Genomic DNA, 264,767 nt, shown 5'->3' on the forward strand with positions numbered 1-264,767 from the left:
AACTGCAGCAGTGGTTTTACCTGAGGCCACCTCATGAAAGGTTATTACTTAGTTGCATTTTAACTAATAAAATGACAACTTTTATGAAATTTACTGGGAATCTCTCAAAATAACTTAAGACGCAGATACCAGTGCAGACATCTAAGGAATTTTGAGCAAAGCAGACATATCAAGGACACCCTGGTCTTACCGTCCCAGCAACAGTACCAGCTACTCTTGGCATTGCAGGAGCAGCAATATCTGACCAGTAGTGTACTACTAGTTCAAGAGAAACTTCCATCCATCTTCCATGGATGTTACCTGGGATATTTGGGAAATTTTTCTTCTGGGTTTGAAAATTTTTGATGTAAGTCTTTACAAAAAGCCAAACCTTTCAGAAAGATCTGGGTAACATTTCCTCAAATCCTGGGGGCAAGCAGAATGGCAGAAGACTATCCCCACCAACCAGCAGATCTTACAGAGGTCTGTTATTCATCAGCTTGGATCAACATGAAAAGGGCCCAGAGAAGTACCTCTGAATACACTGGAGGAAGCTGAGCAAGTTATGAGGCTTAAAAAAAATAGAACATGAACTTTTTAGCCACATTTTTAACAATATCAGAGTTTACTGCAAGGCTGGGCAGACTGGAGAAAAGCAAGATACATCCACAGTGTGGCAACCTACCTCTACCAGGATGAAGACCAACCATGGCCAAACTCAAGGGAACCATGTGCCCACTTCAGCAGGTACTGGGTCTCCACTGCAGGGGAACACTGAAGTGGCCCGTTGGTGCATACAGCTGTCAAATTTCACTGCAGAAAGTGGCAAAGGCAACAGGACACATAGTTTGGTGTGGATTTTGATAGCTCAGATATATCTGCTCAGGGTTTCCAGACCCAGCCAGTCTCGGCACTGGGCCTGGCAGTCCGAGGAGGAGTGAGGGAGGAATTCGTCTGAGCTGAAATCAAAGTCAGACTTCCCCAAGGAACAAAGCCGTGGCTCCCGGAGATGCGTACGCCGGGGAAATCTCGGGGCAGACAGGTGCCTGGCCCACGTCCGTGCATGGGGACAGACAGGGAATTTTGTCAGCTGAATGTCTCCAGCACCGATACCCTTGGGAGGAATGAAAAGTTGCCAGCAGAGCTGGCCAAAAAAAAAAGCAAACAAGGCATGTATCACTGGAGAGTCAAATAATCCCCACGCAGCAAACAAAGTCAAGTTTGAGGAACAAAACCTCACTGCTCGCAGGCAGTGGCTGCTGAGGGCATGTGTACTGTGGAACCAGCCTCTGGAAAGTCATCTGGTGTTCATCTTCCCTAACTCCCAAAAAACCAACCACAAATCCCGCAGCATCACCATGGAGAAGCAGCCTTAGCATCTTTCCTCTGTCAGAGGAGACACACACACCCCCCCCTCCCTGCAAGCAGCAGAAGGGATGCACTTAGCTCTGCCCAGGAGCTCGCTCCCTTCTTTATTGAAGGACCTGCTGTAATTCCATGCCCTGCAGGGTGAGCTGAAGCCATCCACCTCTCTTGCCCTCACTGGCTCATCCTGCAAAAGCTCATCTGTAAATGAAGCTGAAAGACCTGCTAAGGGCATCGCCAAATCCAAGCATTCAAGCCCCTGAGTCAGCCCTAGACCCTGCTCATGAGCTGGCGTTAAAACACCATGAGGTTTTTCACAGTGATGCATTGAACATGCCTTCGCTGTGCTTTACGTCCCAGACCTGCTCGACAATCACAAGAAGTAAAAGGATTTTTCTTTTCAAAGATGAAATTCTGTCTGCTGGCACAACCCTAGAGCCTGAAGCCTCTATGAGTATCAGGTACTGCTAATTCATACCAAAGCGGCGAAAACTGGTGACATAGCACAGTTCTGCTGCTTACCCAGAGACTCTGGAGTCAGATTTTGGCACAGACATGGGATCACTTAGGGAAAAAAAAAAAAAAAAATCCACATCAGTGCCATTAATGAAGTATCAAGCAGATACTTGAATTCTAATGGAGATAAACATAATCTGTTCCATTCAAGGAAGGGTGAAAACTACGCTAAATGTTCATAGCATTTCAGAAAGAAAAAAATAATTATTTAGATGAGGCAGACACAAGAACCAACAGCAAATCCAGTCCCTGTTGATCACCTCCCAAAATCTCCAGGGGAAGACAGCAGATGCCCAGGGGCAGATGTAGGCCTGGCTGTGGGGCCAGGGCTGCTTTGGGCTTTTCCCACCATGACGATGCTGGGGGCCAGGGCAACGTTTTCCTACCTCAAAACAAGCTTTGTTTTGCCGAGTTTTTTTGGCATAACTAAAGCACCGCAATCCAAGGCAAACCATGCAATTCTCAAAAACAGCTTAGATAAACAAGAGGGCGGCTGCCCAGCATATAACTTCGATAGAGGGGTTGGGGGCTCACCCCGGCAGGGTGGGGAGGACCGTGCTGCAGACCCCCTGGCCTTACTGTTGGGACATTTGCGCTCCCGGTCACTGCATCCCGCTGTCCTTGGGGAGCTGCCCTGAACACTTGGACCCTTCACATCCCCGGGATGGCGATTGCCCCCCCAGGCCCGGCGCTGAGGCAAGCTATAAATATTCCTCCCAACTTTCCCTCATCACTCAAGCCCCTGGCACCCCGGCAGTGGCCGCAGTCTCCGTGGAGCAACCCACAGCCCCGGGCCGGCATGGAGGCAGCACCTGCTTCCCTGTCCCAGCGGGATGCCCGCGGATGCTCAGAGCCCCAGGGGTGACGGGACATCCCGGCAGGCTCTCCCAGAGACACCGGCAGATTAGCGGCTCTATTTTTCAAGCTGATCCTCTCCCATCCCCTCCAACTTTCATTCAACTTACAAGAATTTAAGACAACTTGGCAGGACAGACAGGATCTATATATAAACCCCGGTGGCCATTTCGTCAAACAAATCCTGATGAGCAAATGGCCTCTGTACCTGGAATGCGGGTTTATGCAAGTGACAGGTCAGCAAAGCAGCTGCCCTCTTTCCTCGCAGCACAATGGGGATAGCAGAGATGCCATCAGCACTATTTTTTTCCTACCCTGCTGTGTGCTAAAAAATTTATTCTAGGAACATTAGGGAGCAGGGGAGTAAAAATAGATATGCAGGTTCAGCAAATGGCTCTCTCCACTCCTTGTGTTTCAACCTTTTTTTGCAGAGAATAGAAGCAAAAAGGGTTGTGCTATTAAACTCTGTGTGTTTGCTCAGCAGCTCCTGATAACGACACTTGCTGCTTTCTGAGCTTATTTTAAAAAATGTTTCCAGCAAGCTGGGCATTTCTGCGGTTCCGATTAAACCAGAAAAGATGAGTCTTCAAATGGATCAGCCTGGGTGGGAAGTGTCAAAACATTTACTGCAATGGCCCCAGTTGAAGTTAAGTTTTGCTTATCACTATTGGCAGCAACTAATGTTAACCACATGGTAAAAGAAAGTTAGAAATAAGGCTTACTTTGCTCCAAGACCTCTTGCCTGGGGGTGAGCAGGCGGAAGAGCCATCCTGGGCACTGGTCCCAGTCCCTCGTGCTCTCACCACCCCAGCCCTGAGCCCCGCGCGTGTCCCCGCACCGAGGCCGGGTGGGAGGCAGCTCCCACAGCCGCTCGCTGAAGTTTTGGCTCAGTGAAGCTCAGCGGAGACCAAACCGGCTGAAGCTGCTGGGATGCAGCAATGAAGCCTGCGGCCGCTGTGCCCGTGCAACGCGCCCGTCGCAGAGGGCTGTGACGGCCAATTTTGCCTGGTCCCAGAAGTGACGGTGGTTAAATAATCCCGGTGCCAACACTGGTGGAGTCATTTTGGTAAAGCAGCCTGGGAGGTGCCGTGCTGGCGCTGGGAGCATCTCCCACCCACTGAGGCACCTCCCGTGGCTTTTTTAGACCCTCAGGGACAGGCGATTGTGTTTATGGCCAGCTCAGAAGGGGCTGAGTGACAGGCTTTGACCTTAGGCTCTCCTCTGGTTTCCTTGAAGGCTACAAGATGGGTCACCACAATAGGACCATCATGGGGGGCGAGGGCAGAGCAGGCAACCGTCACAGGGAGGTGCCGGCTAGGTGAGACACGGGGGGTGACAGAGCAGCGGGGCTGATGACCCCATCCCAGCCCCGCAGAGCCCCTGCACAGCAGGGATGGTGCCACACTCTGCGCCGGGTCAGCAAAACAACACAGTTTCAAGAGACAACCCAACAAATCCTTCCTCTCCCCTTGCTCCCTCCTCCCCTCCACTCTCAGCCTCCTTCCTCCTGCCCCGGCGGGGGACACAGCAGGGCCGGGCGATCCCTTTGCCTCGGTGATCTTTAGCCTTGGCCTCTCTGCAGTTGGAGCAACCTACAACAGTTCTGCAGCCACTCCAGGACCAGCTCAGTTGTGCCAGAGCCCAGGCTGGGCAAAGGGAGCCCGTCTTCAGGGGCTGGATCCTGAAGATTCAGGCTTTATTGAAAGCCTCTGGCATTTAGGCTCCTAAACACTTCCATCGGACTCTGCTTTTTAGACTTTCCCAGTCAAGCGCGTTCCCTCTGCAGCACAGAAAGGGACTTCAATTCCCAGCTTCCCAAGAGCTCATTTAACAGCGAGCTGTAGGGACTGGAGAGACGACAAGGAATTTTAATAGAAGGCAAATTAAGCACTTTATAAGTCACTTCCAAATTGATTTATATGGCCAAGGCTGCTCTGCTACCCTTTCACAGTAGAAAGATCCCTAAAGAAAACAGCTTCAAAGGACCAATCCAACTCTCCTTGAAGCCAGGAGACGCAAACCCTGTAAGTCAAAGCTGGGGCTAAAACTTACACAAAAACCTCAAAACTCTCAAAATCACCATTCAATAGATCGCCTCCGCAGTCCCCTGAATCCGAAATGCTGGAGCCTAATGGATAACGCTGAGCTATCAAAACACTAACATACATGGAGTTTCTTTATGCCTAGTGAAATGCTGTGCTTAGCATTACATTTTTAAAAGACTTGATTTCTCAGCATTAAGGTTCATTTCAAAGCAAGGAATTTTACTCGGTCTCTCCCGGGACCCCTAAAGCCCTCGTGTTTGTATTCTACCCTGGCGAGGGAGTGAGGGGTGGTGGGGAAGTGCTCGAGCCAAATATTTCCCCCTTCTCAGCGCGCTGGAGAATGTGCGGTGACACCTCTGCTCAAAGGGAAAGGCCTTGTTTAGACAAGACGTGGCAAACATGAGGCCCCTGCCCTGGTGGAATGGCTTCAGTGGATGGAAGGACAAATATCGACTTTCAGAATTTGTTGGGGAAAAATAAAATCTGTCCATGGTTTCTATGTATCTCCAGCCTGGGGCTTTGCATCCCCTGGGGAAACGTCATTCCCTGGCTTCCGACCCACCAAATTGAACTGTCAGATTAAGGAATGGCAAGACAGACGTCTTCAACTAACATTTGGCAGCCAGGCTGAGACAATGTCTCTCCACCATCATTCGAGTAATCTCCCCTTGGAAAAGGACCAGACGAATGTTCCCGTTGCTCAGATGGTTCCAGAAGAAACGACTTGTAAACAGCAGCAGAAACTGTGCCAGCAAATACCAAAAGGAAACTGTACCATTTCAACAACAATTTTGGAGCTGGCTCCAGCAGCAACACTCTGATGAGCATTAAAAATGACCATATCCACGCAGCTCCCTGTCCCTCTGTGGCTGCCAGGGAGCATCGTGGACCTCACGGGGTGCACCTCATTGTGCAATGACATCCCCCGAGATGCGGACCTTTCCCCCTAATCCCATCTGGTGATCACGTTGTGCAAGAGGCCTGGTTGCCCTTGACGGTATCATTGCTTGTGTAACAGCTGAGGCTGGTCTTACTCATCCCCACCTCGAACCCTTTCCAACCCTTGGGAAGGGACGTGCTGCAGTAACAGCCAGCAACCCCAAAGTGCCACGGGAATGACTCTGCTTGCATTTCACTGGTCTCAGTGCCTTCCAAATCCAAAGCAGCCCACTTTCACGTGGCAAAGTTTATGGATAAATATCAACTGATATAATGAAAGGGCTTTTAGCTCTTCACTCCACCTTTCCTTACTACTAGTGCCTGGCAAGTCACAGTCTGCAAGCAGCACCTCGCTGTGTGCACCGCTCGTGAGAAGAGCACACGTCCAGGAGGGATAGAAGAACCAAAGTCCTGAAGATGCAGCAATGGCTGGGGCATAAGTTCCACATATCTTCTTTGAGACAAACCACAACATCAAAACAACATCAAAAGGGCAGCAAAGGCTATAACCCACCTCTGGAGTCCAGGTGGAGGAATGGACTATGGAAGTGTTGAGTCTCAGATGCTTTCCAGTAACCTCAGCTCTCCCTGTTTGAGCAAAGTCACCTCCAGACAGACCTTCCATCTGCATCCCTTACCTACCACATGGGATTTCACCTCTAGCTCTCTGCACCTCCGAACTCCAAGCCCTGAAGAACTTGGTCAGCACCTGGTCAGTAAGCAATAGTGGAAATCCCTCTGCACCCCCACCCCAAGCTCAGGGGTGAGGGAGCCTCCAGACGGGCCCCTATGACTGCACAGTGACTGGCAATGAAAACAGACCAAGAGGAGGAGGTCGGTGTCATTTCAGAAGTTCTCCCCAAGGCCAGACACACAGAAGTTAACAGGTAGCCCCTTGGCACAGCTTCTGCCCAGACTGTCTCTGCGCCCGCATCTGGGACCCACCAACACGAACATGATTCTGTCTCACCGCTCAAGCTCTTCAAAGCTTACACCTGAAGGATCAAACATCAATTTATATATTTAGAGAGGGAAACTGTAGACAATAAAAAGCATGAATTCACCCACTTCTCCCTTTAACACGGATGGAAGTTGTTCATCAAAATCTCGAAGCAAAACTCTAAACACGCATCCCATGAACTATCCCCAGTGCCAGACCTGTAAAAAAGCTATAAAATACACAGGCGACTTAAACCCTTCCTACAGGAGATTCACAGCCACAAGCTGCACAAACCCAGCTGGGGAAACGTTACACTAAAGCCCCGCTTCCGGACCGACATACAAAATGAAACAGCAGAGCGTGACTGGAGCAGGCGAGAATAAGGCCTGAGATTTTCATGGCCCTTGACTCCAGCCCTGTGGGTTCTGCGCCGTCATAACCACATCCCAAATCTTTTCTCCATCCCTGAGTGTAAATCCCATTATCAAGCAGAGCTACCTGGGAGGGTGGAGAGACCAGGCTTCCCGGAACACTGTCCCACTCCAGTCGATGGAGCGACGAGACTGGGCTCCTGAAAGGCAACAGCCTGTAACAACAGCCCCGAGCTTCCAGGGCTCATTAACTCTCCTCTGGCCGTGATTTGCTACACAACGCATGGAGCAGTAATTTCCACCCTCAGTCTTCAGAAAAGTAGTTCTGCAACCCGGGCTGTTTAGCCACCGCACCAGCCTCCCCATCCGTCATATAAATCTAGTGCCTTCGATTACATCATGCCAGAAAACTGAAACGTAAGTCAGATGGTGAAGGCATTAATGGCAGCACCATAAAGGCTCAACAATGCAAACCTTCCCAAAATGAACTGTCTTGACCTTCGCCGGGCTGACAATAAAAGTGTGACATCATGTGCAAATAAGCTTTAAATTTAAACCAGGTGTGGAGAGCTGCCTGGTGTCATGTGGCTGCTGTATAAACCACCGACATGCGAGCAGCGATGCTGGAGGCAAGAGACATGCCAAGCACAGACAGGACCCACTCTGCAACAAAAACAGGTACGAGCAGCTGGTGCAGTGCAAGACCAAATTCTGCATCGCACTTGAAAAAGCCGGGGGTTTTGCCATTTGGTACCAGTTCTAGCTGGGGCAAATGTTATTAAGTAAACACAAATTTGCTGATACTCATTTCCATGTGTGTGAGCATTCAGACAGCTCTGGAACCGAGCCAGCAGCACAATAATGAGGTTTTTCCATTTTTTGCTTCTATTCAGGACTCCCTTAGACCTTGCAAAGCGCTTGGAGCCGTGCTCACAGGTTGTCAGTCACAGCTATTAGAGGACCACGATTTCTAGCCAAAAACCACGTCCCTGCTCCACGGCAGCCATCATCCCTCTTGTTACTACCCCTCAACGAAATGTTCCGCCTTCCCCGGCTGCCCCTCACCTTGCTGCACAAGGTGGCCCTTCCTGAAGGGGTTTCCATGAGCAGTTTTTCACCCCACTTTGCACTGCCAGGCCAGCCGGGCACCCACTGCCCACGGCCTGGAGGCAGCGCTGGCTTGGGGCGGCACGCCGCACGGCTACAGCCTCCGGGATCTCTTCTGCTGCCTCTTGTTTTATAGAGGCGAGCAGAACAGCGCAGAAGAGGCAGGTTTGCTGTCAATGAAACCAAAACTTGACTTCAGCAAGGCCTTTGATACTGTCTCTCATGGCATACTCCTGGAGAAGCTGGTGTCTTGTGGCCTGGATAAGTGCACTATTCACTGGGTGAAAAACTGGCTGGATGGCCGAGCCCAGAGGGTCGTGGTGAATGGGGTGAAATCCAGTTGGCAGCGGGTCACGAGTGGTGTTCCCCAGGGCTCGGTGTTGGGCCCTGTTCTGTTTAATATCTTTATTGATGATTTGGATGAGGGGATTGAGTGCACCCTCAGCAAGTTTGCAGACAACACCAAGTTGGGAGGGAGGGTTGACGTGCTTGAGGGTAGGGAGGCTCTACAAAGAGATCTGGACAGGCTGGATCGATGGGCTGAGGCCAATTGTATGAAGTTTAACACGGCCAAGTGCCGGGTCCTGCACTTTGGTCACGGCAACCCCATGCAGCGCTACAGGCTTGGGGAAGAGTGGCTGGAAAGCTGCCCGGCAGAGAAAGACCTGGGGGTGCTGGTTGACAGCCGGCTGAATATGAGCCAGCAGTGTGCCCAGGTGGCCAAGAAGGCCAATCGCATCCTGGCCTGTATCAGGAACAGTGTGGCCAGCAGGAACAGGGAGATGGTTGTTCCCCTGTACTCGGCACTGGTGAGGCCGCACCTCGAGTACTGTGTTCAGTTTTGGGCCCCTCACTACGGGAAAGACATTGAGCTGCTTGAGCGTGTCCAGAGAAGGGCAACCAAGTCGGTGAGGGGCCTTGAGCACAAGTCTTATGAGGAGCGGCTGAGGGATCTGGGGTTGTTCAGTCTAGAAAAGAGGAGGCTGAGGGGAGACCTTATCGCTCTCTACAACTACCTGAAAGGGGGTTGTAGTGAGGTGGGTGTTGGTCTCTTCTGTCAGGTGTCTGGAGATAGGACAAGAGGAAATGGCCTCAAGTTGAGGCAAGGGAGATTTAGGTTAGATATTAGGAAAAATTTTTTTACTGAGAGGGTTGTCAAACATTGGAATGGGCTGCCCAGGGAAGCGGTTGAGTCACCATCCCTGGAGGTATTCAAAAAGCGAGTGGATAGGGTACTCCAGGGCATGGTTTAGGGGGCATGGTTAATGGTTGGACTTGATGATCTTGAAGGTCTTTTCCAACCGAAATGATTCTATGATTCTATGATTCTATAATACCTGAGAGGACATCAACTGCACTTCTCGCTGGATAAGTTATTTTTTGCATTCTTTGTGTTTTGGAGAGCATAGTTCAAAGGGTAAAATCAAGCACCGAGAGTACACGGGTCCAGGAAGAACAATTCATAACAGCTTTCCGGACGATGTCCCACATCCATTTCAAGCTGGGTGCTGCAAGACTTCGCCTGCAGAACAGAGCAGGGATCACACACAACTATGCGGAGGAAGGAGAACACTTGTAAGTGCACAAATACGCTACCACCACCAAACCAGGAATGACTTTTAAGAACACCCTTCCCAGGTGAAAGTGATGCTGCCGCCTGAGCTGGGCCTAGCAGCAACACCACTGCACGTCAGGAACTAACTGCAGAGATGACAACGCTTAGTTATTTCACTAAGCGGGCACGTTACGCACAAAGCAAAGATGACAATCGCATGAGTTACGCAAGTACTGGTCTTTATTTTCTGATTTTTTTGGAACATGTCCTGGCTGTTCCATAGGGAATCTGAGGGAGGGAGAACTCAAAATAGGAAATCTGTTGTACAATATACAGGTTTGACATGAGCTAGGCAATTTTTACATACAGATAATTCTTAATTTCTTTTAAGAATTCCAATTCCACATGAAGCGTGGTTGAATGATCACTACTGAAACACAAATACCAAAACCACCACCACAAACTGTAGAAATTAGGCAGCACTTTTGTAATACTGAAAATTCTCTCCCACCAGCAGTCATTAGGAAGTAGCAATAAACATGTCCAAAGGTTTTTCAGTATGCAGAGCAACTACAACTAATGCTTTCAAGATGAAAGTCAACTGTAAACCAACAATTTCAGGTAAAGTGTTAAATTAAATCTAATTGGGAAAGGAGTTCTACAACAATCCATGTTACTTTAGCTCCTGGACTGATCTGAATTTCAGTCTTTAATTAGAGAAAGTTAGAGAGCACATTAGGATGCCCACTATAGAGAGAAGAATATTAATTTTCATCTCCTTAAGTAGGGACATTTGGAAACAAGTTGATTAATCTTCAAGTATTTGTAGTGATGCATTGGTAAATATGTCCATCTCTCTCTACTTTTTACAGAAATATCAGTGTAAGCCACATGAAGAGCCCAGGCTGCTGAACTGGCAGGACTCCGAATCCCGAATCTCCCTTTGGCTCAGTAAGGGCTCGGGAGCTGGCCTGCCAGAGAGGTACGGCTCTGCGGTAGTGGGGACATCATTGATATTTCTATCCAGGACATACTTCTGTCCTCACTTATCACATGCAATGCTGAATGCACATCGGCTGATGCTCATGAAAGCATTTCATATTCTTCACAAATAATCCTCAAAACTAATTTTAGGAATTTATTTTAAATGAACTGGCCATATTGGGTCAGGCAAAATACCCACATAGTTCCCTAACCCTGCTCTACTTCTGGCCTGAGGAGATGCCTACGGAGCCTCAAAAGAGGCAAGTGTGGACTGGCAGGTTCTCTGTGTCCTTGCAGCCTCCATGGACTGAAGTCGTTGGAGCACTGACTTCCAGATCCATACCAAAATTATACCTTGTGCAGCATGAGAAATAGAGTAATAAAAGTACAAGTCCATATTCTCTCTCATGCAGACAATGTGCTTACAAGCTGCTCAAGGATTTAACATTTGCCCTGGCACCTCAGTCAGACAGATCCCATTGCACCATCATGTTTTCATCCTCATTAGGAGGATTGCAAGGGTAGGAAATATGGCACCTTGAGTAGATTACACGACACAAATGATTTACGAACTTTAAATCAGCACAGTCTTCCTATGTTGCAAAGTTAAGATGTCTCCATGTTTCGAGACAAAATTCTTACAAGAACAGACAAGATGGGCACACCAACAAGGTCTGCCCATGTCTAGCATTGACCTTCAGTGCGGTGCAGTAGTGCACACTCGGTGAAAATTAAGCCTGCAGGGCATGGATAAAGCGGTGCTTTCCCTGATCCATACCCTCTCGCCCAGGCAGCACTCCTCCTAATGATCACTCGGACTCTCCAGCTAACGGCACATTCCTGCTCAGTGCCATGTAACTGGTATTAACACAAAACTGAAGTGAAGGGGAAGGTGAAAGGAGGGACAGAGAGAGGACAGAACAGTTTCACAGTGTCTCAATTTTCACTATACAGGGACACAAGAGAGAATTTTAAACACACTTATTGCCATGAAAATCAATATATTAAGATACAAACTGCTTAGAAACATGGGAATAAAACACGAGCATTTGCCACAATAAAAAGGCAGGTTTGGAGCTCTTTTGTTTTGCAGCACTTGTTCCTGCAATGCTGCTTACAGGAGACACTCTCCACACCCAGCTTACCGCAGTCCATCTGAAATTTGAGCAGCCTTCAAATGGACAAGGAATGGAAATAGGAGAAAGAGAGAAAACAAATCAAAGGTAACCAATTAATTTTCATCCCTTACAGTGTTGTTCTTGCTCAGTTGGGGAAAGGCAACCTTTCCAAGTGAGTTCAGAAATGCTGCGGGCCCCTTCATCCATTCCCATCAAGTCTTCAGAAAAGAAGGTTGGAAAATGCTAACTACAGGTAACAAAGCAGAACCACTGAAATTTATAAACCTGGAAATTCAGGGGAAAAAAAATCTGTATACAAGAATAAAGAAAAAATATATTTAGCAACATGTGAGTGAGCAGAGTTCCAGACTGGAGGCCTGTTTTGCTCAAAAAAATCATGCTAGTGCACAACTGTAGCGAAACCTTTGCAGACACAACATTAGAACAGTCTGTGGGAGATGCGAAGGATAAAAATAGTGTCCTTACTCTGCTTTTTCGTTGTGGAAAATGCTCATACCTTTTTCTAAATTTGGAAACAGAAGTTCTTTTTCTTTCTGCCCTCTCCCTCTCTCCGTATTTCAAGTTATGTATCACAGAAACTTAAAAGTAGCAGTATTTCTAACTCTTTTTCAGATGAAAGATAACACACATTCTGTAACCCCCTGTGCTGCTATCCTTTCTGCACCACAGCCAAAATGTAATAGAGCTCCAGCAGAGGTGCGAATTACTTCCATTCATCCTCACCAAGTATTAACTTCATACACTGGTATTCATCATTCCAAAGTCTACCTATTAGCATAGTTAGTTAATAGCCAGGCTATTTAGGATAATACTCAGGGATTAAAAACAATAATGTAGTGATTTCTGTGGCATTACAGGAATCAACTGCGAAATTAACACTGTATTTCAGGTATTTTCTCAGTCACATTTTTAAGATGATGCACACAAACCCAACTGCCTGTGTACGCACAGAGCATTACAGTGCAGGGCAAGCCTCAGCTTTTTCAGGGGGAGGAGGAAAGAGCAAAAGCTAAGCAAAACTTTGCCAACTTTCTGCATATTCACAGATAATCTAAGTCTTCAGTGTTAAGTCTTGATGGTTAGAGTTTGAAATAAAGTCACTGCAGTGATTACGAGTATTACTCACCAGTATGGTACAAGAGCATGTGATAAATGAGAATCAATTTCCATAAAATTTCTAATAAATATTCCTCCTAAATTCTAGTGTCTGAAAAACTCCTGCAGCTCATTCACATGAATGCAAGGTCTCCTGTTTTCCTAAAATGTTTTGCTTCAATCAGACAGAAAATCATTTCCTGATGTACAGCTGTCATTGCTTTCTCAAGGTACACTTTTATAAGGTAAATATTTAGCTTTTTACACTATTGCCAGAAATACCCCGAGTGGCTGAATCCCTGTAGTGTAACAAAGCCTGTGAAACGCAGCTATTAGAGGGTAGCCACAGGCAGGAAGGCAGCTACATCTGGTCATCAAGAGTTAAAACAAGCTAGAAGAGCTGCAAGAATAAAGGCAAGATGGGGAGCCTCAACCATTAACACACAATGCTGAGAAAGTCTGATCGATCCCTTGATCAAAGGAGGCCAGAGACCTCTCAAGTTAGAACCATCCCCTATGTGCACATACACACTTTAACCTGCTGAAGCAGAACTGCTGGACAAAGTGTGAGGTTTTATGAGAAAAATGTGCTATCTAATGGCTGCTGCTGCTCAAAAAGGTGGTCCCACTCCTGCCACCCCCGCTCACTTTTCTTGTCCCCTAAGTGAGCTTACTCAGTTCATTTTTTTTTTTGGCAGATGACAGGTCACATCTCGCGGTCATGTTGGTTTTCTGCTAGTTAAACACCCTGACCAGGAGCCACTGCCAGTGCCACAGAAGTAGTTGTGAACTTCTGGCCAAGAGTGGACATGCTGTTTCTGGTACTGACAAACTATTAGATGGCTCAACTTGTGTCATGAAACCTCTCCTAGAAGCTTTATTATAAAGATAACTGCAGTCTTTTCCTGGGATCCTTTTCTTTGGGATCCTACCAAAACTTCCGAGTTAGTTCCCAGGCCTCACTGCACACGTCTACTTCTATATTAAGTAGAAGAATATTCCCCAGGCAAAAAGGAGGACCAAGCTGCACCACCTGGGTGCCTTCAGGCCGTCTGTCAAAAATGAAAAGTATCTTACGGATCCTGAGAGAGCCAAGTGATCTGTGGGCACGAGAAATCCTAGTTTGTCAGCTCAGGAATAGAGAAGGTGATTCCAACTCTGCTATTTGCTGTTCCTCCCTATTAGACAGGTGAGGATCAAGCACATTCAATCAGGGTTATGTAAAAATTGGCACATCAATCAGCATTTTCCAAATCCAATGTGACATAATTAAAAAGGTTAATAGCACAGACCCACTGCTAAGAAGCTAGAAATGCCAGGCTCTGGGGCTAAGTCAACATATTAACAGAGCTGTCTCAGCAGGACTTTCTAGCAATAGTCAACTACATTTGCTAACTGTGCACCTTATGGACAGAAAAATTTATTCAAATGTCACTTACTAGTTGCTTTCCTATTACATAAATGTATTACTTTGCTATGATTCACTTGTGTCTTATTCCACTTCTCAGATGTAAAAGTGCTAAGCTAAATTAAAAGAAATATTGCATCTGGAAATAATGAAGAACTTTCCCACTCTCTGAATCTTGCCATTTGAGGCTGAGGTCTAATTTCTTAACCTTACACAAGCCATGTCTGTGGAGGCTTAGCTTCCTTAGGGCATAAAGTGTCTGAAGAGATTAGGCTATTTTAAAGACATCAGATCCCATCCGATAGAAACAAATTTTAAAAACCTTACCACAATATCAGCCACTTTCATTCTACTAATGCAAGGAACTTTTGTGGTGGGCACTCAATACCATATTTAACAGAGCCCAGTTGCTGTTGAAAATTACATTCACATTTCATTTAGGCAGAAAAAGAAGGAAAAAAAGGAATTATAAAAGGGTACATGGAAGTTTATAGAGATCCGAGGTAAAATTAGGGTTCCATGAACGTAAAATTTCCTTTGTCTTCAACAGAGGCAGAATTTCACCTTTCAAACCCAAACCTTCTCTGACACACAACAGTACATAAAATATAGAAACACTCTATTTCAAATATGAAACACTTGTAAAAATGGGAATAAGAGAGAAAAAGAAAAAAGTCTTTCACTTGGAGGAATACTGAGGTACATTGAATAATATTCAAAAGCAGATATTAATTGAAAAATGTCTATTATTAACTGCAAAATTCCTAATGCTACTAAAAGCTATTATGCTAGATGGCCAAAGCCTTCTAATTTAAAAATTACTTCAGTATGATTCAAGTATACTGAGGTATAAAAACTCTACTTAAAAAAAAAAATTAACAAAAATCATGACGTGCCCATTAAACTGGGCTAAAGCAGTTGGTTTCTGGATCCATGTTAGAATAAATTACGGTAAACAGTTGGAATCAGGAAGTTCTTAATATGAACTGGCTGAAATTTTGGAAATTATTAAAGCAATAGGAGTCTTTCACGGTTTAGGATAATGTGTGCATTATCCTAAATGCACACATCACAATATGCACATCATCATTGATGTACTATCCATCCACCTCATTATCTTTAAAAGAGAAGTTATTTCAAGGTTCTGCTTTTGTTCACCATGTGCACTAAACCATTTTTGCACTGCAGAAATTCTCAAGAGACCTTCGTACCTGTCATGATTCCACCATTAAAAACTAGTATTTTAGAATGGCAAAGACTAATTGTCCAATAACTGAAGAGAGCGACTCAAGATTAAAGGAGGAACATCACTAACACACTAAAAAAGAGCATTATTTCTTCCATAGACAGCTTTGGTCAGTGTTTTCTTTAGGATGTTCAGCATTCATTTCAGTTGTTTTGACATGTCTCTGGTTCTTGCTGTCCTTCTGAAGCTCAGTTCAGTCAGTGACAATAGGCTGTTATTGATCAATCCAATTGAAAATTATTAGAACTAAACTGAGAAGGCCAACACAAACGCCAAAAATAACCAATGCACATGCCTGTGAAGAAAGAAAAGCAAAAATTAATGTTTTACTAAAGGAAGCATTTTACATTTTTAAGGCTTATGATGAAAAAACCTGTAAGAACTGGTTTAAATACTGTCTTTTAAAATAATCTTTAATGTTTCAAATTACTCAGCCTTCAAATACAAGGTATCTGCTTAGGGGGAAACTAAACTAAGCCTGCTCTGGGATAGTTTCACTGGAAACTCTCAGAGCAGTCTGGTTTGCTTGCTCACACTATCCGTCTGCCAAAAAGAAAAAAAAAAAAAACCAACAAACCAAAATGCAAAACATTTGCCCTTTACAATTCTGAGCAAATTAAGAAATTGAATTTGTATTTTACTCGAAATATAATTAAAGTTACAATGGATTCTTTACATTTTTGAATAGCCAGATGATAATAAAACTACAGTTCAAGAGACAGTAGCTTGCTGATTTATAACAAGGCTCCAAATCTGTTGGGACAAGTGAAGACTTTAATGGTCAGAGAGCACCATTATTACATTTTCTTTCAGATTCCCTATTTAATCAATACAAGAGCAGCCCTATGAATCATAAGAACAGCAGAAGGACTATGTATAAACAGTTTGTCAGCATTGTAGCCACTGTCATGAAGTAGCTCTGCTTCGCAGTGGTTAAAACAAAGACAGTTACAGTGCAAAAAGCATGCTGCTGCACAAATTCCAACTAGAACTTAACCTACTACACTGAAAGAGAAACCATGAAGAGGAGAAAAAAAGAAAAAAAAAAAGATGTTTTTGAGAAGGCTTGCATAGAAAACAAGCATAAATACTGTTTCACTTAAATGCAGTTTGGCTTTGTCCCAGCAGCCCAGACAACATCAGAATAATGTGTAAAAACTGAGGAGAAATTGGATTAAAAGTCAACATCTGAAAACTATAGGGAAAATCATGTATTCAGATCAACGGTCCAGCATATGGACATACTGCTAGTCAAAAATCTCTCGTGAAGAAGGCGTTTCAGAAAGAGTAGAGCTATCATGACGGGTAAAAGAAAATGCTCACAGATTTTGTGAACTGCAATGAAAACAAGAACTTTGCCCCTCAGATTACATGCTCTACAGTGTATTAAGATGCATCTAAAATGAGACTGTTTAAATATGATTAGCACACATGGAAAAAAAGCATACCCCAAGTTTCTGTGGTGATAAAAAGTCCTCTCTGCTAAGTTTAAGATAAAATAGTCCAGGATATACAAAAAGTAAACATGATGATGTGGTTGAACCTTTAAAAAATAGAAAGTAAGATTTTACTTAGAGCAAGATTGAAGTACATTAGCTTATCATAATACTGAATTTTTTGAAGAAAAGTTAAAAAAACAAAACAAAACCAACAACCACAACAACTTACCAACTACTCCAAATACATTTTTAATGTCTGGCACGTACATTGCAAACAAAACAACAATTGTATTCAGTGTTAAAGTGACAAGGATATGGCAAATCCACGACACGGGAAGATGAGAGAAAAATACCATCAACACAGCTTTCCTTGCCTACATAATATGAAGAGAAACATTGCATGGGTAAATATATACATACATTTTAATCTTATCTCAATTTCATAAATTTAAGAATTACATCATTCCAGATGTGAAAGAACATTTTAAAAATCAAAATGCAAAAAATTTAGTAATAGTTAAATGTTTCGTCTTTCTGTAGCATAGAGTTTACTTTAGTATTAAAGCAGTATTTATCACGTGGCCATTAGTCTTAAGGAATTACTCCTTTTTTGCAGGGACAAAAGAAGGTCTGGGGGATAATGCTTTGTCTCTTTGAGCATGTGTGGTAGCAAATGTCAGCATGTTGCCAACTGATACGTAATCTATACACTACTTCTATATACATAGTTTTGCATGCACAATATTTTTTGGTCCTAACTGAATGAATTTTCAGTTCCACCATGGTATTGATAAACTAAAGTAGCGTTTTTTTTGGTGAAATAGGTCAGTATGTGTTTTTAATTTACAATTAAATTGAGTTTTCAAGTGTAAGTGTGTTTGTGTGTGGGTGCGTGCATGTAGAAAGGAAAAACCAAGTCAGCAAAACTCAATTTAAGGCGGGGGGGGGGGGGGAGATCAAACTAAATAAACTTTAGAAGTTCTGAATTCTCTAAATTAAAAACAATGCTGTGGGCTAGTTTTAATCTGAAATCTGTCTCAAGAGCACAAATTAGCTTAGTGGTTAGTTGTTATTTTGGAGCTCTCATGGAACATATGCAAATATGTGGTCTTTGATCAATCACTTGACAAGTGAGTAAGATACACAAGACTAGATGTGACTCAAATATTGCAGTCTGCAAAGTATTAGCGTTACCATTGCTTATTGCCAGCTTTAAAACGTTTAGGAGTACTTACTGGGAAATGGATTAGAGGGACTGTCAAAAGCACAGCAAACAGTATGGCTACTTTAACAGTCATGACGACAGTATCATGTGGCAGGTACCTGCTGTAACCTTGTAGCAATTCAGAATCCACTTTGTCTGAAAACAAGAAAAATTAATTGCTTTGTTAATCATTTGACAACTAAGATAATTAGCAATGCATATTAAGCTTACATTCAAATTGATCAATTTTCTTGTGACTAATGTGGAGTCGAGAAGGGTTGCAGATAAGCATCACTTTGGCATTACTGATACACTAGGATACATAACCTTGAGAAAACAGAAAAAAACTTCAGGAGGTGAGTCTCTGTAGAGCCTCTGCTGAAGCCAAAGCTACCTAAAGAGAAGATACAAATATGAAGCAGGAAGCATTGAAAAGAAAGATGATATGACATGAAGCCAAGTTACGGTAAAACTTGTTCTATGTGTCTGAAACAGTCAACACTAGATTCTTCTGGTTGAACTAGAAGCCAGAAACATATTAATTTTGCTAAATTGTCTGAATTGCATTTCCTTTTTTTGTCCCAGAAACATTAAGTCATATGCAAGGTAAAATTGCATTATTTGAAAGAAAAGCTGCAATTCTAATTTAAAGGAAGAAAGAAATGTTCAAAACTATGCTAGCATTATGTGCTTTTACTGTCTATAGTTAACAATATATTGCTATGGAGAAGGATATATCAACATGGAGAACAATAACTAGCATTAGTTATACTTCTAAAAGAGATTTCTTATTTCAAAAAAAAAAAAAAAAGAAAAAAAAAGAAGAACAAAACTATTGACAATTGAGACTGATTTTTCCCTATGCCAAATGAGTAGACAAGTGCAACGCAAGAACACCTGAAGGTTGTCAGTTTGGATTCTTACAGCACCCACAGAATAACAGAGGACTGGACTGCACTGGCACCGCACCCAACCAGGCCGCACACTTTCAAATGACAGCTCTGTTTTCTTCAGCAGTAGGAATCTCATGTGCTATCCACCACATGCATATTTAGCTTTGCAAAACCAACTCTATTGTGGAATTAACTATAGTACCGTACACCACGCATATACCATTATAAGTGTTACTTCTGTACTATTCAAGGCAGAAGTTGGACAGAAAGTGATGAATCAGTGATGAATCCTTCGCCTTTGACTTTTGTCCTTTTAAGGTGAAAATTTTCACTAAGTTAACAGCAAAAGTCAGAGCCCCAAAAGTGATCTGCTACCCTGACTTTTTTTTTTTTTTTGGCATACCTTGACTCTATGCTTTTTTGGACTTCAGAATGGACCAAAATTTCCACCAAAGTCCAGTTGGTGTATGACATTTCAAATTCACAGAAAACAATAAACCATCTGAATCACAGAAAGATAAAGCATATCTCATTTCAAAGAGGAAGCTCTTTTTTTGTTTTCAATTTAAAATAAAATGTTTTATATTTTCTCAGACCGGTGTTTTAGGAACAATGAACAGATTCTCTCTATTTAAAGAAATAAGTTAATTAAACAAAACAACCAAAAAGTGAAAAAAGGAGAAGAAGTTTGCAAGGGCTGGGGCGGGGGGAGGGGGTGGGGGGGGTGGTGGGGATAAATCTCTTACAGACATCCACTGTTGGTTCCAGTGTTTTAGACTCTTGGAGTCTAAGAGTTACTAAAATAAATCAGGCTTGCAGAAAACCAGAAATGTTCACAGTGAAACAGACTAAAAGTCTACAGTCAAGACAGAGCTTTGTCCCAAAGAAATCATGACAGTGAAGGTAACAGGAACTGGGATGGTTTCTAGGACTACTACCATTTTTCTTTTTCCCTTTTTTTTTTGTACTTCTTGTTGAGATCTCATCTGGAGACAGATGGTCATCCTGCACTGCCTGCTGAATCCTTCAGACACTCAGAGTGGCACTCAAAATTATATTTTCCTACAAACCACATGGAGACAGTCAGGAAATGGTAATGGTGGCCCATACACTATTAGAGGTTTCAAGACTCCCCATATAATTTTTCAAAGGATTCAAAGGAGTGTCAAGGGAACATTTTCAGACAGTTATGGTCAGACATACATTTATACTTGGGAAAAAAAGGTGCAAAATTCCCTAGAAATCTGGAATTATTAGCTGCTGAAAGCCAGTATTCTTGGTGCTTTGTCAGACACTATCTCAACCACATGAAAAGATCAAGAAATATAAAACACTCTGAAAGGAGAGGAAATCGTAATCAGAACACTTTTGTCTTACTGCCTTACCATCCCTTATAAGAATTTTTATTCTTTCCAATCAACACAGGTTAGCATGTGATCATCTCATAAAAAGGGTGAGTTTTCAGAAGACATTAGAAGAATTCTTATAGATGACTGTGATGCATTTATGTGACAACATTTGTATGAAACTACTCCAGAAGACAGATCACCAAGTAGAGGCAATTCAATTTGACAGTGCATGCTATGTGAGCAAAACACACCATAACACAAATTTACAGCAGGCTACACAGAGCCAAATGACATTTCTTAGAAAAGACATCACACTGTACCGTTATACAACAGTATACTAAAATTGCTGCATGAAATAGACACACCTACTTCTGCCAAGGTTACGATGGACCTTTAAAAAAAGGCCATTATGTAGATAAGGTAAGGGTTCTGAAATCTGTGTACTTGGGAAATGCAAGGATACCAGACAGACGAAGTCATCTATGTTTAAACTCAACTAAAAAACTACCCAGAAGTATCAAAAAGTCCAAATGCAGAGTTATTAAACTGGTACTGAAGTACATTGCCACGTAAACTCTACAGCAAATGAAAACGAAAGATGTCAGTAGAATTTGGTAGGGCAAGTGTCATACCCTACCCACTTTTCTGTTTGGTAAATAAAAAGGTATATTTACTTCATCACCCACTGTGTTAACAACATCTCTAAGAAATATGCATTTCTTGGTTCAGTTCATGTATCAAACAGATACCATGTCTGGCTCAGGAACTGCATGCAACAAAAATTATTGAAGACTGGAAGCATGTGCTAGGAAGCCCAACTCAAAGCTTTTCCTTTTACATTTTTAAATCCTTTCCTAGTCTTTTGTCATTGTGTCATGGTTTAACCCCAGCCAGCAACCAAGCACCACGCAGCTGCTCACTCACTCCGCCCCCACCCAGTGGGATGGGGGAGAAAATTGGGAAAAGAAAACTTGTGGGTTGAGATAAGAACGGTTTAATAGAATATAAAAAGAAGAAACTAATAATGATAACGATAACACTAATAAAGTGACAGCAGTAATGATAAAAGGATTGGAATATAGAGACGATGCACAGTGCAATTGCTCACCACCCACCGATCAATGCCCAGTTAGTCCCCAAGTGGCGATCCCCCACCCCCACTCCCCCCAGTTTATATACTGGGCATGACGTCACATGGTATGGAATACCCCTTTGGCCACTTTGGGTCAGCTGCCCTGGCTGTGTCCCCTCCCAAATTCTTGTGCCCCTCCAGCTTTCTCACTGGCTGGGCATGAGAAGCTGAAAAATCCTTGACTTTAGACTAAACATTACTTAGCAACAACTGAAAACATAAGTCTTATCCACATTCTTTGCATGTTGAACTCAAAACATAGCACTGTACCAGCTACTAAGAAGACAATTAACTCTGTCCCAGCTGAAACCAAGACACATTGCCCTCCACTGAAGTCACGACACAAAACTAGATGGGTGCTTTTTCTGATTCAGACCTTCTAATTTTCTTATGTTCCTTGTCAATTTTTTTCCGGAGCCCTCTAGTTTGTCTTTACATTATGCATAAACAAAGAGGTCACTTTGTGCAATCCTTTAAAATAAAGCTTTCCTAAACTGGATGATTGATGGGGAATTTTTTTTCCACTTCCAGCAGATTTCTAGTGAAATAGCTAGTGTTAGTTCCAATTAATTTGTAAAAATACAAAAACAAAACAAAGAAGCCATACATGCTTTGTACCCAAGCTGTATCGGACAGGGAAAACATGCTGCAAACCTTCGTGCCTACCTAACATTAGGGCTGGACTTGCTGTGGTCAAATTCCCCTCATAAAAGACAACAGCCTCGGTGCTACTCAGAGACTACAAATGTGCTGGGGTATCACAGGGTTAATAAGTGATGAATGTTGCTAGAAGATATAGCCTCAGCACAGACCTTTCAAAGTTGTTGGACAAGCAGACTATTATCAGATCTCAAAATTTCTCACAGACCACGATAAATCTGTTCCCAGCTTTTAAGTGAAAATACTATACAGGCCAACATATAGTGGCAATCAGTAGTCTAATTACATAGCATTAGAGAACATCAACAGACCATCAGCTACAGTTTAGGGACCAATATCTTGTCCTTATAGTATTTTAGGGCATAAACCCTGCAAAGTTTAGCTACATTAAACACTGAGAAGTCGATGAGACTAATACTTGGCAGTGTTAGGCATATTCTTAAGTCTTCACGGGAACAAGATTTCTGAGGATTCAAGTGTATTAATGCACAAACAAGCCTGAAGTACTCCAGACATAATGCATTTATCATTTATTATTAGCCTTCATTCTAAAGAATACTTGAAGAATATACTTACCATAAAATGTCAGGTACCCAAACAGAGCAGACAGAAAGTAAATTAGGAAACTCAGACCAATTCCTGTGACGGTTACATTCTGCATTCTACTTTTGGATGGACTAAAACAAAAAAAATCCAGAAAATTAGTGTTGCTTAATCTGTATTGTGGACTACTACAATGCAATCTACATAGCAGCTTGCCTTTCATAAGAAGGCACCTTCTTAATTTATGGCCACAGAGTATTTGCTGAGGTCTGTGCTGTCAGTAATATTGAGGGTTTTTAAAAGTATTTTTAATCTGGTAATTAAAGGGCACTTTTCATGCTGACAAGTAACATTGTCCCCATCTTGTAGGGAATTTAGACATACCAGAGTATCTTTTAAATCAAAATTTGCATTTATACAGGATGATATATATACAGAGCCAGGAACAGAATCTGGGTCAAAAAACCCACTGAATCAGATGTGGCCAAATGCAGATTCAGTTACAGCAATAAAAATTATTTAGTAAGTACCTTAGCAAATGACCTTTTTTTCTCCAGATTGTCCAGGCCAGGACAATGTACTGACACTGATGATGGAACCATATTTGCTTACTTTTCTCTCCTGTAAGAGAGGAAAAGCCAGTACAGACTAAAACTGTACATTTCCCCAAAACATGAAAGCTACTTAGTTTGCATTGTTTGATAGCACTGACTTGAAAATAAAAATTATTCAAGATTAATTTAGGGGAAGTATTACAGAAATACTATAATTATATTTTAATATTGCATGTGTTTTCATACATTACCTTCGGAGCTCACAATAGATGGGTAAGACTGAGGTATGGCAGAGAAAAGAGAAGGCCATAGTTGGTATTGCATAAGCACTCTAAAATGGAAGAAAAACATCTTGTAGGTTATTTGTTATTACAGATGGTTGGAAAAATATCTGGATGAATTCAGAATTCAGTTCAAGCATTGGAATTCAGTGGAAATCTTTCCACATTAATATTCTGAGATAGATCTCCACAACACAGAATGGCATCTCTGAATCATTCCACAAAAACTGGACCTTTTCAACTAGCATATCCTCAAGTGGTGGTCATAGATTACTATTTCATGATCAGGAAAGGTCATGCTGTCTATAAGCCCAAAACTGGAAGATTCTTTTTTAGCTGTATTGAGGCCAAGTACTTACCTAAGAAGAGTAGGATTTGCCACAGTCAGTGTATCATTCATGAAATTTTCTAAGAAGTTTTCTAAATTCTAATATCCATAGCTACCTGTCAAATTACTGATTCCATCATCCTGACTTCACTATTTTCATATTACTCCTTCACAAAAATTTGGATACAGCATCCAAAAAATATAACATGCTTTGGCATCTCAAGTTTTAAGATAGTTATATAATTAAAGTTGCAACCACACAATTAGCAGTGTATTATTCCAAAAACTTGTAATGGAAGAGATGACTCATCTAGTACAGCTTACTTCAGTTGCCAAGTGGCATAAGCCGAAATATAACAAACACTTTTGTGCTGACGTAATCAGGTCCATACCGGTAAAAATATGCCACTTTCTATTGATAAAGTTAAAATTAAAAAAGAAGGAGAGAAGAGTCCCAAGATTCTTCAAAGCACAAAAGGCCAGACGAAAGGCCAGAATCTCATGGTAGATGTTTCTGGTCAAAGCAAAATTTCTTCTCTGATCTACAGATAACATTTGTCTCCTGTTCGCATTGCCAAAGTTGGTTTTGGGTTTTTTTTTTTTCCCCTTTTTCTTGGGAGGGTGGTGGTGGATTTTGTTTTTTCAGACAAATGCAACCAACCGTGTCCCTCTTAAATTCCACTACGTTACAGGCCTATCCCAGATTTATTCTCCCCTTTTTCCCTTCCTCTTCACCCCACAGAAACTAGAGTTCTACATGATACTTCCTCTTTTGCAAGCCTTGATATGTGGTGACATGATTTAAATGCCACATTAATTAACAAATACCAGAGCTGGCATCCAACGAAATGCACAAGATTGCATTAGGCCTGAAGAATTAGCTTCAGGTAAGAAAAAACTAAGGTTAGGTCCAGGCAGTTTCAGGAAACCTGTTCTACCTCGCCAGGAACTAAAAGTGTGCATACAGCCAAGTAGCATTGATTTCCACCTGAGGGCATATTAAGTTGGCTTGATACGACTGCATCATGAGGCTGACCACTGCTGCATCTGTTATACTTTATACTTTGGTCATATTTGCAAAATGTTTTCATAAATGCTAACTTGGACAGCCAGCCTTCATATAAAAGAGTGAGACTGGATAACACTTGGCAGCAAGTATAGGAAATATTTCAGCAGCCTATAGCTAGTTTTACAGAAGAATAGCTTACCCTGGGCAGAGTTTAAACCCCAATTCTTTAAAAACCACCACCCCCCTTTAAATTTGCGTATTGTTAATAGAGATTACCTCTTTTGAAAGATGAAAAAGCTTTGCTTTACAATCCCCAGTAGAATTTGAAACCTGTAAGACATACATGCAAAAATATGGCATAACAAAAGAGTAAGTCCAAACCACAGATGTGAAACTTTTTAGTTTCTGTGATGATTAAGAAAAGAAGGAATTTAAATTACAAGTAATTCTGAAAGTGTTAATGTAAAAAGAGCATTACAGCTCCTAATAAAATTAGAAGAACTTCAAAACAGCATGCACTTTACCTGTAAAGTCTCTGTGGCACTACTTAGAGGTAGGGGACAAGGGATTGACCACTTCTTTATCATAACCTGCAAAGACAGCATATTTAATGTATGAATGATACCCTAAAAATCAGTTTAGATATACGTAGCTAAAATATCAGACTGTTGGTATACAAAGCAGGGAGCTACACCCATAGTAAATTAACAGTCTTGACTGGTGGATAGTGAGGCCACAAGAAGGAAACTTGACAGAAAAACCTGTCAGTGCCATTCCATACAGCTGCTTACCATGCACAGCTGGCAGCCTTATGGCGTGCCTGTCTGGAGGTGGTGCACTGAAATGAGCTCTGACATTAACTGAAATACAACCAGCGCTCCGCATTCACTCTCTCTGTGCTCCACACTAACTGCCTCCCGTACAGAATAGCTGCTGTGTTAGCTATCCCAGGCTCTTTCTGCAAGTAGACAAGCCCTTAACAGAGATAGAGCAGAGCCTAGGGCTAATCTTAAAAAGGCAGAAACATATGGTTTGGACTAGAAAGCAAAGGAAAAACAATAAATGCAATTATTGTCCCAGAATGTCATTGGGGCTTTAGCTACACCCTGCTGGTTTAGGGACTGCCAAGTAACAGGGCTGAAAATCAAAGGGAAATTAAAATAAGAAATGTTACCTCCTTTTTCAGGAGCCTAGTTTAAAATGATAGTTGCATTGCTCTCCTCACCCTAATTGATTTCCTATTGTAGTTGCCTGGCTTTAGAGGTTGTAATTCTTTTGAACCCTAGAGCAAATAATTAAAAACTTAATTAAAGACTCAGATTCATGAGAAGAATAACATGGAAGAGAGTGCTTCTCCTGGCTCAGAGAACTACTTTTTGCTTGCAGCCAAGTGGTGTTTCCCAGAGGATAAGGATTAGATGCTCCCTCTTGTCACCAGTGCCAGGAGAAGCAAACAAATGCTACCTCCGGACAAAATGTGGGGAAAAGAAACTGCGGGTACACAGCACACTGAGTCCATTGTGGCAATAACACAGGTCTTAAATTGCATGACTACCAACAACTCACAACAACTCAAGGTATGGAACTAGGTAGTAGCTTGCTCAACAGCAGTCTGCAGACTTCGTGAAAAATGATTATCAATGGAAATCCTCCAAGAATGTTTCTGACACTGAACTGGCACTGCTTTATACCAGGAGGTCTGTTCTTACCTGCTTACTGATTGGCTAAACTGCCTCCCTCTGTGCAAAGTGAACTGCAACCTCATCTGAGGAAGGGTGTAAGAAGGGACAAGAACATGCATCAAGAAGTTCAACCAAAAAGCGAGCAAGGGAGAAGAAGGAAAGAACCAAACACTAAAATATAACTTAGGCCTGTATCGTACATATGCATGACTCTGTCATATGGGTCACCCCTGCTTCATCTCTTTCTTGCACACTAAGCTGAGGCAGAGATGCAGACTGCTGCTGCTGTAGTACCATAACCGTGGATGCATGGCTATGCTATCTCTCCAGGAAGCCCAAGCTTGTTGGCTAGCTGAAGATATTTATGAGGCTGAGCAAGAAGGCAAAATATTTTTTCAAGAAGATCTCTGTGTATTTAAAGGTACCCAGATAGGGGAAATAAAGGAGAGGCTTTGAAGGCTCCAAAGTAGAAGGCTTTGTGGGAACTCTGGCTAAGGTTGGAATAGGCTTCCTGAGCAATGAAAAGGAGCAACGCTAAAGGGCAAACTTTGGGGAAAGTGAAGTGTGCCTGGCAGCGGTGGGAGCAAAGACATACATAAACATTGCAGAGGGAAGACAAGACAAGCCAAACCTAAAAAGCTGAAGAACATTTATCTAAAATAAAATTAATACAGATCAAGATCAGATTGAAATGGAAATAAAAGGAGACAAAATAAAATGCACTAGGTTCATTTAGAATCTGTAATTATATTTGCCCATCTGCTTAATTATTCAAATCTGTTTGGGTTTCCAGTTGTAGTCTAATGAGGTTCCCCCCAACAGGAAGAGATTTTTAAGTTGGCAGCACAGCTCAGTTAGCTGAGCAGTCATGCAGGCAGCACAATCTTCCCCTGGAACTTTAAGCCTATTTCATGTAAACATTGTCTTTTGAGTGTAACAAACATTTGGTTTTAAGTGTAAAAAACCTAAAACCTAAAGAAAGATTCTAGTGGAAATAGGGTATTTTAAACCCACACCAAACACACTTCTAAAAATAAAGTTAGAGGCTCAAAATGTTCTAATATTCTCAATGATGTTGCTTTTTTGTATCCTGCAGAAGGAAAACAGGAATCCCTTTATTCCAACAGTATTGACAGCACTCAGCAAAGAGGGGCTCTCTGTGCATAACATCATTCATTACATATGGCAGGTTCCCAATCTGCATTACATCTTGTTCTGGGAACACAAACAAGATATTTAGAAAAATACCATCAGGAATCATTAACACCTCTGTTGAACCAGCTACCAATAGGGTTGTCTCCACAAAAAAAGAAAAATCTGTCTTCACTCTTCACCAATATTCAATATAGCAAGAGGGGAGGCAATAAAAAAAGTTTAATGATCACATTTAATTTCTTTTCACTTCAGATTCAAGTCAGGGAAGTATTCAACAATCAGAAACAAAAGTGCTCAGGACCTCACAGAATCTGGCTTTGAATTAATAGTTACATATATTTGTTTTTCTCCCAGATCAGCTCATCTCAGTGTTTTCACTTTTTTCCAAGTGAGGACTACAACCAGTGTATTAACTTTAAAGGAAAAGATACTAAGCACAGAGAGGAGATACGTGACCTGCCAAAGCCCCACAGCAGAGCACAGAGAAGAAAGAGTACTCTCTAGACCTTTTGCTCAGCGCACTCACTAGACCATACTGACCAAGACATATGCCGCCTATTGTACCTATCTTTTCTGCAGGCTGTATTAAAACTGTGGCTTGCTGGCAAAAAGCTGAACAGATGGTATGCACTTGAAAATGCACAGAATTATTGTATATGCAAAACATAATTGTATTACTTCCATATGACTAACACAGTTTTCTTCTGGAACAAATTAAAACATATCTGCCATACAGAAATTAACATTGTGCAAACTAAAACAGCATTTCAACAGCACATATCACCCACTTCAAAGCAATTAGATATGAAAACTAAACCACAGTTAATGCCTTTGATTTTCGGTGCCTAAAGAAGTCAGAGAGAATATTCTGTGAAGAGTATTAGTTTTCTTTAAAAATCTGTAATGGCTTTTAAAGATTTTTACCTCAATTAGATTTACTGTGGCTGCTTCTTTGTCATTTAACAACAAAGAGTAACCACACAAATTTAACCATTTCATAAGAAATCTAGTAATCTCTGTACTCCTTCATTAGTACTTTCTACCTACTTTGCTGATACTCAGAACTAAACCCTAGCTTAAATCATCCCAGCTTGACATGTCTGCACACAAGTCTTGCTTACACACTTGCTTTTTCAGAGCCCAAAATTGTTTTCAAATGCATCCACCCATTACAACAGCTTTCTCCAGAGATGCATACACATTCCCATTGAAATCCAGGAGCTGAACTTGTTTTAAAACTCTTGCAACTACCTTCAGCCAAAGGCCCATTTCAGCATTATAGTTAGTGGGGTTTTTTTGGGGGGGGCCTTTTTTTATTTTTTTTAAAGATAAAGTTTAGGAGAGGTCAAAAGTTAAGGTAATTTATAAATATTACAAATGAATTTCCATTAGCTCTGGAGAGGCTGTAGCTGCTCCTCAATGCTCAGCTTAAGAAGAATACTTCCCAAGGTCCTACAAACACTGCAGTTCTCCAGGGATACCCTAGGGAGATGTTTTGACAGCTTTGAAGTTTGGTTTTATCACATGGTTTAGTTCCTAATGGATTGCCTTGGTCTCCTGGATGGCATGTTTGTTCAACTTGCCTTCAACTCTGTTTATCCCTTTGTAAAACAGGTATTAAATGCAAGTCAATGCAAGCCAGAATGACAGGGGAGAGGGGGAACATTTTTCCAGGCTCCCAAAAAAGATTCTTGTTTCTATACCTAGATGACAGAGTGCGAGTTGCTTGGTTGTACTACAGATTACACATGTGCATTAACATACTTTTTCTCTGTAAAAAGAATGATAGTGCAACTTAAAGGCATATTTTCCCTCTTAGATCTGCCTAGCAGGTCTAATTTTTGATATTTGGAAACATCTACCTCACAGGGGCCTTGAGAGGGTGAACATCAGGGTCAAAAACCCCCATATGGCTGGGAAAAGAACTTTTCCTTTCAGCGGGGAAGAAGAATAAGGTCATTGACGTATTAATGAATCTTGTAAACTGCCTTAATGAAGTTCTAGTTTTCTTTGCCTTTTTTTGAACTCTGTCACTCCATTATACATGTAAATTTAATTTATTTGGAGTATATTAAATTTTCTTCTGCACTAGTTGCAGTAAGTAATAGAAGCTAAGAAAACAGAATTCCATTCCACTACTAGTAGGGAAACAAAAGTATACGTGCCAGCTCCCTTCACTGCACCGTCAGCAAAACAAAAATATTGTTACATTTACCAGTCCAAAATATAATTATTTTTAAATCTTTTCACATGCTTGAAAGTTCATATACGTTTCCATGTCTCCGCAAAACAAATGTAATCTGTCCAAGCAAGCACATACTGAACTTAAGGAAAACTCTAAATTTCACATAAAAAGTTAAGCGGGGAAGGGGAAGACAATTCATTTCAAAACAGGCTTATGAAAACATTCAAACAATAAGAAAAAAAAAATAGATAAGCTGTGCACAGATTTTTAACTTACCACAAGAGCAAAGTACACCATAAAGAAAAATGATAAACTACTTGTGTAGCCAAGAAAGCCTGTAAAATAACAGTAAAAATAAAAGAGAATTTATAAGGAAAGTGATCCTAATGTACAGCTAAAGCTTTACATTTTAGGCATGTTTTCTATTACAGTGCTTGGTATCTGGGGCTTAGGACTCAGAATAACAACATTCCAACTGCCTGTCACAGATCATTTATGTAGTTTTGTAGGGCAGAATTAGAACTGGCTTACCACTAATGGCATGCTGTAAGTAAATGCAGCTCTTTAATGTTCTGCTGTAAAGATTTTATTTTAGTATTGCAGACAAAATACTACTGCAACCCAAGTAATAGGTTAACTAGGCAGGGCTGGAAGGCAGAACACAGTACAACAACTTAAGTAATCCCCACCATCACCAGCCCCCTGCCAGTTAAAATAAATAAATAACCCACTAAGGTTTTAAAGTCTTCAATTGTAATTGCTACTAAAGTAGAATAATATTCGCTTCTCTCCTTTAATTACTCACCGATTTTAGGAAGAAGCGCAAGAGGAAAAACAATGCAGACTGAAGTAATCAGTAGCAGCAGTCTCCCATCAAGGAACCATGACCTGTTGGAAAATCTATTTATGATTGATGCAAAGCTCAAGAGTCCTAAAATATATGTTCTACTTTAAAACTGTGATCTTAGACAAAATAACCACCAGGACAAGAAAAATAAGTATTTTCCAGTCTCACATGCTGTTTACGTGAATTTGTATTCCTAGTTACTATATTGTGATATAAAATAGAGCTCCCAGATAATGAGGAAGCACAGCAGCATCCTGTAACTAACCAGCATTGCAGGCAATGTTCCATAGGCAAGTGTCTGCATGGATCAAGGGTCTGATGTGTGTTATTTCTCCGCAGCACAATAAGCAAATCCCTGCCTTTATTCAAAGCAATGATCAGAAGGCAAGGGTATTTCATACTCTACGGATTTCCAAGAGAAGTACTTACATAGTACGCTACATATATCTTGAATTGGATTACACTGAGTTGCATATTTCAGTTATATTTTCAGTTGCATATTCAGTTATGTTTTCTAAACATACCAACTTTCTCTTCTGCCCAAGTTTCATTACACCTATCATTACAGCATTCAAATAATAAAAGAAAACAACAAGTAAATCAACTTTCAGTTAATTCGAAACGATGTTTGCTGTCCAGAGGTGATATAAGAACAGCAATAAAAAGGACTTTCTTATCTTTAACTTTGCACAAAGCGATCACTCATTCTTTGCATACATCCACACAAGACTTAAAAGACAGAAGGGATGGAAATTATAATAATTAAATCTGCTATAATGTTTAAACATAAAACTATACATACAAAAAAAGCATTGTAGAGGCATATGAAGTCTTAATGGACTTGAAATCTATTCAAAGAATCAAAATCTCATCTCCAAACTGAGGAAAGTACAGATGGATAAGTTGTTAAGAAACAGAAACATCTTGAGGGTGGCTCCCCCTAACTTGGTAATAACCATATCCTGTACTGATAAACATCTTGTACATCAGCCTCCGACTTTACTACCAATAAACACCCTGGCCTTTGACCTTCAAGTTTATTTAGTCCAGGATATGGTTAGCAGCTAATAAACAGGCAGCACCTCAAGTTATCATAAGGAAAGTAGCGTAACACCTGTGTTAAAGAAAAATTACCATATACATATTTTAACTACTGTCATACATCGTGGACAACCACTTGCGTCACTCATTTGAAAAAATATGTAATATAAATGAACAGAGAAATTTCAAGGTTGAGGGTGTCTTCACCATATCAAAATCAAAGTAACCCTTAAGTGACAATGTCTATATTAAAAATTACTCAAAATACATAATTCTTAAAAAAACAGTATTACTAGCCTAGGTCTGCTACTGCTACAGTGAAAGAGCAACTTTCCCAAGATCAGCTCCCTGCTGTAGTATTCTTCACGTTGTTATCATTTAGCGTTCACATATTTTGAAACTTTTTCTTTCTTACTAGTATGGTGGATGTTCAGATTAGGAGGAACAGTATCATAGCAGTAGACAAAAGTATAATGAATGCTGCACTGTGTCCATGTGGGACCTCTATTTTAAGTCTCCTGATTCTAAGCATGCAGCAAATCCACAGTTACCATCATAGCTCACAAGCTCAGCAGGACAGAGAAAAAATTATTTTGGTTACTTTATGGTAAATGAAAAAACATTTGTGGGGAATGGAGGAAAAGAGAGGAAAACTGCAATGAGGTGATGGGAAGGAAAAAAAATAATTTTGTAAATGGCTTAATTTTGGAATACCAATTCTTTTCTTTAAAAAGATCTCAAAAACCTGAATAGTGGACCATTTACTGGTCATCAAAAAATGTGTCCATTTTTTCCTCAAAATACTGTTGTAGAAATACAGAATAAGTGTTTTGATATTGCCTTTAAAATCAGTTTGATCTGCAAATTTAATCCTATATGATAAAAACATTCCAAATATGAAATATGGAATATAAATCCTTGACTCTACTGAAAATGCTTTTGGCATGCAGATGTTCCTCCTCCCTCCCCCACATTTTAACTAAAAGCAGACATTTATAAATCGCTTTAATTTCATTCCTGAATGCAACAGGACAAGAGATTCGTATGTTCTAAATTAGGGTTTTACTCTCAGTCCATATCAATTATATAACACACAAGCAAGACAACTTAATTGCATCAATCATATCCTCCTGACAGGGTCATTAAATGTTAACAGAGGGCTCACAAATTACAACTTTTTAACACAATCCTCATTTGAAACTATGTTCATATCATCAAAACTATGTGGAATTCTTGTTATGCAGACAGACTGAAACATCTCAACTTGCAATTAACAAGTATATTGTATGGTTTTGTTTTTTAATAAAGATATGAACATGTATTACACACTGGCTCTGAGCCTTTCAAACACATGTACACCTGCTAACCTTTATCTATAAAAATAATTCAATGTGCAAAACATTCTTTAAATGGCTTTCCCAAATGTATGGCTTGGGAGGCTTTATGCATATAAAACATTTTCACAGATAGTTTAACTGACACTTTTGATACATTCTAACTACAGTTAAATTCTGCACCCAAACAAAAGCATATCAGATGCTGTAATGACTTAACAAAAACAGTTGTGCAACAACATCTGGAAACAAGTGGTCCAGTTAAAGAAGTTTAACCAAACTAGTCGATATTTATGCCTTTTGCATAAATAAATTGCTGCTTAGGCTTGATATTTGATTACTTGTTTTTGTTGAACAATTTCCTATAATTTAAAAACTCTGTTAGTAAAAAACTACTCTTGACATCTGTGAAGAAATACACAGAAACAAAAGATTATGGTCTACCATGGCAATTCATATGGAAAAATATATGAAATATAGATGTGGGCATACAGAGAAGGTCAGCTGTGTGCATGTACCTAGCATACTGCTTGACCACTGCATTTGAAACATTTCATTTGCTTAGGCAAAGAATAGAGGAGTCAAATAAACATTTATCAATGGAAGAACTCCTGGTAACAGAGGCAGAAACAAGATGAGACCCAGGTTGACAATCAGCTGAGCTGTGGTTAGTATTCCTATGGACAATTCCAGCTCCTTCTAAATGCAAAATTGAACTTCATTCCCATCTCAAATTGTAATTTCAGCTAAGGAAGAAGTATAGGTGGTGGCAGTGCTGATGGTGCACTGAGAATTACAATGGCTCAGATGATTTGTAATAACCAGTTCAACTGCTGTAACCTGTCTGTGTGTTCACCAGTGTTCGCATCCAGAAGATCTGCGCTAGGACCTTGATAAACAAAGCTGGTGGGTGTGTTATCAAATAGGCACTTTATTAAAGAAGTTGTTTATACTGCTTTTTTTAGACAGAACAATCCTTTGAACAGTATGCATGCATGCGGGACCTCCAGATTCTACCTATTATGAGTTTTCATAAGCTGTTTGTTTAAAAGTGTATCTTGGGAAAAGTCACTTTGCATAAACAGAGCTGACAAAATTAAAAACAGTAGTAAATGATGTTATAAGCTAAATTTGGGGACAGACTGGAAGGCACATGAAGCGGATACAGTAGCAGGCTCAACGCCACCATGTATGAAGAGTGGGGTTAAAAGTACGATCTTGAAGGAGAAAGTGACAGCACCCAAATGAAAATCTGATGACTACCACAGCTAGAAGAGATACATTAGCAGACTAAAAATGACATATACACATAAAACATAATAATTTAAAAAAAAAAAAAAAAAAAAAAAAAGGAAAGCCCCTTACTAAAAACATATTATTGCAAGGGCTGGGGGGGGGCAGAAAGGCAGAAAGCAAGATTACCACCACACTTCATTTCTCAAAATGTTTATTATAAAATTTAAAAGTTATAAATGACAAAATATGAAGTAACTTTTAAAAACTAATTTCAAACTTAAAATTCACCCACAACATTCAGGAATAATACAAGCATCACACAGCCTTGAGACAATTTCACCACATTTCAAACCAGACAAAGTTTTGAGCTCGAAATGTCGGAAAATTGCAGTTTGGAAAAACAGCTGTAACACAATCTAAGATATGTGTTACATATGATATATGCTGTGAATGACAGCAGCACTGGAACAATTCAAACAAGGTATTTCAGTGCTGAAGCTGCAATGTTTGTCTTAGCATAGGCACAGATTTCTTGCAACAGTTCTGATAGAAATCTGAGGGACACGCTCCTTACATACAGCTTTATAGCTCAATTGCGAAGAACAATTTCTCTACTGGGAGCCAAGTCAAGGAATTATAAACCAAGTCTGGAAACCTGGCATTTTTCCCAAGACAAGTCCCATTACTGGAGTAAGACAACAAAATATTTAAATTTAAATGTCTGCCGGTTTTTGTACTGTGGTTTTGAAATATGTGAAGTGATAACATGACAGCAGTTTAAACGTTTCTTCTCCTCTCTCTCCTGTCCCCTCCTGCTTCCCCTTTTAAATTTTTACAGAAGGGAGATTTCTGTAGATGGAGTTTTGCCACTGACTTTAAGGTCGTCTGATGGGAAATTGCTATGAGGAAAGAATCATGCTCTGTGTGTGTGCTGCAGAAGGCTTGCACATGCCAAATATATTTCATATTCCAAGAACTCCTGTAAATAACTAATTTTTTTAGCATGTGAGATCAAAGGGAAGTGTCAGTACCCATCTCCTTCAGCAGTCCTGAACCACTTTCTTCTTCAAGACAAATACAGAACGTATGAAGCATTTTTCCTTACCCACTCTCGTCTCCATTTAAGAACCCCGCAACAGCACCAGGAAGTTCAGACTTAACAATTAAAAGATAAGATGACATAGCTGCAAACAGAAGTAGAACAGATTTAGTAGAGGAATACCAGCATCTCTGGTTGTAACAACTAGCATGGCTTAACCAGAGTGATTACTATTGGAACATCTCAGCTATGTATTAGACACCATGGCACCAGAATCAGAATTTATTTTCTCATCTACTTCCTTTAAAAATAGCTGCAAATCCCTGAGTATTGCACTGATGTTAGCTAATGCCTCCAAAGAGACTGTTACGATGTGAGTCTTGAAAAAAGGAAAACATAATCCAAAGGACTAAAAGGCAAAATAATATAAAATATAGGCCTGACCTTTTACCTGGGAATACGGACCTACAGGCTAGAGACAGACCACAAGGCTGCAGCACTTCTTCCTCTTTACTCTTTATAAAACATTGTTAATTACAAGAGTAAATAATAAGATTTGTTTCTATCAATACAATAGGCTTTTTTTAAAGACTCAGTTTTTATTGTTGTTCAATTGCTGTTATACTAAATAAATATCTGACAGAAATTTAAAAGACAAGAATAGGACTTGAAAGGATTTTATATACGGCATGGTTTAGCTGTCGGAGGTAAGAGGATTATCAGTGACAGACCTCCACTTCTCATGCTAAACCCACCACCAAGAAGATCCCAACAACACCATCAAATGCAAAACTATACAGGAACTGCAAATCAGAAGAGAAATTGCTAGTTACTTACAACACTTATAGGACTGTCGACTTGAAATTAAGCGTTCATAATTCTATTCAGAAGAAAGCAATGATGTGTACACATAAATCCAAAAGCTACTTCACTTTTCTCCTTTACTATATAAAATGATCAAAGGCATAAATGAGAGGGTCTTTAAATTACAACTTACACTAACCTGATACCTTCACATACTGTTCGTGTCACTTTTTTCTTTTACATAAGCAGCAAGTATTTATATGAATCAAAAACCAGCAGAGAATTACTCAGAAAAATCAAGCTTTACAAACAGCTTAACTGAATATCAAAGCCTACATGAAACTAAATTCCATCCTTCAGCAGCAAATAATTTTAGTAACGTGCTGACAAAATTTTAGTTACATTTAAAGCTTGACAAAAATTCATCTGTTGTATTCAAATTTTACTGTTCTGTATTTAGTAATTCTTGAGAATTTTACTGTAGTGTATTTATTAATGCTTTAAAACTAAAACATACATTTTAAAAAGGTAAACCAGCAAACTTCCATAAGCTGATTTTTTAATAAGTTTGTGGGGTTTTTTTAAAGGAATGTTTTGAACCTTAAAAAAAAGTATGGATTCAGACACTGCTGCACTACAGCAGTTACTGTTAAATTTTGAAGAAAGTTAATGTGGTCTCTCTAAAGAAAGCAAATTCTATTAAGACAAAGTGACATCTACCTACCGCGAGGTTAAATTAAAACCATTTGGTAGGTCACTAAATAAGGAAATACTCACTTCTTCATAATTAAAAGCTCTGTTTTTTTCAATATTCAAGTATATTTTCCTGCTGACATATAGCTGTTGATTGTGTCTGGTGAGGTATTTATCTGCTGTCCTGATTTTACTCTCCTCCTTGCATACAACAGAATGTAGATGCAACCACAGAGAAACTTACAGCATGCATATTTCTAAATTACCAGAATTTGTAAGTAAATTAACACAATTTCTCACACTAAGCTACAAGTGGATGCGTATTTCACCCTAAGCAAAGATAGATTTTTAAAAAATTAAGTGGGGGGAGGGGGAGAAGGAAGATTCCTCTAAATTATAATTCAACTTTATGTATCCATTAGCCTTCTTTCTTGTATTATACAATACTTTATACACAAGCAAGTCAGAATTTTCATATATTTATGTCCTTCAGAAAGATTTCAAAATTAGTTCTTTTGCAGCCTCAGCTGCAGAAAGCTTCAAATTAATTTCCAGATCAGGTTTCTCCTAATATGCAATCTGTCACTCTTCCCTTGCATTCCTATTAGCCTCTGGCTAATCATTTGATCACTTATCCTTTGTTGTGTGCTTAGTCTTTGTTTTTAAAAGAGGAGTCCTATTTCACTGAATTCCACTCCTAAGTAGGGAACCAATCATACACCAAGAAACTTGCACATGCTAAACATTTGTATGCATCTTTCTTCCTTTCTCTGGGCATACGGGAAACAATGTCACATAGTAGGATTTTTTTTCACCCCAGTTTAAATTCTCTTGTTTGTTCTAGAAGATGAAGAAAATAAATAATAAATAATTCTGTTTATATCCTGATGCTTAGATAAGACATGAATCTCATACATAAACCTAAGCAGGACGCCCACGCTAAATACAGTTTAAAAAGTCAAATCCTGCTTTTTCTTCACTTACAAACACAGTTGTAATTCTCGTGAGCAACAGCTCCTTGTAGCTTTACTCAGCATGAAAGAAGTAAGAGATGCTAACCACCGTATAACTCTCTGAAACACACTACAAAGTAAGCAGAAAACTTTGGTTTTTAAAGCAGAAACTAACAGTGAAGCATCTTCAAAAAGGGCATAGCAACTTGAAAAATTTACCTCAAGTAGGAATAAAGTGCATACAGTACAACAGACAAAAAGACATGTATCCTTTGCTCCAAATAACAAATTTTACTTAACTTCCCTGACGCCCACCAAGACCGAAGCCATGTCAAGTTACATTGTAAAAATTAAACATGAGCTATCCTTGGCAGTCTTAATGTATAACGGAAGGAAGAGATTACACAGTCACAAGGCTAAACTGTGACACAAGCAAACACAACAAAAAGCATACCTTGTGCTTTGATTTATTCCACTTTGAAATACTGACTTCCTCTCTTTTTGAAAATAATTTCAATGTTTTAATGGCTAACTTCTAAGGCACCTTTTATCACATACAAAAATTACAATAAACATACATTCCTCTTCAGAAGGCAAGCGTTCAAAAAAAATTCACAAAGTCAGAAGCAACATTCCCTTCAGAGTTCACTCCCCCTTGCACGCACATAGTATGAGAGCACAGAACTTACTGCTCTTGCAACCCAGTCTCATCCCCTAAATTAAAAAAAGAATGTTTTATTCGTGTCACCTTCTCTTTGCAACTTGAGACATCTATCTTTAGCACCAAATGAGACAGGTTTCCTGCAGAACGAATGGTATACAATGACGTAGTTTGAGGCTTTAGCAATATGCATATGCAACAAGTGCTGAACTACAACTACATAAGCAACCTTCCTATAGTCACTTCCTAATCTTCAGGTCCTGAATTTGTATATATTATGTTATTTTAAAATAATTTTCAGTATGCATCAAGAGCTACTTGATGGAGAACTAAGCAGGTCTGAACTTCTCAATAGGCCTTGACACAGAAATGCCATAAAACAGTATTCAGCAGAAATCAAAATTATATTACTACTTTATTATTCAACAGGCTTACCACTGTCTTGAAAGCAGCTAGAAATTATATTCTCAAAATACTTATCACTTTGCCATGTTTTGAAAACTTGGTATTAGCTCTCTGACAGAAAAAAAAGATGTTTTTTAAAATATAAAATAGGGTACTTGCTTTACACTTCCATTATTATAACCTGTAGTGCCACCATGAGATATGACCCTCTATAAATATACATACCATGAACACATTATTCAGAATGTCCTTATTGTGCTACAGTACTGTTTAACACTGAGCATGTCTGCCCCTACCTGAAAAAACATTAGTTGCTGGAAAAAAGGGAAGTCAAGGTTATGCTTTTAAAACAGTCCCCAAAATACCTCTTCTGAGGTAGCTCAATCTTAAAATCAAATATGTGAGCAGCTTTCTGGTTAGCAGAAAAAGAAGTGTAACTTTTGTTTATTATCCTACCCAAAAAAAGATCAACTGCTGAAGTCCACAGAAATGATGCAAGAGAATATGTACATTAAACTTAGGTGTAAACATATAATTTATTCATTCCTTAGAAAATGGTTGGTGATAAATCCCTTCAAATCATTTAATTGAAGGGACTGAATCTAACTCTTCTGGTTGGTTATTCCTAACCTACCACTGTAACTGATCATATTAGAGCACTATAAAGATGTCTTACATTATTAAGCACTGTGCAAAAATGGAACCAAGCTACCCTCCAGACTTCACACAGGAGAAGACACGGGGCTGGGGGAAAACAGACTCTATCAATACAGCCACACTGGCTCTTCAGAGGGGTGCTGATTTGGGAGTCAGGACAAGTAGACAGAGCAATCCCCATTCTCACCTGGGGGAATACCAGATAAGAGAGAGATTCCTCACAAATGCCTATAGATAATTAAGCTAAATGAAAATGCTTGTAACTCTCATCCTTTAAAGAGTTCAGTCAGTAAGATCCCTATTTTTCCCAAAATACTGAAAAGATTAAAGGCTGAAAGACAGAAATAGCAGAATAAACACTACCAGTCGCTGCACGCTCCAGCCCAACCAAGCTGGATCTTCCATAGCAACTGCGTGTGACAAACCCCTTTGGGCTTGTGTCTTCCTTTGCTGGTGTGGAGGTTGTTTAAAACTGAATCTGTCCTCATCCAAACAATGTGACAAAGTTAAAAAGGAAAGCAGAGAAGGATTTCAAGAATGAAAGTGAAACTAGAGAGGATTTTGGGCAAGCTCCCATTTTTCCTGTCAAAGAATTAGAATGGAATAGCAAGATAGGGAGTACTTCAGTATTGCATTGAGCTCCTCGTAAGTAATCTGAATTGTGCAAACACCAGGAATGATGCATGGATGCCACTGAAAACCATCAACTGTTTAAGCCCTCACATCATATGGCCTTAAGAGCATGCTCTCTTCATTTTGCAATGAATCCCCCTCATATTCGATTTTAAGAAGTCTCCCAATTACTTTATGTATTGTTTTTAATATTTCTTCCTAGTGTAAACTTAGAAAGAATTTGTTGGGCTCATTTGTTTGCTTTTAAATACAGATGCAGAATGGAGCGTGTGAAAGCAGATGTAATGCTTGTTCATACGGAGAAGTTCTGAGAACAGAAAAAGGTTCTCTACTTCTTTGCTAGTCTTCACATTATGGACACTCATCCTGATGAACTTCTGCTCCCCTGCTTCCCTTTCCTTCTGCGTTTAGCTTTTATCTGAATTGCTCTGGAATGTATCTATGGCAAGCTTAAGAAAAAGTGCTTCTTATTGCACAGGGAACACGTGGGCAGCGGATTTATTTTGGTAAAACTTCATTAGTTTAATTGTATTTGTACAGCTATGCTAAATGCTAATAAAACTGAAATGTGTTCTACACAGGTCTTCATATATTCCATTCTGAAGTAGAGCTGCAGGTTGGGATTATTGCTGGGGTTTTTATTTAAAGCAGACTTAATATTCTTTACAGTATCAAACCTTCTAACAACCATTCACTGCAATACGAAAACAGAAGAGCATGGGCCATCAATTGTTAAATTAGTACAGGAGCTGACAAACATGCCCTTAATTAAGGCAGCTCTGCACTGAAAATCCTCACTTTGAATCAATAAGGATAATTAGGGTTGCAGGTCAAAAGCAAACGCCACTGCAAAAACAAACATTCATGTTTGTTTGAAAACAGAATTAGATTTCCCATAAAGGAAGCTCAGTGATTTCTTAAGGTATTAATGATGCAGGTCTCGGCATGTAACAAGCTGTATTTTATTATTCCATGATTTGCACCATTCTTTTTTTTTTTTCCAAAGTTTGCAAAGTATCTTACTCTGATTACAAAGAGGTGGTTACTCCCACCCACCTCCCCATTCTCAAACAATAGTTGCTCCATTTAAATTCGAGACAAATTTTGTAAATACTTTTAAAACCAAATTTCAGACTTGATGAAGTCTGGGGAGAAAGAAACCCCAACAAAATAATCTGCAAAACAAAAATGCCCAATTAACTTGATAAAACAAGGTATTTTTTTCAATCCACACACAGCATTTGTAAGTACTGACTCACAGAAAGCATACCTATATCCCCCCCCCCCCCAAAATGCCAAAGTGAATTATTTCCTTGTTTACCTCACGCGCACAAAAAAGCGCGGGGGGTGTGGAATAAAGCCGGGGAAGGCTGGAGGTTCTGGTGGCGGCCGGCAGCCCCCGCGGGCCAGCCAGGCCAGCGGACAGTAGTGGGGCAGCAGCAGCACTGCTCCCCCCACTACACTGTCCGCACCCTCTCACTGTTCTTCATACACATGCTTCGGCCTCAGTTTACTTCGGGAAGCTTGAAAAGCATGAACTATCCACACGTACATATGTATTTAGCAGGCAGTACATTCGGAGGAGGGTTTCTGTGTATTGTCCATCACGTTGACTGTGTTAACAGGCCATAAAATCCAGCAAAAGAACTGAATCTCCCATCAGAACTAATCCCGTAGCTTCTATTTACTGCCTATAGCATTCAGGCAGACCCGAGGATAGAACAGCACTCCAGGGATTCTGAACAATCTTTTTTCCTCATTACTTATTCTTACAAAGAAAAAGAACATGTACCTTTGAGGACATGTTAATTGCAGAATATTGAAACAAAATCCTCAAGCACCAGTTTACAGAAATTACACTTAATTAAACCGTATTTATACTAGAAAGCAAATAATTCTTTGTAAAATTAAGATACCTGTCTGGAAAGCTTAGTTCCAAAGAGGGACTGCAATGATCACTTGGGTACAAGCCAAGGCAGGCTAGTTACCCACACTGATCCGCAGCATGAGAATTCCTCTGTCTACCTCAGCCTATTGAAAGAAACAGAACAAAAAAATAAAGTCTGTTGCAAAAAGTCCTCACACAGACCACCTATGCTACATGGCTGTACTGCAGGTTCTACTGTTGCACTTAATCCCTCTGCTAATAAATTTTAAATAATTAAACTCGTGTTCCCAGCAGGTTCAATTTATGCCTCTGTGTATCACAGCTACCAGGCCCTCTGGGCCTGGCCGTATCTCCCTACAGCAGTGACCTTCAGCTGATACCAGCCCACAGCCCAAAGAAGTATGCTGTAAAACTCTCCACATACTTCCTGCTAGACCTCAATGCTGAAGATTTGTTAGTGTTGGCAACAGACTGAGCGCTGCTCTTGTGCAATGCTTTATTGTGTTTGTCTCCATTTTTCCACCAGCCTTGCTAAAATAATTCCTTCTCTAACTTCATTACATATGCTTTAAGATTCCTACCGATTTTCTCTCAGACACACAGCTGCAGACCGTCCTTCTTTTCAGTCACATCCGCAGAGAGGACAATTCCAGGAGGAGAAATTCCCGTCTTCCTTCCCCCCTTCCGAAAGCATCTAAGAAGCTCACAGAGCTTCCCTGGCAGGAGAGGGGGAAGGGCTGCGTGACGCCGAGCCACGGCTTTGGCCCACTGTGCCTCATCCATCACTTCCTAGAAGCACAACACTATTAAAACAATAGCAGGGACTCTGTCCAAGTCCAGTCGCTCCTGGGAAGGATTACATAAAGAGCCAGCAGGGCCATGTAACTTAGCGTTTTCCATAGCAGTCTCCCTCACTCCTTCTATACCTCCAGGCGTGCAACTTCCCCAGGGGCCCTCTCTCATCTTAGAGGGCATGTGACAAGATCTGAAATCCTTCAAGATCTTCTTCTGCATGGCAGGCAAGAAATGGATATTTGGAAGATCGCTCCACTTAAAGACCTGGGGTGAAAGGAAAGGGTTGGGAGGAGTGGATGAACCAAGTAACAGCCTGGTAGCATGCAATTTGATAGTTTCCTTTCTAGTGTCCAGTTTGCAACCCCATACACACAGTAACAAGCTCTTTCAAGAACAAGGCAGTTCACGTGTAACTAATCACTAGTTACTTAGATTACAGCTGCTGGATTGGGCCAAAATACTGACAAATAAAACAATGTAAAACTTAGTAGCACTGGCCATCCCATTCAATGTTTTGGTTTCACTTTATTAACATACACCTATAGTGCAAGAACAAGTACATATTGATACAAGGAAAACTAGGCAAACATTCTCAGTTTAACCATTCTAAGCTAAGAATCTGTATATGTTGTATAAAATCTTTAAGTCACAGTATTTAAGATGACCTTAATTTACATTTGGATATTGCAAAGTTAACGCATTATCCTTATGCATCCTTAGTTAATCTTTTGTACTTAAATGGATTTTGGTACTTGATTTGTGTTACTTGGATTAACGTAACACAAAGTGTTCCAAGAGACTATTAAAAATCTGCAGGAAAGTTGAGCACTTATGTTAGAGATACGTGTTAAAATCCCAAGCAATGTACTTGAAATCAATTTTTTTTTTAACCTTTTAAGTTCAAAATTAGACCAACCAGTGTGTTCCTGTTGCTGTACAACAATCTTTTCTCCCCCCCCCCCCCCTTTGTGCATCTTGCTAGTAGAAAAATCAGCTCCCCTACCTACACAAATCCATAACTATATGCAATTAGGATGTCAAGTTCAAATTTGCACTTTAAGCTTTCTTTTTAAAAAAGCACAGATGACAAACTGGAAAGCATAACTATATTAAAATGATTACTAAAAAGCTCTCTCCACCACTAATGAATGTAAAGCACTTCCACACTGCAATTATTTTTAGAAGTGATCAGACCAAACTTCAAAAAGCCCAGACTAGATGCAGACAGTGACAATAACCCTAGTAAAGTTGCTTATTTTAATCACAAACCATCATTCATTATCTCATGCTCTCCAATCACTTTTGAAATAAGATACTATATGATGTGACATACCCAGGTCTGATGACGGAAGTAACAGGAAACAATTTTCTTTTTAGCCTTACTCTGAAATTAAAAATGTTGATAGAGTCTGGATGTCTGCCCATCAGGCATGGTACTTCTGGTTCCTTCAAAGGTACAGAAAAACAGGAAGAGGGGAACACCTACCAAAGTGCACTAAGGGCAGAATCTAAGTTTTACACTTAATTCAGGCACGGCTCCCATTCAGGACAAACTACGCTCCACAGTTTGACCACCCCCATTTAAAATCTGCAGAAGGACCAGAAAGACAAGAAAAATTCCTTTCTTTCTCTGCATTTCTTCAAGAGTCAAGGCTCAGCGAGAGATGAAGAAAACTCTTCATCCCTCTTTTTTTTTTAAAGCCTGTTAGCCTCCAGTATAATCATCTTCAAAGACGATTCCTGACACAGTTCTGCTCTGCTGACTTGGACTGCAGCATCAGGACTCTGCCAAAGACAGTTGTTAAGGAGCGAAATAACGCAGCTGGGAGCTCCGCTCCCAAACAGAAATCTAAATACTAAACAGAAGCTGTGATAGCTCCTTGCAATGACAGCACAATACATCTTCTGTATGGCAGAAGGTGCCAAGGAGGCCCAACTTTCAATCCATGTTTCAACAAATCACCCTTCCTCACAGATTGGGACATGTGTTGGTGTTACTGACTCAGAGAAGGAAAGTCAGCTTTCTCTTTTCAGTGCATTTGAAACTATGTGATCTTTGCAAGCAAACGTATCAGATGCATGAACTACTACCATGCTCTTACATGAAAGATATTGCCCTTGGAACCAGAAGATCCAAAACATAGTTTTGAAAGCTTCCATCAAAATGAGGTCACTAAAAATATTCGAAAGAAGAGTTTCAGCTTGCAAAAACCTACTTTTTAACTAGTTAAACAGAAAACCACTGGTTGGCAAACCAGGCCCAACTTGTTGGCAGAAGACTAAGTAGTTTGATAATATCCAGCATGTAATAGTTTGGGGCTCTAGAGTTACTGAGCTGAATTTTATTAAAAATGACACAGAGAAGGTTATGAACTGCTATGAAGAAGAAATAAGAGTCATATTTCCTTTGACCAGAGACCTGTACACAAACCCAGAGTCTCCAGAACCTGTACTGTGTGTATCCCTCCTTCTCTAGTACTGTTTATTCAGAGGTCCACTCAAACAGGAAAGGAAATTAAAAAATTTGTTCATTGCTACAGAACATCCTCTAAAAACCTGTATGAATAAATAATCCTTAATCTTGGAATTAATATGTTCACTCCTGCCGTAAATAAATGCTTGGGGTTTTATAGCCATTTCAATTAGGCAGTTTCTATTATTGGAGCTTTTAGTATAAGAAAAGATTCCAATTTTATCAAAAAAGCAGTTACTTGGTCTAGTTCTAGGTCTCTACATAGTGACAAAAACCAGCAATCACTGAATTGTCTGAACTTGACAGGTAATCCTGAAGGAAAGAACAGTGCTGGAATGCTGTTTCCTTCTGTCAATGTATGTGAACATGTGTGTCTTCTTGAGGGTAGGGGACAGAGAGAAGGGAGCTTTCACCTTATTCCCTCATCTAAAAGAAAGTATCCAAAACATTTACGGCCAAAAATATTTAAAGTTGTTCTGTTAAACACTGTCTACTTTCAGACAATTAATTTCTAAGGGCACTACTACTTGGTAACTGTCTAGTATGTGAACATAGTAAGAGTTTAAAGGTTTAGGCAATTTTTTTAATACAAAGGCAGCTAGTGTTATTTTATTATGTTATACACTAATAAGGAAGACAAAACAAGAATAATGTAACTGGGCAGCCCAGCATATGACAAAGTAGATTATCAGCCCACATGATGAAAGTCAGCAAAATAAACAACCTCCCCAAAAACCAAGGTATTGAACTAACAACAACAAAAAAAGCTACCATTAATAAAGAACACATGAAACTTCATGGCTAAGTAAACATTCAGTTGTTACACAAATCACTAAAAGGCATAAGCAAGCTTGAACAGCAAAAACTAAAACACATGATATGATAAAATGTAGCTACTAGATGCAAATGTATGGAATGGCGGAGAGGAGATTATGCTTTCTCAGCCCCTTCCAATTAGCAGTGCCAGCTATAATGGATGTGCTCCACATCCTGTGATGCAGTATCAGGCATACAATCCAACCCCTGTAAATCCCCCCATCTACCCCACGACAACAGCATGTCCAGTTAGCATGATCACATAAGCACTTTCTTTAAGTTTTCTGTCCTTTTAATCAGTCTCTTAAGAACACTTTAATTTAATTATTGCTTTTGGTGTTTGTGGAGCTTTGTAGACTGTAGAGGTTATACTCAACTTGGTTAATATTGAGCACATGAAGTTTCTTACCTCCAATATTCTGGATAATTATTGTAGTTGCAACAAGGACCTATGAAAAAAATTGATTTCTTTAGAAAGGGTAAGGCTAACTAAAATCGTATGTCTACAGCAGTCATAAAACACATATGTATTATCTTTAACAGACCAGATGTAGAAGCGATAACTAGCACTGAAAGGAAGGGCATCTTCTCCAGAGTTTAACACACAGAAACCAACACAATCTAAAATGAATATAAAAGCAAAAAAGTCTCCCTGAAAATACTGCATTTTCATTCTGAGATGACAAAACAAGAGAAATTATAGAGTGAAGCCTGTTCTGCAGAAGATGAGGTTTTTAAATCACTGAAAACGTGTAAGCGCATTCTAATTATTATCAGGAGAGTACAAACGAAAATGACCATTCACCTCTGAAGGCAATCAGACAGCAGAGATTTGTGCAAGCTACTTCCTCACTCCAAAAACCTGGATATTCTTAACTGTCATGAATGTCATTATTCTTGTAAACCAGACAGACTTTTCCTTAGCATTTGTGATTAATCATGCTGGACTGATATGGTAGTCGAAATGATCACAGGCTATTAAAATATTTGTCTGAATCCAAAGAATTAACTTCCAACTGACAAAAACCTAAAAGTGTCTAAAGTTTTCCCAGTGTTTTCTTTTCAGTTCAGTTCTAAAATAGTACGATCATCCAGTACAGTTTTTCTTTTTACCCACTGCTCTTCTTGATGTAGCAGGGCCTTCCGACATGAGTGCTACCATTAAATCAATTTTGAAAAAATTAAGCCACAGTTATGAGAAGAAAAACAAATTTGTACTTTTGAAAAAAGGCTGAAAGCAGAGTTGCCATTTTTTTAGTTGATCAGCTAGAAAATCATATCAGATTTTAAACGAATTCAAAGTCAATTCAAAAGTCGCCAGGGGAGAAGAAGGGGAAAAAAAAAAAAAAAAAAAAAAAAGTATGGTATCTTGGCATTTGCCATAGATGGAAACAAATACTTCATGCCTTTGGAAAGGGAGAATCAGCAATATTCCAATAGCAGAAAATCTCCATTCTCACAAATCTCAGAAAAATATGTTTGACAGGAAATCACTGTAAGGTTGTATAACTGCTCTACTTCAAGAGCAGTTAACCAGTCGTTTACTGTCAACCTAAGATGCCAGTTCAAACAAGGTCCTACAGCAATCTGTCTGTATCATTACCTCATGACTTGGGTGAGGGAAGAGTAAGTACTACTTTAAATAAAAAAAAAAAAAAAAAAGCTACCTGTGCCTGACTGAAGTGAGGAACGTTCAGGGACAGGATTAGAATTCAGAATGGTTGTGGTAAACTAGAAAAGTCTAAAAATCAAAAAGATCAGTTATAAGCAATGCACTCAGGAAGTAGATCTCAAATATATGACTTAGAGTTATTAGACTGCAAATAGAGAAAACAGTCTGAGATAAATAGCATGAAGCACCCACAGGAACCACAAATCTTGTTTTGGGACATAGTACTAGCCATGTTCTACCTAAAACATAGGTAATAATTACATTTCTTGTCACTGTCAAGTTCTCAGCCAGCTTACTGTGTTCCATTTTGCAGGCAAGTTTTAAGAAAGGTGTATAAATATCAAAGATACTTCAAGAGAGAAAGATAAGTGTTCCAGAAAATGTCAGTTCATCAAGAAAGCTTGGTGAACTTTGGTTAATTATTTTATCAAAACAACAGCTTCCTAACCTAGAAATATTCCAGTGCTCTCCATGCACACTGAAAATAAAAGACCGGATGATTTTTAGCACAAATTATTTAAACTGAAAATTATGAAAAAGTATATTAGGGAGAATAAAAAAAATTATTGATGTTGACTACATAGTGCAGCTGTGAAATCTCCTTCATTTAATCTTTTAAATAACAGATTAGACAAACGCCTGCCAAGAATCATTTATGTATGTTTAGCCCTGCTTCAGAGCAAAGACAGACTAAGTCACATTTTAGTATCTCCTTAAGCTCTACATTTCTATGATTTCTGCATCTAATGGCTTGTGGTTAATGTGTACAGAACGGCTCCTGTAAAAAATAACTTTAATTCATACCTTGCTAACATCAAGGTTTATTATCTATTGAAGTTGATCACATCTTAACTTTGATCGATAAATATTGATCCTCACAGACTACACTCACATCTGCTTATTAATGCTAATGGAAGTCTTCCAAACACCTAATAGCTCAGATTTAATTCTCAGTTACATTAAACCAGAAGAAATTAGAGTCCAGTCCATTTAGCAGAACTCATTTTAAAAAAAATTTACATTGTTTCAGTAAACCATTAAAATTGCAATTCTGTGGGGCAGAATCTGCTTTTAGTATTGTGTAACTGAAACACAGAGCAGAGAAGTCATAATATTACATGTGCAGTATTCACAAGCAGTATTTCCTGTGCACCCAGTATTACTGGACAACATTGCCTATTAGGAGAAACAAATTCAGCACATGCTACTAAAAAGGCACAGCTTATATGTTGATTACTCTTATAGCAAAAATGGTTAGTTTGCTGTTGGTTTGTTTGGGTTTTTTTAAATCATGAGATAAAACAACAAGTAAGAAACATTCATCTGAAGAGTTTATTAAACAAAAGAAAAAAATTAACATGCATTAAACATACTCTTACTTGTTCCTATTGTGGAAACTACATGAAAGGCAAACGCTTATCTTGGATCTCTATTAAGTGCTAGAACACCAACAGTAAATCACTTACCTGTCTCTTAACAGTTTACAGCACAGGTACGATGGGACTGTAACAAACCTAAAATGGATTGCTGAGCCAATTTGACCACAATGCCAGTAAGCATGTATTTGCACATACAACTAAAAAATGAACACACTGACAGGAAAGTAGAGCAAAATCTTGCGTTTAAGGAATGTCTATCTTACAGTTAACTAAAGTTTGGGCTTCCACAGACCAGACACACTAACTGAAATGTAGCGAAAAGCTTCAGGAGGTAATGGACTTTTCAGTATACTACAACGTCAGTAATTGTACTACTTATTTCATTTATATCTCTTTACTATGCAAAGAACTGTTGTATATCAGAAGCATGAAACCAAGAAGAAAAATACACAGGTAAAAATAAATACTCACCTTTCCAGTTGATCCAAAAGCAAACAGGCCAAGGTCTTCATAAGAAGTGACAGCTGTTAGTATGGAAAAAAAAGCAAAAATATTTCTAACTTCAAAATCACTTGAAAGCTCTAGCTCTGCCTTTTTTCCCTTTTTAAATTAACAGAATTCAGGACAAAATTAAGAGAGTATTTTATAGTATTTTTTATTTACAAAATAGCTTTTATATACACCTGTACTCCTGCTACAAAATACAGCTATATGCTCAACCATTCAGAAACTCTCCAGAAACTCAATTTAATATTAAAAATGGTACTATTTAAATAAAAAAAAAAAACCAACACATTAATGGCAAATTGCCTTCCCCCAAAGATCTTTGCAAGAGATACTACAGGTGAAGAATTCCGAGATTAGCCTCAACAATTAGATATAAGATATTCCCATATTTTACTTGTTAAAAGGGTACACTTTTTTTTTTTAAAATGAAGACAACAACAGAGGATCCATTTTCGTCTTTCTACGAATATAAACATTAATCACCATCTTGCCAGCTTTTAAAAACTTGGCGCTATTTATTTTCAAGAGAGCTGAAGGTAAACATCTTCCTTGGTTGAAATCTGTTATTAAAAAAACCAGAACAAAACACACCAAAGCAAAACCAAAAACAAAACAAAAATCCTGCCCTTACCTGCACCTAACTTACATAATCACATTAAAACAGCCTGTGGTTTCCTGTACGCTTTTGTTGAGTTTTAGCTGCAGCTCACTTCTAATATTGCTGGTAACTCAAACCAACCCCTTCTCAGAATGAAGGAAGTCATATTGAAGTCTTTCATTGTTGCTCTGTATTTTGTTATTAGAAACTCAAGCGGTATCAAAAAGATGAAAGTTTTCTGAGAAATACCACTCACTTTCTCAGTATATAATAAAATGGTCCACAGTTGTAAATGCCTCAAAGGGTAAAATTAATCTCAAAACCACATTAATTTTATTGTCACAACACTTGCTTTCTCTCCCTTGGTTCTACTTGGTACACTACTGCTTCTATTCCTGTCCCATCTTAATTTAGGGCCCAGCCCTGCAATATGAGCTGCTGGGGGCAGACCTTCACACCTGAGTGAAGTCCCACTGAAGTAAATGAAACAAGACATAGGAGACACAGGCGGTTCGCAGGGATCAGATGACGGGACTGGAGCCTCAGACTGCCAACTGCCCAAGCTTAGGTGTTTTTATTTCACTGAAGTTCTGCACACAATCAGATCAATGCTCCAGAGGGGTGGGGGGCAACAAAACCAAACTTCATTAATTTTCTCACATTATGTTCTCAAGGGCGATGTTTCACATTCTGCTCTACTACTGACACCAATATGTTACGAAAAAATAAATGAAATTACAAAATTGAGCCACAGTCAGGTCTCAGCATAAACCTGGACTAAACCCTTACATTTGCCGTTACACTGATATAAGTTATATACAGATATAATTAAAGAAGGAGTATGTCTTACTAGATTTTACTCTGTATTTTTCTTAGATTTGTATTTATGAAGTTGTTGATCACAAGAAAAAAAAATAGCATTCTAGAAGACCATCTCCAATGGCACCAGAAAAATCAGTAAAATTCTAAATATATTTAGGAGAGAGTTATTTTTACCACGTGGGAACAAATACACAGCACACGCGTATGAGGAGTTACCAACAAAGAGAACAAAATTTTCCACAGAATTACAAAACAGCAATATGAAACCTTAGAATATTTTCTATAGTAACTCTGTTTCTGTAACGAATTTAGTCCTGTGAACGCTGGGAAGCCTTAATACTTAATCACATTACTTTTTGTAATTTCAAGAATATATGAAACAAAATATTAAGCACAATTGATACAAAGATAAACAAGTTCTGCCTGATTGGCTTGATTTCTATTATGTTACTAACACTAAATGGAAATTATCTATTTAAATTCAAAGTGAAATTGGCAAGTATAGTATGAGCAATACTATGACTAACTCATAAAATGAAAAGAAAAAAAGCCACAAAATTTCAAAGTACATCCCACTTAAATTCCCAATTCCTCTGCTTTACAGAGTAAGCTTAGCCTTTGTCAGCCCAAACCCCAAAACAACGTAGGTCGTACTGAATTAACACGAGGAGAAAACATTGACTAAACTAATCCAAGTCTAACCCTTGACGCTTGGGAATATTTTTTTTGCTAAGCCTTTTGGTCTACACAAATCATTGATTTTGTCAAAGTCCAGACCAACATAATTTAAAAAATGAAGACACTTCTTTATTTTTAAACTACAACTAAAATGCCTGTGCTTAATAAATCCTGGTCTCTGTTTAAAATGGAATTAATATTAGAGCTTTCTTTTCAGAAGGTATTTGATAGGTCAACTCTTTCCTAGGATTACTTTTATGATTTGAATACCTGAATGAATTGTTTACAAACACTTTCAAAGGTTTTTCTTCTCCACCCTTTAAATTTTTCTAGCTCATTTTTTAATATAAAACTACTGAAATTTCCTTCCAGTTCCTTGCCATGGATTAAGCTTAATACTATAACATTGTTCACAAATGGACGTAGGTTTTATAAAGAAAAATGTTCAATTATCTAGTTTGGAAGCAAACACGTACACAGATTTTACTTTGTCAGGCACAACAGGTCACATTTCTCACTTTTTAAAGACAACATTCCAAGGAAAAACTCAGAATGGTATCTAACATTTAATTACTTCAATAGTTTACAGGAATTATAGTAATCATAATATGAGAGAAATCTTACTTAAAAAAAAAAATTACAAAAAAAAAAAATGAAAACACAGAAGGCCATAAATCCAGCAAACTTATCCAGACATAGCTCTGGTGCTAGTATTACCTGTCAACATTAGGTGATAACTAATTATTAACTGTAAAGTGCTAGTTTCAGACAAGACAAATACTTCATCCTGCCATTTCAATGGTATTCCTTGATTTCAGTTGTGCATATTTAAAAAATGCTTTCTTGAGGTGGAATGTTGCCTTTGGACAATAACTGAGGAGTTAAACCATTCTTGTATATTAGGTCTCTAAGTTCCCAACGTTGAAATTTTCTTAACTCAAAAAGCTTAAATCCTTAGTTTTCCCCTCTCACCAGTCATTCTTTTGCAAGGATCTCTTTAATTATTATTTTACCAGACAACAACATAATACCACTTTGTGCCTTTATAATACAGAACTTTTCAACCTCAAGAGGTAAACAAAGATCATAAAAAATTACCTCCAGTTCCCCCTTTTTTTGCTTCTTATCTATCTTTCTAGCTATTCATTTCAGGTTCCGATTCCTTTCTACTAAGCAGAGCTCCAAGAGGAGAAAAAAATTACCAAAGACTTAGTCCCAAATGATCAAGCAGCCAGCAGTATCAGCCATAAAAGTAACCCTACCTCTGAAGAATATTTTTTAAGAATGTATGAAGAAGATCACTCAACAGGTGAAGACAGGAGCAGCAGATCTAAGAAGAATCAGGAAGCAATCAGCTGAGACACCAAAGCTAGCTATAGAAAACAAAGCCAAAGAGGAAAGAAACGGAAGCTTTCTCCCACCACCTTTGAAAAGAGGAAAACAGAGGAGAGAGAAACAATAACCAGGTGATTGAAAGAGAAGGAGACTTCCTGCTACAATGTGATCTTTGTGTACAAGAACTCAAGGAACTAGTCAGTTGTTTCAGTAACAATTAAAAGAAGCAAGAATTAAAACGTTAGCAGATTAGATTGTAGATATTAGAATCTACTGTTTGAACATTCTCAAAGCAGTGTAATTTCTAAGGACTGCAATGTGACTTCTCATTCAGTATCAAAAATGCTGTAAAAACCTGCATCTATAAAACGCCATGAGAATTATGATAATCCAGTATGATTACAAAACCTGAAAGGTATCTATTTCAAACCATAAACAAAATATATATTACAAGTAGAAGAATGAAAGTCTGCTACTTTATTGCTCTTAAGCCTTCACTGAAAGCAACAGTATACACTGAAGTAGTGCAGTTCAGCCAGCACCAAAATAATTTTGCTACAGAAATACAGGATCTATCTTTCTGGAAAGATGAGAGAAGCATTTTGATAAAAATAAAACTGAAAACCTAGAAACCAGTCAGTGTGGCATTGACTTTTCATAAGAAGTTTCAAAATCGTATTTTTAAATGGCAAATAGTAATTGTTAAAGATGTTAAATATTTCAACATCAGGGAATCGGACACAGCTATCTGTTAACGTGCTGTTAATTGTAATAATTATACTGGGTCATGTCTTTGTGATACAGGTGAGGAATTATTTCAGAGATCACTGTTAGATAAATCCTTTTCACTTACCAGTCTGAGTGCACATACTGAGCAGAAGAAATACAGAGTAAGCAGCAAGGCTGGCAACAATCAGCAGCAAGATACTAAAAAACACAAAATATTCACAATTACAGCACTTTTATACTACAATGCACTTTCTATCTTTAAGAATGCTACTTTTGCAAAAAGTAAGCTACCACAAGACCAGATTTCCTCATTTTACGGCTTGTATCTGCTGACTATGGTTCATATGGTCTCTGACCTTCCCAATACTTGCTAAGTTCCACTGTTCGTTAAATTGTTCACCAAAGTATATCACACACTACACAGGACAAAGGCCTGACATATGAATTACAAAGAGGACATAAACATGGGAATTTGTGCGTATACATATACACAGACAAATATGTATCTTCTAATGAAGTGAATCTAATGCTTAGAAAATGGTAAAAGTGACAGTTCTGGTGCCTTTGGCCCTGTTATCCATAGGTTAGCATGTACAACAAGCAGAAAAAGTGCAAAGAAAAGCACAAGCTGATTCACATTTTTCAGATACGTAGCCATCCCACTCCAGGAGGCCCATTTCTGGAACTGAAGGAGACAGCAGGTTTGAAATGTAAATATCAATATATTAGGAGTAATGGCCAAGAAATTGCCACCATGTGGCAATTTAATGCAACATCTGGGCAGTACTTATGTTAGGCCAGCTCTGAATGACTAAACCAAAGAGGGAAGATCTTATTCAACAACACCAAAAAGCACAAGTTATTTATTTCTTCCTCATTTTTTGCACAGGAGTCTTAGTAATCAAGTTCTGTTCCATATAAAACTACAAGCTGAGTTTAAAAATAAGTATATGTAAAAACTGAAAACTTACCTAAACCCCATGATCCCTGTGTTGGCCATAGCATAGGATAAGCCAAGTATCCCACTTCCCATGATCGCATTCATTAAATTAAATACTGAGAAACCAAAGGAAGAGCCACGATTTGCAGGATTCTGTGAAAAGGGCAAAACAAAGTACAATTAGTACAGGAGAGGCGTTTTGGTCTTTCACAGGAGGAAATTTAAGGGAGGGGGAGACAGTCAACTTTTCCTTCCCTCATCTGAATCAGAAAATCTCTTTTCTCATTCTCAGACCACGCAAACCCTCCTGCATATACAATAACAACATGATGCCGTCCCAGAAGGATCTCGAGACACCTACATCCTTTGAGAACGGCGATACCGGAGCACAAACCGAGCGCAGCAAGATTTAGGCTTAAAAGCGGGCTACCCCCGGCGTGCTCGCCACAGGAGCGAGGGGCAGAGCAATCGGCAGCACCTCTCCGAGAGCTGTGCCACCGAAGCGTCACACGGAGCAGAAGGAGCGCCAGGACCAGGCGTTCAGCTTCACAGGCCCGGCACTGCCCCGCGCTCCCGCCGCCCCCGCCCGGCCCTTCCCGCTGCCCTCGCCAGGTGTCTCCCCCCGGGAGCCGTCCTCCACAGCCCCGTCCACCCTCCGCCTCCCCGCTCCACAATCGATCGGCCCAACCTTTGAGCCCCAGCTCCCCCCCGAGCTCCCCCCCCCCCCTCCCGGGCCACGCTCCCCGAACTTCTCCTCAAAACCAAGCACTGCCGGCGGCAGCCGCCCCCGCAACCTCCCGGCCCGGGAGCCGCGGGGACGGGGACCGCCCAGACAGACACAGCACCCGGGGAAAGGAAAGCAAGCCAAGCCAAGCTAAGCCAAGCCGGCGCCCCCCGACGGAGCGGGCCCAGGCAGCCCCGCGGCCGCAGCCCCCTCAGGGCGCTCCCCCTCCCCGCCGCCGAGCCGCCCCCCTCACACGCACGCTGCCCGACGGCGGCAGCAGCGGGGCGGACTCCCCGTCCTCGTCCGCCGCCTCCTCCTCCTCCTCCTCCTCCTCCTCTTGCTGCTCGCGGGCGGACAGGTACCAGCCCCGCTCGGCCAGGAGCCGCCCGGCCCCCCGCGGCGGCGGCGGCGCCATGCCACCCCGCGCCCCGCCGCCTCGCCTCTGAGGGGAGCGCCGCCGGGGGGGCGGGCCGAGGCGGAGGGGGGAGGGCGGGGCCGCCGCGGGGGCGGGGCCGCCGCTCCAGCTCCGCCCCCCCACCTCGGCGCGGCCACACGGAGCGGCGCGGCGGCGCGACGTCACGGCGGCGGTGATGACGTGAGAGGGCGGCGGCGGGGCACGGCATGAGGTGAGGGCGGGCGGGGGGGGAGAGCGGTAGCCGTAGCCGTGGCAACCGGGGAGGCCCCGGCTGTGGCCCTGCGGGCGGGGGGTCCCCACGGCGGCCCCGGCCCCGCAGCCCCCGGCCGGGCCGGCTCACCTCCGCCCCCCCCGGCCAGCGGCGGGCGGCCCAGGCCGCGGTGGGCCTGAGGCGGCGGCTGCCGGCGGGGCTCCCCTCAGGCCGAGGGGGGGGTGGCCCCGCCGAGGCTCCCGCTCTGCCGAGGGTCCCTTCCCCCGGTGAGGCCTGGCCGGCGCCTCTCCCACCCGCCCGCGGGTGTCTGTGTGTGTGTGTGTGCCCGGTGGAGCCCGGGCCGGGCGGAGCGGGGAGCGGCCCTTCGGCAGCACACCCGCACCCCCCCTCCGCCGATTTACCTCAGATTACTCTGAGGGAAGAACGGGGCAAACGGGGATTTTGACGGGACCTGGGTTACGGGGGAAGGGCAGGCCTTCCCGTAGGCGGTGTTGGGGAGGTGTTAGTCCTCGTCCTGCCTGCAGGGACCTCCGGCTAGACCCAGCGTGGGGGGGGGCTTATCTGACACCGAGATGCCCATGCAAACTGGGTCAGCAGTTTCCAGCTAGGCAGTAGGGGAATGCCTGAGAAAAACACCGGGATGCTCTGGCCTCCGGATGAAGTTTTTTCTCCTCTGTAGCAGACGTGAAGAATGTAATGTTTATTTTTGAGTCAACAGGGAAAGGAGGTGCGCTTTGCCAAAAACTTGGCTTAGGGAAACGAGCTGGCTTGGAGATGTGGGGAGTCCCAGCGAGGAGCTGGGATTTGTGGGGGTGGGAGGATGGGAGCGGGGCCAGCTTTGCTAAGGGTCGAGCGCAGCTCCTTTTTTGAAGAAGAGACCACATGGCTTGTTACCCAGAAGGAGGGCAGCAGCCCTGTAGATGTGTAGATGTCTGAGGCAGGCAAGAGAACCGGTTTCCTTTCAGAGCTGGTTTGCATCTCTCCTGTCAACCCCCAATCTTAAAACAAACTTCCCAAGAAGTCAGAAGTGTCAGCCTCACACGCTACCTAAACCCTTGGTTCCTGCCTAGGAGCAGCCGGTGCAGAATCAGGGAAGTTGGGCCCCTTTGGACTGGCTCTAGTGGGGGAAACCATTTAAAGAAGCGTACAGCTACTTTTCAAGTCCCCGTCCTATGAATGAACTGTGGAGAGGGGTTCACTTGCTCAAACAGGCATTACTAATGCTTCTCTGTACCTTTAGGGGAATTCTGCATTTAATTCATGGTCTTTCTGGCACGCAGCTCGTGGAGCAAAGACACTACAGAGTGAGTCTTACCACTGGGGTATAGGAGGCAGAAATCACCTAAGAGTGATTATGACCGCTGTTGCTAATAACTGTTTTCTAGCAACCACTGCTTGGTAATGAATTTTATCGGAGACAGAAGGGATCCAACAGTAGGATCAAGACGGTAGAAATTTTTCCATGTGATTTACCGGGATTAATATCACATTTATTAGAACAAAGAGAGGTCATTGTTTTTTGGCAGGAGGGGATTATCTCACTGCTTAAAGTTAGTTAATGTTTAAGTCTAAAAATACATTTGCGAAAGGACAGAAATTTGTAGTATATTATTCGTAATAAAGAGCTTTACTAAACTATTGTGGATTGTTTGGTACAGATGGAAATTCTAGTTTAAGAGAACAGATAATCCATGTGATTTGCAGCCTTTTTAATGGAATGATTACATAATGTCTATAAAATGAATAATTTCTCTTCTAGGACTTTATGGAGATTTGGATACTCTGCCAGACTACTGAAAACTAATCGTTTTAGGACAGCTGCATCAAATACATCATTTCCAGCAGTTTGGATGCTATTGGCGCAATATTCTGGCAGAATACCTGGGCTGTTTGTAGTAGTTAAAAAAAATAGGTTTTTTACAATGCCTGAAACTGTGGAGGATAAAGCTAATCTAGAACTGTATTCGCCACATCCTGAAGTGCGTGGGATGACACTACTCAACAGGGAAGCTTTTAAAAGGACAGTTGTTGTTCCAGTTCTTAAAGTCAAGAAAGAAATTGTAAATACTTTGCTAAAGTCCCTAAAACATACGGTACTACAGCGTCCTGGTCTAAAGCGAGTGGTTGAGGATCCAGAAGATGAGGACAGTAGACTTGTTATTCTGGATCCTCATAAAATACCAGAATTCTCATTAGGGGAATCAGAGCAAGAGGTATTAAAACAGCTTAATGTTCGTCCTGAGGTGTCCAGGTATAACTTGGAGCTGACCTACGAGAATTTCAAGTCGGAGGAGATCCTACGAGCAGTCCTTCCTGAAGGTCAAGAAGTCACCTCTGGATTTAGCCGTGTTGGTCACATAGCTCATTTGAATCTTAGAGATCATCAGCTACCATACAGACATTTGATTGGTAGGTAAAACAACTCTTCTCAAAAAAGTAATTAATATATTTTGTATAGTCTTAAAAAGATATTTTAACAGTTATTCTGCCGATAAATTATTACTTGTACAAAGAAAACTTTTGAGTGCTTTTCATTGCTTTATATTTCGACTTTAAATAGCCTTGTGCTGATGCTGTAGCAGTGCACAGAAGGCACAGTTCTCTCCTCTTACAGTAATTGTGGTCTCCCTTCACTGAGCACTGGGTCAGGGTAAAGTACGTGCCTTAGAAAGATGTCACGTCTGCAACCCTGAATCATTAGAGTTTTTCTAATACATGCTTAGTTTTGTTAACTGTAAACAGCAGTGTTTGTATCTCTTAGTAGAACATTAAGAGGTTGTAGACCCTTAACCAGAATATCTTTTGCCCTCTCTTTCAGGCCAGGTTATAATTGACAAGAATCCGGGGATCACCTGTGTAGTGAATAAAACCAGTATAATTGACAGCACATACAGAAATTTTCAAATGGAAGTGCTCGCTGGAGAGAGCAACCTGGTAACCAAGGTACAGGGTTTTTTCCCCTGTTATTTCGAATTTAATATGTTAAAAACCAAAGGCACCTACTGGAAAGATGTGATGAAGAGATGCTGTTAAGACCATTCCTTTGCACAGTGCCCTTCCTGACACCTGTTTTGGAGTGTAGAAGTTGGCAGTTACTTCTAGCTTCCTTTGTCCTGGTCTGCTAAGAGCAAACTCACAACCATAGGGATCATGAACATAAGTATTCTTTCAATTTCACAGCCTAGATTTTAATGGTATGTAAAAGCAGCTGAAGTAAAGGTTTCTTACAGAGATGCTAATTACAAACTTGTAGCGAGGGGTGTTTCTCACTCTAAAGCCCAAATATTTAGTGGATTTGATGTAAGAAAATGCTGTTTCTTAATTTCACCAAGCGTTGTACAGTGGCTGGTACAGAACGCAGGATTGTGTTTTTTAAATCTCACTGGCTTTGCAACTTAGGCAAGATTTTCTCTATGCCTTTTTCTGTCAGCAGCAAGACAAACCTCCTCTCTCCTCTGTTCTGACATTTTTCAGGTGTAAAGCACTATGTAACTGCCAAGTATTCTTCACTCAGGGTTTCTTGTCCTTAGCTGGAAACTTGGCCACGGTTCGACCAAAAAATATTTTTTCCTAACTGTTAGCAGTTTTATACTTTTAGAAGAGAAGACTTTAGATTACCAAATAAAGAAGTTGAATAGCTTGGTAGAACATCCTGTACATGCAGAGAAGGCATTTGAATTGTCAAGGCAGAAGCGATAATCAAATATTATGCAGATGGTATTAGCTCATTAAGCATACATCTAGCATACCACTGAGCTGCACACCGAGGAGTGCAGATACGCTTCAGTATGTTTCTTGCTGGCAAAGCAAATGATGCAGTGATTTGGGCCCAGAGTTACGTTACTTCAGTGTCACACAATTCAAGCACGGTGGTGCAAAGTGAGTATTATCTTGCATCCCATTCTCATTTGAATAAATACTGTTTCTTTTTAGCTCTGTTCTTAAGATAGTGGTCATCCCGAAGTTTGGGTTTGGATCAGTTTCCAAACTCCGTCACCTTGAGAGATAAAATACAGTATTTCTTCAAACTGCAAAATTTGCTCCCAGTGGCTTTAAATTTGGCTGACTGTTGCCATTCTTGTGCTGTATCATTCTCAGACACTTATTTACTATGTGGACTCTGCTAAGGAGGGCTTGAGGCATCTTCCCAAGGTCTGCTTTCAATAAAGGAGTTGTCAGCCAGCCACAAAGCTCTTGAAAAGACTCAGAAATTTTTTTTTTTTATGGTCGTTTTAAGTTGCTGCTTTATTTCCACCTGGTGATTGAGACATGCATAAGCCAGCCATCTGGATTGACAGTTGGAACATTCCTTATGGCTAATTCTGATGAGTAGATCTGTTTATACAAGATTCATGTGTACTACTAATGGGACAAATGTCAATGTACACGTTAGCATTTGATAAAGCACCTTGGGTTTTAGCTGTCTTAATTACTAATAATGCTTAAACATGCCTGGAATTTGAACAGAGAGGCTTAAGCAAATTTTTTGGACTTTCAGGTCAAGGAAAATAATATTGCATATGAATTGGACTTTTCTAAAGTCTACTGGAACCCACGTCTTTCCACAGAACACGGCCGTATCGTTGAGCTTTTAAAGCCCGGCGATGTCCTTTTTGATGTCTTTGCTGGGATTGGACCTTTTGCAATTCCAGCAGCAAAGAAAAAGTGCCGCGTATTTGCAAATGATCTCAATCCTGAATCCTACAACTGGCTCCTGCACAACTGCAAACTAAACAAAGTAGACAACAAAATAAAAGCATTCAACATGGATGGCAGGGACTTCCTCCTGGGGCCAGTAAGAGAAGAACTAAGTAAAGAGCGCCAACTTCTGAAAGAAGAACAGAAAACCTCTTTTCATATAGTCATGAATTTGCCAGCTTTGGCTATTGAATTTCTAGATGTTTTCAGGCATCTCTTAGCCAGAGCGCCATGCAGCACTGCTGGCCTTCCCACGGTACACTGCTACGGTTTCTCCAAACACGACGACCCAGCCAAAGATATTCAAGAACGAGCTGAAGCTTCACTGGGAACCTCCTTGGATGGACGCTGTTCTACTTACCTGGTTAGAAATGTTGCACCGAACAAGGAGATGCTGTGCATTAGTTTCCAGATTCCAGCAGACGTGCTGTACAAGAGGCCCTGCCCTGATGAAGGTGAGGAACAAGCCCCCTACGTGGCACTTGGATTTCAGGCTACACCTTTTGTTGTCTCAGGCTGGTCCCATGTTGTCAGCCCTGTGGGCCACTTCAGCCGTGTGACAGCGATGCTGTACTCCGGCGTGAGCGCGGAGGTGGCCAGCAGGACTGAGCGCCTGCACATGCGCAGCAGCTGCAGGGCTTCATGTGCTCTCGGCAACAGCGCTCCACTCCTCTGATCCCAGCATGAGCCTCCACAGAAAAAATGGTGGACCGGATAGGATCATCCCACAGGCCGTAAAACAGACCTTTATGCCCTAGATTGCCTACTGGGGGAGGGTGAGGTATCTAATGCCAAGTACACGTTTCTATTAGCTACATACTTCAGAACTGGAGCTTCATTTTCACCCAGGGCAGAATGGTGTACTTCCAAGTGACTGGTCCCAGTTCTGACCTTCTCTCTTACGCTTGCACGGACTCGCTTTAGGTCCGGAGTCACTACATCAGCAGAATCAGGTTCTGTACAATTTAACTGAGAAATAGATATCCTTAGAGATCTCTAACATTCAGTTTGATTTTTGGTTTTTTTATAATTGATGATTTATTTCTTGTAGAAGCTAGTTGGCTTCAGTGATCTTGGGCTTTGCACTACATGACGGGGGGGAAGGCTTTCAGTCTGCAGTTGCATGAACTGGAGGAAAGGAGGTTTTGATAAAGCTTTAATGCCATGAAACTTATCTTTACACTGTTGTTGGGTAGCCCTGAGATGTACATCAAAACGTACCTCCATACAGGTTTTTTGAAAGTCCTTTTTGGCGTTTGGTAAAGAACCCCACATGACTGCTCTAACGGTTTTCATTTGTGACTGGTAATCCTGATTTTGACTCTCATCTGTTCCTGTTAAATCCCTTAAGCGTTACATGGCTTGTGGTTTAGTTCAGTCTGTTTACTGTACATTAAGTAACTTACTTTTTCTAACCTTCTTCCAGCAAATCCAGCCTCTAAACGTCTGCGTACCAGCAAAGATTTTTCTGAAGAAAAGTTACCGAGTTGAAGACTAGAGTTACGGTAACTACCTTAGCAGTTTGCGTAAGGTATACTTACTTAGGTTACCTCTGGTTTACCCCTTGAATTATTTGAAGCATACCTGCGTTACCCATCTCAGGTGCCAAGATGCGTAATGCATGTTGCAGCTTTCCTTTGTGAGCCTTGCTTCCTGCATTTACCTTTTTTTGTAATTGTGGGATCAATAAGCAGATTGAAATTGTTGTTACTACAAAAAAATAAAACTTTGCTTTTTTGTAATAAATGTGTTTTGGTACTTTTCTGCTCTCTATTGTTTCGCGCCCCGTGATAGTTCAGTGACACAGACTGGGATAGTTTTTTGCTATGTTATTTTGATACTGTGGGGTTTGTGGTGAAAACCGATTTTTATATTTTGTCGGGTCTAGCAAGATGACTTGTATAACCCTTGCATTGGATTCTCTCCGACAAATGGTTTTGGTGTTCAAGAATATTAGGTTACTGTTAGCAGATGCACAAACAAACAGCTCTTGTGTAAGCAAGATAACCTTTCAAAAACTTAACCCAAGATACAAAAAGTCCCAAACAGCCGCGTACACTTGTTCCTAGGCTTTTGAGTAATAAGTGCTTTTTAACACTGAGATTTAGTTAGGGATTAGTTGACTCCTACCTTAGTGTTTGCCCACCGTTAAAGCAGGAAAGACTGTAATGCCGTTTGCACAGTTGCAGATGACGTACGCACTTGCGTTGGAGCGCTTGACTGACAACCAGTACCTGGCTGAACAGTCCTCTCGTCTTGAAACTGCGTCCTCCTGCGGCTTTTGTGCCCCTGCCCTCTCCCAGCTCTCCCCCTACCTCCCCGAGTGCTCCTCTGCTGCAGTCCCTGGATGATCTCTCTGACTGGCTGCCTGTGTTCTGCAGGGATTGGAAAAGCCTCTGCCTTTGATTTCCTTTTCTTACCCATCCAAACTATTGTTGGGCAATGTCAACCACAAATAGTTTCTTGGGACAGAGAACTCGGATCACCCTCTCGGTTTCAGATGTTGTCCAAGCTCAGAGCTCACGCCTAGCAACTCAATTACCAGATGTCCGTCCCCCTCCCTGCCTCTACTGCTGTGGCTCCATCACTGGGGCCGGCAACCTGACATCTTGGCTCTCACCCAGAGAACCGCTAAGGCCCGTGGACTTGTTTTCCTCACGCCTCTGTTACAGCCTTTCCCTTGGCTACACAGCCTGTGCTTTTGAGCAAGCCTTCGCAGCTTGGTTACTGCTGGATTGCATTTATCAAACCAGGGGAAAACAGTGATCGTGACTCACTCGTACTATCTTGAAAGCTGCTGTACAGATTACTTCCCTGGTCTGCCACTCCAGCCCCAGCATTCCTCCACTGGCCTTTAAAATGGTATCGCAGTGGCTTTAACCTATTTGTCCTTGCTGTCAACGACGGGCACATCGTATCCTCTCCCTACCAGTCGCTGCTCCTCTAAGAGCAAGTGCTGGACTCTTGCCTCCGGCCTGCGATGCTATCTCTGCTGTCTGTTACCTCTTCTAACACCACTGCATGCTTTCCTACCGCTGCCCCGCGGGTTTCCCATAAACATTTGAAAGCTGCTCTTGTTCTTCAGAGCCCTCCATAAACGCTGCTGTAGCGATAAGGCCCTCGACCGTTCTGGAATGGTGCAGTCACCCTATGATCTACGCTAACGCGCCTGTCTGTGCTGCTGGAGACCGTGGGTCCCTTTGTGTGCGTTGCCCCACAGTCCAAATTTAGGGCTTCTTGGCACTACTGCACTAACAGAAACCTGTCTTTGATCACCCTTTTTGTGTTAAGCAAGTCAACTACATAACTCCGATTTTCAGCATGTGACTATCCCAGGGCAGGGAAGGATTTTTAGTTCTTAAAAGTTTTGGTCGCTTAAGGATTAAATGCCATTGTTATTTTAGCAGCACAACTTTAGTTTAGATGCCAGTTAATGGACTGTATGTAGCTATACTGGTAACCAGGGGTTTTTCCACATTTCTGTGCAGTTGCCACTTCTGCATATAACCCTCCCACATGAAATAGTAAACACTAGCCAATGTACATGCAAGTTGCATGAGTGTACTTAAATGATATGTATGAATATGCATATGCAGTTCTGCATTCATTAGGGCAATGACCTGAGGCTTTACAAACTGAGTATAAAGCAGATCATTGACGAGGCGTATCTTTACCAGTCTGGGTGAGCCCGGAATAGTACAGACTCCCCCTGGTTGCTGCTACTCCCTCCCAGGGTCCCGAGCTGAATCTCGGGAGAACCGCCGCTATCTTCTATCTGGGAAGAGGAGACAGGCTGTCAGGTATCTGTGACAGAGAGAACGAACTCCCGCAGCTTCTGGCTGCTAGGAAAACAATCAGCTAGGCCCTGCGGTGGTGGCAGCCATCTACCATGAGTGAGGGAACGGCTAACTAAAGGGCATGTGAACTTTCAGGCCTTACAGCCGAAGGGAGAGGAGGAAGGACCCCAGGTGGAACGCAGCACTTGTCTCAGGGCTAGGCTACAACATAAGTGCAAGCGTACGAGTGATTTCTCATGTGTGCTGCACAGCCAAGTCCTGCAACACCCAGCCACGGGCTTTCTGTCTAAGGCCAGGCCACCTGGCCCTGGCAGGGAGCAGTGCTCTGCAGGCTATCATTTTTTCTACACCTCTGCCTCGTGCGTAACGTTACCTGTTGGCAACTATTCTGGGCACAAACAACAGGATTTCAGAGAAAGGGCAATGGAAATTTTGGTGCTTCCCCCCACTTCTGCACCGAGTCTGGAATAGAGCTTTTTCTTCTCTTTATTACAAATAGAAAAAATACATTCATTTAGTGCACTCCTCAGAGCAGTATTCAACAACTGCTAACGGATGACCCATAAAATGCGGTCCAGGCTTTGCTCTAGAGGTGCTCGCTGTCCTGAGCAGTTTCCAGTCTCCTGCAGTTTATACACACTCATGGCCACATATACACACATCCCACCACAGAAAGCCCATCTCTGCTGTGATTAGTCTACGTTCCACTACCAGGAGAGGGGAAGGAATATGTCAAAGCAGCAGATCAAGTGGCCAGGGTCATCCCAAATCCAGACAAAGGGACGTTCCTGCCAAAAGAAGCTCCTGAACATGTGACACAAAAGTTGCCAATGGAGCTAAACAGGAAAAAACCAAAACCAGTTTTGACCACTTTAATGACCTAGCCTTGTATCAAGGCTTCTTAGATTGCTTCTAGAGGAACTCAGTTGAAAGACTTTGAGCTAATGATTTCTTTTCCAGACAAAGGTAAGAACATCAGGACGGATCCTGCACAAGAGTTGTGTCAGCATAGTTCCAGGGTTTCTCATCTCATCCAGCTGGCAGGAGGAAAAACCCACTTGTCTGAACTGGGGAAACTAGTTTTATGGGAAGAAAATGTAGGCTTGAATATTGACACTAAATGTTATAATCAAAATGGCATTTAAATGCTTGTGCAAATAAAACCCTGCAATAAGAGTAAAACCACAAACTTTAATAAAAAAGTCTGGCTTTATTTAAAAAAATTTACAAGTGTATTTCTTTAAACCTCAAACATACACAGCTGAGTTATTCACATCTTCCATTAGATGTGGCTTATTGCTTCAGCCTCCCTCAGCAAAGTGCCACATGACTAACGAGTTTCCCCCTCCACAAAAATGTATCTACCATTTTACAAAGCTCTCGTGCAGACTTTTTTTTTTTTTTTTCCCTTTAACACTTAAACACAGCTGGCTTTACACAGAAAAGTGACTGCAGCTTAGCCGTTGCGCAGATGGCAGCAATTTTACCCAACCTTTGCCGGCTTGATTTGTTTCTCACTCCGTTTGGCATCCCTTGATCACAGGCTGATGCACACTGGCTAACTGGGGTGCCAGAAAAGACCACTGAAAGCATCCTGTAAGGCTCGGTAACAAGCAAGAGAAGAAGTGTAGCCCCCAGCGAGATCCTGCGGAGAGGCGGCTCGTACATGGTTGAGATACCTAAAACAAAGAGAAGCATTTAGAGCAGAAATAAACACATGAAACACCTGTGTAGTTCACCGTACAGTGAGATCGAGGCCGCTTTTTGGGAGGAAGCAAGGAGACATAAGCTGCCTACTATTAGCCACCTACAAACACATCGGTATAAAGCTTCCATTAGTTAAAGCAATGATGATGCTCGCGCACCTTCAGACAAGCTGCCCAGCCAGCGCACTGAAAAACCCAAGCCCTTTGCAATAGGTTGCACAGGGTGAAGTACACTCCTTGGTTTGTTATTTTCTGTGCTTGCTTTGGGAGGAGGGTTACATTTTCCTCCCTTTGGTAGGTCCTTCTAAGACGATGATGATGACAACAGATCTTTCCTGCGCTCCCGCAGGCATCAGAGGGTTTCAGCTCTGTCCAGTTAATGCTGGGCGCTCCCAAGAGCCGACTGTGCTGGTTGCTCTGATGACAACAGGGCTGAACTCTCTACTCTCGGACCTATCTGTATCTGGTGTAAGTCCACTGACACCAGGGAATTAGATCTGTAGGAGGCTATCATCAACATTTTGGCTAAAGAAGCCTCTAAACTTCCCCATTAATTAAGCATCATCACCCATTTGCAGAGCCATCTAATTTTACACCAAACCAGCCAGACCAACGAGTTGACATTGAAACACGCTACCTACGCTGGCACTCCCGCAAGCTCTTGGCTCCCCTTAGCTCCTTCTGAGGGCTCAGACCCAGCCGTGCACGCCGAAAGCTCCCATTAAAGGTGTCTGCTCAGGGGGGCTTGAATGGTTTCATTCAATGCTGTAACCCTATAGTTCTTGCACCCCACACGGGACATACAAGACCAGATTCTCAGCTAGTTTTGCACCAAAACCCCATCAAATACAAAGACACAGACATAGGCTGTAGCCTAGCACGATCAGCACAACGACCATCTCAAATTCTGAACACCAGATAAAACACCGTAAATGAGAACTGCTTTTCACAGTGGCCATGTAAGCCACTGAGCTTCAGCTAGCTGTTTTGATTCATCGCTTGGTACATGTTGCTCCTGGGAAGGTTGAGTCATTCCACCTCTGGCTTGGCAATTCAAGCATAAACTTGCAAAACGCATACAGCCTTTTATAACGTTATCCCGAGAAACCTAAAACAGCTGCACTTTTGGCAGGAAAATACAGGACCACCAGTAAAATATCCAAAACAGTTGCATCTTTTAATTTATGACTGTACACTGTTTCCATAAAGAGTATATAAAACAGGTCAGATTTTATAGGTAAGACATAATAAACAGTCATACCCATTGATGCCATAAATGCATAGAAAAAGAGGTTACTTAGAAATGATTAATTACAGTTTTAAAACTGTATTTCTTGCACCTAGTAACCATAATGCACAGAAATAAGCAATATTTCTGAGTGATTGTTGGTGAGATGCTAAAGTTAAAAGACTGAATTTGCCTCCTGTGGCCGAGTTCAGGTGAGCTCTGCCGCTTTGTACCAACTTGCGACAGAGTTCGGTCCTCACTGCTGGACACTGGTTCTCACCAGCACAGGCATAGACATTAGGGCACAAACCCTTTCAACAGCGTTTAGTCCAAAGCGAATCTACAAACACAGCAGCAAACCTGCTCCCGTCTCTTAATCTGCAAGGGAAGACAGTCTGTAGAGAGCTCCTGTTTTGTGGGAGAATGCATTTAATAGATTTTTTTTTTTTAAACACTCTTGTTACTTGTCCCTTAATATTTTAGAAGGAAAATCTCATCCTTCCCAAAGGCCTTTTACAACTGCTGTGGGAAACAGGAGCTCCTTCCCCCAGCCAAGAATGATGAAGGGATACTGACAACAACAAATTTCCTTCAAAACGCCAGTGTGAAACTACCTCCACCCTCTGAACCCGAGAGTCTTACAAAAATCAATTCCCATCTCGGATTTCACTTCCATCATGTTTATCTCATTGCACAAACTTCATTTTCCACTCATGCATGGAACAGTCCAGAGAAAACGGGATTACTTTACATTTCTACATTAACAAAGGTTGGTTGTGTGTTTTTCATTACTTCTCTTTTGTTACTTATGTATCACTAAAAGGAGAGAGGCAGAGTCTATTGTTTCCCTTTTTTTAGGTCATCTGAAATTGGGGCATTAGTTTCATAAGAGGGCCTGATTTACAGCTATTACAGCATTTATAGTTAATTGGTATGTGATCGCTGAAGCAATACAAAATCATTGCCAAAAAGGCTCAGATCAACTTTTACTACGGCAACCTCTGTTAATTCTCCTTACTCCTGTGAAACGAGCACGACACGCTGCCGGCTGGTCAAGTGAGGTCTTTATTTTCCTGTTAAGTATCTAAACTTACTGCTCTTGACCCATTTAATTACTGTGGTATACCAGGCAATTGCAGAGAATCTGCCACACTGAAGCCACACAATGAGAAGTGAACGTTTCGCTGGCTTTTCCACACCAATCCCCATCTGTGCTGCCTGAATCCGGCCATACCCTTCGCAGGAGAATCTCTCTGAACTGGATTCCTGGGGTTTCTGGCAGAGGTCAGCACATCTTTTCATGTACACCTTTACAACAGCAGCAGGAAGAAGCGCTTGCCAAGTTTTATTTCCAAAAAGTCAAGCTCCGTTAGGTCTGGGGACCTGGAGGTAATTGCTCTCACTAGTTAGCAAATTCCAGCACACTAGGTCTGTTTTTCATAGGTTTATTTTAAGTACCTGTAAATCTTATAAGCAGAAACCAGGAAAAAGAGGTTTGCTTTTTCTGGTGCACAGTTTTTTAATGTAACTTGTTTTTACTGAGGGCAGACTAAACTCTGAAGTTAAAAAAAGCCTGCGCTATTATTTTTAAGCGAGGCCAAAGGGCTGTGTGTTCTCTGCCCCACGGTTTCACACTTCCCATTCACCGTAATGCCTACGCTCCGCTTCAGGCTCTGCCCAAACAAGTCCCCTTTCCTTCGCTGCAGCCATTGGATGTTGATCTTCCCCATTAACCTTTCACGTCAGTTAAAACACATCGTATTTTGTTCTTCATGAGCCTTCAGGGGGCTCATTCCTGACCTTTAGTTTCTCATCACCATGTGAGAGGAAAAAAAAAAAAAAAAAAAAAAAGCCTCCTGTTTTCCAGGAAAGAGGTGTAATTCACACTTGGTGCAGACGCTCAGAATCAAGCTGGTCATTCCTGGGGGTGGGTTTCCTTCATGTTTTCTCTTTTCCGAAGGCTGTGTCACTATCACTTCATCAGGAATGACTGGGACCACTGGAGAACTACGCAGTGGTGCACAGCGTGGCAGTGGGCGCGATCCCCCGTGCCTTTCCACCCACTGCCTGGGCAGCCTCAGCACCGCTTGGCATTGCCGTTTCTGAGAGCCAGCGGACCCAACACCAGCTCGTCAGACAGTAACGCCTGAAACCACCGGCAAACGTCCCCTCACTGCCCGACAGGGCAGTCTCGTTTCAGAGAAATTCACGGAAGACTTCAGAAACAATCAGACAGGATGGAGAAACAGCACAATCGAACCAGGCTAAAAAAACCAACCAAACAACAACAACAAAAAAAAAACCAAACCCAAAACATCCAACCAACAAGCCAAAAAAACTCCACAGTACTTCACCCATTCAACTGGAAGTATCAGTGCTTGGGATTATTTCACACAGTCTTCCCCCATCTACCCAAAATAAATACACTCCTACTGGTGCTTCTGCAGATGCATCGTTGGAGGTACATGTGGAGTACTATGTATTTGGCATACAGATTTTATTTTTTTTGATCTATTAGGTATTTTATAGGGGTGAAGAAAAGCAAAATTATTCACAAGTAGTTTGACAGAAAAAAAAAAAAAAGTAATTCTATTCCACAGAATAGATTTACTGCTCATCTGATTATCTGCAGTATCCAAGACAGAAAGTAATGGGGCAGACTTGAGATCTGGGAAATTTTCCTGATTCATCATTTAAGTAAAAAATAGCGATTGCATGAAAGCAAGCAGAATACACCAGTCTGGAAAACTGTGTAAAGCATTAGTAACACAGTAGTATATGCTGCATTCCTGAACCTTTCTGGAGGCAGTATTTTCATAAGATTTACCAAGTATCTAAGATGAGCTATTGATGCATTATTCAGAGTATCCTTGCAGAGACTGGGTCTTATCAGATGAGAGAGGCACATAAGGAACTGGATTTTCTCTGGCCTGTTTTCCATTGAGGAATGTGTGGTCTGGGTTACTCTATAGCCCCTGAGCAGGTAAAAACAGCTCCTCCAAGCAACTGTGTTTTTGTTTGAACTAGTTCTACCACACAGTTGGTCCATGCAGCCAAAGCAGAATTTGCTTTAAAAATGAGCTGAGTTCATTGCTGTTCTTCATTAAATAGTCCTGGGAAATTCATTTGAGAACAGGTCTTCGCTAGGTGTTATTCAGATATGGTGTGGCTTTCCCCTTCTCAGAGACTGTAATGTCTAAGTTGGGACAAAAACGCAACACACAGAAAACTGGTAATCAAAGAAGTCGTCCAGAATAACAATTCATCCCTCCACAGACTAGTTACAAGCCTGATCCCAGGTCCTCAAAAGTCAAAAAGCAGTCTTTCATCTATTTTAGCAGACACTCTTTGGGCACTATCATCACATTCAGATCTTAACAAACCAGCTATTATTGGTGTCAGAAATTCCTGCTGAACACCAGCCAGCACAGCCTGTTCCTACATATAATACAACTTTAACAGAACAATGAACGCAGCAAAGGCTCCTCACGAGCCCAACTCAATACCTCCTGCACACCTTGCACCATGCCTGCAGTTACGCTTCCAGACCTGATGGTAGCAAGGCACCTACCATCAGCCGCTCTTCTCCTTCGCCTTCCAGGACAACGAAGACTAAATGGGAGAAATCTATTTAGTAGCTGAAGGGGGAAAATTGTTCCCTGGAAAGGAACAGGTCCATGGCTGCCTCAAGCAACCAAGACATCATTTGGTTGATAAATACAGTGTTAACATTTTTAATTACTTTAATTTTAATGTGACCAGGAAGTCAATAAAATGGACAACAAATTACCACGGTGTGGAGTTTGCTGCAAGCACCAGCAAATGGGCAGGCAGCTACCCACTGCAATAGCTGAGGGGGGGTTGGCTGTTGTTTTGGTGGAGGTGGTTTTGGGGTTGGTTTTTTTTTTTAAAGCCTCTGTGTATACAGTTGCAGCAATCAGTGTGAAATGTCAAAAAACTGCTAAGCCTGAGGAGGTCTCAATACAACAGATCCCAAGGCAGGCACAAAAAGAATATATTTTTAACCCGATTATGTCACCTGTTAGTCTTGCAGCAGGACAAGACCATAGTGCAAGGGGTACAAGGAAAAGTCAATCGAAATACCGCAATACAGTTTTGGCTACAGAAGAATCGCTCCAAAGACAAGAGAGCCTACCATAAACACTACCCTTGAAACCCCTGCAATCCCACTTGCAGACAGCATTTCCACCACTTCAGATTCAGCTTAGTAAGCAAGTTTATTTTATTATTAATAATACTGTTTAGCTATGGTAGTTTTCTGAGGGCTTAGCAGAAATTGCTCACCAAGGTGTCAGATGAGTGCCAGACCCCAGCCTTTTCCATGCCACAAACTTGTTCAGCCCATTTCACATACCCACACCTCAAGGAACTGCCACAGAACTGTCACTTACTCATCACAACTTGCAGAGCTGTGCCCAGAGCTCCCCTCATTCAAACCAGCATGTGATCAGGTGTAGAAACTTATGGCGTGCTTGTAAAACCACCACCTATGCCTCCAATGCAGGAGACACAGTAGTGATTCTATTCAGGGGCTGAAGCTGCCAGAATTGACTGCTGAATGCACAGTTGGTATTACGAGCAAAGCCTCTGGTTCCAACTGGCTTTACCTTTGATGACATTCCCAGGGGCTCGCTTGAATTGCTTGGAAATAAACATATTTATACTTAGAGGATGTTTGAGTATTCCACCACCACCACCTTTTACTTCAGAGGGAAACTTCAAACAATTTTCCGATAAGGAAGAGTTAAAGTCTTCATCTTGCAATAAATTCTTCAAAATCAGATGCCTACTGACTTTAATGGGTCTTTATTTATTACAATGAAGATTTAAGAAAAAGCTCCTTAATTGGGAGTTTGAGTTCATGGCTCCTAGGACTTTTATTTCCCAGTTTTAGGTCTTCTAAGTGAAGAACTCTCTTCTACCAGAAATAACTTTCCCAGTAGAAAAGCCAAGAAAACCCCAACCCACCAAATCAATAAAAGAAATCTAGGACCTCCAGTGATTCTTTTTAGCTTCTTCTAACTGCTTTTTCTAAATAGCAATTTGTTTCAAATGCTGTCAGAGTGTGCCTCGGCAGGAGTACACATCAACTGCATATAGTGAAACAAAGTTCTTTAAAATTAAAATAAAACAGGTCTGCCACAACATGCCTTAGCTAAGATGGAACAGCACAGAGGTCTGCTAACGGACACTAAAGGAGGGGGGAAAAAAGCCTAGAAAAGTAATATTAGCCATTAGCCATGAAACAGCTGTCTCTGATAAGGCCAGTTCTGACTCCCAAGGTAGAAAACAGTAATGAGTTATTCCTCCCTCTTTTCCCTCGTTCCTCTTCTCCCTTATGTCAGAGGGCAAACGTTTCAGCTCCTGGCAGCCCACAGCCACACATGCCTAGCTGCCAACAGCAACCCAGCGGCATCTCAGGGCTCAGTGCTCCCACTCCGAAAGCAGCGGCTTCACTCCTTACCATTCAGCTACTACAATGACAATAAAAGAATCTCCGGAGTGTTTAATATAAAAACTAAGGCACTTTTATTTGATGTTTCTCATAAACTGTTTCCTCTTTTAATGGTGAAACACACACATAAACTGTAAGATATATCTAATTACCTATATCAGTGATTTTACTAGAAATTACCTATGACATTGGTGAGTACAGTTGTGAACCTCACAGTGGAAAAATCTTGAAATGCAAAGACACAAAGGCAAAGAAGCCATCCTTGGTGGGGGGAAGAGAACAGAATCAAATTTTCCCATACTACTTTCCCTGAAAACTTCCTCTTTTTGTGATGAAATCCAGACTCCAGCGACCAAATATTTCCACTGAAAAGCTAATACATTGGGGAACGGAATCATAGAATAGTTTGGGTTCGAAGGGACCTTTGAAGGTCATCTAGTCCAACCCCCTTGCAATGACCAGGGACATCTTCAACTAGATCAGGGTGCTCAGAGCCCCGTCCAACCTGACCTTGAATGTTTCCAGGGATGGGGCATCTACCACCTCTCTGGGCAAGCTGTGCTAGTGTTTCACCACCCTCATTGTAAAAGATTTCTTCCTCGTATATAGTCTAAATCTACCCTCTTTTAGTTTAAAACCATCACCCCTTGTCCTATCGCAACAGACCCTGCTAAAAAGTCTGTCCCCATCTTTCTTATAAGCCCCCTTTAAGTGCTGAAAGGCTGCAGTAAGGTCTCCCCAGAGCCTTCACTTCTCCATGCTGAACAACCCCAACTCTCAGCCTGTCCTTATAGGAGAGGTGTTCCATCCCTCTGATCATTTTTGTGGCCCTCCTTTGGACCTGCCTCAACGGGTCCATGTCTTTCCCGTGCTGAGGACCCCAGAGCTGAACGCAGTACTGCAGATGGGTTCTCACCAGAGCGGAGCAGAGGGGCAGAATCACCTCCCTTGACCTGCTGGTCACGCTGCTTTTGATGCAGCCCAGGATACGGTTGGCTTTGCTGGGTCATGTCCAGCTTTTCATCCACTAGTACCCCCAAGTCCTTCTCTGCAGGGCTGCTCTCAATCCCTTCATCCCCCAACCTGTAATGATACTGGGGCTTGCCCCGACCCAGGTGCAGGACCTTGCACTTGGCCTTGTTGAACCTCGTGAGGTTCACAGGGGCCCACTTCTCGAGCTTGTCCAGGTCCCTCTGGATGGCATCCTGTCCCTCAGGTGTGTTGACCACACCACTCAGCTTGGTGTCATCTGCAAACTTGCTGAGGGTGCACTCAATCCCACTGTCTGTGTCACTGGTGAAGATACTAAACGGTACTGGAGGAGGAAAATTTTCTTGACGGCTATCTGAAAATACACCTTCAGTGCTCCTAAGTGAATGAGTCATAAAAATCCCAACTCTTCTAGGAGTAAAAAAAAGTTTAAAGGGCAAAAAGTTTTAGAGAGCACCTGGTTCTCCAGCATTTTCCTAGCACTGCAATTCTACTGCTGCTCTAGTTTTAAAATAGATGTGAGATCAGAACCAGGTACCCACGTTTATTTAACACACAGATAAACATTTGCCTTTAGAGTAACTGAGAAGCCAATGCTATTGCCTAAAGGTAAGATGAAAAAGCATGGAGAAATGAAGATCAAAGAACAAGGAAAAATGCCTTCTGCCCCACAGAAACTGTCTGATATAATTTTAAAAGAAGTGGATGTTTTAAAGTGTAAAGACAGGAAACTATGGTGAAAAAGGTTTTATAGAATAAAGGAAGCTTTGTATTACTCTGACCTAATATGCATTTTCTACATTTTTTTTATGCCACAGGCTGAATGACAGTCCTGGCACTTGCAGACTGCGCATACAGGTTTCTGCAGGTACTGCCGTAACAATTAATTTTTAGACAACTCCAGTCCCGCTGCAGGGTCCTACCCAAGAAGGCACCAGCCTTGATACAATTATTTCATGCAGAGAAAGACTACAGACTCAAAGTACTGTGGACTATAGACTTAAAGACTATCCACTCAAAGCACTGTAGTATAAGACTTAAAGTCTTACACAACTTAAAGCACTCTGAAATGGGACATAAACCCCTTAAATGGTGCTAGCTGAACTATACCCATCTTTGAAGGAACTGCAAATCCAATTACACCTGTAGACAATATGTTGAAAATTTGTTAACAAGTTAAATAAACCTCTTTTTTCACTGAGGAATTATGCAAAACTAGAGATTTACATTCAACAAGAATTCAGGTGTGTAAATCCAGTGCATACCTAATAAACACATTTTGTACCTCATGGGAGCCCAGAATTCACAATGGCTGTCTACATATTTACTCTGATAATAATCAAACGCTACATTTAATCAGGTTCTCTTAACATTTGACCAGGCAGCATCACTTCAGATAAGGTATAACAGTTTCAACCTTAGAAAATGTAAATGCCAGTGTGCAAGAGAGCAGCCATTCCTGTCTTTTTGCTGTAGATTCAGTGGTCTGAGCTAATGCAGGAGATCTTGAATGCACTTTCAAAAGTAAAAGCAATGACAGAGGTCACACTGTTTTGTTGGGGGGGGGGGGGGGTGGTAGTTAAAAAAAAAAGACCACCACCCTGAAGCTGCCAGAGTACACCATAATCCCCAATAGTCAAACTTCAGAAAAAGGAGGCATATTCTCAGCTGGTGTAAGTCAACATGGTTTATAAATTTCTGTGCTGTTACAGGGCAGATTCAAGACAAGGATTATCTGAAAGTTCTCCTCATTTTAGCAAGTGACTGCCTGTTTTAAAATAAAAACGGGAAGTGGAAAGCAGAACCTGCAAACATATTAATCCTTTGCTTGCAAAGGAATACTAAAGGCTACCCAATTTCTTTTTATTCACGTGTTTCAACTCTAAAAAGGATATTTTATACAAGTTCTACGCTGACTTTTCTTTCTCCAGTTGTTGGGGGGCTTCCTCACATCCCACTTTCCTCCCAGCAATATATTTAGTTGTTTTAATGGCTCCATACGTGTCAGTCAAGAACCATCACCGATTATGCTGTGTAAACAGTTTGCTTCTTGTTGCTCACCACACATCTCAGCACCACACATTCCTTGCCGGCGTTCCAGACGCCGTCTCCAAAATATGCGCAACCACCACCATTTGGATGAATTATCTTTTTTCCTTCAAACTGAAATGGTTTCTGCTTAAACTCTTTCCCAAATAGCTGCTTGAATTCATTATCCCCACATACTTAGCTGGTAACAAAAGGTTAATGTTTATTTCTAGAAACCTTGCTCACAGGAAGCCTTCCTTCAGTGCGAGTGACTTCCGTAATGCGCGCCTCTGCGAGCAGAGGGGTTGGGAGTGCTTTTGGACGAGTGGGGGCACCTGGTCCCCCATTTGTCATCTTCCTGAGGTCACCCGCCAGCTGTCTGTCCTCTCAACATCCAGCCTCGCTACCGCGGTGAAGGCATTCTCCCTCGCTCAGGTTTCCAGGTCTGAACTTCCAGATACAGTAAATCAATCAGCCATCGCAGAAACTGCTCAAACAACTGCAAGTAAGCATTTTAACACCCTTGAGCAGCCTCGCTGCGTAGCAAGGACACTGCAGTCCTAGCTGGAATCCAGCTCTGCATGACTAGTATAGATTACACTTTGGAGGACTGCAGAACTGCAGCTACATTTAGTCTATGACTAAATCAGGCTCCACTTGTACTTGACCCTGAGAAGAATGTCACTGAACACAAGGGCCTTTTCTCAGCTATGATCTCATATTTTTTTCTTTTCAATGGCTAAAAAGACCATTAAGCCATCATTTCTGTAATTACAAAGTAGCAATCTTTTTAATGTGTTGTGGAAATGTTTTGGCATGGCTTGATCTTCAAATTGTTCATCTTTCCCCCTGCCCTCTGACTCCACTCTTCCTCCTGCACGCTACGTTTAGGACAAAGATCATCAGAAGAACGTGGACATGTTTAAATAATTATTATTACTCTGAGGAAGTTAACCATTGTTTTCTAACTTATTACCTGAGTCAGGATTGTTTTCATAGGCTTATCTTCTTTTTTAGGGAAAGGGCAAGTTTAGTCTTAAAGACATCCCTGTGCCTTTCCCCATGGCTAGGGGAACGTTTACCTAGGTTCCACCCTTGGAATAAAGCATCTCTTCTGTAGGCAAAAAGAGGGAACACAACTTTTATTCTGAAAGACAGTTCTTTTGGACACAAAAATTCTTCTTTTAGGATAAAAAATCCCTACTGTTCCTCACTCTCCCCCTTTTTCCTCTGACTTCTGCACACCCCACTGTGTACCGTGAATCCCCAGTGCACAGCAAGCAATCCATATTGATGAACTGGGGCTTTGAGTGAGCTACATGAAAGAGATTCCTCCTGGACCAGCTTCCATGTAAATTATGCAGCTGTGAAGCAAACTGAGCCCTTTCTGAACAGAGCGCTCAGTCAGGAACACCTACAGAAAGAGGATGGAGATGCACAGAGACTTTTTTCCCCATTTTTCAGTACATTTTGCTTGATGCACAGTTCTGTGGCAACAGACCACAAGCACGGTCATGGTTGTACCACAACTGCGGAGTACAGGAGGTATTTTTGCCCCAGGAGCTCTCATAAGGACCTTGACTTTGGGCCCAAGGCTGGAGAATGGACTGGCCAGCAAACTTTTAGAGTTTTTTTTCACACTGAAGGACTGTGTTTTAGTCCCAGCAGGGGAGGACAGAGCCCCTGGGTGACTTGGGCATCAGGCATGGTCACAGCCAGGCTGCAGACTAATGGAGGTCAACAGCCTCCTTCGCCCCCACGCCTCCTCTACCTACCTGCTCCGTTGCACAGCTCTGAAATTGCCGCTGCAGGGCACCGATCTCAGTGAGAACTATGAGGCGGGACCTAAGGGGAAAGAAACATCACCTTCTCCGCCCTACCAGCATGAAGGAATGACAGCAGGAAAATAACACCAGAAATGCATTTACCACAGCCACAGGCTTTGCCCCCAAATCACTTCAGATGGAAAAAACATAATCTGAACAAAGAAAAAGCTGTATATAACCTCAGCTTTGAAATACTGTCTCCCCTGGTCAGCCAGTCTATTCTGTTTTCACTGTGACGCAGCATCCTCCACTCTGACAGCATAGGAATGAATTCATGTCATAAGGTAATTCCAGTTTAATATAACTCAAACAACATAGCTCAAGATGCACAAGAATTTCTAGAGGGTTTTTAACCTCTGATACTGATCAGATAAGTAAGCCACCAAACCTAATAATTATCTCGAATAACTACGAGCACAGAGCAACTTTTAAGAACCCAAAGTTATTTTCTCTAGGCAGTATTTGAAAAGCATAATTGTTGAAAGCAAAAAGACTGCAGCAGTTCGAATGACACTATTTAAAGGAGACTGTTCAGGTCAAAACAAGGTGAAAAAAACAGCCCGCCTGGTATCACAGCTGACTAATGCTCTAATGCATTAGACCCTCCGCTTCTTCAGGTTCTGGTTGCTGCTGATCAGGTCAGCATTTCAGTCTAATGTTGAGGATCAAGTTTACAGCTTTCAGCCATGCTGGCATTTGCTCCTCAGGAAGGCCTGGAAGAGGTGGGAGGGAGAAAAGAGAGGAGGGCAGGAGCTAGGAGTGAGGGCTTCTCCTCAAAACCACGGCTGGGCTAAGAATTAGAAGCATCTGCCCAAGCCATGTGCAGCCTTTTGGCTGAGCTCTCAAACACCAACCTGCAAAGGAACCGTTTAGCCCCACTCTGTATCACAGAGCAGTCAAAGACAGCTCACCGAGGTGGAGGCTCTGTTCCCTTGAAAGTATTTTTATAGGGGAATGAAGGAAAAAAACCCACTCCTTCAGTCCTAAGAAGTTTCCTCCTATCTGTCAACATATGGTAGGAGCTATTATTATTTGGCTTAAATATAAAGTATCATGTTAAGCCTATTTTTCTATTTTAACAGTTTGACATTTCTATTGTGAAATCTGGGTGTAATTTTCTGGATTTTATTGTCCTTCTCTATTGTGCCCTGGTGGAATTTCTAGAGGGGGAAAAAGCAGTGATGATGGGAGATTTTCATTTTACTCTTCTAAAAAGACAATGAGTTAAGTGTCTAAATGGAATCGTTCTTTATTTTATATAATTTTTGTTGAATTAATTTTTATTCTCTTCTGCTTTCAGTCTAATGCAATTTCCTGAACCAGCAGCAGCACAGATATCAAAGCAGAAGTGTGCTGAGTTAGGCAGAATTCCTTAGTTTCACCTGGGGGAGAAAAGTGCTAACAGAGTTTTTACAGAGGAGTGACATTCATAATTACCGAAATTCTCCATGGATTATTTGTATAACAACTTGACCCACCTTGTAAATTGCATCCTCAATAAACATATCCAAAGAAGTTGTGCATACTGATTGAATTGATTCTGAATCCCTCTGGTGCAGAAACTGCATTTTTAAACGTTCACAGAGAGTGCCTAGCAATTGGGGGGGATTATTAATAAATAATGACGTGTAATAAATTATCTGGTGATACCCTGCTGAGGAGAGAACTCACATTAACACTAGGTGGCAGAAGGCTCTGTCACATTGAAGACACCTGCAGATAGACTCATTGACCTAGACTCAAGCTTGATAGCCAATTTTAGAAAAGCTAAGGGCAAAACAGTTAAAAGCAAAATAGCTATAAAATACCATTTTCCATCCACTCATCCAGTTCTAATTCTGGCTCTGATATCTTTAGTGCACATCACTGTTTAAAAGATCGTTGGCTATCACTGAATCTGAATACACCTTCCAAACTTGAACCTTAAATCACCTCTTATTCAATTCACGTGAAATTCTGTATGTGACACATGATTCTATTAAGCTTTTATTTAAGTAAAAGAGGAATTTGCAGTTTAAAGAAATAAATGGCCATTAGGGCAAGTACACAATAAAAACATACACTGCTTGTTACCTTGAAAGATACTTGAAACCAAGTTTGGACTGCTATAGCAAGCACACTTCTGCAGCTGAAAGAAAAATCAACAACCTACAAGCAAACTCATTCAAAACTGCTCAAGACTCATTGTGGAAGAGGTCTCCTAAAAATGGCAGCTGCTCCTTCATGGAGATGCATTTTCAGGAGGTACTTTTGTAATTACATATAGAATCCCATGGTGTCAACTGGTTTCCTCTCGTTTTACATATTTAACCCTTTAAAAGTGTTTATGCTTGATTTTCCTTTATTCTGGCCACCTCTTTTCAACTACTCTAAGTTTCTCTCTCATCTAGTCTAAATCCAACATACAGACGGAAACAAAAATTTTGATTTCCAGTAAAAAAGACAGGTGAAGAAATATCAGCAATCACAACTCAAAGGCAGTATACGAAGAAGAATTCGCTGCGTGGGCTCTAACAACCTAGATAGAAAAGAAAGCAAACAGCAATGTCAGATGTAAGAGGAAGCTGTAAACACAGAGAGGAAAAGTGGAAGACAACCAATGTCTACATGTTGAAAAACAAAAGGAGGTGGGGGGAGAACGACACAGTATTTCCTTAGACAAATAAGTTAGAGTTGACAGCAAAGGTTTGTTCTAGATCACTGTGGCTCCGCTGCTTTTACACTTGCCATCCAGTAATGTCCCAGATTTACAGTGCTTGAGGGTTGGGTTCTACAAGTGTGGCTGGTGCCAACAAAGAGCTCAGTAGTGTTGTGGTGGGTTATTTTGCACTTCTAGACATGGAGGCTCTTTGTGTTTAAATATAGTATATTTTATCATTCACAGTTGTCAGCAGTGGAAATTGTCATCTAAGCAGTAAAAGATGCTGTTGAAGAAACAGGAGGGATTGGTTCGAAAGTAAAAAATTATTTTGGCCGTGACAACTCATCTCGCTGCCCATTTTGAGGGTAAGGGATCAAGCTACCCATTGCAAATTGCTGCCTGAGAGTCAGAAAAATCAATAGTAGGTAGGAAAGCCTACTTGCCAAGGCTACAGCCACTGCCAGCAGATTATTAATGCATCTGTCTGCATTCTTTAATGTTTCCTAAGAAGCAACTATGTTAACTGAAAAGGTGCGATGTGTCACCAGCCCTTCTCTTCTCTCCTCTTCATTTTCTCTCTATATTAAAACCTTGGCTACCAAAGAAAACAATCATGTTTCACCTCATCTTTTCCCAGCTTTTCTGAAGTTCAGTTCCTGCTCTATAGCAATATATACAGTCTAAGTACTATCCCTGACAAGCTGTTTGACAACCCTAAGTTGCACATCTATTTTACTCCCCAAGCTTTGGAGTTGGTAGGGCTTAGATGGGAAATGGAGGCCAATTAAAATAAACACAGACAATATCAATGAATTCTTCAGAAACACACAAGACAAGCAAAATGAAACACTACTGGCTTTTGCCCACAATTAGAATTCAGCCCATCTTGCAGGCTGAACACTCTGGCTGAGCTCCAGAAAGACACTTAAGCACATGTCTTATTTTAAGCATGTGAGTAGTCTCATTGATTTTTCACTCATGCCAGTAAGAATATTCAATGCGCTTAAAGTTAAGCACATTGTTAAGTGCCTTCCTGGATCAAGGCCAGGCTATTTAGCCCTTGCAAGAGTTGGTCTACAGAATATTTACCATTATTTTAACTTCTCAAGACTTTCTTTGAGATAAAGTTTTATGGCGTATGGAAATATTTCATTCATTGAGTATCATATGAGCAATGACTGGTTTACAGCAACCTTCAGGGAACAAGTATTCTTCCCCTTCCCACATCTTCTGAAGCACTAACTGGAAGGGTTATCAAGACACAGAAGCAAATATACCGATAAAGAAAATTAGTTTTGAAAGGGAAGCTAGCAGTCTTACCGATCTGGAAAGCAAAACTCACGCCATAGGGAAAAGCTGACAGACATATTAATTTTCAGTGAAAACTAATAAAGTCATTTGCCAATATCCCATTCCAATACCAAGTCCTGTACAGCAACTTCGAATAACAAGCTAATTGTTGACTGAAATGAATCATCACAATAAGCACATATTCAAGTCCATTTTTCCTTCTTCCTTTTACATCGAGTTGAATACAAAATTCAGGGAAAGACCTGTTAGAGCTTCCTCTAGAGGATCTCACTGCATCAGAGCACTTTCTAGAGATCAAAGGCACAACAAACACTATTGCTTTTTGCTACAAAGAAGCAAATGCCATTTGCTTTGCTACAGACAATTGGATTAATTACCTGGTTGGCATTATCCAAGTTCAGTATCGTACCCTGAAAAAGAACTAGAGAAAGGCATTTAACATAAGGAAAGCTGTACTGGGTCAGACCAATGCTTCCTCCACCCCAGTCCATCCCTCTCCAGGAGCAGAAAAGGGAGCTAATGGGAGCCTTACCACACCAGTGAGACCAGCAGGACAACATGACAATTTGCTCCTATTGAGCAGATGTAGCTTTTCATTTCAGTACTTGTTTCTTCCTGAAATGTTTAAACTCAGTAGTGAAAGTATGCAATTGACAGGGCAATACATGAACAGAAAGCCAACTTAAAACTAGATCATCTCTTTGAAACCTCAGGTTGACTCACAACTGTATTACTCATCATGCCTTACACCAATGCAACTCCACTGATTTCATGTTACCAAGCCCACATCTGATGGCAACTCAAGCCTCAGCATCTAAGACACCACTTTAGAAACTGGTGGACTACCCCCACGGAGAACCTCTGAGACCTCTGCAAAAAGTAACTGAGAAGATAAAGGTAGCCTGCTAACAAACAGACACTTCCTAGCGGATTCCAGTTTAGAAGTCCTCAGTTTGAAAGAAATAATCTCTCTTTTTTTTATATCTAGAGTTATTTTACATGCCTTGATGCTGAGATTATTTGATGAAATTTTCTCACCTTATCATGCAGAGTCAGAGCAGACAGACATAAACACCATAAAGCAGAGAACCCTTGAGGCTGGAAGGCACACGTGGAGACCATTCAGTCCAGCCCCCCCTGCTCAAAGCAGGGTTAGCTCAAGCAGGTTGCCCAGGGCCATGTCCAGTCAAGTTTTGAATATCTCCAAGGAGGAAGACTTCACAAACTCTCTGGACAACCTGTTCCAGGGTTTGACCTCCCTCGCAGTAAACCTGTTTTAATGGAATTCCCTGTATTTCAATTTGTGCCCACTGCCTCTTGTCCTCTCATTGGGCACCACTGAGAAGAGCGTGGCTCTGTTCCCTTTACTCCCTGCCCTCCATCGGGTATTTACACACATTGACAAGATCTTTCTGAGTCTTCCCTTCTCCAGATTAAGCAGTTCCAGCTCCCTCAATCTCACCTCACTCGACAGATATCCCAAGTCCTTAGTCACTCCAGTGTGTCCATGTTTCTTGCACTGGGGAGCCCAGGACCGGACCCAGCACTCCAGATGTGTGTCTCACCGGTGCTGAGCAGAGGGCAAGGATCACCTCCCTTGACCTGCTGGTAACACTCTGCCTAATGCAGCCCAAGAGGCTGTTGGCCTTCTTTCGCACAAGGACACATTGTTGGCTCATGGTCAACTTGGTGTGCTCAAGGCCTTCTGTGCAAAGTTGCTTTCCAGCTGGTCAGTCCCCAGCCTTTACTGGTGCATGGCATTATTCAACCCCAGGTGCGGGACTTCGCATTTCTCTTTGCTGAACTTCACAAGATTGCTGTCAGACCATTTCTCCAGCCTGTCGAGGTCCCTTTGAAGGGCAGCACAACCATCTGGTGCACAAGCTGCTCCTCTGAACTTTGTATCGCCTGCAAACTTGCTGAGGGTGCACTCTTTCCCATCAGCCAGGCAGTAATAAAGAGGCTAAGCAGTACTGGTCCCAGTACTGACCCCTGCAGTATACCACTACGTCCTGTTTTGCTTTGAAATCCACAACACAACAGGTATGGTGATATCACTATATTGTATTGGTTTAACTAGTTCCCATTCTTAAATTAAGATGGTTAAATGAACGCAGTATTTTAATATATGCAAGAATCAAGTCTGTTTCTGAACAGTATCTGCTGGCTTAACTAATTCTTAAAAGTGAATTTCCTTTAAGAGAAGTTCAAAAATCATTTATGACTTCAGAGGGAATAATGGACTTTTCTTTTTGAACTGCTCTAGTATGTAACTAACCCAAATAGTGGACTTTATTAAGAAATCATTTCTGTGGACAAAATTGCACCATCACTTGAAGAAACGAGAGCAACAAGGAAGCTGTATTCTAGAACTGGGATTATAGCCAGTTTATGATGGAAAAACATTGAATGCTTATGGCATAATTATAATGTTACAGCATTTGCTGCCAGAATTACAAAAATTGTTCTTAAAGTTATGCCCTAAATAGAATGTTGTTTAGCTAAACTGAAAGCACATTCCAAGAAATGTGAAAAAACAAACTTACCACGATTCCAAATCTAAATTATGCATACTAAGGGCTTGTTTTAATAAAAGTACATTTAGTGGCTGAATAAAGTTTCTCAAAAAATTATTTTAAAGATAATGAATGCCTGATGTCCAAAAGAGTGTCACATGAAATTTCATCATTGACTCATGTAAACTAACCTCAAATTTAACCAAACACAACTGTGATCAATATTGTGTCAATCTGAAAATATCTGGGTTTTAAGGCAACAAAACCAGATGCAAGGATGAGTAAAAAGTTGGACTCCACAAACGGAATGGAGTTCTTTGCCACTGAAAGGTCTGGAACAGTTATACTGACAGGGAAAAGCCATAAGAATGAAAAGTTTTGATAGTATTGCCACATTTAGCAAGAAGAGAGTCAAGTGCGGGAGAAATAAAAGGAAGCTAGTTTGTTACTGTTGCATGTTATTTAATTTTTTTTCTTTTAAAGATGGCATCCTCCACTTTTAGGCAGTTTGGGGCACAGACTGTTCCTCCACACACCTCTAAATCACTGTACAATGTCTAGTACTATGGACTTGCATTATATGTTCCTAGGAACTTTATGTAAAGCAAAAACCAGCAATAAATAACAAAAAACCCAACCGCATAAAATATAAACACTGTCAGATTTACTGACAAACTCTCGAAAAAGCCGTAACAGTTACTGAACAATAGGACACAAAAAGGCCAGCTATATATAGTAGAGTTGTACTACAAAAGGACATTGGAAACAGATTCCACCTTCACTGTGAGAAAACCTGAAGACCGGGTTGTGATTTCTTTTGTTCTTTTTTCCCCTGAAAATGCTGGTCACCTTGCAGCCTTAATTAACAGCAACCATCCTCAGCCTTGATGACTTAAAGGGCTCATCCAGTGAGAAAGAAACCTATCCAGTGGACAGAAACCTAACATTTGCCAGCCAGGCAGGTCTTCCTAGCCTGTAAAAACTAACTCCTGCAATGGTTTTATCTTTGTTCTGCTGCAACATGTGACTACCTGTAGTACTGACCGGAGAGAGGGAATGCAGTCTGATTACCCAGTCTCACTACGGATGAGCTTTTAACATATCATAGAGACACAGACCCTTTTAAACGTAGTACAGAGACCCTGTTGGGCATGCTAAGTGTTTGTATAAATGTGTGCATGCACAAACATGCATGTGCATGTGCTGCCCACCACTGTGCTCTGTCATGCATCACAATCTCAGAAGGTGATAGAGAATAAAAAGTTGCCTACATCAATCCCTTTTTATTATTTATTTTATTTATCATTTCTTGGCAATAACGCTTATCATGAGTTGCCATGGAAAAACCCATGAACTAAAACCAAAAACTGAGCTGAGGAAGGAAGACGTGTCAGAGTGGAGAAAATGGAGTTTTATTCCTCAAAACAATAACCCCTACCATGACAGCCTTGCTGGCTCCTTCTCCACTGACAGGAAATTTCTGTAAAAGAATCATGTGGTGCTGGAACACAAAACTGCAGAGCTTCATATATGAGACAGGCTATAGTCCTGACCAGGGATTAACGAACAAAATAAAAAGCCCAGTCCTCTCTTTTGCTTTCCAAATACTAAAAACTTAGAACGTGACAGAAACCTGTTGACTTTGACAGGGTTTAAATTATACCAATATGAAGTCAAAGAAGTAGAACAGCTAAAACTGGCAGAAAAATAAAAAGTCCAGGACTTCATTGCTTCATTGAGTCTCCTGAAAGTTTGTATCTTCACAAAAACAGGCAGAAAATCCTAGAGGACCACAGAAGGGCAATGGATTTATGAGGTCTGAGAATCCCAAAACAAAGATGCAATTGAGCTAGTTCATTTTATTATTTTATCCCTGAAAGCTTAAATAATAAAAAAAGTAAAAATAAAAATAAAGCACAGAAAGCACCTACTAGAAAAGCACTGTGTCAGTATTGTCCTTTAGTCATGTTTCCCTTCCCACCTCTGAAAAGTTGTCTGGCATTTGACATAACTGGAAGGAAGAATTTTCTCCCCTGGTAAAGTCAATTAACTTCACTGTATTTGTATCATCTGTCAGAGCCGAATCTGCTATCTTCGTGTCTGACACAAGCTTCTACACCTACTTGACAGATCAAACAGGTTTTAAAGAAATTACTGTGCTTTAAAGGGAAGTTCCATGGCTGCGTCAAGTCAAAAAGCTGCAAGGGAAGAGATGAGTGATTATTATATTAGTACGTGATACACTCCCCTCGAATATTAAAATACAGTGTAACTTTGTACTGAAATTTAACTTCTTTCCTGCAATTTGCTATTTCATTATGAAACTCCTTTAGTCTTCAATCATCATAAACATCTGTAGAAAATTAAAGGTTATTTTCCTGCTTTGTGCTCTTGAACTGCTTAATTTCTCATATTATTAAGATATGAAAACTCCTTGCTATAACAAGAAATGTAAGAAACAGTGTGGGCCACTGCTTTAACCTAAAGCCATAAACAGGTATATGCATGTTTGTGCATAAACATGCACTGAATGTTATAACCCAGCTTTTTTCTTTTTTTAAGACTACATAAAATATTAGTGCTTTATGCAGCACCGTACAATGTGATGTCATCAGATTACATGTTATGCCACTCCTTGGAATCATTAATCCAAGTGCCAGATCTCATCACATTTTATGGTCACTATAACTCAAGTCCATACTAATTTCTCATTAGCCCCAATTTAATGTTTGTGTTCGTTGTACATCAATCTATAAGCCTCCTAATTAAAGGCAGCAGAGGAGAGAAAGATAATGCAAACAATGTGCTTAATGCAGTTCTTCAGTTAAAACCTAAATGAATACATAGCAGTACGGTGGGTAATGCAGGTGTTGAAAAAACTTCTCCATCGAAATGCATTTCCTCGTAATTGACCGGTAAAAGCAACTGGACCAGTACTCCAGCTCTCCCAGACGGCAGCCAGGAATTGGGAGCACTCACTGGATGCATAACTGGGAAACAACGTCAGGGTCTCTATTGACCTATACTTCTCAGTTTTTAAGTCCCTGAGCAGCAAGAAGGGCGTATCACAGAAGAAAAACAGTCACTTTTATTTGGGCATGGACCTGCTCTGAAGTAAAAAGCTATAGTCTACTCACCAAAGGCACTCTGACATTCTGCTAAGAGGGTTTGGTCCAATAAAATTTCTTTACTAACAAAATAAAGCTAATAATTTCTATTGAGTTGGTCAAGCGCAGTGCATCACATCTGACAGGTTGCTGATGTGATTTAAGGGAAGAGAGCAAAGGACCATATTGATCTCTCTCATCAGTAGGGCAAGCACTCTAGTAAGTCGTCATTAACGTAGCTACATAGAAGCATTGCATTATCTGCCACACAAGTGCTACAGAGGTTTTCAAAGACTTAAATTTTTGGCACATAAATCTACTATGGGCTACTGTGATGCCCTTTGTGCCTGAGAACTTCTTGTACTACAAAGGTTCTATCAGCTGGAGCCATGGAACAGCAAAAACCACAGAAGAAGCAGAACCGGCTCTTCCCAGACCACCTCTGTGCTATTCCAACACACAGTGGAGCACACGCAAGTCCAAGCTGCCCTAGAAGCCATCTCAAACTTAGCCCACACACACACTTTACCACGAATACAGTTTTACACAATTCTCCTATGGCTCTTGATGGAGGTTAAAGCTGTATCAATGCAAATTGCTCACTTTTTGTATAAAAAGTACATTCCATTTTTTCAAGGAAAAAAAGATTTTTCCTGCAGTAAGATTTCCACAGGAATGCTATGGGTCTTCTCCCCGAGTTAGTTATCTTTTTGCATCAGAATTATCATCCCTTAATCCCACTAGGGTACAACAGCTCCCACTATATGCTCTGTCCATTTAAAGCACTGCTGCTGAACATATTCTACACTGATCTACGGATTTGTTTAACCAACACTGGTCTCAAATTTCTTTACCCCAAGAACTAACACATCCCTCAGTGACTCACCTCAATGAAAAGGAAAGATCAAGCTCACCTTTAGGTTTATAAGAAAAACAGGCAGTATTTTTTTTTTTAAGTACCATATTCAATTTAGTTTCATAGGTGCTACACCAAAGAATATTTAAGCACGATTTACACTGATAGATCTCAAGAACTAAGTGTAAATGGGGATTCATCATCCGATGAGGTATTTTCCCTGCAGGGATCTCATTTTATTCCAGTGATACTCAACAACTTTCATCTACAATTTAATAGAAAATATAGAAGTCACCCCTTGTAAAAAGCACAGCTGTCAAAAAATCTGAGGGGGCTGGGGAAATAGATAAATTATTCAGGCTAATCTGTAGCACTCACTAATACAGACTTCTTCCAACTAGAGACAGCTTAATAGCAAAGGTCATGCAGCTAGGAGCAAAGAACACAGGTCACACAAGACACAGCACTACACGAATTAATTAATACTGGAAACAACACAGAGATAATGCTGGCCCACTTACAACATGTGAGCTCTGGTTACTTCTGTAGCTAAGAAGGTGGATACATACACAAAGTAGTATCAAGCAGGGGAATGGGGAGGAAAATAAAAAGAAGGATTTACATATGGACTGAAGCCAAACTCCAAAGGTATTTTGGTGCTTAATTGCCTTTGAGGATTTTAGTCAACCTGATTTAACAAAGGCTATAGAGGAATCTGCAACAGGATCAGATCTGATCCATCTCTCTGCATGGTCGGTCTCTTCCTCTGTGGCTCTGCAAGCACCTTTCCAAACAGCACATGCTGCCCCACACGCCGATAGGTTCTTTTACACTAACACCGTGTTTCCAACACCTTTCCTTCTCTAGTCTGATTATCCTAAGCTAGTATGTGTTTTTAATCAATTCAGAGCCTGCAGTTCGTTAAAACTAGCAAGACAGACTCTTCATTCAATTAGTTGCTCTAGAAAATGTTACCTCTGTCTATTCAGCATTCAACCTGTTTTTCTGCAGTGAGTTCTCTGAGCATTAGCTTCTCTCTTCTGGGGCAAGACACCTATCTTCAGCTGCAGTTGCTAAAACAATCAATGCATTGACACACCTACAGAAACACCTAATAATACGACAGCAATAACAACGAGTTATTACATTGTAAATGTAAAATAATATATAATGATATATGTGTATACACATATGCACACACACAAACATATATATCAATAAAATCATTCCAGCAGAAATTACAGCTTTTCTGGGTGCACAGAGCATGCCCTCAAAGCAGTTACTCTGATGCCTTAAGTTCTACCCTTTTCTTGGAAGAATGAATGGTACCACTGCAGTTTCTTCACCACTTTGCAAGGAAGTAGAGAGTTTTGGGGAGCTCTCATTCTCCCCCACATTTACACCCACCACGTGGCAGCTATTCTTCTGCAAGCATCCAAACGTTTTACCAGAGAAAAAGCAAAATTTTTTGAAACAGCCCATTAAGAGAAAATGTAATAAATGAGTTTGTGTGGCTTGCTGAAAAGGGGGAGGAAAGAAGGTGAAGGGAATCAAGGAGCACGCATGCCTATTTAGATGTTGCTTTCCTATTACTTCACGAAATTTTGCTAAATTTAGCATGTCTTCTGAACCCTTTTTGTTTAATTTTTTTTTTTTTGCACCAGAAGTATTTTAAAGCCTCTCCTTTATTTGTAGTTCTTGCTTTTCATATTGTTTTTGCTTTCTTAAGGAAACCAGCAGCTGAAATGCTGTTCTAAAAACAAGTCACAAACATTTAGCAGTGTTGCCATTTCAAACACCAGACTCAGCTGAAACTGCCGTGTGGCAAGACGATGCTGTTTCAGCTGTTGGAGTCCTCAGAAAGGGCAAAAAAATGCTGAATAAAACCAAAATATAAGTCATGAGTCAACAAAAACTCTGGGATTTGTTGCAAATAACCATCCTTCAAAGCAGCGCAAAAAAGAGGATGCACTATTCTTTGAAAACACCAGCAGCCTGTATTATCACCTCCATCCAGCCATTCCAGCTTGTGGTCCTCTCTACTAAATAGCAAGTACTTCCCAGAGCCTAATGCTGATATTTCAAAACAGATATTCCCATTTAGTTTGCAGATAATGAACTAAAGCACCAATGGGGAAAAAAATTTTAAAAAATAAAAGGACAAGCTTATAAGGAGCTTAGATGTATAACTACCATATATTTCAGAAGTTTGACCTTTCTAGGTTTCCCAGGATCACCCAAAGACAGCAATATAGTGGTGAAACCAGCTTCCTCTCTGGAGGTCTGGACTAGAGCCCCGGCTGCACTTACCTGTCATCCCTCAGCAGGGCTGCTGGGCAGATGCTGACGCTTACATTAAACTCTATTACTGCTCCACTACTCCCATGGAAACAAGAGGTGCGCACATGCATGAGGAAGGCATGAAATTAATAGGCTGCCCAGGGAAGTGGCTGAGTCACCATCCCTGGAGGTATTCAAAAAGCGCATAAACAAGGTACTCCAGAACATGGTTTAGTGGGCATGGATGATGGTTGGACTCGATGATCTTGAAGGTTTTTTCCAACCTAAATGATTCTATGATTTTAAATGGACCCATACGTGAGTATCGAAATCTCATCTATTTGCTAACCCCATTCACAAAGTATTTTTCTAAGGGGATAAGAATAGCATTAAAAGACGAGACATTGATTTTCTTTTCTGATCTTAAAATTCCCAGGGCAGACAGCCTGTAAAACCTGCTACCGTAGTACATATGGGCAGTTGATCTTAGCAGATAGCTCCAGACAGTTTTTCAGCATTTCTGTTTTGAAATACAGGAAAGTCAACTAGCAGCCAACAGCTCCCAGTAAAGCCAAATACCTACTAAGTCGGCCAAGCTATTACCCCGATGAACAGCCTGCAGCATTAGCACGCGGCTTCACTGCCGCGGCTCTGTCACACAGGTAGCCACATTCCTTTGCTCCATTTGCAAACATCCCTGAGCCATGTCGAGCACACTCCTCAATTATATGAAAGTGCCTATGAGCACACACAGTTCATCCACTGTGTTACAAAAGAAAGTAGTATCCACACATACTGCCCAAGGGTAGGAACATTAAAGGCACTTCTGTAGGCCTAATCCTGTTCCCACCAAAGCCGCTACAAATCCCCTCTGCCAGGGCCGGGAGCAGAACTGAACCTATGTTGAGCTTTTATTTATTTCTAAATCTGCCACCCTCAGCACCCAAGCAAGTTCAATGGGCATTTTTCAGAATAGCATTTTGACACTAGAGCCAAAAACATGTCAGGGAACATGTGAACTTCCTACAGCTCTTAGGAGAAGGCAGGGACGGAGTCTGGTGGCGTTAGCTGCGAGAACTCAGGAAAACAGCAGTTGCACTGAATTATCATTGCTGTCATCTCCAGGGTCAGTACCAGCTGTTACAACACTATTGATTGCTCAGATGTTTGCAGAATTGGACAACACTGGTTTTATATGTTCTTCTGCTAGTCCACGCTTTTCCAAGCACATTTAAGGGCTGGATAAATTGAGCAAATAGAGCAGACCTAAGAAGTCTATAGATCATTTCTGGGTGAGCGAGAACAAGAGAGAAGTTTCACAAAAATAGTTAACTTCAGTGACTGCTCTTAGACAAAAGCCAAAAGATCAAGGAGGATCCTATGGTCTGGACTGCTTAAGGCAGAGTACTACTCATTCACAGCAGACTCTTAAAAGCAAACTCCTGTATTGTACTCACACCTTCCCAACAATACCTGCTTCTCTTCTGGTGAGAAAAAAAAAGCAGGATGCACCTACATCATGGAATAAGGAAAAAAAAAAAAAAGGCAAGATTTTTCTTTCCGTATTTCAGATTGTTTGCAGACTCTGTATCTGTGGGACTTTTCATTCCAAAATTAACTGTGTGCTGAAGAGAGTCTGGAACAGCAGAGCCTTTATGCTTCCAAGTTTTGAGATGGCCTCAGACTGCAGATCTCTTCTCTCTCATTTCTGGAATACTTTTTGACAATTAACAGAATCAATGACCACAGAGTAAGAAGTCTGCTCAGTCCATCAGGGCCTAAATGTGAAAAGAGGAGGAGGAGAGAAGGAACCTTCTAATGACAGGAAGGGGAGAAGAGGTGTAGATTTTTTTGGCTTTATTCATGAGCATTTCCTCATGAATTCTGGAAGAGAGTCAGGAAATAAAGATAGCAGCCAGAACTCACCTTCTGCATCTTTTTAAGGGAGAACTAGACAAATGCAGCAGTAGCAAATACAGGAAATACACAAGTAACCTTCTCTATGCAAGGCAGATCCTACCCCAGTACAGACAGTTGGCATAAAACCAAGGTATAGGGGCTGTTTGAGAAATTCTCAATAAATATTAAAAATATGAGTATATGGATATCTGTGTTTTTTCCAAAGTTGATGGAAAAATTAAAGCATGGGTTGATGCTCCTAAGAACAGAGGAGTCAGTAAGATTCCCAGGTTTAGGGGAAAGAACAAAGAGATGGAGAAACTACCTGTTATCTTGAATCTCAATTCATGTCAACAGACTCCAGAGAAGAGAGGGGAGTGCCTACATTGGAGCCAAGACCACAGCACCTCCTCTATATTTCCAGAGAGGTTCACCTGACTTTTTGAAATGAGAGCGCAGAGGCATGGGGAGTCCTGTCTAGTGGACTAATGCCAGCAATACCCAAGACATGGGACCTCCTCTTTCTACAGAGTTCACCCTCTTCTCCTCTCCCTTCATCACAGGTGTGTATATTCATTGCTACCATCCAGCCTACAAGGACAGAGGAGAAGGAAAGAAGAGACACTACTTCGTTTTCAACAGAAGGTAGTCCTCATGCTCTGTGATTATATATATATATTTTACATATATTTCACTGCAGAGGAATAGCGGAGACCAAGTGCGCAACCACCACCTGATATTAGTAGGGCATTAAGAGCATAGAAAATATGCTCACCTTAAGCAGCATCTTACAAGAAACACCACTTCTACATCAGGACAGCAGATGACCGGATCCCTAAGCAAAAAAACCTATCCCTGCAACAAATCTGGATTGATGTGTCATTAAAAACAGTGACTAAAATAAACTTTTTTTTTTTTGGTAGAAATATTTAAAATATAGAAAAACACAACCACTTCCAGTACAAAAGTAACCAAGCATGTAGCAAGTGTATTACATCAACTTAAATAATAAATCTAACCTGCTAATATTTTCAACACTATACTCTGTTCTTGCACACTTTTGAATTATTCTAACGCTATTTTTAAACAAATCCTTTCACTGAAGAAAACATCAATATATCAAAACTATTTTTTTTAAACTAATGAGTTTCCTCTTTTGCAAAGCAATTATTTTAAGTACTGAAAAGGTTTCCATAGCACCCTCCACCTCCCAGTGACAAATATCAGCAATAGCTGGATTTAAAACAAACAAACTGAAAACACCAAATCAGCAGCATTTGACTCAAGGAAAAACATTAAAAATTTTCAAGCAGAAGAATTGAAAAACTTATTCTTACTGAAAGAAAAAAGTATGTACGCACACCTGCTGTTCTATCAATCTCAGCAGGAAACCATTTCACTGCTGCATCATAAGTAGAAGAAAAGAGCTTATTAAAACATTAATCACAGTCCATTATATTCTGACTCTATGCCAGAAGTTCCCATTACATCACTGAAAATATCTATTAACCAAAACCTGATTCTGACAAGTTACAGAAGTGTAGTGTTTAGGATTTAGTAATGTAAAAGTCAGTTTTAGAAGAACAGTTACACAATTGATTTTGCAGTGGCAAGCAAGTATAATTAATTGTTTTTGTGACATTTATTACTGCAATGGGGTTGATTTAACTGGTGTTTCTACTGTAAAATTATTCAAAAATTATTTCAAACTTCATCTACTTTTATTAAACACATTTATTGTGAAGGTATTTAATACCTGGGCCTGGCTAAACAATTTTAAAGTGTGCTGGATATTCTAGTACATGTAAAACTGTATTGTCTTGTGTAAATATGGGCCTTGTTTAGAACTACGTCTCACAGGAAATTATGCCAAATGAAAACCATCTCCCCTTCTCCTCTCCCACTGGAAAGGATTTATGTTTTTACATTTAATACCAGTTAGGTAAAGAAACAAAAATATGGTGGCGTTACCTTCAAGCCTGAGCAATAGTTCATCTGTGAAGTCCGATTATGTTCAAAACCCTATTTTATTATTAGAAATGTGGCCTAACTCAAATGCCTCAATTTGGAAGAGAGAGAAGTGAACAACTCAATTCGTTCTGGAAGCCTGGCACTACATGGCTTGTTTACCTAAAAGAGTTTTCAACTAACTATTAGCAAGGCTTTAAAACCAAAGCCATGAAAATCAGTTCCTAAATGTGTGTATATAATCTCCAGCCAACCAACTTAATTGCAGGTACTTTCCTCAACCCCCTGTAAGCAGCCCCACTAAAAAAAAAAAAAAAACCACAACCAAACCAAAAAAAAACCAGCTATAGAGCATGATATGAAACATGTATTACATTCCTAACCCAAGAAAGAAGAAAAAGGGGCATTTTTTTAAAATGCTGAACTAATAATCACCTCTGTAGCTGTACATTTAGTGCCACCAATCTTCACAAGACCAGTCCGTTCAGGGGTCAGTCCTCCCTTTCTCAGCTCAAGCAGGTGCTGCCGCATGCTTCACATGTGTAAATGGACAGGTCTACTGGCCTTGCCATGGGGTGTACTGGCTGAGGCAAAGCACTGCGCAGACAGCACCACAAGCCAGCTTCAGCATCTCCAGCAACTTTATTGTGGGTGTCAAGCAACCAGGTAACATGTCAATCATTTGATACAGAGGCTGATTTGAAAGTAGTGGATGCTTATAAATGACTAGTATTTACAGAATTCCTTGATTATATCCCCCCATCCTGCAAATACTCGCATTTAAGAGACTCTGAATTTAAAAGCACCTCGTGTCGTTAGTGTTCATGATGAATAAAAGGGGCCTGGAACACACAAAGCTAAGAAGAGCTATGCTTTTGAGAGGGTTTGTTTGTCCATAAAAAGCCTGGGTTCCCTTTTTGCCCCCTTGACCTAACTACAAAAGACACCTGAGCTAATAACTTTTTACCTGTCCTTGGACATCTTCCAATTTCAAAGATCCAAAGAGCTTCAGTTTTCCTCTCCTTTTCTAAGTAGTGCCATGACACCAGAACTAATGCAGTTTGGCTTCCTACCGCTTGGTCTTGTGGCTGCTTACAAGCTCCGACTGCAGCTTTTGTCGGGTAGTTAGGATGTCTATGAGGTGTCTCACTCCATACAGCTTCTTTGGTGGCTAATAAGTTATAAAGCTTACCAGGCAGGCTTTTTGCAGTCAAGGTACTTTTAGGGTCCCCCTTCATATCCAACCACTCCTTTCCATGCAGCAGCTGGGGTCTTAGTTGCCCCTAAAATCTCTGCTGCTCTACAAAGTGTGACTGCAATCAGTGAACAGATGCACAAACTGCTGGAATGGAAGGGTGTGTAAGACTTGGATATTTACTTTTTTTTTTTAAAAGGAAGCTAGGAAAAAATAAAGAAAAGAACACATGTGATCAGATACCATTAACTCTAAGGAAAGTTCTCCAGTTCCACTTTTCCAGAAAGTTCCTCCAGTGTGATCTAATCTGAGGGACATCAGGGTCATTATCAAAATAAGAAAACAGAGACTACCAGCCCAACCCTTAAAAATCTTGCTATCCATCACATCAGGTGTGAGATAGTTATATACATAGGATCAAACTTACAAATGGAATTACTGGCTTTGGCAGATGGCACGCTCCTCCAGGAAGAGATCCCTCACTCCTACCACTTAGCACTCCTCAGAGAAGCTTTAAACATTGTTGACTCCTGGTCACTGTTAGAAATATTACTCATCAAGAATAAAGCTACAACAAAGCTATCTGAAAGGGGTTAAAGAATCCTGAGCAACAGCTTGAAAAGCTGCATAAAGCTTCAAGCAAGACACCCCCCATGTTCCCCTCTGCCATTTCAGGAAACTTGTAATGCACCTTTTCAGCCATTTGATACTAGAACAAACAATTTTCATTTGGAATGCTGCTTTACAACTATGTTTATCAGTGTCAGCTGAAGTCAAGAAGATGCATCATTTCTGGCTTTATTTTCCTCTTCAGGGGTCTATTTTGCTGGCTGTCCCACTCAGTCTAAATATTTTCATTATACATAACTCACCCTTCTTGAAACAATAGTGTTAAAAGAGTCTAGGAAGCCTCTCTCCCTCTTCTCAGCCTTCCTTCTTGCATTTTTATTACAAGAGATTTTTACAAATGCCTTAGAGGGCAAATTCAGAACAGGATGTTCCTCACCCTTCTGAGATCTGAGACTAAATAATTAATTAAAAAGATTAGTCCATCCAAACAGACCATTCAGAAAACCACGATAGCATTTGCCTAGACTGCCCCAGAGCGACTCCTTGTCATGACACCTCTCTGCCGTTCCTTACAGCGAAGTACAAAGCACGAGTGATGCTCAGATGTCGGATGTTGATCAAGAGGCAGAGCTCTTCCTCTCAGCAGTGGTCCTCAATGAGCTCCCATATTCTCCATGACCATCACTGGACAGACTTTGCTCCTTGCTGCTAAGGTGTTCCTGCCTCTGTAGTCTAACACTGGGAAGAAAGCCTTTTGGGGGTAGGAAGAACTACAGAAGCTAAGGACACCAAGGCCCTTCTGTTGCTGAAGTGAAAGATAAGCAACAAAGATCACTCATGCACATGCAAAACTTACTGGTTTTCTTGTGGCAACTACACGATTCCCAATGGAATTATACATCTGGCTGAGGAGTCAGAGAAAGACTCAAAAAGGGCAATATGATGGAGTGCAGGAGGAGCAAGGAAGGAAAAAAGTAAAAGAAAAAGAAAACACTGAGCAAATAAACTACTGACCTCAAACTTACCACAATTTCAGAGAAGCAACAGAAGATCTAAAACTTAACTTTTACAAAAATATATTTTTCTAAGCTGATGGAGGACAACTAAGGAGTAAAGTCTGTGAACATATAAAGTCACGGGAGAACCATACATCAATAGTGATAATCAATGCAGGGGATGAAGGGAAGGATGAAAGCAAAGAAGGGCTTTCAGTAACAGTAAGAACCATCATAGACAATCAGATATTGTTAAGTGGCTGGTAGTAACAAGGCTTTGATTTGGTGAGATACAAAGAGTGCAGAAAATAGGGCGTTTGGCCCACATAATTGCTGGATGCCTCCTGCCACATTATAATCCATCAGCAGACAGCTCTGCCTGACACTGTTTCAGCTGCCTACTTAGCAGCATTGCCTCTACACCTGCAGACACAGTTCAGGGTCTGCCTCCTACCAACTTTCAGTAATAAAGCCAATATTACCATCCTGATTTTTTAAAGCAATTTTAAATATTTACTGGTTAATCTTGTAGTACAGTTTGCCAGACAATTCTCCATTCCTTATGTTAAGCCTCTGAATTTTTTTTCTTCATATTATATGTATTTTAATAAATGCATGATTTAGTATTCTGCAAGCCCACACTACAAAAAGACTATTCTGGAATAAATGGTATAATTACATTTCCTACAGCGACCTTGTAATCTCTCGAGTATTTATTCTAGACTAAACAGCCTTACTCAGCTGCCCTGTGTCTGATTGTCGATGAAAGAAGCTTGTTTGACAACTGCTTCGAGCAGAAACATATTTTTTCCATGATTGCATGAAAAAGTAAAAAAACATTACCAGACCAGTATTCTGAGTACAGAGACTCATGTTAGATCGATGAGTTAATTTTGAAGCCAAACGCCAACAAAAACAATTACTATGGACATTCTGCTGTCATGGCCAGCTTTTGAGGTTAATTTAGTGGTACATATACAACTACAGCCAACTTTACATATAAGAAACTAGATGGTGTGTGCAGGCTTCCTTCTTTGTTTCTTTATATATTTTCCATATTCTCTGCTTTTATAACCCTCACGAGACCTTTTACAGTTACAGAACCCACACTATACCCACAGGTGGGCGGGCAGGAAGCAAAACTCTCCGTTTCATAAGCAGTCCACTTTTAATATATTCAATTGCTAATGACCTTGACAGAAGAGCTCCATGCAAAACACCATATACTACAGGGTGTCGTTTGAAATGTTCATAGACATTTTTGCCAGAAAGCTGATTTCTTAAACAGTAAGATTTCAGACTTACTAAAGGCTATGCTCCTTTCCTCGATTCCCATTCAGCTGGAAAAATTGGTGCTAATCTACCTCCTCTATATTAAATTTGCATCCTTCCAAAATCCTACGATGAAACCTGTAGGATTTCTGTAGTACACTAAAGCAATACAAGACAGTTTCTACATCAAACCAGATTAAGATGGTTTACACACAGTTCTGTTTCATTGTTCCATCCTCTCTTGAAAAAGACACCACACTCAGCCATATTCACTATTCTAAAAAAAGTGTACTCACGTAGTACTTCTATTGTCGTTCATAGGGTTTTATTCAATTATTCATGATAAAATGAACAAAAAATACTTCACTTTGAAAGGCTGTATACAAATATACCTGTGTCTTTAAAGCAGTAACCACTTCTTACCTGCCGATTCTCATTCATTAGGTCCCTGACTCAAAATGCATTGCAGCCACCAGAAATCTTTACTGAGGATCAGGCCCTGCAACAGGAGACACTGGGAAATTCAGACCATATGCCTTGGTAGCCAAGAGAATTCCTGCAAGGAACGCAGCCCTCTACATGCTCTCCAAAGCAAGACAAGCTTTCTTTGCTCTTACTCAATCTTTTGACTCTGACTACTGAGCTTATTGAGAAACTATATTCTATTCAAAGGAGCAGAATGAATTCAGTGTTCAAAATCAATGGGCCAAAGCAGATCAAATAAGCCCTTCATTTGTGGCTTTTCTCCTTTTCCAAGATTCAAGAAATATCTGCATACCCCAATGACAAAGAGAGCAGATGTGAAAAATCACCTGCTACAACTTTTAAAGCCCAGCGGTCCTGTCACCCATTCAAAATCAATTCTCAGTTATTTCACTGTCTTGAACCCAACACTGACACTGACAGGGTTTTAGCAAAAACTAATCCAGCCAAAGACTAGATCAACTATAGTTTAAGAATAGTTTGGAGACCATCCTTACTACTGCCTCCCTTAAAAACAAAACAAAACAAAAAAACCCACTATGACTGACAGCAAAGAAGTTACACGAATCGTTTCTAGATTAAGTGCCAGAACTCTACATGTGTTTCAAATTACACTACAACATTGTACAACAAAGAAATATGCAGAAATTTTCCACTTGAAATAAAGGTTAAAAATCAAATGCTAACAAAGCTCTAACAGATATGAAATCCAACCTCCTCATCTTAATTCAAAATTCAAAATGACTGAGCTGTCCTACACTAGGAAAAAAAAGAAATTAATCAATTCAGTTCATTATAAAAGCACAGTGGGCTAAAACACGTTCGTTGCATGTACAGACTGCCACAGCACTCTGATTTTGCTTCAGTACTTACCCTCAACTCTTAAAATGACATTTTGCTTAGATTTAACTTTTAAATTATCAAAGTATATTACCTATCCTCATTAGATTACTGTTCACCACTGAATTTTATTTTTGCATCATATTTAAACAAAACACTAATTAACTGGAGTGCCCCTAACAATGTGGTTATACATGAAAACAAGTTGGTAGATCAAAGGGAAGTCACATTTTTCCCTAAAGAAAAGCAAAGATTTTCAGAGCAAACTCAATTTTTTATATACATGTGTATATACTCAAGATGTATCTCTCCAGACAAAGTTAAGTAGGCAAACACAATTTTATTTTAAGCAGCCCAGGCTTGACTTGATTACAAGGTCTGCACAAAAGTTCTCTGTTAAGGTAGAGGATTTTTAAGTGCAGTGCAAACAGATATTTTTAATCTTACTTGTAAATTACCCTATTTTGTGAGAATGGCGAGAATAGGACTGGCGCTGTGTTAAGAGTACGATCCACTTTGGATTACAAGAGACTGTTTCTAAATTTTGAGACATGAAGTTCACACATCTTTACCCAAAATGTTAATCACATAAGCAGATTTTCGATTTATAGTCAGTTTTTAAGTAGCTGGTGTATGGCTCTTCCACAGCTGTAAATACTTGGTGTGAGAATGCTGTGTGGCCGTTCCTGCTAGCTGTACATACTTACAATTAGTGCCAAGAATGTCTTTACATTTTTCAGGACCTCAAACAAACATCATTTTGATCCTGAGGGTTTTTTTGGTTTTGTTTTTTTTAAATCAAAACTACATAACAAACATACATTTTTAAAACAACAAACTAATTTCCATCCCCATCCTGTTTTGGTCTTTCACTACTTGGCATGTCAGAGTTTGTTATATTTTTCATTTCTTTTGTTTTGCAGTAAGAAAAATCCAGACCTTCAACCACACAAATTCAGTGTGCTCAGCTAAAACATTAGCAAAAAAAAAAAGACAGGCCTTTTTTGCCCCTCTTAGAAAACCTCAAAGTAAAGTAATGGCAGAGAGTGCCCAAGCATCCAGGCACTCGTGCACTCCTTCTCAACCACACAGCTCCTCTCCCCGAAAGCCATGGTAGGTCACACAGCCTTGCAAGGACTTTGGCAGTTCAACAGATTTGGACCAATTTGAACCAAAAGATGACACTCCCCACTTTACTCAAACCACACCAACCTAACCGCTTCTGGTGATGGCAAAAGTGCCAGCAGGGCCTTTGATAAGATATAGCTCTCTAAACACGACTGCCATCAGCAGGTTGCCTTCAACCCTACCCAGAAACCAACAATTTCCCAATGCACGTCACTGGACACTTCAGTAATTTAGAGAAGTGCCCAAGTCACACAGACCCAGGACTACTAGTCACCATGGAGGGACAGGCAGCTGTAGAGCCTGCCTCCAGGACGGGTATGTTACCGTGATCCGAGACCCCACTTTTCTCCAAGGACAGCACCACAGGTTTGGGAGATGCTCTCATACTACATATCTTCTCCCCTTCTTCAAGTCACATTTCCATTTGACAGCCGAGACAGGCGTGAGCTGGTCTTCACAGCCTGAACACTCGAAGTGACCTTTACCACCCAGATCAAGCCATCACCAACCTGGCATGTTCGGTCTGTATTCATGGGACCACCAGCCACTGAGACTTCCTTGCAGTAACCCCACAGACATGTAGTCAAAGGAACCTCTATCAGAGGCTGGCTCTCAGAAAGCTTCACTCCCCCTGCCCTAAGGTTAAATACTGTCTACAAGTTAGTGTAATACATGTTGCTCCCAGAAAGCCATGTAATTCAGGATTATTGCCTATATTTCCTTACTTCCAGAAAATCGTCCTCCATTAAAAAAAATTGGGGGAGGGCTCCTGAAGGACACAAACCCCTACACATTATACCAATCATGTGTGTTGGTAAAAAAAAATTTAAAAAAAAAAAAAATCTATTTCTTCATTATTCTCAGACTTCCAACACAATAGCAAAAAATGCATTATAAGGATGTTAATGCTTTTCTGCACTACACAGAAAAAAAGAAAATTTACAGCCCCAAGAAAAACTGAAAACAAATTTATAAGAACAGTTTGAACATAAATTTCCTTTTTTGCAAAACATGCAAAACGCACACAGAAGAGCAGTGGCACGATGCAGAATCAAGTTTATTGGACTGCATGCAAAGTTTTTGTAAAGCCTAATAAGCAAGTAATACAAGTCATCTTAAAAAGCAATTTTTTTAAAATTATAAAAGATCCCTAACGAATGTTCTAAATGATCCCTTCAGGATTCACCCTTTTTCTTGCTCTTTGCTAGAAACCTTCTTGTCAGCTGTCTCCTTCATTACAGCAGTTTACTACGAAAGAAAAGCAACACTGATGCTGAAACCTAAAGTGAGTCTTGCAGAAGGTAAGAGGTTAAGATGTGAATATTCAAAAAGCCCATTCTACTGTTTTGAAGATAATAAACTATAGCTTTAAAAAAAAAGTCAATAAACTATGCTACCAGAAGTGAATTCAAAGTCTCCAGGTTGGCAGTGTCTTTGCAATAATTCTGGCTCCAGAAACTCAGATGATAACAGCCTGCACATATGAGGGAGCTATTTAGCAGCAATAAATAGCCAGACTGCAAAATTATTAACAAGAATATGAAAAGAGGGAGAAACAAAAAACAAAAAAACCCAAATAATTTTGGATTTAACCTGTCCTTGTATGAATGCAAATGAAGAGGAAACTAAAAATATTTACAGGGGTGGATAATGTTGTGCCCAGCTCTTCTGCCTCACCCAGGCAGCTGTATGCAGCTGCCTGAAAAAACCCAAAGCAGGGACCCAGGCACATTAGTTAAGCATTCATCACCAACAGGAAATGCGCATGAGTTCATATAAGCACAGAAACACAAATATATAAACGAGTAGCCTTGCATGGTTTAAGGTATTTCAGACACCCCATGGAATAGGGTGAGAGTTGCACCGGCTGGGAACCCACAGCATATCAATGTATTTGTTTTGGAATTGCAAACAGCCTCAGGACTCAGAACTCTCCCGGTGGGCACCACGGACCCACCCACGCACCTCCCCTTGCTACCACAGCCACCCAGCACCCCTGCCACTCTTAACTCTTCCATCACCCCCAGAGCCAAGCCGAACAACCCTGGCCGTTCACGCTCAGAGGAGTAAAGTGACACGCGTGTCAAAGTGTCTCCAAGAAAAGACTGCGAGTGTTGTTTGCAAACCCTGCTGCAAATACGTTCACGCAGCGACGTTGCAACGCAACTGCAGTATTTAAAGGATTTTGTTTTGCAAAGTGTTGGGTTGCCTTCGAACCGGTGTCACAGGCAATCAGATGGGATGGACACGGATCGCACAGGACTCCTGCGGGATCTGGACAGCAGCACTCACAGGGGCACAGGCAAAGGGACAGGGACTGGGAATCCTCCCTGCACAAGTCATCTTTTTCTCCCTCCAAGCATTTTCATTTGCGATGAGGCTTAGGGCTGAGAGGGCCTCAAAGTTCCCCTCGCAGGGGAGGTCCCTCACAGCTGTGCTTCATCCAAACAGGTGGTGAAGGCTGAGTCTGGCTCTGCCCAAGTTTAAACTGCTAATTAATATTTGGTCTCAGAAGCTTGGTATCAGATAATAAAAATTACAGGCATCAGGAGGACACAGAAACAATAAAAACGGAGACAACCTCAATTCCAGACAGCCTTGAATTTTCTGAAATGCCATTAGGTTGCTTATTTACTTTAAAAAGTCTATCCACCTCTATCATTTTCTCCATGAGATACAATTTCTCCTGTGCCAGTGAACTAGATGGGATTCCTGTTTGGATTTCAGTGGTCTCTGAAACTGCATACTAACATGTCTCAACTTTGTTCAGTACTTTGTGGCTTCAGTTTTCCCAACTTGCACAGTCAAAAGTAAACTGTTATTTTTTAAAATTCTTTCTTGCCTTGCCAGTCTGCACATTCATTCTGCCACGTAGTTTTCCAGCCACTGTAAGTAATTGTGACCTTGAAAGTTAGGCCACGACGAGTTGGGTGACACTCACTATCCCAGTAGCTGTATGTTTTCAGGTGGCATTTCAGCTACAAACATTTCTCTAGAGAGCAAACACGTCACTTTTGGACTTCCCAGCCTCCATTACCCGGGCACAGCAGGCTCTCAAACTCCCTTCCAAACATGGATGCACACCACGATGCCTCCAAGCTGCTGGACCAGCCCTGCATTATATTTTTTGACAAACTTAAGCTCTGTGCTTCATTTCTCACAAGCGCAGTTTGACTGTAGACAGCAGTCGACAAGTAAATCTACCCTTTTCCATGGCAAACAGCCCAACTTTAATATTTTTACTGGCTTACAGCTGGGTAAATTAAGCCCCAGATTTTTATTTATTTATTTTTTAATACCGTGCAACTGAAAATGAACAGCTACTTCACTGCGACTGCCAAGGACAACCTTAAAAACACTAATGCAATCCAGTCCAGCTCTCAATAGATCTATAAAGGCTAGAGGACCAAAAATTTCAGCTTATCCACCCAAACAAAATGTTGGCTGGGCAGGAAGTCTAATATTTCGTTAAGATCCTTTAAAAAAAAATTTTTAAAAAAAGAGAAAAAAAAAACCCAAACCCTACATGCTGGCAAAGTGAAGATGGTAACAGTCCCAACTATAATGCCATGAAATGGGAATTAAAACTTGCTGTGTTACTTACCCCAGCCTTCCCAGCATTTCAAGTTCTGGAACTTGTGGTCCGTATGTCTCCACTTGCAGAGGCTGATACTCATACAAAGCTTCTTCTAGCTTTTGAATCGGAGCTAGTGAAATATGCTGACCCTATTAAAAAAAACAAACAAACAAACAAACAAACCAATTCTACATAGCAGGTCAAGGTTTTGGTTTGACTTTTTTTTAATGCAATGCAAGAACAAGTTTATACCATTAAGCTGGTCCGGACAAAGACCATCCCATTAGGAACTTATTGTCTATTACATCACTCATTTCTTCATGGTTTAAATTTTTTACTGGGATCTACAGTTTGGAAGTAATGTTTCATTAGCTATAACTGTTTGGACAAGGTATGAAGGAAAGAGGAAAGTTTTACTGAAGGCAGGCTTACCGTTAGAGAGTGCAGTTGCTTCCAGTGTCACTAGTAAAATTATTATTAGGTAAAAATTTCGTTTATCAGAAGTAATATCAAACAAATGTCTCTGAGCAACCCTATTTGATTCTGTAATCAATTACTTCCTGAAAGCCCTAATTAGAAAGGGAAGCCGCTTTCATTTCTCTCTGCAGGCTTTGTAAGCTCCCATATATAATGGCTCTCAAGACAGACTTTTACAGCGCAATACAATTAATTCATTCAGCAAATTCCCATTTGTTTCATAACTAAAAATATAGAAACACACAAACATAAAACTTTCATTCCAGATGGTACTTTTGCAAGCCCTTCAGACCACTGAGAAACTGCTAGACATTCCCTCCCCAACCCCCCAGTCCCTATCACTCTGAGCTCTCACAAAACAGGAGACTTGTGGCTGGAAAGGAGGGGTCAGGAGGATATGAGATAGAGCCAAAGTTAACAGATGTTGCTGCGTGACATTCTACACTGATTTGTTGATCTTTCACACAGTTTCAATTTTCTACTGTATTCTATGGTGCTCACAAAAATTAGCAGCAGCAGCAAAAAGACAGCACTATGAGCTCCCCCAAAACAGCCTGGCTTCCCCTGTAGAAACTGAGCTTCACATCTGCAAAATGCAGGAATTTAGGAAAGTAGTAGTATTGTTTTTGTAGACATTTTGTCTGCAACAGGAGATCGGAAGCTTTCCACGGTGTAATGCCGTGTATAACCCTGTCTCCCACTGGTGATCATTTACTGAGCTTCACTTCCCTGGGGCCACTCATGTAAGCATCTACTCCCTGAAGTAGAAACTAAAGGCTCCTAACATGGGACACTGTGTTAAAATTAACTAAAGTGAAAAAAAAAAAAAAAAAAAAAAAAAAGAAGTCAGTAGAAGGGGAAAGCTGTTAATTAAATTTGTGGTTGAGGACAGTGACCTTTCTGAATTTGGAGCATGGATATTTTTGTTTAGAGAGTTGCAGAAAATAGCTAAGAAAATTGAAGACATAAGTCCTTGAGAAGTTTTATCATGGATCTAGGCTGATCTCTATGGGAATATCAGCAGCTCAGGTTTTCCATTGAAACAGCTCTGTGTTTGTGATGAGAACAGATAGTTCTGGCCTTTTTCTGCACTGCCCAGGAGCCTGGTGGGGCTGCTGCTAGCACTGTTATGGTGACAGTCTCCTGAAGGCGAAACATGGTGAATAAAGTTCTCAAGTCAGCCATGAGTCACTCCAACTTTCATAGTTAGCACACTGTTATTTCTGGGCCACAAACTATTGCTGCAACATTAAAAACAGGCAACCACACATTTTTAAAAAAAAAAAGTAGGAAGAGAAAGGTTGAAAATTCAGCTCTAATGCTACTTCATGATATTTTAAGATACAAATGCAGGGTCTTTTTATATTGCTAGACAATGGCAATTTACAAACAATTCTAATTCATGAAAATATTATACTTTGTAACTACATTTATATGGGCATGCTAGACCCATTGTAAGAGATTAATATTCAAATAAGACTTTTAGATTTAAATTTTTAACAATATTTGTGTCTCTAACTAAACTGAAAGGAAAGACATACCAGTATTTTACATGTATACACACTCATCTGGTGAGTGAAAAGTCTCAGACTTTCCGAATCCAGAGCAATGTCATTCCAGCCATAGAAAAGAAAATTCAGTTTCAGGCAAAGATCAAAACCATGATAAGTATTTTGGGAAATTACTTGTGTATGGAAAAAGGAAGCAGCTCAGATTGCAGGAGCCACATCTCTGGAGGGCATCACCAGAACAGCTGCTCGCTGTTAGTGGAGTTGCCATTGGTGCATTCCTAACACTTTTTTAACGAAACGACTTCTGCCGACATTGGCCAAGAGACACGGGAAGGCTCCCAACAAATGGACCGGCCACATAACAAGCCTCTTTCTTATGCTGCTACAGATGCCCACCTCTGGGGAATCCTGGGAGGATAGGATGAAAATGTTTCATTTGTCTTCCTTTCTTTGTGGGGTTCCCAAGGTGCCAGAAGTCAGAAGGAATCACGACGGTCATTTACTGTCAGATGGTCAACCAGTAACTGCAAGGGAGCTATGCCTAATGGTTGGGAGGCTGACTGGTCAGCACGCCAGCTGTACGGTGGGCACTGGTGTATGTGTCATGGGGAAGCCACCGAGCCATGCCAGGACCTTTCTGTGAAGTGCAGTATTGCAAAAACAACACACTCTGGTGGCCCAGAGAGCAGAAGTAGAACATCAGAAGAGGAGCAGCATATAGAAACTGTCTATCCTTGAACTGGTCTGACCTCATGTCCAGCACAGGCCAGGACATTTTGTGTTCCTGTACAAAGCCCAAAGACAGACAGTTCAGCCAAAGCACCTTCTTTTGAAAGGTGTCCAATTTAGACTTAAGGATTTCACATCATAAAGGTCCAGGCACATCCTCTAGGTATGTTGTTCCAATAGTTAATTATCTTCACCATTAAATATTGGCAGCTCATTTCTGGTTCATCAAGATCAGTTTCAAAGCGCTGGCTCTCTCCTACGTCTTTCTCACCTATATACTGGGCCAAGGTGCAAGCATTAGGAACCAGTACATACTTTTGCATGGCAAAACCGACTGCTTTGGTTTATGTCCAGCCAGCAGATGTGCACCTCAAGGAGATTATGCAGCTGTATGACACAGCTCATTTGTTTTCATTTCCCAAAATCACAACTTTAGCTGATGGGCTTTGGCAACATAGATTCCATTCCACTTAGCAACAGGGGGGGGAAAAAAACCAAACCAAACCAAAAAACCAAAAGAAAACCACCACCAAAAAACCCACACAGCCTGCTGTTGTTCCTGCCCTGTAGCTGTCTGGCCTTTAGGTAAAGGCTTTTTCCTATAAACTGGATTTTAGTCTGTCTTGATTTTGGAAGGGGTTAGATGGAAGCATAAGAGTTACAATATACATTCCCACCTGAAAGGGGCTGAAGCCTGGTCAAGCCCTGCAACCACATCAGCTCTGTAGGTGGTTTGGATATGACTGGGCTGTACCTACACTGCTGACTCCTTGCAATGCAAGTACAGTGACATGGCCGCGCAGGCTCCTGAGCTCACAGGCTTCCAACTTGTTCAACCCCACACAGATTACACTGCAGTCACAACACACGGTATGGCACAGATTGGTGCAAAAAGGCTGGGATAGAAAACAATGAAAACTTAGCAGTGAAAAGTTTTGCCTCTCCTCTTTTCACTGATGTTGTGATAAGGTACATTTACAAAAAACCTTGTTGAAGTTAAAAGGCTCAATTTGAGCAATATTACCTCAGTTAAAAGCCATGTGACCAGCAGCATCTCAGTTTTATGTCCCTGTCCTGAGCAGTCCCTAGCCATTTCATAAAAGACTGGTATAAAAGGGAAGATGTTGTGTAATTTCAGAGACATCACAACAGACAATAACTGTTACTTAGGACTTACACAGCACTTTTACAGATCCAGAAACCATTTCACATCTATGAGATAAGACTTTTAAATTTCCTGTATTCCACCTAGACAGCCAGCCTTACCTCTTTCCAGCATTAGGAGGCATTTATCAGCATGCTAAAACCAAAATGAAAGCAGTGGGTCCAAGATCCTGCTTTTGCATTGCTTTCTCCTGACAAACCTAAGATCTGACGTTGTGGTCATGGGTAAGTATTTCTAATTCCCCTTGGATGCTGTAATGTTTGTGTAAAAGAAGCTGACAGTATCCAAATGGGAGATAGAAAAAGGCTTCCAAGAACACAGACAACAGATTTTCCTGCCTCCTCTCCCTCCCACCCCTATCTTTGTGGCACAGAAGCTTTTTCTCTGGGATTATTTTAGGCACCCTAGCTGCCTATTACATTTTGGAATGTATGGAACCACAAAACACAATGCTAATTAGAAGGAAGGCATTTGCTTATCCTTATGACTTTGTTTATGTAAAAGACTGCACAGCAATGGATTTGTGAGCAACTGACTTTCCATTCATGTACTGTATGGTTTTAGATGAAAGACAAGATTAAATTGGGAGTGGGGGTTAAATAATGTCTTTGCATTACAAATAAAATTGACTGGCTGATTTACTTTTCACTATGCTAGATACAGTGTTTGAGGCATCTCTCAGTTTAAATAACAAGAAACAAAAGTAGTAGCCAATTTTTGTTTCAGACTGTGATACCATATGGCATTAAGAAAAAAAAAAAAGCCATGGATTATATACAGAGAAGAGCTGCCCTTGCAGTGACAAGGAGCTTATTTTAAACAAAAAACAATGTCCTATCAGAGCATCAAAATTATAGTGCATTAGCACACCTTTCACACAGGGGCTTGGGGAGGGACTCTTGGCAAATGCCAGGTATATCAGTATTTGCCTGCTAGCAGAAAGAGGTTACTTTAGCACACAGAGTCCAGAAGTATCAGCTTAAAGTGCAACGTTCACACTTCTTCCCATTCTGTCGCCTCTCCCCTTCCCTGTCTCCAAAATGACACTGCCTTTCCTTCACCTCCTTCCCTTGGCAGCAAAAAGAAATAACAACTGACAGTCTTCGCAGAAATCTCTCAAGTGCCAAGGAGGAGGAGAAAGGAGACTGACACCAAAAATGTACTAGTAGGGGAAAGAGGAGGAACGGCTATGCCACAAAAACATCCCCAGGCAAGAGACAGAAGCCAGAGATTGGGGTCAGTAAAACTTGCCCAGACAAAGCATGTTTCTGTACTAGAAGTGGCTGGACTAGATGATGTAGCCAATCTTTTTGCTTTTTTAATTTCTCTCTGCTTAGTAATTTACTCAGGTCTGATATCACCACACTACCAGAACACAGCAAACGTCAGATAACAGAAATAGTAATATTTATGTGCTACATCTCATTAAGTCATTTTGCAGCAATGTTATTTTTACTTTAACTCTTTTCACCGTCAGGTCGCTCTCCCCAGCCTAGTGTAAGGAGCGCACGGCTAGTCAAAAAGAAACCGAGCACTGTGGGATGCCGGGGCATGACACTGCTAAAACACATCGTAAGCATCACTTCGATTGTATGTGGCACAACGGAAAGGCTAACAAAGACCCTTTTTGATACACCATCATCTGAGTGTGTAATCATCCAAATGCTTTCAAGTGAATGTTAAAATAAAACTATAAATTCCTTGAATTTTTCAGTATAAGCAGTCTTAGGAAACTATTTTACTGTTAAGCTCACAACAGAATTCAGGTTTTAGAAAGATTTCACATTAACAGAATTTCTTACAGAACAATATTAACGCAAATATCTCAGGCAATGTGGTCTGAGCCAAAAGCTGGATTGTTCTGGGGTTTTTTTTCTCCAGTTTCCACCCTCCCAATTCACTATTGACAAATCCATGTCAGCAATGCTAATATGTCTTTCTGATTCTGATTAACTACTTACTTTGATTACAGTAATACTCAGGAAAAGGAGAATGAAACTGATAGATTTGGAGGGCTCAGTTAATATTATTTTAACCTTTACCCTCCCTGTCTTCCACAGCTTTTTTAAACAAACATGAAGAATGTCAAACTAAAATGCATAATTCCATTCCTTAGCCTAGAATTCCTATGCCAGTGAGGCTTTTCCAAAGACTTAAATATCTGAAACCAACTGCTCGCTCTTCTGCTCTTGAAAACCAACAATAAATCTAATTTCTTTACTCAATTATGAAAAGTGCTATGGGGATATCCTAGTAGTGAAACAGAAAGAGAATAAATGATCTGACAGAAACCAACAAAATCAACGTAAGTTCTCCTGTTGATCTCAAAAACAGAATCTGACCACATGTGGCAGGACAAGGATTGCCACCCCCCCCCCTTCTCTCTGGGGTAGATGATTTCAGATGCCTAGTAACAATCTGACTAAATGTAGACCTTTCCCCCCCCCCCCTCCACAGTAACTTAATTTGATTTTTGAACGCCAAAACAGATCTAAAAGATATGCTTTCTTTAGGAATGGCAGAAATAAAGCAAGAGATCAAAAGCACTGAAGAAGCTATTAACAGTCACATGTGGGTGATTTGTTACACACAAACAGGCACCTGGGAAATTAACCATGGAGCAACATGGGCTAAATCACACCATCAGTTCTAGTTGACTCCAAAATTCTCCTTTACAATTTTCTGATGTAAGTAATTACCTGACAAGACTTATCTTTAAGGTCCTGCCAAAAAGCCCCATTTCTCTAATCTCTCAGAAGAAAAGCCATGTCCATCTAACATGCCGATATACAATTCTTCTGGGTCACTGCCAGTACCAGGATTTAGTAACTACTCTCTTCACAGAAAAGCCCGCTACCCTTTCTTCACATCAATGGACGCAGCGCCTGTTTGGTACTGTCCTCTCCAGTGCTGGCTGCTGGAGCCCAGTTAGGATTCAGGAGATAGTCTGGATGTTTGCTGTAACAAGTCACTCACTTGTTTTCAGCGGAGACTCCAGAGTTCTGGCAGGAACTGCCAAGCTTTCCTCAAAATCTCCGGCACTGTTCAAAGGACAGCCTGGTACACAAGAGAGCATCATTTTTGGAAACAAAGAATTAAAACACAACAGCACTTTCATGTAACTAATAAGCCCACAGGTCACCCTCCTGGTTTTCAGTACTCGTTTCTCAATCTTGCTCCCAACTCGGTCTCAGCTCCTAAGCGCTTATTCGCTTTTGTACAATCCACCATGCTGTACACAGAAGTTGAACTGCTTCTGCACCTTTTGCTCTGGTTTCCAGGACCTCTACCCTGCACGCAGTATCTGGCCACTTTCAGCTAGACTGAAGAGCCATGCCATGAACTGGCTGTGGTGTGGTATTCGGACACACTCGGACTGCCAATTGCATTTGCAAACCTCAGTATCAGCTCACACGTTCTTTTTCCTACTGTGGCTTTGACAGGGCTCAACATGGCCCTTCTCAGGGTACAACCACAGGTTCTTCCCATTTCTCAGAGACAACGTTTCACTACAGGCGACTCAAAGCCGATGTTCTCTTCAGTTTGTTATGCCAATTCCCAATGTGCTATGTTAGTAACACAGCATTAAGCAGAATTAAGGAAACTTTTACTGCATCTCTACCATCAGACTTCTGGAGCGTTGATCATTTTGATTTGGCTATCAACAAAGGACAAGCTCTGCAGTAGCCAGTCTAATTACAGGATTAAAGGCTTTAATACTGTTTTAAATACCCACATTAAGGTCCTAATTTTTCAAGGGATGTGAAGTAGAAATCAATTTGACAAATGCCACTTTATGTATCATGCCGCATAACGTTAAGAGAGGGACAGACAGACCAGCGGAGGTCAGAGCACAGCAATAGCTGCTCATCGCTCACCGACCAGCAACAATTCTTTCAGTCTTGGTACAGCTGAATCTACCAGTGTTCCTACTTTGTTGCAGTAAAGCTGAGTGTTAAACCGATATTATCTCTCCATTATGCAAGAAAATTATTTAGGATTTCCTGGAGAACAGTGGAACCTGCAAAAATTAGCTGCTTTATTAGTAGAATAGAAGCTCATGAAGAACCGTACATCACTGTACTCCACTAACTGCTCTTTCCTGCGATCCTCTAAAGCAGCTTCGCCCATCCAAATAGCCACAGCTATACAATATTGTTTTTAAGGGATGTAGAGTCTGATGGATGATTTAAAAAGAAAAACTGCTTAAAATAACAAAACTGAACAGAAAGCTGAGCTCAGTCTGTAGAAGATGAGAAACTGTGTGTGTGTGTGAAAGTCAGACATATTCCCTGTTTTACTGAGCATACAGCCTAGACCCAGACAAATGTTGATAAAGATGCAGAACATCACATTCAGCATGGCTTATGTCTGCCTGATAAAGAGAAGAAATAAAGTGAGATTCCTTGAATAGCTAGATTTTAAGGAGGGACTGCTAAAGGTTGATAAAGGTCTGGCAAAAGAAAGCAGGGAAGTTTTTATGGCAATGGGGACCAAAAAAAAGGAATAAAATATGAAGAAAAGGACAATAAAGGCAGATGAAAGGAAAAGCATGAATAGAATAGGAAAAACAGGAAGAGAGAACAGCAGAGTCAATTATTAGAAACAGGCAAAAAGATAAAAAAGGAGGAATTTAGAAAAACTGAAGTCTAAAGTAAAAAAATTAAAGTGTCATTCAGGCATTAGCAGTACATCATACATCTTCACAATATTTGTGGACTGCATTTACTACAAATTTTAAATGAAAACTGAAACCTGTTAGCAATATATTTACAAATTACTACTCAACATAAAGTGGAAAGTAGTTTATTTCTAGCCTTTTTTTCCTCATTTGCATGCAGAGCACGCAAATAGACATTAGCCAATTATTCTGGGGACAAGAAGAGACACACTGCAAACATAACACACAGTTCACGGCACTGCTTTGAAAATGCACGTTAATTTTGTCACACTAAAGAAAAAAAACTCCCTGGGGCAGAAGCAACTGCATTTTAATCTGCAGAAAACATACTCTTTTGTCCTTCCAGAGACGTTTAGTTTCTTACTGTGCAAGTTTCCATCTATGTTTAAGCGGGTATATCAAAATGATGCTTAAATCTGAACCACAGACACCGACAGCTTTTAAAGTTGTGTATACTTCCAACGGCACCTCAATTTTAGCAGTACTTTGGACAGGATTCACAGAACTTCACAGGATCGGAAAGTCTATTTGTAAGCCTTGGCTGATCCTGAGAGTGTTGCAGAAAGAGTCCCTCCACATACCCAAGAACTACCATTGCCCACTGCATTGCTCTGGTTTCAGTGACTGTGGCTTTTTAACTCCATGAAGCACAATAACCAGAAACATCTAAGGCATCTTTAGTACAAAGAAAAAGGAATGGTTCCTGCCATGAAAAATCTACAATCTCACTTCAAGAAAATAGAAGCTGGTAGCAAAACAGTGGTACAACCACACAGTAATTTCACTTAGTCCTATTTATCTATTTATAAAATAAAGAGATGCCTCATCTGTTTTACCTTGTTCACTGGCTCCTTTGTCAACCCTTTTGCTAAAACACTTCTATTCAAATAAAAAAAAAAAGCGCAACTGTCACCACAGATTCTGAAAGAGGAGACTGCTGTGAAAGCAACTGCAGCACAAACATGAGATTTTGAGCAAGAGAGAAGCTGCCTGAGTACTTCCTGCTATAGGCTTATAACAAGACAGTTTTGCCTTAAAAAACAACTTCCATTGTAGAAAGTAAGATTACTATATGCTCTGACATATGTACTGGATGAACCCACACCAGCAGAATGCCCTGAAATGTAATAATACACAACATGGGGAAAGAAATCACTCAAATGCAGCGTGCTGAAGATCGGGGCTTATACTGACATCGCATGCCATAGCTACTTACTGCCTCTTGGGAAACAACACAAACAAGCTGTAATCCAAGAAAAAGGAAGCCCAAAGAACAAGTATTAAGAACATTTGTTAATCAAAGGACTAAACATATAGGAAGGTTTTCATTTCTTTGACTTTCATATATTATTTCCATACAGTAAAATATGTACTAAGCACTCCACAGATGATGCAAATGTCTTACCCTGGCTCAGGGCAGCTGCTGCTCTGAGAAACAAACCACAATGAGCTGATCATTTGAATTCCCTTAAAACTCATAATATTGCACCAAATAAAGCAAAGTAGAGTGTACTATACAGTTTAACAAGCCATGCCTAACATCTTTGTGCACTTAAAAACCATAATTTAATTAACTTTACCTGTAAGCTTGCGGAGAGCATGAGGGAGAAAAAAAAAATTAAAATACAAACTCATATTCTCCTCAAGTCTGAAAATAGTTCAGGGTCCAAACCCCTATACAAGATGTAATAAAAATAGTTTGGTTTCTGGTAGCAATAACAAAAATGAGGGCAAGATTAATTCTTACACTTTTATGGCAAACAATCTAAAGCAGATGTTCAAGAATAAAAGCGAGATGTCAAAGTAGTTAATAAGTGCTTTTCAAAAGCAAACACAACAAGACAACTTGCAGCTTTATGTGCTTATATAAAACGCTAAATCATCTCAGTCAGCTTCCACCCTTAGTCCTTCTCTATTCTATGAAGCTTCACAATTAGCAAAAATGTTATATTCAAGTCTAAACTACCACAGATCAGTGTCTCCTGAACGAAAGCACATGCAAGTGGGTTTTGCTGATTAGAGATCAGCTGCTGAATCTGGGCCCTTAAGAACAGAAATATATTTCCATGGTTTGAATATCCAGGATCTCTGGAATAAAGTCCCAGTCTTTAAGAGACAGAACATATTTTAAAGATATCTAAAAAAAGTTCAGACTGTATTTACATTTCCGCTAGAATACTGCAGTTTTGAGACAGAGATCAAACTTCACATTATAAGGTCAAAACCAACATAAGCATTCCTTAGAATCAGACTTCAAATAGATATTTGAAGTTATCCACACTTTCTTGTTTGCGAGTTCAAAGAATTGCTGATCATAAAGCAAACTTGAAGATATTAAATCTTCTGAGTACAAATTTCACAAAAGACAATGTGTGCATGCAGGAGAATTGAGTCCTTCGTTTAATATGGCAAAGGTTTGTAGAAGGTAACCATAAGCACACCCTTTCCAAATGAAACTAGCTTTTATTGTGAACGCAAAAGACACTGTGTTAACTTAAAGCACCGTTCACTTAGATGTGCTTTCCAAAAGGCCTTAAGCAGGATTATACTGATTTAAATAAAGTAAATTAGGCAAGTTTGTGCACTCGAGCTTCCCACACAAATAGGATTTGCCAAGCCTTTTGAGTCTAATCAGTGGTACAATCATACAGGTATACTAGAGACTGACTCAGCACGCACGCACACACACACTTCTAGACTCACCAGCGAGAGCTGATTTTTGTCTGACCACAGAGAATTACCTCCTAAGCCGGTCAGTCCAAGTCTCCATCTACCTGGAAGCCATCCATCCAGCAACACTGGGCTACTGTGCATCGCCGTTCCACTTCATTACATGAAACACAAACCCGTTGCTACAGGCATTGGGGTAACTGATACCGTATCACTGAAGTCAATGGTAGCAAATCAGAAACTCTAGAGTACATATGAATAATAATAGGTTTTTGTGTTTCCTTTCCCAAGTGCTGTCGGTTTGGAGGGGTATTTCCCCCGCCACCACTGCTGGACTATAATCACATTAATTTCATCATGCCAAGGCAAGCTGTTCAAGAAGCTTTCGCAGCACGTTTGGCTTAATAATCCAGGGTGAGGTTTTGGGGTTTTGTTTTGAACTGTCCAAGATTTGACAAGAAAAAGAAAATGAAGGTAATATGTGTAACTGTCAGGAAAATTACATTTACAGCAAAAGATGGCAAGGCCATATCTAAAAGCTTTAACAAACAACCAAGCCGTTTAAATGACTAGCAGCCTAAATAACTTTGCCCTATTTCTGGGCATAAACTTTTATCAACTGGTAATATAGTGAGAAAACCAGGTTTTCTCCTTTGGTTTCACATTAATCTTGGGTCACAGTTAAAAGACGACACTGCATCAAGTTTCCTCTCCCCCATTTCCTTTTCACAGCCGTTGCTGTGTCGGCTGAAGCATTCATTCCTAGGATTGAGCATTGATAGCCAGCGTGTCTAAGAGAGCTACAAGGAAAAAAAGCCTGCCAAAGCCTAAAAGCAGCTCACCTTACAAAATCACCTAGCTCCCAGCCTCAGCTCCTCCAGCAGCTATGCCAGTCCGCTCCAGGGCATTAGCAGAAGTAGGGAGTTGCAGTGACTCTTTGCTGCTAACAAGTCAAGGAAATTCAGACTTTGTTTAACCTTTCATATCTTAGATTTAGACCAATACTAAAAGGCAACCCTCAAGAGCTACAAAGAGCACTCTAAATCATACCAGTAGTTGAGTCACAGCAAACCAGCAGCCCAGCCGGGATAATGCATCGCTGAATATACCTACATTTGTTTCTGTAAAGGGCTACAGTTTGCTTTTAATTATTCACAATGCTTTGTAATCTACTTGGATGCGTATATTGTACATACGCACAGCAGATTTAGTTTTTAAAAAAATAACCAAGTCTCAGTAATTAGAGAGCCGATTGTAGTGCTGATTGCAGCTGATTGCTGATAGTATTTAACAGATACTATCTTTGAACATTTTGCAAGACCCTGTAATGCCCCAATCCTGTGCAAATTGACACACAGGATTCATCTAAAGGCATATCAAGCTAATAAAGCTATTTGCTATCAGGAAGCATTATTATACACTTACTTGGAGCTCAGATCCAGATTCAGCTCAGAAAACTACAAATGATTCAGCTTTAAGTGCACAAAGAGCCTCACAAAGTCAAAGCAGCAGTCGCATACCGATTACTTTGTCTAAATTGTGGCCTACAAGTCCAGTCCAACAAAGCCAAGCAAGCCTAAACCTGATTGCGTAAACTGAGACCATCCGCTTCGCTGCAATTACCTATGGCAATAAACACAATAGTCTAGGAAGCAGAGGCTTGCAGAAACAGGCCTCCAGAGAAACAACCAGCACCCTGACGACTCTGGTCTCTGCTCCTCGTCCTTCCACAGACCATTCCAACAGCCCAGAAGTCGAGCAGCTCACAACCAGGTATTAGACACCAGCGCCTGCTATTGCCTGGTCCGCAGATCCGCCACGATACATCAATGGGCCCTAGGGACTGAAATGCAACGAGGACAAGGTAACGGAGCTGACAGTTAAGCCAAGGGGAGTACATGCTTGCTTAATTTTAAAGCACATGCTTAAGGGTTTTCTGGGTCAAAGCCAGGATAATCCATATCTTATGAGATCAAGCACCTCTGCCAGTTTTAGATCAAAAATTTTATGACTATTTCAGTGATACCATTAACTACTTCACAAGGGCAGACTTTTACTCAATACTCAGGACTCTATAGTAAGACGAATTTTTCAAGGCTAGTCAAGTTGCATGGGCCATTTTTGAAGCAAAGACCCACTGGTATTGGTATGAGTTTTCTTACTGATTTAAATGGATGCTTGACCATGCTGCTCTAAACAAAGGTGGGCATCAGGAGACTAATACAATAATATTAAGAATATTAAGAAGTATATAGGGCTTCCGAGTAATCTCTCTGGAGTAGTTATTTATTACATAAATCATCTTAATTTTATTATCTGGGCCCCAATCCCATGGCCTACACAAATTGAGAAAATAGTCCCACTAGGGACTATGTGTAATGGGGTCCATTACTCATACCAAACAGATCAAGCACCCTTAGAAAGCTAATTTACAGAGAAAGTTTCCAAATTTCCCTAATCATATTTTCAAAACTTTAAAAGGAAGACAGTAAGCAATTATAAATCATGCAAACGTACATACTCAATAATCCATATCATTTTAAAAAGTAGACTAGAATTCTAAGAAATGGCTTACTGCAACAGCCATTGAATTAATCATATTTACTTCAGTGTCTTTTTCAAATAATTCCTATCTCAGCATTCGACAGTACCCTTGACATTTGTCTTCCTAGTTAAAAACACTGCAAAAGACAAACCACAATCCTCTGTAAACTGATGTTCAGGGGCATCACTGTTTAGTGATGGGTTGCACCTAGTCACATCAAAACAATGAAAGAAAACTTGCTTTCTTTCCAAATGCACGTCAGATTTCTTTAATCTGTGCATTTACTAAACTGCATAAATAGAAAACTGGTGGTTTGATGCAATCAGTACAGTGCCATTTAAAGCATAGCACATCACAGCACTCTTAAGTCTTTTTGGAAATACCTCTGCTGCTCAGCAGCACTAGCTGTCCACCAGTTGCTGTTCCACGTGCTATTGCCAATCAGCTGCATTTGCTGTAGCGCATTCCAAAGTTTACTAATTAATCTCTGCACTAAACCCCACCAATGGCTGGTTGCCATTTGAAATGATCATCATCTTTTATTTAAAGACATAGTGACCCTACGGTCAAAATCAGACCTTATTTGTAAAAAAAGGTGTGCCAAATTTCAGGTAATGAAATCCACTTCAATAACAATGAGAGGTTTTTTCTTAAAACTGGACAGAGGCAATCGTTAATGGTTTGAGGGTATCTGTATTAGACATACTAAGTTAGTTCAATGTTAATTGTCAGGAATCGAGCAAACTCTTGCATTTTGACCTAGGAACTACATTCAACTGAGGGTACGAGATGCAAATTTCTGGAAGAGGGACCATTCATTTCTTGCAAAACAGCATACATGCTTTGAAGTCATGTGTTTTAACGATTCCAGCTTATTGCTACATTTCATATGAGGTTTTAAATATTGATTTCACCCAGTCCAACCTCTCACACCATTGTTACAGGCTGCTCTCATTCAGCGGTGCATACTGGCTCCGTGACCTTCACAATGACCTCTACAAAAGCAGTTGTGCATTTTACTGTGGTGTAAATCCTCACAGACAAGTCGAACCTGTTCTTTTTGGCATCCAGCCCTTTAGATGAATACTCTGTGGAGATTTATTATGAAAGGGGAATGAAGGGGCATTATTGCACAACATTCATCCCTCACATACGGCTAAGTTCCATCTCTTACAACTTCTGAAGGCTTTTAAATAAACAGATCTTCTTAATTACACAAATCGTTCTTGCTTCTCACCAATTTTCTGTAATTAAAATACACTGTTGTTTACGAAAAGGTAGACATGCCCAGAAAAAAAACATGTGTGCGAAGGTGTTTTATATTATTATTAATAAGTAATATTCATACTTCCTGTTACTATACACGAGGGATTAGTGTTTCCTAGCACAACATTCACTTACAACACTGAAGTATTATTCCACATTGTAGCAACACACACTGCCCTAAAAGGGTCCATTAATTATTTTTGTAATGCCATGAAATTGCTGCAGGATATTAGACTGTCTCTATAAGAAACACACTCCTATGGTAAAATGATGAATGACAAAGTCTGCAGGTTTTTAATTAGATTTCAGAACAGTAAGAAAGTATTTACAAGGTTATTTTCCATGGCCTTAGCTTAATACTTTGCTTGCCCTTATGCAAATAATAAGAAAAAGAAAAAAAAAATCAAGATTAATTGAATCGAAAAATATAAAGGCATAAAAGAATTGTGAAAGGGGCAGATTTTATAAATTCAATGAATCTGCCAAAGTGGTCAGAGTAGTAACCCTATCATTCACATTAGCCACATTCCTTCAGGATTTCTAGTTGATCCTTCAGCAAAATGTGCCCTGCTAGGGAAGGTAGGGAAGCCAAAACAAAAAAACAGCCAAAGTTGCATTGATACTCCAGTCCAAAAATCTTGTTCAAACTGGCTTTATCTGATAGTTGCTTGGTATTAACCAGAAACGAAGCATTTTGAGTGAAGCAAATATTCCCTCATCTAAATCTCTGAATTCCCCTAAAAAGCTCCCTCCCCCCAATGTCAGCTGTCACGGACAATTGACAATGCACACACACATACCTCTGACTGCAAAAATAAAGAACTGCTGTGTGTGTCTCTCCCTGTCACCCACAGGCGATGCCAGGTATGGGTTCTCTCTCCCCTTCCTAAGTGTATCAGCTGGTCATTCCTTAGCTTTCCTGCTCCTCCTTTTCTGCTAGCAAAATCAAAGACAACAGAGTGCACAATAGCAAAAACTTCCCCATACAAAAAAATCAGAAAATACACTCTCCTCCCACCTTTCCCAGGTCCATACTGCACTTTCGCAGCTCCAGAGCTGCAGACAGATATTTCCCCAAACAGAATATGCAGCAGTGGTTTTTCCCATCTAAAATCAATTCCCACCTGTAGGTCCAACTCTGTTACCTCCAGCACAGCCCACTCCTTCATTTCTAAGCCTGATGCTACCAGTGAGATGGAGCTGAAGATAATAGAAGGTCATGTAGTGTTGTATTTAACAACAAAGATAAAGTATCCTGAATTCTAAAGGGGGTTTCTTCCTACAGAAGAAATTTCACATTTTGAAAAGTTGCAGTTGTTGTGTACTTTGCCTGTTCATAAATACAAATAAACTAAATAAAAATTAATTAAAAGTGCAGCCACATTTATACTTTGTTATTCACGACAAACAAAATAACTCAGATACCACCAATATTTTATTCAGGGTCCTTTTTTAAAAAAAATTCCAAAGGTTTTCCATTAGGTGATAAACAGACTTAATGCCAAAGTTATAGCTGGCACCTCAGCTACAGCTGAAGTTAGTTACACAGAGTTTAAAAGCAACCAACAGTTAAATGGGTACAGCACTCTTCAAGAATATTTGTTACTTTAAAAGTGCCACATCTGTTTAATTTTGTATTTCAAATTCACTTAACTAACCAGGTCCAAAACAGGTTAAAAATTAGCATAAAGCAGATGCTGTACACAACACTATCAATGGAACTAAACTGATACAACGTTAAGCTTTAGTATAAACTGCACCTGAAGGGGGGGGCACTACTCCTTATTCCAAACAGATTTTAGAATTGCCTGATTTGAGAGAAATTCCCTTGGCCTAATCCTTTCTAGGCTTCAGAGCCTACATAAGTTCAAATGGGAATTCAAGCTCAAGGCATCATGCCCCGAAGAAGCAGATTAAGGTGAATAAGTGAAAAATGAATGGGTGAAGACGAAGGAAGCATGAAGTTCCCATTGCAATCCCCTCTACATCCTCCCACCAGCTCTCAAGCCAAGCCCTCTTCCTCTGCCCCCCACCAACAAAAAACCCTAATCATGTTTTACGGGGAACAACCACAAAGGGAAATCCTTGGTGTGCAAGCACAGCCAAGATAGTGCCAACAGAGCTTGAGCACAGGGATCTAGATGTCAAAGATCTATGCCAAGATCTCCTCTGTCAAGCAGACAACACTGAAGCCCTCCAACTCTATCCATGTTACAGTTTGTGTGTAGCTGGTGGAAAATCCAACAATAAAACTCCCCAAGTTATCCCTTTTCTGAACTTGTAGTCATGATCTGGCTCAAATCCCACTCCAAATGAAAGTGGAGAAAATGTTGCCACTCCCAGTTTCACTACCATCATGCTCTTACAGAAACTGCCACCTTTTTGGAAAGGCAGAAAATCCTTCAAATATTTACTAATCAATTATTCAAACTTTGCTTGTCTGAACTCAAAGGGTCTATCACAGGGAGGCATTGCAAGCTGGACATCTTTATATACAGTCTTGGATGTATGTGGCTTTATTTTTTTTATGCTAGCCATGTACACATGCCCACAGGTACACAAACCCAGGCAGCCCTAAGCCCCGGTGCCAAAGACTGCCTAACGATGGTGAGGATCAGATGCCTACATTGATCCCTTTTAGATCTGTCAGCACGTCTACACGGCACAGACCAGCAGCTCTTGTTTACTTGAGCACTGGCTCTGACAGTCTTGCAGAGGATCACATTTCTGTGATTCTCTTTCTATGCTTTGGAGAAGAGAGCAGTGCTCTATTTATTTATGCCTCTCTTTCAAGAAATGAAACAGGAGAATGGACCTCAGACCTAAAAATATATGCTGCTTTCCCCCTGTGCACAGCCCTCAGTTTTAAATTGTTCCTCCCTCCAACCTAGTTACCCTTCCCCTATCTTCCAGTTCCACACACACCACTGTTAAATGTACTGTCTCCTGCAGGATCTACCTCACTAACCCAGAATAATACAAGAATCGTTATTCTTACACAAAGCCATCATTTAATTCTTTACTAATCATTGCAAATGTTGCAAGTTCCAGTTTCCTGGCCCCCATCCAGCTAATTTAGATAGATGGTTCCACATGTGCTCTCTGTCCTTCCATTTCCTGCCCGTACCACCACACACATTTGTCTAAGTGAGTCAAAGCAGGTTTCTTTGTAGTCACAATATTCTTATGTATTTTATATTTTTAAAGAAGAGCCTGCATAAAATACAACCTATTACCATGCTATTATCTGCTTTGCAAGAAGCAGAGGATTTTACTGCTCTGTCACACATTCTGCTGAACTATAAGGCATATCACAAACTACACCTGAGCCTTGCGTTTCCCCACAATACGAGTTACCTGTGTAGCGACTATGTTCAGACAAAGCAGAACAATAAACTAAAATAGTCAATTCTCCACTTTGATATACTCCGTTATCCAGGTTTTATTTCTTAAAAAAAAAAAAAAAAAAAATTAAGAGGAATAAAGTCAAACTTTCAGAGACCAAGGCACTTACTTCTTCATGAGAATAATTTCTCTTTCATTAGTAGCCAATGCTGTCAATATTCCTTTCCAGTGACACCTTGACTGACACACTAAGTCCAGACTAGGCATATATGGGGAAATTCACCTTTTGATGTCCAATGCCTATTGCCTAAAACAATATTCCTTTCTCCCACCCTCTGCACCTGAACAAACATTCTTGAGGAAAATTACTTTTGAAGTCTCCTTGGTACAGAACATTATCTCTTTGATCCAAAATATCTTTTGCTGCAAGTACCCTAGCACAATATGAGTGCATCTTGGATGAGTACTGACTATTGAAAACTAGGGCCCCCAACAGCTCCTTTCAAATACAACTTTATTTTTAAATGTATTTTTAATTTACAAATGTGTTATTTTAAAGCTCAGAAGTTGACTCCTCTGAGACCCTGTAGCAAACATTCATTCATCTGCTGTGTTCACTTAGGCACAAGTTAAGGTGCAGAAAGGTGGTACCCACACACACACAGCATGGCCTCAATCAACACGCTGAAGATTTTCTCCTTGTAGGGAATTAATATATTAGTAAGGCTGGTGTACCTTATAATAGAGATTAACGCAAAACAGAAGATGCTGTGGGAAACAAAAGTTCTGCATGTACACCCCTGCCTCCAGCCAGAACCCTCGTTAACAAGGTGGGGGGGTCACATTTGAAACCACCCAAGTGTGCACACGCCATCCCCTGCTGCCCCCAGAGACCAGACTTCTTACACAGGAACTGATCCAGACAGATGAGTACCAGAACCCCCAATTCCCAAAATCCTTCTGTCCCAGAGCTCTCCTGTAATTCCCAATCCCATGCATGAGCCCCTCAGCCAGGAGTCCCTCAGCCCTTCTTCCTAGAAACTCCCCTGTCCCACTCACTGCCACCTTTCTGCCAAACTCTGCCCCAAATCTCCCCCCTCAGAGCGACAGCCCCGTGTCCCCCCATGTTCTCTCCAAAGCACCTCACATCCAAGTCCCCACCTCCTCCTCCTCCTCCATCCATCTCACCCGCCGCCCCATGCTTCCTCACCCCCACGAGCCCTAACCCCGTGCTCCACCATGACACCACTGCTGCTGCTGCCAGCACTTGATACCAACTTCCCTGCCACGTTTCTTCCAGCGACTACCTCCCACTACGGCCATCCTCTTGTCCTCCTCTTAGCTCCCCTTGCATGACTTTTTAAGTCTGGCAAGAATTTCAGAAAAGCCAGATGTAGGCTGCATTTACCCAAAATTTGTCTGAAGAAGGCCCCGAGAACAGGCAAGGAAGAAAATAGAGGCATATGGGAGATCTTTTAATTGTGCTGCAAGGTCAATACACGCTACAACATCGACAAATAGACTGTAGTTCATTAGGAAATGGAATAACCAGGAATAAAACTAGTCTGTGAGATAAGCCTGCACACATGTGCCTAATAGACAAGTCTCTCAAAATCAGACAAACAGACACAACCCAACTGACTGCTGACTCAAAGGAATCTGTGAAGCTATTAGCCCAGCTCTGTCATTCCAGGTCACCAGCCTTTCTCCAGGTACACAACAGAGAAGATGAAGGAATGACACAGAACTACTTTGATCAGCAGCAACAGAAGAAAGGATTAGACGAAAACATGTAGTGTTCTCACAAATGCAGAAAAGTGCTAAGAAAAAAGGATCATGGCAGAAAGATCACACATTCTTCTATGCAGACATATACAAATTTACTACTTCAGCTTGCCTAAATGGCTTCAAATCCTTCATTGCTTTTACTACAGTTCTTTAAATGTTCTTACTGCTGTCTTTTAAAGACTTTTCCTCTCTAAAGAGTCCTCTTCTCAGCTGATGAATGCCATTTCACATCTAGTCTGTAGAGTGGAGACAGTCTATCAACCATTTGCAGAAGAAATCAATGCTTTTTTGTTAGGTAACGATTAAGGCATCTGACCTTATTTTTTTAAGATCTAAATTCTAAAATATTTAGTTCTATGAAGTCCTCTTTACATAGGCATCTTCAAGTACATAAAAAGTTCCTACAAAGAGGCAGAGAACAACCTGCTTTTGGCACCTACCTAGACAGAAAACGGACTTCCATTGGGTCAAGGAAACGCACAGTTACTAAGTTTCCCCTAAAATGGAAAAGCAAGGGCAGTTAAGTGCTACCAGAGGCTGCCCAGGAGACTGCACAGTCTCCATCTCCAGAGGTCTTTAAGAACAGGTTAGACAGGTACCTGTCATGAAGTACCCAGACTCTGCCTCACAACAGGGGGGAAGGACCCCATGACCTCTCGAGACCCCCCCACCCAGCACTATGATTATACAATTCCATGAATACCTACTGCAATTTTGGCACCAAAGCTTCTCATTTTATTCATTTTCTTCCTCGACTTAAAATTCCACCCTTACAGAGGAACTTTGTCTGCTCTCATTTTTTTATATCATCTCTATCAAGACATAATGAGACTGCTTATACTCACACTTTTAGACAAGCTATTTATTTCTGTTTCACCCCAGCACTACTTTCTGGTATGTTTACTTTTAAACAGCGCATCAAGCAGCACTATTTAACAACTTTTCGCATTAAAAATGTGGTTCAATAACTTTGCATTGCTCATTTAGCACAAACTCTAATATTTAACATTTATGATGTTTGCAACTCTTGGCCAAAGTATAGCATCAAAAGAGCATACATGCACTAAATTGTATCTTGTTAAATAGAACAGCAGCACTGAAAAAAGTTATATTGGAACAATCTATAAATGTGTTTACATTATATGAATGATTTGCTGTTTCTTCACAAGGCATGTAGGAAGTCAGCACTTCTCAAATGTGTAAAGTATTTCCATGTGCTTAAAGCATGATCTTTCCAAAATAAACAATGATTGAGAAATTTTTTATTATTCTTTATTTCCCTGCCAGCTGTTTTTTTGGACTCTCCTCTCAGCCACCTTCTTTCTTTCAGTCAGATCTCTCCTTATTGCTCACAGTAACACCTACTCAAGCAATAGCATATTCAGAGCTATAAGACTCAGGAAGATCTCAGGCTGATTTAAACGGCATTTTCCTTAGATCACTTCACAACGTGTCTTTGTGCTATCGTAGCTAGTGGCAGGTCTGGCTCTTGCTTAGGATGGAATTTGGGCATCCTACATTAGGACCTAACGCCCAGTTCCTGCTGCTCTGTCCCAGTGCCTGCTCCCATACAGACAGGAGAACAGATAACAGCCTGGCTGAACCCTTCCAGCAGCCTTCTCCCTACAAGTCTCGTCCTGTGCAGCATCTTTTCATGGGACCAAAACAACATGCTGCATGACATACAGCTGTACCTCTGAAATTTGATGGTAAAGAGTCAGGCAAGCAAGCTCTTGGGCAACTCCATAAATCAAACAGGAGAGTAAGAACCCAAACAAAAAAAAAATTTAAAAAAGAAAAAAGAACCCCCCCCCAAAAACAAACCCTGAGAACAGTACCATTCCAAAAAGTGACAGCTAAAGAGTAGATGGGCTCCACTGCTGACTACAGACACTTTACTAACAAGTACATTGGTCTTGCTGTTCGCTCCTGTACAATTAACAGTGTTGGCACTATTTCATTTACTAAATTCCAGTCATTACAGCTGTGCAAACTTATGGGCCTAATTTGTATTTATACTAATATGTGTATATAAACATATGCTGCTTTAGGCATGGAGCCTTAAAGCAAATGAACAAATATTTATTCTAACAGAGTAATATAAGAGTCCAACCATAAAACAGAATCAGGTCAAGCAGTTCTGATTATGTCTGTCCACCAAACAGCTTAATTTCGACTATGGCATCTTTCCTAAGGCATTCCAAACAGAAATCCTGCAAAGAGATACAGGGAGACATAGAACTGCATTTTCAAAATCCAGTCTCCTTTTCCAAGGCCAGCATTGTGTAAATGAGGGGAAGGGAAATAACAAATACTATCATTTACTTGGCCATTTTTTCCCCAAAAAACATTTCTTACCTACATTAGGAAAAAAATTCATTAAGTCAACATAATGTGCTTAATGTTTACGCACTTTGATATAATAGTAATTACTTAGTAAGGCCAGAACCCAATTAAATGTTTTAGACTTCAGTCTGTGAGCTGGAGTGCACAGGAAGCGTTCCGATGATAGATCACTTAAATAAATTTTATCTGGCATACACTTCAAAACCGGAGTTCAAAAACTTTAAGCACAGTTCTGCATGTATGTGCTTGACTCTTAACAAAACATCTTTATTTAAGTAGAGGGCTAGAGATTTAATATGACAAATATATTTACTACTGCTAATCATTCTCCACCATGCTAGTCAGAAGTTGCAGGTATATTAAATCTCATAGGATTATATATACAAGTGAGCAGTATGTGGATCACAGGACTCTAGATCACTGTTTAAATGCAGTGTGTTAGCCCTAACCTGAATTCTATCATTCAGCATTTTTGGTGTCCCTTAGTTCATATATTTGAATTCCGTATCCATGTATTGTCAGAGATGGTGGAGATCCAACAGCTGCAATTTCTTTTCCCTTTTTTCTTTTCAGAAATAGGTATGCTTCTCAGCAGATCAACGCAATGCTCATTGTTAAAAACAAGATAGTTATTGATGACAAAAATTCAAAGCTAAAGCAACATGCAATATATATTCTTACTAGGAATCATGAGAAGGTGCTTAGCAACTGCAGAACCCCACTAGCAAAGTTGGTGTTACAGGGCTACATGCACCTGCTCTTCAAACATGCACCCCCTGTGAATCTCCACTCCGGGGAAGCTGCTTGGCCAGAACGCTGGTTCTCTGAGCACCTTCATCCAGTGACCTGCGAGAAAGCACTGCGACTCCCCTCTCACCGGCACATTTGGGTTTCCTCTGCAATGGGACTCTGCTTCACGGGACTGATGCCCAATCCAGTGTGTCTGAGCACTGAGCTGGGATACAGCCACCATGCACGCAGACACCAAGGCTGCAAGGGCAATGCAGCAGCCCATAGTATAGATTGAGGCAGACTCCTGCTGGAGGTCTAGATAATGCTCAGTGCCCCTGAAAATTTTACCTTTATGTGCATGCTCTCTGAAACAAATACATCTATTCCGAGAGGATCTATACACCTAAACACAATACTTCCTCTTGAAAATAAGGTGTTGTCATTTTGTTGTGATTCTAAACTATGAAGTGTTGTGAAAAGGGAAATATTCCACCCAGCTGCAAAAAAGAAATGTGTGTAGTATGAGCCAAATGAAGATTAAAAACAAAACACCAATCTCAAAGAAATCAATTCCATCTGAAGTGTTTCAGCCTGAAGATAGACCAGCTGAGCTAACAGCAAAGGAAGGAAATAGGCTGGCTTTATTTATTTATTAACTTTAGGCAAATACTAAAAGCACTTTAAAAAAAAAAAACAAAAAAACACACAACACGAACCACCAAACACACCACACCAAAACCAACAAACAAACCAACAAAACCAGAGCAGTAAGAATTGGCAAAGCAAGGCTGGAAGGCTGAAACGGTTCCCAGTCACACAGACAGGGTGGCAAAGCACCCTTGGGAGCTGCAGAGTAGTTGTAGTCTGAACATTAGTGCGACGTGCACTTCACTTACCTCAGAGTACCTGGCATGTGTCTAGGCAACTTTGAAGGAGCACAATTGATTAAAAAGGTATTTTGACAGACTTTTTTGCGTTTGGAACAGGATTTTGGATAATTGCTCCACAAGCTATAAAAGAAACAGACTGAAAAACAGGAGCAGCCGCTGAGCAGTTGTTTGCACAGGAAGCAATATTGTAGGAAAACGCAATAATGAAGAACAGTTAATTTGACCTGAGTTGAGGAGGTCAATGTTTTCAAAGAAATAGCTCCACATAACATAAAATAAGAACGTTATTTCCCATTAGAATAATACTGCAAGTGTAGCACTGCACAAAATCTATTCCCTAACACTTGTTATCCTCAGCTTAGTGGTAACGTGCATTCCTGAGGTGTCCTAGACATCCTGTGTCTGACGCAGATCCATTCCTCTGAAATACTGATTCAACTGCTCTCTCCTGCAAGCTCTGGCTGCTTCAGACTGCACATTGCTCTCCCCAGCATTCAGCTACTAATAGCCTGAAGCTACAGGAACTGGAATAAAATCCTGGTAATATTCAGACACATAGAAAGTTAAATGTAACATCGCCGCTGTGATTTGGACAGGGAAGCAGAAGCTGAAGCAGATATTTCACTCTTAATTCACTGCCATTCAGGGGTGCTGTTGACAGGAGATGGAGCCTGGCGCAGCGGAAGAGACACGAGGTTAGGAATTTAGTAGGGCTGGATCCTATTCCTCCTTCCGCCACTGCTTTGCTGTCTAATCCTGGGCGAGTACATCCCCTCCGGGCATCTGGTTCCCCTCCCTCCCTGACACATCTATTTAAACTGCAAATTCAGAGGGGTAGCAACCATCTTGGTAATGACGAAGCATGTACAACACTCTACACTAATACTTCTATTAATAAATATTCCCACTGCTATTAAGTAATAAAACAAAAACCATGATAGAAATTGAACAGTCAATGATGCATTATATTAGTTCTGAGATATTTTGGTATGAAATGTAAAAAGGTAAACTCTCCCACGTGGTGGCAGGCCAGAGGACACTTATGCTCTTTTCCTGTGTATTTGGGCAATCCAATTAGAGGTAATTGAGTTTTTAACCACATGAAATTACTTCAAGAATACCATCACCATAGAGGCTAAATTTCCTGGGAGGCTGGGGAAAGGGAGCAAAGAAACCTAAAACTGGAAGGAACAGAGAAGGGACAGGGTACCCAGCCGGAAACATGCTGAAGAGAGCATGCAGCTAAGCCAGTCTAAGGAATTCGTATTTTTTACAAACATGCAAATAGCTGGGCCACAGAGTCAAAGATTTGCATGTTCCCAGTTCAATGAATTAAAGAGGAGTTAAATACATCCACACTTCTATGCGTTTTTAATCGCAATGGTAATGTAAAGCACAAATCTACAAGCACCAAAAGGTTTCTACAGTCCTGTAAACATCAAGAGACATAAAAAAATCCCTAAATTACTGTAATGAAATTAATTCCTGCTGCATTTGCAAACTGCCATTCATGTGCAATGCATATGAGCACCTCTTTTACACATTAAAATTAGCTTCACATTAAAGCCACCTCCCAGCCAGAAATGGTCACTATATTGCCAGACCTTAGATTTGTTTTACACACCCTGATGAGCCCTAGAAATACTAGGAACGTCATTCATCTCCGACAACCTTTGCTGGTTTTGACAGCTACTAAAATCTAAAGTACAAGCATTGACAGGAAATAGTACTTTTAGGACTACTGCAACAATTAAGATTGCTACAGTTTCTTTTGTAGCTTTACACTGATTTGAGATTAGATTTAATACGACTTTTAAATATTCAGATATGCTGAAAGCATATTTCTTAATATGATGAGCATGATAAGCAGAAAACTCTGAAGCATTTTCTCCCCGCACCTACAGAGGTGAATCAAATAGATTGATTAGGAAAGTATGTGTTATGCACAGAAGATACAATTTACTGAAATAAAATTTAAAAGTTAATGAGCAGACTGCTAAGAAAAAAAAACAGCTTTCACTTGAAAGGAGCAAAAAAAACCAATTTAACAAAAGGAAAAGTGAAGGAGACCCTATCCCCATGAACTAATTGTCTGTCTTGTTCTATAGGGGATGCTCTTGCTTAGCTTACAAGTGAAAGACACTCCCTCCTCCCCCTGAAAGCATAGGAACTCCACAACACTAATATGACACCTTAAATGAGCCAACTTCCTTGAGCATTGTCCAGGAGACTAGAATGGGCATGCCTCTTAATTCAGAAACCGAGAAACATGTCTGATTATCAGTCAGGCTGAAGAACATCTCTGACCAAGACCATCCCAGGAAAAACACTCATGTTCATGCTGAAAAAAACCATGGATTGCCACAACTGGCATATTTTTATAGGCTTTGTGTAAACACAAGCTCCACATTAGCCAGCACCTCAGCTAGCTCTATCTGGATTCCTTTCTTTTGAAACAAAATTAAGGAAAACACCCACCAGAAAAGGTCAATGGCCAAACTATTAGGAAAAAAAAAAAAGCACAGGGGAAGAACTTACATAATGATTCATTAAATGTGTGCTGCCGAAACCCTAACAGTGAGCATAAAACAGACTTTTCACAGAAACTATACTTAATTTGCAGAACTGTCGAGCCACACAGAGCATTAATTAGAATTGTATTTTTTAAGAAATTCTCAGTACTCCCCTAGAGCTACCCCCACCAATATAAGTGGTGTGAACCCCATGGCTTAGAGAGGAACAAAGCTAAAGCAACTATAAAGAGTGCTGCCCTTGAGGGCAGGCCAACAAAAGCTCTACCTATTTCAAGTGTACACCTATGCAAAACAAATGGACTGAGCATCTCAGGTTTTTAGAAAAACATTCAACCCGGAAAATAAGCATGTCATAAGGTGAGTGCCCAGGTGGGAATTCACCTTACGCTGTCAACCACGCCAAATCATGTACAATGAGCAGTATTGCTTTTTACAAAACTAACTCCGTTCTGAGCCAAACAACTTGCATTTGACTCCAGTAACTTTCCAAGATACATCCCACTCCTAATCTGGAAACATCAAGAACTAGAGATTTCATTGCATTCCAGAGTCAATTTTAACAGTGAGGCCAATTAACCAGTGGAACACTGTGAACTTTTGGTCTTACTTGTTCCTTCAGTTCCTATTTAGATCCTATTTGCTTAACTAAGGTTACTGGTTCTTGCTACATTTACTGTTGCGCTGTTCAGATTTGGCATGTTCTGTGTTAAGGAGGTACTTATTGTAAATTGAGTCATATATTAACCTTCCCTTAAACTAGAGGCAGAACACAGCATGAAGCACATCTTTCTGCCTTTGAATAGACCTTTGCAGCTCCTCTTTGCGTTCTGATTTTTGCATTCAAAATGCCATCAGCAGAACTCTTCAGCCCATGAGTCTTCCCAATACTGCATTCAGACGGAAAAGTCCTTTCCTATGTATTGCTGTGCTATCCACATACCCAAGGCCCTCCCACACACACATGCTGTGGCTAAGGGTCAAATTGGTTTACTTGCTTAGCTCAACTACCAAATCTTCTTCAGAGCCTCTTATTTACTCTTCTATTTATAATTTTGCATTTAGCCATATTAAAACACATTTCATTCAAATGAAGCTAGCTTGTCAAAGCGGCCCTGTAAACTGCCAGCTTGCACGTCATCCACAGAAATTCAACATCTGCTTCGAAACACTGAACTGTGTCCTAATAGAACACCCACAGAAATATTCCTATGCTGTGGTAACCAACAACTACTTGAGAAATTACAAGTTAGCCAGTTAATTCATTTATTGTGCAGAACCTCAATAGTGTTATTATTGTGTAATATAATTTCTATATAGTTCTAAAAAGCAATGTCACGTAATAACCAAATCGCGCACCCTATAAAGAAAATATGGAAACATTCATCTTTCTCAACAAAACCCGTAATTTCATTGGTGTAAAATCTGTTTTGCTTGATGTAATCCATTTTCCATAAACAGTAGTCAGCAACTTCAAACATTCCTATCCTTAACTTTATTGTTAACTGTACTTATTCCTAATTTTCTTTTTCAGTTGTTCTTTTTTAATCTAGGACTAAGGTCAGTCAGGGTGAGGTTTTTGTTTGTTTGTCTGGGACTGAACAAATTAAATTAGTTATCTACTCACACTTTCTGAACACTGTTAAAGTAACAATCAGTTATCTGGAGTATCCCCTATTATTCCAGATGTTAAAATGTAAATGTCGTGATGCTAGAAATCTCCTCATCCAAGTCTTTCACCATTCCTGGTGAAGTTTACTTAGCACTGCAGATCTGAAACGTCCACTACCGCATACTGCATTTAATATTCATTTACAAATGCATTAGGAAGTACTTCCATTGTCCTCATCATGTAGCATAAGCTTGTCTTCTTGCTCTTCCCAGAAGAAAGGCCAACAGCTTTAAGAAATTCTGACAATATATTTTAACAGCAAGAAAAAGTACAGGCATTCAGTTAGAATAGTTTTTAAACAGAACAACAAACGTTTTCTGTCCACTAGCTTTTCTACACAAATAGAAAACGTCTCATGAAGAATATCAATCTCCCCCAGATTCTTAGATTTTAAAAGAAAAAGGAAGAAGATACAGTTTATACTAGAGGAAAACAAGAAAACAATCTGCACAACTTTGCAAAAGCTGACACTACTTTTGGAAAGATAAGCTGCAAATGCTTCTACATAGTGAACCCTCTGGGGGATAATGAACACAGCACAGATATCCCTGACAAAATAAATTGATTAGTTGATGGAAGACTAGTTTGATGCAAAGGTTTTTGCTTTGCCAACTTCTTGGTTTGTTGAGGAGGGTAGAGAGTGCTGGTTATTTTCAAGACATCGTTTACCATTATCAATTCTAAAATACAAAGTCTAAAAAAGTGCAGAGATTTAAAACGAAACAAAACAGGAAACCAGTAAGGTGCAAAGACGACCAGTAACTCACGCTCCCACCCCTGAACCACCACCCCCAAAACTTCACATTTCCATACACAGGCTGATGTGTACTTGTACCATGTCATGATAAAGGACAGGAACGCTGACACATCTTTAGCTGTCACCGTAGCAGTAACACACTTGCAACAATACTTGTTGCTTCCTAGAGTCCAGTAACAATGAAAATAGCGTCCCTAACCACTTGGCATCATTTTCTAAATTGTCCGTCTCATACTCACAGATTATTCCAGTGCTTAAAGTAATCTGAAGAAAGTGCAGCCTATTCTTGAACTTCCAAAATTTCAACTTCCAGAATTGGTACACAAATGAGACAAAAATAATTCAAGGACACTGCAACTTTGCAGGGAAAGAGGTGTAGCTTGGTTTTTGACAACTATGCAATGAAAATATTTCATATATTCCAACCAGCAGAATGATGAAATTCTTCGGTTAATTCCTAATTACTTAATTGGAAGAGAACAGTCTATTTCATATAATATGCAACTCAGGCTTAAATAACCTCTAAATTTCATATGAGGAAATCCTCAGTCTTTTGAAAGGCATTAAAAAAAAGAAACAAGCAACTCTTACCATTTTGATGCCAGTGGAAAACGTGACTGGTTTGACAGGTTTGGGTTTTTCCAGTTGCATTTCTAGCTGAGTAGATCTGTCCTTATGCTGAGCTAAAAGCAGTGAAGCAGGAAGACTGGAGCTCTCCTGTAAACATGAGGAACAAATTTGAGTGCTAAACAAAACCAAATATTAATTAACACTGCATATTCTTCAAAAGTGCAAGCTGTGTCTGAAAGGCCATCACTAGCAGAGCAGCGTAGTGCTAAGTATCCTATGAGAAACAGTTTACAGAAAACGATCATTTTCAGTAATAAGAAAAAGCTGCAGCAACCCCATAAATCAGAGTAACCTGCAAACAACCACTTTTATAGAATCCACATTAAAGACAATATAACAGGCTCCTTATTCCAACTGGCCAACGCAACTGTATTTATTAAAATAAAACAAAAATTAGAACTTAATCAGAGAAGGAATAATACTAAGTAGTATAACTTGGATCAGATGTTTATCTAAGACACATTCCTTCTACCAATGAACTCAGACCAGTTTGAAATTGTTTCCCATTAGATTTCACCTGAGGCCGTTTGGAAATGATCCTTGCTCTGCTTTGCACAATGGCACTATTGTAAGTGCAACCAACAGCATATTTATTTTCTCCTTCACCAACTTATTTTTAGGGAAGCCAGCCAATTTAAAAAAAAAAATATATATAAAAAGTAGTAAAATGAATAGTTAAGCAAATGAACTACTTAAATTCTCAGAACAGAGTGATTATTAACATACATATACGTAACTACATTCTTGAGAGAGTCAGAAAATTATTGGCCAAGTAATTTTCTAGTAAACTAATGCAACTATCCACACGCACACCAAAAGCCTTGAGACTTCCTAGGTAGAATGACCATAAAGTTGAGAGCAGGGAAGTTCAGATGGATTCTTCCCAGACTGCTCTAGCACAGTATTTTACTCGTAAGGCCCTCAAACGTCATATATACTTCTGTTTCATGGGACCAAGCAAATACTGAACTATGAACCATATTTGTTACTCACAAAACCAAACAAAACTTTAATAAACTCGACCATGATTTTTTACTTATTCAGTTCAGGGTAAGAAGTTGGAATTTTTTAATGCCGTGAGATGCCTTGCGGTTCATGGTATCCTAGAGAAATCTTCTGAAGTGATCATGAAGAACAGTCATGTTGTAACTGACTTTTCATATCACTCTCCAGTCCTCTTTCCTCTCTATTTTTTTGTTACACTCCCTTTGTCTTATGACTAGATTACAAGTGCTAAAAGCAGAAAAATCTCAGCTGACAGAGCTGGTCCAGAGTCACAAATACAACTAAGGCATAGGATCCTACTCACATTTCTGTGATTAACTGGGAGGAGTGAAGAAGTTAAAAGCCTAAATTGTAATAATAAGAGATGCCTAATTTCTGTACAACTGGGAGAAAATTTGGACCACGAATGCACTAGGTTACAGTCTGCATCTTCAAAGTGTTGTACATATCCGTAACCACCATGCAGCAGCATATGCTGCTAGCTGTCAGCAAAGTTTAAGGATGTTGGATTCTTTTAATCACCAGATTTAATATGCTGGGGGAGAAGGGAAGAGTGGGAAGCATTCTCTGGTTCATTTTGTCCTCTCATATTCCTTAAACGTTCACTGCATTTCTAGTACAATAACTAAAGGAAGCCAATTTTTGCACCAACTTCTCAAGAGTTCACGCAATGACCGGTAACCAGATTACACAACTGTGGGAAACCCCCACCGTGCCAGAAAGCCACCAAGTCTGTGATTGTTTGTCCTTTCGAATAAGCACATAGCCCTTCTGTTAACTATTAACACACATGAAAGGTCCAATCCCGTAAGCATGTATCCATACTAGCAATTTTCTGTATGGGAAAACAAACTGTCTAAAAGTATGAACAAAGCTAGTTATATGCAAAAATTTCTAAAAGATTTGTCTCAAAAACCCTGAGGTTCTAATAAAACTGTGGACACATGATGTCTTTAAGGCACTTTGCCCTTTGCTTGACTCTAAGCTATGCCACAGCCCAGGGAAAACCTGCCTCTTCACCACGTGCTGCAATGCCATTTTGCTCATGCCTGGGAAGTATGGGCTCTTGAAGAGGAGAGTGCAAGTCCCACAATACAGAAGACATCCAAGAGCAGATCTACAATCTCCTGTATGCAAGTGAGAGAGTTTATAGAGTAAATAAAGGAAGCGCTTTAATATTTTACTCAGCCCCAATTATCCAAGTCTAGAGGGTTAAAAATAAACCCAACACAAAATAAAACACACACACACCCCTCTTCCAATGATACGTAAAACGCATTTGAGACTGCAAGTCTAAATTACAACAAGGCATTGTGCTTTTAAAGTGAGAGGTTTTATTGTAAAAGAGGTCACTTAATGAAGGTAATATAAAATCTGCATAATTTAGTACTGGGAGGCAAAACAGGCAACAGCCTAGGCAAAGCACCAGTAGCCTGCAGAGCCCAAGCTGCCCGCGATGCCTTGCTCACCTCTCCAGCAAGTGAACCTGGCCTTCCCCTCCCTGCTCCCAGCCGAGGACGGGTTCTTGGAGCCTCTGCCCCAGGTCCAGTCCTTTCTGCATGAGCCACTGCACTCGCCAGGCTGACCAGGAACCAGAGCCTGCTGCACGACATTTTAAATACCAAACATTCCTGTGCCTTTTCCCTGCCTCTGGATTATCTAAATTATAAGCTCTTTGAAGATGGGACAGTATTCTCATACACGTTTTTAAAAAACTGAGACCTTTACTCAATATGATAATACCATAAATAATACATACAAGAAACAATCTCCTCAGACATTAGGATTTAAGCACCAAAGGCAAAAATCTCTTCTTGGAGGAGGAAAGACTCCACATCTCTACCTGCACCACACAAAAAAATTAGTCTTGGATCTTCTCTTGCTGCCCAGTATGGGGGTGGAATCTTGACAAAAATGACCAAGACCCAGGTCATGTGGGCTGTAGGTTCCCAACACGAGGTGATGCATCCAAAAGAGACAATTCAAAACCAATGGGTGAAATGTCAGCTTCCCACCTTTCTCTACACTCACAATCCTGCAAGCCAGTAGTTTTGCCACTGGTATCACTGTAGCCGGAACTTAGTCCTTGTTGTTTTAGCACAGTACCAGCAACCATAGATGTAAGTTTTTGGGTTTTTTTTTTTTTAATGTAACTCTTTACACTGCTACTGCTTATGCTTGGCTTTTGCTGCATTTCTCAGTTAAGTTTTACTTATGACCAGCTTCATTTTCAGATTTGCAGCACAGCATTAGAGGGATTTCAGAGACCATAGGAAATGTTTATTTGTTTAACAACTGCTGGTTTTCCAGAGACTTTGTAAGTCATTATACAAACACTTCAGTGCTGGTTTTATAAACCTTTAGTATTACAAAACAAGTTTTGGGTCAAATTTAAGTTGACAAGTGCCCCTTCATAAACAGAGACACAACTTAAAATTGCCCGGTTTCCTTCCTCAGTCTTTAAAAATCACCTTTCTGTTGTTTTTAGAATATTAAGATATGTTTTAATAGCAATACATATGCAATCACAGTAAAAACTACCTATTTTGGTCATGTTTTAAGGATTATTTATAACCATTTTTTCCGCAAGCCATCTGGTGAAGTAGGTTTCCAGTAAAACCAACTGCTGTGTAAAAAAAACCAAAAAAACAAAAAACCCAAAACCAAAAAAAAAAAACCCCACATGCACTCCACCACTGGTCTCTAGTAATTTTAGAGTGTATTTTAGAACAGGATTGAAGTAAGTCAGAAACCAGTTCAAAATCCCTATTCTGAGCCATTAAATTCAAGTTCATAGTGGAGCTTTTATTAATTGATCCACTACTCAAACTATTCCTAATTGTGTGGATTGTAAGCACTTTGACCTTTAAAGTGAAAAGAGACTGCTGGATGCAAAGTTACAGACTTGAGAGATTTTCAAAGAACCTTTCTGCTCATCTCTGCTTTTGTCTACAAAAAATGAACACCAGCTCCTTTCAGTAAAACCAATGACGGGTTGCCAGTACTCCTGGCTTAGAAAAAGGTAGCTCTTCAGGAGGCCATGAAACTCCTAAATTGCACATTGATGTTCTCTCCATGTCAGTGCCTTCTGCCGTGGTTTGAAGAGGAACTCTACCAGGAAAAGTAGAAAAGCATCTGTATATTGAATAAGAACTGAGAATACAAAGCAGTAATTAACACTATATTAATGTGAGATAAACTGAAATAAGAGAGAAATTCTGATTTACATCTGCCAAGTAGCTTTAAACCACATTGACATAGCTGCACACATGTATGCATGCATACATATGTCTCCTTTTTTCTGATTTCCTTCAGGGTTACACACAGACCATTCTCATGGGTGTTAGAGCATGTGAATGTGTGTATGCATGTCTGTACACACACGTATTAAAAAAATTGAGACATGAATGTTGTTTAAATAACACATTTATTGAGCTTCTCTGTGCCCACACATCATCATTGCATTTCAGACGCAGAATCAGTAGTAAATTCAGCCAAAGACAAGATTAACACAATTTCCAGAAGTAGTCTGAGTTTTTCTTCAGTTGTTTAAACTTGCCTCAAATTAATCCAAGCTTCGTTCACTTCAAAAGGAGCAACTCATTAACAAAATTTTGGAGCAGGAGACCAAGACACACTCAAGGCAAGAAATCTTCTTGTTTTAGTAGTTTTTGAATACAAAGGGACCACCTATCATTTAGGTGCTCTGACTTAAAAAGGGTTGACTAATGCTCCGATAACTCATGAGGTTACTGTCCCCTGTTCTCCACCATCCCCCCGTTACAGAGGTGGCTGAGCTCATGAAGCAGCTCCTGATTACCATTTTGCTTCAACACACCAGATTATCAACCACTATTCAGGACTGCTTAACAAGACAACAGTGGTCAGAGTTCACATTATGGCTGAACCAACTTAGTAGCTCCTCTCTACTCCCCTCACAAATTGCATGACCAGCCATGCACCAAAGCAGATGCAGCTGTCATCAGCTGAAGGCAAAACAAGCAGGCAGTTACATGGCCTCAGACATGACAGAACCTCACCCATCATACATTCAAGGTGGAGTAGTCGCCATGTCAGCTATGCTAATGCAAGCCATCCTTGATCACAGTCAAAGCCTGTGGCTTTCATATTGTCGATGAATTAAACAGAAATCTAGACTTTTATACTAGCTCTTCTTCAGATATGCAGTCAAATGTCAGCTAGTAAGTAAACTGGTAGAGTGGCTGGACTCACTAAAGCAATTTCTGAAATACATCTCCACATGTCAATTAGCAACAGGAAAAGAGCTTTCAATGGAAGCTCACTAGGAAAAGAAATGAACAAAATAATCAAAACAAGTAGAACCAGAAAATAGCCTTCTTCAAACACCCGAAAAACCTTCTGCATTTTTCTTTGCTAGAATCTTAGCCAGGATTAATTTTGTGTTGAAACAGTCAAGAATGCTTTCCTAAAATTAATTTCTAACCAGCACTGGACATTCTGGACAATGACTCCAATTAAGTCTATGAATTCCAGAAGCACTCTTCCTCCAGTCCTTAGCTTACCAAAACCAGAGTCGTTTGTAACACTGAAATGAATGATAGGGGAGAGAACAGTAACGCAAAACATGCAAGACAGGGAAACAGAAAGGGGCAGTTGTGTTAATTCCACACAGTTAACTGTGGTAGGGATGAATGTCAAAGTACCTGCTGTTTGCTCTGCTACTGAGCATTCAAAGCCTCTGGTTTTGTTACTCACCAGATCATCCAAGAGTGCCTGCTTATTCTTCCTTTTTATCATCTGTTGTAGTTGTTCTTCTTTCTGTATGAGCAGTCGCCTTTGTTCATTTTCCTGTCGCTCCACCTCTAAAGCTTCCTCCAGCTCTTCCTGCTCCCGTGTCTGAAATGGAAATCAGAAATCAACTCATAGCATTCTTCCTCCTTAGGTGGACAGAGCTTGCCCACAGCTCTACTGCCTACCAAAGGACCTAGGACAGACCAAGCAATATGAAAACAGCCAAATTCTACCTTCTACAGTAGAATTTTAGGTAGAAGTTTAAGGTGATTATGGATGATGATTCTACCTCCTCTTATTGTCCAGTGCAAAGTTAGATTTTTTTTTTTCCTTCCTCCTTGCTGCTCTCTACAGTAGGAAGTAACCATCTGGATCTTGGCTCTTTAAACGTTAGAGGATGGCAATGGGTTTTTCTTACACCTTCACTCTAAAATGAACTCCTCTTTGCTCCCACACATCCTACTTCTCAAGTGATATAAGTGGGGTGACCGAAAATACAATCCCACAGTGCTGTTCCGGATCACCCCCCTCATCAGCTACATCTTCTGTGCGAAGTACGCTGTGTGGTTATCAGTGGTGTAGAAGAAAAACAAGATATTACAAGTCTGTGATTATTAATAGAGAAGCTCATAAGCTAAAACACATTTAAGCATGAACTGTAAAAATGTCATATTCCCAGAAAATGAGGAATTTTTCCTATAACCTGGATTGCAGTCCTGTGACACAAGACGAAAAGAAAGATATTACTAGTACAAAGTGGCTAGTTTTTGTTTCAGGATTTACTTCTTGAGAAGTCTGTTTTAACCTGTAAACTATTAAGTAATCTGTATTTGAAAATCACAGTGAAAGAAAAAAAGGAAGATGGCTAAGAGACAGGGGAAAATAAAAAGATTAAACAATTTAATATACAGAAGAGGGAATGAAAAGAATATCAGTTTGGTTGTAAGAAGGTACAGGACAAAACATACAGGAAACATTTTCCAAATCTTCCTCACCAAAAATACTAAAGGAAAGGGAGATTCAGTAAAAACACAGAGATCATTATAATTTTATAAAACTTAAATGGATGATTTATCGATGGAAGCAGTTTCAGCAAAACACTGTTACAGCCAAGAGCTTAGAAAAATTTGTTTTTATCATAAAGTATAGCTATCTGATATAGGCCAGAATATGCTGAAAAACATCCCTTTATCAGGCAGAACAAGACAATTGGTCCCAGTGAGGCCCAGTTACTCCTGGATGCAAGAGCTGACAGATCTCATCACCTGCCACTGAGCCAACAGAAGCTGCTTCCATTTTGTAACTAGCAGTGACACTGGTAAAAAGCTGGTCACCAACCAGTGACTGCCTGAAACTGGATTCTCTTTGCATTTAATGAAAGGAAACAAACAAGAAATCCCCAAGTTGCTAATTGACTTTATTTCTGAGAATTAAGGGTTCTAGTTAGTTCAGTCAACAGAACTGAAGAGCTCAGGGTCTTTAAGACATTCCAAGCCTCTTCCATGTTTATATGTAAAGGCTGCCTGGAATTTGCACTGAAACAGAAAAAAACTTGTAGGGAAGTGCTGACAGACCTAGTCTGAAGAGCCAGCCCTCAAAAATTATAGTCAGAAATAAGTAAACTGATATACAAACCTAAACCAGATCAGACTACAGGAAAAGGAAGAATTATCATGAGTCAGATCAAATTCTTTCTGAAAGGAAGACCAAACAAAACAGTAAAACAGGAGAGACGAGTTCAATAGGCAGCAAGAGTTGTGTCAAGTTTAAAGATAATCTAGACAGAGTCCCAACAGCTAAAGAAAAAGATGATCATGGTGGAGCCTGAAGCAAACTCAAGACGACAAGTGGAAGAAGTAAATAGAAAGTGTAATAAAGTTTTGCCACATTCAAGAGAGGACAATCAAGAAAACTTAAACACATTCACATCACAGAGTTCAGAGAAAAGTATTTCAAGACTGAACAAAGCAGCAAGTGAAATTAAACATCTAGTGACAAAGTAGGAAGTAACAAGTAACCCTATGACTGGAGAACAGCAGATATTGAAGGAAGGCGGCATGTTTGGGAAAACCATAGTCCACTCAGAGTGCAAGGCTTTATATATATATAAAAAGTATATATAAATATATATATATATAAATCAATTTATAATGACAAGAACCCCTTCTCCAAGAGTTCTTCACCTTTTTATCCAAACCTGTCTACTTAAAACTTTTTCTCTGCATGGTCCTGCATCAGATCTACAGATCTAACAGATGGGTTAGTACATGAGCAGCAAGCTCATTAGGAACTGGCTACAAAGATGAAAAACATGGCTTGTATTGACAGAAGAACAAAGCAGTTATTCAAATCCTGAGGTGACTGGTTCAGTAACTTAGTATTTTGATTTGTAAGAAAGAATGACATACTCATGAGGACAGAAGTAACAGAAGTGAGATCAAAATAACTTACAAGGCCACAGATTTGAGACATTAACTCATCAGTTAGAAACCAAAGAGGAGAAAATATGATGCACTACTTGACCACTACTGATTTTGAACCTCCCATACAACAGTGTTACAAGAGAACAGTCTTAGGATCACATCAATGTATTTCCACTAGAGATGGGAAAACAGTGTTCTTTTATAAGAGGCTGTTAAGATCTCAGCTACAATGTTACATTCAATTCTGGTCCCTTCTGCTTGCCAAACACAAATTCAAACTAGAACAGGCAAAGGGTAACAAAAACACCAAGAGGGACGGAGAACATCTATATTCCTCAGAAGCAAACTATTACGGTGGACAGAAAAATTTATGTCAGTCCAAGAATGAAGGGACAATGACTGGCCATAAGAAGCTTGAGCAAGAAATTAGGACACCTTTTACCATTTATGGAGTAAAGACATTCCAAAACCTGCCAAAAAGACGTAGAGAGAGAAACCTTTCAGCTTTTGGGAAAGGGGTAAATTTATGGGCAAGATCACGCAGTTTTTGTAATAGCAACTGCATCAAGTCTATTATTATGTTTCAATTGTTGAAAAAGAAATGTCGAATGTTTCAAATGTTGTAAAAGAAATAAAAAAGAAATGTCTCCAGATCTCCAGTAAGTCTGGATTCACACAGGCTTGCCCAGCTTCCACTGGACAGCCTCTAGCACATCAAGACCATACAGTACAGAAAACAGAAGGCCCAGGGGGCTTGGGTGGGTACGGAGTATTACTGTGCTGCTCAATATGATCGCACAGCTAGTGCACAGGCTGTCTGCGAGTCACATATATAAACAGAAGGTGGGCTGCAGGCAAAGCGCGCTATTCTCATGGTGACCCTAGAGGTTGCACCTACATTGTAAAATAAGACATGTATCCAAAGATTTGGCAGGTCTCTTCAAGCTCTGAAGCATAGGATATTGCACAGTGTCAGAGACAGGATAACAGATCAGAGATGGACCCCTAGGGAAATTTCCTTGCCTTTAAAAGGAAGGGGTTCAAACAAACATTTTTCAGATTCCAATCTCCTCCTGTGAAATCCTAGAGCTAAAGAAATCACTGGAAGTTTTGCCACAGACTTCAGGGGAGTGAGGATTTCACCCCTACTGATTTGAAAACAAGTCCTTAGTGCAACTGGAATACAAAACCTTGTTATGTCACACTCTGGGCAGACATTTTCCTCCAAGAACTGATAACAACGTGTATTTTTATACTGAAAAAATATTTAACAGATTAAACTTTTCTTACAGAAAGAAACGCTTGCAAGTTTATTTTTAAAGAACAGAATTATATCTGAGCCATAATTTAATGAATGAATCTTCAAAGAACCATGTGTTTTGCATACAGACCATGTATACAGTATTCCTGGTGTTATTGTTATCAGCTCTTGAACAAAAGTTTTAATGTTTGTTTCAACATCTTTCATTTTAAATTTTGCATAAACCAGACCTGTCCTTTCCTTCAGTTTTACAGCTCTCTCCTGGGAGCTTCATAATGTCTGTGTCTGGATTCTTTTTTTTCCTTCAGATGAGAAAGGAATGATTGTCCTGGTATAGGAGTGAACTTGGTCTCTCCTGGAAATTGTCCAATGACACTGCCAGCACGCATGCAGTGGTGATGTATTAGATGCAGATTTTACTGCCTGTCCCTCTTTTCAAGCCCTTCCCAAAATAAAGCATAACTACATTTCAGCTATCAATTTAATCTCTTTACACAGCACTAAATAACAGTATCGCAGAACATTAGCATATTACGGTTTTTGAATACAAAGTGAAATCTGCATAGTGCCTTCAGCTTTGACTTGTTTTTAAGACATTATAGAAAGTACTCCACTTCAAAAACCCTTTAATTCTAACTAATGAATAAAAATTGTAGGGGAGAGGAGAAGTTAACTAACCAGTTTTATCTTATTTTTCTGAATGACTTCTTTGTTATCCTTCTGGTACAGCTCCATTTTCCTTTTGGTGTTCTCCAAATCCACATTGTTGGTCAAGTTAAATACTGCACAAATATTAGAAAGACAAAAAGCAAAAGTATTAGGTCAGCATGCATGACTGACAAAGAAATACTACTCTTACGTTCTCTATCCCTTCTAGCGTCAGATATAAACATCACAACAACAGAATTTATTTAAATATGCCCTGTAAAGCAAGACACAATCTGCTAAATCACTGCAAACTTCAACAGAAGCCAGCAGAGTTCCTTTAGGTTTATACATCTGTAGGAGATGAAAATTTGAGATTGCATCCTATTTTGTGATACTGATGATTCACATGAATACTCATATTATTCATAACTGCTACTTGAAAAGGTCAATATTTTACAGCTAAGAACACAGTGATTCCTGTAAAACTAAATTAGACTAAACACATACATATTAAGATAAGGTTAAAACTTAAGTCATTCCATTTCATAAGATTATATGGTGCACAAAGACTACAAAGACTGTTCAAATTCTCAGGTACACAAAAAATCTTCACATTACTTGATAACTTCAAAGGCACCAATGTACAATTACCTTTATTATGAGGAATCTGCAGATGCATCCAGATTAATAAGTCAAATGGCATTCTTTTGATGTCTCTCGATAGTGACAGACTATAGCTCACATAAATATGAGCAAGCAGGGTTGGCCACCAAGCTCCATAGTTTAGCACAACATTCCCAATTATCTACACATGGCACAGAAGATACCTCAAGAAATTGAACAGTTTCTATAATCAGCAGCTTGAAAGATGTAGATGGTTTGGATGATTAGTAACTTGATGCAATGCCTGAGCCTTTCACCTCTAGGTCACTGGTTCAATTGTGGGTCAAGTGAATTCCAACTGAAAGCCATTATTACTGGGAAGTCATTGGGTGATCCCCATCCAGAGTGGATGCTGGGCTCATGCCCGTGGCCTTAAAGCTATTGAAGGCTGCCAACGTACAGCACTCAAAGCCTCAAAGAGTTTTGTCACGTGGCTACAGTAAATTTACCAGAGCAGCAGAGAAATTTGCACTGCCAATTGACAAATCCTTCGCAAGAAAACAACAGCATAGTGAGTGCGCTGTCAAACCCTAAGGAAGGGAAGGAGGTTCTAGTGAAAACGCCAGCATAGCGCTTGGAAGATTTTTTGTTCAGCTCTTTCTTCCTAGGTTCTCAAGTGACTAGAGCCAAATGAACCCTGTGCACATGCAGCACTGCCAAGCCATTTGTATATATGTAAGACTGCTAGAGAGAAACAGAAAGAAGAAGCATGAAGTCTGTTGTCATTCATCAGATAGCACACATCTCAGTTTACTAAAGATATATCCCTCCTTTCATCCTCTCCACAGGTAACATGGCAGAAAAGAGCTTTTAGGAGGGTTTTAGGTAAACCAAACCATGAATAGCCTAGACTGGCAAACCAGCTGAGAGCAGCAAAGGCAACAGCAAGAAATCAAAGCAGGGAGCAAATGGGGGCCGTGGGAGAAAACAGGAAAGGTCCAAAAAGCTAGAGTTGTGGGATACAGCTCAGTTTTACAAACCCAGCTGTACAGCAGCTCACTACTGCCAAAAAGGGGCAGTCCTGCTCTTACGTCCCTCTTCCCAGGTACAGGTCTCACTCTTTCACTTGCTCGGACTCCAGGACTCCCTGGATGCTTTGCAGTGTCAACAAAAACCCTCCAGCAACCTGAACTGGCTCAACAAAGGGGTCAGGCAAGTGCCAGAGATGGTACAAGGGAAGTAATGAAAGTGTACAGATGAGAATAGGAATACTCTCTTTCCAGGAGTACTGAACCACCACATCATCTTACTCTTACCAAAAGTATTCAGTCCTTCCTCAAACTGCAACAAAAAGGGCTACACAAGATACAGCTGAAGAAATTCCTAACCTTAAGCAAAAAAACCAAAATGCTGTATTTATTTTTTCCCCTCTTTTCCAAATAATGAGCAATATCAAGAGGACTGACATTTTAATTCAGCCTGGCTCCTAAATCAGCTGAACTCTTCCACCTCGAGTCCATCATGCTCACTTCAGAAGGAAGATCTGAGATGGAGGCTGGTTTTGTGGTTTAAGTATTCAATTGGGAATCAACACCTGAGTTCAATTTCCAACTTTGCTACTGTTCCAGGGCAGATCACTGGGCCTCTATACTGGAAGTCTGCCACCAGTAAAAACCAAGAGTAGGGGAATAAAACTTCCTTTCTCCTATACATCATCTGCTATATCTCCATACTATAGCTATATGCAGCTCCTATCTCCATAGTCTTGATCTCATTTCAGATGGAACCTCTGGGCACTGCTTTAACCCAAACAAGCCGTTCAAAGTTCAGCTTCTTGGGTTTTGGAAGCAAGTTACCCATTTCAAATTTTTTTTTTTTCCTCTCCAAAAGGCATAACAATATTTTCCAATTTCATATTGTGACTAACATATGCTTTTGGGTTACAGCAACATTACCTTAGTAAAAGTATAAATTTCTGGTATTTTAATGGAGATTTGACCTCCAAACTTCCAGCCTACGGTTCCCAGCTGACAAGCAGCTTAATATTTGAGTATTATGGCAGAGAAGAATTGTCATGTGAAAATGCTGGCATACAATCAGACCAGGGCTCTGCAGTGACAGCAGCTGCATGGGAATGTCAGCACTTCCTACAACTTAAATCCACACACCAGCTCTCTAAACTCTTCAATGACAACACAAGAAAGAAATAGCATATGAGACATGCTGTGCTAGCAGGATGCCCAGATGCCACCTTCAGGTGCAAGATGAGATGCCAAATGCCTTTAGGCTCCTGATCTTGGGTATTTCTCTAAAAGTAATCCAGTAATAAGCTGATGATCTAGGTTTTGCAACTATTGCTGCTTGAAACGTTCAGGGGTTTTCTTCTTCCTTCTCAGTTATCTTTAATAGGTTCAACTAGTCACAACTTGGGTTTGTAAAATAAAAACCGTAAGATTTAAAACTCATACTGGGGAAAGTAGGCAAGTTTTAAACATGTGCAGATGCCTGCCTTTATTTAGAACTATTTACAAAAGCAGGTTTATTTTGCTATTTGACATGAAGTAACATTTCCATGTCAGAGATATGTTTCTGCATCAATGTTTGAGAAATCTTCAGTAGCCCCTGCATAGCCACCTTAAATGCCCACTGCTCTGCTCACAGCAAGGTGAAAGATGGTTCACTTCCCCTTCTGTTTTCCTGCTGTGGCTGGAACCAAACCACAGGTAAAACCCTCTCAACAGCCAGATCTGCTTATACCATGCTGATTCTGCCCTGTCGGTCTTATTGTACTCTGGCACTTGAGAATAAGTTAGGACATGAGCAATCAGAAAGATTCATAATTCCAACACCCTCAAAAGCCAGGGCAGATTTCTCCCACTGAATATTGATTCATAGTCATTGAAGAACAGCATTATTTTGGTCCTAAGCATCTGCTCCTTAACACTAAGTTGTCCACATTTCAAGACTTAAAATACTGAAGAGCTACATTTTGTTGCAACAGTGTTAAGACCTGGATGTGTCTATATCAACATCAGTGTCAATAGTTGTCCTTTAATAAATGAAAAGGGTATCCTCCCTCCTACAATAAACACTGTAGCAGCAAAATGATGTTCTTTGACATTGCATGGTTATCAGTGGCCAACTAGCCAGTCAAAACATCTTCCAACATGTTTTCTAATATATTTTTCATAAGCTTCAAACGTCTTTTCATCAATATTCAGAGAATACACATTCCTGCCATTGTATCCTCGCAATTACAGTTGACAAGTCCACAGGCCACTAGTCCACAAAAAATAATTAAGAGATTATTTCTTTCTATTCTCTTTTGTCCCCTCCACAAGTTACTTGGCATTTAAAAACCAACAAGTATCAAATCAAAGAACACAGTCAACTAATACTCAACTTCTTACCTTTTACATAGCTAGGACTATGCAGTATTTTTTTTTATTTGCTCTGCTTTAAGTTTTGCCAGAAATTTATTTTAAATATAATTCTTCCAAATATTCCCTTTTTAAAAAAATACACCAAAACAAATTATAAAACTAGAAGAATCAGAAAGAGTTAAAAAAATGTAACTCTCATGCTACACCTACCCTAAAAAAATATTGGTATAGATCTGAATATGACTGGCAAAGCAGATGGCTAGTTTGAAAGGGTTTCAAAGAGAAGTCAGACTTATTTTTGTCCATGTTGAAATATAGCATAAGCCGATATAAGAGGCCTGAAACCCTTCAGGGAAAAGAAACAGAAGCTGTTTTGTATGCAACAATTATTTATCTACTTATCCATCTCACATTGGTTGGTTTATAAAATGACTTGCCTTGAGACATCTGTTGAAGTATAACAGGAAGACTATTGTGTTTTTCTGAAACATTTCATTCTGCTTAGGTAAAACTCTCTACTTCTGAAATTCAGCCTCTACAGGGAGACTTTCACTGCTTTTCAAAACAACAACATTCATTATGCAATTTTACAATAAACGGAAAAATATTTTCCTAGTTATAAAAAAGAAAAGAAAATGAGACACAGATTTTAATTATATGGCATAATAATTTGTCCAGAGATGCAGCAGTATGAATGAATGAATGTCACCACACTGCAGGACTTCAAGTCTGTCAAAATCTCCCTGTTTTAGTCCAAGACATTGCAAATTTTCTGACCCACCTCCTCCTAGTTCCTTAAGAGATAGTAATGTTACCACGTAAAAAATATTTGCTATTCAAATAGTAGGAACATTCCCTCTCTAGCAAGATAGCAGATGATTACTCTGCTGACAGTGTTTGATCTGCATTGCTGGTATGAGCCAGCTGAAAATTTAAAAATTAGTAGTATTAGTTTGTTATAAAAAATATTCCTCCCACCCTACTACAAGCAACTCCTTAGTTATCATCTTCATAAATCGCCAGCCAGAGATCAGGAATGGCAGAAGAGCAACTGCTTTGGGCAGAGCACTATGAAGGGAGACACAACCACATCCTCAGTCTGCCCAGGGAGTCCAAAGCTACCGTGGTACCTTCTGTTGGTACTTTTGAATCCTGATCCCTGTACTTTTAATAGGGGTGGGAGAGGGGTGAAGGGGAGAAAAGATTGAACAGATTTTAACAGGTCCCTTCCAACCAACATTTCTGTGATTATAACAAAATAATTATCAGAAAAAAAAGAAAACCCACAGCTAAGCTAGAAAAATATAGTTAGGTATTAAGAATTATTTCTGTTTATCCTCAGTTGTCTTTTATTGGGTCAATAATTTTCCAGAAAAATACCTTAGCATAGTAATAAATGATTGAAATCACTCAGCCCTATCGGTCTAAGAAAGATCACTTTGTCTGAAACAGCATGCTACCAAAATCTTTGTTCAGATGAGATGACTGAAATGGATCTTTGATAAAGCTGCCCAATTTCCAGTTGAGTTATTCCCGTTGTCAGGACCAGCAATACCATCCTCATTCACACAAATGGGGGTGGTGGGGGGAGGGTGGAGGGCAAGGGCAAACAAAACCAAACCAATAGACACCACAACCCACAAGTGATCACAGATATCAAAATCTTTTCTATCCAAGGATTGCTTGTTATAAATGTTCTGAGCAAGACAAGCCATTAGGCAGCTCGTATTGCATAAAGTCTTAGAGGAGTAACAAGATACAGGAATCCAAAGGGCACAAATACAGTAGCCTCCTTCCAAGTTGAATGTACTGAATGTTTTTAAAAAGCAATAATTACTATTAACAATTGTGTTGCGGTAATGCCTAGAGGCCTCATTCACATATCAGGAGAATGGTGCCAGGCAGTGTGCATACACATGCTCGGAGGCGGGCCCTGCTCTGGAAAGCTTACACACCAGGTCTTGAAAAACTAGCTACCAAGATACATACTGGGGGAAAGACGAAAACCTTGGGGGAAAGAAGAAAGCCCTGGGGGAAAGAGTGAGCAAAATTTGCATGATGTCCAGGGATTGTAACTTGTAGCAACACTCTAAGGTTTAACCCTGCCCTGCTCATCATATGGGCATAGACCTGTCTTATTCCAATAGCTGTTGTCCACTCCTTTCCCAAAGGCAGGTTTTAACCCTTTCACTTTATTTTTCTTCCTAGTGTTAATGACAATAAACTGTGTTTACAATGTTCTCAAATTGTTCAACTGATTTTTCTTCTGGGGAAAACTTGCTTTAAAATGTGGTTTCTATTTAAAGTCTTGTATAACACATTTTAGCCCAAAGCATTATTTAGTGGCTACATTCTAAACCACTTCAAAAATGTGTTTTTTATAATAGAAATCTTAAGAGGTGACTACCCTAATGTTTGTTTGACCTTCCCCTCTCACACTTTTGCTATACCACCCAACTCTTTTCTTTAAATAGAAAAAGTCTATAGGTATAACAATCCTGATACGAAGGGGGAAAATGCGTTTCAAGTGAGATCATATATCACATCAGTGGAATAAGACAGTGGAATAAGACAGTGCAATTGCTGCAAATGCTGGAGTGGAGCTGACCTACCTGAAACATTTGGAAAAACTATCAGAATTGTGCCAGGTCACATGAAATATACTTATACAGGCTGTTTACATTTTGTCTCTGCCAAGCAACTACTTCATTTAATCCCCCACAACAATTCAGAAAACAAAACATACCAGCAAAAAGAAAACAGGGTAAAGCTGCACTTTGACCGTCCCACAGAAAAACTGAAAGTTTGGGGCAGGGGGAGAAAGGGAAAATCCAGTTCTCTGCTCCCTCACTTCCTAAACTGGCAGCTTGAACAACCACCAGCAGCTACTGCCAACCTGCTGTACATCGGCTCCACAAGGCAAAACTTTGCGCTGCATGACTACACCCTTTCTTTCCTGTCTTGCAGCCTAGTTTTTCACATGCACAAATGAGCAGGGAATTCACATAGACAAAAAAAATGAAATAATACTCTCAGCAGTAAAATGTGAAGTAACCATACAGTCTCGAAGATACCTTTAACACATGGTTCAGCCATGCCACACACAACATGCACAGCAAAAACGCTGGAAGAAGTCTGGTACATAGCAATAGCGTGACAACTGTCAGGTGGAAAACTCAGCCCTGGAACGCAGGCAGGGAAGGGCTTAGGGAGAACAAGATGTGCGCAATGAGCTTTGTCACCAAGGACCAAGGAGAACAGGGCTTGAATTCTTACCCAAGGTGGTGTTCTTGCATCTAACCTCTCCTCCAGCTTCTGTATCTGCCTGAAGTTAGTAGATCATAAGTGACCCCTTTGACAGTGAAAATTAAGAGCCTTCTGACTGCACTCCTTTCCTCTCATTAGCCTGGCTGCTACATGAAGAAACTAGGAGGTAGTCAGACTTCCTATTCCGTTTAGTATTTTGGTATTCATATCAGGCAACTAACTCCAATTCCTAACAACTCTTATTGAGGTTCTTCATTATCCATTTGCAGGGCTGGCACAATTATTGACAAATTCACCCTTCTTCACAAGGTTACAAAGACCAGCCGTGATTTCTGCTGCTTCTAAACCAAGTTACGAGCGCAGGCTCTGGAACTGTTTGAAATTTAACAGCCCAATACCAAGAGCTGGAGAATCATAACATTCTGCACAAATTGATGAAGTTAAGGCAATTTCAGGCAAAACTTCAACTCCCTTGTTGCAGATGCTGAAAACCCCTGCAACAGCAGTAAGTGGGAAACCTGTATTTAATGCTACATAAATAAAAAGCATTTTTCCTTTCCATGAGCACACAGATTCTTCCAGGACCCTCTGGCTAAGATGCAACTATTCTTTCTACTTGCTCACTCCCTCCTTCCCCCACACCATCCAAAAAAATATATAAACAGAACTACACCCACATCGTCTCCTCCAGATATTTGGACCTGTATGAGTGTGCCTGGTATTTCCCAGCCACACGATTTAGCTCTCCAGCCTCAGCCTTCGGATGCCAACAAAAACATGATACATTACTCACAGCAGTAAGTGTACTGGATACATTTCTACAAAACACCACAGTGCAAAGAGGAGCAAGGGCTCCTTTGAGAAACCAAAGCGGAGTGGCATCTCCATATTTTCCTTCAAATCACATTCACTGCCCCTCATACATGTTCTAAGCCACCTCTTCTTCCTCCAGGATAAAAAAAGAAAAGCCTCAGAAGCTCATAAAACCCAAGAAACAAACCATTTAGGAGTCACTTCTTTGAACACATCCTTGTTTTTCTAAGCAAAATCCATCACTGCACTATAAATCACAAGTCACCCTAACTAAGAAGAAAATAAACTCTCTTGATAACATAGTCCCTTCCCCAAAGGGCAAAGTTCTGCTTCAACTAATCCAAAGAGAAAGGAATCAATGTCTGTTCCTAAACCTTCTCCTTCTGAACAGCAACATAAAATGCTACCACAGTGGTATGTAAGGTCATCAGCTTCAAAGCCGCTTCAACTACTGTACTTGCAGAAGCAAAAATGATGAAAGACACCATATGGCTTCTGTCATGGTAGATAAAGCTAATGGAGGCATATAATGAAAATTTCAATTTCTCCTCTCTTTGTTTAATCCTTCCCAGTGCATCACCAACGGTCCCCCTGCAAGTCTGTCTTTTCCAGCTATAAAGCACTACTTCCTCTTTGAATCGTGTTTTTTCTCTGGCAGATAAAATGTTTTACTTAACAGTGTCCTACAGATCAGCAAATATGATTGAAAACGTACAGGAAAAAAGTAATTAGACAAACATCTGATACTATGATAACTCCTGTTACAGAAACTCAGACATTCTCATAGGCAGCTGAGTCAGAAGATAAAAGCCTATGGTCTCATGAGCACAGAACATCAAAGATGCAAGCTTTAAGACTTACCAATTTCTTCTATTTCTTCCAGGAAATCATTATATTCACTTAGACTGGGAAAGTCATCCTCTCTTTTATTGTAGCTTTGAGAGAAGAAGAGACACAAGTATTTATATAACACACAAAGATGCAATTTCAATTCAACAAGGCTCTTGCTGCAAGCATATTGACATGTGCTTTGTGGCTCCCACAACCGACCAACGTACAGAATCTTTAAAAGGAGACAGAAGTGCTTGTTTCAAAGGAAAGGAGCCAGCCTGGCATAAATCGGTGCTATCTTTGCCTGCTGTTTGCCAATTCCTCTTCCAGGATTACAGGTAAACAGGAGCACAGAGGCTAGGATATACTAATTCCAAGCCAGCCCTTCAGCATGAGAAACCTGTTACCAAAGGCAGAGACAACAGTAAAATGCACAAGAAAAGCTTTTCTAGAAGTATTAGAAAAGGGAGTTTGGCTTTTTGCCAACAACAGAAAGTACATATCAGTGGCAAACTGAAAATGCTACACAATTATCTTATTTCATATCAATAGACCACTCCAGAACTCATTTATCCAACTCTTGATAGCTGGAAAAAGTAAAAAGATGAAGGGACAACTGGCTAGAACATAGACAGCCTCTGAAAGTCAAGACATGCAGGCTTTCTTCCCAAGAAAACATACAGCTGAGATTCTGCCTGCTCTGTGGACCAAGATACATGACACCCAGGAGTATAAAAATCTAATCCCGAGAACTAAGGCCAAATTCCAATTTGGGGACATTTTTTCTGCCTACTAAAAACTAATCTGGCAAATCCAAGCGGGCCAAGCATTTTACGTTTTCTGTTCTAACTACACTTCATTCTGTGTTTAGTCAACTAAGTTGACTTCATTCCAGTTAGACTTTTGTTAACTTCAGTAGACTTTATAATCAAACATCAAAATTATTACTGCTTTTCACATCAGCATCTTGGTATTCAACAATGCAATTTTCCCACATCTCAGCAACATCATGAGATTCATTTAGTATTGTACTAAGTCTTAGATAAAGGCTGCCAAGCTTACAGTTTACCTGTACGTTCATTTTTGCACACACAACTCTCTCCAGGTTTGTCATGTTCCATCAGACCTGCTTCTACCAAAACATCAACTGGTTCCCTCATTTTCCTTATAAAATGTTGTTTCTTAGCCACAAGGAGCAAGACGCAATTTTAGACCTCATTTATCTCAATTGCAAGAGCTCTCAAATCTACATTACAGACTAGTAACACAAGGCTTGTAAGGAAGCATTTCCACTAGCATTTCCACTAACAATTGTGAAGTAGAAAACAATGCGAACACAGCTTCTCTTTTGTCCATTTTCATTTTGAAGGGAACTAGCCTTCAACTCTCAGAACAGGTCCCCAGGGAACAAACAATCAAGGTCCTGTTTCTTGCCCCGCTCCCATGTTCACCCCCTCAAAGGCAAAGCTGCTGTAGTCCTCAATATCTAATCATCTCCATTTAGGAGGCAAGTCTTTGCCAAAGGAGGCAACATAGAAACACCCAACATTTTCTAATGCTAAGCAGGAATCCCTCAAGGCTAAACTGAGAATTCAGCCCTCAGTTGTTGCATAAAATCAGATTCTCTGAAATCCGTCCACGTTAAATGGAGTCAAGTTTTATGGGTTGTCACTTTACAAAAAAGAAGAAAATTAATCTCCTCTGTACTACTGGAGGAGTAAGTCAGTTTTTTTAAATGGTGATCCATGAAATATAGCCACTTTCTGTTCTTTTAACTGGTGACACTCACATTTTCAGCACTTTCTTCCGTATTTCCACTTCCTTGTCAACAGCAGGATCCTCAAAGAGCTGTACCCTGAAGTTACTCTTCCGCAGAGGGGTATCGCACTCCTGGCAATTCCCAGCCCCTCTCACAAACAGCAGTTCCACACAGCTCTCACATCTGCACAAGAAAAGAAGGGGTATAAAGGCAGATACATATTAAACAGTAACTGAAACACAGGATTGTCCCCCTTTTTTGCTGTTTACACATGCACTATAAGTACATGGTATATCTCCCTTTGATTTCACTATTTCTTCAGCACCCAACAGTGGCAAGGAAGCAAGGGCTCTCCACCACAGCTGAAAGGAAACAATCTCAGCAGCACAAATGCATTTATTCTCCTTGCCCAAACAACTCGGCCTCTTTGCTGAGACTGAAAGTTAATCCAAACACAATGATGGGTTTTGCGTCAAGGGGAAGCTTGTTTATTGACACCATCAAACTCATTTCACATGGACCAGACTGCAATATCCTTATTTACTCTGAGCACTACCTTGCTGCACAAAAAGCCTCGTTTATTTTCTTGATGCCGTTCACTGTGCAAAGTACTATTCAGCACAAGCAGGGATACAAATCTTGCCTGCAGCCTTCCAAGCTTCTACCAATACTACCATGGAGGAACTGCTACTACAAACCTGAGCTAAACTCCAGCCCAACACAGCTAAAAGAATTAAAATACCATTTTAACCAGCAACCAGCATTATGCAACTCTCCTGTGCCTTCTGTTAATACTTTTAAAATTGCACATAAAATATACTTTACACAGACGCTGCACAGAAATAAACCAAAAATACCTTTCTGGTTTTATTTCTTTTGTCTTAATGAAGATTTCAGTTTTTAACAACATGCTTGCTGACCAGTCAGTTGGCACTTAATAAAGGAAGAACACACAATAAGAAAGCCAATTTTTTTAAAAAGTACTTGGGTACTAATAATGTGCAAATTTCTAGCAGAGGACACCACCTGCTGCAGTCATTTCCTGCTGCTGGGGAGGCAAGGGGGTGTCTATTTATAGCTTTGCTATATTGAAGCCAAAACAGTTGTACATTAAGACCTAAGCTGTATTGTACCTTCACAAACCCAGCACAAAAGCTAAACAAGCTAAGAGAAACAATACTGACATGGTTGCGAAGGATCTTAAACAAAACTTTCACTCTGGTGACCTACCCCCAACTAAACTGGTTCCAGTACTTACAGAGGCAGAGCTAGCTAGAGCCAACCAGTTTTAACCAGCTTCTGTTTCCAAGATTAGAAAAAGTGCAAAACAAACGCAATTGTATCTTACAATTAAAAAAAAAAAAATTAGAGCAATTTTTTGTTGTTGCTAACACAAGTAGAACTACAGTTTCAAAATGCATCTTGCACAGCAGCTGCCAATGTTAAAGAGCAAAGCTTGAATTTACTTGGACATTTTCCTGCTCCAGAATTCCTTTAGTTAGAAAACCAAGCACTTTTAAATACAATTTATTTGGGATGGGAAAGATCAAATCTTTTAGCACACTAGGCCTGAAATTCAGAAGTTACTGGGACATCAACTCAAGAAGTATACTTCTTTACGAAAATAATTTAGCTCACCACTATGGGAGAAACAAAACTCAATGCAAGAGAAGGCAAGGCAGGGAAAGGGTTTTCTCCTTCCTCCCCCAACCTGTCTGTGCATGCAACAGCCCGGTACATATGGACAGTTTCACTGTCTCCTTCATTTTGGCAGCTCGTGCTGTTTAGATGTCTCTCTCAACACAGCAGCGGAAGCACAGCAAAAAAACCCCTGCCTCTTCTTTCCTATTTTTAAGTTACAGAAAAGGGAGTGTAAAGCTACAGAACTTGGCAGGTGGATCCAGGTGTTTGTATTGGTTTTTTTAATCATGGTATTGCCTAAGGACCAACAGAACAGGGTCTCCATGTGCAAGATATTATGCACCTGAAACTACTTCAATCCCCCCCCGCCCCTTCCCTAAATCAAAGACATTTCAAGTTTACACAGGACTTGACTATGGAAAAAATACCTCCTTGGAAAAGCACTTCATACAATTGCCTCAATGCCTTTCCAAACTGGAACCAGTGTTTCTAAGGCTGGAAAATAGCTTTCCATACAAAAAAAGATGAGTCAACACCTCACTATGGGAATCCCACATCAGGCGATCACATTCTCACTCACTTATGCACATCCACCCTTATATTTATTCGTAGATAATTCCTTCTGAATTCAAAAGGGGTTATATGGGACAAGTCAAGGGCAGACCTGGACTCTGTCCAAATCCTGCCTCCTCTCCACCTCCAGATAGATTTAATATACACAGTTAGATCCCAAGCTTACTTCCTAGCAGGTCTGTCATTCTTGCCCCCACAAAGAGCAGCCACTTTCCCAGTGATGGCAAGAATGTCTGGTCACACATTTCCACCTGATTCTCGAGGAAGGAAAAAAGCCATCTCCTGAATCCCTCTCAACCAAGTTCCTTTTGGTTTCACAGCAGACCACTAAAGTCAGAGCATATGCAAACACCAGGAAGGCAGATTTCAATAAAGATGGATTTAATAAATTATTTCATGTCTTGAAATCAAAGATTTCAAAACGTGACTTGAAAAAACTTTATCTTGTACTGTAAAATTTGAAAATACAGCTTGACTTTTTTTTTTTTTTTTTTTTAAGAGATGCAGCAATTTATGTGACCACCAAAGGTAACCCAAACCCATGCAACAGCCAGACATCCCGGGCAGCACAGGACACCCCAACATCACAGCTGGCATTACAGAGCTCCCTCCTGGCACATAGACCACATCAATTCAGGCTGTCCTTCCATTTCTTTGCAAGTCCAACTCTTCCCCATTTGCCTTAGTGTGAGGACAGTCTGACTATGGAAGCAGGACATCATTCAGTGCATCTTTTATTGGCCAACGCATCACACATGGCTTTCCCCAAATGAGCAAAGCACCAAAACACCTGCTTAACTCCCCCTCAAATCATGGCCAAAACAGGTGGCCAAGTGTTTTCTTAAATTAGGAGCCTTAAATCAGTGATTTTTAATATGCATATGTATTCTGTATGCATACATGCTACATATATAAACTAACGACATGTGCTCATGCTTAAAAATCAGGTTTATGCATCTGTTCAAAACTGAATATGTCTGAAGACAACAGTTTCACATGAGGTCTAAACACTCAGGGTGTGATATTGCTGATTCTCCTCTTCACACTGAGATTGTACAGCCTCTGTGATCTGCATTCTATTTCACATATTCACTAAAAACTTTCACTACCTTTTGGATTTAAGTTTGTATCCTGAGAATAGGCAATCTGGATAAAGATATCAATAGAAAATGCCCAGGGAGTTACACATGCAGGACAACAGGGGAAGACTATTAGTAACGTCACCAACAAAAGCAATCACAACAACTCCAGGAACAATAAAGTCTCCTGGTCTTCCACACCAGGATAATAAACATCAGTATGCTCATTTTCATTTCCACAGACACTGGTTTGATCTGTCTTGTTCTTCTCTTTCATCCCCATGAAATATTAAACAAATGGCTCGGTCTATAAGCAGTCTAGTACAACGCCACATTTTTGAGGAAAGCAAATAACAAAGCATCTAGATGGTTTGGCACCATCAACACACAAATAGCACTGCATGCCCTCATGTCTGTGTTCAAGGACTTCGGGATCAAGAGCGTACTAAAAATGCTTTTAGTACACTGCAGAAAACAAGCAGACGTTCCTCTCCAGAAAACTTAGATATTTATCAACTAAATTACACTTACTGGAACTGACTGTTTTGGACAAAGTGTCTTCAAAGGGTACAAGATTTGTGCCCCATCCTGCATTCCCCACACATGCACACATATACTTCATGGAGGGATGATGGCAGATAAGGAATCAAGCCTCTTGGACACCGAACGGATGAAAATACCTAACAACATTAGCATAGCTTGATGGTGCTGCTTACTTTTCTAGCTTGGCTGGCAAGAGAGCAAACGGAATAAAGGAAGAGCTATTTTCACAAGCAGGAGTACAAGATATCCTTTCTTTTAGAATTTTAGATTCTGCTGAGTATAGCAAAAATTTGCAGGACTTCAGATACGCATCCATTAATCATTTCAGAAAAAAAATATCTTTACGGCTTTTGCTGTTGACTAGGAATATTACAGAATGAGTTACTACCCTTCTTTACAAAGGCTATTTTTAGTAGATATACTTATTAAATAGTATCAAATATTTAGAATGTTTAAGCCCCCCTTCTTCAGCTTTTATAACCAAGATGTTTCTGTTATTTAAAGTAACACGCAAAACAAATGATCCTCTCTACTATGGAACAAACAGTTTAGATTAAAAAATAATAATACAGCCTTCAAAATACAGCCTTCAACATACAGCCAAGACCTGAACCACAAACAAATGGAATGGAAAGAATCAGCAAAAAAGATGTGTTTTCACTTGTTCCTCAATTCTGATGTCAGAGGGAAATTTACTTACAGAAAGGGAATGACTCTTGATTTACGGAGAGGGAACATTAAAACCAACAGAAAAAACACACACGTGAGAAAGCTTACAGAAAAACATCTAGATTTTTAAATCAAAGATGCTTTTAGAAACATTCACAGGCTTTTTGCTTAGCTTGGGTTAGACAATTTTGTGTTCTTGTACAGAGATTCTTGAACTGAGACAAAACCAGCCCAATTTGGAGCGAGCAGCTGTCAAACCTGTTTATTTCGCAACCTTCAGTACATTTAGCAAGTCCCCATAACCCACAGTGGTTTCTGCTACATAGCCAAGAGTTCATCTACTATTCGCAGTTGGCCATTGCAGGCATATTTTCTAGGCTGATGGACTAATAGGCATAGCCTAGAAGGCAGGTTCTTCTTAGAATCTGCAGCCATGATGATCTCTGTGACCCAAAAACCTAAGGGAACTGAGCAACTTTTTTCCCATGTTACAGGTTAGGGATCAAAAGCTGAGGAAAGAGAAAGAAGTGTGACTGCAACAACACCAAACGCTTCTGAGAGCCTCAGAATAAAGGAGCTTACAAGATCAGTAGCTCCCAGAGGAACAGGGAGGTGGAGATAAAAATAAGTCTTCTCCTTTTCACACCTCAGCTTCAGGAACTCAGAAATCCTTATTCAAGCACTTGCAGAAGCAGCTGCCTATGTGTTTTGGGCCATCTCTTCCCTCTCCACCAAATACAAGAGAGAGTTGGGAGAAGATGATACCGATTACTCTTTCCCTCTTCCTCCATTGAGATTCTGTCAAGTCCTACCAATGGGGATCTTGCTGTTCTCACCTTTTAAGGAGACAACTTCAGAATGCTCGCAAAACCTTATTTGGCTGAAAACCCCACCATGGGCTTGTCTTCAACTAGTAAATAAACAGGTCTCACAAGCAGCCTATGCACCATGCAGAGATTACAGCTCGTTACGGCAATAAGACATCTCATGTTTCAGGCAGAAATCACAACTATCAATCAACAGATGAGAATTTTTGGTTTATAAACACTGTTGATAGGCTATCTTCAGTTGTCTGCAGCTCCCCTCTGTTCAGCCCACAGTAACATGCACTGCAAGACAAAATCTCAGAGATTACTTTGCTAACATTTTTTTTCCCCAGAAGTATCAATACTCCAGAGAGCTGATCTTAACCCCTCCTTTAAACAACAAAACAAAAAAGACTCCAATGCTTTACCTATATCTGTATTATGTCAATTCTCAGCATCATGTGCCAAGATGCTGAGCATGCAATTGTTCTTTTAGACTATTTATATCTTTTGGGAAAAGGATGCACGCACACACTTTTCTTTCATTTTTGCTCTGTCAGATGAGTTCTGCTCCATATTGCAGAAAGGAGGAGGTTAAATGAGCCCAGACATCTCAAAAATTTAGGTGACACTCAGCCACATTAACCCTATTTTCCAAACACCCATATACATACCCTGATACACAGACCAGTTCCATCTCAACTGCACTCGCCAGAAAGAAAACAGACCAGGTAGTGATTGAACTATAGCCTTGAATGACTGGCATTTTAAACAAAAGAAGACATACTGAGTCAATTAATAATAAACAGAAACATTTCCACCACCCATTGAGTTTCAACATCTCCATTACAAAACCATTTCAAGTGGCTTGGACCTGACAAGAGAGTTTGCAGCAAACTGAAACTTAACTCACATTTACCCAGTACAGATGAGCCTAGAAAAAAAATTAGAGAAGAACCTTTTATGGTGTTAACTCTGGATAGCATAGAGAAAATGTTTCTATAGGTATTTAAATAGAAGTGGTTCTTTATGAGATACTGCTGCCTAGTCAATTAAGCACACAATCATATAAAACATGTCTTACAGCACAATTATGTCAATTTGGTCAAACAACAGGCCAACACTTGACAGGCCCATTCTTGACACTTCAAGAGCAGCTGTGTGGCATTGAGAAATAAGTGTTTTCACAATGACTAGGCATACCAAAATCAACCAAGAATTTACCCAGTGTACCAGAACAACTACTTCAAATCCATTACAGTCTACTGGGTAAACACATGCACTAAAATAATAATTCAACTATGTCAATAACCCTTTTCTTATGCTTTATTCTCTTTGAATAAGAACCTTTGCAAGTTTTCTGGGTTCTCAACAAACATTAAATTGGGTGGCTATCAGGATTAGCAGCTGCCCACAGCACACCTCAACTTAAGACACAATTATGAAACTTCCCATGTCTAAAACGCAGAAACTGCACTTTTTTAGACATGATCCATCTCAACATTGCCCATTGTCTCACAAGACAAACATACTTATCATTAAGTTTAGGATCTCACACCGAACTCCATGCAAGACACATTGCTCCCTTCTCCTTCTGCACACTTTTGTTACCTCATGAGAAAGTCCTACACCATGGTGTGGGCTGAACTGCCCCCAAAGCTAACAGGTCTTACTAACTCAAGTATTTTGAGCATACACTTACTCAGTCTTATGAAACACCTGCATATGCCAGAAGTCACACTGGAAAAAACTAAAACATAGACAACTGAAAATAAATGCTTTGGGGACCCAAAATAGTCATGACAAATCTTTCACTTGATCCGAAACAAGGCTTCTACTTTCTGTTCTGTACTTTCAACTCATTTTACAGTACAACAATGGCATGTGGAAGCAAGACAAGGAAATACGGCTATACGGTAAAAGGAAAAAAAAAATTTAAAAGGTATTTGTGGCATGATGGGATAACCTGACCACATTACTGAGGGCTTGTCACAAGACACTCCCATATTTCATGTCTAATCTCAGAAAGTAAGAAGATAAAAGTTGATAAGACACACATCTGTAAGAGAACCAGGCACATGACCAAGGTTTTCTATAAAAAACAACAGTGGTTTGGGGTCTCAATGGGAAACATGCAAGTGTTTAAAACTCAAAAATCAAAACCTTTACTGATCTCTTGCAAACGTACCTGTTGAATGATCCGCATATGTTGGCTCATCTCTCCCAGGCTTTTGGGAGGAACTAAGCCAAATTTCTGCCATGAGCATAGGCTTGTATTTCACTTGAAGCATAAAAAGTACACAGTCCAGCTTCCTTAAGCTATTCAAATACAGAGACACAGTGTGGGTGTATGTACACACGATTAAAAACAACTGAAAAAGCCAGCCCATTGGAGCAATAACTGCATTGTCCATGTTCTGGATTGCTTTTTGAGCACCAACAGTGTTTTCAGAGCTGTGTGTAATGAAGAACTGTCCCCTCTACCACTAAGCTTGCTTGGTCTGAAAAGACTGGAAGAACAATCTGCCATAACAAAGTGTTACATGGGAGCTCCTGCATAAATCTTGTTTTATGATACAATAAAATCAACTGTTTCTTTTCACGTAATTTGTCAGAAATGAGTGACCAAACTCAAAGGTTAAGACACCAACTCCCATCCTCATATGTAGCAAAAGTCCTAACAACCTTGAGTTTATATATGCAGCCTAGGAACACCAAAATTGTATTTCTACATGTTAAGTCAGCACCAATGCCAAAGAAGCTGCTGTAATCTGCCTTCACACTGCCGTACACTGTCCTTGCCCTGCTGTCCTCTCCCGCAGGCCAGAAAAACATTTGTGCAGCCACATGGTTATTTGCTGGGTTATTTTCCAGCCAGATGAACTCTCCCATTTGGTTCACCACATGGTTCACAAATGCTTTTACCAGCACATAGCAATGGGCAAAGTGAAGGTAGGAATGAGCAGCCAGGGTGAGAAACCTGAAGCGGGATGTTGTCAAATATAAAATCCCAGGCAAAGCAAGCATATCGCACCACTATTGTGAAAGTCTTGAAAGACAGACATGTTTAAGACCCATTCATTAGGGAAGCTGAAGCACAAAGAACAGAGAACAGGGACTGTGTTTAGTACCGGACAATGCAGTTAGGTGCCCAGCAGCATGGGTAGGCACTTTTGTAAACACCCCTACATACCTACACAGCTTTGCAGATCTGCTCTCAAAGCGGAACTAGGAGAACCCTCAAGTGAACTCCAAGTCCCAACAAGCTGAGCAGCCAAACTTCCTGCAGACTTCAGACAGGTTAGGACATCCCACAAACAATGCTCCCATTCAGGCAGCTTCCACCTGTGTATTGACACTGAGAGGGCTTTGGCAAAGGGAGATACCCCAACTGCCAACATGCCTGTGACATGAGCACCAGCACAGCTGGGCTGCAAAGCAAGGGAAGAGGACGGCACCACAGCAGACCACCTCTGAACAGCTTAGGCTGATGTAGGATCACATCCTCAAAAACTCTGGCAATAACAGACCCTCTGCAGCATTCAGCACACTCTTTACAAACTGTGTAATAACATCTGAGGCAAGACAACTCCACTCTAGAGAAACACTTCCCCTGGAAGAGGGCTCCTCACCAGTGGTGATGGAAGTAACCACAGTAAATCAAACCTGTGGAGATGCCCAGCATGGCCAGGGACCCCCACTGAGGTCCTTTCAGTCTGAACAAGACCCCAGAACTAAGTTACCAGGAATAACCACTGGGTGGGAGAGCATAAAAAGCTGTTCCTCTTCCCACACTCTGGATTCAACAGCACTCGATGCTGTTTATTAAAAATTGTCCTTCCCTCTTACAGAGCTTTTATGACATACTCAGCTATTTTAGCTTGATCCAAAAGTATAAGGAGAGAGAACACCACCCAAAAAGCGTCCATCATTATTTCAGGGTACCCTGAAAGCTACTTGATCAACACACCTCTAGAAAGGTGAGCTGAAGCACAGTTACAAGGCAAGAATACAAGAACAGGTAGGATAGCAGACAGAGGATAAAAAGTATTTTTCAGAATTGCTAAAAATAAGAAAGTCAAAAAGCATGTCACATTATTTCAGAATATTTTAAACAAAGCATACAAGATTACTTTACAGGCAAGTCCTTCCACAACAGAAACAGAAGGCAATACATCTGAACAAAACAAATTCATGCATTTGAAACAAGTTACAAAGTCACTGGGAGCTCATCATTTAAAGAGCACCAAGGCAAGAAAGAGACACTCCTATACCAATTAAATAGTAGCTCATTGTCCCTCTGCAATGTGATGCAGTCATGAAAAGGCACATGCAACCCAAGGATGTATCAGGAGAGCTGCCTCTGTCAGAAAGACAAGAGTTACCAGCAGGATGTAAGGAGACTTCACCTGAAATGACATGTGCAGTTCTGGTCACTCATACTCAAAACAGATGAGCTCACCCTATAAATACAGCTAAGGGCAACTAGGAGGATCACAAGATTGGGAAGATTGGCTTACCAGAGGAGAAACAGCAGAAAAAGTTACTTAAACTAAAACACCACTGGTCCAACCAGTAGTGTAAAAATTTATACTGGAAATTGTAGTTCTCACCAGCCACAATAGTGAGAGTCTGGAACCATATCCAAAAGAAGTAACAGGGCAAAAATTAGTTTAAAAATGAAGTTTTAGAAGCTCACAGGAAGGATTTGATGACCTGATTGTCTTCAACAGGTAACTAGATTTGATAACCCAGAAGGTGCCTCCAGTCCTATCTATGGTCCTGGCTACGTGCTCTAAATTCTGAAACCCTGAGACAACAACAACTCAGGAAGAAAAATACAAAAAGGAGAGAGAAAAGCTACTTTTGGTGAAAATACTGGAATATTACATGCATCCTTGAATACTGAAAATTTTTTTCGAAGAACAACATGCATGGCACAGATGTTCTAGCATCTGCTCCTTCTGCTCGTAACAGAAATAACTCCTAACCATCAGTCTAAAGCAGTCTTTCATAAATTACACAGATTCATAGTCTTTTATCAATAACCAAATAATTTATCTTATCTGGCATAAACCATAATATGTATATGTCTCAGACGTCCAAACTCGATTCACTTGGGATCAATTTTTTCACCTTGTGGAAAAAGAGAAAAGGTAAGATACCATTCTGCTTGTCTTTAATAGCACAGAAGAAAACTAGAGAGTAAGCATTCTCAGCTTATTTCAGACAGTACATGTAATTTAATATGGATATATATTCTACTAGCATGTAAAAAATCTTCTGGTAGCAAATACATATTAGTTGATGCGTACTTCTGTACACCTTGTACTACACCATGCCTTAACTCACAAGTAAAACGAGTTTAGATGAACGACTTCTGTGCAGCAGAAGGCGGTGGTCATGACTCAACACATGATCATTCCTGTCTCTTATCAGTTCAACACAGCCTTAGGGAACAAACTGCTTCTCAAGACTGCTGGCTTTTCAGGGAGACAGACCAAAAGCACCAGTAGCCTTTGAATACTGAAGACTCAGTAGTATTTTTGTTGTTGAAAGCACCCCAGTTTCCCAGACTAGTGTAGGTAGTATTACATCATAACCCAATTCCCTACTAGAATTTCAATTGATTGGGGCATTATTTATTTCCTGCCCTAAAGCACCATTTAGAATGACTTGCTAAATCTCTGTTGCCTTTACTATTACAATTTTAATAGCTGGATGTCAGAGAGGGAAGAATGATCTCTATGCAGTCCTTAAACACCTTACAGAGCAGAGTCTAAATTATTCTTAACATTAAGTTGCAGAAAATCTCATCAGAAGAAAAACAAACAAAAAACCCAACTCAATAACATTTTATTGCCATCTTTCATCCAAATACAAACTTAATCCTTAAAGAAATAAGCCTGGGCAAGTATCTTTTAAAAAGAAAGACTGGCATTTTAGAAAAAGAAAAATCCATTTGCAAAGAGTGAAAGATGGGTGTATTTCTATTTTTGAAAACATAGAAAAAAAATCATTGACATGCAAGATACATATAATAACAAAAAAATCTAACAAACCATTCAGGGCTTGCTGAACAAGTTCCCTTCAATGTAATCACACACAGAAGCAGGGGTACGAGGGACCCCTGGGGTCATTCCCTGCATTTCTACAGAGCCATGTGTTAGACTGTCCAGAGAATCCGCAGAACATTTGCCCTGAACGTGCCACAGGCTACACAGAGCTCTGCAACCCAGCACTAAGGTTTTGACAAATCTACTTGTTTTGTAACCCAAAAAAGTTAAAGGAGATGTAAAGAATGAACCCAAAACTAAGCAAGGCATCTCTTGTTGCAATGGATCACTTATTTAGGAGTGTCCATGCTAACCTTGTGCCTAAAGCTCATTTGCGTCTTATCACTTCCCAGAGCCGGCACTTTTGATCCACTAATGATCTTTAGCATCACAGGCACCTTATCATGCTCTGCGGCTGCAGTCTCTGAAACTGTAGCACTAATAAATGCAAGTTACTAGAGTCACAAGTTTAGTTTTAGTTTCTATAACCCAACAGATTTTTATTGCATTTTCTTGAAAAACTTCTTTATCTCACCAATCTTCGTTTCCACCAGTGTAAGTGCAAAGGAGATATTAATTAGAAAATCCCAACAGTAGCAATTCAAACAGCTTCCCTGCCTCTCTAGTCTCATTTGGGAATCTCCTACTTCCTACCATTTTTTAAGGGTCATTCCTCACTCCATTTTCACATAATCCCTAAACAACCATTATCACATCTTTTCTCAGCATGAGATAAAATATAGACTGTGCTTCATAAACAGTGGAGACCTTAAGATTACATTCTTGGTAGGACACAGCATGATAAATATTTCAGGGGTGTCTTGAAATACCCTACAATATACAACACGTGGCCGTTGAAACAATCTCAAAAACAAGTATGTTTTGACTTATTACAAAAAGAAAGGAAAAACACACCAAAACCTCCTCCCCTCACCCCACGCTGGCCATTGAGCAGGTCAGATTGCAATTTCCTTTTTAAGGGTGGCAGAGATCCTGAACTACTTAAAGCCTAGTAGGGAACATTTTTTTGCATTGTAAATTTAATCATTAAAAAAAAAAAAAACCAAAAAACAACTTTCTCCTCAAGCTGAAAAATAAACAGCAATTGCTATTTTAGTACATTAAACCAGTTGGTGAACATCACACAAACTTTTTGAAGTCAAATTGTAAGGTCACATTCAATGCAACTACTTTTAGAGGAAGGTATTGAACAAAAATAAGGACGTGTGTCAGACCTTCATTAGCTATGCTGGCATCTCAACCATTTCCTACAGATTGTAGGGAATAAAAACCCAGCCCTGTTTCAGTGAAGTTAGAGTCCTGTTTGATACCCTGTGACGCTACCTCCAAGTAAGCAAATACATTACTCGCCACACCAAAGACATAACACAAACTGTTCTCTCAAAGTTGCAGCACATTTCAAATAATTTTTATCGTGATGAACATTTGTGATGCATATTCATTCTTTTAATATTTGTTAATAGGAGAGACGACAAGGAGAATCAGTTGCACAATGTGGGAGCAAGATGCAAGACAACATGTATTAATGAAGGATCAAAGACAAAAGAAAAAAAATACTTCTATTTTAGCAAAATAAATTATATTCTTGTTTGTATTGATGTCAGTACTTGTTATGCCACAAACTGCACAAAACAGAACACCCTGGTGTAGTTACTCAGCAGTGGATGCAGACACCAGGACAAGAGACTGCAGAGGACATGGGGAGGATGACACACAGCTGTCTCCCCACACTGGCAAGCTGATCATGATCGAATTGTTGCCAAACAATTTGAAGTCAGATAAATATCCACAAATCTGTTGTTCATTATGTGGAGTTCCTCCCATGCATAAAAACCAAACTCAGAACACAGATCTGTTGGGCATTTGTGTGTGGCTTGTTACTTGTGTGTGAGAATAGCTTGGGAGAAGTATTTCTGAATGCCTGTTTTAGCATAAACCCCACCTGCCACCCTCTGTAGAACTGGTCCAGTTTATTCGTTTTGCAGAAGAGTTTTGTTCATTCCGATCTCTGCATAACATTAAGTGAAAAAAAGTTCTCAAAATTTCCATTCACTACTTCAGCTGCAAATATTATGCAGACAACCAAATCCCACCATTATCAACAGCTACAGTTTTATGCTGCATGGCACCATAGCCCACCAGTCCCACTGATTAAGAGCCATCGAAAACAAGTAAGGAAGTGGAAATCTGGCCCAAGATTCAGATGATCAGTTCCAGACAATATTTGAGCTTATCTGTTTTATCCAAACATCAGCTGAGAAGCATTCAACAATGCTGCAGGTTCTCTCATAAACACCACACTGCTCCATAATTATACGGGATCTGTGTGCGTATTCAAAAGTGGCATTTATTTAGGCTCACAACAGCTGTATTAAAGCCATGTGTAATGAACATTGTTCCTGGTCTGAGAAACAGTGAATAGTATTTTCCTTATCCATATAAATCACACACAATAAACGCTTGATATTATCTAGTGCCGCTAAAGCAGTCAAATTAAAACAAATCAGGAGAGTATACCCTTGAGCACATAACTCTAGGAAGACTGAAAGCCTTTGAACACAGAATTTTATGCTTTTTATATGCTCCTAGCCTCATTCAAATAAGCTTATACACAATAATGAAAAGGATTTCTTCATCCACCACAACCCACTAAAAAAAAAAAAAAAAAAAATCAACACATCTATTTTACACATGAATTTTTGATTCTGCAGACCCTCCAAGAAAGCAGTAGCCACTAGCAAATTCCATTATGACCAGCAGATTGGGGGACCCAGTAAAGAAACCCAAAAAAGCAAAGGACCGGTTTTTCAGAAAGCAATGATCCCTCCAATTGCTGACATTTTGGAGGCGCCCACTTAACTCTGACCACCTTTAAACTTCTTGGCCAAAGCAAACTGCATACATGCAAGATATAAAATTCTCCCTACTCAAAAATGAATCTCTAAGGAGATCCCAGGCTGTGAATTATCTACTCCCACTGTTTTATGGAATTATGTATTACTATGAATTATTCGGCTCAATCCTGCAAGCTTAATGCACAAACTGTCCTTGATGTCCAACAGGGATAACCTGGGCAAACAAGGCTCCTTCTACCAGGGCATAGGGACTAGTTTTCAGAACAGTTGTATGAAATCTGAATTTTTCAGATTTGAAAGCATGAGCTCAGTGCTGTGGCACACATTTGGGTAGGTGGTTACTTGTGTGCTAAGGATCATGACTGTTCTGTAACATGCTTACACAGACAACTTTTCCCATGTAAGGGTTCGCTCCCTCCTTTACAGATAAAACTAGCACCTAAAAAAAATAAAGGTCCTTCTCCGATTCAGTTTAACTGCTGTTACTCACGAGTGCAAGACCTTTTGCCACAGTCCATCCTTGCAAGATAAAGTCCTTCAACTCATTACCAATACCTATGATTAGCAGTCTACTTCATTTAAATCCACGCTCCTGCTATTTATAATACAATTTTAGTGAAGTTCTCTAAAGCTCTCAGATCCCCACGAACTTAAGCCACTTTCTTAACTTTGCAACTTTTATCTAAAGGGCAATTCAAGCTGCTTCCACCCTCTAAAACTACATGCAACATTTTGGATAAAGGTATAAGGTGTTCTACTGTTTACCAGCATTTTCTCTAAGAAACATTACAATGCTACAGAAAAGTGACCATCTTACCTACTTCCACAAAGGACATAAGCCAAATTTACCAGTCAAAATTTTAAAAAGGGATCCAAAGATAAGGAAGAGACGGGTTGTTTGTAGATACTGAAGATTGCACCCTGGCTATTGCAGCTATCATGCTCTCAACACTTAAACCCTGAGCAGTTACAGGCTGCTGTTCGTGAGTGACGGTGCCGGTGCCGTTGGGCAACAGAAGTCTTTGAAAAGCAACTACAGCCTTTTGCATTTACAGCCTATCAGCCTACCCAGAGCAGAAAACACCATACTGGGTGTTTTCCTTGGAAAACCCTGTAGAACAAGTTTGGTGACACCCACTGCAGCACGACCTGAATCCAGTGTACAAAGTTAACCAGTCTAACAAAATTCCGCAGTAAAAAACATGCTACGGTTGGTCATGAAAATCACAAAGATCAGGCCACGTTCCCAAGATGACTGAACACAAGATAGAAAGAAACACACCTCTGTGTACTGGTGACGCATAACCATTGCCTGCTGCCCTACCATTACCACCTTCCCTCAGCAATCTAGTTAACTGGAGCAGGGGGGATGTCAGCCCCAAAACTGGAACCATCACCCTACCCTATTTAGCTTGCCAACAAAGGTTGACAGGTTCATTAGAAATAAATAAATGTGTAAATTAAGTCAGTGATCCTAGGGATGTACATAAGATTCTCCCTTCTCTTCCCTTCTTTTAGGAGGCCTTTACATGTCACCTTATGCTTTGTGCATCAACACCACCACAACATGCTGAGTCTTCAAAACCATTTTGTATTAAAAAATAGAATACATGACTCAGATGGTTTAAAGATGTATATGCTTACTCAAAAAAATACTCCACCCCAAAATATCACCTCTAATAGCAATTTATATTATAGTTTCCAGAACTGCCAAGTACTTGGCTGCAAAACTTTTAAGCAACGGAACTGAGGCACCTGTGAAATACTGGTTGTTTTTTGGTTTTGTTTTGTTTGGGTTTTTTTTTTTTTTTAAGAACTGCAGAAATCAGCATTATTAAACACCCCAAAGGAACATCCTTGCTGATGGGCCCTTATATAAATTTATTGCAACCAAATACCAAGATGATCAATTTTCGCCTTTTATCCAAAAGTGCTCCCATGGAAGAAAGACTCTCTCCCCCACAAAGGGGTATTTCCTGCTGGTCATTCCCTCTTATCTGGTTACTGAAAACCTTGACAATACTGATTCACACATACGCACTTCTCAGGGCAGCTGCCCTCAACCACACAGATACAATCACACTCAACTGCTACCCAGACTGTATATGTGGAATTAAATCTCAGTCAAATTCTCATAGGCTTTAAATGATAAAGCGTTAAAACTGTGGGAATGTGTATAGCAGAGGCAGCTTAAATATAATGCTGTTTAATTGCAAAAAGATGTGAATGCACTAATAAGATAATAGTATGTTTTAGTTCTGCTAACTAGGCAGCAATTGTCACTCTGGGCACAAAGTCAAATAGTTCAAACTGTCACCAGCACCTGCATCGTACCCCCACCTACACAGCAAACAGTTGACAGTGAAATACAAACCCATGTGATTTCTGCCCAGCAGCTTTTAGCAAAACCAGATTCAAGTGAAGCTAAATGGTCCATTAAACAGCCATGCCAAAAGAAGTTATTTGCTTTTGACAATATACAATTAAGTCACTTTTTCCATCCCCAAGATACCTATTTAAGAGGCATGTTCAAACTCAATACTTCATCATAGTTAAGTTAAAAATGTGCGTATAAGCTGTAAACTGTTGCTTAGCCATTCATTCTCAGACATAACATGTCAAAATATGAACATGTTCAGGTCTTTTTTACTATGAAAAAAATCTGGCCTGATCTTTCAGGCAGCTACTACTGGTGAGGCAAGCTGGCTTCACTTGGGGAATGGGATTCCTCTGGGAATCTTCCTCTGGGAACAGAGGTCTCAAAGAAGGAGAGGAAACAAAACCTCAATATTTGGTGGGCTTCAAGGAGGTCTTGGATTCAGTTCCATATGCTTATTTGAACAGTCCCACAGGTATCACCAGTAAACAAAAACTCTGTTCATTACTGTTTTCAAGATTAGGCCCCTCAAGACAGTTGCCTACTGAAAGCAAACAAACAAAAAAACCACTACACAGAAAGGAGAAAAGGAAATCAAAAGACAGATCCAGACACTTGGGAAAATGCTTATTACATGCATTGCATAATTCCCATATAACTGGAGTTTTTGCTTTCCCTAGCAACACAGTGTGGATGTAGGATGGCCCAACAGTCCCCTCTATAAGCAGCCCTAGCAGCGAGGCCATGCTTACACCAAATATTGTAGAAAACTCATCAGGAACTGCTTTTCACTTGTTCTCTGCTACAGACAAATACTCATGAGCCTTTCAAAAACAAAGGCTATAAAGAAGTAATAGATTATTAAAGGCAAACTTGAATGCTCTTTCAGAAAAGTGAGAGCCTAAACTTGACGTAAAACTCAGCACAACAGACTGCAACCCTGCCCTGTTCCATTCGCCAATACCACCCCTGAAAAAAAGTTATCTTTTTCCTGTTCTGCAGGAATGACTTGTCAACCACCAAATTCACATAGAGCAGAAAAATGAGAACAAGAACTGCATTGCCAAAAGGACTGGTCCAAGACATGGAGCCTTTCATTCCCTGTTCTGGAGTCGAAAGCATACATATTTGGGCAAAAGTACCAAAAATACAAAGACACTCACTCTTAGTTGTCCTTCCTGAAGATCACCCTGCTGTAAAGGTCACGCAGCAGAAATGCTTCCTCTGTATTTCATAGGTTGCTGATGCCACCTGGGGAAAATGCGTCAAGCCAGTCACTCCCAGAGCATTAAGGAAAACCGGTTACAAGACAAAAGCCTTCCTCAACTTTGAGGAGTGTTTACAAATGTGATGAATGCCAGTGTGTCCTAGCATGCCAGCTTGAAAATAAGTCAAGCACCTGGCCCTCAGCACAAAAGGCTGACTCACCTGTACAGCATCTATTATCCTCTGAAAAGACCCCAAGTTTAGCAATCCAAGGACACAAAGTACTTTCAGGAGGCTAACAGGAGCATGACTTTTCCTCCTCCTTTTTTCCACCTGCACATACCGCAGATCAAAGTTGTGGGATGGCTTCCCCAGCCAGGGGACAAAGATGACCTGCATACTTGAGATCACTCTCCGATACTGCACAAACACCCCCTGACACCAGCCCACCTACTCCACTCCAAGGGGGGAAAGAGAAACAGCATAGGTATTACAAGCCATGAATACAGTCACTGATTGCTTAAACCTACACTCCAAGAAGCTCCAACATCAGTGTTAGTCCCCACCCCATCCTGCAGCTCCACTGAAAAATAATGCATAAAACTGAGCAAGCACTTTAGCAAGAGACACTCTGTATCAACTATGTCAGGAGGAAATTGTGCTTTTCTTGTTCCCGCTATATCTTCACCTTCCCTGCTCAAATTTGTTTGCTTTTTAGACTACAGCTAATTCAAGGATCTTTCTTTTCCCTGCACAGAACTATGAGTTGGGACTCATGAAAGGCCTTCTGGCTACTACCAATGTAAACATTGCTCAAAAAAAAAAGAAGTGAGAAGAGAAAAAAGCAGCTTGGTGATGACAGTTGTGATGCATCGAATATCAAGCTTGCTTCATTGTCATTCCCACTACCATCCAAACAGATTTTGCTTTGCATTATCTTCACTTTATGTAGAGAAGAAAAATAAGCAAAATGAAAACCATCACTCTTACCAAGTACCATATTGTGCAGTGACCATCCTCCTGAGTAATATCTCATACCAGCTTTCCATTCACACTGGTGACAATGCTAGAAGGCCACTGTAAACCAAATCCCCCTGCCCAAGCTTTTAAAGGACTATGAAAAGATCTGAATGAGAAGAGATCTGAAAACTCTCCCCTATTTCAAAGGGAAGTTGTACCCTCCTCAGCACAGCTCTTTTCAAATTGCAACACTTCCAGTAATCCACAAGTGATCCTTTTATTCTCAGGAACATAAACTTTATGTAACATGAAGAGACAGTTCCTTGCAATTTGTTTAAGCTAAATCCAAATCCAAGCTATACGGTGTTTGAGCAAAAGAAAAACAGAGCCTCTGCATGCTCAAGCTGTCAACTAAAACAAACACCTTAACTCCTACAGTATGTATTGGGGAAATCACGTGGGATCATCTGAGATCAAAGTTTTTTTTCTGCATGGCTGCCACACACCTACGTGGCCACTTTATGCTGCAAGACAGCACTCTCCTGGCACAGCACTGAAGTTATCAACAAAGACACATACAAGTACCTAATACAGAGATTTTTTTATTTATTTTTACTGGCACCACATACGGCTACTACAAGTGCAAGGTAGAGTCAAGTCCTAGTACCCATACAACAGCACACATGCCCAGGAGCAGTACAAGGAGCTAATTCAGCTGATAACTAGTCTAAAACCCTTAAATGGATCACCATCCTGAACTGGTTCACCATTCAGTGCCAAAAAAAAGGGTAGGAACACAAGGATGGGACAGGCATGTGACACAGGGAACAAACGCCTGGACTTCAATTAGCTGGAGTGACCATGGAGACTCAAGTGGAAGTCAACACACACATGTAGCCAGTAATTTTTTTTTTTTTTTAACCACACCACTGCTTATCTTTTCTTCCTGTCACCTTTATTCATAAAAGGCACAACCAGTGATGTCTGATGTCTTCACATGCAAAGCATATACCAAGGCCAGTCACAAAGCTTGTTTGTGCTAGAAGCACAGTGCAGGAACAGTCATAACATTTTGAGCACAAGCCATAACAATTCCACTGAAAGGGCATGATCACAGATGTTTGACAAAGTGCAATCCTTCTGTTCATGATTCAGCTTAAAACTGCATAGACAAAACCTGCATATGAAGGTGCATGGCTGCCGAGGCATCTCAGAAAACACACAGAGGACCCACAGGAAAGACGCACAGGGGGCAGCTGCACAGCAGGTTTTCTCCAGTGGCAAAACAGACCTTGCTGCTGTGTATCCCCATCTCCTCCTTGTACCTGCACTGGCACCGCAGCTTGCTGCCCCTCAGATGTGCGATATAACTGTGTATGAGGCTGGACAATAAAGCATAACAGAAAAATGAATCAAGGGGGGAAAAAACAAAGCAAAAAACCCCCCATGCCCCTAACAACCCCACTTCTTTTGAAACTCTACTGTTTCTTTTTACACCCAGTTTCCTTCCCCCAGGACCAGAACTTCAGTTTTAATCTTGCTCAGTAGCACTGAGATGATCCAGTGGATTACCTGCCCAAACACCAGGTTGCACAAATCACCGGTCATCTATGAGCTCAATGTTGCAACACAAAATAAAACCTCTAAAAAACTCCAAAACTATACTGCAGAGCAAAGCTGAAATATAATTACCTTAACTAACAAATACCCTTTTCTGGAATGCCCAACAGCTATTCATAGGATTGGCACAGTCCAAGTTTAACACTTTTCGTTACAAGGCTCTCAAAAGGCTGGTTTTGTTTGCTGTGGAAGTGGGTTGTGTGTTTGAAGATGAAGGGTAGATGGGAAAGAAGTTCTAACATTCCCCTTATAGCATCCTTCAAAATTTAGAGATCCTTGTAAAATCATGATTTTTCTCATCAGTAAGATAGAGGTAGCAATGCTTTTATATCACAGTAGAAATATAGGCATAAAAGGTTTTATATCCAGAGATACTAAGCACTACAGAAAAATAAATCAATGATCCTCCTATTCATTACATATGCTTGATAATGTCCAGAAAATAACTGATTAAAATATTCTCTGAATATGGTACGAAACAGGTCCTGCAAGATGAAAAATAGCATTCTATGTCAATAATAGTACGCTACTGTATATACAGAGGAACAAAGCTAAGACTGAACAAGGAATCCTTTTTCTGGCATTTTCTAACTTCTGGGCACTAAACTCCAAAACAAAGCTTGGAACATAGCTTTTACGTGCAATTTATACATACCTCAAGAGACTCCAGGTAAAAAATACTTGAATTATCTTTAAACAATCTGGAAAAAAAAAAAAAATCAGCAGAAATTGGGAAAGGCAAATAAACAGATTTTTATTACAGTAGTCCCTGCAAACTTGCAAAAGAAAAAAAAAAGAAAAGCGCTCTCATCATGAAACGAAGTTGGACTGGTATATTATTACAATCCCTAGTCAAAAGCTGACCTAGTCAAAAGAGGTCAATGCTTAAGACTGGCAAGTAAAAGATCTGATGTCACTCAGGAGAAGATGAGGGACAGCCATTTAAGACCTTTGAACTGGTAATGTTTAAAGGAAAAAAAACAAACAAACCACCACACCTCTCCCTCATCTCAACCACCTTCAGCTTCTACTGTAAATAGTCCAAGCCAAATATGAAAAGTGACTGCATTAGGACAAACTCCAAATCTACTGCTATCAACTTATCTTAAATAAACTGTTTGTCTGTGTTAAGTAAACTATTTGACAGAAAAACGACTGTCAAAAAAACTGATGTACATTTTTTTAGAAGTGAAAATAAATAGTATGGTTTTGATCCTAAAATTAATCATCACGAGGCGTCTCACTGTTTCTATGGGCTACTTGCATGAGCAAGGCTATGCTGGCATTCAAGCACCTGATGAACTGAGCTAGTCTTTGAAACAACAATTTTGTTAACAGTTCTTTCATCTGCTCTGCTGTTGTACTGCTCTACATCCCAAATGGCTAGGAAATGAGAATTTTAATTAGAAATTTGTATTTTTTAACTATCCATCATAAATTCAGTAAATATAGAAATCAGTACACCGTGGAAGTGTCTATCACTGATACATACCTGACATTGCCCAGCATGAAATGCCTAGAACAGACTGGTACAGCAAATGAATTCACCTTCCTACTTCAGGAGATGTCAGATTTACTTCCCCACACCAGATCTTTTCTAGTAAAGAAAGTCTCTGAAAGCCTTAAAAATCAAGTAGGGAAGAATTCAGAAGGTAAAAAAGTAGTGTTCTTGCAGGGACATGCGCTAGGGACTGGGGAACCATCAGGACCAGGGATTACAACCCAGCCTGCCGCAGGGACTGCACTGCAGGCTGCACCGCATTTGCTACAGCTTCCCCTGGGCAAGGGCTCAAATCGCAGCAGGGCAGAACTGACCCAGGAGACAAAAGGCAGATCACTCCTGTCCCATCCTAGCTGGCTGCCTAGACCATTCTCCCCGCAAGCCTGTGCCAATGGCACCCAGAGGGGCTGCACAGTGGCAGCTCCAAGGAGGCAGGCTCCAGAGCTGCACCTCCCAAGAGATGCCAGTCTGACGACTTCTCTTGGTCTGCTCCGAGAGGAGACCGTGAAGGTCAAGTGTTAAGTCTTGCTAAAGATTGAATAAAATTCTGGGGCTGCTATACATACCTGAAACAGTAAGAATATCCACGTAATATGCTCAGCATATAGTGTTCCATTTGTGAGGCTGCTAAAATGTGCATAAAAAGTTGGATTAAAAAATATGTGGGAAAACATCCTGATTAGCCCTGCTAGTGTAATGCTCCAAGTAAATTAATGCAAGAAAATAAGAACAGTCAAAAGCAATCAGGATACTAACATGTGCTGTGCAAGTGTAGCTTTCTCTTGGTACTATATTAAGATTTCTTTTTAAAAGACTTCTTAATAGATGAAATGGAAAATTGCATACTGCCAAGAAAGGAGGTGGAGTGAATACCATTCTCTACATTGCCTTTGGTATTATTACAAAAGGCAATACTATGTGTAGTAGAGAATGTTTCTGGTTATTAAATTTTATGTTTCAATGGCATCACATTATATATGGCCTTTTTCTGCAATTAACCTCCGAAACACAAATTAAATATTAATGGATAAATGTCAATTATGATTATGAGAAACAATAAAAGGACCATAAATTAAATAATGCAGATAGACCAATAAAGTATTTTCACATGATCAAAACAATGTTTCAGTGTTAATGTTTTCTTATTCTAATTGAAAATGTAATTATGTACTCATAGGTGGTGTTATTGCATAAAATTTGGTAAACAATACCATCTCTTCAGCATTACAATTCACTCCCAGTAAGAAAGAGCAAAACAAGCCTTGTTGCTTCTTCCAGCCAAGCCTAGCAGTGCAGCATTATTTGATGCTTCACAGAAATCTTCCACTTGAGACTGTCCAGAGTGCAGTAGGATATCTTCACAGTTATTCCTAGACTATTTCCATCTTCTGTAATTAATTATACTCAATTCTATATTTTATTCAGTATTACCAGCTCTCCCACACATCCAAAATATTTTCCCACTATTGTACTTTTTAACTAAGGAACTAACCTTAGGCTTGCTAAGAATTAAAAAAAACAAAGCACGAAACAGAAATACTCAAATATGACACTCAGGCAACCTCGTTGCTTTAAGGTCATTGCTTCTGTGTTCTGATGCTGATTTTTATGGGGGGGGGGAAGTCTGAGACAAAACATTTTTAACAAACTACCAAATGCAGCCAAAAGCCAATTTAAATAGCAGCTGCTTGATGCTCAGATGTACAACTCTTCCCGTGCTTTACCACACTGGCCATCAATGACTACTTTACGAATTGTAAATTACATGGGACACACTGTTCACAAACAAATCAGATTTATGGTTATATTCAGTTGTTCCTGTTACCTGAAATTAGAATTAGAAGCTCATTAAATATGAATACATTTCAGAGAATGTAGAGGCACAGCATTATATTGATGAAAGCTTCATTAAATTTTCAATGATATAGCTGCTGCTATATTTGTGAAGGAAGGACACAGAACAGAAAGAAGTTGAGGCAATTCTCCTTCAGGCAACTTTGCATCTTTCTACTATCCCTAAAAAAATATGGATTTTAAAATATAATGTTGGACTAATTAGGTGTAAGAGAAAGTGATTGTGGTCCATTATATTCAATGAATGATTACTTTCAGATTAGCATTTGTCTTATATACGTTTGCCAACTATACAACTGATGTTCAAGAAGAGGGGAATTGGTAGAAAGCTAGAAATCCAGTTCTAATGATCAAACTTACATAAAATACAGACTCTGTACAGGTCCTGAACTCACTTAATGGCACAGTGATCTTTTTTAAATATTCACTTAAAGAGACATAACAAGAGCATTGGAAATGAAGTCTTACCTAGCAAACAGTAAGACAAAACTTCTTGTGCAAGTAGAAATGTAAAACTAACTGTCAAAATCATGCAGTAATACAGCCTTATTTTTACTGCAGAGACTGAAACCAAGAAAAAGACCTGTGGCAGAAAAACTAGACACAAGCCCACTACTCAGCTAGATTTCTAGCATTATTATCGGCAAGTCAGACAATTACAATCTCCATATGTAAAACACCCATAACCAGGCTACATTAAAGAATGCAGAATCAAAAACACAAAAGTGAAAATTCAAGTGGTCTGATCCCTCTTGTGGTCATGCACTACGACATAAATTTATCATATCTCCACATTATGTTACCCCAGTTTTCTGTGGAAAAAAGGCTTACGCAATCAGGCTGTTACTCAGCTCCTCCCCATCCACTCCCCTCGATATGCATTACCTTATGTCAACTAAGTCAGGCAGCGGGGTAGAGGCCTCAATGTCATGTTATTCCTCTAACAAGCCTGCACAATACATGGCCCAGGCATTACATGTTTTCCTTACAGTTAACGTGCATGCCCTGCCAAGAACCAAGATACGGGGTTGTTCTTTCCAACCTGTTAGGACTGCCACCTCTTTCAACCCTCTGGATAGGCAACGCTCAACTAACATGCATGCAGACAATGCTGGTTTATCCTCAGACCTTGTTTATTCTGCCCTGTTCAAATCCTGCTTCGACACGTTTACTTTTTCTTTTCCCTCCAGTTTTCTTTGGCATGCATAGTCAGCATTAAATAACTGACCTTCTCAAAACCACCATGAGGTAGTATTATCCCCACATTACCAGATAAGGAAACTAAGCCACTACAATTAATGCCTGAAGCATGCCCAAATTTCACATTCCTGATTTGAGAGTGATTAGCATTAGCACTATACAGGATTTCCTCTGCTCAAAGCACAGCTCCTGGGGAGCAGGGGAGCAGTTGCACACAGCCTGCACTCCTGCAGGGAAGTCCGATGGGCAGAGCTGGAGCCCCTGTGAAATGCCTGGCTCCAGGAGCTTGGCCAGCTCCACCCCAGGGCTCTGTAAAGTAACTCAAACACCCCGGGGTGCTGCTCCAGCCCAGTGAGGGAAGGCAGGATATCAGAGTGCCAACCGCTTCTGCATCCTTCGTTCTTCCCCCAACCAAGACTTTTGGATCCAGGAACAGACTCCTTCCTTGCTCAGCTAACTTCCATTTAGACACCTACACCCCTTCCCCACACATGCAAGCACACACACACAGACGCTCACTACCCTTACCTCTGAACTTCCCATAGACACTGGCTCCCCACGCATTCAGCCTCCTCGAACCTCACATCTTCCTCTATGGTTCTTTAGCTCCAGTTTTTCCTCAGTCTTCCCAAATAAGTCCTAAATCCTTCTCTAGCCTAGTCATCACTCCTCCTCTCAAGTCCTCATGTAGTCATACCCCTTTCTCCAAGCAAGTCCCCCTCGTGATCTTTGCTGCTTCATTTACTGCCACACAATAAGACTGGGAGTCAACCTCCCCTTTTGATTCCACTACAGCATTTCAGAGTTTCCCCAGAGCCACGAGATGTTTCCCAGTCACGCGTTCCTTGCAAAAGAGAAGGCTCCTTTCCAAAATCTGTCCGCAAAGGTTCCCACACGAACCCCGTGCAATTTGAGTTCCCTAACCTCATCCCAAGGAACAAATCTCCAAGGGGCTCTTCCACATCATTGAGATACTGCCCACGTAAGGACAACTAATTCTGGCCACGTCTGCTGTTCCATCCTGTATTACCTTTCCCCCAAACTAGGCAGACAGAACAGAAATCAAGGATTTGTTTAGCAAAATTTTAGGCCAGGCTTTCTTGCAAGAGTGGAAACAAAAAGGTTCAAACAAATACAGTAATTCTAGACTAAGCTCAACAGACAAATATCTCTCCAGCTCCTAAATTCCTCCAAGCCTGCTCAGCTGACAACTGTCCTGGTTTCAGCTGGGATAGAGTTAATTTTCTTTCTAGTAGCTGGCATAGTGCTGTGTTTTGGATTTAGTATGAGAAGAATGTTGATAACACACTGATGTTTTCAGTTGTTGCTAAGTAATGTTTATACTAACTGAAAGATTTTTCAGCTTCTCATGCTTGGCCAGCAAGAAGGCTGGAGGGGCACAAGAAGCTGGGAGGGGACACAGCCAGGGCAGCTGACCCAAACTGGCCAAAGGGGTATTCCATACCATGTGACATCATGCCCAGTATATAAACTGGGGGGAGCTGGCCTGGGGGGATCGCTGCTCGGGAACTAACTGGGCACCAGTTGGTGGGTGGTGAGCAATTGCATTGTGCATCACTTGTTTTGTGTATTCCAATCCTTTTATTATTATTGTAATTTTATTATTGTTATTATCATTACTAGTTTCTTCCTTTCTGTTCTATTAAACTGTTCTTATCTCAACCCACAAGTTTTACTTTTTTTTTTCCCCCAGTTCTCTCCCCCATCCCACTGGGTGGGGTGGAAGTGAGCTAGCAGCTGTGTGGTGCCTAGTTGCTGGCTGGGGTTAAACCACGACAATGACATTCACAGCAACATCACATTATCCTAGCACTGCCCTCAGTCCTGTTAACCTTCCTCTCTCCCTTTACAGAATACAACCATATCCCAATGCTAAAGATAACTTTTCATTTTTTTCCTGGAACAAGGGGATCTTGGGGATTTAAAGGCAGCCTCCCATCTCCAGTTCACAGCACATCAGTCACATGCTTATCAAACTACACAACTGCTACCGACAGTCCTTCCTGACGCCATCCAGGGTTTATTTTTTCAGTCTTTTTAAGCCTGCAGACAGCTACTCCCAGAAGAATCTGAACTCTTCTATTTACACAAGGCTATTCGTATACTCGCACTAAAGATTATCTGGTCTTTAGTTGCACCTACAGATTGTTCAGCTCCTAACCCCCACGAAGATATCAATTTTTTTTTTTTTTTTTTTTTTTAAACAGAAAACACAGGACATATTGCAAGTAAGGATGACAAAGACATTAAACATTTGTCTGCCTGTACTTGTCTGGAACCAGAGGTCCACCTTCTTCACCCTGGCTCTGCCAGCAGCTCTTGCAATACATCTAACTCCAGTGCCAAACTTTCCTGCTCTATTAGACCTAACACTTCCCATTCTGGCTCAACACTGTGAAGGTGTCAACATTAGCCAAACCACTCCATTGCTTTTTGCTGTCTAGGAATGCCAGTCCTTCTTTGCCACCCTGGCCGCACTGCTTGGCATTAATAAAAACTGGGAAGCAGAACATTCTTAGGGCTTGGGAACTTTTACCTCAATATTGCTTCTTAAAAAAAAAAAAAAGCCACAACCTGTTCCTTACTCTGCCCCATCGCACTATTTCCTAACTCTCAGCAGAACCACTTATCTTCCTCTATAATGTTAAAGAAGTTGTCCTGCTCATGTTAAACAGCACAAATCATTATCTACATGTTTCTCAATTTGGAGCCAAAATATTTATCAGACCAGATGACTTGCTCATTGCTCCTTTGTGGCAGAGGCATCTTGTTCTCACTTCTCTGAACTTACCTGCATTCCACACAAAAAAAACCTGCAAGAATTTCCTAATACATTCTCTCCCCACATATGTGTTATATTCAAAGGAAGAACAACTCTGAATATCATTTTCAGGGCATCAAAAAATGATCTTAGCTACAACAATTAAAGTCTAATTTTGTCATATATAGCAGCAGTTCCCGCTAAGTTCTTTTCTCAGATCTGGTCTTGTCAAATAGAATTCTTGCAAAACATTTTTTTAAAAAAGAAAAACCAAGTAGATGTCATTACAAAATTCAGTTCACTCTTAGGACTACTACTTATGACTTTTATTACAGCCAGAGTGGCCTTTCTGTGAAGAAACATCCACTGTTTCCTGCATATCATTAAACCAAAGAGGGAACCAGCAACATGAAACTTAAGCGTCCACAACGCAAGCTCAGCACCCTGCCTGTCCCATATCCTGTTACTATCAGGGAAGATTTTTTTATTTCTTAATTTCCTAACCAAATCCGAATACTGGAGTACTCAATTCAACTTCCAAAATGTTGACCTAGCTTTTCTTCAAACTTCACCTTCAGTTGTTCTGGGGAAAAAAAAACAAGCAAAGAGCGTGCACACGAATGCAACTTCTGAGTACTCCAAGAGGGTACTTTCAGATCTGCTCTGCTGGGAATTTACAATTACTGAGACATGTTTTTTAAAATTATTCAGGAATATAGTTGCTTAATTTCATAAATATTAAACCTATGCATATCACTTATTAACATTTGGCAGCTAATGCCACCACAGAGAAGCAAGTCAGATGTCCTTCTTACAAACCCGCAGAATTATTGGCTTGAGTTATAATGCAGTAGAATGCAATTAAAAGAAAAAAAAAACACCTAATATCAAATTGTTTAAAAGGTTACTGTGTTTGCTTTCTTTTTGAGAAGCACTTATTTTAAGCATAGAGATTTACCACACCTGTGTTAGACAATTACCATGCCGGACATTTACCATATTCAACCTTACCATGGTAAACATTTACCCAACAAAAAGGGTAGAGCATGTTTGAAGACTCCTCAAGCTGGGCACCCAAACCCATTAGCTATTTTCATGATCCCAGGCTGCAGATTTTAGCCAAACTGAATTTTCAGAACCAAGGAACAACAATTTACTTCTCAATTTACTGACTGGAGATTGAGGATACAAACAATAGCTTTTCTTTTGCCAAGGTTACATCTCAGAGCAGAACCACAACTTAAATTTCCAAAAAGTACTTATGAGGAATGAAGAGTAGAGCTCTGCTAGCTTTGCTAAGCAGACAAGAAGTATTACTAAGCAGACATGCCAATTGATAGCTCAACAGAGAAAAGAGAAGATTTTCTAAATATGTCAGTTGTAAAACAAAAGAATAATATAACTGAAGCATTAACACCACTTCATCAGAAGTATTAAGACCATGATTCAGAGTGAAATTTAAAAGCAAATATTCATTGTCAAAACTGGATGGCAGAAGGAAATAGCCTCTTGGGTAACTCAGCAACGATTTAATCACCTCCCATGACTAACTCGGAGAGACTTTGGAAGAGTAATGGGATGGAACATAGTCCAAAGAGCATCTAACCCCAATTAATAAAAACAGGAATAACTCCAAAAAGACAAAGAAGAAAGATGACCTAGATTTCTATTCCCTGAGAAGTCATGAAAAAGCTTTCTTTCTGAAGGAACACATTCCACTTTTAAAAAAAAATAATAATTTTGCTTCTTCCTTTGAGGATGCAGACAGGTTATGATTGTGCAACTATTTCAACCAACCACCAGTTAACCTAACTTCCCTTGATAGAACTGACAAAGGTGAGTAAAAACCTCCCTGATGTGTCTCCCAACTCACCCAGAAGAAACAAAGAGATTTCTCTCAGAGATGTAAATTGTTGGGAATGAAATAGGCTACATAGTTTTCAATACTTACCTCACCAAAGCAAAGCAGGCATTGTTAGGACCACACAAAACTCCTTTTCTGGTTGAGATTTTTAGCTACATGTAGTCCCAATCTGCTTTATTCCACCAAGACTACATAGTTTTTCACGCAAGTACGAATCTACCACCCAGGAATCTAATTTGAGATGTGATATGGCAAGAGCAGCAAGAAAACAAGCCTAAGAGACAAAACAGAGCACTTGCTCTCCCAGATAAGCCAGCTTTTTAAGCATGCAGCTTCACAAAATGGTGCAAGCTAAATTAACATTGTGCCATAGCAAGGCCCTTCCGTCAACCCTATTCCTACCTTACTTGTGGACGCACGTTCCTACAGATTAACTTGCACCACCTCTGATGCCTGTCTACCATTCACAAGCCACTCCAACTCACTAGCCCTGTACAAACACGACCACATAACTTATCAAAAAAGCTTCTCATTTTCTACCAGGTTAGCAAACTAGATCAGCTCCTGCAAGGAGCAGTAAGTACTAGTAAGTACCAGAGTATGGTGGCTCTTTTCCTTGTGCCTGCTGCCTGTTCACAGGTCCTGCATTCACATGCACATTTCTATGGTTCAACCAGCACTACTACTACCATTTACACTCATGAGTCTGCACCCCACTTTTGTATTAATAAAAATGTGGTAGCCTAAAAATCATATACATCACAGCCAACCTTTATGGTACAAATGACAGCCCTGAATACAGTATCATTGTCTTTGTATATCTTGCATTTAAGATATTTTCTTTAGGAAAAAAGCTTGCCGAATAAAATTCAAATATGTATTTAAGCACCTAATTCCCACATGCTCAAGTTCAAAGTTCCTGGTCTGACAGATCCTCACTGCCTACTTCTAGTTAGACTTCTTCACTCAAACTCACTTGGCTGAAATACGGTTTTATGTTATTTTCCACAATCTCCAGGGCTTCCCCCCATCTTAGAAGAAAGGCATTTTCCTGAACCACACTGCAGAGAAGAATGCAGCAGGAAGCCAAGCAATCCTTTCACTTGGAAGGAGCTTAAACAAGAAGATTCCAAACTTTTTTCCGATGACTCCAGCCTCACGCACTGGCATGAGACCCCGCTGCCCCAAATTCACCAGGGATGTTCCTACTTCCAACTCTGGGGGAATCTGACAGCCACAAAACTCCAAATGCTCCTAACATTAAAATAAATATGCAAATAATGGAACCTCTGTTTCTTCATTTTAGCAGCCGTTAGCACCGCAATTAGAGTTCTCAGAGGATGCACTTACCCCCTAATGAATCCCTGGAACAGCCATAACAGGGTGCAGGGCAGATTACAGAATCCCCACAACACAACTCAGTGAATTGATGTCTCCCCTGAGCAACGCAAAGCTGGGCCTAGAGATAGCAAGCGTTTTTATGCTGTCTTCATTTTGAAGCCTTATTAACAAATTAAACAAGAAATAAACACATCTCCCTCTGGGAAAAGGAGAAAAAAAAAAAAAAGACATTTTAATAAGCAGCCTAGACACCTTTCCATAAGTCTCTTGCAGACAGGAAAAAGACACCAGAAAATCTTATAATAGAGCAAGTTCATTAACTGCCATCTAAGATTGCAGCAGTACATGAACAAACCCAAAACCACTACACTGGCAGCAGCTGAAATCAAGCCTATCAGTTTTCTGTGGAGGTTGCTCTGGTACCTGTGCCCCTGTCTCCCAGAGATGTCAAGCAGGGGAAAGACACTTTGCAGAGACAGCACAACAGCTGGCATGACACTGGGGAGGAAAGGGAGTTTCTTTGCTTTTGTTGGTCTGCAGACATCCACGTTTCCTCTCTCTACGAGTCAGGATGGGTCACAAGTAGCTGGAGCAGCAGGACTGACTCCTAAGAAAGAGCTTTACATACCAGTTTCCCTCCTCCTCCCATAGCAGGCAGTGAGACAAAAAAGCTGAACCAGCAGCCCCAATTAACTACCTTTTTTACCTAAGATTTTCATGTCTGATTGTTGGAGACCATATGGTCCAAGTTTACAGCCAACAGTAAATTTCTTTACCCAGTTCTGTTTGCAGTAACAACCTTAACATTCTTTTAATGCAGTTTTCGATAGATGCATTTCCTTTCCTCTTTATGTAAGTAAACCAGTGGGATATGCTTAACCTGCCTCCTAAAACTTAACACAGGCCACAAAATCCAAGCAGGCAAAGTAAAAGATAATTCATGATCTCAAATGAAGCCAGGTGGATTACAACTCCATTGGCAAGCACGCAGCCAGCATCTGTACACTCAGAACGGACATTAGGAATCGTCTGAATAATCAAAGATTGTCATGCATGCATAAAGGCTTTTGAATATAATTCTTGAGAGTGAACTTTTAAAAAAAGGCAAAGCCATCAGTGCACCTTAGAAACTAATACACTGCAGAACTTTAATCAAGCATTGCTCCATAATTAGACACACTTTCCCCTGCACAAAAGCATCTTTAAAGCCAAGTATCTGATGCCTTGAACCTCTGTTATACTTAAGAAAATAAACTTTAAAAGACATTCATTATTCTTGAACTGAGCACTTCCATACTAAGTCCCATCCTAGAACAACTTTTAACTGCTAATTTATCATCTTCCCTCCCGGTGACAGGGAAGATTTATAGTGGAAAAGGCTTATTTAACATTACTCTAATGCCAAAACCACATGGTATTACACTTTTGGCGACACTGGTCAAGAAGCAATAACCAAGGAAAACAAAATACTAATAAATAACCCACCCCCACCCCTGAAAAAAATATTCCCATAATTGTAAGTCTTGGCATGGTTCCATTGGAATAAACTGCAATGGAAGCCCAACCTGAAGGATGTTTACAGCCGAGACCCAATGCCCGATTTCATCCTCTCGCACTCATCTGCCTATCCCTTATCTCCACCGCAGCACTGCTGTGCTTATCAGCACGCTGACCCCTGCTCTGCCACAAGCAGACATGAACACATTCCGGAGCCCCACTGACCACAGGGGAACTGAGCACGGCAAACATGCAGCATTAGGAGAAAGCCACTGGAGTTCTTCTAACACAGGGTCAAGCACACTGACACAGGAAGATACAGAAAGGACCAGGCAGGAGAAACGCTATGTGCATATGTTGCTGCCAAGATCCAGAATGAATTTGTTGGCAGGATCAAGGTCACAGTAAAAGAGAGATGGGAGGCCAACACAGGTACTCTAACACATAGTATCTACCCCAGATGAGCGAGATTTAAATTAATGAAGTGGGGAAGAGGAGAAGAATGAACAGCCAAACCTCCAAAGCACAGGACTTCATAGCAAGAGGAACCTTCACTGCAGCCGTCTGTCAAAAAAGAAGGAACAAACAGAACACACACTGCCCAACAAGTTGTCAAATACTTTGAGATTAACTTTGTTTATATAGGAGGTGAGAAGAAAAAAGAAAAAAAAAAGCCAAAAGAAAAAAACCAACCCAAAAAACACCACACACAACCACACAGGATAAAAGGAAAGCTCTTCTAGTTTCATTCTAACCAAAGGGGAGGAACTGGCTAAGAACGTGAAAGTGGAAACAACTTGGCTGACAGAAGGCGTAAGGCAGCAACTCTCACAATTCTTCAGAAGGGCAAAACAGAGAGCCACAAAATAAAGAAAATGAACTAATGGTAAAACCACAAGCTATCTGAAACCTGGGAGAAAGACCTGAAGCTTACCGACATATCATCTCAGCTAAGTATAGGCTTTTTAACGACTTGAAATTCAAGAGATTCTGCACAAGTGCAAATCAAATCACTGAAGGTCACTTAATAAAGTGACCAATACAGTTAACAACATAGGAACGGTCAAAGCATTAGGAAAGAAACTACTGGGAGGCAACACTGAAGGTAACATGAAAATATTCCTTCAGAACGTCTGCAGTGAAAGAAAGAGCAGTTAAAGTAGGAGCACATTAACCCACTATTCAATGGGAAGGAAAAATCTCTAACAGATGATGCCAAAGCACTTGGGGCTTTTTCTGCATCGATCTTCATTCAATAAGAGGGATTAACTGGCTAATGTAACTCATAAGGCAGCAAAATGAGCAAGAACACAAGCTAGAACCGGGAAACGCATTAGAGCAATTGCTCCAAACCTCCCAAGCCAACAAAGTCAAGACTCTGAATTTCCCATGCATATTTATCGGCAGACTTCAAACAGAAAGCATGACAAAGGCAATATGCTTCTGCTGACAACTTAATAACCTTCCATAAACCTATGGACTATATTCAGGGGTTACAGCATTAAAAGAGTATGTCAAGGTTTTCAAGTCTGGTAGACATAATATTTGCCCTTTGAAAACTGACAAAGGCAGTCATCAAAGACTATCTCTGCTCTCTGCATTAAGTTCCAGCAGCCTGAAGAAAGGGAAAAGCACCTGCCTCAGAAGAGCAGGAAACTGAATACACAGGGAAACACGGACCAGTAAGGGTTACTGTCAGTCCCTGGGAAGATGCTGAAATAAATAATCAGACAAATGACCTATCTCCTGCATATTTCAGATAACGAAGCAGATAAGATCCAACCCACAATTTGTTAAGAACAAATCATATCCAACGAATTTTATTTACTCCAATGACACAGTAACAATGTAGGTAGCAAAACAGCAACTAGAGGCAATATAGTTTGGGTTTAACTAGACTTTTGACACTCTTAAATTGACGGTCATATAATCTAAACAAATACGGTACATACTGAAGTACTGAGAGATGATTAGAAACCCATACCCAGAGATAAGTTATCATTATTTCAGTCAGAAAGAAAAAAGGTAGCAAGCCCATTCACATGGCTCTAATCTTTTAACATTTTCCACTGTTACAAAAAGTAACCTGGGGGGCTGGGGGTAAAGGCTGTTTAGCAAGGAACTTCCTGCAGGCAACTCCGTATTTTGCTCTGCCTCAGTTTGATTCTTGTGGTCACAAGCAACAACTTTGAAGATCTCCCAGACAACAACTTGTCCACAAATTACACATGGGAAAATATCAGGACAGAAAGGTCATTTACTTAAGTTAACAGTATAATCTAGGACAGTTACAAGCACTTGGATGGAGGGACTCAGAATCCAAAGTCACTTGAAGCAAGAGCAAAAGTCACCTGAAGTAATATGTAGTTTGACAGAGCAAAAAGGTAAGAGTAATCAGCTGCATAACACAACATGGAAGGCAAGGTTAAATACTGTTCTGGCCAAAGATATGTTGAGTGGTAAAGTGCTAAAGAATCTGGGGTTTATGCTGAACATAAATCACACATATCATTGCAAAAAATAAAAAATACGTAAAGACTTATCATCCTACCGAGATGTATGAAATGCAGGTGTCATATGAAAAGCGCATGGAATAATTTTGACTCTGCCTGTTGTACTAAGGACTCAGATGGAGCACTGTGTCCAGTTTCAGTGTTCCAGAAAAATGCAAACCAAGTGGAAAAAGCCTCAAGAAAAGCAGTGAGAATAACCCACAGATGTATAAGAATAAAAATTTAAAAATCACTGAAGAGAAGAGACTGAAGGAATGGGATTTCTTAAGTGTGGAAAACACCACAGAGAAAGCCCCCAAAATACGTGACACATTCCTGCAGAAGAGGTACAGTTCACAAGGTGTATAAAATGCATGTTAGAATTCTTAAATGCTTAAACTATAGCAAATAAACGTAGATTAGAAATTAGAAGTATTTTCAATGGTAAGAACAGCAAACTATTGGAATAGATTGCCTAAGAAGGGTAAACCTCCATCAGAAACTTATGTTAGCTCATTTGCTTTGAGAACTAGTTAAACATTCCTTCCTTGTGCCTGAAACACCCTGAATTTATGAAAGAACAAATGTCAATTACCTCCCCTTTTTCCCCTCATACTTCATTCACAGGTGCCTCATCTGAGCTTCCAGCTTCTAGATGATCAGTTATTACAGGAATTTATTAACCGTTACAAAGAAACAACTTCCAGCATGAAAGCTTTGTAACATCATATGGATACAATAACAAAAACACAACCTTAAAGGAGTTATTGGAAGGATATTACAGAGGAAAAGTGACCCACTTGAACCACATCAAGACGGAGAGTCCTTAATTACAACAAAAACAGAGAAATCCAGAGATCCCACTTCCACAGTGACTTGAACTTTACCCTCATACACATGCTTTAAAGCAGTGGTGCCCACCTGCACAGATACCCTTTGCTGGGAAGATAAAGGAGGGACTAAGAGACCTTGCTGGGTCCAGGTAAGGTCAGTCTGGGTGGGTCTGCATAGCCCTCTCCCAGTAAGCACCCTGCAGAGATACCCGGCTGGCTCAACCCAGAGCCACACGGATCCAGACTACTGATCTGGTCTTGGATAAAACACTTGCCAAATGCAGAAGTACAAACAACAAGAGCTGAGGGAAGCAGAAGCAGTCCTTGTGCAGCTGGAAAAAACAAGGAAAGCAAGACAAGGACATCAACCCCAAATACGGTGTCAGCAGCTGGACCCAGTAAAGCACAAAACATGACTAATTTTCTTAAGCGAAGCTCAGCTACAAAAAAACCACTGAGAACCAAAGTAGGAGAGCAAACTGAAACATGCTGTCCTCTGCTGGAAGTGCCTCTGGAGTAGCTTGAAAGCAGAAGACCATCAAGACCACTAGTCCTTTGATCTTCACTGGAATACAAGACAGAAGCATCATTTGAAACCTGCACTGCCTTGCCTAAATGTGGCTGTTACCTTTTGAACTCCAGCTAATGCTGCACTTCTACACAGCCAGCATCACTGTCACCGAAGGGGCACTCCTGATGACACCCTCTCCACGACCACCACTAACTACTGGGAGATCATCTGCTGCTCTCCCACACACCTTCCCTCATGGCAACAGAAGTGTTTATGTGGCCACAGAGCAGGATCAGGGAACCGGATGAAAGCTAATGCTTTTTATCTAAGAAAATAACATAAATCCTTTGTTGCAATCCAGTTCCTTCATCCTGTTCAACACTGTGTCAAGTTAACTAAAGCTTTCAGGCTGTGTCTTTTCAATGTAATTCATATGCCACTTAAAAATATAAACAACTCAACATACACATCACAGGAAAGATGAAAAAACACAAAAGACGAACAAACAAACAAAAAAAAACCCACCAGAAAGGGCTGCTACTGCAGTATGAGGCTCCTATCATATGTATCCAGAAAGAATTTAGATTAGAACCTTTAAAACTTCCACACTAAGGAAGATCTCCAGATCTGAAAGTGAATGATTTCAGACTACGTATGCCTTAAAACAGCTAGAGCCAGTGGTGGGAATTATCTAAGTGTTCATCTCTGGGGAAAAAAAAGAAAAACTCGTGACTCTTGTTGCAAAAAAAAAAAATACTGAATGAGTAAACACCACCACCAGCACAGGTTCACAAGAGGATTTTCCAACATTTAAACCAGCATCAAACCTTCAAAGCATTCCTCATTCAAGAGAATTAACACGCCAAAAAAATAACACAAATCACTTTTTTTTTTCCCCTTCCCTTAACTATCCAAGCACAGTATTAAATACAAGTAAGAAGTGTTTAAGTTGATGAGAAATGTATTTTTCTCTAGGTTCCCCGTTTCATACCCCGAAGCCTCACACCCCTTCGGGACAGGAGCCGGTACCGAACACGCCGAGTCCCCTCTGTTTCCACACACACAAACACATCCCCTCCGCCCCCCCCCGAGCATTTCCCTACAGAGAAGCAGCCGAACGCACCGCCTCAGACCCACACCGCGATCCAGCCCCTGGCCTCAAACGGAACCGCTGCCGCCGGGAGAGGCGAGCGGGGGACACGAGGGGCCCGCAGCCGCCTCGCAAACGCCCGCACGGGTCCCGCGGAGCCCCGCAGGACCGGGCCGGGCCGGGCCGGGCGGCCGGGGTCGCCCCCACCCCCGCACCGGCTGGGGGAGCGATCGTTCCCCTCAGGCCCCGCCGCCCGGTCCCCCCGCAGAGGAGCAACCCCCGGGCCGGGGCGCTTCTCCCCTCACCGCGTCCGTTCCCCCCCCCGCCCCGGCCCCCCTCAGAGCGGGGCGGCGGCCCCACTCACAGCGTGTGCCCGCAGACGTTGACCATCAGCTTCAAGGACGGGTTGCGGTACTTGGTGGTCTTGCACCGCGGGCAGCCCTGGTCATCCATGGCTGCCGCCGCCTCCCCCTCCCTCCTTCCTCCCTCCTTCCCTCTCCCTCCCTCCGCGCCTTCCGCCTTCCGCCGCGCGGTGCCGCCGCCAAAGGGGCCCGCCGGCGCCGCCCGCCGCCCCGCGCGTTCCGCCCGCCGCGGGGGCCCGGCCCTGCCCGCCTGGCTCCGCACCCCTCCCGGCCCCGACCACTGCCAGGCAGAGCCAGCCGGCGGCGGGGAGGGCCGGGGCGGCCGGGCCGAGCAGGTACGAGCCGCCGCGGGCAGCACCTGCCTGGCGGGGGGGGGGGGGGGGTGGGAGTAGGCTGTCCCGGCCCGAGAGCTCTAGTTGTAACGGGGGGGGGGGGGTGGCAGGACAGGACAAGACACTCCCGCCTAATGAATAATCAACAGGAGGCCGCTGCGGGGCGGTAGCTCCCTCGCCCCACTGCCGGCCCGGCCGAGGTGCCGTACCTCACCCCCTGAGGGTTTTAATTCTTCCCACCCCAGCGCCCTCCCCGCCCGGGGAAAGGCGCTTCGCGGCGGCGCAGGTGAGGGGAGCCGCCGCCCCCGGGGCCGTCCCTGCGGCGGGGCGCCGCGCTCCAGGTGGAGGTGGGGAGCGGAGGGGAGGGGGGAGAGGAGAGGAGCGGGGCCGTTTGATTGACGGTTGCCCTGGAAACGCGGGAGCCCCCGCCCCCCCGGCGCGGCGCAGCCAATGGGCGGGCGCGGCCGGGCCAGCAGGCTGCGGTGCCATATAGTATTGCAGCGGGACTGGGAGTCACGTTGGGGGGAGCCGCGGAGAGGAGCCCGTTTACACTACTTTGCTATAGCAGCTATCGTTAATGGTTATTGCGTGGCCGGGAGGAAACCTGATCGGCTAGAGCCGGCCGAGAGCAGGAGGAGGAGGAGTGGACTTTCCAGAGCGATAGGAAGGGGGGAGAGGAGGAGAAGGGGACGGGGGGAAGGGAAAAAAAAAAAAAAAGAAAAAAAAATCAAACCGAAGCATGTCTTCTGCCTCCCCCACGGACGAGATCACGAGCGCGGTGGAGATCAAGCAGGAAAATGTGATGGAAATCCTCTCTGAAGCCAGCAAGGTGCCCCCCGACGGGGCCGCGGCGGGAGCCCTCAACCCCGCGCCGCCGCCGCCCCCTCCCGCCGCGGCCCCGTTCCCCATGGAGCACGCAGGCTCCGCCGCCGCCGGGGAGGAGGGAGCCGCGGACCAGGTACTGCTCCACACGGAACTCCTGGCCAGGAATCACCACGCTGCCTCCTCTCCCTCCTCCTCCTCTTCTTCTTCTTCTTCTTCTTCTTCCTCCTCCTCCTCCTCGCAGACCCCCCTGGCTTTCTCCCCGGACCACGTCGCCTGCGTCTGCGAGGCGCTGCAGCAAGGTGGGAACCTGGACCGCCTGGCCAGGTTCCTGTGGTCGTTGCCCCCGAGCGATCTGCTACGTGGCAACGAGAGCCTGATGAAAGCCCGGGCGCTGGTGGCTTTCCACCAGGGCATCTACGCCGAGCTCTACAGCATCCTGGAGAGCCACAACTTCGACTCCTCCAACCACCCGCTCCTGCAGGAGCTCTGGTACAAGGCTCGCTACACCGAGGCGGAGCGAGCCCGGGGCAGACCCCTGGGGGCGGTGGACAAGTACAGGCTGCGGAGGAAATACCCTCTGCCCAGGACGATCTGGGACGGCGAGGAGACGGTCTACTGCTTCAAGGAGAAGTCCCGCAACGCGCTGAAGGAGTTCTACAAGCTGAACCGGTACCCCTCGCCGGCCGCCAAGCGCAACCTGGCCAAGATCACCGGGCTCTCCCTCACCCAGGTCAGCAACTGGTTCAAGAACCGCAGGCAGCGGGACCGCAACCCTTCCGAGACCCAGTCCAAAAGGTGAGGGCAAACTTTCCTCCCCGCCCCCTCTCCCGCCCGCCTGCCTTCCCTCTCCCGGCTCTTTCTTCCCTTGCAAACATGGCGCTTACCTTCCGTGCGCCTCGTCCTCCCCTCCTTCCCCCCTCCCCGCTCCCTCGCTCCCAACACACCCACCCGGGCCCGGGCACGCAGGCACGCGAGCCGCGCCGAGGCAGAGCGAGGAAACTTTCCCGGCCCCCGCCGCTCCCTTCCACCTCCCCGCGCTCCCCTCTCCCGCCGCGCCCGGCCCGCGCCGCCGCCCCTTCCCCCCGGGCCGGGGGAGTCGCCGGGCGCCCCGCGGACGCTGGCGGCGCGGCAGGCTCCGGGGAAGGGACGGGAAAGGGGAGACGAGACGGGGGGGGGGGGGGGGGGGTTTGTTCCCCCCCCCCCCCCGCTCTCCTTGTTTTTATTCGATTGTCGCTCCTGACAGAGTTAATCATTGACGGCGGCCGGAGGACGCGCGGGGGTGTGGGGTCCCGCCGCTCGCTCTGTTTTGAAACCTGACTCGGGAGCGGGCCGGGCTCGGGTTTCAGCGGGGGAGCGGGGCCGGCCGCGCCGGGCCTCGCCTCGCCTCAGCGGCGGCACCGCTGGACTCGGCCCGCCGCAGGCCTCCGCCTCCAGCCCCGCGGCCGGTTTGCTTCCCCGCGGGGCGGGAGAGCCTCCCCCCCCCGCCCTCCCTCCCTCGCCCGCCCGGCCCCGCTCCGCCCGCGCCCGGCCCGGGGCTCTGCCCGGGCTCACACCCCCCCTCCCGCCCCGGGCGGTGAGGGGCCGCGGCGGGGGCTCGGCGCCGCGAGGCGGGCAGGTGGAGGTGACCTCCCCGCTCCCGCCCCCCTCCTTCCTCCCGGGGCAGGGACGGGAAGGGAGGGGAGAGACGAGGAGGGGGGGAAGAAAGAGCGGGGAGAGGGGGAGGAAGGGAGGGAAGGAGGGAAAAAAGCGGCGGCCGGCGGAGGGCCCCAAGGCATTTCTCAACCAAGGGCGCGATTGTGCCGCCGCGGCCCCCTCTCCGCGGGACACATCAAAGGGCGGGGGGGGGGGGGAGCGGGGGGAGGGAGCGACCGAAAAATGCAGCCGAGGGCGGACCAGTCAGCAAAAAAAAAAAAAAAAAAAAAAAAAAAATACCCGGCGCAGCCCCGGGCGGAGGGGCTCGGCGGGGCGGTGGCGGCGGCCCGGGGCGGCCCCGCGGGGCGCGGCACAAAGGCCAGCCGGCCCCCCTCACCCCCCCGCCCCGCTCCTTCCCCCGGCCGCCGGGCAGAGCCTGAGGTGCCTCCGCCGGCACCTGGGGGTAGCGCGGGCCCGGCCCCCGGGGGGGCCTCCTTCCCCCCGGGCCGGGGGTGGCGGGGGGCCCGGGGGCGGCAGGCCGAGGCCGGGAGAGTCGGGCGGTGCTTCCCGGCCTGCTCTCACCTCCCGCAGCTGCCGCCCAGCGATTTACCACATGGCTGCGGCCGGTCTCACACGTGTGGGCACCCTGAGCCGGTGGGGGGGCGGGCAGCCCCCTTCGGTCGCCCCGGTCGGATGGCCGGGGAGGGGGGATTTATTTACAAGTCCGTAACCCACGCTGTAAAGTTTCTCCTCGGCGAGCATGTGATTTGATGTGTCCTTTTCCAAGAAACCTCCCCCTTGGCTTGAAATTTTGTTTAAAGTGCCTTGCGAAGGCAAAACACCGAAAAAATTGTTCGGGAAAACTCTGACGAACTGTATCAAAGCAAGGAGTCCCCCTTGGTGCAGAGCTCGCTGGCACGCTGTGGTAATGCAATGTCATCTCTCCGTCTTTTCCCATAGCGAGTCAGATGGCAACCCTAGCACGGAAGATGAATCCAGTAAGGGGCAGGAGGATTTATCTCCCCATCCGCTCTCCAGCTCATCCGACGGCGTTACCAGCCTCAGCCTTCCTGGCCACACAGAGCCCGTCTACATGCAGCAGCTTGGAAACACTAAAATAGCCTTGAGCTCATCGGGCGTCTTGTTGAATGGAAACCTCGTGCCTGCCAGTACCTCTCCCGTCTTTCTCAATGGTAGCTCTTTTCTTCAGGGACCCAATGGTGTCATTCTCAATGGACTCAGCGTGGGGGCTTCGCAGACGGTTACCTTAAATTCGCCCAAAACCACGTCGAGCGTTGTGAGCAACGGGGTGGCCATTACTGACATACTGTCATCTTCGTCAGAAGACGTTAAGGACTTCAAACTTCTTCAGGCTTCGGTTCCCAACGCCGCGGCAGCCACCTTCACCCCCAGCAACATCCCGGTCTCATTCCCAGGGTTGATACCGAGCTCAGAGGTGAAAAGGGAAAGCGTACAAACTGCTGCTTCCCAAGATGGAGGCTCCGTAGTTACTTTTACTGCTCCTGTCCAAATAAACCAGTATGGCATTGTCCAGATCCCCAATTCAGGAACAAATGGCCAGCTGCTGAACGGAAGCATCGGTTTTTCTTCTCTGCAGCTGCCTCCCGTTTCTGTGGCAGCTTCACAAGGTAAAAGTTTTGTCTCTTACAGCAAGAGGTATGAGAAAAAGTTGGAATCGGGCACACTTAGTGTTTCAGAAGCTGTGGTCCTTTTCCTCCAAGGTACCAGGACTGTGTCTCAGCCACAGCCACACACAGTACATCAAATAACACCTTTTGCCTTCCTTTATAGTGGGTTATGCTCGTGGGCAGACTGTTAGATGAGGGTGAGCTCCTCTCCTAAGAGCAGAGAAGGAGGTCTGGTATTTTACACCCCTTTCATCTCATGCTGTTCTCAGAAGTCTGTGATACCAGTCTTCACAAATATCTGTAAATTTTACACGTTTCGGTAATTCAAAATATTTCCCATTTGCCGTTGAAATCTTTTAATGAGAAGGTTAATGAAAATTGCAGCAGCTGGAAATTGTTACTGTTGTTCTTGTGGTGGCTGTTTTGGATTTTTAACCAAAGCATTTCATAAAAATAAATTTTAAATGGCTATAGACACAACAAGACCAAGCAGTTACACTCGTACATTTTCGGTTCTATAATTAAGAAAGATTAAACTGCAGGGAAACAATAGAAATATGCAATAGCTTGTAGATACAAAATGCAAGGGTATTCGGATAAAACTGCCCTCAGTCCAAGGGAAATATGTCATCGCAGGTTCACGTGCCAAGTGTGCAGGCTCCTCCCAAAGTTTGCTTTAGAGTTTGTCTTAACATACCATAGACTGAAACTTGTGGCCAGCCAGGAAGAATCCCAGGGAGCACAAGCCTAGTTCTGGATCCTTGTTCTGAAGCAGGTCCATTATAAAGCACAACTTAACAGCTTTGTTACTCATTAGCCACTTTATCTTTGGTTATGAAAATGATAAACTTGAATGAATCTTTCTACTTTCAGGAGCTGTGAGTACTATAATGAAAATCAAACTGTGTTCATGTTAGCTTATTTGAATTAAACGTGTATAGGGAGTGAATTTTTCTTGCTGTTAATACGGGGAGGAACACTGAAGCTCTACAAATATTTTAAATGGGTGTGCAATTATCCTAAAATGTGGCACTCACAGTCACTGGAAGTTGTTGGTACGTAGTTTAACCAAGATGAAAAAAAAGACATTTAGTCTGAATACCACCTGTAATTACAAAAGCCAGTTAATCCACATGCTCCGAGGCATAAACTGACAGCCAGCAAAGGTGAGAAAGAAAGTTCTGTCCCTTAAGTAGTGTGGGACTATTGTATTTGAAAGTCCTAAGATTCATAATAAGCTCCTCTCTGAACATTTTCCCTGTTGTTAAAACTACCGATTCCCACTGGAGAGCGATCCACCATATGTCTAGTCTGGTGCAGAGAAAAGTCAAGATCTGTGTTTGCTGCTTTGATTTCTTTTTGTTTTTCTTAACATGAGAAGGATGGATAGCAGCTGCCTATTCCAAGTGAAGTGTGCTGCAGGCTATTTTAAGTAAGCTGCAGTAAATGTTATCTTATTGCCAGGTAACTCCAAGTTGCCTCACTTTATTCTTCTAGTTTACGTGTATGAGTAACATCTTCCAAAAAATCATAATTGATTAACAGAAGTGAATAGGGAGCTAAAATATTCCCCAGGTGAGAAATTAATCTTCAGTGCTGTTCTAAAAAATTCGGGTGTCTCCAACTGTAGCCTCTTATAATTAAACTGCTTTTGAGAAAGAGAGGCATTTGAAGTGGGACCCAGTCCCAAGAGCCAGTATATCTTCTTTTAGGAATAATTATAATGACAACTTACACGGCATGTCCAGTAAAACCAACTTCAGGTCGTCTCTGGCCACCTCTTCTTGCTTTGGCTAGCTGCAACATCATGCAAGCAGCGCCATGGCTTTCAGCGAGGGTAGGCAGTCACTGGGTGACTTCACACAGTGTGGTGGATGTGGTAGAGTTAGGCTTTTAGAAATAAGTGATAAAACGAGGTGAAAGGCAATATGTCTGAGTGCTTGATGGACTACCTAGTTAACCTGACAGAAGTTACTGGGTTTTGATGTTTTCTGTACTCGGGGTGACTCAGGTAGGTTCTGCCCAGCAGTAGTGGTTTTCATGTGACGTGTCTCCAGTTCCCACACACAAGCTGTAGTCTGTCACTGAACTATCTTTAATAGCTTTTCATGCTTCTATTCTTAGATAGAAATTGAGTGGTGGCAACTAGTGAAGGCCAAAGCACATTCATTTTAGTCACGTGGCTGGGGACTCTTTGCCCCTTAATGAGAGTCTGAAAGATACCTAATATACAAGAACCTTTTTTTTTTTCCCTTTCTTTCTAGAAGCAGTTTCTATTAACGGCTTTTATTTCTTCATACCAAATTTTCTTTCACCTGTTATAAACAACACTGTTCTGTGTTGCATGAAATATTGGCATATGTGTGTACTGCAAACATAAAAAAAGACCAAAACATCTTAACAAAGTGCCTGCACAACTCTCTGCCAGCTATAATCTGTTTTCCTTTCTTTTGCTTACCTTTGTCTAGGTAATGTTTCAGTAAATCCCAGCACATCTGATGGAGGAACTTTTACAACTGAATCTTCAACAGTGCAGCAGGGAAAGGTTTTCTTCAGCCCCCTCGCTCCAAGTGCAGTCGTTTATACGGTTCCCAATTCAGGCCAGGCAGTAGGCTCTGTCAAGCAAGAAGGACTGGAAAGAAGCCTCGTGTTTTCTCAGTTGATGCCAGTCAGTCAGAACACGCAACTAAATGTAAACATGTCTTCTGAAAATATATCCAGCGGAGGACTCCAGTCCCTGGCCTCCTCATTAGTGAATGTAACGCCCTCACATAATTTTTCCCTCACACCACCAACTCTCTTAAATGCTGCAGAACTGAACTCTGGTATCTCGGAGAGCCAGTCCATGTCATCGCCCGTGACCAGTACCTCTACCGTGATATCTATCAGCAACACTAACTATGCAACCCTGCAGAACTGTTCCCTCATTACCAGTCAAGATCTGTTGTCCATTTCTACAGCACAGCCTGCGCTTGGAGAAATAGTTTCTACAAGCGGAGACCGTGTCAGCCACCCCTCTGCACAAGTACATGAAGATTTTGTCAGAGAGCACAGGTTAGTTCTGCAAGCCGTACCTGACGTCAAAGAGAATTTCTTACCTAATTCAGAGAGTAAGTCAACTGGCAATTTAATGATGCTGGATTCGAAATCCAAGTATGTTATGAGTAACATGGTTGACACGGTTTGTGAAGAACTGGAAACGGACAAAAAAGAACTTGCCAAACTGCAGACAGTTCAGATGGATGAAGATATGCAAGACTTGTAACTTTTTTTTTTCCTTGCTTTCTGTTTTGATAGATAAGTCTCCTGTTGAGGCCCTAACAAGCACCAAGTGGGGGTTTTTTTTTTTTGGTTTGTTTTTGGTTTTTTTTCATTTAAAGAAAACAGAACATTTAAATGGTCTGAATCGATGTACAGAGGAATCTCTGGCAATGGAATTAGGTTGCCACACTTGGTTTGCATGCAGTATTCTCTTTTAAGCAGATTAAAGGAGAAAGGAAATGCCAGGGCAAGTACCGAGCGAATGGGTGCAGGTTTGGCTAAGAGACACTACTCTGGTAATTTAACTAGACTCTCCATAGTACAACATACTCTCAACAGTAAGTATACACTCCTAACTTTAGATAGAAAACAAAAGTCTCGCTCCGAAAACGTAGAAACAACGCGGTCATTTTTGCTGTTTACTTCTAGTCCATGGGCATTGAGAAATTTTTAAGGAACTCTAGACGATACCTCACCGGCTACTTCTATGTTGTTTGAGGTTAAGAAACAAAACAAAATCATAAATAATATTGTTACTGGTGTATTTGCTTTTTTTCCAGCAGACCTGCTTTCAAACCAAAAATGTCACATCAAACATTTACAGGTTTCTAAATGCTATAGCTAGCATTTTGTCAGTGCACCAGAAAAAGCATCATTTGAAACTCTAATTATGCAACTCAGAAGCTTTCTCTCCAGTATGAATGTAAATATTGTTTCAGTTCTTATAAAGGAGACTTTTTTTAAATTAGTACAATGGATTTTATTTATGGTTTATGTTCCCTTTCACTTTAGACACAAGGCATTGAAAAGGAAAACGTTTTCTGGCTGTTTAATTTATTTTTATTGTTTGAGCAGGAAGTAAACGTAGTTATTTCTGACAAGGTTTTACTTTTTTGTAGTTTTTCAAGCAATAGACTGTAAAAGTAAAATGTTAATCACACTGAAACTAGAAAATGAACTCCCAGTCTCACAAACCCAGGAGGTCCCTGTCTCTACCCCCTCTGTCTTTGTGTTCAGGGGTTTTTCGTTTGTTTCGTTAGTAATTTGCGAATTAGTTGAACCTTTTTGTGTATTTTTTACAGAATTCCACGTGCCTTTCTTCCTAGTGGCCTTATCTTTGTTACTAAAGCACAGTGGTAGGAGGAATAAAAACACTGATTTGCAAATATCCGTCCTCAGGGCCAAATCCTGATGCCTTACTTCTGCAAGTAGACCCACTGACTTCGGTGCCCCTACTTGCACGAGTAAGAAGAGTTTTAAGTCTGTCAGTCATCGTGGGTGACATTTACTAGCGGTGCAGAGCGCCAAAGATAGGTCCTTCCGCAGCACGTCAGCAGGGCAGGAGGAGTCCAGAGAGGGACCATGGGCAGAGCCGTCATGCCGAGGGAGAGGTCTTGGCTCCAGCCTCGGGCAGATGAACAGGAAAGGTTGGATGGGCAGTCCAGGGAAGGGAGCTCCATGTTTACATGGACCCATTGGCCAAATATATTGGCTCATGTGGGAGGGCTTCAGCTGCTGTTCAAGCAAGCAGGCCCCCATCCAGGAGTGCACTAAAGCGTGTATTTATATATCCTTCCAGAATAAGCAGCGTGGGGGCTGATGGTGGGAACTGCAGCTGCCCGAAGGCCTCCTGGAAGCAGCCATGGTCTTTGCCTGGCTGGGGATGGGTCTTCTCTCCCTTTGCCCCCGTGCGCTGCACCGGGGACAGCAGAAGCAGGTGGGCTCTGGGCAGGTAGAGCAGCTCTTACCTTTCCTCCAGCGGAGTTTTTGTAGCATGGAAAAGCACATCCTTAAGCTTTAAAATAATAATAAGAATGCAGATGTATAAAAATGACATGCTGTTAATCTTTGTGGTTTTGTTATTTTTTTATTCTAATGTGAATATATACAGTAACTAAAGCATGTATTCATCCTCATCAGGGGCCTGGTCCAAAGCCTTTGGAAGGCAATGGGAAATGTTTTCATAAGCTTCTGTGGGCTCCAAATCAGGCTCAGGACAAAACAAGATCACTTGTAAAGGGCAAAAAAATGGAAAGGAAAGAGAATAGAGGTAGCACATCCTGGTCTGTTTCTGTCTTGGTTGTTAACTGGTTCTGTGGAAAGCCTTTGAGGAATGAAGGTTTTTTTCTGTGCGCCCATGAGCGTGGCATAGGCATCCTCACTGTTGTTTTGCACTATATTGAATACAGCATGTTTTGCAAGGTATTCTGTGGAACCTTGAAGCTGAGCTCTGTCGGTAGGCACTGGAGTCCATGCTGCAAGCATCAGAGTCTCTAGGGCTGCAGGGAAAGGGAAGAGCAAGTGTGCAAGGCGTGCACTTTGCAGCTGTACCGAGTCACTGATGCTCTGCAAACAGAAGCAGCCCATAAGCAGTTGGCTGTCCCCACCTGCTCCCAAGCAAAAAGGGTGTTTAAGGCAAGCGCTTTAAAGTGGAGATTATCACAAGCAGAACATGGAGCTATACGTTTCCCTGGCACAACTTCCCTTGACATTCAGGGGATCTCTGTGTGAGCAGGGAATTGGATAGTCCAGAATTCTCCCCTCTGCTCTGCTTGTTTATGCTTGCTGCGCTCCAGCACGAGCAATCTGCTTGCCACCTCTTCTTTGCCCATAAAACCAAGATGATGATGACAGTAACAGTAGATGTATCTGCCTTGCATGAATTTGTTAAACGGTTTGGAAAATTAGAAGGACCCTATATCGTTGTCATATTAATGGAGAACGTGTGTGTGGCTCTGAAGGAGTTGTTCGGGGCTTAACATTTCATCTGTGAAGCTCAGACTATATTTGGAGGCAAGCTAGAGAGTATTTCAGAGCACTCTCTTGGTTGTTGACATGATCAGGTCTCATAACTGAAAAGACTGCGGTGTTACACCAGTACCTGTTACTTTTTTTTTTATTATTATTTTTCCTCCTTTGCATTTGTTGTGTTACTGAGGCTCTGAATTCTATGGCTTTGCAGCACAGTTGACATGAAAACTGTGTATGTTGTTACAGTGGCACGTATCTTGGAGTGTCTGGTACTTCTAATAGGAGACTTCCCGCTCTTCAGTGGGAGCGGAGGATGTACATAAAAGCAGTGGTTTGGGACAAAGTAAGATTAATCTATTCTAGTCTTCCAGATACCAATAACTTATTTTATTATTGTGTTTTACTCTTTCTTTCTCCCATTGAAACTAAGTGTCATTCCCTCCAGATAATGTAGTTATAACCTCATGTTTTCTGCAGGTACATATGCACAATATAAAGACTCATTGCACGGTACAGTGTTTTTAAAATAGATATTTAAATAGTAGTTTTACTCCTACTGTAAAATAAGAGTCAGTTTTTATTATGTGGCCCTCAAGCAAGCAGGCTAACTGCTCTAAATAGACAGTACACAAAGTCCCAAAAAGCATCTGGGGCCAGATCTTCGGCTGCTGTTAATAAGGCATTGCTCCACTGATTCCCAAACTAGGGATTTTACACAGTGTTTAGGGGATATGGATGCTCATGTCCCACACACATGAATGGCAGTGAGTGTCTAAGCCCCACAGACAGTCCTTATTATCACATTCTGTTGTTCAAATGGAAGGTATGTCTATCTGGCATACATGTTCCTTCTCCCTCCCTCCTTCTCTGTTACGGATGAGAATAAAGGATCGTTTCAACTTCACATATGTTTGTAACTTGTAAGTCCACTGGAAATCTTACAGGAAACATTGCCAAATTCTATGACTTTTCTGGTCCCAGGCTCAGCTTTGAAAAATATGCTTAAAGTTTGATCAAATTCCTACAAAGCATGATGTTAAAAAAGCCTTTGTTCTTTACTACTTTTAATTAAAGCTGCCTCTGTTTCACCCAGAGTTTTGCAGAGAACCAGAAATATATTAAATTGAATGCTCTCTCTGGACTATTTGCAGCATTATTCCTGTGGTCTTACCTAAAAGGACATTTCAGCCACATAAATCATGGACATCGATCGGCCAGGTCCTCAGCTGGCTAAACTAGCACAGTTCCATTGACTTTAATGTCCTTTCACACCAGCCGAGAATATGGTCCATTCATTTCACTGGAGTTGGGTCAGGGACGGATTTGGCCCAGTATACGGTGGCAGTATGAACCAGTGCACAAGGCTGACACTCAGACAGTTATAACCGAACGGTCACAGTCTATCGAAGCATATACCTCTTTCCATTTACTGCTTTACCTTACCTGTGGATTCAGGAAGACGCATTCAGAAAGCTACTTTACCCAGAAGTAAGGCTGGAACCATCTTTATTGTTACTACTATCAATCCGAGATTAATGACAATAATGGACAGATTCTGACTTCCAATCCTGCAAAATCACCTCAGTAACTATTTTCAGTTAAATTAAGCAGGGCAGAATTTGGCCCTGTGTGCACAGGAGCTTTTCCCATGTGTAGATTTCCAGCACCTGTGCACTTCTCTTTGCAAGGGCAGATGAACAAGCAACAAGGTGCATCCCTCCAGTTCCATTTGAAATATGTGCACAGGACTCCTGGGGCCACGAATCGCCTAGTGCTTGTGGTCAAGAAGCATCTCAAATCGTAAAAATAGTAATTTTATAACTCTGGAAACAAAAGTAATGACATTTTACAAGGAAGGAGACCTGAAGTCTTCCTGTATCTCCTAGCAGTTATTATCTTGAAGGATATTTTATACCTTACTTGTATGTTTCATATAATTTAAAGCTAGCTTCTTAAATTTCTGAACTCAAGGAGGGGGTGAATCTTCTGACTTTCAGGATTCATGTTCAGAGGATGTTTGTTCTTTTGCTGCATGTACTGTTTGTCCAGAACTAACCAGTTATTTCTGCAATATGGGTTTATTGTGCCTTACAACAAATATGAAACTTAAGCGGAATGTACGCATTAGAGGAGGGAATAATCAGAAGACTTTACTGCACTGTTAGGTGATGCCGCCCCAGAGTGTATCATCAAACATATCTGTGCTTAATTACCCAACCAAAGAGATCTAAAGTATGTATGTTTGTTGTACTGTAATAGGGGTTTGTGCCTGGACAATTAAGTGTTTTATTTGTATTCTGAGATGATGTGAACTTATTTTTCTAAACACTATACTGAATAAACTTTATATTTATACACATCTTGTGTAAATATTTCTATTTGGATATAATGTGAGAGCTTTGAATTTCATGTTAGAAAAGTAATCTGAAGTAGAAGCTTGGCTTTTAGTGACTCATCATGAAGGTGGTGGCAACTAGGAATGCCTGTGCTCACCAGGGAATTGATCTAAAGCCTACTTAAGCTAGAATGAGACTTTCTGTTGACTTGAGTGGGTTTTGTCAGACCCTAACTTTGCTTCTAAAATACTAAATTAAAAACCATAAATCTTCTATTTCATGTCGAACCTAGCTATTAACTCTGTGTCTCAAACCAAATTTATACCATAATTAGATAACTGTTTAAATGTATTTCCACCTACTAGTTAGGACTACACAGTATTTACTCGCGGCTCCCATGGCATTGGGCTGCTTTCTGTGTCAGGGTTTCTTTTTGGGTAGGTAAATACCTATTTGCTAAATTTGTGTTTGTTGAAATTTTTCTTTAAAATGTTGCACTTGGTGTCAGACCTAGTTTTGGCAGACTTTGGGGAACAGCCTGAAATTTATGTTCCCTTGATGTTAAAGGATTTAAACACATTACCATATTACTTCAGGTCTGTGCTCCAAGTACCAGGATTGCCTAGTTATGGTTTTGATGCCAAAGTGAATGACAGTAAGTTCAAGCAGACTAACCTGTACAGGTGAAATAGTTTCCCTCACTGGAGCTATATGTACATTAGAGATACTTAAGAGCCTGCACATGCCAGCAGGAAAACACCCTTTCACCACTTAAATGCTATTTAGGCTACAGGAAGCAAGATTAGGTCTGTGAGATTAATTTTTTCAAATAGTCAGGTCCGGTTGTATATACTGATTATATTTTTAATCGCTAAGACATTACCTTTCCTTACCGTTATTCACCATTCCTCCATCTTTCCCATTTATCGCAGCCGTGTCCCGCTCGCTCCACGCAGCGCTGCTGATGGTGGGCCAGATGGGAAAACCCAGCGAGCCGTCTCCCGGCCCTGGGAGCATCTCTCCCCGCTCTGCCTGGGGTTGACCTGCCTCGCACTCTGCAGCTGCTGAAGTAAATCCAGTTACCCAGGAGCAGCCCTAAGGTAGAGAGAGACAATTGCCTCGTTGCCCAACTCCTTTTCCTTCCCAGAAGCAGTGGGCGTGACTCAGTCCTCCTGTTCATAGCACTTCCCTTTGCCGTGCTTTGGTTTTGCCTGAGCGGTAGGACTGTGATAATATTTTCCTGCCCTGCAGATACCAAATTCCTGATGGATACCTGGCCAGCAGCTCCATCCCAGCATTGCTTGGAGCAGGGGCTGAGGCTCTAAAGCCCTCATTCAGCCTGGCTGTGAGCAGCTTCTCCTCTCATTTCTGCCCCGTGACGCAGCCGGGGGGAGAACCACCACCGCTGGATTGGCTCCAGCTGGGGGAGATCCCCTCCGGGAGGGGGTTTCTGGCTGCGCAGCCCCCGTGCGCTCAACCAGACAAAGTGCAGGGGTTCGAGGGCAACCAAGAAGTGGAAAGTCTCAGCGTATGCAAATGTCAAAATTCTCCCTGAGCAGCCACCCATGCGGTATGCAGGATGAATCATGTCCTAACGGAGCGCATTCCTGCTACTTTGGAGGGCTTTGCAGATGTGTTCCAGGTCACCCTGGGCGAGAAAACCACACACAGCCACGGTTACTTCTTCCCTGGCAGCTTGTGCACAGATGGAGAAAAGGGGGACAGCACCTACGGAAGGGTGGGCAGCTGGCTCCCCGAGCCCCCGCCTTTCACATGGGACCTGGGGATGCTGAAGGGAGGACCGGGGGCTGCCGAGGCAGTCGCTGGGATAAAGCTGGTAGTAGGGAGGCTCGGCGAGACGGGCGGTTGCTCTTGATCTAGCAGGGAGACAAGCTGGAAAGGGAGGCAACGTTGGAAGACAGCACTTTTTATCCTCTGTTTCTGGCTGGATTTTCCCCAGTGCCAGATCAGAAGGGAATTTTCCTACTCCAAGAGGCAGAGGTTGAATCAGTAAAACAAGATCTTAATATAAATGCTCACGGCTTGGAAAGCGGAGGTCTCCTTACAGGATTGCATCCCCTGTTGTAGTGATCTCTGGCTGCAGAAATCTTTGGGCTGGAGTCTTAGGACAGTATATCTTGGTTATGGATACAGATCACACTTTTAATATAAAAATACATTTTAGAAGGAAAATGATTCCCAGAAACAGAAATTCATCTGCCAAACAATGTGCGCATAACTGACTTTACACTTAGAGGTGCCAGAAAGTTCAGGAATGAGACCAACAATAAAAAACCAACACACGTGTGAAAAATCTACTACATTAAAGCCAGATTCAATAAAAATAGCACCTAGTTTATATGCTGCAGAAGCTGGCACACGCCTGCAAAAGCCAAAGGAAAAAGATAAAATGTTCAGAAGTTACATGCAGTCCAGAGGAACTGAGCAGCGCTGGAGTAGAGCTGATTGTTACTTAATAACTCATGTACAATATTCTCATGTGTAAGTACTTTAATTCTTCATCCTGCTACTTCTCGGGCAGAAAGACCCAATTTGGAATACTTCGGGCTAATCAATAAGCTTTGTTGTTGCAGCCAAAGTGCTTTGCAATAGATCTTATATTACCCAAAAGGACTCCAGAATGTTACACCGCACCATTTTCTTTTCTACTCTGCAAACTGACAGCCAATTATTTGGGTGTTAGTGGTATCCCTTATACTGCTTGCAGCTGTAAAATGCAGCCCCTCCCTTGAGGAACGAACTTACAGTATACAGAAATACAAGCAATCCAAGCTGGGAGGGGAGAAGAGGTGATTTGCTCGGGGCGATGAGGGCAGTGGGTGGCAGAGGCAGGTTGCAAAGCCAGGTCTCTGACTCCCCCTGTTGCTTTGCCCGCTGGCTCGCGCCGCCTCCCCAGGAGCCCAATCCGGCTCTGATGCAATGCCCCCTGACAGCAGCAGGAGAACTTGCTGCTTACACCAAAGCTGGATTTGCTTCATTCATTTATTTACTACCTTTACAGCCACCTTCTGATGCTGACCAACAGCAACGTAAGCCTCCAGCAAAGCCCTGTCGATAACTAGACTGGCCCTGGACCGGGATGACTGAGCCTGCAAACACTCAGGCTCCAGAAAAACCGCTCCTGCGTGAATCACCCCATCAGGGTGACGCACACGTGGGCCCTGAAGGACTCCAAAGCCACCCACTTCCAGATCAAGGCAATTCGAGAAAGGTTTGACTCATCTCCCACCAAGGCCGAGGAGCTGAGGGAGAGAGATGCTCACGGGAGGTGAAGATGAGTTAGTCCAGAGCCTGAGCTGTGCATGCTCTTGCGTGTCCTAAGGCAGTGTTTTCTTAAAATGATAAATCAAGGACAAATTATAACTCATGTCCTAGGATGCATGTCCTAGGAAGATGCTGGGGATTTTGCTATTTACTGTGCCTAAGCAAACAAGGGCAGGCAGGGGGATCAGAAGGTGGTTCTGGAAGGCAACAATTTCTATACCAGCCCAAGCACATCTGCAAGGGACATAGAAATCTATAGGTTGTCTGTGTTAAAAAACACTATCATCTGTTGTGTTGTATGCATGCAGGTGGAAGTGACCACTGACTAGATTAAGAGTCTCTCTCAAAAAAAATTCTTTATCTTGAGGTTCACCATGAAGTTGCAGAGGAGGCAGCCTCTGCTCCCTCTTGCAGGCAACATATAATAGACCCCCCCATCCCAAAACTCAACGAGTGAACCAGGCTGAGGCTCGAGACCCCCAGATGGGTGCAGATTCTTGGCCTGCTGCTAAACAGCGCAAGAGCATGTTGTCCCCTTGCTCAGAGCTTGTGGCCAAAGAGCAGCAGAGGCAGCAGGGGTTAACTGCCCTATTAGTGCCATGCCTGGAGGAGAAGCATGCTTCAGCGATACCAGCAAGAGAGCTGCAAACTAGGGGCGTGATATCATCTGCATGTGGAGGGATTTACGCACATAACACCCCTATGTAGGGAATGACATTAGCTTCTTGAAGGCTGTTGTAGCCCTTCTCCTCCTCTTGCCTATAAATGTAATAATGTTCTCCCCGGAGCGTCAAAACATTGTTCGTGGTGTTTCTGCTTCTTACGTCGCCTGCAGGGCTTGGTCTCCCCGAGATTTGCCAAGAAAGCAGCCAACACCAGGCTAGAGAAGCAAGGCGCACTTTTACACATCTGCCCAGGAGGATGAGGGCTGGGTGAGACACCACAGCAGGTCCAGCCTCCAGGTCAGCGAGCACCGAGGTGCTTCGGCTGAGCCCCCCACAGCATCTTCCCCATGGCTCCTTTTGCTTGGGACCCCTGAGGATCCCCCCCCAGATAAATTCCCAGGGGGTTGTTTAGGGGCTGCTCTCATTTGCCATCTTCCCCGTAGCCCCTCAGCCCTGCAGACCTCTGCGATGTGAGGGAGGTGGGATGCCGGACTCACAAAACCAATGGTACCTGGAAGCGGGCTGCTAACAGCAGCCTATTTCCAGGTATCGCTTTATCAAGAAGAGCCCAGCCTGGCTGGAAGCGCTCCCGGGAGTGCTGCACATGCTGCACATACCGGGCACGGTCGCCTTGCACTGGCCTGCAGCGCTGCAGGATGCCTGGTCCCAGGACAGAGAAGGGACCGTGCCAGCCAGCCCTCCCCGGGCTCGGCCGGGGCAATGCCGACAATTTACTGGCCTGGTAGAGGGATGCCAGGTGGACATTTGGCACCTCCTGCTCACACGGCATTGGGGCTGGCGGTCTCGGTAAACCCCTTCTGGCCTTAGCTTCTAGGAATAGCTTCTTATAGCTACTGGGGGGTTTCTTGTGCAAACAAAAGGCAGAGCTAACCTGAGTATCAAGCCAGGAGAGCTTCATCCCGCTCCTTTGGAAATGTCAGTCCCAGCAAATGAGACTACTTGACCCGTTGCTTTTGGTTTATGTTTGTTACCCAGTAATGGCAGCAAGTATTGCTAACATATACATGGCTCAGAAGTGCTCCTGTTCCTTCCAAATTTCCCCACAAAGATCGGAATCTTTACAGTTTAGGTTACAAAAGCAGGACTTGTTCAGGTGAATGATGCTCACGATGAAGAAGGAATAGTCATTTGCCGATGGACTGGAGGACTAGCCCCTCAGATTAAAGTACAGTGTAGACCCTATTTCTGTTCATTTCTTAACTATTCTCAATTCTTGGGATCTTCTTACATGCCATAATAAATTAAATATCCCTGTGAAATAAGCAGCTGCTATTAACATAGACTCACAAGCCTGGAAGGCAATAGGAGAGCCGTACCTAAGCCCAAAACTAGACAACACTCCTGCTTAGGTTTTACCAGAGCCAAGTCCAGTGGAAGAAATGCCTCCTGCCTTGCAAGCTCTACTTCCATAATAGACACCACAGACCGTGTTTCAGGACCCAAGTCTCCACCCTGTGAAACTCGTGCAGAATTGTCAGCTTGTCTTCCAGTTTTTCTCACCTTGGTGTAGTTTCTGTATTTAATAAGGACACCCTCTTCCAACATCCAGGATGTTCCTGAAAATACTGTCCAGCACCGTGCTGAGTAGAAACCCTTGCTTAAGAGGTCGTGGTATTTTGACCTGGAACCACAAGATAATCACTGTTTCAGAGCAATTTCCCACCCATCCTACAGGGGCTTTGCCCAGATCGCATTTCCTCAGTTCATCAGGACATGGAACAGCATCAAAAGGCTGATGGATGCCAAGTTGTGTCACGTCTAATGGCTTTTCCCTTTCCAAATGGTGTATCATGTCATCAAAGGCAACTAGGCTGGCATGACATAATTTGAGAATCCCACTTTATAGCTGGTAGAAACCGAATCCCAGCGAGTCTGTCAGTAATGATATATTCCAGGTAATACAGGATTGAAATGTCCTGGCCCCAGGTCTCAGTTTTAAACTTAAGCAATGTTCTGATTTGCCAACTTCCACAATTTATGAGCTTTGCAATATTTAGTAGCTGGCGAGAGAAGTGAAGTAGGTGGGGGGGTTATGGCCACAGCTTCCTGCTCATCTTCATTCTTAAGTTCCTGGTTTGAAAAAATATAAATAAATTTGGAGGTGCTGAAGGTCTCCAAACCAGAATACATATAAACATGGGTATATCACATTTATCTATCTAACTGTGTATAAGCATTTTATCTCAAAGCTGGTGTCGCCTCACACTCTCCAAACCTTTGGGTCTGATAACACTGTGTGCAGCAAGACACTTCAAGAGAATAAACCAGGGTATCAAAAAGGTACCATTATACAAATAAAATTAATAAATGGTCTACAAATTCAAGAGAATATTTGTCAAGGCTGCCTTTGGATCCAAATTGCCATAAACTTAGACTTCTGGGTTAATTTGCTAGACTATTGCAGTCTAATCAGTAAAGGTAATAGCAGATTTTTGAGAAACCTCTGTATAACTCAAGTTAAGGAAACATTTCACTGACCGAAAAACAACCCCCCAAAAATAGCATACAAATGCATTGCTTAAAATCAGCACTTGTAAGACAAGTTTTGTTTTTAAGGAATTCAAGCAAATTCATTCTACATCCCTGTATAACTCATGCAGGATTTCCAGAGCGTCCCCTGCCTGGCAGCTCCCACCGAGGCTGGCAGCACAAGGAGTCCCACATCAGGTTACTCAAGGCCCCAGTTCAACGGCACACCTAAATAAATGTCTGCATACAAACCTGCATTTCAGTGTAGCCGTAATTATCACAAGCAAATGGCTCCCAGTTGTAACAAATGGTTGTCAGCTAAGTTGTCACCAATAGCAAAGAGAAGACGAAACTCAAGGGCTGTGGGAAAGGAGACAGGCTAATAGGGAGAGAAACCTTCATCACGTGCCTTTTATTAACTACCACCTTCAGTCCTGGTCCCAGAAAACTCTGAAGCATTTGTTCTTCCAGACAAATTAAATCGACTTCAGGATTTTTGTTTGCTGCAACGTAACAAGATGCTGCAAGAAGAAAAATTACTGGGTTGCTCAGCTCACTCTGAGTTTTGAAGCTTTGGCCTAAAAGAGTAATTTGAAAGGGTAATGATGTTTTCCCCCTGGCCCTGACTATAATGGGGGTTGAAATGTCCCAAATGCTTGTATTTTTGCAAAATAAGAAGGAGCACAAACATCAAGATGGGTTATCCTTTATTATTCAAGCCTGACTCAGAGGCAACCTGAGCTGTAACTATCTCCCAAGATTAGCTGATGTTAACCGCTGGGAACCAAAAGTCCAGTTCCTAAATACCTGGATTTCCACCTCCCCATCAGTACAACAGCAGTAGCAGCACTCCCCTCCCTCATGGGGAGAGGTACAGCCAGGCTGAGATTCACCCAGATGGGATGGCACAGTCGAAATACTGAGGCTAGACCCTACAGATGAAACAGATAATATATATAATATATATTTAAATATATATGTAATATATAAGATACATATTACATATATAATGTGTTACAATACTATTAAACTTACCCTTTACACAGATGAGTTCTCAAAATTGGCCTGGGTCCCTCCATAAGCTGTGCTAATGCCTCCCAGCACCCTATTCCTGCCCACCTCCCACCTCCTGCACACTGGCACCAGGAGGAGCGTGAGCAGGGCACAGCAACAGCACTCTGCCCTTCCCCTTTGAAGAGGCCTTTTCCTTCCCACTTCAATAACATTTGCCCAACACGGGTCCTCTCCAGGCCACGTACAGAGAAGGGAAAGTTATTTACGAGCCTTTCTTCTTCACATCTCCCTTCCCTATTCGTTTTAGCTGAGTCAGGAGGACTGCTCTGCACCAGCGGTGATGGAGCCAAGCCTGGACGCTGCTTTACTACCTGGCAGTGCTTTCTAAGAGCCATTGCATGAACAGACTGCGGTGCTGCTCCTTTCGTTGTCTGCCTCCTGAATCCACCAGCACAGCTCTGCACCCTACAACACGCTCCCCCCTCCTGGGCTCACAGCGGGTGTCACTGACCCACCCGAAGGAGCTGCCACCGCTTTTCTGAGCAGCCACTTCTACCAGCAAATAGATCACATTTGCAAACCACTGCCTGCAAATTCTGCATGGTATGTGGCTTAATTTTCTTTTCCATAATATGAAATCCAATCTGAAATGCACAGATTAGTTTACTAATCTGTGTAAATCCTATTAATAGCACTTACGCTGCTGCGCTCCCATTCACGTTCTAACAAATCTGTTTAGACTGGCTTGGTTTTCCCTCCTCTCCTGCAAGACCTTCGCACCTGGTTGCGGTCACGTCTTCACGAAATAGCTGGCCACGAATGGAAACTTGTGCTTTACAGTCATCTCTCATATTTTAATTCATGTCCCATGGTCCAACGTGTTCTGGATCAAAGCATTAGTGCTGTAAATCACCACGGTGCCATTGAAGCTAAAGGGATTATACGAAGGGTAGCATGGCTTCAGTGGGGAAGGGCAGAGCCCGTACCCCTCCTCTCCCCCAGCATCGCTGGCTTCTGCGCCTGCTCCTGCCGCAACGCGCCCTGCGCAGCTCCCATCGCACCGCGGTGACTCCATCCCGCCCTGGGCACCTTGCTTAAAACTGAGCCTAAACGCTAGCAAAGGACCTGCTTGCAGGAAGGAGGTGATGGACAGTCTCTGGAGCCCCTGGACGTGTTCACACCGGCCCCACGCACATCCCCCTTGTCACCTGCGGGTTTAAGGTGGCACGCCTGGCACCCAGGGCTTGCGACTATCAGGAGCAGCCACGCTGGCAGCTGTGTGGGCTACAGGCCCCCCCCAGGCTCAGTGTGACCTCTCAAAGAGAAGGCACCCTCTGTTCCGCTATAGAATAAACGATTCTCTATTTGAAATGACAATATTTACTTTTCCTATAGTGGACTCCTGCAGCTTCCTACATCGCAGTCATGGCGAAGAGGGGTCAGCAGCAGGAGCGGGAGAGGACGAGAGCAGGGCTCGCATGCCTGGCTCCGACTTCCTAATCAAGCTGTGCATTAATCAGCTAATCCCCCTCCATGCTGCTGTCCCTCTGCGCTTCATTTCATCACCGCCCCAGAGTCCTTGTAACCGAGCACCTTTCGGCACGGCCGCGGTGAAGCCTCAGCCCCTCCATGCCGAGCCGTCTTCGTGCAGCCAGGACCACGCTGTTCCCTTGGGGTGAGGAGTCCTCCGTGCCCTTGGGCCAGACTGGCATTTCCCCAAACCAGCCCTTGGGAAGGGCTCCGTGCTGTGGTCCCTCCTGACCTCCTCTGCGAGGCTTCCAGCACCTGGTAACACATCCTACCCCATGTGCCAGGCAGGAGAGGATGGATGCAGGAGGAAAAGACTCCCCGGCAGGCCAGCAGCTCCCCAGACTTACCAGCTGGAAAGGTTTAATGGAGAATGGGAGAACATGGGAACTGTAACCCTCCCAAAAAATCCTGTCAGGTGAGGGATGGAAAAAAAATCTACTCTAAATCACTGAAAGGAAGGGGGTTGTGTTAAAAGTTCATTTACAAAAGTCCACAGTAGGACAAACCCACTCCTGCCCCCCTTGCTAAGGGATCCCTGCTCCTTGCATGAGTCTGTTGGCTGCACAAATGCAAAGATCCAGCTCTCCCCTCTTCCCAGGGCCAAGCAAGGCTCTGGAGTGCCTTCACAAAGCTCAATAAAAAGGCTGGGACTGTGGTGCTGAGCCGGTTCCAGTACAGCCCCAACTACATTTCCAATGGTTTTTCTACCAGAGGGTTAAATAAATGAATAGCATAAGGGATTTGGGGCTCTTCTTCCTCCCCTGTAGCTGAACTGCATCCACTCCCCATCCAAAAGTGCATGGATTTTCTGTCATCACTGTAGAAACTTTTTGAGGTTGATACAGCTTCACTCCCTCCTAGTTTCTCCTAAAATGGTTTTAAGTCTTTAATTACATGAATAATTCCTGCTCGTTTGCATGAACGTTAGCTCAGGAATTGTTCATAATTCCTCAGTGTTGTGGAAGAAGAGTTTTAAAAGCATTACCCACACTCAAGGAATTCTCCCCAAATTCTCTTTTACAAGGGGTTTGGTTTTGTTACCTGTGTTAAAGCGTGCCTATGAAACAGCTGTTTGCTTTTAGACCTTTAATCTCTTTGTAAAGATGCCTGTTGTGAGATATTAAAATGCCACAGAGGAAAAAAAAAAGGGAAAAAAGAGGAATTTTCAGAGAGAGCCTACCAGCCAAATACAATATGTGGCCAGACAGAATCAGAAGCGCTGGCTGCAGTACAAACCCAAGAGGCATCAGACAAACTGCCTCAGCCACAACGGTAACGGTTCACCAGCAAAAGGAATGTAGAAAACAAAATGGGGGGAAGACCCCCCCAAAAGACTGTCTGACATGGCTGATGCCTCTGGTGCATGCAAGTCTGCCACTTCTGGAAGGGCAAATACAGACTCGCTGGCAGGGAAGTTCTGCCTTTGGTGTCGTGCCTGCCTGACCCTGTGCAGGCAGACCTCATAAAAAGTGATGCTTAAATACTAAGGGTTAGAGCAGGGGAAGACCCCATCTCTGCCCTTTTGTACACGTGCTGAGCTCCTTTGTAAAATTAGTATGATTTCTATCACCCTTGCTGCAGAGCATCGTGTACCGATGGCTGGAGACCTTGTTCCAAAATCCAGCTCATGTTTGCTCACAGCCAGCCCATGCTCATCTGTCCTGCACCCGTTCTGTCCTTCCCCTTAAACCGCTCTTTCTTCTCGGATCTGTTTATAGGGGACAGTCACATTCCCCTCTCTCGCCTCTGCCTTTCCTGGGCTGCCTAACCAAGCTCTGCCAGAGGTTGGCTTGCAAAGAGTTCCTAGTCCTGATGTCAAAATCTACATCGCATCCCACCATGAGCTGAGATGTAGCATACCCTGGAAGAGTCCCCTTGGGTTTGTACACCCTGCTACCCAAGGAGCTCATAAGCCACCTTCTTCTCCCTGTTGCTCATAGTCCTTGAACAAACATGCAGGAGAGCTCAGCTCACCGTCTGCCAGGAGGGTACGGCCGAAAGGTGAACTTATCTCACAGCTGCTCTTCAAACCCTGCCCGAGGACGGATTCACGAGCTCCGGGTGCTCGTGCTCGGGCAGTGTCAGGGCTTACTGCCCCTGCTTGTCCCCAGGCTGGAGGCTGCTGCCTTGCTGTGGTCTTGGCAGAAGTAGCGGTGTGTCTCCTCCATGGTCATCACAGAGTACAACCCACTGTACTAATATATTCTGCAGAAGCTGGTGATTTCAGCTAGTACATCAGGTTACTAGACTTTGTTCTCATGCCTTTGCTATGGGGGACAGAGGTCTTTTGGAAGGATAAAATGGACCGGCAAGAGAAGTCACCTCTTAAATCTCATGCAGGCTAGTAGCAGGGGCTAAAAGCCTAGATCACAGAGTTTTGCAACCTGGCTTATCCCAGCATTTGGCTTCAGAAATTCAGGATTCAATTTCTGCTACAAAGTTTGGTGTTGACTCCTGCAACTCGCTGCAGCATCTCATCCTTCCATCCAGCACTCACCAGGGAGGTGCAGTGGTGCTTCACGGTCCTGGGGCTCAACTTCTGGGAGGTGGTGATGTCGCAGGGAATATCAGCATCACCTGGTGTAGGTGTGCACTGGGGCTAGTGACAGAGGAATTACTGTACAGTTTCCTCCACACCAGCCCTGAAAAACCCCTTTTCACCTACCTGGAGTATAAGCTTCCCATCATGGAACAGCTTCTCGTCTATCGCCAATGCTGAGTTGCACAGGACCCTGCCTTTAGGGGAGCCTCCACACGTCACAGTGATAAAACTCACTTTGAAATTAATTTTAATAGAAGTACTTAATATTGGCTCCTGTGTAAAGGATCGCAAGTCCTGGCCCATGGTAACTCCCTGTCCTCCATGCACGAACACAAGTAAGCTGCCAACGCACTCCTCAAACGCAGCCGGCGGCTCCAGTGGTCCTGCTGAGATTTGCATGCTTGGAAAGAAGTTACAGGGATGCCAGCAGCGGCCCTGACCACGTTTTCTCTAAAGCACGGGGATGCTTTGGAAAGTGATCGTCTACAAAAGTAATGATTTAAAAACCCCAAATCTTTCCTGCTGTCCTCTTGCTCAGCCAGACAGCTTCCCCAGGCACCCATCTATCGTACGTAGTAATAAGTTTCTACTGTTATGACCTTACCTCAAGGAGTGTAACCCCAAGTGGGCTCACAGATGCACTTTGGAATCACCAGAAAGCTCCCAGAATTGAAGGGACTTCATTTGGTATGAAAAGAGCTGAAGAAAAGGGGAAGGGAGAAAAATACAGGCAGTAGATTAGACACTGTGACCTGATCCACTCGAAGCACAAAGGACATTGAATTAAACGGAGCTGAAACTCAAATTTAATGAGAGACAGCAAACCTATGTGTAATTAGCCTACAAGATTTCAATGCCACAAAATACCATGGAGGCCAAAAGCTTGCCACCGAAAAGTGTGGAAATATATACATGTATGCACACACACATATATATATACCTACAAACACACGTATATACACGCATATACTTACGGCCTCTCAGGGCTGGAATGGACTTGACGGCACCATTCAGCCTTTTCCCCAGCTCCAAGACAAGATCAAATAGACATCGGTATTTTCTGACAGATGTTTGTCTAGACCTGTTTTTAACAGAGAATCTCCCACCTCCCCAGGCAATTTATTCCAATGCTTCCTTTTCTTCTTCAGCTTTATACACACATGCACATGTATATTTATCTCAGAAGGTGAGCGGAGCAGTCTCTGATGACTTGTACATCAAAAGGCTTGGTAACTCATTTCTCATGGCAAGATCTTTATTGCGAATGATGTATGAGCCCGAAAGATCCCAACCTGACCTGAGATGACAGGCTGAGCTTGGGGGACCAGCAGATGGGGTAAGGGGGGCAAGTAGGAAAGGAGGGGGAAATTCATTCCTTTTCTTATTAACCCATCAGGTTTGGTTTGCTGATAAAAGGAAGACCAACTTTTGTATACTCCATTTTTAGACTCAAGCATTAAGTTCATCTGGTTTCAGTAAAATAAATACACTTTTGGCTTCCTCAGCAGCCACCTAGGAAGAGATGCTGTCCTGTCAAACTTAAGTAAGGCAAAGGAGGGAATGAGGAATGAGGCTGCGCAGCTGGAATATGCAAATGGCAGGATGGAGAGTAGCACTTTTCCAGCCACCCTGGATATCTATTACCTCCACTTTTGGACTGACAATGCACCAAATGTTTCATTGCCTGAGGCCTTACAAAGCCGACCGGCTTTTTTAGCTGAAAGCACTAATGTAGAAAGGCAATTGGGAATTAATTATTTAATGGGGTTCTCATTGGTAGAAAGCTTCCACCCCTCCTGCATCTCAGCTACCATTATACATATGTTGCTCTCTTCAGACTCCAGTGATTAGACAGCAGCAGAAAATTATGACTAAATCCCGTTCCCACTTGCAATGAACTCCATTTAATTGACAGATTTGCACTCAATAACTAAGACCACAGTTTAGCCCCATGCTAGGAAAATATAATTTATGACAAAAAGCATAGACAGATCTCAGCATCTCCATTTCTGAAAATAAGCCATCTCATACTTCTCTTCCCAACCCCTTTTTGACAGGCAGTGGAGGACTATTCCTATTTAAAAATTAAAATCCATGCAAGTAGCCCTATTAGCAGGAAATCGGAATCCGCTCCTTTTAATGTGGCTGTTCGGATGCCACACTGGAGCAGGCAGAAAGGTGTATCCTGAATCTGCAGGGCATGTTCGTTCAGCTCCAGCTTCTCCAGGATTCTCAAGATAAGCATCTATTTCATTTAGAGCCTTTTTAGTGATGACCTGTGTAGAAGCAAATGTCCTTTTGAAGATCTCTCTGCAACAGCTGCATGCCAGAAACTTCCACCCAAGTTACTTTAAGTGCTTAAGAATCAGGCCCCATGTATTTAAAAAATAAAGTTTGCAAAATAAGATTCTGCAGCGGGGCTGAGAATGGGCCTGAACTTCACACTCTCAGCCATCATATGTGGGAAAATGGTAACTTCTTTCCCACAGTCACCACCTCTGGAATCATTCTGGATGAAGCCCTGACAGGATCCTACTGAAATTCAGTGTAGTGAATTACACCAGGAATTAATTTAACGTAATGTGTCGTATATTTCCAAACACAAAATATATTGGGTTTGCTTCTTTTCCACTCTTCAGATGAAAGAAATATGACTGTACAGATGTGCTTTTCCAAGATCCAGTAGCATGAAACCTGAAATACCCAGCAAGATGCAGGAGTGAGAAGTTTTAATCACCATGGAAGCACGACACTTTTGAAGGTCTATGAAATTATATACCCAGGTCTGAGAAGGGTAAACTTATCCGTCTGGGTAGATCTGCTGATAAAGAGAGACAACTCATTTTCTCCCGGAAAGCTGCGTTATATGTTGTTTGAAAAAATAATCAGTCGTTAGAGACAGGTTTATGCTGGGAAGAGAAAGAAGAAAAGAAAAAAAGCAGTTCTGAGAGAGATGTTCTGTATGCGAAAAGGAAAGGCAGGGTGAAAGTATTCCCTTCAAGTGATTCCCTGCAAATTCAGGAGGCAGAAGAGGAGACAGGCTGAGCATCTCTCAGGGCCAGACAGAGCAAGGCTGGCGACGATGGAGGCATATGGAGACCCACCCAGGGCGCAGACAGAGCGGAGGACCCCCAGACCTCGGCTTACGCAAGGTGACCTTTCCCCTCTCTAAAATTTCAAAGCTGGCGTTGCCGGCGCTGAACAGACTGTGTGCCATATGTAACATGACCTCAGCTCCGCTCTGCCAAGCCACTGATGGCATCACTAATGAGAGGTGAAAGGTCCCTTTCTTGCGGCTCGCTCAGAAACCCACCGAGGCGGCGGGTGCGGGACGGGCCCCCCGATCCCTTATCCCCACAGGCAGGCACCCGCTGCCCCGCCGCAGGGCCCAGCCGCCCTCCCAAAATCACACGTGCCCCCATCCAAAGGGTTGACGGTGCCTCTTCCCATGGCCCAACCGCAACGGGCACAGTCCCCCAGCAATGAAAATATTTGTTCAGTGCCCGAATGCAAAGCACGTAGGCAAAGAGCCTGTATGTAAATCCTGCTCCCGGTCCCAGGTGGTGCAGAGGGAGGGGGGACGAGGAATACCGAAAAGGGCCGGCTTTGCACCCCCCCATCACACTGCAGCCACGGGGACGAGGTGGCCGGGCCTCTGTGGGTGCCCCGTGGGAGGGTGGCAGGGGGCCGATGCGGTCACCTCGGTCCCCCCACCCCCGGAGGCAGTGCCACCCCCGAGCTGCCCCCCTCGACCCAGGGAGTGGCGGGGGGAGCCTGGCAGCCCCCTTACAAATTAGCTTTTTTTTTTTTCCCCAAAAATTTTAAATTTTTTTTGCAGCATTTTGCATGAAAACCATTGCAATGTCTTGCAGAAAAAAATCAACCCCTGCACTGCCCCCCCCCCTTTTTTTTTTAGAAAATAAGGAGTTTGGGGGGTTTTTTGCAGTTTTCCCAGTGTCCAGCACCACCCCCTGCCCCAGCCATCACCTAAGGAATGGATGGAGGGGACCCGCTCACACGCCGCTCCCGAGTACCCGGTTTGCTGCCCCAGACACGCGTGGGGAAGGCCTGTGTGGGTGTCACTGATGTGGGTGGGTGGTGCACGGACACGTGGGTGGGTATGTGTTCACATGGCTGGGAGCGTGTGTGCACGGGTGTATGTCTACACGTGAGTGGGAGTGCGCACAGGGGACGCGTATGCAACACAGGAGCGGGTGCGTGCATTCGTGGGTGAGTATGCGCACACGCGGGTGGGTGGGAGTGCCCACGGGTGGACGTTGGAGTGTCACCATGCGGGGGGGCCCCGCACAGGCGCGTGTGCAAGGGGGTAGCTGGCTGCGCACCAGAGCGGGTGCCCACATGCGTGGGAGCTGCAGTGCGTGTGCACGGTGTGGATACAGGCAGGGGCTGCGGTGTCCCTGCACCCCCGGTTCCCCGGGACCCCCATCATCGTTCCCCCCCCGCGGCTCCCAGCTGCCAGCACCGCGCAGGCTTCCGCGGGCGGCCCCTCCGCGCCTGCGCTTTGTCCTGCGTGGGGCTGCGCGGGGGCGTCCCGGAGTGGGGGGGGGTGCTCTGCCGGCCGGGCTGGAGCCGCCACCGCGGGCGCGGGGGGCCGCGCACCGGCCCCCGCGGGGCAGGCTCGCCCGGGCGCTCCGCGGGGAGAGGGCGTCCATGGTTCCTTTCGGTTTGGGGAATGACTCACTTATGGCATGTGTGGCACTGCCGAGGTGGGATAGCGAGGACCCACCCGGGCGTGCAGTACATCTATCCCACCCGCGGCCGCGCTCCTGCATCCCCACGCAGGGCCAAACCCCGCGGGAGAAGGGGCTGCCTTTAACCCTCGCTGCTTTTCTGCCGGGGATTAATTTTTACATCGCATCCCACTGCAGAGAAATTCAATTATTCGTTTCAAATACTTATTCCGCCCCCCACTCCGCGGCACACCCTCATTTCATGGGAGCGCAGACGAAGCTACCCACGCGTGTTGGGTTGCGCTGGGGTATATTCCGCTGCCGGCCGCGGAGTGGCTGCAGAGGGGCAGCCGAGGCGTGTTTTTCTCCCACGGAGGAACCGCACCTCGGGGGAAGCGGCGATCGATCCGGCGGCAGCCCAGCGCCCAATTTGGCTGCAGCCTAATTCGAGCTGCATTATCATATTTAAAAAAAAAAAAAAAAAAAGGAGGGGGTGGCAGAAATTGCAATTATCATTGTGTCGGGTTACGGCAAATGCCATTATGCTGAGAAATGGGAGGAAAACAATGCCACGAAAATGCGAATCGCCTTGTTAAGAACGTGCTGCTTGCTGCGCGGTCCCTGCGCGCCCGCGGAGGGCTTCCACTCCCCCGGCGTGGGGCAGAACCCGCGGCGCGGGGGAGAGCGGAGCCACCCCGGCAGCACTGGGGGGGTCTGGGGAGGTGTGAGCGGCTGGGGATGGGGGGGCGAGTCCCCCCTTTCCTTGGGGGGACCTGCACACTCCGGAGATGTGTGGGTACCCGAGGGTCGTGTCACGCACACGGACACGAACACGCAGGGGAGATGCAACGTAGCCGGTGCCGGCTAGAAGGCAAGCCGGCAGGCTTCCGTGCAGAAAAGGAGTTAAACCCCGCCGCTGTCCTTTGATTTAGGAAACGGCTCATCCAATTCAGTTCCAGATTATTCAGGGGCAGACTGCCTCGCTCGCTCCCTCTCTCCCCACACCAGCCCAAACATCTTGAAGTAATCAGCAGCTGAGAACGGAGACGTCCCCCTGGCATCTCAGGTTAAAGAAGGAGGTCCAGGAAAATGTGGTAGAGCCATTACAAGAAACCTGAGATGCATTCATCAGAGACTCCAATTGCCATCGCATTAGGATTGATTAGAGACCAGCAGTACCGTAATGACCCGGAAAGAGGGGCATACGGGGATTATTAATATCAGACTTCTTAAAAAAAAAAAAAAAAAAGAGAGAGAGAGAAAAAAAAAGGAGGAGGGAAAATTTAAAAAACAAAAGCGCATCGCGGGGCTGCCGCTCGTATGCAGACTTACCTGAGCAGCACAGGCACCGGCGAGCCGCACAGACGATAATTTATCTAACTTCTGGGGAAGAAAAAGCCAACAAACACGGAAAAAACCCCACCTCTGGACCCCCTGCAATCGCCCGCTCCCATACACGGCTCGCACCGAAATTTCCCAGCGCCGGGGCTGCGCAGGCGGCGGCTGGGGGCGGGGGGGCAGCCGGGCTCACCCACCCGGGCCAAAGGAAGCTGGTCCCCGGGGCCGGCGACAGCAAGGACAAGTTAAGGAGCCTCCAAGGAGGAGCAAGGAGACCTCGGTGGCTCGTCTCCTTCTCAGTTCCCTGCGCCAAAACAAATCAGCCCCTCCTGGTCTCGGTTTAAATGTAGCTCACTGGATAATTAACTCCATCTTTCCAGCCCTGCTTTAACTGTTTATTTAGTGTCACCCCGTATTACCATCACTAGCACTTTCCTCTGAACAGGAGGAGCTGGAGGGTTTCACCTCCCAAAAGGAAATTCTTCGTAGCTTAAAAGAATCAGCATCCAGGAGGTACATGAGCAAGCAGGAAAAGGGGGGAGGACGGCGGGGGGGGGGGTCCGCCGGCAAAAACAGGCGAAAATAAGGGTGTGGGGGGACAGGGACAGAAAGACGTATCGGCCCTCGGAGAGAAAAAAAAAAACAACGCGTGATCACTTCTAATCCTTTGAAAAATGTCCCGGTAAGTGCGCGAAGAAAGAGCCCTTTGTGCCCTGGGGATCGCCCCCACCGGGAAGGCCTTATCCTGCCCCCCCAGCCCCACCGTCCGTCCCGTCCCGTCCCTCCTCCGCAGCCCCGGCCCGGCCTGACCCCGCTCGGTGCGGGGGGACCCTCGGTGCCGGGCACCCCCGGGGTGCGGGGATGGAGCGGGGTGGGGGGAGAAGGCGGGCAGGGACACGGCTCTCCCCCCCCCGTGGACACCGGCTTTGTTTTTACAGGTGTCTGGAGGGCAATTTACTAACAAGTAATTAAAGGTTGCACCGGTTTGCAGGCGCGTCGGGCCAAAGGCTCCCGCAAGAGAAGAGCGATGCATATGGAGAGGGGTTTGTCCTTCCTCATTAAAAAATAGAATAATAAAAGAGGGGGAAGAGTGGGAGAGAAAGAAAATACAAATCCTTTATTGTTCAGGAATAAGCCGGGGAAGCTGGCTGTCTCCCCTGCGCCTCGCATTCGGCAGGGAAGGCAGCGCGGATCCGGTATCACGTTGCAGATCCTCACTCGAGATAACGAAATGCGATCTATTTTTCAGAACAGCAAGTGGATGGGAAAGGAGCCCTCTACAACACAAACCTCATTGACTTAATGGGTCGGTTTTGGATTTCGCCTTCGAAAGGTTCGGAAAGCGGCAGCGTTGTGTTACTGCCCCGCCGGCTCCCAGCCTCCCGCCCCGGTTATCACCGTGCCGAGACGGGGCTCCGACAAAAAATGCCGCTGATTTTATTTGGTCGCGCTATTTGTTTCCCTCAGACCCTCTCACTTAAAGGAAAAAAAAAAAATTAAACTTATTTTCGGTTGGGGAAGAGTTTTATTTCTAAGGTCGGGACGGAGGGGGGAGATGGGAGTCGTGTTCGGGTTAGTTTTTTCTGCTTTGTTTTGGTTTTCTGGCGAAATCGAGGAAACCCCGCAGAACGTTGCGTGGGATCCGTCTTCATCCCCGCTCCGCGCTGCCTACCGCTGCATCGAATAAATAAGCCAATAAATGAATTTCCCGCACAAAAACAGCCGAGCGATGCCCCGGCAAGCCGGGCGAGGCGCGGAGGCCCCCGCGGCCGCGCAGCGGTCCCTTCGGCCGGCCGCCGCCTCCATCTCCGCGGGCGCGGAGATGCCAGGCCCCGGGGGGGGGGGGGGAGAAGCGGGGGGAGAAAAACCGAGCGTTTTGCCCGGGGTGGGAAGCGGGGGGAGCCCGCCGGGCTGTTCCTTCCCTGCCGAAAAATAAACGAGCGAGGAGCGGCCGGCGGCAGCTCCGCGCCGTTATGTTGTTATTTAGTTATTTATTTAGTTATTTGCATCTGCCTTTTTTTTTTTTTTGAGCGGCTCGAAACCATTTTTTTTCTGGGTGATTTTGAAGGGCTAAATGGGACAGGGTGGTTTGGGAATTCATTTACCTCTTTCCGTGGTTTCAAGTGAAAGGTTTCCAATTTTTAGGAAAATCAAGCCCGGGCAATAATTAACATTGATGCTGAGCGGTTCTCGGCTGCAGTGTGTAACTCCCAGGTAGACCCCGGAGAGTCTGTCCCCTCCTTGGGTGAATTTTGGTGACACGGAAGAATAAAGTCCCGCTCGGAAATCGCGGGGAAGCCTCGGCTCAGCCCTCGCCCGTCCCTGTCAGCTCCGCCGCCGGCCGCGCCGGGATAATTTGATTATTCCCAGCAAGAGCGGTGTTTGTTTTGGTCGGCCTTTTAAAGGAGAGAGGGGGGAAGAAAAAAAAGGAGAAATGCGAGGGCAAGAGAAAACCGCTCTCGTTAAAATGGCAAGGAGCTTCGCCAGCCCCGCTTTGCATTTCTGTCCTCTTCTTCCTGAAGGTATAAACCCCTCAGGTCCGTGTTTTTCCCGAACCGAGCACCTTATTAGAAAGGAAAAAAAAATTAAAAATTTATGACAATAAAAAGGCGGGATGGGGGAGCCCATCTCCCAGGCTGGGCAGGGCACTGCTCCTGCAGGACGCGGCCGCGGGCGGCTGCGAGCCCATGCGTTATAATTCTGCGCACTTGCTCCAGACTTTAGGGTATTAGTTGATTTTAGAGCCGGGTTTAAGGCTCCGTTCCGGTCCCCACACAGCTGCCTTGTCAATAAGGATCTGTTCCAAGCAGACATTCCTTCTGGGAGGACATTGCAGCTCTTTAAGACTTCATCTGCAACATCATAAGTACTAAAATAAAATGGCAAGGGAAAATTACCAGACACATGGTCATGGGATATAGAAGCGTCCTGACTCCAGCGTACATAGTAAAGTCACTGGACAGACTGGGTGGCAGGGGCTTATTTTAAACAGCCCCGAGACGCGAAGTACATGGGGAAAAACAACAATCCGGATTTAGGAAAATATCGGGACCGGCCTTTCCCATATCGTGTCGCGGGCAGAGGGAGCGGGCAGCGGGAGAGCCGCCAGCCCCGGCTCGGAGCCCTTCGCCGCCTCGGCCACAAACGGGCTGCTCCTAACTTTGAGCATTTACAGTCAAATAAATCCGAATGTCTTTAGTGAAGACAAACAGGTTTTAAAGAGCCCCGCGACGGTTATTAGCACCCGCGGAGCGAACTCGTTCTTGAATCAAAAGCCTTCTGGAGTGTGCTTAAAATAGTGGTTTCGACTTATCTAATCAAAGATAAATACAGTCATAAAGACACCCTCTTCCCACCGCTCCCCTGCCCTTATCTCACCGCATTGTCCTCATCTCCCAGCCCGTCCTTGCTACTGACAATAGATTAGCTTTGCTTAGGGAGCCTAATTGTTTTCTGCTTTTTTTTTTTTTTTTAAATAATTGCTTTGGAGCGAGGTGTGCAAATGAGGATTAGGCTAATGAAAGCGCCGCCGGTAGGTGCAGTTTTCCTGCCCGCCTTCCGCGGGGGATCCGCGGGGCTGCCCCGGACCTGCCGCGCCGCCCCCGCCGGGAGCTCCCCCCCCCCCCCGCCGGGGCCGAGCAGGGAAGGGGTGCGGGGGACGGGACGGGGACAAGGAGGGGGCGCACGGGCCCCGCGTCTTATTTAGCTATTCACTTCAAGCATTATTTATTCATCCCCAGCATTAAGGTGATTAAATACGGGCTGGCTTGGCAGGGCGGGGGGCAGGAGTTTGGGGCGGGGGGGGGGGGTTGTGGAAGAGTGGAAGAAAGAAAGACAAAGTCCGCCGGGAGCGACTTCCCCGGGGATGCGCCCGCGGGGTGCGGGGCGGCGCGGCTCCCCCCGCCGGGACCGGGGCCGGGTCCGTGGCCGCACCCGCGCAGAGGCGGCGGCGGGAAGCGCAGCCGCGGCGGCCGTAGGCCGGGGCCGGGTCCCCGCCGCCAGGCTCCGCCCGCCCGTGCCGAGGCTCTGCCCGCCGGGCCGGGCTGGGCTGGGCTGGGCCGGGCTGGGCTGGGCTGGGCTGGGCCGGGCCGGGCCGGGCCCAGCCGCGGCGGGGGCCGAGCCGCGGGCGCCCAATCAGCGCGGCGCGGGGGCTCGGGCGCTTTAAGCGCGGCGGCAGCGGAGCGGGGACAAAGTCCCCCCCGGCGCCGCGACGAGCATCCCCGCTCGCCCGCCCCCGGCTGCCACCGCGCCTCCCCGCTCTGGGGCCGGGACCGGGACCGGGACCAGGACCGGGCCCCGGCCCGGCGGGCGGCTGCCCCCCGCCCCTCCGCCGCCGGGCTCCCGCGGGGTGCCCGCCTCCGCCTCCTCCTCCTCCTCCTCCTCCCGCCGCCGCCGCCGCGCTCGGCCATGTCGATGCTGCCGTCGTTTGGCTTCACGCAGGAGCAGGTCGCCTGCGTCTGCGAGGTGCTGCAGCAAGGGGGGAACCTGGAGAGGTTGGGCCGGTTCCTCTGGTCGCTGCCGGCCTGCGACCACCTGCACAAGAACGAGAGCGTCCTGAAGGCCAAGGCGGTGGTGGCCTTCCACCGCGGCAACTTCCGCGAGCTCTACAAGATCCTGGAGAGCCACCAGTTCTCCCCCCACAACCACCCCAAGCTGCAGCAGCTCTGGCTGAAGGCTCACTACGTGGAAGCCGAGAAACTGCGGGGCAGACCCTTGGGCGCCGTCGGCAAATACCGCGTCCGCCGAAAATTCCCTTTGCCCCGCACCATCTGGGACGGCGAGGAAACCAGTTACTGCTTCAAGGAGAAATCCCGGGGCGTGCTGCGGGAATGGTACGCCCACAACCCCTACCCGTCCCCCCGGGAGAAGCGGGAGCTGGCGGAAGCCACCGGGCTCACCACCACCCAGGTCAGCAACTGGTTCAAGAACCGGAGGCAGCGGGACCGAGCGGCGGAGGCCAAGGAAAGGTACTTGCCACCCCCCCATCCCCTCCGTGCCCCCCCCCTTTTCTCCCCGGTCCCCCGTACGGGGAGCGCGGCGAGCACTCGGCGGCGGCTGGGGAAGGAGCGGCGAAAATACCTCGCTCCCTCCAAATCCCATTTTTTCCTAAACCGCGTTGCGTTTTGTCCCTCCGTGGAAACCCAAGTGGGTTTTCCACCCGGGATCCACCGGCCCCACCGCCCGACCCCACCTGCCCGGGGCGGGTGGCGGTGGTGGTGGTGGGGAGGGAACAGCGAGCCCCTCACCGTCTTCTCCAGGCCTCTCCGCCGCCTTTGTTTGCTGCCTGCCGTCCCGACCAAACCGGCAGCGATACGGTCCCGGGAGCCTCCGGGGAAGCGTTAGGGGATGACGGGTCGGGTATTGCTGGGAGATCGGGCAGGGTAACTCCGAAGCCCCAGAGGAGGAGAAAGATGCAGCCCCGGGATGGAAAGGGTAGGAACCGGGAGGGAAACCGGGATGGGGACGCGCTGACCGGGCCGAGCCGCCGTCCCGTACCGAGGCCACCCCGGGCGGCGGTACGGGACGGCGGCTCGGCCCGGCAAAGCAGCCAGCCACGGATGGCATCGCTTCACTTTTTTGTCTCCTCCAGCAACCTCCCCACCGAGCCTCTTAAAGAAAATCCCACAGCCTGCTCGTCCCCGGGGCCGCGCTTTCATTTTTAATTAAAAAGAGAAAAAAATCATTCCCCCCCCCCAAAAAAATTTCCCCCCTTCGACTTTTCACCTAAATTACCGGGCTGTGCGGTGTACGCCTATTTCTAGAGGGTAAAAAGAAATGGGGACGGTCCGTTATGAAAATATTAGGTGGGTTGGTTTTTGTTTTTTGTTTTTTTTTTTTTTTTCTGGGAGAGGTATCTTGCTCCCACGATGAAATAAAACGCAAAGGATTTACTGAGGGCATTAGCACAGCGCCCATCCCCGGCGCCTCCCGCCTGCCGTAACATCCCCGTTGTGTTTTTGTTTTGTTTGGTTTGGTTTGTTTTTTTTTTTTTTTTTTTTGCTTTTCCGCAGGGAAAACACGGAAAACAACAACGCGGCCACCAACAAACCGAACCAACTCTCGCCTCTGGATGGGAGCAAACCCCTCATGTCCAGCTCCGAGGAAGAATTTTCTCCTCCCCAAAGCCCGGATCAGAACTCGGTCCTGCTCTTGCAGGGGAACCTCAGCCACGCCAGGAGCTCCGGCTACTCCCTGAGCGGCTTAGCCACATCCCAGACCCCTCACAGCCTCCAAGGCCACCAGCTCCAGGACTCGCTGCTGGGACCCCTCACGTCCAGCCTGGTGGATCTGGGATCCTAAAGGCCCGCGGCGGGCGGCCGGAGGATCGGGAGAGGAGGTTCTGCTTGGGGACAGAGGCTCTGGGTTGTACATAGAGGACAGTACCCGGTTTTACAGCTCACCCGCTGATTCTTGACGGGACTCTCGGCTCTTTTCACACAACCCCACATCGGCTCCTGGTCCAGTTCCCCCCCAGCGTCTCCCGCTACCACCACGATTTTATTTTTTTTTAATTTTTTTTTTTCCACGTAGCCAAACGCAGAGAGCGGCAGAAACCCTCAGCCCTTCGAGTTCAAGCAAGCTGGTCCCAAAGGGAATTACAAAAAGAAAAAAGAAAAAAAAAAAGGAAAAAAAATGGAAAAAAAAATCCCAAACCAAAACAACCAACCCCAGCTGGATCCGATTCCACCCAAATAAATCCCAGCCCCGCTGGCCACGGTGGGGCAGGGGTGGCCGGCGCATCCCTGCTGCTGCCCGGCCGGGTCCCCGCGGGGCCGGCGAGGAGCCGGGACGGAGGCAGAGGGAGCGAACGGCTGTACCCAGCCCTGGGTTGTAGCGGGAGGAGGGAGGGGAAGTTACGTTTACATTTTTCATATTTAGCCTTACCAGAAAGATTTCGATGTAGTTTAAATTTAAAAAAAAAAAAAAGGGAAAAAAAAAAGGCAAAAGCTGCAGTATTAGAGTTTTAACAAGTGCCTATGTCTTAAGGCGGCTGTGCGAGGCAGTCAGCGAGCGAGCTCCCGTGGGCCCATGCCCCCCCGGCTTCCTTCTCCTCGGTGGTGAATTGCATCGATGTGGCTAAAAAAATAGGAGAATATGAAGAATACTAATAAAAGTCGACGGCCGTATCCTCCTGAACGACTATTCCTCAGGCTGCCCCGCCAGCTCCACGTTGCCTTCTCCCGTCCGTCCCCGCTCACCGCCTTCCTCCTTCGGCTTGCAGAGAGCCCGCGGACGACGCTGTCTGCCTCGAGTATTTGTTACCAAAAATCGCATGTGCTTTCAGGTTTCTTTTCTATTGTACCTAAACAGTCTAAATTAAACAGCGCTGATGGCAGAACACCCAGGCTGAGCTTTCCTTTGCGGGGGCGAGCCCGTGCCCCACTGCCCACCCTTACTCCCCTCACCCGGCGGGCTGCATCGGAGGAGCTTCGGGGCTGCGGGGGGAGCCGGTGCCTTCGTAACCGAGGAAGGAAGAAGGGGAGAGGGGACCCACCGGAGCGGCTTGCGTGGGCTCGCCCCGTGGGAGCCTGGCGCCCGGCCGGGAGGGAGCGGCTCGCCCCCGCCGCCCGCCCCGTCGGGGCCTCGCTGCGGCCGGTTCCCCCCCCTCCCCGTTAGCGTTTTGCATCATTAGGCGCGTGTTTATTTAAGTCTCTGCCGTGTTTGTTCTCGGGGTCTTGGGCCATGGAGAAATGTCACCCTCTGCAGGAGGGTCTCGCCCGGCCGGAGCGCTCCGCGTCCCTCCCGCTCAGTCCCCACCCGCGCCTGCCGCCCCCGGCACCCGGACGCGCTCCGGAGCCCCCCGCGGAACCCCCCACCCGCGCCGGGACGGGGCTGCGGATCCCTCCGTGTCCCCCCCGTCGCCCTCCTCGGCTCCGGCTGCGGGGGGAGCCGGGGGCCCGGTGCCCGGGCTGCCGAGACGGTTCCCCTCCGCCCTCCGGCCTGGCACCGGCCGCCCCCCCGGGGCTGCCAGCCCACATCCCGCCGGGCTTCCTGCGCCCCCGACCCTTTGCGGGGGCATGGCCGGGACAGTGGGGGACCCCCCCACCCCGCCCCGGGCGGGACCCAACGTGGCTCCGTGGGAGCAGGGCGAAGGGCGCAAAAACCGCCCGCGGGCGCGCAGCTGCGTGTTTGCGCGCATCCACGGCCGCGGGTGGAGCCGGGGCAAAATCCGACGTCGGGTGGGAGCACGGAGCCCCCCCTCGGTGCGCAGCGAGCCCGGCCCCGCGGGGACCCTGGGGACGAGACGGGACGGGACGGGAGGGGACAGGAGGGTCTGTGCCCCCCGGTCCAGCCTCGCCCTCTGCCCCACGCGGGGACCCTCATCTCCCTTCCCGGGGGACTCATCCAGCCCCGCCGTGATCCGCCACGAAGCAGCGCAGGGCCCCCCAGCCCCTCGGGCAGAAAGGGGGGAACCCCCAGGGAAATGAGGGAGATTTTTAGGGTGAGCAGCCGCGGGCTTTGCGCCCCGAGGGTGGATAAGCTCCAGCTCCGGTTTGTTGATTTTTTTTGGTTTGTTTTTTTTTTTTTTTTTCCCCAAGCCACGGACTCGGTGAAAAGGAAGGATAAATATTGCCCGGGGCTCCAGCCCTGCGCGGCTGGAAAACCAAGCAGGGACTTGCAACCCGGGGGTTATTTTCAAAGCAAACCGCGCAGAAACGCTTCATGTGCGCAGGCAGCGGCAGGGCTGACTTTTGGGGGAGGGTGAGCTGCCAGGGGGGGTCCCCCTTGCCCCAACACCCCCCCCCATTCTCCCCCAGCGCAGACCTGCGGGCCGGGGCTGCTGTCAGGCTGCAGAACGGCACCGCGCAGCACCGCGCAGGGCCGCGCATGTTGCGCCCCGCCGCCCCCCCTCACCCCCGGCCGCAGAGCCTTGCCCACACCCCGACCCTCCATTTCCCTAACAGGGAGAGGGATGAGGTTGCCAAGAGGTGGATGGTGGTAAGAAAGGATGAAGGATGCTGAGGGACACCCCCCCCCGCCCCGGGGAAATACCCCCCCGGCTGGGGAAGGGGCCGGCGGGCAGGTAGGATGGGGGAGGCCCTGGAGCTGAGCCAGGCGCAGGTTGCTGAGCTCTCCTCCATTAGGCTTGACCTCGCAGCAAGCTTTTCACAGCAAAGTCAGCCTGGGGAGGCAGCCCCAGGCTGTTTCTCACCTTGCTCTGCTTTGTATTTCCACCGGCAGGAAGGAGTTAATTCCCCCCCCCCCCGCCCTCGCCCCCACTCCCGCTCACCTCCCAGGACAGATTTCACACTGTGTCCAGGTCAGCCAAAAAAGGGGAGGAAATAGAGAACAGCGGAATGATTAATTCTACCTGCTTTTCCCATGAGTGATCACCTGCTTTCGGGGTCATGAATAGCAGGTAGCTCTCCCCGTCTCCAGCTCTGAGAGGCTCATTTGTCTGGTGACAGCTGAGTGACAAGACCTGAAATCCGAGCCCTCAACTTTGCCTGATGTGTGGATAAAACCCTGGATGTTCCCTCAAACATTTCAGGAAATGAAAGTTGTAACGCGATCCCTTGTGCGCCCACATCTCCCCCAGCAACACACAAAAGCTCAAAGGAACCTTCTCGGATTAAATTCAGCCTGGAGAGGATGGAAGGAAAATGGAGAGCAGGCTGAGAAAGCTGGAACTGGCAGGCTTTTCTTCAGCACTTATTGGAAATGTCTGTCCAAAGCAGGGATTTAGAAAGGTCACCTCTACTGTAAGCACCTCTTCCTCCGGCAGAGTCAGAGGGGCAGCCCGCTTCTCCCTAGCTTACCTCCGCGTTGGGGGCAGCCCGGAGAAGGGGGGAAGAGGTTACACTTAGAGTCCCCGAGCAGGAAATTCAGTGTATAAAAACAAATGCCCAACGAGAAAGCCAGCCCGCCTTCCTCTCTCCTCGTTTCATTTCCCGGGTCACGTTGAGCCAGCGTTGTCCCACGCGTGAGCCGCACGCCCGCTCTGCCCCTGCCCCGCTGCCGGCCCCTGCCCGGCTCCGCTTCCCCGCTGCCCCCCGGCCCCACAGAGGGGCAAGTACAACCCGGCTCTTGGCCTTCGTAACCCTGGGCCACGTGCTGGCAAATCCTCCGCAGAGGCCCGCGGTGAAGAGTGGATGCTTGCTCAGCCGATGGATTTAAATGCAACATTTCCAGGCCTGGCTCCCTAAAGCTCATGCATGCCCAGCTGCAACGCCAGGATCCTGGAGCCGCGTTGTGGTTAGGAGACATTTGTACCCTGGGTCTTTGCAAACCCGGCCTGCTCAGCCAGATGTCGGAGCTTCATTTTGAACACGCAGGTTTGGAAACATCGGCAGCTGGAACGAGGCAGGGTGTGCGGTACAGGCAGGATTGGGCCAAGGCATCCGGACTCCCTCCCTCCCGGGTAGATGCATTTATCGAGTCGCCCGTCACTAGGCAGCCAGCGGCTGCTTGTGCTGTTATCCGGCCTGAAGATAAAGTACTATTTAACAATTGTTTAACTATTATTGAAGTGCTTCAGACTCTGCAGACCTGTAAAGAAAATGGCACATGCCCCAAGATAACTCTTCACCTCTGAGCTTCTCCCTTACTCCTGCTTTCCTCCAGTGAGTGGAGAGCAGCTCACAGACACTGCATGGGCACAGGTGGAAACCTCCCTGTCTGTCTAGTCGGTACGCGTCGTCGTCAGTAATTTTGCATCTGAGGAAGTGCTCACTATGGGGTGATGCTGCTGGGGGCTGGGTCTCTGTATACGTTGCCTTCAGAGGCAGGTGCTTTAACCTGCCTGATGCATGCGGACGTCATTAACAGCAGCAGAAGCAGTAAAGGTAGAGCCAACATGGTGCTTGGCTGACCTGGCTGCGATAATTCGTCTTCAAGGGTGGATTTTGCTGTTCCTGCTGGGGCCGAAGCCATCAGGTTTTCGGAGGGCACCAGGTGCTGTGTGGGGAGAGCAGAGGTGGCAGAGCCCAGATCTACAGGAGCTTTGGTTCAGCTCAAGTGTACAAAGTAACCTGAGACACCGTCATCTTTCCCAACTGGATGTGGATGCAATTTTAAATATGGAAACGGTGGAAAATTTGCTTTAATCTTCAGGCAGAGAGCGCCAAATTACCAGGTTTCCCAGAGATTATCAGCGCTCGCCCCAACAGCAGCCTGATGCTGTCTGGAAGGAGGGCACCAGGCTTGAACCCCCATCCCGTGCCACCCCGTCTTTCCTTCCAGCTGGACTTGTCGCCAAGCGCAGGAACATTTCCTCTCTCCCCATGGTTTCTAGCATTTGCTCCCACCTCCCCAAATTTTAAACAGAGGTTGAACTTTCTCCAGAGCATAAAATCCCAATCCTAATAACAAGGTTAAAGAGGCAGATTTAGTTCAATTACAATTTCCTGTTTTCACTTGTGCAATGCTTCTGGAAAATGCCTCCGTGGGCAGAGTAGCTCCTTCCCATCTCTGCCTTAGCTTCTCATCCGCAGCCTAGTTCTGCTAGGGTTGCTTCGGTACGGTGCCATACCCGCTCAGACTCCCACGGCTTTCAGCCGTGATAGAAAAGGTATAGAAGATCCTCACGCCTGCTTCTCAGGGTGGAAGAAAGGGGAAAAACTCATCTTTTTCTGACTTAAGGATGGAAAAGCTTTTAAGCTAATAGCTGGAGCAGGTATCGGCCCTGTTTTACAGGAGGGGAAACTGAGACCCAGGGAGACGACAGACCTGCTGAAGGTCAGAGCAAGGGCAGATGACGAAGCGGGGAGGGAGGCTGCCCCGCACCGGCGGCTGGTGCTCCGTGCGCCCACGCTGCCTCCCTTTATAGTCCCCATAATAAGTCGCCGCAGCTTATCATTATGTAATACAATATTCCTAATAATACAAGACAAAACCAATTGACTAAAAAACAATGCCAAATGAGGCTTGTGGCTAACACTCCCTGAAGAAATTGTCTCTTTTCTAGAATTGAAAAAAAAACCCCAAGCAAATTAGAAACAATTGAAAAATGAAATCACATCTGCAAACCATCAGGGCACTTCTCCTGAGCCCTGAAGGATGCCTGTCCCCCCCCGCCACTGTTCCTGCTGCCCAGTACAGGGTGGTGGGTGTCACGGGGACCCGCAGCGCCGGCCGTGCAGGCACAGGAGGGATTTTTCTGTGGACAGGCGTGGTCTCAGCGTGTGCTTCATTCAACAGAAGGGCTGCATCACGGTAGAACAAATCAGAGGTGTATTTAGGGAATTAAGATCTTCATATGCTTAATCTCCTGGAGCCAGCGGAGAAGCAGGGAGAGAAAAAGTGCAAGAGGGAGGGAGCACCAGCTTAAAAACTGCTGTTCCCTTCCTGGGAGCCCTCCAGGGCTAGGCTAGAGGCACTGGCACAAAGAAACCTCAGAATTTGCCCAAGCGCTTGGCCATGGGCTGCTTGGTTCCCCATAGCCAGAGGCTGCCTTCTGCCCACTTCGGCAGGGCTTTGCCTGCATCGCTCCTCTGCAGGAGCAGAACCGAAGCGAGTGGGAGCTGGGAAGGGTGAGCAGGCTCAGCAGCGCTTGGCTGCAGGGGACATTTCTGTCCCCGGCATGGTGGCTTCCGACTGTCGGAGGTTGGCACCCTTTGCGGCAGAGCTGAGCTGGGGATGCCCTGGCCTGCTCCATGCTCGCCTGGGTGTTCGGCGGCTGTTGCGTGCATGGCGGGGGAAAGCTCGCGGTGGTTTTGTACTGCTGGGACGGCTTAGATGGGCACACGCATCGCTGCCGTCCCTGTGGGAGGTGGAGATGCTGAGGCTTGAGCCAGGAGGAATGTTTGTTGGCAGAAGTGCCCCTCGAGCCAACATCCCCAAAGGCCCAGGAGGTGCTTGACAGGGAGGTGGGATTATTTCTTGGAGGGAAGAGCTCAGGCAAAGGATGTGGGGACGCTGGAGCTGTGCTGTCCCCAAGAGACACGGTGCCCAATGAAGCAGACAGACATCCTCAGTGCAACAAGTCGGCCAAGAAGCTGATGCCACCCTGGGCTGTACCAGCCCCATCTATTACCTTTGTGTGCAGGATCTGCTTCTGAGGCCTCCAGGTCGGAAGGGGAACTTGGATGAGGTTCAACGAGCCCTCAGGAGGGCAAAGGCAAAGCAGGGCATGGGGAGGGGGAGCTGCAGGCTGCTTGCTTGGAGACCCCAGCTCTGCTCTGCCTCTGAGCTCCCCACCTACGGACGGGGCCTGGGCTGGAGGAGACCTTCAGCAAAGGGGCTTTGGGGCTCGGCTGCTCACCCACTCGGCTGTCACCAGCCCGTGGGAACTCGGTACTGGGGTGGTGGGGGACAGCGGTGCAGCCAAAGTCCGTGACAGCAGATATGATGATCGTGGTGAAGGTGGTCAGCAGCTGGTCATCCCCACTACCTCACTCTGGCCTGTACCCACTCATGACCTAAGTCAAGCCTAAAAGAGAGGTGTATGTTTTAGCAGGGAGGAGAATCAACCCTCTACAAAGCCTGTGATGACTTTCTGGGAGATGTTTAGCAGGCTTGATCTGGGCCCACGGCACACCAGATGTCCAACCAGCTCGTCACAGTGGTCTCTTCTGGTTTATGGGTGAGTCAAATTTGGTAATCCATCTTAGAGAAGGAGAAGAGATAATGTTACATGGTCTGAAAGCATCAGTACAAGGAAGACTTCTTAAAATTCTCTAAACCAGGAGGAAAAGAGACAAAAGGAGCAAAAGCTCTGAATAGGACCGAGACATAAGGTTTTCCCACAGCAAAGGGGAGTTCAACATGCACACGATGGCTCCCACGCCACTGCAGGGTTAACTTCAAATCAAAAACATTTTTGAAAAGACACACTCTGACTTGCACAGTGACTTTTCATGCCAGGTCCCAGTGACATCCCAGAGCCCCCGCATGGAAGTCGCATGGATGCATACAGTCCCTGCCACCCGTCCCCTTGGGTGGCACACGAGGGGACTGCCCTGGGAAAGGAGCATCGTACGGCGTGGGGTGGGACCCCCCCCATGTCAGCGCCAGCTGCAGCATGTGCTGTCCTCGGATACCCGAGTCTCTGAGCCTGCACCCCCGCCCCGGTGCTCCTCTGGGTGATGTTCTGGGGGCTTTGCTTTGCTCAGGATGCCTCTCTGTCCTCCTCCCCCTCTTCTGCCATGGTTACGTAGCCACAGCTATTTGCTGATGGCCTCCGCGGAAACCGTATATCCTGCCTTTGCAATTGGAGACAAGGTGCCCACGCAGCTGCCAGGTTTGAAAGAGGAGCTGGCAGGAGGAGAAGAGGCCAAAACGGGTGTGTCGAGGGAGGGGGGAATCACATCCATCCCAAATTGGGGCCCATCCCATCCTCACCCAGAGAAGAACTATAGTGGGATGGGGAAAAAAAGCCCTATTTAGGAGAAATGTCTCAAGGCAACATGCAAGTGGCTGAGGGCTGAGGCAGGGTTTAAATTGAACCTCCTGCCCAGTGATCCATGAGGAAGGCTCGGCTGCTCAAACAATGAGCGGGGAAAGAAAGCTGAAATGATGGTCACCAGGAGAACCTGAAACCCGCGGTGGGGAAAACAAATAAATACAGCGAGCGGAGCCTTACCCATCCCAGCTGAGGCAATCTGTGCTTATGCAACCCTACCCGAAGGCTCCCTATCTCTGTGTACAATCTGGGCTGATAAGATTGTTCTCCGCTGAAAATCAAAACCACAGGGATTCCAGGCGGCTCAGCCGGAGTCAGATTGTCCACCTGAACACCAGGGCACTTTCATGTGGCAAAATAATCGCACGGTTATTTTGCTGAAATAAGGAAGGGGGTGGGGGAGAGAGCGAGGGAGATATTCTTGGCTGGTTGGAGGTGACTGCTGCCGCGGCGCTGGATGCGTGCAGCATGGCAGGGATGCCAGTGAAGGGCACCATCCCAAGGGCAAGATGTCCCCACGGGGCGACGATTGCTGCCTGAAGCCCTGCCATAGAAAAACAATGGGCTTTTGCCCAAAGGTGACTGGTTTTTAGTGAAAACTCCTTTTCGGGCCCAGGGACTTGCAATTGGCAGCTCTGGTGCAATAAGCCTGCGAACAAGAGTCACGCGAGTGATGGTGGAAGCAGTCATTGCCAGCAAGACATAGGCCACTTTTAACATTGTTTGGGTGGAGCAGCATATGATTAATATCTACACTGAATGGGACGCAATACATAAACATATCATATAAGTATACATGCATATATAGGGATAAATACACTTGATAGAGCCACTCTGTAGAACTACCCTCCTGATAAGCCATTCCCATGAGCAAGATGTGCAGCATTAGATCCATGTTTGCAGTTAGAAAATAGACATTGGTTTTTTGTGTCTATTGTAGTTCAAAAAGCTGTGTTTTTAGGCATGTGCCTCAGCGCCTAGCTGATCAGATCCTCTCTGCTCTGAATATTGAGTCAATCTTTCCCTCAAGACAAAATTTGTTATCAAAACCAGGCCAGAAAAAGTTGTTATTTGGGAAAAAATAGCAGCAAGGGACTGTTTCGTGATACTGGAGGCGGAACCTCCTTCCACTGAGATGTGAATGGGATGGTTGGAACATGCATCCTGCAGCAGGAGTGTAAATAGCCACCTGAAACAGCATTTGCATTTATTTAGTGCATTTAGCACCAAGTACCAACTGTTTGTGAGTTTTAAATGCTGCTGAGTGAATATGTGGAGCGGAAATGTCCACTGGGGTATTGGATGAAACAGGCTGGGGTCCCAATCCCCTGCCAGGTCCCTAAACCAAGGACAAAGAGACACCCTAGTGAAAAACGGTTCTGAGTGCTGCATCTACTCCTACGGCTCTTGCTCAGTTGTTGTGGCTTCACAATTGGCTTTTTCCTGGGGAATTTGTGGCTGGTTTTCTCTCTCTCTCTGCTGCAGGAAAAACCATGTGAGCGAGAAGGGGATTAGCTCAAGTGGGGTCCAAGGACCTGGGCGGGCTGGTCTGGACACGTGCTGGTGTCACCTCAACAGATCGGCTTGGTTAAAAATGAGGAGCCACTGCTCCCCATGCTCTAACATCCCTCCCCATCCCTTGGGTCCCTCCAGTTATAGTAATCCTGCTACCACTTGTGATAATGCCTGATTAACAATGAAATCTGTGTAAAACTGTGTTTGTAGATGGAATATATCCCTTTAATCTTGCAGAAGTACCATGTTCCCACAGCCACTGCCAGCCCATGGGCCGCTGGGCAGGCAATGCTGTATTTGTGCACACACACACAGAGACACGTACAAACACACACACAGACAAACACAGTTATTTGGGCGACTCTGATGAGAAACAAAGTCCTTTAGTCCTGCCCATGGGCAATGCATCCCACAGTGGCCATCCCTCTCCAGGGCTTGGTGTTCCTGGCAAAGCTTATGTGAAATGAAACTGCCTGTAATTTTCTAAAATTCCTTAATCCTGCTTATTTTCTCCCTTTCCCCGAGAGATCGGAAGCCGCAGTGGTCTCCTCAAGCCCACCCACTAATTACAAGACATGAGCTCAACCAACTGCCAGCCAGAAACAACATCACGCGACCAAACACCACTAACCAACACCGCTCATATTTTTGACTGAACGCTCACAGCAAACTGCTTGAAAGCAAGTCACAAAGAGCTTGGCAATAATACACCAGCCAAATCAAAGAAAGAAAGAAGGAAAATATCCTTTTTTCCTTCCTCCTGCAGCAATCCTGACTTCCCCTGGGCCACCGACCAGCTACTCTGATGTCTGAGTCCCGCTTGTCTGTCTCACCCTGGGATGCTCTTCTAGGTCTCTCTCACCTCTACTTGGCTGCCATTTTTTTTCCAAATTATTTGACCCATTTATTTTTCAAATTTGCTTGAAAAGGTCAATCCCTTCAGCAGTGCTGGGGGGGGAATGGGGTTTTCTAGCAGGAGGGTGGCATTCAGCAGAAAAAATCTTCTCTCCGGAGAAATCAGATCAGACAGAGCCCCGAGGAAGCCAGGCTAAAAATAAAGCCTGAACTCTCAGAGCTGTTATAGGATGGGAACAGAGACTATGGTGCATCCCTGGTTATATTCTTAGCAGGGACAACTGGAGAGATTGATATACATTCACTGGCATAAATCAGTATAGTTCATGGAAGGATGTTGGGGTTTTTTAAATTCTGTGTTCACATTCACGGTTTCACAGCAAGTTGGGTTCCTTCCCTAAACCCCCTGGTTTGCTGCGGCTGGTGGTTGCACTTTGTCTGGGCTACCTTGATTTTCTTGGACTGCTTGCCTCCTCCTGCTTCCCCTGTTTGCAAGCAACAGGCATGTTCAGCCTCTTGCACCCCAAAAAGCGAGCGGCAAATCCCATTACCCCCCAGAGCGAGGAGGGGGCTTCTCTCCTCCAGGTTTTATCCCTGTGCTCACCGAGAACACGATTTTCCCCTGCCACTGGCGTCGGGTAGGAATAATATCCCAAGCTCTTCTGCTTCGCGGCGTGTGAAATCCTGAGGGTTGGTGGGGAGTGCAGGGGGGAGCTGCTTTGCCTGTGCCCTCAGCTGTGAGGGAGTGGGAGTGGGAGTGGGAATGTGGAGGAGAGCAGCTCCCGGGGCGGCTGCGACGCGTTCCTGGGGCTGCAGTGCCACCTGCTGTCACCTCGTCCTGGTGCTGGGGACCCCACCGGCTCCTTGGGCACCCCGGCCTTGGGGACACGTCAGGGAGAAACCAGTGTCACTGCCTCCCTCCACTCCGTCCTAAGGATGGGGGCAGAATTGCTTGGAAAAAATCAAGTTAAGCAAGGAAAAGGCAGCGCTGGGGCAAAGGGATGGAGTGAGATGCACCCGTGGGGCTGGGCTGGGCTCCTTGGGCACAGGGATGTCCCCACACTGTCACAGCACTCCAGGTGGACCCAAGTACCCCGCAGGCATCGTCTTTTATTTCCTTCTGGACAGTCGGACGTGGTGTCTTGCTTCCTTCTGTGCTTAAGTGTGTCCTTTAGGAACTTTAGCCAGTGTTACCCCATATTATCCCTGCTCCTCGCTGGCTCTGTGAAAAACCTGGATTTTTTCCCCCATGATTGTGGGCTGATGTGGCCCAGAGCAGGTTGTCCAGTCCCACATCTCTGATTCAAGCTTTTCTCAGCCTAAAAAGCCATGTGCCCTTTCCTGGGTCACCAATCATTATCATTAACCTCTCAGAGAGGAGGAGAGTTTGTGCCCTGCAGAAAAGTCCAAAGAAGATGCCATTGCCTCCATTTATGTTGAAAAAAGGATGGAAACATAAAGAAGAAGTAAAAAAAGAAAAGACCACGGAAATCCTAGTTGCTGAAAATTAAGCGTTAGGGGAAAAAAATGCTCGCAAAAGCCAGATCCAGACCGGCCGGGCAGCTTTCAGAAACAACAACAAAAAAGTTTGGAGGAAACCAGATACTCGCCATGAAAATTTGCAATTCTTTGTTGAACAAATGTTTCCATGGAAAAGCTCTGTTTACCCGTCAGTCATCCTGTCAGCTCGCCGGGATGCTGTGCAGCTGGGCAGGCAATGCCCAGAGGAGAGAAGGGGAGGGGACGGAGCCCCAGCAAATCTGGACGCAGCCGGGAGGCCTGGGGAGAGAGCAGTGAGCCCCTGTTTGCTTTCTAATCTTCTACCCATGCGGGTTAGTGTATGAAATGCATTAATTTCTCACGGGCGACCCACTTTTAGGAAGGAAGGCTGCAAAGGGCCTGATCCTGAGCAGGCTGCAAAGGTGAAGGGTGCAGTTCCAGCAGTGTATGACCAGGGGATTGGGGCGCACAGGGGCCGGTGGAGGAGCCTGCCGGGCTTTTTAGGAGAAACCTGTTGGAAAAGCCAGCAGGTCCAGTCTTGGTGTGGCCACGCATCCAGAAGTGCGTGGATGGAAAGGGGGGAGTTTGGGGAGGAAAAAAAAAAACCCCATATTTGAAAGCTCAGACTTGCACGTTGAACAACTCAATTTCCTTTTTCCCCAGCAGAGACACAAAGTAGCGGTGCATTTCCATGAGTCCTCTGCCAGCCCATCCCAGGATCCGGCTGGGATCCTGCTGGGCACAGCTTTTGGAGCCAGGGAGGTGCCGGCTGCCTCTGACTTAACATTTTCTTACAGCGCCACTGGGACCGGCGGGGGAGAACCGCAAAAGGGAAAGGCTGGATTCGAAACCCACCACTTGGACCCAGACAAAATGAAACGGGGAAAGTAAAAACAAGGGGAAACTTGGCCGCGGCTCCTCCTTTCACAGGCTCCTTGCATTGGGTCATAAGAAACCAGCCCACGGAGAGGCGGGCATGTTACTGTCTGCTGTGCCGTGTCCTGGGGAGCTGAGGAAAGGGGCCAAGGAGAGACCGGATCCTGGAAAGCAGCCCATGTTGCCTGCCAGCGCATGCTGCCAGAGGTGGGAAGCGGGGAAAGTCATGCACGGCCTCCCCACCTCCTCCGCTGCTGGCCTGGGGCAGCCCGGGAGGAGGCTGCTGCCCTGCCGGGGTACAGCGTGCATGGGGAGCACCTGGGCGTCTGCCTGCCCTGCACCCCGTGCTGATTTGGGTATCTCGTTCCCACATAGGGCAAAGGGCTTTGGGGCCTTCACCGTCCTTTGAACCTCTGACTCTTTGGGTTGATGCATCACATGCTGCTCTTGGCCTCATTCCTCTCTTCCTTGCCCCATTGCCGTGTGCTCCCCAGCTTGCTGGGAGCCCTTTTCCGCTGCTCCGCAGCCCAGCAGCACTCTCAATGCGCTTGGTGGGGACTGTCCCTTGCTCTGTGTATCTCCAGCTCTGGTTTTGGTGGGAGCCTGTCTGCAGCAGTCGCAGTACTGTCATTTATGAGGCTGTGCTGACAAACACCAGCCAAGTCCCTGGCAGGGACGTGTCTTGATCCTCCCCCACCACCCATCTTCATGCTCCAGCGCGTGTTTGGGATTCAGCCGTCATTCGGGCTCTGTCTGGTCCTCGTCCCTGGCCCCTTCCCTGCCTCTCCTTTCCCCCTGAAGATGGTAAGTGCCTCTTCAGTGCGCTTCACTCCAGCGTCTCATCTCAACAGGCCAAGCATTCACACTGTGCCAAACTGGCAGGCGGCTCACTTTCCTGGCACGTGGCCTCCTTGGCTCTCCGTCCAGACTGATTTCTTTTATTTTTATTGTTTTATTTTTCCCTGTCTTTAAAATTCACCATTGGTTTTAATTAGGTGGCCGTGGACTTGCAGCCCTGGTGAGACCAGAGGGCTTCCAAGAGCAGGAAAGGGGAGGTCTGGTGTGCTGGGTCTGGTGGCAGCAGTGCCGCAACCCAGCTCGGGGTGACCCAGCTCATCTTGCTTTTGAGAGAGGGGAACTGCTCTGAGTCAAGCGCCAAGAGGTGGCCAAAGTGTTTTCTCTTATTCCAGCGTGCTCCCGGACTCCCGGCATCTCCTGGAGTCCCACCATGGAAATGCCACCTTGAGGAGCCAGTGCCAGTGCCGGGGTGAGGCAAGCATTGGTGGCAGAGAAAGGTGATGGGAACAGATTCCCAGCCCTGAGCATCAGGTGAAAAATGGGGAAACCCCAAAGAAAAAACAAATGTCTGAATGTCTCATGTAGGGCCTCTGTCCTGGAGGGGTTTGGACCCTCCTTGGAGAGAAGGTGCTTATGCAGATGAGCGCTGTAGTCAGCTTGGAGAAAGTGGAGGCAGGTCCCAGCTCTGCCGTGGCTTCTCAGGGGGAGGTTTAAACCCATTTCTGACTGGCCCCATGCCCATCTCCGCAATGGCCTCCACGCAGAGAGTTTGTGCACCCCACGCTCCCTGCCCACATGGGCCAGCCAGCTGCGTCCTGTACAGCCTTCCTGCTGTGAGCTGAGTTAATTCCTTGGGGAAAAAAAGAAGAAGGAAATTATTTCTTTTCTCCTATTGATTCCCTATGATCTAGGCCCGAGGGGCTGAAGTGCTTCAGGGAATCTGAACCAACAAAGGATGTTTCAGGGGTTTGATTTTTCAGTGGTTTCATCTCTTGATATAAATGTTGGAGCAAGCGAATAGCTCTAGATTGACAGGATTTGCAGAGCCATCCCAGGACAGTTCCCAGGGTTTGGCCCCAACCAGGACCACTGATTTGGGGCGTACAAGAGACATGTCTTCTCCCCACAGACCTGGGTTGAGCAGATGCGGGTCCCTGCCTCCCTGAGCCCCGTGGGCCAGAGCGCAGGTGTGTCGGAGGGATAAGCAACATCCAGCAGGAGCTGAGAAGGGGTTTGGATGGGGCATCTGCTCCTGGGACAGCGTCTGCATCCTGCTCCAGGGTAGCAAACACGTTTGCCCCCAGGGGAGATGTGGCAGGGGTGGGCGGCAGGCTGCCATCATTGCTGGCAGCCAGAGAGCTCCTGAGAGTCCCAGCCTACTCTCTCCATCCTCCCCAACATCTGGGAGAGAAGGCAGTGAGGGGAGAAGTTGGCTTTGCCCCAGGGCTGAACCCCACGACTGCGAGATTCAGCCCTGAAAGCCCTACATGCTTTTCCAGTCCCCCGAAATATCTCAATCCCTCCACCCTGCTGTTGTTCTTTCATTTTATTTTTAGATCTGCTGCTCCCGTTAGCTCTTTTCTATTTGTTTTTGGTTCTTATTATTCCTGGCTTCTCAGTGTTTTGGTTTCCCTCCTCAGCCCTCATCCGGATGTTTATTCTCGCTGCTTGTTTTTATACTTTCCCAAGGTGCCTCCTGGTTGTAGCTGGGCAGAGATCTGTGTTTGGACTGGGCAGGCACTCTAGCATAGCTGGGCTGGGACCAGCTGCTAGACCATCACCCGCAGAAACCGAGCTGGTCCAGGAGAGGAGAGGACCTGGGCGCTGTAGCCTGCTTTTCTGCCTGCTCTCTTTCTCACCTGGGCATCTCGGTGGCTTGCCAAGGATGAGCAGACTGCTCGCCCCATTTAGGAGCGCAGCTGGTATATGAATGTGGCAGCTCCTTTAATAGATGGGCTAGCAGCAGGGGAAAAAGGGGTTAGCCCATCTCTGAGGAACTCAAAGGGACAAACACAGTGATGTACCCAAGGTCACGTAGAGGATCTCTAGCAGCCCTGGGAGCTGCTTTTCCCATGTCTCCATTTGGCCTGGTTGCCAGCATGGTTGTGCCTTGGGGTAACTTGCAAATCAGGCATGGCCTTTCAGTGCCTTCACCTACTAAAACTTTAAAAGTTTTCTTTTTGCCTCATTTTAGGACAAATACACCCAAGTCTGGCTTTGTTCCTTCCATGTTCATCACTCTCCTACACATGCTGTGCCTGGATGTCTCTGTACATCTTCTCCCTGCTCATCCAGAAATGTTTCTTAAGGTTTTTTGGGGGGCTCCAACTAAGCCACATCCCCACGGAGCAGACGGAAAGAGCCGTTACATTGCTTCACAGACCTATAGGTTAAGAGCACATGCATGACTGGGGACCGTCATTGCCCCCAGTTTTGGAGGCAGGGACTGGAGGGTGCGTTTGGGCAGTGGTGTGTGCTAATTTTGCACTCATTTGTGGGAATGAGGCTTTGCTCTCCCCTACTGCCATCAGGGTTACAAGAATTCTGCCCCCCCCCCCCCCCCTTTTCTCCACTTTCTGTCTAATTAGGAAGAAAAATGATGCAGCGTGAAAAAGGTGCTGCAATACCTCACGTTAAAGAGCCATGGTTACTCTGGGTATTTTGTTGTACCCGTACACAGCCCCCCCACGGCTGCTGAATTTCAGATACACACAAGCACATGCCTGCAGTTGCTGCAAGAACTGTCCCTGCTTCCCTTGTTAAATTTTTTATTCCAGTGCAAGGGCATAGATTTTATTTTTTTATTTTATTATTTTGGCATTCATCTTGTGTTCTTCTTCCCATTCTACAGCTTTTTCACTGGCAGGGTGCCCAGAGCCATGTGGCCATGGGCATACTGCAGCCCCAGCAAGGAGATGCTCATACCCTGCGGATGGGATGAAGCTGTTCTCTGGTCCATAGGTATTTATTTGAAGAACCACTCACTTGTGAGAGCAATGCAATAGTCTGGAGCAGCCTTCCACATTTTTGGTACGGTTACAGTGAAATTTGCATTTGAGACTTTAAAGGGCTGGCAGGGAGCTCTGTGCCTGGATATAGGGGCTTTTTATTGCTTGACTTCAAAGAGGTTCAATAATGGGAGCGATCATTCAGGTAGGGAAAAGCTCTTTCTTCTTCCCATGTGCAAAAGCATGCCAGAGGACACAAAGGCATCCCTGCACACACAGAGTTACGGGGCTCTGGGGAGAGTTAAAACAGAGCAGGCTGAGGATTTTGCATCAAAAATATTATTATTTTTGGATGGAAAAGTCAGCTGACACAACAGCCCAAGCTGTCAGGATCCTTTAGGGTTGCAGGGGGGGAATCAAAATGAAAAGCACTTCAGTTTGCTGAAAGGAACCAAAACATAGCAATTTTTGGTCAGTTTGAGTCTGTAGTCCAGCTGCCTGCAGGGCTTCACGAGAGCTGGGGTCTGGGTGCTGCGGATATCAACTCCTTGCGTGAGTTGGACCCAACACTAGGTCACATCTCTAGGCACACGGCAGCTGCTCTTGTTCCATGCACAGGGACTGGGAGCCCCATCTGAGGGCTGACGAGGGCAGCTGGTGGGTCTGTCCCCAAGGGCTGGGGCTCCCGAGTGTCACACTCCAGTCTGAATTTGATTCAGCAGAAGAAATGTAAACGTTTGACTTCGCGGGCACCAAGTCATGTCCCTCCTGCTTGAAAACTTGGCAATAAATCTGAGTTTTCTGGATGCGTGTTTTTTCTGGATTTTTTTGTTCCACAGGTAGGGCTGATATTTTGTAGCTTGCTCACTGCTTGGGATGAAAGTGAGCATTGGAAAAATCATGGGAAAAATTTCATTCACGTTTTAACGTGGAGAAATTTGGGTCATTTGCATTCAGAAAGAGAGCTCAGCCTCCTCCAGGAAATCACATACAGTGCAGGACATCTCCTGCAATGTGCTTGTAGGCATCCTTCCCTGTCCTTCCTCATGGCAAAAAAGGCTCATTTGTCTGATTCCCCAGTTTCTCTGCTGTCCCTTTTGACGTCCTTCCATATGGATGCACATGCATATGCAAACATGCATATCAGGGGGATGACTTTGCCCTTAATCCTGGGTGGGAAAGCATCCACTGCCATCATTCATAGTAGCTAAGAGCTGTAAATGTATTGCCATATGTGCACAGGGGCATCTCTCAGATGTCTTCTTATGGTTTTGGGCCTAACCTCTTCCTCCTCTGATTTCCATCCCATCACTGTGGGGTACAGCCCCCAAAAGGTCATCCCTGCACGCCAGTTCCATGCACACAGCTCACCCTGCTCCAAATGGGCCGAACCTCTCTAAGGCTCAAACAAATTCAGCTTTTCTGTGGAAAGCTGATGGTGTCCCGCATGGTCCATGAGCTGACGTGAGAGCCGAGGTGAGGTCCGTCTCCAGATACCGCCACGTGCCTGGAGCTGGTGCCCACCTGAGCCCTGGTGCCTCTGTGCACCCACAGACCCAGCAGCATCTCTGCTCCTGGCCACATCAAGGACGCCGGGTCCCCTCTGTTGCTTTTTACTGCTCATGTTAAATTATTTTAAAGAAAAATGCCCAGGAGAGGCTGGCGCTGGCAGGGCTAGAGGCAGCAGGCCTCCCTCTCTCCGCGCCGCTCCATCCTCCATCGCAGTCCCCTCTGGAGCTGTTTCCCATCCATGAGCGAGATCTGCACGTGCCTGCAGATGCTTCATGGCCGTTTCATGTCCTGCCTGCTCCTTCCTGCACCAGGGAGAGTGAGCCAGGGCAGGGCTGAGGGTGAGATTTCCACTACTCTGCAGTCAGCTGTTCTCCTACCAAGTTGCTTCGCTAAATGGAAATAAAACAAATACAGCAATTCCTGGACCCCCATGCCAGCCATGTCTGCGGAGGTTGGGAGAGCGGCGGGGCAGGGTCCGTCTCTTCCCGCAGGCATGGCGGGGCTCTGTTCTGGCGGGGAGCATCGAGGCAATACTAGCCTCCAAACACAAATGATGTCTCTAAGAGCAGTGATAGAGCTGGAAGGAGGCCTGGTAGCCCATCCCGTTTATGGTATGGGGGAGATGGATGGAGTTACACCCAGGCTTGACTCCATACTTTCCTTTTGACCCCTCTTAATTGTAGAGAGAAAGGTGGGGGATTTATTATTTCTTATCAGCCCCTTCCATCTCACGGCTGATGCTTTCCCTGCATCTTTCGACATTCCCCCATTTCTTCTTCCATCAGGAGCTGTTTGCTGAGATCTCGGGCTCGTTCACACCTCATCGCCCCACGTTTACCTGGATAACCCTCCCTGGAAAGCCAGCACTGGAACTGACTGATTCACTGCTGCCAATTTGTTGCAAGTCTGCAGTAAAGTGGGGCCAAACTGCGGCCTCAGACTCTGCTCTGGGTCCAGATCAGCATTAATCCTCCTGCCACCCTGCACGAGCTCAGTACTGGCTCCAGCCCAGGGATGCGAAGCCGGATGACCCTTATCTTGGGAGTGCTCTTGTGGGGATGACACCGGCTTTCCCAGAAGGGCATGGACATTAGCCCTTCCCCATCCAGCTGTTTTCGGAGGGGAAGCAGCTTCCAGCCAGCGTGGTCACTTCTGTGGGTGTCCGGGCTGTTTCACTGCCACGTTTCATAAGCAGCCCCCCCTGTCCTGGGGGGCTCAGCCTGATGCACTCACCTACCCCTGAGTCAGCTCCTGGCCGCCGGCGCTGGGAACCGCAGCGTCCTTTGCTGACTGCAGGGAAATGATTTTAATTACTGGGGGTTTTGGCAGGCCTGGGAGACAACAGTGGCCCTGCTGTGCTACCGCTGGGTTGGAGCATGTGCTTCGGGTATTTCCTAAGGCTGGGAGGTGTCTGAAGGGTTTCTGGGACCTGTTCCCAGCACAGGGCATGGGTACAAATGTGCAGGGCAGAGGACCAGTGGCTGGAAGCTGCCTGGGGTGGGCAATGCAGTTGGGCTGAGACATCCCATAACACAGCCTGAATGCTCCCGCTGCAGCTTTCCGGGCAGGAGACCCCACGCCGATGCCAAGGGCTGTGCCTCAGAGAGAGGGGGGCTCTGCTGACAGCACGAGGAAGGGCACGTGCTGGCGGGGCTGGATGCGGCCGGGCTGATGCCACAGTGCTCACCAGGTGCCAGGGACCACACGGATGAGCTGCGGAGGTTACATGCAGACCTGGGGGTTTTGCCCTCCAGAGCAGGCTGGCAGAGACACTTTGCAGTAGATGTTGTTTCATAAACTGTTCTCTTGTCATTTTCTGTAGTGATAAACTTTTGGAAAGCCTTTTTTCCTAGGCCGGAATGATGCTCATGTTAAAGACAGAGGAGTCCCAGAGTTGGTCAATGCAGAGCTAGCCATGGTCATACCTGATAGCACCTAAACCATGGGGTGACATCTTTGCCTGCAGAGCATTTGCAAACACCCAGAGCAGCCACAGCACCGGCCGATATACAGACTTTCTCCCATGTTCTCTCCTTCCCGTTGGCCCGCCAAAGCTTAGGGCAGCAGGTCTGTGTGCTGGGTTGGACTGGTGTGGACTGGTGTGCCATCACAGACCAATCTGAGGAGCGTCACCTAAAAGGGAGCTGTACAGGACACACTGGCGAGGGACCGGTCACGCTTTAATTCCACTGCAGGGGAATATTTACACCCTTGGGGGACAGCCACCACCTCCCAGCTCCTACGGAGGGAACGGCTGCTCTTATTTTGCTACCACACAAATTAGACAGGAAGGAGAAAATACAATTCCCTGTATCTCTGACAAATCCTTCTTTGACAGATGAGCTCTGACCTACTTTGCAGTGGAGCCAGATGTTTAAATTTATGAATGCAGACGCATTTCCGTCAGACCTGGGAAGGAACGTGATATTACCGTCTGTCTATGCTGTCTCTCGGGCAAAGAAGCTGGATTTCATGTGAAAATACCATTTGTGGTTCAATCCTAAAGGTTTTTAAAGGAAAGGAAAACATGAGAGCATGCTGCACCTTTTCGAATGTGATCCCAATGGTACAAAACAAAGGATGTTCAAGTGATAACATTTATACCAAGCTGCAAACTGACTGCTGCTAAAAAAGAAATCCTAGCCTGACTTTTCAGACGGTCACATTTTCACAGCTTTTGGCTTGATGTTGGTTATGTCTTCTTCCATGGGATAGCACACTTGTTGGTATCTACCGTGTTGTAGGTTCATGGTACAGGACAGAGTTTAGCAGATATTTCCTCATTGTCTCAATAAATCCCTTTTTCAACCATGCAAATTGCAGAGCAGCATCCCTGGGACTCCCCTCCCAAAGCAGCGATCGTGCTGCTGGGTTTCCAGTTCTGTATCTGGAAAACAAGAGCTATTTTGCTCCTGACCTCCTATGTGGGTTGTACTCCTCCAAAGTACCCCAGGTGGTAATACGAGTTTGCAAGAGTACCTTGAAAGAGCTGATGTCCTGAAATACAACTTGGATGTAAATCAGCCAGGTCCCACTGACTGTATTTGATGTGGGCACCTGATTTATGGTAATTTAATTTGCAGCTTTTGCTGTTATTGTGGTTTCTAAACTGTAAGCTGGACCATGTCAACATAAGGGGAAGATGAAGTTAAATACAGGAAAACAGAAAAAAATATATCGTCTTCCTAATTCTTTTCAGAATTTAAAGATACTTGTTCATTGCCCATACTTTCCAAATTAAAAATGACATAAAGATGCTTGTATTGGGTATCAGAAGATACTGGTATGAGCTGAAATGCTGAGTTTCATGTCATCAGGGTATATAGGCTTAAAGCAAGATATTCAGAAAGATTTAAGGCACAGATTGTGCAAATTTGGTAATCTGGGGGATGTCTGATGCTGTGTGATGGCTGGGAAAAGCTCTGCCTGTCTCTCAGAGAAGTGCCACTCAGACACTAACTTATCTGGCAGGTTAGCCAAAATCTTTGCGTACTGGAGACAGTAAAGCATGAGCCTGGCAAAACAACAATAGAGGAAAATTCTTCACTTTACTGTTGTCCAGGTTCAACAGGAGGGAAGATGTTCCCCTCCTACCCTCCAATAAATCCAGTATCCTGCAGCTTGCAGCCTGCTGGCAGGGATGCTCTCCTGGGAGGGATGATCTCCTGGGAGGAATGCTATTGAAGTTCTTAGGACTGCAGTGGATGGGGGTAAGTGCAGCTCTTCCTCTTTTTAGGGCTGGCTTTTATGAACTGAAAGCACCTGTGATTGCATTTAATAAGGAACTCAATCCTGTTCATATATTAAAATGCCGAGGGTGACATGGATCCAAAGGTGCATTACTTGGTAACCCTTCTCAATGGGAGAGGACTTGGCCAGCAGTTTGTTACTCACCCCAGGCCAGCGTAGGCATGCACAGCAGTGTAAATATAGAGGATTTTCTGTTCCAAGCAGCGTGGGTAGGAATTGGGACCTTGCTGGCTGGCTGCTGAGCTTACAGGGGTTTGCACTGCAGTTTTGGATTTACCACCTAAAGCCTGTTCAAGGCTCACTCCAGGTCTCTCCATCCTTTTGAGAACAGCTGCTTTTCTTGCTGCAACACTTGCCGCAAGAGGTTGGAGGAGTACGAGGAGCACAAGCCACAGCACTTACATGCCTGACAGCAGATCATTTGATCTGACATAAGGCTCACCATCCTCATGTTGCCTCTTGTCACCGCTGCGATGACAACACAACTAATGCCAACTGCCAGTGGACCGTCCTGCGCTCCCCTTGCCCGGCTGCTCAGCTGGGCTAGTCCTCGTCCCTCCAGAGCAGCTTTTCTGGGCATGCTCGAGCCTAAATGGGATCATCTGCACCCAACCTCATGCCAAAATATTCCCCAACCATCAGCAGTCCACCCTGCTGCCCTCAACCCTGTCCCCAAGGTGACACTGACACTGGTGACAGCAGGATAGCAAGGTTTCCACAAGGTGGCATCAAAAGACCTGGGCTTCCCCTCCCAGAGCTCAGATCCCACGGGATTTAGGGCTTTGCTAGGATGGTTTCAGCATCAGTTGCAGCCAGAGACATCTCTGGGGAGAGGGAAGAGCAGAGCCTGTGTGATGTGATTTTTGTAAGGGATTTGGCCTGGAAGGGTCAGCCCTCAACCCTGACACCCACCACTGCCTTCCTGGGGGCTGCAGGGGTGTTTGACCACCAGACCTCATTGGGGAAGGACAGACATAACAGCAAACACCTGCGGAGGTCACTAAGGAAATAAATGTGCTCCCTTCTCTGCAAACAACTGCAGCAGGGGGATATGTGTCGGGGGGGGGGGGGGGGGAATGGCAGCAGTTAACACTGGGAAGGAATAACCTCATAGCTTGACCCAGGACTGGTCTATCCAGATGAGGCAGGTTTGCCTTTTGCAGGGCAGAAAAGCCAGAGAGAAACCCCGGGGAGTAGGAAACAACGAACACAACCTATTTAGCCCCAGAGGTCCTTCTTCTTATATAGCTCTAGCATGGCCCCATGTTTTTTTATTCGCCAGGCTGGGAAGTGAGGTTTGCCAGCCCTTACCCCGCAAACATCATCCCTGGGGTGTGCCCGGAGCTGGTCCCACCCCAGAAGGAGCAGCGACCTCAAACGCTGTCCCATCACAGCCGTCAGCGGGAGCGGTACCCTGGCATCGCGCAGGCACGGCTGCGTGTGCTGCGGCTGGAGCGTTTGTCCAAACTCCTGCTAAACTTTGTGGCAGTGAAACCCAGTCCTGCAAATCTCTGAGGCTGCCCTGGGTGAGCGCTGACCTGGCCATCTTTGGCACCGAGCTGAGAAGTCTTTCAAAAGGATGGGATCAGACACTGAGTAAGCGTATTTGAGTGAGCACAAAATATGGTTTTGTGGTTTGTTGTGTTTGGACTGTTTTGGCAAAAGGCAAACTCCAGTGGGACTGCTGAACGATTGCAGCCCTTGGTGAAATTGCGAGTCAAACCAAAAAAAAATGACAAAGCTGTGACCTTGTCCTTTCGGAAGAAGCAGAAAAGGGTAATCAGTGAGAGTCTGTCCCTCGGCAAGCGTTCAAACATGGGGTAAAAGCAAACAACCGAGCCCACGCAGAATTACTGCAGGCTCTAACGAGACGCAATGTGGTGGGGCTGTAATTCTGGCAATATTAAACACTGGGCTGTCTAGTCCTGCAATAATGAATGTATCCTTCCTTGAGAATCGGGTAAGAGGATGCCCCTCGAAACAGCGGGGTTTTCTTGCTTTGCTTTTTAATTATTTTTTTTTTAACTTGGAAAAAAAAAAAAATTTAAATAGTAAATAAAGGCATAACTGTGACCAACGGGAGCTGAACCCGGCCGTGTCCTGGAGGGCCGGTGCGCTCCCGTCTCTGCACACGGTGGAGCTGTTGCTCCGCGCCGGGGCCGGGGCCGGGGCCGGGGCCGGGGGGGCCGGGAGTCAGCGGCTGGGTCTAACGGGAGCAGCTTTCATCAGGCAGAGGCAGGCTGGAGTGGGAACTGGAGCCCAGATTCGCATCCAGAACTTTTTGCTTCAGGTCTACCTGCCTGGGAGAAAATAAAATGTGAAAACTCCCACAGTTCCAGCTCGTCCTTCTGCTCTCGCCCCGGCCACGGGCTCACCTGCAGACATCGCTGCCTGCGCGCAGGGCCCACTGCTACTGCTGCCTGTGCCTGCCACCACCTCGTCTGGCCCAGCCCTGGCACGGCTCAGGACGGATAAGGAGGGTACCTGCGTGTCTGATCCACGCAGCCACCGCTGTCTCATAAGAGGTGACGCTTGGTGCCAGCTCGGTGAGCCCTGCCTCGACGCCGAGACAGCTCCGGAGCGTGACGCTGCGTGTGGGGACACAGCTCTGCTCATCTGGGTCTCCTTCTTGTGGCCAACACCACCACATACATCTTCAGTCCTCGCTTACACGTTCATGCTTCCCCGGAGTCGGGGTGGCCGGGACCCCTTTTCTCCCTGCCACCCTCAGCAGGTCTGAGGTCTCCTTCTTTTTCAGCCGAGGAGACTCGTAGGTGCAGAGAGTAGGCTGGGGATCAACGGTGGCTTTAAATAGCCCTACCCAAAGCCTCTCTAAGCAGCTGGCTTTGTCAAGCAGCGATAAAACTGTCTGGCTGTAAGCTTTTCTATCCAAACCTTTAATGTTAATGTTACCAGATAAACTCTTCCCTTCCTTTCCAAGCAAAGGAGGAGGCAATGCCCATCCCGTGAGGAAGGCATCGCTGCCATCCACCTGCACAGCAGCTTTTATGCAAGAGGGTCGTTGCAGCCCTGGCAGCGCCCTCCCAGCTCCTGCCCACCCTGGGCCAGCACCAAGCGTTGGTACACGCTGAAGTGTCCCAGGCATTGATGGAGAGGCTGCCCTGGGAAGCCAATGGGGCATAAGATTGTGTTTAAGTGCTTTCCTGGCTTGGGGCTTGTAATTATTAATAATCGTAGTTAATCTCTGCTTCATACAAGTCAGCCTGTACACCACATCTTGTTTAAGCTATTTAAGTTATGCTTTTGTTTACTGCAACCATCTCCAGGCCTTCATATTATCACAAATGGCCTATGAATTATCAGTTACACATTATTAATGTTGTATGGCAATGTTCAATGACAAAGAAGCAACAGAAATGTACTGGTCTTTAAAAAAAAACCTCAAATAACCCCATGCCAAATCCAAGTGTTTTCAGCCTGCCGGTGAGGATATGAATATTGCAGATATTACATATCTTTGTATGGTATTTGTTAAATATTTAAGATCAGAGAAGAGATTTTAGCCTAAATGGCTGCTTGAAGTTGCAGCATTAGACACTTGCAAAATTATTGCTGGAACCCACAGACAAACACAGGTTTGCTTTTGGATCCAGGCTCCTAATATTTTGTATCAGGTTAGGCAGCCATTTCCCAAAGATGAAATACAGGCTACAGCTCACCCTACCTGGAGCTGTAAAGAGACAGAGGAAGGAAGAGCTGGTGTGGACAGCAAGGAGTCCTGCTGGGCCAACAAAACCCAAGGATCATCTTAAATGAATTATTACATTATTACAGTGCAGAAGGTGGTTATAGGCTGGGGTTTTTTGAGATATCCTCAGAATTCCCTGAGCTGGTATAGAGGAAAATTCATTTTCACTTATCCAATGGACCGAACTCATTGCCCTCCTCTCCCATGCCGTCTTGTTGTCTCTCTCGCCAACACGGTCTCTTGGGCTTTCCTGTGAAAGGGGGGCAGGAGCTGCCCAAATCCAGCAGCACCCTGGAGAAAAGCTGCAGGATGGTGCTAAGCCAAGACCAAGCCCGTGTATAACAGGTTATCATAGAATCACAGAACCACAGAATGGTTTGGCTTGGAAGGGACCGTTAAAGGTCATCTAGTCCAATCCCCTGCAATGAGCAGGGACATCTTCAATTAGATCAGGTTGCTCAGAGCCCCGTCCAACCTGACCTTGAATGTTTCCAGGGATGGGGCATCTACCACCTCTCTGGGCAACCTGTGCCAGTGCTTCACCACCCTCATTGTAAAAGATTTCTTCCTTTTATCTAGTCTGAATCTACCCTCCTTTAGTTTAAAACCATTACCCCTTGTCCTATCACAACAGACCCTACTAAAAAGTCTGTCCCCATCAGTATTTGATGTGTTATATTTGACAGTGGTTGAAGCTTTATCCTTTGATGTGTTATACAGGGAGATGTTGCTGGTGGCGCACATTCGCAGCCTGGCGTTGGGGTTTCAGGTGTGAGGGTTTCTGCCAACACCCAGGGGATTTTCACACGTGCTCAGGAGCAGGCAGAAAAAATAAATTCTCCTGGCAACTCCGTATGCTTTTGTCTTTCCCATCATCCGCCTCCTGGGGAATTGGCTCCATCCCCCCCACTCCTGCAGGCTGCTGGGTGGGCAAAGGTGACTTTGAGTCACCCCAAATCCTGGTGCAGGGCCAAAACCCAGCTCAGACCAGTCCTCACTGGTGCTGTGTCCCCTCTGAGCAGCAGGGAAGGGAGAAGCCCCCCAGTCACAGTGACACCCCCAGCCTCCCATGCTGCTGCCAGCCAGGCACGGACTGTTTTCTTCCTGCAGTCACCTTTGGGCCCTGGCAGTAATCTTGAAGCATCTGCTCCAAATCATCCAGGATTACAGGAATTAAAAAAAAAAAACCAATTAGAGGCCCAGGGTCCTGCAAGCACAAATCCGTTTAACCCTAATCCAGGCTGCTGCCCCTTCCCAAAAGGCAAAGGGACAGTCCCCGCTGGCTGGTTTTTGTGTGCTCCAGCACCACCTCCTCTCCTCAGCCTGAATATATCTATTTTTGCCCCAGAGGTAGTACCAGGGGACCCGCTCATGTTACTGAAGAAACGGTATGCTTGGCCTTGGAGTCTGAAATCAGCTGCAGAGACATGGGGGTTAGTGCCAACCTCTGCCCCCACACACACTCAGAGGGGCTTCCAGAGGACTATGAATGCAAAAGGGGGTGCAAATAAATCTGAATGTGTTATAGTGCCCATCAGGGTCTGTATGCTGGGCACTGGCTCCTCTACTGCTTGCTTACCATCACATCTAGTCCTCTGTACTACCAAGACTACCTTAAGGACTTTGGTAGGGTCTGCACCCAACATGGACCAGGGCGTCTGCAGTCCCACGCTTGCTTGGCCACCATTTTGCTGGCAATTCAGTGTGGAAATGCTCCTTTCAGATACAGCAGAGAAATCGGAGTATTTTTAGAGTGAGGGTAGAGACTGAAAATACATTAGGAGAATCTTTCCTTTCCTTTGAAAGCACCCCTGCTTCTTTCAGTGCTATTAGGCTCTTCTCCAGGTAGCTGAATCTTTCACCTGCATCCCTAAACCCCATAAAATTAAAATGCATTATCCATAGAGTGTGGCCAGTGTGAGTTACAAACTCTGTGGATAATGCATTTTAATCAACACCAGATCCCTACCATGTGTGGTGGCCTTTGCATTTGTTGGCATATTTTGCATCAAGACGACATCCATACTGAAAATAATCAGTGCTTTAATGGTTAATAATTAAGGAGGGAAAACCTTGAATTAACATTCAAGCATCATGGGTTTATATGATTCGAAGAGATGGATGATTGTTACAGCAGGAGATAAATAACGCTTTGTTACTTTGTTTTTCTTCTTATGGGTGATGCAAAAAAAGGTGATCAGGGCAGAGCTTCCAGACAGGTGACACTGCAACAATTAATACTCCTCGACCTGTTAGGATATAATCATTTGTGCAGCCAGAATGTCTATGAGCCAGACGAGAACTCATTGTGCTGAACGTGAGGAGCACCACGTTCAGGTATGCTGAGACATGAGATGCTGTGGTTGGTAAAAGTTTCCACCATTCAAAGGGAGGTTCATGGGAGAGAAATCCTCTTCTGGACTTGTCCAAAGCATTTGACACTGTCCTGCATGACATCCTTGTCTCTAAATTGGAGAGATATGGATTTGATGGATGGACCACTCAGTGGATAAGGAATTGGCTGTATGGTCACACTCAAAGAGCTGCGGTCAACGGCTCGATGTCTGAGTGGAGACCAGTAACGAGTGGCGTTCCTCAGGGGTCGGTACTGGGACCGGCACTGTTTAACATATTTGTCAGTGACATGGACAGTGGGACTGAGTGCACCCTCAGCAAGTTTGCCAACACCACCAAGCTGTGTGGTGCGGTCGACACGCTGGAGGGAAGGGATGCCATCCAGAGGGACCTTGACAGGCTTGAGAGGTGAGACCATGTGAAATTCATGAGATCCAACAAGGCCAAGTGCAAGGTCCTGCCCGTGGGTCGGGGCAATCCCAAGCACAAATACAGGCTGGGCGATGAGTGGATTGAGAGTAGCCCTGAGGAGAAGGACTTGGAGGTGTTGGTTGACGAGAAGCTCAACATGACCTGGCAACGCACGCTTCCAGCCCAGAAAGCCAACCGTATCCTGGGCTGCATCAAAAGAAGTGTGACCAGCAGGTCGAGGGAGGTGATTCTGCCCGTCTACTCCGCTCTCGTGAGACCTCACCTGGAGTAGTGCATTCAGCTCTGGGGCCCCCAACATAAGAAGGACGTGGACCTGTTGGAGCAAGTCCAGAGGAGGGCCATGAAGATGAGAGGGCTGGAGCACCTCTGCTATGAAGAAAGGCTGAGATAATTGGAGTTGTTCAGCCTGGAGAAGAGAAGGCTCCGGGGACACCTTATAGCAGCCTTCCAATACCTAAAGGGGGCCTACAGGAAAGCTAGAGGGACTTCTTACAAGGGCATGTAGTGATAGGGCAAGGGATAATGGCTTTAAACTGAAAGAGGGTAGGTTTCGATTAGATGTAAGGAAGAAGTTCTTCACTGTGAGGGTGGTGAGGCACTGGAGCAGGTTGCTCAGGGAAGTTGTGGGTGCCCCATCCCTGGAAGTGTTCAAGGCCAGGTTGGATGGGGCTTTGAGCAACCTGGGCTAGTGGAAGGTGTCCCTGCCCGTGGCAGAGGCATTGGAACTAGGTGATCTTTAAGGTCCCTTCCAACCCAAACCATTCTATGATTCTGGCTCGGAAAGCCCCTAGCTGAGGGGGAGGCTTGCAGGACCACGATGTTCTTCTGCTCTTTCCTGGCATCTCCTTCTGCTGCTGTCAGGTCATGCTGACCTCTGGGCTCGGTATGGTGAGGGCAGGCAGGGGGTGTGAAGAAGGTATGTAGCTTTAGCAGAGGGGTCCATGTGGCAGCAGCATGTTGGTGCCAGGTCTTTTCGTGAGCCTAGGTGGGGATTAGACAAGCTCCAGAGAGATACAGGGAGGGGGGCTCTCAGTGAGTGATGGGAGCGGGCTGGGGAAGAGGAAGAGCAGAAAGGAGGAGACCACGGGGGTCGAAATGATGGTAAAGCAAAGAGCACATGGACAAGGGAGTGTTTGTCATGAGCAAACAGGCAGTCGCTGCAGGGCAGAGGATCCACCATGAAAACACCCAAGCGCTTCCTTGAAGTGTCTCAGACTTGCCCAAATTCCTGTTGGCTTTGGGTCTGGCGCTTCTAATGTCTCAGTGCCGCAGGGATGCCAGTGCCCTCGGGTTGGGAAGCAGAGGCCACTGGGATGCAGTTTGAGCCTGGGAGGCTGTGAGCTTGGGCTGTGGCAGGGACACAGCCATTCTGTGAGTGTGTGTAATGCTAGGCCATCTGCGTGCTTCATCCTTGTTGGACATAAAAGCCATGTTTAACCCATCAGGTCAGTATAGCCCCCAGTTTACAGACTTCTGCATTTGCTGACTTTTACCAAGAGCTTTGTTAATCTGTTGTATCCCTAACTTAAAGGTCCATGAACTTCCTTGGAACCTGGAGCTTTCATTCTGGGGTATTAGGTGATTGGTCCTGACTTGTATGAACAACACCCACTGAAGGACTCTCCGTGTGAAGAAACATTTGCAGGATAAAAAATTCAGGTAGCTCATTTTGCTAGGACCAGTTCCTGAAATTTCTCTGATGCAGAAATGAGAGAAAGGAATATGACCACACAACACCCACACGTGTGTACTTCTTCCATCATTCAAGGAGATGTCTGATTATCAGAAGACTATCTGCTTGAGGGTAGAAAGACTCTACAGAAGGATCTGGATAGGTGGGATCAATGGGCTGAGGCCAACTGTATGAGGTTCAACAAGGCTAAGTGCCGGGTCCTGCGCTTGGGTCACAACAGCCCCATGCAGCGCTACAGGCTTGGGGAAGAGTGGCTGGAAAGCTGCCTGGTGGAAAAGGACCTGCGGGTGTTGGTCGACAGCCGGCTGAATGTGAGCCAGCAGTGTGCCCAGGTGGCCAAGGCCAAGAGCATCCTGGCTTGTATCAGAAATACTATGGCCAGCAGGAGTAGGGAAGTGATTGTCCCCAGGCTCCAGGCACTGGTGAAGCCACATTTCAAATAGTGTGTTCAGTTTTGGGCCCCTCACTATAAGACAGACACTGAGGTGCTGGAGCACCAAAGAAGGGTAATGAAGCTGGTGAACGGTCTAGAGAGCAAGTCTTACGAGGAGCAGCTGAGGGAACTGGGGTTGTTTAGTCTGGAGAAAGTGAGGCTCAGGGGAGACCTTATTGCTCTTTACAACTACCTGAAAGGAGGTTGTAGCGAGGTGGGTGCAGGTTTCTTTTCCCAAGTAACAAGTGACGGGATGAGAGGACATGGCCTCAAGTTGCACCAGGGGAGGTTTAGGTTGAATATTAGGAAAAATTTCTTCACCAAAAGGGTTGTCAAGCATTGGAACAGGCTGCCCAGGGAAGTGGTCGAGTCACCATCCCTGGAGGTATTTAAAAGATGTGCAGATGTGGTGCTTAGGGACATGGGTTGGTGGTGGACTTGGCAGTGCTAGGTTAATGGTTGGACTCAATGATCTTAAGGGTCTTTTCCAACCTAAACAATTCTATGATTCTATGATTCTATGTTGGCAGCTGAAAATATTCCCAAACTTCTGCTTGACAGCTAACTTTCATTTGACTTATATACCACTCAGACTGAGAAATCCGGGTCAACATCTTTTCTTTCTGACACAGCTGAAGACCCATCCATTTTGATATCCATCACGAGACAGTTTTCTTCTACCTCTGGTAGGAAAGCTGTAGCCTATTTCACCAAGCTCCAAGACAGTGAGGTACTCTCTGGATTTTCTCAATGCCTGGCAGCACGGCCTCTTCTGGAGTTACAATGCAGAATTGCAACTGTGGAAAGAGATTTCTCCTAGGCTCTGTTATGCAGCTTGTTACAAAGTTTTTAATGTCCGGTTAATTAAACCCCTGAAAATGGCGATTTCATGTTGTTGTAGCAGGACCTGATCTAATAGCCACTGAAGTCAACAGGAACCTTTCTGCTAATGTTAAGAGTATTTGGATCTGGTATGAATTGACAGCGGGAGATGCAATGTGGAGCTCAGCAGCTAATGCTGAAAGAAAGAGCATTTATTCATGCAACAAATAATTCATACCATTCTATTAAAGAAATGAATGAAGGATTTCATTAATCACACCTACTTTGCAATGTAACAAAGAAGTCAGTCTCCTCTATTGCTCTTTGTGTCTTCTGATACTTTGCTGATGCTCCCAGGCATTTCACGTCTTCTCTGAGCCTTGCCCCCATTGCTTAAATAAATACATGCCAGAAATGCAAACAGGATGAGCAATACCTGTGTGAGCAGCTGGGCCAAGGCACTGGGCCAAGGCACTGTGCTCTCACATGTGCGTACGTGGAAGGTGAAACTTAGAAACCTTGTAATGGCCGAGTCAGTCTAGCAACACAAACAAACCTGAACAGCCAAAACGTATACCTACATCCATATGTATGTACAGTGACATACAGAGGTGATATGTGAACAGCGAGTTCTAATGCCTGGAAGGCCATGAGAGCCTCAGCAAGGTGACTTACTGCTAACAAAGCACTGGAAATTGTTAAAAGTAATAAGGATAACAAATGAAAATCATGCTGCGGCACCGTTAAGAACAGCCTTTCTTCAGTCACCCTGTCTCGCACAATGCAGGTGTGACCCTGCAGCCCCTCGATGCTTCTTGGCACAAATACCCCATTGACTTCAGTGGGACCAGCGGGGAGGCTGAGGACCGCTACTCGTGAAGGTAATGGTTTGCAGGATCAGGATAGCACATGGTGACAGCTCAGTCCTGCTTCCGCAGTGTGGGAGAGCAGGAAAAAAAGGCATTTTTTGATTAAATAGTTGAAGCAGTGGGGATTTACTGAACCAGTGTTACACTGTCCATGCAGCTTGCTCAGTTTGCTGTTGCTAGCAATTCAGAAATTGTCCGAGCTGTCCTGCTCATCAGTGCATGAACTCTGAAAACACTTAGCCACTACCAGCTCTGTGCATTATTTCAGCTGGAAGAACCATGGTAGGTAAAGTAACGATGATGGATCTAAACGATAATAAAGTCTCCCTGTTGAAAATTTAAAGTGCTATACAACTATTTTTAGTGACCTCTCCAGCTGAGATAATGCAGAAAGCTAACTAGATGTGAACATCCGTCTTAGGTGAATTGATTCTTACAGTTTGCAAACCAAGGTGAATTGTAGAAGGTTAATGTTCATGCTCCAGTACAAGAGTTATCAGCTATATAAAAAGATGTATACTGTACATGTAAAGAAATAACCTATTAAATGTCTAATGTGGATGCAATGTGGTTTTTTTTCCTTTGAGCACATTTATTTCCGTAATGGACATTTAGTTTAGACACAACACTAAGAGCTCCCTCCCTCATATCCTCCTCCTTTTCCTCCCTCTGTGTGTGTGTATATATATGTGTGTGTGATGTGTGTGGGCATGAGAGAGGGAGAAGACTTTCGTCTTTGATTCGGGAAAGCAAACATTTCCTGGCTGGGGTGTTCTGATCCCACATTGAGACAAAGTATTTAAATTTGATTTTCCAAAATCAAAGACATTAAAAAATGTTTTAAAATTGATTTTTCCTCCCTTCAAGCATGCCCCAAACCTGAGTTCTTGGGTTGGCATTTTCAAATTCAGGACTTCAAAATGAAGAAAGTATTTTTTTGTGCTTCCTAAATAAAAGAGCTGAGCACCGTCAGCTCTCTCTCTGCAAGGAGATGCACTGCACTGGGTGCCTTTGCAAAATGCCGCACATATTCCAGGACTGCTACAAAAATTTTTTACTTCTCAGAGCTTGTTTATCTCAGAATGGTTCCACATCCAGCAATGCAGCCTGCTCCCCCTCCTGTCCAAACCCTCAGATGGCAATTAGCAACATCAATAAGTAATAGAACAAATACTTGTCTCTAAAAAAACAAGGCACAGACAGATCAGCTCATTCACTTTACTCTGAGGCTGCATTACAAACCTTAATTTTTTATATTTCATCTGTTTAAAGCCCCAGTGCTACAAACACTTAGTTTTGAGATGAGACACTTGAAAGTCAGTGGGTGATGAAGGATGGGTGAAAGGCAGGACCTAACACTGCAGGGGCCCAGAGTGAAAGCCCCACGCACACCACGGATGCCACCGTAAGGAAGATTTTCAGCTGACTTCCTGCAGCTCAGCTCTTTAGCGAGGAGCTTTCGGAACAGAGAAATGAGTCTGTTGACCTGTCAGCTCCTGGAGGCAGTGAGTTTCCAGCAGAAGCAAAGCCACAAGAAAAATGGTGAAGACCAGCTAAAATGCTGTAATAGGAATGCTTATTAGCATTGCATAGTAATAAAATGAAGTATTACTGGGGAAAACAGCTTTAAAAAATTGGAAACTGGTGAGCAGATCCACCAAGGGGCCGTGAACTATGTGCTCGTAAGTACCAAAGTGAATCTAGCATTGCTTCAAGAGCCATTCCGTACAGGAGACATCCCACCACTAAAGCGCTGAAGTACTTCTGACCCACAAGTGACCTGCTAAACAAGTCTGCTGGGAAATACTCCAGCAGTTTAAGCCTAACAACCAAATTGGTTAGCATCGCTCCTTCAGCGCTCGGAGATGTCAAGGGATAAAAAGGATCACCGATGGAGTGGGAACAAGAGTCACAGAAACTCAGCTTTGGCCTCGGGAGTGTCATCTACCTCTGTGGTCAATAGGCAGAGACAAGCTTTCGCAGGTGGTGAACTTGATTAGAGAGCTGATCTTGGTTAAAACTGCCTAGATCTTCTTGCTGCTAAGGATGGAGGGGGAGGAGGGTGAGACCGTCTCTCCAAGCAACAGAGCCAGATTGACGGTGCCGGATTACCATGCTGGCATAACTAGAGTAAGATTAGGTGCTCTGAGTCACCTACCTGAAAACTTCTCTCTCCCGCTGACCACGGTGGCAACCTGCGGAGATCAACCTCCATCGTGTCATTTTTGGGGACATCCGTCCCCATGGTGGCTCCAGGGACCAGCTGCCGACCCGCACGGGAGCAGACATGTGAGAAAGTGATTGCAAGCCAATGTAGTTTTGAAGAACAAGCCACAAATTGACTTAAGAAACAACCTAGCCTGAAGAGCTCTTTCCAATATAAATGTCCTGATAAAGATGTTTACAAGAAGGCTTTTTTCCCAGCTTATAGACACAGCAATTTGCTCCCTGGAGAACGGTTGCATGTCCTTGTGTTTCTTTGAAGTGCCTGAAAAACACCAGACCCGTGTGTCCTTATGTGTGGCTGGCCTCACTGTACATTTAATGGGGAATTATCCTACAACATGGTGTTCCAGAAGAAGAGCTATTATTCTGTCCTCAGCTACCTTGGTATTACAACTATGTGGTATGAAAGAATTTCAAGAATTGGTTCTGAAGAAGCACATGTATTTCAGTAGTGAAATTGGGAGGAATGGGGTCTCTCTGTTCCAAATGGAGCCACTAATGTTCATTGAAAGAAGGTTCAACACAACAAAAGTCTTCCAGCTGAAAAAAATCATGTGCTGCTCTCCTGTTGTAGAGCTCTCCATTGAAATCAACTGGTCTTGAAAAAGAGAAGGTAATGCTAGAATAAAACTCCCCACTTGTCCTGGTGAAGCCCCAAATAGTGTGTCATTGCGGGTTACTATGGAGTTATCGAATAAAGGCTGAGAAGCTTGTTCTGCTGATCAATACCTCTGTGTGTGTATGCAGATCTCAGCAGTGGCTGTGTATCTCCTGGAGGCTCCCCTCCAAAACATGCATTCAGTTTGTATGAAGTTTTCTAAGGGATTGAACTTCTGAAACCAGTGCAAATAAGGTGTGGGTGCTCAGGACAGATGGACACTCCCTTTCTGCTCCTGCCGCTAGGTTATGATAACCGCTCTTTTCA

General features: G+C 43.6%; 5 protein-coding genes and 1 long non-coding RNA gene across 12 annotated transcripts; 3 read left to right on the forward strand and 3 right to left on the reverse strand.

The window, feature by feature from the left end:
* Positions 1 to 9,890: 9,890 nt before the first annotated feature.
* SLC38A6 (solute carrier family 38 member 6) lies at positions 9,891 to 56,068 on the reverse strand. 3 transcript variants are annotated; one of them, XM_052783460.1, is made up of 16 exons: positions 55,877 to 56,068; positions 54,925 to 55,046; positions 54,078 to 54,151; positions 49,756 to 49,808; positions 46,643 to 46,682; positions 35,522 to 35,600; positions 30,764 to 30,846; positions 30,235 to 30,293; positions 25,461 to 25,526; positions 25,213 to 25,266; positions 23,570 to 23,649; positions 22,798 to 22,898; positions 18,219 to 18,343; positions 17,213 to 17,357; positions 16,993 to 17,087; positions 9,891 to 15,839 (listed from the first exon to the last, which is right to left on the reverse strand). In XM_052783460.1, exons 1-16 carry the CDS (start codon positions 56,030 to 56,032, stop codon positions 15,759 to 15,761), a joined length of 1,413 nt encoding a protein of 470 aa, XP_052639420.1. In that variant the 5' UTR covers positions 56,033 to 56,068; the 3' UTR covers positions 9,891 to 15,758. The 3 variants fall into 3 exon arrangements, with proteins under 3 accessions (XP_052639420.1, XP_052639419.1, XP_052639421.1); XM_052783459.1 differs by having other exon boundaries at positions 55,871 to 56,068; XM_052783461.1 differs by lacking the exon at positions 17,213 to 17,357 and having other exon boundaries at positions 55,871 to 56,068.
* A 75-nt stretch (positions 56,069 to 56,143) lies between these two features.
* Positions 56,144 to 62,699, forward strand: TRMT5 (tRNA methyltransferase 5). Of its 3 annotated transcripts, none has more exons than XM_052783464.1 (5): positions 56,144 to 56,243; positions 58,003 to 58,652; positions 59,062 to 59,186; positions 60,742 to 61,396; positions 62,368 to 62,699. In XM_052783464.1, the coding sequence occupies exons 1-5, from the start codon at positions 56,239 to 56,241 to the stop codon at positions 62,430 to 62,432; spliced, it is 1,500 nt and encodes a 499-aa protein (XP_052639424.1). In that variant the 5' UTR covers positions 56,144 to 56,238; the 3' UTR covers positions 62,433 to 62,699. The 3 variants fall into 3 exon arrangements, with proteins under 3 accessions (XP_052639424.1, XP_052639426.1, XP_052639423.1); XM_052783466.1 differs by lacking the exon at positions 56,144 to 56,243 and adding an exon at positions 56,689 to 56,970; XM_052783463.1 differs by lacking the exon at positions 56,144 to 56,243 and adding an exon at positions 57,052 to 57,547.
* Positions 62,700 to 65,928: 3,229 nt separating this feature from the next.
* MNAT1 (MNAT1 component of CDK activating kinase) lies at positions 65,929 to 193,952 on the reverse strand. Of its 3 annotated transcripts, none has more exons than XM_052783469.1 (8): positions 193,930 to 193,952; positions 155,162 to 155,314; positions 153,403 to 153,476; positions 144,506 to 144,609; positions 140,108 to 140,248; positions 134,327 to 134,452; positions 104,658 to 104,779; positions 65,929 to 66,417 (listed from the first exon to the last, which is right to left on the reverse strand). In XM_052783469.1, the coding sequence occupies exons 1-8, from the start codon at positions 193,935 to 193,937 to the stop codon at positions 66,297 to 66,299; spliced, it is 849 nt and encodes a 282-aa protein (XP_052639429.1). In that variant the 5' UTR covers positions 193,938 to 193,952; the 3' UTR covers positions 65,929 to 66,296. The 3 variants fall into 3 exon arrangements, with proteins under 3 accessions (XP_052639429.1, XP_052639427.1, XP_052639428.1); XM_052783467.1 differs by lacking the exon at positions 193,930 to 193,952 and adding an exon at positions 192,867 to 193,063; XM_052783468.1 differs by lacking the exons at positions 104,658 to 104,779; positions 193,930 to 193,952 and adding an exon at positions 192,867 to 193,063.
* SIX4 (SIX homeobox 4) lies at positions 193,560 to 205,673 on the forward strand. The gene is made up of 3 exons (XM_052783462.1): positions 193,560 to 194,816; positions 196,614 to 197,302; positions 199,771 to 205,673. The coding sequence occupies exons 1-3, from the start codon at positions 193,936 to 193,938 to the stop codon at positions 200,565 to 200,567; spliced, it is 2,367 nt and encodes a 788-aa protein (XP_052639422.1). The 5' UTR covers positions 193,560 to 193,935; the 3' UTR covers positions 200,568 to 205,673.
* Positions 205,674 to 205,793: 120 nt separating this feature from the next.
* Positions 205,794 to 223,560, reverse strand: LOC128140070 (uncharacterized). The gene is made up of 4 exons (XR_008234607.1): positions 223,200 to 223,560; positions 217,781 to 217,875; positions 212,343 to 212,450; positions 205,794 to 211,691 (listed from the first exon to the last, which is right to left on the reverse strand). It is a non-coding gene; the product is annotated as an uncharacterized LOC128140070 (long non-coding RNA).
* A 3,748-nt stretch (positions 223,561 to 227,308) lies between these two features.
* SIX1 (SIX homeobox 1) lies at positions 227,309 to 230,544 on the forward strand. Its single transcript, XM_052783470.1, has 2 exons — positions 227,309 to 228,172; positions 229,217 to 230,544. Exons 1-2 carry the CDS (start codon positions 227,613 to 227,615, stop codon positions 229,503 to 229,505), a joined length of 849 nt encoding a protein of 282 aa, XP_052639430.1. The 5' UTR covers positions 227,309 to 227,612; the 3' UTR covers positions 229,506 to 230,544.
* Positions 230,545 to 264,767: the final 34,223 nt, after the last annotated feature.

The sequence above is a fragment of the Harpia harpyja genome, chromosome 3 (genome assembly GCF_026419915.1).
Source record: "Harpia harpyja isolate bHarHar1 chromosome 3, bHarHar1 primary haplotype, whole genome shotgun sequence".
Lineage (NCBI taxonomy): Eukaryota > Metazoa > Chordata > Aves > Accipitriformes > Accipitridae > Harpia > Harpia harpyja.

Excerpts from the sequence above, each read along its gene's own strand:
- SLC38A6 (XM_052783459.1), bottom strand. The coding sequence starts at position 56,032 with ATGGCGCCGCCGCCGCCGCGGGGGGCCGGGCGGCTCCTGGCCGAGCGG. Across the intron at positions 54,152-54,924 it reads ACAGGGATCATGGGGTTTAG|TATCTTGCTGCTGATTGTTG; the intron begins GTAAGTTTTCAG and ends TGTGTTTTTTAG. Across the intron at positions 49,809-54,077 it reads CAGTATGTGCACTCAGACTG|CTGTCACTTCTTATGAAGAC; the intron begins GTAAGTGAAAAG and ends CCATACTAACAG.
- SIX1 (XM_052783470.1), top strand. The coding sequence starts at position 227,613 with ATGTCGATGCTGCCGTCGTTTGGCTTCACGCAGGAGCAGGTCGCCTGC. Across the intron at positions 228,173-229,216 it reads GCGGCGGAGGCCAAGGAAAG|GGAAAACACGGAAAACAACA; the intron begins GTACTTGCCACC and ends GCTTTTCCGCAG.
- MNAT1 (XM_052783467.1), bottom strand. The coding sequence starts at position 192,955 with ATGGATGACCAGGGCTGCCCGCGGTGCAAGACCACCAAGTACCGCAAC. Across the intron at positions 155,315-192,866 it reads AACGTCTGCGGGCACACGCT|ATGTGAGAGCTGTGTGGAAC; the intron begins GTGAGTGGGGCC and ends TTTCTTGTGCAG. Across the intron at positions 134,453-140,107 it reads AGGCACTCTTGGATGATCTG|GAGAGCTCCAGTCTTCCTGC; the intron begins GTGAGTAACAAA and ends TCATGTTTACAG.
- SIX4 (XM_052783462.1), top strand. The coding sequence starts at position 193,936 with ATGTCTTCTGCCTCCCCCACGGACGAGATCACGAGCGCGGTGGAGATC. Across the intron at positions 194,817-196,613 it reads TCCGAGACCCAGTCCAAAAG|CGAGTCAGATGGCAACCCTA; the intron begins GTGAGGGCAAAC and ends CTTTTCCCATAG. Across the intron at positions 197,303-199,770 it reads TTCTGTGGCAGCTTCACAAG|GTAATGTTTCAGTAAATCCC; the intron begins GTAAAAGTTTTG and ends ACCTTTGTCTAG.
- TRMT5 (XM_052783463.1), top strand. The coding sequence starts at position 57,504 with ATGGTCTTTCTGGCACGCAGCTCGTGGAGCAAAGACACTACAGA. Across the intron at positions 57,548-58,002 it reads TGGAGCAAAGACACTACAGA|GACTTTATGGAGATTTGGAT; the intron begins GTGAGTCTTACC and ends TTTCTCTTCTAG. Across the intron at positions 61,397-62,367 it reads GAGGCCCTGCCCTGATGAAG|CAAATCCAGCCTCTAAACGT; the intron begins GTGAGGAACAAG and ends ACCTTCTTCCAG.